This window comes from Podarcis erhardii, assembly GCF_964252035.2.
Source record: "Podarcis erhardii genome assembly, chromosome: 6".
Classification (NCBI taxonomy): Eukaryota; Metazoa; Chordata; class Lepidosauria; order Squamata; family Lacertidae; genus Podarcis; species Podarcis erhardii.
The window spans coordinates 7766401-8030024 of record NC_138510.1 but is presented as its reverse complement, the minus strand read 5'-3'; the positions used below and the strand labels follow the sequence as shown (position 1 = coordinate 8030024).

At 46.4% G+C, this 263624-nt stretch overlaps 7 protein-coding genes across 14 annotated transcripts in view; 1 reads left to right on the top strand and 6 right to left on the bottom strand.

Moving 5' to 3' along the window:
- The first annotated feature begins 18848 nt into the window (after positions 1-18848).
- PPDPF (pancreatic progenitor cell differentiation and proliferation factor) lies at positions 18849-30816 on the top strand. The gene is made up of 5 exons (XM_081868193.1): positions 18849-19018; positions 24401-24491; positions 27965-28039; positions 29202-29298; positions 30368-30816. Exons 2-5 carry the CDS (start codon positions 24437-24439, stop codon positions 30480-30482), a joined length of 342 nt encoding a protein of 113 aa, XP_081724319.1. The 5' UTR covers positions 18849-19018; positions 24401-24436; the 3' UTR covers positions 30483-30816.
- A 2695-nt stretch (positions 30817-33511) lies between these two features.
- On the bottom strand, positions 33512-37098 carry LOC309345137 (uncharacterized protein). The gene is made up of 5 exons (XM_081868198.1): positions 37019-37098; positions 36795-36899; positions 34649-34700; positions 34406-34478; positions 33512-34116 (listed from the first exon to the last, which is right to left on the bottom strand). Exons 1-4 carry the CDS (start codon positions 37058-37060, stop codon positions 34453-34455), a joined length of 225 nt encoding a protein of 74 aa, XP_081724324.1. The 5' UTR covers positions 37061-37098; the 3' UTR covers positions 33512-34116; positions 34406-34452.
- Positions 37099-63768: 26670 nt separating this feature from the next.
- PTK6 (protein tyrosine kinase 6) lies at positions 63769-78505 on the bottom strand. Its single transcript, XM_081867899.1, has 8 exons — positions 77882-78505; positions 74207-74328; positions 71602-71765; positions 70008-70161; positions 69070-69231; positions 67202-67383; positions 65964-66117; positions 63769-64104 (listed from the first exon to the last, which is right to left on the bottom strand). Exons 1-8 carry the CDS (start codon positions 78118-78120, stop codon positions 63917-63919), a joined length of 1365 nt encoding a protein of 454 aa, XP_081724025.1. The 5' UTR covers positions 78121-78505; the 3' UTR covers positions 63769-63916.
- Positions 78506-92113: 13608 nt separating this feature from the next.
- SRMS (src-related kinase lacking C-terminal regulatory tyrosine and N-terminal myristylation sites) lies at positions 92114-140737 on the bottom strand. The gene is made up of 8 exons (XM_081867849.1): positions 140164-140737; positions 125960-126081; positions 117818-117984; positions 114092-114233; positions 112930-113085; positions 100913-101094; positions 98139-98295; positions 92114-92680 (listed from the first exon to the last, which is right to left on the bottom strand). Exons 1-8 carry the CDS (start codon positions 140517-140519, stop codon positions 92487-92489), a joined length of 1476 nt encoding a protein of 491 aa, XP_081723975.1. The 5' UTR covers positions 140520-140737; the 3' UTR covers positions 92114-92486.
- Positions 140738-147660: 6923 nt separating this feature from the next.
- LOC309344791 (peroxidasin homolog) lies at positions 147661-220413 on the bottom strand. Of its 5 annotated transcripts, XM_081867492.1 has the most exons (24): positions 220308-220413; positions 216596-216698; positions 196332-196403; positions 187319-187390; positions 183930-184001; positions 180281-180352; positions 179046-179117; positions 177587-177756; positions 174866-174983; positions 173318-173487; positions 171324-171596; positions 169542-169658; positions 167614-167772; positions 165893-166005; positions 163109-163265; positions 161950-162058; positions 160278-160435; positions 157742-159245; positions 155608-155742; positions 153615-153823; positions 150606-150720; positions 150107-150200; positions 148921-149040; positions 147661-148091 (listed from the first exon to the last, which is right to left on the bottom strand). In XM_081867492.1, exons 2-23 carry the CDS (start codon positions 216646-216648, stop codon positions 148942-148944), a joined length of 4113 nt encoding a protein of 1370 aa, XP_081723618.1. In that variant the 5' UTR covers positions 216649-216698; positions 220308-220413; the 3' UTR covers positions 147661-148091; positions 148921-148941. The 5 variants fall into 5 exon arrangements, with proteins under 5 accessions (XP_081723618.1, XP_081723620.1, XP_081723619.1 ...); XM_081867494.1 differs by lacking the exon at positions 220308-220413 and having other exon boundaries at positions 216596-216828; XM_081867493.1 differs by lacking the exons at positions 196332-196403; positions 216596-216698; positions 220308-220413 and adding an exon at positions 189613-189815.
- Positions 220414-222966: 2553 nt separating this feature from the next.
- Positions 222967-246708, bottom strand: PCMTD2 (protein-L-isoaspartate (D-aspartate) O-methyltransferase domain containing 2). Its single transcript, XM_081868016.1, has 6 exons — positions 246550-246708; positions 233713-234049; positions 229560-229662; positions 227695-227866; positions 227377-227500; positions 222967-226305 (listed from the first exon to the last, which is right to left on the bottom strand). The coding sequence occupies exons 2-6, from the start codon at positions 234017-234019 to the stop codon at positions 225917-225919; spliced, it is 1095 nt and encodes a 364-aa protein (XP_081724142.1). The 5' UTR covers positions 234020-234049; positions 246550-246708; the 3' UTR covers positions 222967-225916.
- Positions 246709-263532: 16824 nt separating this feature from the next.
- MYT1 (myelin transcription factor 1) overlaps positions 263533-263624 on the bottom strand; it is a 175484-nt gene continuing 175392 nt past the window's right edge. For all 4 annotated transcript variants that reach the window (XM_081867541.1, XM_081867542.1, XM_081867543.1 and 1 more), the window contains one exon: positions 263533-263624. This exon is cut by the window's right edge and continues 1239 nt beyond it. The gene's annotated coding sequence lies outside the window, so the exon portion shown is untranslated.

The window sequence follows — 263624 nt, the reverse complement described above, 5'->3', positions numbered from 1 at the left end:
TCTCTCAAAGCCATTCCATACAACATATATGAAAATAAGCACAATCCCACACGCAGCAACAATTCAAAATGATTTCATACAGGGAAAGCTATGAAAACAAACGCAATTCCACGTGTAGCAAGAATTCAAAAGGAAAAGCTGAAAGTACACACGAGTACAGTGGTACCTCTGGTTACATACGCTTCAGGTTACGGATGCTTCAGGTTACAGACTCCGCTAACCCAGAAATAGTACCTCGGGTTAAGAATTTTGCTTCAGGATGAGAACAGAAATCGTGCTCTGGTGGCGCGGAAGAAGCAGGAGGCCCCATTAGCTAAAGTGGTACCTCAGGTTAAAAACAGTTTCAGGTTAAGAACGGACCTCCGGAACAAATTAAGTACTTAACCCGAGGTACCACTGTATATATGTAAAGGTAAAGGGACCCCTGACCATTAGGTCCAGTCATGGACGACTCTGGGGTTGCGGCGCTCATCTCGCTTTATTGGCCGAGGGAGCCGGCGTACAGCTTCCGGATCATATGGCCAGCATGACTAAGCCGCTTCTGGCGAACCAGAGCAGCACACAGAAATGCTGTTTACCTTCCCGCCAGAGCGGTACCTATTTATCTACTTGCACTTTGACGTGCTTTCGAACTGCTAGGTTGGCAGGAGCAGGGACCGAGCAACGGGAGCTCACTCCGTCACAGGGATTCGAACCGCCGACCTTCTGATTGGCAAGTCCTAGGCTCTGTGGACCACAGCGCCACCCGCGTCACAAGTATATATGTAGCGGGAGTTTAAAACGATTTCGTACACAAAAACTCAAAACAAGCACAATTCCATGTCTGGCAAGAATTGAAAATGATTTAGTGTAGGAAAACAATGCAAAACACACACCCACGTTGACACAAACAATTAGAATCAATGCAATTCATACAAACAATTCAAAACCATTTCATGTGTAAAAACATGTTCAATAAAAATACAGACTGGAACAGAGGTTATAGTGGTACCATCCCACAAAGGTGAATGTTGGATGTTTCAGGACAGACAAAATAAAGAGCAAAAAGTGAACAGCTCAGTCCATAGAGCAGGAGGACCGTAATCTCAAGGCTGTGAGTTCGAACCCAACGTTGGGCAAAAAGATTTCTGCACTGCAGGGGGTTGGACTAGATGACCCTCGGGGAACCCTTCCATCTTGACAATTCTGTAATTCAACTCGGATGGCTTTTAAAGAAAGGATGTGATAAATTCACAGAGGAGGAGGCTACGAACCACAACGGCTGTGCGTTCTTCTTTCTTCACTGCTGGAAGCCTGGTATGCCTCTGAACAGCGGTTGCTTTGAACCCAGGGCCTTCCTTCTGCATGCAAGACAGATGTACCTCCACTGAGCTATGGCCCTCTCCCAACATATTCAGTTTCTCCAACCTTTCCTTATAGGGCTAGTTTCCCATAGAACCTGACCGCCTTCATTGCCCTCCCCTGAACTCATTCCAACTTTAGTCTTCTCAGGGAGCAGAACTTGATTAGGTTGGACTAATCTGACCGTAAACTTTGCTTCTATTCATTCAGCCTAAAATTGCATTAACTTTTTATTTTTATTTTTTGCAGTTGCAGCAGGCCTATGACTCACGTTCCGCTTCGAATCAGCAGAACCACATATGGAAGACTAAGGGTAGAGATCTTTCCAGATTATTTTTCACATAAGGAACAGGTGACATGCACATATCAAGAATTTAAATCGGTGTGGTCAACATGGCGCAGTCAAAATAGATCACAACTCCCATAATCCTGAACCATTTGCCATGCTGGCTTGGTCGGACGAGAGTTTCCACCCAGCAATGTCTCCATAAGGACTATCCCTGACTCAGATAAATTTAATGGCATGTGGAATTCATTTTTACAATGTTTTGGTTTGTAATTACGGTCATACATAACATTTATCCTCCCAAAAAAATCTGGGTTTCACTGAATTGCTCGGCCATATCATATTATATGTCCATCTTTTTATATATATATTTTATATGTCCATCTTATATGTACTAACAATGAACTCATCAAACAGCAACAGCTCAGTAAGCAGAGAGTGAGACTCTTAATCTCAGGGTTGTGGGTTCGAGTCCCAGGTTGGGCAAGAGATTCCTGCAGGGGGTTGGACTAGATGACCCCTGAGGTCCCTTCCAACTCTACAATCTAGGATTCTCCGCTATTGTGGTGAGCTAACAGCAGACTGTACGGGGGATCTCAAAGTGTGCAGAGGCACAAAAAAGGGTGAGGGAATAATGAATTTAAAATTAAACACAGAGAGATAGAGAGAGCAAAGCATGTTTACTGACCACAGTTTCCAAAGTGGTTTAGCAATCGACCCCTCTTCCCAGGGAACTCCGGGAATTGTAGCTCTGTGAGGGGAATAGGGCGCCTCCTAAGAGCTTTCAGGACCCTGAAGAAACTACACTTCCCAGAATGCTTTGGGGGGAGCCATGCCTGCTTAAAGTCATATGACATTGATTTATATCTAGATTCAGCTCATTCAATCATTTACATAGTGCCATCAATGTAGCTGGTGCTTTAAAGAACAGCATAAATAAAAAAGATGAAGAAAGAAAGAAAGAAAGAAAGAAAGAAAGAAAGAAAGAAAGAAAGGAAGGAAGGAAGGGAGGGAGGGAGCTGGACTGCAGTTCACCCTCTTTGAGCTCACAATTTAAATAGAACTGGAACAAAAATGTTTCTCAAATTGAAAATCCAACATCATTTCCTAATTTGGCCTTAAAGCCAAAGACCATGTTTTTTGGATTGTGTTTTTGAACTCCACCTTTGAGTGAAAACATTTAATTTCTTAAGTGCTGAATCGTACAGAACTTACAGAACTCTTGCACATTTTTTTCTTAATGAGCTAGTTGTACTCAGACCAAACTCACTGAAGTTAGTGGACATGACTAACCTAGGTGCACTCATTTCAGTGGGTCTACTCTGAGTACAACAACACCTCCGAAAATCTAACCAGGAATGTTGACATTTTTATTCAGATTTGGAGAACATAAAAAAGAAAGAAACACATCTTAGTGAGTATCGTTTCTCTGGATATATATGCAACTGCACCTGTTAAATGTATGTACAAAAGAGCCCAAGGGAAAACATTGCACTGCCAAGCAAAAGTTTAAACACGTGTGTTGTCCAAGATCGCTAGCACGACTGAATCAGGCCCACACGGCCGCTCCTCTTGTTTTAACAATGAAACACTGCCTGACAGCTTTGACAGTGCTATAAATAGCAGAGAACACAGTTAAAATGCAGCCCTCAGACCAGATTAAACTGGACCGGTTGGAGCTGTGTGATATTCTTTCCTTTTTAATCAAATGTTTCTGGATCATTCATGCAAGTGCTGGCCACCCCAACCCTGTGTCGAGACAGTCTTGAATGTTATTTTTAGCATACCCTCATCTCTGCCCTTCTCTGTCTGGTGCTGGGCAGTTCCACGGGGCAGCTGCTGCAGAGAGCACTGGAGTCTTGTCGTTTTTTTATGTTGCTACAGAAATACACATTGTGAGATTGCCAGAGAGAAGGAAAGGACCGACTTCTTATTCTCTTCATCCCTGCCCATCCCGACTGGTCAAAGCCAGCCAGGAGGGGCTGGTCAGATGGGTCCAGGCCGTAGGGGTCAGCAAACCTTTTCAGCAGGGGGCCGGTCCACTGTCCCTTAGAGCTTGTGGGGGGCCAGACTATATTTTTTTGGAGGGGACGGAACGAACAAATTCCTTTGCCCCACAAATAACCCAGAGATACATTTTAAATAAAAGCACCCATTCTACTCATGTAAAAACACGTGGCAGGCCCCACAAATAACCCAGAGATGCATTTTAAATACATTGGTACCTCTGGTTGCGAACAGGATCCGTTCCGGAGGCCCATTCGCAACATGAAAAGAATGCAACCCGCAGCGGTGCGCCTGCACACACACAAGTTGTGATTAGCCGCTTCTGCACATGCGCATGGCGTCATTTTGCGTGTCTGCGCATGCGCAAGCAGCGAAACCCGGAAGTAACCCTTTCCGGTACTTCCGGGTCGTAACCTGAAAGAACGTAACATGAAGTGGATGTAACATGAGGTATGAGTGTAAAGGACACTGTTATGTACTGAGTTGAATAGGATCCAAATGCAGCAGTCTGACTGGTCCGCAGGAGCCACCCAATCCAGCTCCAGGTGGAAGTGAATCTGCAACCCGATTGGCCTACAGGAGAATCCCCGAATTAGCCAATCATGTGGGGCCCATTGTGTAAATAATGTACGTATATAAAGCAGACATTCTGGGGGAACTTCCATTCCTCCTCACCACTATGAGCTGAATAAAGAGCATGGAATCCACTCTCGACTCCGAGTATATTTCAGACACATTCTACTCATGTAAAAACACGCTGATTCCCGGAACCGTCCGTAGGCCAGATTTAGAAGGCGATTGGGACGGATGTGGCCCCCGGGCCTTAGTTTTCCTACCCATGGTCCAGGGCATGATGAACGCATCTTCCTGTGGGTGGGGGGGGGTTGGACTTGATGACCCTTGGGGTCCCAACTCTACAATTCTACGATTCCTCTGCTGGCTGCCCTTAAACAGGCAGTAGTGTGCTCACTCCCGAAGAGAGCCACCTCAGATCCTCTGGTTTATAACAATTACCACCTGGTCGCAAATTTCCCTTTATTGGGTAAGGTGGCGAAGAGGGCAGTGACTGAGCAATTCCAGGAGTTCCTGAAGGGTATACGTGAAGATTACGTGGGCTCGTTTCTACCATATTGGCTTGAATATAATAAGCCTCACTCCCCCCCCCCCAATTCCGACCGTCAAAAGTTAAAGTGCGGCTTAAATTCGCAAAAATTACAAAAACCAGCTTTGACAATACCGCTGCTGAAACAGACATGCAGTAAAACGGAACGCACAAAAAAAGTTTTGTTGCCGATTTGCCAGCTTGGGACTGTTCATTTGCCATTTGCGAGCTTGTGTGCCTGCGGAATTGTAGCAACTGAAGAGCGATTGGCAATTTTAGCAATTGTATAGTAAGTTTTGCGGGCTTGCAAGATCAAAGACTTAAATTGGCTTGGAGTTACAATTCTACCAACCATAGCGATTTTCAGCCTGTAACCCAATTTTAAGGGAGCGGCTTATATTCAGGTATTGTCTTTTTTTCCCCCTTGAATTTTAAAGGTGCGGCTTATTTGCAGGTACAGCTTATATTCGGGTCAATATGGCACATTGGACTCCAGAAATCTAGGGGTGGAGTTCATTGTCCACAAGCTATGGGAGGGTAAGAAGAGAGGGGAATTCTGGAATATTTGGAGTGGCTGAAATCTCTGTGCTTTGCTGATGCCCTCAAACTGGAGTCAGGGATTTAAAAATAAACCCTGATGTGCAAGGGACAGCCAGGAAAACTCGAGGCAGCTGGGTGCTATATTTAATGCCGGCTGCCTCTCCCCTATCAAGTTACCTTGTCGCTGATGCAGGGTGTTTTAAACTGCAGCAAAAGCTTCATTCATGAAGCCCAGCCCCAGTGTAAGGTGCTGAGATTTCTGATTGCAATCGTGCAAAGACACAAGCATGCAGTGACCTGTGTTTGTTTACTATTTGATTCATAATCTTAATATCTTATGGAAACCACTTTGCGAGGGCAACTGCACTAAAGGGACCTCAGGAAATGTGGGTGGATGAGAAGGATCAAGATTATCAACAGTCTGGAAACCAAGCCTTTTGAGGAATGGTTGAAGGAGCTGCGTATGTTTAGCCTGGAAAAGAGGAGATATGGTTGTTGTTGTTTAGTCCTGTCCGACTCTTTGTGACCCCATGGACCAAAGCACACCAGGCACTCCTGTCTTCCACTGCCTCCCGCAGTTTGGTCAAACTCATGCTTGTAGCTTCAGGAACACTGTCCCACCATCTCATCCTCTGTCGTCCCCTTCTCCTTGTGCCCTCCATCTTTCCCCGCATCAGGGTCTTTTCCAGGGTGTCTTCTCTTCTCATGAGGTGGCCAAAGTATTGGAGCCTCAGCTTCAGGATCTGTCCTTCCAGTGAGCACTCAGGGCTGATTTCCTTCAGAATGGAGAGGTTTGATCTTCTTGCAGTCCATGGGACTATCAAGAGTCTCCTCCAGCACCATACTTCAAAAGCATCAATTCTTCGGCGATCAGCCTTCTTTATGGTCCAGCTCTCACTTCCATACATCACTACTGGGAAAACCATAGCTTTAACTATACGGACTTCAAATATCTCAAGGGCCGTCACATGGAAGAGGGGACAAGCTTGTTTTCTCCTGCTCCGGAGGGTAGGACTCGAAGCAATGGCTTCAAGTTATAAGAAAGGAGATTCTGAATAAATGTCGGGAAGAACTTTCTGACAGTAAGAGCTGTTCACCAGTGGAACGGACTCCCATTTAAGGTGGTGGACTCTCCTTCCTTGGAGGTTTTGAAGCAGAGGTTGGATGGCCATCTGTCATGGATGTTTTAGCTGAGATTCCTGCATTGCAGAGGGCTGGACTAGAGAATCATTGGGTTCCCTCTCAACACTACAATTCTATGAAAGGGTAGCAGTTCTACAGCAAGGACAATTGTGTTTGCTGAAGTAGAGTGATGCTGTAATTGGGTTTTATCCTACAGGTTCAAGCTGTGAGGTGTTAAAGTGCAGAAAGAGAGAGTCTGTTTAAGGAAGATGGGATTACATCATGTCAGGAAGCACCTGAATTTCATCTGATTGCAACAGCATACTTGGTGGAAGGGGAGGGAGAAAAGGCGGGAGAGTATTCTATTTCTCTCTCTCTCTCTGCTCAGATTCACATCATCTGTGCGTCTGAAGAGCAGAGACACGTCAAAGTAAAATAAACTGTTGCTTGCAAGATTTAGGCACAAAAGAAAAACAAACGATCCTGTTTTGGCAGTTCTTAACTGACACACAAGGCACACACTCCACAGCAAGGCTCTTTGTCTTACTAGAGGACTGTGGCTTTGATAGTTACAAGATCCAGCAGCATGCATTGGTTCTTAGATGTGCCACCAAATTAATGCGATCTAAGCTGATTTATCATGAGATGTGCAGCAACTCACTTATTCGGGAGTAAGCCCCATTCATCTTTTGCCATGGCAGCACCTACACATCGAGTCTTCCTGCCCATCTGTTAATCTATCATCTAATAATCACCTTCTACATAATTGGCTGAAGGCAATGTACAATAAGCACTTCAAAGTGGAAGTAGATAAATAGGTACCACTCCGCGGGAAGGTAAACGGCATTTCCATGCGCTGCTCTGGTTCGCCAGAAGCAGCTTAGTCATGCTGGCCACATGACCCGGAAGCTGTACACCGGCTCCCTTCGCCAATAAAGCGAGATGAGCGCCGCAACCCCAGAGTCGGTCACGACTGGACCTAATGGTCAGGGGTCCCTTTACCTTACATGTTACTCTAAATGTGTCATGTGATGTAATGTCAAGGTTCTAAAAATTAACACCAACTGCATGGGGATCTGGATTGGGCCACAATCCACGCAGGGTGGCAGTGGTGTTTTAATGGACCTAATGGTCGGGGTCCCTTTACCCTTAATGTACAATAAAAAGAGGGGAAATATCTGCAAAAACTGGCAGATATATTTTTCAACAAATTGAAAGCATGCTTAGGATTGTCCTGCTAGTCAAGTACTTTGTTGACAGCCTAATCCTATACAGTGGTACCTCTGGATGTGAATGGGATCCGTTCCGGAGCCCTGTTCGCATCCTGAAGCAAATGCAACCCGCGTTCGGGCATCTGCACGTGCACGGGTCGTGATTTGCCACTTCCGCGCATGCGCGTGACGTCATTTTGAGTGTTTGCACATGCGCAAGCGGTGAAAGCCAGAAGTAACACGCTGCGTTACTTCCACCTCATGAGAAGACAAGACTCCCTGGAAAAGCATCCTACCCTTTGATTCACCTCAGAGCACCTGAAGAAGCCAGAAGCTGAAATGATTTGGTATTTCTGTTTCGTTAGCCGATTTAATAAATATATGCTTTTTGTTGCTTAACTATATCACTCGGTGACCTTAGGCCAGACACTTCCTCTCAGCCTAACCTACCTCACAGGGCTGTTGTAGAGGATGAAATGAGGACGGGGAGAGCCATGTACACCACCATGAGTTCCTTGGGAGGAAAAGGTGGGATATAAATGCAATAAGTAAAAATAAAATAAATAAATGTATTGAAAACACTCACAATCTTTTCCTGCATTGCAGGGGGTTGGACTAGATGACCCTCGGGTCCCTTCCAACTCCACAATTCTATGATTCTATGAAATATACAAATGAATAACTGTTGGAAAACGCCAATGGCTTCATCAGTTCGCTTGGCATCTTTGCAAAGCAGCGATGCTGCTCAGGATCGCCATGGCAACCAGCTGCATCCCTGAGCAACCCACTCTCCCTGGGATTCCTGCTACCTGTTATTGTCAAGCCACATCACAGAAATGGAGCCATCAGAGAGGAAGAAACAGCGTTTTCATCCTGTGCTGGAAGTTGTCTCAGGTGCACAAGCGACTGCTTCTTTGCCCAAAGAGGCGAAGGCTCAAAGAGGAGAGGGGAACTGGGCCCATGCGGCAAACATCCTCTGAGCACCTTGGAAACTCTAGAGAAAGCATAAATACAAATTAAAGCGCTGGTGCTGATATATTACCCATCCTTCTCCATGACGCCCCAAGAAGGATTACATTTGAAAAATCAGTTTTAAGCACAGTGGTACCTCGGGTTACATACACTTCTGGTCCCAAACGCTTCAGGTTACAGCCTCCGCTAACCCAGAAATAGTGCTTCAGGTTAAGAACTTTGCTTCAGGATGAGAAGAGAAATCATGCTCTGGCGGCGCGGCGGCAGCAGGAGGCCCCATTAGCTAAAGTGGTGCTTCAGGTTAAGAACAGTTTCAGGTTCTCATTTCTGTTCTCATCCTGAAGCAAAGTTCTTAACCCAAGGTACTATTTCTGGGTTAGTGGATTCTGTAACCTGAAGCGTCTGTAACCCGAGGTACCACTGTAATGTCTTATTTTAAAATATTTTTCGTGGTGTGCTGTGCTGGTGCTCCACCAGGGGGTGACGTCTCCCCGAAAGACAGCTGCAATTTTCGCCCAGTCCCTGTGGGACGGGCAGAGCTCTGCAAGAGAAAGAAAGGAGTCAGGTTAAGCGAGGCCCTTGGCTTGGATAATGTTTTATGTGTCAGTGTTTGTAGGCACACCCAGCTTCTGAAGATATGACCCATCTCTGAATCATGTCGACTGACTTATGTCCAGGCAAGAGGGCTTAGGGAAATGACCTTAAAATGGGAGCGTCAAGGTAGACCGGGCAGAGGCAGCAACATTGCCTTGGATAATATCTATTCCCTGTGTATATTCAGGGGCGCCGACTTATAAAAAATATTGGGGGGGGGGCAAGACCTCCAAACCGCTGCTGCTGGGGGAACGAAAGGGGCGAGCCCCGGGCTGCCCCGACCTTAAGTGAACCTGTGAGGGCCCGCCCTTTGCGGCAGCCGATTGGCTGCCGCCGTGGGCGGTGAATATTAATGAGCTAGGGGGAATCCCCGCTTCTCGCGATTGTTGATGGGTCGAGAGATCGGGAGTGGCTTTGTTTTAACTCATTACTGAATGTATTTTAAAAGGTAACTATCGTCAAACCAGGAAAATAAAAAATACCAACATAATTTTGTGATTTTACAAAGCATAATATAACTAATAATTTTCTTAAATTATTGGGGGGCAGAGCCCCCCCAAATGAATTTTTGAGGGGGCTCGGGCCCCCTCAAGCCCCATGGAGTCGGCGCCTATGTGTATATTGATACGGAAGGGGGGGGGCATGCCTTCTTCACCTTCTTCTTCGCTACAATATATCCATTTATTTCCAATTGTCAATGTCAAAAGGAACTAAAATCTAGAAAATTCATAGAAAATCAACATGCCAATTTGCTCAATTTCTCTAGGACTCCATGACACCTCCCCTGTCCTCCATAATCCCTCAAGCAAGGTGTCAAGAACCTAATCCTGTCAAATCACTCTGCCAACCTTTCCTCCGGGCAATACCAGGTGCCAGACTTTATATATTTGGACTATTGTCCTCTCATCACCGATACTCAGGAAGCGCTTATCCGCGCATATCTCCAGCTCTGCATATTCCCCCTCCCTCCTCGGTATGTTAATCTCTGTAACCCAACCTCTCTTTAATGTATTCATGATGTAATCTGTGTAACCCAACCTCTCTTTAATGTATTCATGATGTAACTATGATGTATTTTGCACTGTATTCTGGGACATGGAGGGAAGTTTCAAAAGTTCATGTCACCCCTTTCTCACTGTTCAATCTCGCCTTGAACCTGTTGCGCAATAAACTTGGATCTTCTGCTGCTTGCTCCTATCTCCGGCTGAGCTCATTTTCCTCCACAGGGACCCGCGGACTTAGTCCGACGAGCTGGGTGGCAGAGCAGCCTCGCACCCAGATTTTACCGTGACAATATAAAAGAGAGTATGCATGTCAGGGTGTTGGGGTATCGCTCCTGGAGGGTGAAAGTTGCCTATGACTTACTCTGGATTTACATATAAGTTAAATAAGCTATAGCTTAGGGCCCCACTCTCTTGGGGGCCCCAAAAAAAATTAAAGGGAAAAAACCCTGGATGTACATTTCCAAAATAGAAGATAAAAAAACAAATAAAATAAAACCTACATACAGCAACAGTGTTTTGTGATGTGTAGGCTCCATGTAAGTCATGGGCCCCTCCTGCTAGCCTGCTCCCTAAAATATCACTGGTTTGCTCATTTCTATATACAGTAGTACCTCAGGTTAAGTACTTAATTCGTTCCAGAGGTCTGTACTTAACCTGAAACTGTTCTTAACCTGAAGCACCACTTTAGCTAATGGGGACTCCTGCTGCCGCAGTGCTGCCGGAGCACGATTTCTGTTCTCATCCTGAAGCAAAGTTCTTAACCTGAAAGACTATTTCTGGCTTAGTGGAGTCTGTAACCTGAAGCGTCTGTAACCTGAAGGGTCTGTAACCCGAGGTACCACTGTATAGGGTGCCTACATTCTGCATGGGCTTTACATTCTGTATAGACTTTTCAACAATTACTTTGATAAAATACATATTTTGTTATGTGCAAATGGCTTGAGATACCTATTAGGTCCATCAATTACCATATAGCATATATTCAACACACAAAAACAGCGACAATTTGTTGTTGACAAGGGACAGCTGGATATACAAAGGGCCCCATTACCTTCAGTAGCTTAGGGCCTCATCAAACCTAAATCCGGCCCTGCTTACTTCCATAAAGCAGTGTGCATGCTTAACAAGTAAGCTTGGTAGACTTTCATAGGGTTGTTGGGCAGAAAGCTTGCTGAGAGGTTTTGTTTTTTCTTTTTGCCAAAACAAAATCATTTAAAAAATGATGTTTTCAGCGGTTTTTATGGCTCAAAAATGGGCACTGATGCCAGCTGCAGTATTCTGGATATATCCTGGATATGTCCTACGTTAGCAGTGCGTTTTTAAACAACTAGAGAATGGATAATATTTAAGAATTATGTAAAACTTTATTGTACAAATAACTCCATATTAGAAGAAATTGAGTGATATTTGTAAAGAAAACGATCAAGGATTGTGCTGATGAGTACTTTTGTTGTTGTTTAGTCGTTTAATCATGTCCGACTCTTCGTGACCCCATGGACCAGAGCACGCCAGGCACTTCTATCTTCCACTGCCTCCCGCAGTTTGGTCAGACTCATGTTTGTAGCTTCGAGAACACTGCCCAACCACCTCATCCTCTGTCGTCCCCTTCTCCTTGTGCCCTCCATCTTTCCCAGCATCAGGGTCTTTTACAGGGAGTCTTCTCTTCTCATGAGGTGGCCAAAGTATTGGAGCCTCAGCTTCAGGATCTGTCCTTCCAGTGAGCACTCAGGGCTGATTTCCTTCAGAATGGAGAGGTTTGATCTTCTTGCAGTCCATGGGACTCTCAAGAGTCTCCTCCAGCACCAGAATTCAAAAGCATCAATTCTTCGGTGATCAGCCTTCTTTATGGTCCAGCTCTCACTTCCATACATCACTACTGGGAAAACCATAGCTTTAACTATATGGACCTTTGTTGGTAAGGTGATGTCTCTGCTTTTTAAGATGCTGTCTAGGTTTGCCATCGCCTTTCTCCCAAGGAGCAGGCGTCTTTTAATTTCGTGACTGCTGTCACCATCTGCAGTGATCATGGAGCCCAAGAAAGTAAAATCTCTCACTGCCTCCATTTCTTCCCCTTCTATTTGCCAGGAGGTGATGGGACCAGTGGCCATGATCTTCATTTTTTTGATGTTGAGCTTCAGACCATATTTTGCGCTCTCCTCTTTCACCCTCATTAAAAGGTTTTTAATTCCTCCTCATTTCTGCCATCAAGGTTGTGTCATCTGCATATCTGAGCTTGTTGATATTTCTTCCAGCAATCTTAATTCCGGCTTGGGATTCATCCAGCCCAGCCTTTCGCATGATGAATTCTGCATGTAAGTTAAATAAGCAGGGAGACAATATGCAGCCTTGCCGTACTCCTTTCCCAATTTTGAACCAATCAGTTTTTCCATATCCAGTTCTAACTGTAGCTTCTTGTCCCACATAGAGATTTCTCAGGAGACAGATGAGGTGATCAGGCAGGTAAATAAATTTGTCTCTCTTTTTAAAAATTTGATTTCTTTGTTTCTTATCTTTGTTACTTCTTTATTTCTTTTTTTTTTCTTTATAAATTTTCTATTTTATATAATTTTTCCTTTTTCCTTTTACCTGTTAAGAGATACAGTGGTACCTCGGGTTAAGTACTTAATTCATTCCGGAGGTCCGTTCTTAACCTGAAACTGTTCTTAACCTGAAGCACCACTTTAGCTAATGGGGCCTTCCGCTGCCACACGATTTCTGTTCTCATCCTGAAGCAAAGTTCTTAACCTGAGGTACTATTTCTGGGTTAGCGGAGTCTGTAACCTGAAACGTATGTAACCTGAAGTGCATGTAACCCGAGGTACCACTGTACAGTAATACATAACGTTTGTATAGACATGCAAATATTTTAATCAATAATGAATTGATAGTTTTTTTAAAAAGCAGCGTTTTTTAAAAAGGGGGCACTCAGGTTTACGCAGTACCGGCACATCTGTTTTTTGTTTTAAAAGTGTGGCACTTACTGTTAACAATTTCATGGTACCAGCTGTCTTGCCGACGTGCAATGAACGATGGTTGAGAAAGTGAATAATGAATCCTTAATAATAATAATAATAATAATAATAATAATAATAATAATAATTCTCTCCTTACTGGGTGTTGTCAGGAAGCGTAGCTGGCCCCATGGGGGTAGAGAGGGTTCGTCTTGCTGCCCCCCCCCCAGCCCAACTTCCCAGAATGCCTTTGAAGCGATGAGACATGGGTCGCTCCAAAAGCCATTCTAGAAAGCGTAGCTGTTGAGCAGCTCTGGAGAGAGAGCTTTGTGCCACTGCGGGGTTTTTTCTTTCTTTTTAAAAAGTTAAAATAGCAAGCCAAAAAAAGGGGGGGCAGGAATCCTCAGGCCACCTTAAAAGGTTAAGGCAATTGCACCACCACCAGAACATTTGAAATTTCATTTTTTTCCTCCCCCATCCCCCCCAATGGTTTAAAAAATGAAAATTTCAACACCGCTCTAGTATTAATTTACCAGAAGTTAGTTTTCCTGCTCTGATCCTGGCAAACGCAGGCCGGATGTTTGTTTGTTTTTTTATCAGACGTGGGTTTCCCTTGCTCAGTGATGCAATTAACCGAAAGGGTTTGGCCATGTAGCCTGAGTCATAAAACTCCCGGAAGAAATACCGTAAGCTCAGAACAAAAAGGCCTCTCCCTTGAGAAGGCAATGTTTACCAGAAGGCCGCTTTGAACACTTGCGAAAGAGCTTTGCAAATCCCCACGTCTCACGTAGGACCAAGATACAGACAGTTCTTAGAACGATCTAGTTCAAAAATCTCCGAATTGCGCTGGAAAGCAGTCCTTATAACTGAGAGCCAAAGCGGTAGATTGGTCAGAGTCTCAGTCTCTCACTAGGATCTGCAATGAAGGTGAAGGGTGAAGGGACCACTGACCATTAGGTCCAGTCGTGGCCGACTCTGGGGTTGTGGAGCTCATCTCTCTTTATTGGCCAAGGGAGCCGGTGTACAGCTTCCGGGTCATGTGGCCAGCATGACTAAGCCGCTTCTGGCAAACCAGAGCAGTGCACAGAAACGCTGTTTACCTTCCCACCGGAGCAGTACCTATTTATCTACTTGAACTAGTGTGCTTTCGAACTGCTAGGTTGGCAGGAGCAGGGACAGAGCAACGGGAGTTCACCCTGTCGTGGGGATTCGAACCGCCAGTCTTCTGATCGGCAAGTCCTAGGCTCTGTGTTTTAAGCCACAGCGCCACCCGCGTCCCACTGGTCAGAGTCTCTCACTAGGATCTGTGATACCAGGGTTGAAATCACTACTTGACTATAAAGCTCTCAGGGTGAGCTTGGGTCAGTCGCTGCCTCCCAGCCTACCCTACAGGGTTGTTTGGGAGATTAAATGAGGAGGACAATCATTGACACCGCCTTGAGCTCCTTCGAGCTTGGTTCCTTTTTAAAACAAACTTGATTTCTGCATTGCAGGTGTAATAAACGAAAATCTGCCCTTATTCCCTTATGGGGGACACAAGAGCCCTTATAGAGTCCTTTGAGAAGCAAAGCAGCTAGTAAGCCTGATCTTTATTGAACTGTTGCTCAAGACCACCCCTCCATACATCACACATACATCACAGAAGAGGTGTAACCCAAGACCACCCCCCACAAACATCATACCTACATCACAGGAAAAAAGGCAGTCTGCAACAGAAATTTGGATGTTGTTGTTTTTCCTGTCTGCCAGAGAAAACATTTGGTCGGTTTGGGAGTCAAAATGGTTTCAAGGCGCTCTTCCTGTGCTGCTCCAGACATGTGGTCCACATATCTATGTACGTGCTTGGTTGGTACATTTATGAACATTTATTTTATTTTTATATATATATATATATATATATATATGACCTTAATTTTTTTATTTCAGTGGGGGTTGGACTAGATGAGCCCTGGGGTCCCTTCCATGATTCTATTCTCTTATTCTGTTCTATCCACCAGTATCCAAATTGCCTGCTTGCAATCTCGGCCTGTTTGCATGACTGAAATTTGCCGGGTCGGGAAAAGCGACTCTGCAAAGGCAAGAGATAACTAATTGGGTTGTTTTGCTTTCGAGTCCCAGGCATGCCATATTATGATGATTAATGTACCCTTTCATGTCCTGGCAGGGCCCGGAGTTTATCCAGTTCTCCAGCTCGACACAATTTGTTACCCTCTCTCGATGAGGGTTCTTTGTGTGTGTTTGCATGCGTGTGCCAAGTACATGGTGTTACTTGAGACGTTTCGTTTCCTTGATGTTTACCAAACTTACTGATTAAAAAAAAAGACTGCAGCTGCAAAACCAAGAGGGGAACCCTGAAGCTCTTCTTAGCAAGAGAAGTCATAGAATTGTAGCGTTGAAAGGGACCAAAAGGATCATCATTCTAGCCTAATCCACCGCAATGCAGGAATCTTTTGCCCCAAGGTGGGCTTGAACCCATAGCCCTTAGATTAAGAGCCTCATGTTCTACCAACTAAGCTATCCCACTTGACGTTAATGAGGAAGGGGAGAAACTTTGGGGCTCGTGGGCGAGATCTGCCCTGGTGGGGTGAGCATCAGGTCACGTTGGCTTCAAAACACCCACCATAGCTGTCAACTTACAGATTTGAAAATAAGGGACCAGCAGCCTCAAAAATAAGGGATCAGCAGCCAAAATAAGGGATTTTAGTCAACCAGCAGCCAAACGAAGCCTCAAGCGGTGGTTCCCACAGTGCAGCAACCCGGCAAAGGGGATGCAGCAAGGAAAACCACCGTCATCTCTCTGCTGGGAAGCGCTGAGCAAAGGTGAGTACCTGGGCAATGCGGCCAAATTGATCGGCACAAAGCATGCAAGCTCCACCCCCCTAGTCGTTCTTAGACTCCTTATTGGGTGAGCAACACAGCCAAGCAACACAGTTGGAGCCTCCCTCCTCCCTGGCCGGCAGGGAGGGAGGGAGAGGAGCTGCTTCCTTCGAAACCCGGGAAATTTAAGGGACATCATCAATAAGGGACAGCAGCGGGAAACGGCGCTGGGATAAGGGACTGTCCCGCCAAATAAGGGACGGTTGACAGCTATGACACCCACCCACCCCTTATTCATTTAAGATTTTCATCCACCATTTCAGAAAAACCGGGAAGGGCTTTAGCACCTGAAATGCATGCAGGAGGTCCCTGTTTCAATCTCTGGGGTCTCCAGGTAAGACCGGGAGAGAAATCTCTTCCCCACCCCCCATCTGAAACCCTGGAGAGCAGCTGCCAGTCAGAGTGCACTGTACTGAGCTGCATGGACCAGTGACATGAATGCATACACACCATGCATTTAAAGCACATTATTTCCACCTAAGAACCCTGGGAACTGTATTTTGTTAAGGGCACTACTGGGGACTGTATCTGTACGAGGGGTAAACTACAATTCCCAGGTTTCTTTACAGAGCCAGGTGAGCCAATGGTCTGACTGCACATGCACCATATATTCATAGCACATTATTTCCCCCTAAGAGCCCAGGTTTATTTGGGGGGGGGGAATGATGTGTTTTAAATGCATGCAGCCTCAGCATAAGGCAGCAGCTTCCTATGTTGCTAAAAGCAACTGTATGGAATTCAATCAATAGATTGAGATTGAACACAATCTTCTGTGGTGTTGATGAGGAGGAGGCCAGGACATCTAACAAAAGAGAGAGAGAGAGAAAGAAAGGCAGCATTAAAAGCACAATACAAAATATTATTTGTGGTCCTGTGCGCAGTGAAGCAGCAGGAGGAAGCAGGAAATAAACAGACGAGAGAAGCCTGTTATTTGGGGTGAAATTAGGCCTCAAATGTGATACAGCAGAACAGCTGGCTCTGAATGTGACTCCCCTCCTCTCAAGCATCAAGCATCCCAGAACAAAGAGGACTTAACTTGGTGTTGCCTGAACAAAAAAAAAGGTATCAGTAATATTTTTTTTAAATAAAAAAAATCAGCAAGAGCAGAAGATTAAAAACAGCATAAAACCAATTCTACCAATGATTAATTAAAATGCCTGGCAGCAAAAAGATAAGGGCAGTAAGTCCCAGGCAAATGTCCCAGGAGAAAATGTTCGAAAACTGGCCCTCACACCTGCCTTGTCTTGGTCTACAAAAGCAGCTCCACCTCCGAAGGGGAACTTGACACCCAGGCCGACTGATGTGGAGGAAGTATTCCTGTTGTGATAGGAATTTTGAGGTCTTAGATGTATGGTAATGTTCATAACCGCACGTACATAGATCAGCACAGGAAGGCCAACCTGGAACCATTTTGATTCCTAAACTGACCAAATGTTTTCTCTGCAAAGTCAAAGTGGGAAACCTCCCTATTGTCTCTTTCCACACAAATCCTGTCTTAAGGACACATTTAAGATATGAATAGGGTGTGAGCCTGTGACCTGGCCCAGGAACTAAGTATTTATCACTACAAAAGAATGGCCAGGCTCCCCAGGCAATCCAATCAAGTAACCTGCCAGACAGGAGATAAACAATATTCAAATTTCTGTTTTAGACCGCCTTTTCTGTGATGTAGCTGTGATGTTTCTGGGGGTGGTCTTGATCTACAGGGTCTTTATAAGCCCTTGCACACCATTTTTCTGGGTCCCTCCTCTCTCCTGCAGGTGAGGGGAGCACCCTGTTGCAAGAGATCAATAAAGATCAGGCTTACCAGCTGCTTTGCTTCTCAATAGTCTCTGGTTGGCCTCTGTTATTTTCTCCTACCAATAGGGAACCTATGTAAGGACTCTATATGGGGTCTTGGATACCCCATAAGGGAAAAGGGCAATTTTTGTTTACAACACTGCATTGCAGGGGGTTCAACTAGTGTTTCCCAACCTTGTGCCTCCAGCTGTTTTTGGACTACAATTCCCATCATCCCTTGCCACTGGTCTTGCTAGTCAGGGATGATGGGAGTTGTAGTTCAAAAAGAGCTGGAGGCACAAGGTTGGGAAACACTGAACTAGATGACCCTTTAGGGTCCCTTACAACTCTACTGTTTTCTGATTCTATTATTCGCAGCAGAAGAAGCACCAGCCTTTTGAACTGCACCTCAAAATAAGGTTCTGTTTTTTTCAGAGGATAGTCCCAGAAGGCAGTTTAAGGGTGCCAGGAAGTATAGCTCTGGGAGGGCTAAACTACAACTCCCATGATTCCTTGGCATGCTGAGGATGTTGCCATTTTCGAGTCCAAGGCCACGTTCACACAAGGCACAACTCGGCCCTCCAGCTGCTTTGGGACTACAACTCCCATCATCCCTGACCGCTGGTCCTGTTAGCTAGGGATCATGGGAGTTGTAGTCCCAAAACAGCTGGAGGGCCGAGTTGGGGGGATGCCTGACTTAAAGTGTATGGTGCTCCACCCCCACCCCCCAAAAAAACAGGATATCACGGGAACTGTAGTTTACCCCCACCATTCCGAGCACCTTTAACGAACTACATTTCCCAGGAGTCTTTGGGGGAAAGCCTAGTTCTTTTCATTTGTGCTTATTAACAGAAGCTGCAGTCGTGGTTTCCTTCCCAATTTTGCAAGTAACGTTGCGCGTAAACGGCGTTTCTCCTATTGTTCGCTCGGAAAACAGCCCGTGTGTTTCACCCCGATTAGCTCACCCGACCCTCCTCTCCGCCCCGTTTTGGGGATGGAGGCGTCACCTGAGCTGACGTAGCCAGGCTGGCTGACCCTATATAAAGCGCCGCAGCGGCAGTCCCAGCCCTTAAATCCATATACGCCTCGTGTGTTTTTTTGTGGACGTGGAGTGTACTCCCAAAATCTCCTTTGCAAATGGGCTCCGTCGCCTAGCGTTAACTCCCCTGAGCCAGGTCACCTGTGGTCTGAAGCCGCTGGGATTTTGCTGAGCGAAGCGTTAAGTCTTAAAGGTAAAAAAAAAACCTTTCCCTCTCTCTTCCTTTTCTTTTTCTGGCCGCCGTGTAGCAAGGCTCTTCTGGCTCGAAGATCTGTGAGCTTCCGCCGTTTATTTTTTTCTTTTAAAAAGCATATTCATCTTGGGTCATGAATGCTGCGCGTAATTGCGTGGATTTAAATCGCTTGCATGCTATTATTTATTTCACACCCCCCCCCCGACAATTCAGTCTGCTGAAGCCTGGAAAAAAAATTCAGAAGGAATCTTCGCTTGCTTACCTTTGGGGGTTTTGTAATTTATTTTTATTTGAAAGCTAGTTACACGCCTGCTTAAGGGCCGTCTGATTTTAAAACCTCTGACAAGTGAAAGGTGGGCTGGGGGAACCATAGGTTTGTAATTTCGCTAAGCACACTTTGCTGGAGAGGCTCGGTTCGAAGTACACAGCGACTCAGAAAACCCCACTGAGGTCAATGCGACTTGCCCGCATGCAAGCGGCTCTTCATTAGGTTTGCAGAAGAAGAAGCCCTTATTGGAGGCGGCGGCGAGACGTAGTTCCGAGCAGGACCCGGCTGTTAAAAGCGCTGGAGAAGTTTGTGAAATTCGAAAACGCCGATCTGTGTTGGCTAAAGCCAGCGCCTCGGGTTATGGCGGCTTGCTCGACTGCTGCGGGGAGGGGGGCCGAAGCGACCTTTCCTCTATAGCCCCTGCCAACTTTTAAAATGTGTTGATGTACTGAAAAGAGGGAGGAATGTGCGGATTTCGATCGTTCAAGCAGTTAAGGGAATCGCTTCGAGAAGGGGGAGATTTGTTTTGGTAAACCGTCAGGGCGTGATTGTTTACTTCCTGACGGTGCATCCGCTGCGAACAAAGAGCGAACGTTCTACTCGCTTGATGAACGTTCGACTCGCCTGATGAACGTTCCATTCCCGGGTCTCAACGTTCCATTCGGGTCTCAACGTTCCATTCGGGTCTCCGCCCTTTCTCGCGGCTTGCAGACCACCGCCTTATCCAGAGGGGAGGGTTGGGGGGGGCAGCGTTGACTGGAAACCTTTTAATTTTATTACCTGTAACCCAGTTGCCACCACTCGGGCGGTAGTTTTCTTTGCGTTTTCTCTCCCTCTGGTGGGACTTAAATATTTATCCGTCCGCTCCTTTGCAATCCGCCGCCTTTCGCTGGCTGACAGCTGTGCAGCAGACCTGCCCCTGCATGTGGTGGCTTTCTGGCCATATTGGCTGAGAGCAAACGCTCGGGGCACCCACGCCAAAATTCGGCTCATTGTTCGAGCTTTTGCATAATTTCTTTCTACATCTGTTCCCCCCCACCACCCTCGCTTCCTCCTCCGTCCCCCGAAATGCTGTTTCAGCACGCAAAAGCGAGACGCGCCCTGCTTGTGTCTTTCGACTGCAAAGGTTGGGGGTTGAGGAAAGAGGTTTCTATATGTGTAGGTTGCAGCAAGCCAGTTCAGTCCGGATTTTGGCTGCTTGGCTGTGGAAGACTTCCCCCACCCGCTAAACGCGCGCACACGCACACAAGAGATATGAGAACATTCTGTAGAAAGGCACAAAGGAACGGAGGATCTGTTCACCCACACTCCCTGAGTCAACTGAATGTGGTGTTGAAGTCCCCCTACCCCGCAAAAATCTCAATTTTTTTTACTTGAGGTAGAGGAAGAGTTTAGCGTGTGTTTCTGTCTCGGAGTGCATTTTTTGTAGCCCAGAATCTCTTTCCACTTGAAAGGAACTGGGAATGCGCGAGTCTATTCCGACAAAAGAGAGAGGAGTGTGTTTGTGTAAACTGGTATAAACCAGATCTCTGATTTCCTGTTGGTGGTTTTGACTCATTTAATGCCATGTGTCCTCAGCTTTTTACCCAAACAATAGACTAATAATGTTCCATGTTAGTCTCTTGGCTGGTTGATAGTTTACAGTGTGTTAACATGCAACCCCCCCCCCGTAAAGTTTAAAGGGGGGGCGTTTAAAAGTAAAGGAGATTTCTACTCTTGCAGAGAATGGGTTTTGTTGGTGCATGTAAGGGCTTAAGAGAAGTTTTGCTTATTCAAATCAACGTCTGGGACCACATCTAGGGGAACTCAGTGGGGCTTCTTAATGGCCCAAGGTCACAGGGACAGACTTGACCCCTTGCCCAAACAGTGCACCCCCTTTTTAACTTTTTTGGTTTGTGTGTTCTACCTTTTTTTTAAAACTCTGCTTTCAAGTAGACTGTTTACAAAAATGTAAAACAAATAGATATGAGGTTTCTATTAATAAAATCTGCAATGCAACAAAACATTATTTTCTACAAGTGAAGGAATAATGCTGTTTTAGTCCTATGGAAAAAGTAACGCCCTGCATTTGGGGGAGGGGGGGCTAAGGGGGTGCCAAAACAACCCCAAATAAAGTTTTTAAACTTATTTTCTCTGTGTCCACAGGGAACATCTTAGTCTGATTTGTGTGAGCCCTCCATGTAGAAAAAACTTTGGCTGGGGCTATTGGGAGTTGTAGTCCAGGCACCCCGAAACTCCGGCCCTCCAGAAGTTTTGGGACTACAACTCCCATCATCCCTAGATAACAGGACCAATGGTCAGGTATGATGGGAGTTGTAGTACCAAAAAAAAATCTGGCAGGCCAAGTTTGCCTAATCCTGTTGTAGTCCAACAAGGTTAGGAAAGGGGTTCTAATGAGTGAAATTATATCAAAATATTACATTCTAGCACTAGCACATTTTCTTTGGTCATATTTACATTATAGGCTTCCAGAAGAATAATGTCACATCAACACCGTAAAGCACATGACTTCTCCCCAGAGATTGTTGGGAACTGTAGTTCTCCCCATAGAGCTACAATTTCCTGCACCCTTAACAAACTGCAACTCCCAGGATTCTTGGGGGGGGGGAGCCATGTGGTTTAAATGTTTGGTGTGGCTGAGACCCCACTTTCTTCACTAAATGCAAACTGGTAAATCATTTTGTACTACTACAAAAATCCTACCATCACAACATCCTTGAGTTGGGTTCAGGGTCTGAGCTTGAATCCAAGCTTGAAATGTTCAAGTGTTTTTTAACTACAATGCAAGCCAGCCAAGATTACCAAACGGAGTGCTGTTTTCTCTTTTGTACAAAGCAGGCTAGTTTTTCTCCTGAGTTGCCCAATGTGTTTTGACCGTTTCTTGTTAGATAGTCCAGACCTGATGAATAGGTTGCTAGGAACTGGTAGCTCCTGCCTTTGGGGAGGGGAAAGTTAGCCAAATACTAAATGCAGACAAAAGTGTCAGTTTAATACTAAATCCAAAATATTGGTTAGCAAATTCAAATTGTCATGTAAAATTCATCCCTGCTCCTCCTTGGTCTTCCCCCATGTTATTTGCACTTTGCGGCTGATCTTTCGTTCTGCTTGCTTCTGGGCACAGGCAGGAGACGTGGATAAATTATTAATTTTTTTGTTGGTGTGTTTATTAATTTTCCAATAAAAACATCCAATTAACATATCAAATCGCAATCCAATAAAAAAATAAAATAATAAAAAAATCCAATTGTCTTCCGAATTTAATTCTAATTTTTGTGGCTTCCCAGAGCCTGAACTTCAAAGCAACTCCAAATCTCAGCCCTGCCTCTCACGATTAAATTATTATTACTTATTGAATTTATATACTGCCCTGTGCCCGGGGGTCTCAGGGTGGTTCACAGAATAACATCAAGATAGAAAACCACAAGAGACCTAATAACAATAAAACTGCAGACCAATAGCAGAGGTTGTGGTAAAAGGTACAGATGCAGAACCAAGTCAAACTGACAACTGTTTCTTCCCCCAGCAGTTGGCCGTTGTGAGCCTGTCTGCTTTGGGAGGCTTGGCTGTGCCAAGCGTTCTGGAGTTTCGCTTCGGTCTCTGCCCACATGCCATCGTCTCCAACAACGCTTGCAGTTTTGCTGTGGAATGTGCTGCCGCAGCATGAAACCTCTGGCGAGCACTGCTGAAAAGGCTGCTCAAAGAGGTTCTTGTGTAACAAACCAGCTTTGAGAAAACCATGCCATGCAGAACTGGAGGCGGGGACTCTTCTCATCCACTATAGACCAGTACAGACCCGGTTTACCCCATGCCCTGCAAACCTGGTGGGCAAACAGATCACTCACTGAGCAGCCTGGAACAAATATTGCCATGCCCTCCTCTGTGCTGTGTTTGATTCAGGTGCAAACTTAACCCGCACTTCTCCAGCCAGTTAGCAATGCTGTGATGTGGTGAAATGTGTACTCCAGGGATGTGGAACTTCTGACGCTCCCGATTTTGTTGAGCGCCCGCTTTCCCGTCAGACCCAGCCAGCATGGTCAGGGATGATGGGAGTTGTAGTCTAGCTGCAAGCAGAGGACCACAGGTTCTTGGTGCCCACCTAGCTCACATTGTTTGGGCAGACAGCTTCTTGCATCTTGAGGAGAGCTCACACAGGTGGTCTTTGCCTGGTGGGTGGCGCTGTGGGTTAAACCACAGCCTAGGACTTGGCGATCAGAAGGTCGGCGGTTCGAATCCCCACGACGGGGTGAGCTCCCGTTGTTCGGTCCCTGCTCCTGCCCACCTAGCGGTTCGAAAGCACGTCAAAGTGCAAGTAGATAAATAGGTATCACTCTAGTGGGAAGGTAAACGGTGTTTCCGTGCGCTGTTCTGGTTCGCCAGAAGCAGCTTAGTCATGCTGGCCACATGACCCGGAAGCTGTACGCCGGCTCCCTCGGCTAATAAAGCGAGATGAGAGTCACAACCCCAGAGTCGGTCATGACTGGACCTAATGGTCAGGGGTCCCTTTCAGGTAAAGGTATCATGTGGCCAGCATGACTAAGCCGCTTTTGGTGAACCAGAGCGGCGCACGGAAACTCCGTTTACCTTCCCGCCGGAGCAATACCTAATTATCTACTTGCACTTTGACGTGCTTTCGAACTGCTAGGTTGGCAGGAGCTGGGACCGAGCAATGGGAGCTCACCCTGGGATTCGAACCGCCGACCTTCCCTTTGGCAAGTCCTAGGCTCTGTGGTTTAACCCACAGCGCCACCTGCTTTTACCACTGATGCCTTTTGAAAAGCATGGGAGTGAATCTTGCCCTTTAAAGCGGCCTGTGCTGGCCTGGGACTGAGGGGAATTGTAACCCCAAAAAGGCAGAGGGCACCAGGTTGGTTGGCATCTGTCTGTCTCGGGAAGCAACGGAGGAGTGCGCCTTTGGGGGTGAGCTCAAGCTGTCGGACGGTTGCAGCGCCTGCTGAGGCTGTAGAGACTGATAGGCGAGAGACAGGTTTTGTTGCAGCTGGGGCAGAGGAAGGCATCCAGTTGAAGGCACCATGGCATTTCTCCTCCCTGTGTTCGTCTTTCTGCACCAGATTAAAGTCTCTCTTTATTACGGCTACTCTTGTTTTGTCTCGCAGGGTTTACAACTTGCACAAGAACGAAGACAAAGAAACATGGCAGCAATCCCGTCAAGCGGCTCCCTTGTGGCAACCCACGACTACTACCGAAGTAAGAATGGGGAAGGGGTGCGAGTTGCGCGGAGAAAGGTCCAGAGTGAAGCCTTGGCGTCTCCAGGACCTTTGGTTGTGGGGCTGGGAAATACTTGTGCTTTATGCCTCGTAGGAGTCAGTGCTGTAGGTCTAGATCAGGGTTTCCCAGACTTGAGTCTCCAGCTGTTTTTTTGACTACAACTCCCATCATCCCTAGCTAGCAGGACCCAGTGGTCAGGGATGATGGGAACTGTTGTCCCAAAGCAGCTGGACTACTCTAATGTGGGGGTCAGCAAATCTTTTCAGCAGGGGGCCAGTCCACTGTCCCTCTGACCTTGTGGGGGGCTGGACTATATTTTGAAGAAAAAAATATTAACAAACTCCTATGCCCCACAAATAACCCAGAGATGCATTTTAAATACAGTGGTGCCTCGCAAGACGAAAAGAATCCGTTCTGCGATTCTCTTCGTCTAGCAGTTTTTTCGTCTTGCGAAGCAAGCCCATTGACAGCGGATTAGCGCTATTAGCGGTCTAGCGGCTTTTAGCGATCAGCTGTTAAGCGGCTTATCAGCGGATCAGCTGTTAAGCGGCTTAGCAGCTTAGGAAAGGGGGGGAGCGAAGAAACACCGCGGGAACTCGGAAGATTTTTTCGTCTTGCGAAGCAACCCCATAGAGAAATTGGTTTAGCGAAGCGCCTCCAAAACGGAAAACCCTTTCGTCTAGCGGGTTTTCCATCTTGCGAGGCGTTCGTCTTGCGGGGCACCACTGTAAAAGGGCACACTCTACTCATGTAAAAACACACTGATTCCCGGACCATCTGCAGGCCTGATTTAGAAGGCGATTGGGCCAGATCTGGGCCCCGGGCCTTAGTTTGCCTACCCATGCTGTAATGCTTAGGGTTACAGTAATGCTATGACCGGGGAGACCAGAGTTTGAATCCCCACTCAGCCATTAAGCTCCAGGCAGACCTTGGACTAGTCACTGCTGCTTAGCCTAATGTACCTCGCAGGGTCGTTGTGAGGTTGGGGAGGAGGAAAACCATGTACGCCAGCCACCTTGAGCTCCTTAGATGAAAAGGGTGATATATAAATGTAATTGATGCTGATGGTTATAATAGTTGTACAGTGGTACCTCGGGTTAAGTACTTAATTCGTTCCGGAGGTCTGTACTTAACCTGAAACTGTTCTTAACCTGAAGCACCACTTTAGCTAATGGGACGTCCCACTGCTGCCGTGCCGCCGGAGCACGATTTCTGTTCTCATCCTGAAGCAAAGTTCTTAACCCGAGGTACTATTTCTGGGTTAGCAGAGTCTGTAACCTGAAGCGTATGTAACCCGAGGTACCACTGTAATAATAAAGGTGGGGAATGAAGTAAAATTAAAGAAAGAATAAAAAGAGGGGGAAATAATATGCACAAATAACACTACAGTGGTACCTCAGGTTACAGACTCTGCTGACCCAGAAATAGTACCTCAGGTTAAGAACTTTGCTTCAGGATGAGAACAGAAATCGCATGGCGGCGGTGCAAGGCACCATTAGCTAAAGTGGTACCTCAGGTTAAGAACAGTTTCAGGTTAAGAACGGATCTCCAGAACAAATTAAGTTCTTAACCCGAGGTACCACTGTAATGATAACAGTAAATCACCATTGGTTCATGTAAAGGACCTTTTTATCATTTTAGAATAATAATAATAAAAGACCCCTGTTGGTAGGCTATTTTATTGCAAGACCATGATGCTGTGGGCATCCTGGCTCTTTCTTAATAGCCCCCCAGCGCCCAGAAATGGATAGAGGCTGGCTAGAAAATACTATCCTTGCATTCACCACAATCACGCACAGATAGCTTGTGGAAGTGGGCAGGCGTTCCTATGACTTGCACCGGAGTGAGTCTGGAGCAGGGAACAAATCAGCGATGGCCAAACTTGGCCCTCCAGCTGTTTTGGGACTACAACTCCCATCATCCCTGACCACTGGTCCTGTTAGCTAGGGGTGATGGGAGTTGTAGTCCACAAACAGCTGGAGGGCCAAGTTTGGCCATCCCTGGAATAAATGAAGGGAGAAGAAGACATCTGCTTTCTTCCTTCTCCAAACCTCTCTGGGTGTCTTGAATTACGCTGCTCGCCTAGGGCCTCGAGCTCGCGGGGGCTGCTGCTCAATCCCAACACACCCGGCATTTTATTCCCTTCAAGGGAACCTTCCTAAACGTTGGCGCAGAGGAAAAAGGTGCTGCGTTGGAGCTGAGCCCCCATAAAAGGTCAGCTCCAACGGTTCTTCAGCTAAACAAAGCCTGTGTGTGTTGGACAGGAGGCTGAATGTTGTCCTTTGTGTCTCTCTCTCTCTCTCTCTCTCTCTCTCTCTCTCTCTCTGGGCTCCGAGCCCAGTGTGCTCATCTAAAAGTGTAGCAGGGCTGGTGCTGCAGGAGAAACCAGTAAGGGAAAATGGCCTCCTTGGAGAGGTGGGGTCCCCTCTCTGCTCCACTTCTGAGAACTGCAGTTCTTTAGCCAGCAAGAGTTTTGAGAGCAGCTGCTGTTTGGTTGTGCAAGCCAAACGCTCTGCAGATTTGCTGTTTGTCAGCAGGCAGTGCTCCCAAAAGAGTTTCCCGTTGCTTTGACCATTGCTTCCAGTGGAAGTCCTTGCTAGAGACAAAAGTAGAGTCCGGTCTCTCCTTCCTGGTTTCAGAAGGTCTTCCCACGAAACACAGCACTGGGGTTGGAGCCAAACTATACTTTTAATGCAGATTTAAAAGCTCACAGCTCTTCTCAAAGAGTCCTGGGAGCTGCCGTTTACCCCTCGCAGAACTACAATTCCCAGCACCCTCACGAAGCGGCTCTGACATGGATGTTCACGCCATGCAGGTTGGGAGGAGGACTGGGCAATATATTGATACATCATCCAAAAACAGACTTGAAGTCCACATTGTGATACCCGTTTCGTAATTTCTGACCTGGCGACATACCACAAATCGTGTGTCTCTGTGCTATGCAAAAAATTGAAGTGTGGAAAAAGCCGTGAAGCCAGACGATGCTTCTACGTAGCTCCGTCATTTCAGACCTCGTGATAAATTGGTATATCAAGAAGACCTGGCAATATATCACGATGTTGAAACCCAGATACGGCCCGGCCCTGGCTGGAAGAGAGCCAATGTGGTGTAGTGGTTAAGAGCGGTAGTCTCGTAATCTGGGGAAACGGGTTCGAGTCTCCGCTCCTCCACATGCAGCTGCTGGGTGACCTTGGGCCAGTCACACTTCTCTGAAGTCTCTCAGCCCCACTCACCTCACAGAGTGTTTGTTGTGGGGGAGGAAGGGAAAGGAGATGGTTAGCCGCTTTGAGAGTCCTTCGGGTAGCGATAAAGCGGGATATCAAATCCAAACTCTTCCTCCTCCATAGAGAGAGCTCCGTTGCGGTTTGCGTTATTCCTGCGCTCCTCACGGCTGCAGCAGGAACTGTGGTGTGTGGTGATCTAATGGGGCAAAAACGTGTTTTGTCTTGCAGGACGTCTGGGTTCCACTTCCAGCAACAGCTCCTGTGGAAGTGCAGAGTATGGGGAGGTCATCCCTCACCATCCAGGTCAGTATCTTTGCTTCTGAGGGTGTCGCCTTTGTGGGGGACGGTCCCTGTCTAGCAGGGATAGCGAGAGGGCAGCAAATTTTGGTCTTGCGCAGAGCACCATATTATCAGGGTCTGCCCTTGGTGGGAGTCCTGTGGCCAGGGGTGATGGAGGTTTTAATTCAACAACATCTGTAGAAGGGTATGGCTTCCCCATCCTTGCTCTTGTGAAACTTGGGTCCAGGATACCTTAAGGACCGCCTGAGCTCTTGTATCTCTGACATCATCTGGAGAAGGGCTGTTAGTTGAAGCTCAGCTGTCTTCCACTACAAGCCAGGCATTTTGTGTCTCTGGTCCCATTCCTGCGAACACTCTTCCAGCAGAGATTCATAAGACATCCTTGCTTTTGCTCCTCTGAAGTCTTTTTCATGCCCACGGGCAAATGCTGCCATTTAAAACCTTTTGAGCAGCCGTCAATTTTAACAATTGCTTTTTTTCTGGTTTTATATTTTGTCGTGTGCATATTGTTGTACAACACCCTGATTGAAATATATATATATGTGCTTCTATAAAATATTGTTTTTGATTTTTTTTTAATTTGCATGCTGCCGTTCATCCAAAGATTACAGGGTGGTTCACAACATAAAAATACAAAATGAAAACACAAAATGCATAATAAAACAATCCAATAGCCTCCCTCCCACAGACACATTTGAAAGACCGTAGAATGTTCACCATGCCAAATGCCTGGTTGAAGAGAAATGGTTTTTGTCTGGTGCCTAAAGATATGTAACAAAGGCAGCAGGCAAGCCTCCCCTGGGAGAGCATTCCACAAACATGGAGCCACCACTAAAAAGGCCCTGTTCTCATGTTGCCACCCTCTGGACCTCTTATGGAGGAGGCACACAAAGATGATGATCACGGGGTCCAGGTTTGTTCATATGGAGAGAGATGGTCCTTGAGGTATTGCAGTCCTGAGCTGTTTAAGGCTTATCGGTTAAAACCAATACTTTGAATTGGGCCCGGAAATTAATTGGCAGTCAGGGCAGGGTTGATGAAATGTGCTCAAACCGTCTTGTTTCGGTGAGCAATCTGTCTGCCAAATTCTCTACCAGCTGGAGCTTCTGAACATCGAAGAGGAGTCCCCATTTGCTGACCGTGACACTTGTGTGCATTCTCATAGGTCTCCCCAAGTCTGACCCTGGGCACTGGTGGGCCAGTTTCTTCTTTGGAAAGACGACCCACCCAGTCATGACAACTGTGTCGGAATCCCCAGAGAAGTAAGTGAAATTGTGCCGAGTTTGGAAATGGAATATCATGTGAGTGTGTGTGTGTGTGTGTGTGTGTGTGTGTGTGTGTGTGTTTGGATCTGAAGTGAGGATGTTGGGAAATCGTGAACAGGCGTGTAACTGGGATAGGAGATGTGGGAAACTAATGTTTTCTCTGCCCCGCTGTTCTTCACTGATTGTGTAACTAGCTCAATCCTTGTTCTTCCTGTCTATATACTTCCTAAATGGGTAGATTAGTGTTTGGGTTAACTTTGGAAAATACTTTGCATTATATTTCCAAACATTGGCATATGGTCCTATATGGGGAGGGGTGGAGTGTGTGCAATGTGAAAGATTTGTATCTGTTATAGAATCAGAGTTGGGACCTCAGGGGTCATCTAGTCCAACCCCCTGCCATACAGGAACCTCAACGAAAGCACCCATGAGAGATGGCCATCCGAACTCTGCTTTTAAACCACACCTGCTTTTCTGCATCCAAATAGCTGGGCGAGAGGGAAGAATTGCGTGCAGCGCAAGCTTCTAGTCCCCTATTTATTTGTCTTATAAAAACGAATCCCCAAGCAGAATACAACAACAACAACAACAACAACAACAAAAATGTGTAATACACACTAAAATTAAGCAAATGGTAACAGTAATAAATCAATAATAACAAAAAGCATACGCTCTTTGTACATTAAACTCACAGTAGCTAGTGGGGAGAGTTTATCCCTGGTCAGGCCAGCATAGACATTTCTGGAGAGAGAGAGAGGATATTGGATAAATATAATTCAATTTTAGTGGGTTTGGGCTCCTGAGTAAGCACATTTAGGATTGCCCTGTACGCTTTCAGGGCAAGTGGGCTACCATACTGCTTAATCGGTAGAGTGTGAGACTCCTAATCTCAGGGTCCTGGGTTTGAGTCATGTGTTGGCCCAAGGATTCCTGCATTGTGGGGGGTTGGACCAGATGATCCTCACTGCCCCCTTTCTGACTCTACAGTTCTGTGATTCTCGAGTGACGATACTGCCGTTCTGACCCTCCGATCTCTCTCTCCCCTCCCTCCCCTTTGACCTTCCAGCTCAGGCACTTTCCAGGTGGCGAACGGCATGATCACATGTGGCCTGGCTCAGGACGTGATGAGGAAGCGCCACGCCAGCGAGCCCAGCAAACCGAACGCGGGGCCCACCGTGTGAGGAGGCTGGCTCCCCCCTGGCCAGACGCTTCTGACTTGAACGCTAGGAGGCAGAGCCCATTTTCCACTCCCCTTCCCCGTAGAGTAGGGCAGGCTGCTTCGAGTACTCCTTAGACGTAGGTTTTTATAAAAGCAAGAAACGGCAACTAAAAAGGAAAAAAAAAAGAGAAATCTTCTGTACCATCCTTTTCTACAACTTCCTTTTTCTTTTCTTTTTTTGGTGCAGCTACGTCTTCTAACCCCTCCATCCCCACCCAACGAAGCCTTGTTTAACACTTCATTCTTGTTTTGTACTCGTCTGATGGAAACTAATAAATCCTGAGCAGCCTTTTAAACCGCTTGCGTGTGGCTTTGTACACTTGCGAACGGGAGGCGCAAGTTATTTCTTGCCCGAAGAACTTTAATAAGAAGAATAATTTTATTTGTATACCGTCCATCTTGACTGGGTTGCCCCAGCCACTCTGGGCAGCTCCCAGAAAAATATTAAAAACACTGTACAGCATCATACATTTAAATGCTTCCCTATACAGTGGTACCTCAGGTTAAGTACTTAATTCGTTCCGGAGGTCCGTTCTTAACCTGAAACTCTTCTTAACTTGAAGCACCACTTTAGCTAATGGGGCCTCCCGCTGCCACCGCGTCACTTGAGCACAATTTCTGTTCTCATCTTGAAGCAAAGTTCTTAACCTGAAGCACTATTTCTGGGTTAGCAGAGTCTGTAACCTGAAGCGTATGTAACCCGAGGTACCACTGTACAGTGCAGGTAACATGGTTTGACCTCTACATTTGATAAGGACTGTAGTATAGGAGGCATCACAAGGGGTCAAAGACCCGCTGCTATTTGTGAACTCTGAAAACATCAGGGGCTTCAGTTTCAAAGGAATTATGTGCAAGTTTGTTACATCACAGAAACAACCGACCTCTCCAAATTCAGGGGGAGAACCAAGGACCCAAACATCTGTGTGCAAAGCAGATGCTCTTCCATGGAGCTAAGGCCCCACTCTTGCAGTGCAAACGTGTCCCATTTTGGTTTCAAGTAAACAGGGTGGGTAGACTTACTATTCCAGAAATCCTCCCGGAAAAGAACTATTTTTTAGTGCTCATTCGGAGCTAGCAGGAATCTGGGTTTCCCCCCAGATTGCCATTTGTTCTGATGTGTCACTAAAGAGCAAGTTTTCCCTTGGAAAGGAGCGGGGCAAGGGGGAAACTCCTTGGACCCATACTTAGAAAGCGTGGGTCAAGCTGCCAGGACTTGTGCTTTCTAGGCACAGCACATGCGGAAGAGTGGATGAACCCTGTATTTTTATATATATGTGTGTGCTGTAAGCCACCCAGAGTGGCTGGGGAAACCCAGCCAGATGGGCGGGGTATAAATAATAAAATCATCCAGTTCGACTGGAGGCAATAGTGAGATAATCCAGGTATAAAGGTAAAGGGACCCCTGACCATTAGGTCCAGTCGTGGACGAGACGGGGGTTGCAGCGCTCATCTCGCTTTATTGGCCAAGGGAGCTGGCGTACAGCTTCCGGGTCATGTGGCCAGCATGGCTAAGCCGCTTCTGGCAAACTAGAGCTGTGCACGGAAACGCCGTTTACCTTCCCGCCGGAGTGGTACCTATTTATCTACTCGCACTTTGACGTGCTTTCCAACTGCTAGGTTGGCAGGAGCAGGGATCGAGCAACAGGAGCTCACTCCATCAGCAGGGTTCGAACCGCTGACCTTCTGATCAGCAAGTCCTAGGCTCTGTGGTATAACCCACAGCACCACCCACGTCTCAAACCAGGTATACATGGAACAAAAAGCCTTTCTTGCTTCCATTTGCCCAGATTTCTCATCTGTCTCCAGCCATGAGCCAGAGGCATTGGAGGAGGGGGTCCGTTTGCGGCTTTTAACTTTCCAAAGTTAACGGCCTGCATTGCTGGTTTAGCTTGACCAAACACTGGCTTCTGTGCACAACTTACTCAGCTCTGAAACCTCCAGTTTTTCCTCCATCTGTTTTTATTCTGCCAGCTGGAAGCGTTTTAACACAGTGAAATGGACAGAGGTGCTCTTGTCCGAGGCCCAAAAAGTACCACATTGAGATCTAAGTTTCCATCAAACCTCAATCCTACAAGTTCCCCTTGTTTTATTACAGAGGCAAGGAGCATTTCCTCCTGGGCAACTTTCTGGGGGCCATATACTGTGGGTGTGCAGGGCCAGTGGCAAAAGTGAGCCAAGCAACAGATGCAAATTTTACCTTTCTACAGCGTGTTAGTTTCGACACATGCACACTACAGCATGGGTAGGCAACCTAAGGCCCAGGGGCCGGATCCGGCCCAATTGCCTTCTAAATCCAGCCCACGGACGCTCCAGGAATCTGCATGTTTTTATATGAGTAGAATGTATGCTTTTATTTAAAATGCATCTCTGGGTTATTTGTGGGTCTTAGGAATTCGTTCATTCCCCGCCCCCCGCCCCCAAAAATAGTCTGGCCCACCAGATGGTCTGAGGGACGGTGGACCGGCCTACGGCTGAAAAAGGTTGCTCTTGGGCTTCCATCAGGCAAGCAAGAGGTTATCCCAAGAATTCAGGGGGCCCTTGCAGCCAGGAAGAAACACCTACCAAGGTGCGAACCAGAACCAGAGAAGGGTGAGGCCTGGGGAGATTTCTGAGGGCCAGACAAGAAGGCTTGGAGGGCCACTTTCAGCTCCCTGCCGCAAGCCTGAGTTTCCCCACGCCTCTGTTCCATTAGGAGTCTGTTCGGCACCTCTCATTCATTGCACATGTAGATTGTGGTGATCCACTAGAGTAAGGTTGCCAGCCGTCCCCGTTTCCCGGGGACAGTCCCCGGATTTACAAACCAGTCCCCTGACAAAATCCACTGAATTCGACTGAAGTTGAAAAGTGTTCCGGGAATCATTGAAAAAATCTGGGAGCTTTAGAGAGAGCCTAAGAGAGGCAGATGGATGTTCCCTGGAGAAAAAGTGAAGCAGCAGCAGCTGCTCCCATTGCAAATTTGGAGCATTTCAGCTGCCGTGTGCTTTGCAATCTGCAACAGGCCTCTGTGTGCTTTCAAGTCTTGCATCCCTTTTCCTGCATAAGCCCTTTTAGAAAGATGGCCATTGTTTCGACTTTTCGGAAACATCTGCCCCTCAAAGACCCTGCCCAGCCGCTCCCACCCTGCTACAACATTAGCACATTAACTGGAGGGGAGAGAGAAGATGGTTTGTGGTTTAACAGCTAAAATACGGGTGATACAACCAGCTCGTTCGCAGGAGTATCGGTTGTCAAAAGTACTTCTTCGCCAGCTACAAAGCAGGAATTTGATACAGAGAAAATCAGGACACTGAACTACTTGGGCTCACTTGACAGGTACGAGCTAAAGTTATCCATAGGAACACTGGAAGCTGCCTTATGCAGAATCAGGCCCTTGGTCCATCCAGCCCAGCTCTCACTCAGCCATCTAATCACCACATAGATAAGACTCAGACAGCACCCAGAGTCAGGCAGGAGCGGAAGAAGCGAAGAGCAGTTTCTGCCCCCTCCTTTCTGAAAACATCATTTCAGGAGATTCTCGCAATGGGAGGGAGTGAAAATATCAACATTGCCCCCATGGAAAGGCAGATCAGGAGGTCTTGCCAGCATCATTCTGTCACCTGCAAGAGAAAAAAAGGTAAGTAGGATGCCAGGAGTGCCAGCTTCTCTCACAGGTGAAGCAAGGCATCTCTAACAACAGGTGGGCCTTTGAGAAAGCCTTACCTGCTGAGTGCATTTTGACCTTTGTGCCCATTTCATATGTTACTTGTGCAAAAATACATCTCCCCTCCTCTGGACCCTTGGCCTCAACAGTCCCGCCCCCCCCCCCAAAAGATGGAAAGAACCCAGAGATTGGTTTAAAAACCAACCAAATGAGACCAAACGGAGAAAAAACACTATCCTCCTTACCCAGTAGCCTCTCTCTGGTGTCCAGCGGAGCCCGAGGTCTGCACTGACTACAAGTCTTCAATGATGATGCCATCTGGATGGAAGAGAATGAAAATGAGAGTCAGTCTGGTCGCTGCCGTCCCAGGCCAGGTCGGAAAGGCCTGCCAGTCAGGGGAGCAGGTCCTGCAGGAGAACCTGGGAGGCAACGATTTTAAAGCAAATAAGGGACAAGGGAGTTCGCTGTTTCCAAGGTGTGGGGTTTACCTTCTTTGGGTCTCCGCTGGAAGCATGTCAGGTGTGGCTGAATTACTGTCATCTGTGTTGTAAACAAAAATATGCCCTTTTCCCTTATGGGGTATCCAAGAACCCATGTAGAGTCCTTACATAGGTTCCTATTGGTAGAAGAGAATAACAGAGGCCAACCAGAGAATATTGAGAAGCAAAGCAGCTAGTACGCTTGATCTTTATTGATCTGTTCAGGGTGCTCCCCTCACACGCAGGAGAAAGGAGGAGGGACCCAGAAAAATGGTGTGCAAGGCCTTATAAAGACTTTTGAAATTGCCACCCTGTAGATCAAGACCACCCCCAGAAACATCATACATACATCACAGAAGGGGTGTAACCTAAGACCACCCCTCAGATACATCACACCTACATCACAGAAAAGGCGATCTAAAACAGAAATTTAAATATTGTTTTTCTCTTGTTCTTGTTTATCTCCTGTCTGCCAGGTTACTTGATTGGATTGCCTGGGGAGCCTGGCCATTCTTTTGTAGTATAAATACTTAGTTCCTGGGCCAGGTCAAAGGCTCACATCCTATTCATACACAGACATACCCTTAAGACAGGATTTGTGAAGGAAAAGACAATGGGGAGGCTTTTCCATTTTGGCCTTGCAGAGAAAACATTTGCTCAGTTTAGGAATCAAAATGGCTTCAGGTCGGTCTTCCTGTGCTGATCTATGTACGTGTGGTTATGAACATTGTTGTTGTTGTTGTTTAGTCGTTTAGTCGTGTCCGACTCTTCATGACCCCATGGACCAGAGCATGCCAGGCACTTCTGTCTTCCACTGTCTCCCGCAGTTTGGTCAGACTCATGTTTGTAGCTTCTAGAACACTGTCCAACCATCTCGTCCTCTGTCGTCCCCATCTCCTTGTGCCCTCCATCTTTCCCAACATCAGGGTCTTTTCCAGGGAGTCTTCTCTTCTCATGAGGTGGCCAAAGTATTGGAGCCTCAGCTTCACGATCTGTCCTCCCAGTGAGCACTCAGGGCTAATTTCCTTAAGAATGGATGCGTTTGATCTTCTTGCAGTCAATGGGTCTCTCAAGAGTCTCCTCCAGCACCATAATTAAAAAGCATCAATTCTTCGGCAACCAGCCTTCTTTATGGTCCAGCTCTCACTTCCATACATCACTACTGGGATTAACTATACGGACCTTTGTTGGCTTTGTCCATGGAGTTTTCTTGGCAGGGATACTGGAGTGGCTTGCCGGTTCCTGCTCCAGGTGGATCATGTTTGGTCAAAACTCTCCACTATGACCTGTCCATCTTGGGTGGCCCTGCACGGCATAGCTCATAGCTTCTCCGAGTTATTCAAGCCCCTTCGCCACAGCAAGGCAGTGATCCATGAAGGGGTTATGAACATTACCATATATCTAAGACCTCAAAATTCCTATCACATCTGCAAAGAAAAATCCGGGTCAGGTGATACTACGAAATCCACCCTGAATGGGTGCAAGAGAGCACAGAAGCAGCCCCAAACCAAGAACCACGGGCCTCTCTCTGCCTTGGGCCCAATCCCTTGTCCCAGAGGACCTCCCCGGGTCCTGCAGCCTCCTGGGCAGAGGTGGAAGGGCAGCAGCAGCAGGAAAGGGGGCAGGAAAAGCCTCTGGCCTCATCCTGGCCCCCAGGGACACACAGCGCATCATCTGTGTTAAAAGTCGCTGGGGGGGGGGTGTTGACATGCAGAGGGCCAGGAGGCCAGCTGGCTAGCCCCAGCTGGGCTGTCTCATTCTAGCAGTCCCGCTGCGAAGACCCATAGGCCTCTGCTCCGACGTAAATCAGCGACCCGGGCTTCAAAGACAGGGCACACTATCAGCAGATTGAACTGCGCACACAGAATAGGCTTGAGGCTTGTGAAAGCATACTACAACTACAGATTTATTAATCATAAATCAGGACATAGAAACATGTCGTCTCCCTCTCCTCGTCTTCTCAGAGAGAACGGAAAAAACAAAAGCTATACACAACGGAAGTTCCCAGCAAGCTGTGCTGGAATGTAAACAGACATGTGACACGCAACAGTTCCACATGTCTGCTCCTTAAGGTGGAATAAAAATCTCAACAGGGTGTGCTCTTGGGCGGATGGAAGCAACTGCAGAAATGAAGAGAAGAAGGCGAGGTACTTACTCTGAGTTGGGGGAATCTCCGCGCCACGGCCGGCAGCAGAGAAATGCTGCTGGCTTCTAGCTCCTGAGCCTCCCTAGTTTCCCCAAGGGCATAGCCTTGGAGGTCCTGCGGGAGGAAAGAGCATCTCAGTTGGGACCAGTTGGGGCCAAAGCAGCAGGGCAGGCTCAAGGGCCTCAGCCCCGAGCAAGTTGGGGGGAGCGCATATGGGCCATCGGGACACTTACACTGAGCAGCTGGAGGAGGGTTCCAGGATTGGGGGCTTCCATCAGGAGACTCCCCAGCAAGAGCCAGAAGTGCAGCTTCAGTTCCTGCGGGAAAAGAGAGAAAAGAAGTTGAGTGCTGGGCAGGGCCGTCTTGAACTTACCGGTAGTTCCTGAGCCAAGTCACAGGCTCACTCTATTCATACACATATATACCCTTAAGACAGGTATTGTGAATGAAAAGACGATGGGGAAGCTTTTCCATCTTCCTTTGACCTTGCAGAGAAAACATTTGGTCAGTTTGGGAGCTAAAATGGCTCCAGGATGCCCTCCTGTGCTGCCTCAGATATGTGGCCCATACATTTATGTACGTGTTTGCCTGGCAAATCCATGAACATTTATTATATATATGTTTATATATAAGACCTTAATTTTTTATTTCAGGGGACTCAACTGGGCTGGGAAACAGGAGCATGTCTTAACTTTTCCTTTGTTTTACTCAATGGGTGTAAGGTGGAGGTCAAGGGAGGGACAGGGGCAAATTTGGATGGCGGCTAATGGGTTGAGGTTGAATCCTGACAAGGCAGAAGTACTGTTCTTGGGGGACAGGGGGCGGGCTGGTGTGGAGGACTCCCTGGTCCTGAATGGGGTAACTGTGCCCCTGAAGGACCAGGTGCGCAGCCTGAGAGTCATTTTGAACTCACAGCTGTCCATGGAGGCGCAGGTCAATTCTGTGTCCAGGGCAGCTGTCTACCAGCTCCACCTGGTACGCAGGCTGAGACCCTACCTGCCTGCGGACTGTCTCGCCAGAGTGGTGCATGCTCTAGTTATCTCCCGCTTGGACTACTGCAATGAGCTCTACGTGGGGCTACCTTTGAAGGTGACCCAGAAACTACAACTAATCCAGAATGCGGCAGCTAGACTGGTGACTGGGGGCGGCCGCTGAGACCACATAACACCAGTCTTGAAAGACCTACATTGGCTCCCAGTACGTTTCCGAGCACAATTCAACGTGTTGGTGTTGACCTTTAAAGCCCTAAACAGCCTCGGCCCAGTATACCTATAGGAGCGTCTCCTCCCCCATTGTTCTGCCCGGACTCTGAGGTCCAGCGCCGAGGGCCTTCTGGCGGTTCCCTCATTGCAAAAAGCAAAGCTACAGGGCCTTCTCGGTAGTGGCACCCGCCCTGTGGAATGCTCTCCCATCAGATGTCAAAGCGATAAATAACTACCTGACATTCAGAAGACATCTTAAGGCAGCCCTGTTCAGGGAAGTTTTTAATGTGTGACATTTTAGTGTATTTTTGGTCTCTGTGGAAGCCGCCCAGAGTGGCTGGGGAAACCCAGCCAGATGGGCGGGGTATAAATTATTATTATTATTATCTGAGACTCAGGTTTCCACCAGAAAAACCCACCCAGTTTGTGACACAGATGTGATGCATGTATGACATTTTATTAAAAGGTGCGGGTAAAATGGGCTTTTTTCTGCTTCTTCCATGTGGCAGTTGGAAGTCTTGTTTAAACAGTTCATTGAATAAGGAGCCAAGACTCTGCAGAGGACCCCAGGACTCACCCCCCCCCAGGAGATGAAGAGAAAGGAAGGAATGCTACTTACAGCCTGCCCATTTCTGCCACGAAAACTTCCCACCCACCTCTCTAAACTAGTTAACTATCTAAAATGCCCACCCAAGCCTAACTGTCACCCCAACCCCCAGCCCTAAGCCTAACCCTAACCCCTGCCCTAACCCTACACCTAACCCTAACTACTCCTCTATAAACAAAATAAATATACACAGAATATATACAAAATAGGCACAAATGTTCCCTAAATAAAAATGTAAAATAAAAAATAAAGAATAAAAAGTAAAATAAATCAAATCAAATGAATCAAATAAAAGTAATAAATCAAATCAAAATCAAAATAAGAAACCGGAAAAATAACAACAAACCAAACTCCTCTCCTAATCGCCACCAACTGCCACTAACTCCTCTTTCTCTACTCGCCTCACTACTAACCCACAGTACCTGCTTGCAAGTGGGTGGCTTTTAAAGGAGAAGCAAGAGAGGTCACAAAGGAGGGCGGGTCCTGGTCACCGTGGCAACCCCCCCCCCACCTGAGCCCACCTGGCCTCTCCCAAGAGGAGAGGCTCCTCTCTCAGAACTCAGAGGCACCTGCTCTTCTGCCTGCATCTCCTTCTTCCCAAAGGGAGACCATCCCCACATCCTTCCAGGCAGGCTGGGGGGTCTCCATAGTGCAGGATTGGACCATCTGCTTGGCATGCAGATCTTCTGTCGTGGGCCGCATCTCCGAGGGAGGGGTGGCTGGCAATGTCCCCCCCCCCCTCCGTCCGAACCCCTGGAGAACTGTTGCCGGTCAGTGAAGGCGATGCTGAAGTCAATGGGTCACAGGACTGACTCTGTCCATGGCAGCTTCCTAGGAATATTCCTCTGAAGTTCTTTAGCTGAAGAGGAGCAGGCGAACTTCTGCACCGGACCAACCATCGATTCCTTTCGTTAAAAGACAATCTGGAAAAGTCCCTGTTTAATAGTAGTAGTAGTAGTAGTAGTAATATAATAATAATATTTTATTTATACCCCACCCTTCCCGGTTCAAAAACCAGGCTCAGGGCGGCTAACAACAAATTTAAAACACTTAATTGTAAAAGCAGCATAAAATACAGTATAAAAACATGAATAACAATAAAATTCAAAGCCCCTCTCCTGTTGCCCCCCTGGGTATTTAGAGGTACAGCCCCCCCCCCCCCGAATATGGAAGCTCTCCATTCATTTTTGTTTTTAATTTAGTATATTTATATAAAAGGTGCTATCAGAATTCTAAGGTCTCAAATCTATAAAATACATGTTCATAAATGTACAAGGCAAACACATACAGTGGACCCTCGGGTTACGTTACCTTCGGGTAACGTAATCTTCGGGTTGCGAACGTGGCAAACCCAGAAGTGAGTTTGCCGGTCGCACATGCACAGAGGTGGTCCTCCGGTTACGAAATTTTCGGTATACAGCCAGGCCTTCGGAATGGATCCCGTTCGTCTCCGGAGATACCACTGTACAGAAGTCCATATAAACCACGTGTCTGAAATAGTACAGGAGAAAAATCCCGAAGCCATTCTGATTCTCCCAATGACCTCAAATATTCCTCTGCAGTAAGGGAGGCGAAATGTGTCCCATTTTAGATTGTTCTCAAATTCTTTTCTGTTATTTTTCTAACTGCTTTTTTTTGTATGTTGTGCAGATTTGTTTTATTTATATTTGTTAATTTTACATGCCTCCCTTCATTTGAATATCACAGGGCGGTTTGCAATATAAAAACACAAAAACGCGAAAATATATAACATTGCCTTGGCGCCAGGGCCGGCACACCCATGAGGCGAGGTGAGGTGACTGCCTCAGGCGGCAGAATCCACAAGGGCAGAAAATCCCAAAGTCGATCTTTTCCCCAGCCCTGTTCCTGATGTATCTCCTCAACCACCCCTTCTTCCCTGACTGGGGGGCATTTTGTGGTTCACTTCAGGTACCAAAATGTGTTGAACAGGCCAGCCCTGCTTGGGGCACAGGTAGAAGGCAATTCATACATTATTGTTATAGAATTGATCCTAATGACATTGATGACTGCACTTGTAGAATAATAATCTTTGCGGTTTGATTTGGGCCTTGGATGTTTGTACCGGTAACTAGAAATGCTCCTTCAACGTGCCCCACCCTGTGAGCATTAGCTTTTTACCCTTCACATGGTTAACTCTCGGCCGTGGGGAGATTTCACATCTTGGAAGTTGCATCAGAACAGGAAATGACTCTCCATTATCCCTGCAGGAGAGTGCAATCGGATCCAAAACCCAAGTTTTCCATGAGGACGACCAAAAATAACATCAATTCACTGGGCTGTAATAAGCTTCAGATGCCACTGCAACTGGGTTGTGTTTTTTTAAAAAATATATTCCAGCCAGAAGTTTAAAAATGCATCCTTAGTCATTTCAGAGCCAAGCGAAACTCTTGGCAGTCAAAGCAGCAACAAGTCCAGGCAGCTGGCTCGAATCATAAATAGTGATTTAGAGAGGAGAGCGCGAGTCAGGTTTTTCCTACAATCCCATCCTTCAGCTCAAGTTACTGGGAACAGAATCAGGTTTGTCAACTGGGATTCCTGATTCCGTTAGCTGGAAGGGACTAATCCGTGCTGTTTCAGGATGCAAACACAAAGGAATCGCTTCCCGTTATATTTTTCAGTGTACACCGAAGATGTTTCAAAGCACGCTATAAGTGAATCTTGAAGGATACTTGGGGTGACCATAAGGACTCCAGTTCAGATGGAGATTTGCTTCCTTTCAGCCTGGCCCCATTCATCTGTTAATTGGAGAGTAGTTAAAGGTGCTGGAAATTATAGCACTGGGGGGGACGACTACTGCAGTTCCCAGGTTTCTCTGGGAAGCCATGTGTTTTAAATGTATGGAATGGGTGTGACCTAGCTTGGTGTAAAGAAAAGCTAAAACAAAGGAGGTAAAAATAAACCCAACCTATACGAGTGAGAGGAAACTGCATAAAGTTGAAATTTTATATTTCAGAAATCTTTTCTGTTTGTTTGTTTATAGAAAAGTTTGAATAGTTTTTAAATGTCCCTTTATTGTCACTAAGGACGCGGGTGGCGCTGTGGGTTAAACCACAGAGCCTAGGATTTGCCGATCAGAAGGTCGGCGGTTCAAATCCCCGTGACGGGGTGAGCTCCCGTTGCTCGGTCCCTGCTACTGCCAACCTAGCAGTTCAAAAGCACATCAAAGTGCAAGTAGATAAATAGGTACCGCTCCGGCGGGAAGGTAAACAGCGCTTCTATGTGCTGCTCTGGTTCGCCAGAAGCGGCTTAGTCATGCTGGCCACATGACCCGGAAGCTGTACGCCGGCTCCTTTGGCCAGTAAAGCGAGATGAGCGCCGCAACGCCAGAGTTGGTCACGACTGGACCTAATGGTCAGGGGTCCCTTTATCTTTACCTTATTGTCACTAAAATCAAACCAGGATTTCAATTTGAATGTATTTGTCCTCCAAAGTAAAGTCTTCTTCTTTGGTGATCCCTCGTAGCCAAGTAAGATTGTCTTCCTTAAACACAGTCTTAACAGTGAGTCCGTAAGAGACTGTGGAGGCCAATTCTGGATCCACACGTCCTTCCACAGTGGGGACATAGGTTCCCAGGTGGGAGTTGATCACTGTGGATTTCCCAAGTGTGCCTTCCTCTTAGCACGTTTCTCCCTTGCGTCCTGAATTTGAGCGTCTTCAGAGCCCATGATACCTTTGGTAAAGGCTGTTCTCCAACTGGAGCGCTCGCAGGCCAGTGTTACCCAGTTATCAGTGTTTATACTACCTTTTTTTTTTTTTTAAGATTTGCCTTGAGAGAGTCTTTAAACCTCTTTTGTTGAATAGAGTAGTAGAGGGACTACAATAAGCCAGAAGATCAAGAAAGAAGACACAACCATCAAGAGAAAATATATTCTGAACAAAGTCATGAGGCTGGCCTTTGGGAAGAGCAGTGGGTCCTGCAATTATAGGGCTGGTCTTGTTTGAACAGCACAGGGTGCCTTAGGCATTAAGATACAGTGGTACCTCGGGTTAAGTACTTAATTCGTTCCGGAGGTCCGTTCTTAACCTGAAACTGTTCTTAACCTGAAGCACCACTTTAGCTAATGGGGCCTCCTGCTGCTGCCGCTGCGCCACCACCGCGTGGTTTCTGTTCTCGTCCTGAAGCAAAGTTCTTAACCCGAGGTACTATTTCTGGGTTAGCGGAGTCTATAACCTGAAGCGTCTGTAACCTGAAGCGTATGTAACCCGAGGTACCACTGTACCAGCAGGATGTTGGTACCAACCGTCCAACCTTGGTTTAAACCCTTCATGCATTTTTGTAACCTCGCTCACTAATCTTCAGGACAACAGCAGTTCGGATAGGGAAGGGCTGGCAAACAACGCTTGATAAGCCCCAAGGGAATGTTACACAAGCTCAGAGCACATAGGCAGGTCCACCTTGAGAAGCAGGGGAGATGAGTGTCAATAAAAGAGCCACAACTGGGTCAAGGAAAATAGTAAGACCTATCAGTAGAGTTTAGGGTTGGGTTCCATGGGCAAAATTGTGTGTGTGTTGGCAGATTTCTCCATGCTCAGATCCCAGATGGAATTCATCACGTAATAGTTAAAACACATGGCTTTCCCCCAAAGAACTCCTTGGTGCAGGAGCTTGGAAATGGAGCTCAGCTGGGTGCACAAACTACAGTTCTTAGGATTCTTTGGGGGAGGCTATGACTGGTAAATTGATAGGGTTTTCTACCTTGCAAGGAACTTAGAATTGCAGAGTTCAAAGGGGTCATCTAGTCCAAACCTCTGCAATGCAGGAATCCTTGCTAAGGAACTTGTTTTGTGTGAGGGACGTTGGATCAGGTGAGCCTGCAGGCTAATGTGGTACAGTCCAGACCTCAGTGAAGACTAGTTTGCAACTCTGATGGAGATTTGCCCTGGCACATTTCTTAGCTACTGTGAAGGAACACCTCCATCCCCATCGTTCTACCCGGACTCTGAGGTCCAGCTCTGAGGGCCTTCTGGCGGTTCCCTCCCTGAGAGAAGTAAGGTTACAAGGAATCAGGCAGAGGGCCTTCTTGGTGGTGGTGCCCACTCTGTGGAACCCCCTCCCATAATATGTCAAGGAAATAAACAACTATCTGACTTTTAGAAGACATCTGAAGAAGGCAGCCCTTTTTAGGGAAGTTTTTAATGTTTGATGTTTTCCTGTGTTTGATGTTTCAATTCATTGGAAGCTGCTCAGAATGGTTGGGGCAACCCAGGACTCAGCTACATTAGTAAAGAAAAAGCGTTTTAAATGCACAATAACACCAGGGACTCAGCTATATAGCTGCAAATAAAATATTTTAAGAGTGTTTTAAGTGCAATATACAATGTGGCACTAGATGGCGATGGTGAGAGTAATGGAAAATTCAATGTATTTTTAAAAATGCTTTTAAAGAAGCATTTTTAGAACGTTTTTTTATATCTGTGTAGATTCCACTCTGATGGCTTTGTGGAGTTCCGACTTTCGGCAACGTATTTTCCTGAAACGTTTTTTAAAAAGATGTATTTAGATCCAGCCCCAGTCAGATGAGTGGAGTACAAATTATAATATTTTTATTTTTTTTATTTTTATTAATCTTAGGCAGACACCACTGGACGATGGAGGGTGTCTTCAGTTCTTGGAATGAGCAGAACCACAATCTGTACCCAATCATAGTGGGTTAAGCATAACTCGGAGCAGTCTCTAGGGGAAACTGACACATCAACAGCCTTGGTGTTTGTTTTTAAAGAACAAAGCACTACAAACCATTATTTACCAAAGCTGTAACTCCCATCAGCAGTTTCCAAGGTGCTATCAAGTGTTTGTTTGATGTGTTGCGTAACTGAATTTTACCCAAGCTGACTTGGCTGCCTCCCGTCCACTTAGACATCTTTGAACTATTTTTGCAAACAGGTTGCTCAAAGGGAGAACCATCTCCTGTTAACTGCATAGCATTGGTCTTGTTTTAGCTGCAGGGCATTGGGTGACGTGCCTTCAGTGTGTCGCTATTTTGTGCGAGGAATTCAAGCGGGTACCAGGAAATTTAGGTTGGCGTGGCTGACGTGGGTGAAAGCACTCTGTCACCCTAGCAGAACAAATCCACTTTTTAAAAAAATGGCAACACTCTTCCTGGGCCACGACCTTCAACAGGAACTCTTGAATCCCTTCTGAAGTGTGCGATAGGAATTTTATGGTCTTAGACATATGGTAAGGTTCATAAGTGTACCGACCAAGCACGTACATAGATCAGCACAGGAAGACCAACCTGGAACCATTTTGATTCGTAAACTGAGCCAATGTTTTCTCTGCAAGGTCAAAGTGGGAAACCTCCCATTGTCTCTTTCCTCACAAATCCTGTCTTAAGGGCACATTTAAGATATGAATAGGGTGTGAGCCTGTGACCTGGCCCAGGAACTAAGTATTTATCATTACAAAAGACTGGCCAGGCTCCCCAGGCAATCCAATCAAGTAACCTGCCAGACAGGAGATAAACAAGGACAGGAGAAAAACAACATTCAAATTTCTGTTTAGACCGCCTTTTCTGTGATGTTTCTGGGGGTGGTCTTGATCTACAGGGTGGCAATTTCAAAAGTCTTTATAAGGCCTTGCGCACCATTTTTCTGGGTTCCTCCTCTCTCTTGCGGGTAAGGGGGTCACCCTGTTGCAACAGATCAATAAAGATCAAGCTTACTCGCTGCTTTGCTTCTCAATATTCTCTGGTTGGCCTCTGTTATTCTCTCCTACCAATAGGGAACCTATGTAAGGAGTCTATATGGGCTCTTTGATACCCCATAAAGGAAAAGGGCAATTTTTGTTTACAACAAGTGGCACCAGCCCAGACACAATGACAATGAGACCTGGGTGCGAGTGTGCAACCTTTAACCAGTTGCATGCTGGTTAAGATGTACTGAACGTCCCTTATCGCCTGTTTCCCCAACACTGAGCATAGAACTCTGTGGTTCCTCTCTCTCTCCCGGCCTGAACCTAAACTGAAGTTATTTTTAGTTCTAATGTTTTCGCAAGCGCCGTCAGGAGCCAAGAACAGGGAAACGCAGAGCTCGAGAGAACTTCTCCAAAGTTCATAAAAACAAGTGGGAGGGAAGAGGAATCTGGTTTTCGTCGCTGTCTGCCCAGACCGAGAAGTTGCTCCTGCCAAATTCATACTTTCCACCACATCTGAGGTTATGAATACGCCACAGTGGGGGAAAGCTGCACCGGTTGAATATCTGCCCGGTTACCATGCCACTGTTAAAAGGCATAGGGAAGGGAAGGAGGAGTAAACTGATACGACAGACCACATAAAAAGGGCGATAACAGGAATTTTTAGGGGGAAAGCTTTCAAGAGTCTTCTTTAATAATAATAAAAACAATATTAAAAAGTTAGATATTTGATGCAGTTTGAAAAACTGGAAACTTTCCAAAATATCCAAAAACTGTCCAATAAGTTGTATGGCCCGTGCCTCTGCCTCTTAACTCCTTGAACTATTGTTCTGGCCGGCAGTGATGGAGACTGTGGCCCAAAACATCTGGAGGGCATCAAACTGGCATTTAAAACCTGTTGGCATCCAGCATGCCAGTTCACGAGGTACCTCAGTCATTTTCAGAGACTTCCATGCCATCGGTGCAAAACATTATCAGTAACTAACTAAGATCTAGGAGCAGATCAATCCTGCCCACTGCTCCCCAAATCCCCGAGGGAACTTGAGCGAATCATCTTTTAAAATCAACCTTTTAAAAATATTTTGCGACAAGAGCCAGCTTGTGCCAGCAGTCTACATCTGCTGTGTTGTTCTCGATAGCTTGGGGACTTTTCTATTCTTACCTAAGGATTGTGTTATGCAGGAACTTATAACAAGAAGCAGTAAGACCTAGCCATGCGACGGTCACCTCCAGACTGGATTATTGTAACTCACTCTACGTGGGGCTGCCCTTGAGACTGACCCAGGAACTCCAGTGGGTGCAGAATGCCGTAGCAAGACTCATTATGGGGTTCTCGCCACGGGATCACATTCACCTGGTGCTATACCAACTGCACTGGCTGCCGGTGGAGTACAGGATCAGGTTTAAGGTGCTGGTTTTAACCTTTAAAGCCCTAATTGGCCTAGGACCCTTGTACCTATGGGACCGCCTCTCCTGGTATGCCCCACGGAAAACCTTACGGTCTGCAAACAAGAACATCTTGGAGATCCCAGGCCACAGGGAGGTTAGGCTAGCCTCAACCAGAGCCAGGGCTTTTTTGGCTGTGGCCCCGATCTGGTGGAACGCTCTGTCACAAGAGACTAGGGCCCTGCGGGACTTGACATCTTTCCGCAGGGCCTGCAAGACAGAACTGTTCCACCAGGCCTTTGGCCAGGGCACAGCCTGACCCCCTCTTTTGGTAATCCCCATAGAACTCTAGCCCAATAGTTGCCATTAATTTGATTCTGAATTGATTTTAGAATGAATTGATTTTAGAATGTATTTTAATTAATTGATTGTGATTTTATGTAAACTGTGTTACAGTTTTACTGTTGTTAGCCGCTCTGAGCGCGGCTTCGACTGGGGAGGGTGGGATATAAATAAATTATTATTATTATTATTATTATTATTATTATTATTATTATTATTATTATGAAAAGATAAAATGCAATAACATTGGAATGAGCCCCATAGGTTATACACCGTACATATGAACTGTATACATTGCACATACTGGACTAGACCTTTACGATAGGAAATAACCAGAAAAATTATCACAGTTATTATCCTTCAGCCTGTTGCGCTTTGTGCATTGTGACAACTGTATTTGCATAGCAAGGTATTGAACTTGTTTTGATTTTGATTTAGCGGAGATTCCTGTATCGCAGGGCATTGGACTAGGGGACCCTTGGAACTCTTACGATTCTGTGAACAAGTTTTGGCCACTGATAAGTGATGGAGTTTCAGGCTGTGGCTCATTCACCTTGGTTGCTATGGCAGCAGGGGAGGCTGCCATAGCGATTGTTATGAAAACTGTCCCTCCGCGTGAGCCTCCGAGGAAAGTGTTGCCTGAAATGAACTCTTGGCTTGGCTGACAGACAATGCAATTACGCAAGCTGAAATTTGCCCTTAAAACGCCTCTTTGAAAATGGATCTCTCGTTCCTTTTCTTTTTGCCCCGCAGCTCTTATTTGCTGCAAAGCAAAGCAGACCCCCAAAATATTGTTGTTCCTGGATAAGCTTGTGCCACATGAAATAATAATGGTAATAATAATAATAATAATAATAATAATAATAATAATAATATCTTATTTATACCCCGCCCTCCCCGGCCAGAGCCGGGCTCAGGGCAGCTAACACCAATAAAATCACAGTAAAAACATAATAGGGGAAAAAGAAAGAGGGGAAAACCCCAATTTAAAATACAGGTTAAAGTGCAATTTAAAATGCAGCCTCATTTTAAAAGTAGCTGATAAATCAAGACCATAAGCGGAAAGAAACGTAAGGGTCAGACTGAGTCCAAACCAAAGGCCAGGCAGAACAGCTCTGTCTTGCAGGCCCTGCAGAAAGATGTCAAGTTCCGCAGGGCCCTAGTCTCTTGTGACAGAGCGTTCCACCAAGTCGGGGCCAGTGCTGAAAAGGCCCTGGCCCTAGTTGAGACCAATCTAACCACCTTGCAACCTGGGACCTCCAAAGTGTTGTCATTTGTGGACCTTAAGGTCCTCTGCGGGGCATACCAGGAGAGGCAGTCCCATAGGTACGTGGGTCCTAGGCCGCATAGTGCTTTAAAGGTCAAAACCAGCACCTTAAACCTGACCCTGTACTCCACCGGGAGCCAGTGCAGCTGGTAAAGCACTGGGTGAATGTGATCCCATGGCAAGGACCCAGTAAGGAGCCTCGCTGTGGCATTTTGCACCCGCTGGAGTTCCTGGGTCAGCTTCAAGGGCAGCCCCGCGTAGAGTGAGTTACAATAATCAAGCCTGGAGGTGACCGTTGCACGGATCACTGTGGCCAGTTGCTATTATTATTATTATTATTATTATTATTACTCCTGTTCATTCTTTTGTAAAGCGCTTTGAGGGTGTGAGTTTTTTTAAAAAAACCACAATCAAGTGGTACATACCAATTTTTGGAAATAAATAAATTTACAGCATCACTGCATTTTTAAATAAATAAATAAATAAATAAATCTATTGAAAACTAAATTCTCTAACTGATCACCCATCCCATCACTGGATTTAGACTATTGTCTTCCATGTGGCCGTGCCCCCTCCTCACTTTAGATGATGACGGTGAGGATTTATTTTATTTCCTACCTACCCTTCTTGACCCTAAGGTACCTGGGTTAGGCTGCAACAATTGGAATGTCGGTATTGAAAGTGGCGTGAAAGAAGCTACAATCACAGGATTTTAAATACACTTGTATTGTAACAGAACATATAGATAACTTAGGAAGATGAAAAATTGGAGAAGTACAGTGGTACCTCGGGTTAAGTACTTAATTTGTTCTGGAGGTCCGTTCTTAACCTGAAACTGTTCTTAACCTGAAGCACCACTTTAGCTAATGGGGCCTCCTGCTGCCGCTGCACCGCTGCACAGCTGGAGCACGATTTCTGTTCTCATCCTGAAGCAAAGTTCTTAACCCGAGGTACTATTTCTGGGTTAGCGGAGTCTGTAACCTGAAGCGTCTGTAACCTGAAGCGTATGTAACCCGAGGTACCACTGTATTGATATGCAGTTGAAAATAGAAACAAAAGGACCCATGGAAGGGATGGAGGGAAGTCAGGACATTCAGAGTAATCTCGATATTTTGAATTTGTACTTTTTTATGTATGTTTGTTTGCTTATTTTCTTTCTTTTTCTTTCTCTCTTTCTGAAAATCAAATAAATAAATAAACAAACAAACAAAATCTATCTATCTATCTCTCTATCTCTCTCTCTCTCTCTCTCATCTATCTATCTATCTATCTATCTATCTATCTATCTATCTATCTATCTATCTATCTATCTTTGAAATGAGCAAGGAAACTACAGCAGACCAGAACGACTTCTTTGTAAAATCCAAAACCTATATGCATCTGCTTAGGCTTAATTGCAGGATGGGAGAATTCATTCAAGTCCCTGCCTCTCTCCTCCTCCTTCCAGGATGAATGCCACAGAAGTCTTTCAGCCGCTCTGTTTACCTGATGCCAGGTAATGGCAGACATGAAACTCACAAAGCCTGCCTGGCAAGCTGCTTAAGTTTGCATTAAGAAGGGAGGGGTTCAGATCTGCCCGGCAACTGGGCCAAAGCTGCTTCCGAACACCTGGGCTTCTCCTTTGACAAGGGCAGAGGTCCCTTTGCTCCTTCGCCCAATGCCACTCGAATTATTCTGGCCTGTTTACCTGCTGCTGAACTAGAGGCGTCAAAAGATGACTTCAAGCTTACAGTGCTATAAAATTTGCTAGTCTCTCTAAGTCTTGTTGTTTTTATTGGCCAAACGGGCAGGTTTTTTGCTTTTGCAAAAGGGATTCAAGCACATACCGGGGAAATAATAATAATAATAATAATAATAATAATAATAATAATAATACTTTTCAGATATAGACATTTCACTGATTTTACCATCATTTTGACATTTTAAAACTTGGCTTCCTTACCCCCTCCTGCGGTTCCTTACATTTATTTTTATTTGCATGTTTGTTTATTTTTCGTTTAAATAATACAGAAAAAAGCAAAACAACAACTAACCAAACTAACAACTGACCAAATGTTTTCTCTGCAAGGTCAAAGGAAAATGGAAAAGCCTCCCCATTGTCTTTTCCTTCACAAATCCTGTCTTAAGGTCACATTTAAGATATGAATAGGGTGTGAGCCTGTGACCTGGCCCAGGAACTAAGTATTTATCACTACAAGACTGGCCAGGCTACCCAGGAAATCCAATCAAGTAACCTGCCAGACAGGAGATAAACAAGGACAGGAGAAAAACAACATTCAAATTTCTGTTTAGACTGCCTTTTCTGTGATGTAGGTGTGATGTATCTGAGGGGTGGTCTTAGGTTACACCCCTTCTGTGATGTATGTATGATGTTTCTGGGGGTGGTCTTGATCTACGGGGTGGCAATTTCAAAAGTCTTTATAAGGCCTTGCACACCATTTTTCTGGATCCCTCCTCCTCTTCTGCAGGTGAGGGGAGCGCCCTGTTGCAACAGATCAATAAAGATCAAGCTTACTAGCTGCTTTGCTTCTCAATATTCTCTGGCTGGCCTCTGTTATTCTCTCCTACCAATAGGGAGCCTATGTAAGGACTCTATGTGGGCTCTTAGATACCCCATAAGGGAAAAAGGCAATTTTTGTTTACAACAGTATCATTCTTTATATTTCTTTTATCTCTTCTCCTTTCCAATTCATAGATATGCTTTACATTTTTATTCTAGGCATATTAGCATATGTTTCTTAGAACAATATTTAACATATAATACATTTATTTTTAATATCTTTGGCCTAGCCAAATTCACTTAACTTACTCATTTGTTTATCTTCTTTAAATATATACTCTAATGTAACTGCAGGTTATTGCACTAATCCTGCCAGTGTTTTCATCTGCTTACAATTTATCTGTAAATATTCAACAAACCATTTCCACTCTTTGGTCAAAAGTTTGTGACCTTAAAGTGGATTAAAGCTCTCGGTCGCCCTAGTGCAAGAAACCCCCTATTAAAAAAAAATAATTAACATTTTTGTGCTTTGAGTCGGGGAAGCGCATTGGAAAGGGCAGAACGAACGAATGAGAGAACACGTAAACAACCCGCAAGGAAATCAAAATGATTGTTCACTGTTGTGTAACCCTCTCTCTCTGCCCCACACCTGCAAACAAACCAGAATGCGTGCTAAATAAAGCTCAGATGCAATCCAGCCTATGTACTTGGTTTGCTGTGTGCGGGATCTGAACTGCCCCCCTTTTAGCGCCCTCTGGTGAGGAAAAGGTCTTACAACTGGAAGTCAAATTTGAGAAGCTGGTGGAGAAACCTGCCCCGAGGCGCTTACAATCTGAGGAGCAGCTGTTGAAGGGAGGGTGCAAAACAAGGCAAAGACCATGGGTAGGCAAACTAAGGCCCGGAGGCCGGATCCGGCCCAATCGCCTTCTAAATCCGGTCCATGGATGGTCCAGGAATCAGGGGTTTTTTCATGAGCAGAATGTGTCCTTTTATTTAAAATGCATCCCTGGGTTATTTGTGGGGCATAGGAATTCATTATTATTTCTTTCAAAATATAGTCCGGACCCACACAAGGTCTGAGGGACAGTGGACCAGCCCCCTGCTGAAAAATTTTGGTGACCCCTGGCAAAGACTCTTACTTTTAAAACCAACAATATTATGATGTTCTCACTCATCCTCCTTGCAGCAAGAAGTTCCAGGAGTGTGGCAATTGCCCAGTTTTGGTTTTATTTGCAAGGAAATCGCTGGAGCCTTTGTTGTTGTTGTTTAGTCGTTTAGTTGTGTCCGCCTCTTCGTGACCCCATGGACCAGAGCACGCCAGACACTCCTGTCTTCCACTGCCTCCTGCAGTTTGGTCAAACTCATGCTGGTAGCTTCAGGAACACTGTCCAACCTTCTCGTCCTCTGTCGTCCCCTTCTCCTTGTGCCCTCCATCTTTCCCAACATCAGGTTTTTTCCAGGGAGTCTTCTCTTCTCATGAGGTGGCCAAAGTATTGGAGCCTCAGCTTCAGGATCTGTCCTTCCAGTGAGCACTCAGGGCTGATTTCCTTCAGAATGGACAGCTTTGATCTTCTTGCAGTCCATGGGACTCTCAAGAGTCTCCTCCATCACCAGAATTCAAAAGCATCAATTCTTCGGCGATCAGCCTTCTTTATGGTCCAGCTCTCACTTCCATACATCACTACTGGGAAAACCATGGCTTTAAATATACGGACCTTTGTTGGTAAGGTGATGTCTCTGCTTTTTAAGATGCTGTCTAGGTTTGCCATCGCCTTTCTCCCAAGGAGCAGGCGTCTTTTAATTTTGTGGCTGCTGTCATCATCTGCAATGATCATGGAGCCCAAGAAAGTAAAATCTCTCACTGCCTTAGGGAGTTCATAGTATTTCAGTTTATTTACACACAGACATGTTTAGCATCCGTGGTGGTATTGCATTAAAGACCCCAAGCAGACTTCAAAAGTTCCCAGCTTCACATCAGATCTCCAGGGAGAGGGACTGAGTCAACCTAATGGCACTGAAATGCTAGTTTCATATGTGGAGCTCTGGTGTATAGTCCAGAGGGGGAAAAAACACAACTCCAGGTGTACTCAGCAGGAATTATAGATGCTCATTAACTGTCTGGCTCCTTCACAGCAAACCCCATTATCCAGCGATGTTTGCTCAGATGAGAGAGGCAGGTACTCAAGCCTGAGAAGCGTTCCCCGGCCCAGTCCTCAGTGCAAACATTTTGGATGGAGCTCGCTAGTGTCTGTATGGTGTTTATAATGTTTGCTTTAACGGTGGAATAGAGATCAACAATTCTTCCACCTGTCTGCTAGGCTAGCATTGACAGAATCATTAAATGAACTGTTCAGCAGCAGATTGCATTCATCTACCCCAGTGGTGGTTCCAGAATTTGATGGGCACCAGTTTACCAAGGACACTCTATTTTTAAAATACAATTTCAATTACCAGCAGCAGCTAATGCAAAACATCTCTTCCCCTCCCCCAATAATATTTATTCAAATTTTAAAAGGTTACAAAAAAAACCACAATATACAAAAACAAAACATATCCAAGAAAAAAATAGATAACAAAAATAACAAAATAACAAAAACAAAAGCAAAAGCAACTAAAAAAGAGAGAAAAGGAAGATACAATCCAAGAATAATGCAAGGCTTCTCCAGGTGACTTACATACGCAATTAAAAAAAAAATATCCACGAAACTTAGCAAAAATAATAATAACTACTGTTATAATATAACACAGAAACAGAAATAAACATGAAGGGGCCAAATCAGACAAAGTCATTGCACTTTCTGGCCAACTCAGTGGACCCAGGACAGAACCCTGCGGCAGATGCTATAAGTGCGGGAAGAATCATAGCTCAGTGCTGCTCTGCATCGAAAGGTCCCAGGTTTAATCCCTGATATTAAAAGACGCCTGCTTCTTGGGAGAAAAGCAATGACAAACCTAGACAGCATCTTAAAAAGCAGAGACATCACCTTGCCAACAAAGGTCCGTATAGTTAAAGCTATGATTTTCCCAGTAGTGATGTATGGAAGTGAGAGCTGGACCATAAAGAAGGCTGATCGCTGAAGAATTGATGCTTTAGAATTATGGTGCTGGAGGAGACTCTTGAGAGTCCCGTGGATTGCAAGAAGATCAAACCTATCCATTTGGGAGGAAATCAGCCCTGAGTGCTCACTGGAAGGACAGATCGTGAAGCTGAGGCTCCAATACTTTGGCCACCTCATGAGAAGAGAAGACTCCCTGGAAAAGACCCTGATGTTGGGAAAGATTTAGGGCACAAGGAGAAGGGGACAACAGAGGATGAGGTGGTTGGACAGTGTTCTCGAAGGTACCAGCATGAGTTTGACCAAACTGCAGGAAGCAGTGGAAGACAGGAGTGCCTGGCATGCTCTGGTCCATGGGGTCACGAAGAGTCGCACATGACTAAACAACTAAACAACAACAAATTTCCAAGCAGGGTGGGGGAAAACTCTAAAGTTCTGTAGACAGGGCTGGATTTAGGTTCTATGAGGCCCTAAGCTACTGAAGGCAATGGGGCCCTTTATATATCCAGCTGTCCTTTGTCAACAACAAATTGTCACTATTTTTTGTGTTGAATATATGCTATATGGTAATTTATAGACCTAATAGGTATCTCAAGCCATTTGCTGATGTTTGCCGTGCAACCAGTCTATGCAGAATATAGGCACCCTATATATAGAAATGAGCAAACCAGTGATATTTTAGGGAACAGGCTAACAGGCGGGGCCCATGACTTACATCACAGGAGCCTATACAACACTGTATGTGGGTTTTATTTTATTTGTTTTTTATCTTATATCTTGGAAATGTACTGTAATAATAAAATTAAAGGTCATATATATATGACCTTTATATATATATGGTACATTTATGAACATATATATATATATATATATATATGCAGGTTTTGGTGTCCTCGGGTGTCTTCCCGTGTAAAAGTTGGGGTGTCTAGGCGACGTTTCGACGAGGTCTCACTCGTCATCTTCAGGCTGGTGCTTTCGGCTTCTTGTTACTGGAACAGAGCAGGATCTCAGTGTTTGAGTTCCTATAAATACTGTAGAGGGGGTGTGGTGTATAGCCTCCAATGTTCTGGGCAGAGAGGAAGTTCCCAGGCTAGTGTGCCTTTTCTTCTTTTGTTCCTTAATTACTTGAGAGATATCTTGAGTGATTTCTTGAGTGATATCCTGAGTACCACTTAGGTGGGTCATTAGGTGTGGATTAGTTGCTAAAGTCTTTGTGTCTTGACCTCTTGAACTTTGTGAAGAGTTTTCATGAGAAGATGGCTGTACTGTATTTAGTTGTGCTCTGGCTTGGCTTCGTGTATAGGGGCGAGCTGTGGTTTTGTGGCTTGTGTCAGCCAGATCTGTGTAGGGATTGCAGGGGGGTGCAGCATCCGGAGGTGCCACCATGGATTGGCTACTGGATGGTGTCTGTAATTCATCTGTGGAGAGGGTCTGGGTTTGGGTCTGGTGTGGTTGATTGGTGTTGGCGTTCTGTGTGCCTCTGGATCTGGTGTCAGTTTTTGTGGGGAGGGCTAATTTCCAGATGTCTGGCAAGCGGGATGTGTCGTCACGCTTGTTCATGTTGTGAGGGTGTTTCTCTATCTCGATGGCTTCCATGATTATTCTCTTGTGGTGATGTTCCGTGTTAAAGAGCAATTTGGAATCTGCAAAATTAATTTCGTGTCCTGTTTCTTTCATGTGTTGGAAAAGAGAGGAAGTTTTTTCTTCTTTTTTGACGGCATTCTTGTGTTCTGCGATACGTGCATTTATTCGTCTGTTTGTTTGTCCAATGTACGTGGCTGGGCAGACTTTGCAGGGTATTTCATAGATCCCTTGGTTTTCCAACTGGATTTTATCCTTGGGGTTTCTGAGGATATTGGCTATTTTTTGGTTGGTGCAAAAGGCTGTTTTGATATTGTGTTTATGGAGGATTTTGCTAATTTTATCTGTAGTGCCCTTGATATAAGGAAGGAGGGCCATGCCATTGTTTTCTTCTGTGTCTTGGTTTTTGGGGGGTGTTTCCTTTTGGATTAGCTTCGTAATCCTGTTTTGCTGGTATCCATTGGCAATTAACACGTTTGAGAGATTCTGTAACTCAGTTGTCAAGTGGTCTTTGTCAGCCAGGCGTTTGGTTCTGGAGATGAGAGTCTTGGCTACGGAGTTTATTTGTGCAGGGTGGTGGTGTGATTGTGCATGTAAGTAGCGGTTGGTGTGTGTTTTTTTCCGGTAGATAGTGTGTCCTAGGGAGCCATCAGGTTTTTTGTAGATTAGGACGTCAAGGAAGGGAAGTTGGTTGTTGGCTTCTATTTCCATAGTGAATTGTATTTTGGGGTGTAAGTTGTTGAGATGTGTGAGGAAGCTATCCAGTTTTTCCTTCCCGTGTGGCCAAATTACAAAGGTGTCGTCAACATATCTGAGCCAAAGTTTGGGTTTGTGTTCTGACTTGTCTAGAGCATTGGTTTCAAAGTGTTCCATGTACAGGTTTGCGATGACCGGTGAGAGGGGTGATCCCATAGGTGCTCCTTCTATCTGTTTGTATCTTTGTCCATTGTGGATGAAGTACGTGTTGGTTAGGCAGTGGTTGGTCAGGTCCAAGATGTATTCGGGGGGATTGTATTTGTTTTGAATAGCTGTCAAGGCTTCATTAATGGGCACTTGTGTGAAGAGAGATACAACATCGAAGCTCACAAGTAGGTCATTAGGATGTAGGTTTTGCTTCTTTATTGTTTCTATGAACTGGAAGGAGTTTGGTACGTGTGAAGAGATGGATTCTGCATAGGGCTGAAGTTGCTTGGCGAGAAATTTAGCGAGATTTTGTAGAGGTGAGCCTATGGAGCTGACTATTGGTCTGAGTGGTGTTCCTTCTTTGTGTATCTTTGTGTATCTACGAAAGCAAATATATATATATATATATATATATATATATATATGCAGGTTTTGGTGTCCTCGGGTGTCTTCCCGTGAAAGCAAATATATATATATATATATATAATAAATGTTCATAAATGTACCAACCAAGCACGTACATAGATCAGCAGAGGAAGACTGACCTGAAACCATTTTGACTCCCAAGCTGACCAAATGTTTCTCTGCAAGGAGGAAGGAGATGAAAAAAACCTTCCTTGTTACAAGAAGTGGGTAATCACCATTTCAAAGGAATGGCCAGACTACCAGGAAAGGGAATCAGATAAGGCATTATCAGACAACCTGGCAGACAGGAAAAACAACAACATTCAAATTTCTGTTGTAGACCGCCTTTTCTCTGATGTAGGTATGATGTTTGTGGGGGGGGGGGTGCTCTTGGGTTACATGCCTTCTGTGATGTATGTGTGATGTATGGAGGGGTGGTCTTGAGCTCCAGGGCAGGGAATTTCAAATGTCTATACAGTGGTGCCCCGCAAGACGAATGCCTCGCAAGACGAAAAACTCGCAAGACGAAAGAGTTTTCCGTTTTTTGAGGTGCTTCGCAAGACGAATTTCCCTATGGGCTTGCTTCGCAAGACGAAAACGTCTTGCGAGTTCTTGCGAGTTTTTTTCCTTTTTCTTAAAGCCGCTAAGCTGCTAAGCCGTTAATAGCCGCTAAGCCGCTAAGCCGCTAATAGCCGTGCTTCGCAAGACGAAAAAACCGCAAGACGAAGAGACTCGCGGAACGGATTAATTTCGTCTTGCGAGGCACCACTGTATAAGGCCTTGCACGCCATTGTTTAAGGTCCTCCTCCTTTCCTGCATGTGAGGGGAGCACCCTGTTGCAACAGATTAATAAAGATCAGGCTTACTAGCTGCTTTGCTTCTCAATATTCTCTGGTTGGCCTCTGTTATTTTCTCCTACCAATAGGGAACCCACGTAAGGACTCTATACGGGCTCTTGGATACCCCATAAGGGGGAAAGGGGCAGATTTTGTTTACAACAGTACACCCAGGCGTTTTTTTTCCCCTTTAATTTTTTGCCCCCCCCCCCAAGAGAGTGGTGCCCTAAAAGCTATAGCTTGTTTAGCTTATACGTAAATCCAGCACTGCCTGTAGAGCAGCTGCCAATCAGTGTAGACAGCATGAGCTAGATTGACAAAGGTTCCTAACGCAGTACAGGACAGTTTCCTATGTTCTAGTTGCTAACCGTCATGGCAGGCTTCAGCTCCTACATGTCAAGGAACCCAAAGCAGTCCTGTATCCAGGTTTTTACTGGTATCAGATCTGCTGTACATAGCTGTCAACTGTCCCTTATTTGGCCGGAAACTCCCTTATCCCAGCACCGTGTCCTGCTGATGTCCCTTAAATTTCCTGGGTTTCATGCTTGCCCGGCTCAGGAGGGAAGCAGCGGCTCAGGGTCCTCCGCCGCGAGAGAGAGCACGCGCACGAGCTGCCGCGTCTCCGTCTCTCCCTTTCCCCCCTCAGGGGTGCATCGTGAGGAGACGGGTGGCGGTGGGCGGGCAGGCAGCCCCTCTCTCGCGAGACTTCCGCTGCACTGCCAGGGGAAGCCGGAGGTGGCAGCGGCAGCGGTGGCTGAGGAGGCGGCCTGAGGGAGGAGGAAGAGGAGGGGATGGGGAGGGACGCAGAAGGGCGGCGCTTCAGCGGCTGCCACGGCACCGCAACCACCTCATGCCGGGCTCACGGGCGGTGTGGGCGAGAGTCTCTCTCCCTCCCCCCTCTCTCTCGGGCGGGGAAGGGCCGGTGGAACTCCTCGCGCCAAGACGGCAGCCCCGACGTGCTGCTTAGCATCCCCTCCAACCAGTGCAGCATCTTAATGTAGTGATTTCCCCCTCTGCATCCCTTTCATAACTCTATTTTTATAAATCATTTGTCCATCCATAGTTCAAATTTTTACTACAAGTTTTCTGTCAATCCTACCAATGTATGTAACTCTTTACAATAGCTTTTCAACTAAATTATAAACTTTCCCATTCTTTATTAAAGAGGTCCTCTTCCTGGTTTCTAGTTCTGCCTGTAAGCTTTGCCATCTCGACGTCGTTCATCAGTTTTGTCTGCCACTCTTCTTTGGTGGGAGTTGTAGACCCTTAGGATCATCTAGTCCAACCCCCTGCAAAACACAGTCACTCACAGCAAAAGCAGCCTGGCTCCATCAGTGCCGGATTTCTGTATAAGCTAAGCAAAATCCCTTATTTTGGCTGCTGATCCCTTATTTTCAAGGCTGCTGGTCCCTTATTTTCAAATCTGTAAGTTGACAGCTATGTTGCTGTACCATATTAAAACAGAAGTCCGCTGTTTATTCTCACTGCTTCTTACAGGGGAATTTGCCCGGTGAGCCATTTCCTGGTTGCTTTTGATAAAGAGCGGCACAAATATTTAGATATCGCTCAGCCCCTTCAAGTCCTCTCCTCTCGTACATGAATGGCGTTTACAGTAAAGTTCAAATTCCAGAAGGGCAGCAATGTCTTATGGCACTTTATAAAAACAAACGGCGACGTGGGCTTCGCAAGGTGAAAGTCCACTTTGTCAGACGCAGGGCATGTTACATTCTGGTGAACCCGTTGTACACCCGGAAATGCAAGTTGGTGTGTGCATAAGGGAAGAGGAATGAGGGAATTGTCAACAATGAGACAAAAAGACCATGAAGTGCAACAGGCATAGGAAGCCTGTGACAGACTGTGCAAAATGACTGGTGCTTAACGGAGCTATTTTAGGTGAGCCCAAACTGCTGTGAAATAATTAAGGTATTATATATATAATAAATGTTCATAAATGTACTAAGCAAACACGTACATAAATATATAAACCACATGTCTGAAGCAGCACAGGAAAACAGCCCTGAAAACCATTTTGACTCCCAAACTGACCAAATGATTTCTCTGCAAGGTCAAGGAAAATAGAAAAGCCTCCCCACTGTCTTTTCCTTCACAGATCCTGTCTTAAGGCTATGTCTGTGTATGAATAGGGTGAGCCTGTGACCTAGCTCAAGAACTAAGTATTTATCATTACCAAAGACTGGCCAGGCTCCCCAGGGTATCCAATCAAGTAAGCATTAACAGGTAACCTTCCAGACAGGAGGTAAACAATGCACTCAGATTTCTGCTGTAGACCACCCTTTCTGTCTTGTAGGTATGATGTGTCTGGGGGGTAGTCTTGAGCTACACACCTTCTGTGATGTATGTATGATGTTTCTGGGGGTGGCCTTGGACTCCAGGGTGGGCACTTTAAAATGTCTATATAAGGGCGGGCACACCTTGGTTCTGGGTCCTCCTCCTTTCCTGCATGTGAGGGGAGCACCCTGTTGCAACAGTTCAATAAAGATCAGGCTTACTAGCTGCTTTGCTTCTCAATATTCTCTCGTTGGCTTCTGTCATTCTCTCCGACCAATGGAGAAGCTGCAAAGGACTCTATAAGGGCTCTTGTGTCCCCCATAAGGGAATTAGAGCAGATTTTCGTTTATTACAGCTAGATGGGCCCAGCGGGGATTTTTAGGTGGATTTTTTTAAAAAAAAAACCACACAAAACTTCAGACCCTCCTGGCAAAGGATGGTCAAATCTGTCAGTTTCTCATTCTTCCACTCTTAGCCTCAGTTTTCCATAGTTTAGGGCACATTTTGGCAAAGCAATTTCCCCTCTTATAATGCATCTTCATATGCTATTTTCAAGAATGTGTGCATTCGTATGCACACGTTACCCTGATATACGCATTTCTGTACGCGTTGGTTGGCTGGAGAAACCACGCTGCACAATACTGAGCAGTGTAAGTCCCAATAGGCGGTTGTGTTTCTGCTCGCCTTTTGATTCTGAAGGTGTGAATTAGGTACACGTGCCTTTGAGTGCATACAGTGGTAACTTGGTTCTCAAACGCCTTGGTACTCAAACAACTTGGAACCCAAACACTGCAAACCCGGAAGTAACCGTTCCGGTTTGCAAACTTTTTTTGGAAGCCGAACGTGCTCCGTTTTGAGCGTTACGCTTCCGATTTGAGTGCCATACTTCCGTTTTGAGTGTTATGCTGAAGACTGTCTCTTTTTGCTATTTATTTTGCATTTTTTGTTTTTGGTGCTCTTTTTTGTTTTGTTTTTGTGACTGTGGAACCAAGTCCAGCTACTGATGGATTGATTGTGTGACTGCAGTACATTGTTTATTGCTTTCATTTTATGGATCAATTAATGTTAAATTGCTGTTTTGGGGGTTGTTTTTAAAAGTCTGGAACGGATTAATCCATTTTGCATTACTTCTACGGGAAAGCATGCCTTGGTTTTGAAACGCTTTGGTTTTGGAACGGACTTCCGGAACGGATTAAGTTTGAGAACCAAGGTACCACTGTACTGAATTGTATCAGCCTCCATCCTCACTCGGCCTATCAAAACCTGCCTTTGAAAGCCCTCTCAATTTCAAATGCAGCTTGATAATATGAAGTGCTGTGTGTGTTTGCAAGAGACAGAAGTACTAAGACCCAATGAGTTGAGCAGAACTAGGTCTGTTGTCCTTTAACTCCCAGCCACTATTTATATTCTCTTATCTCACCTGGGCTCTATACACAAATGTCACGGCCTACTGCTGTCAACTCATATGACGGCCTTTTGACTCCAGTGATTGCAACATTCCCCCACCCCCCCACCCCTTGGGAAACAGGAAGCATTCAGCTCAAATGCTGAGCCTTTATTTCCTTCAATTTCCCTGCAGAAATTCATAGCTGTGGCTACAGGAGAAGCAAGACCCTTTGGGGTGTTAATGCTGTGGACCCCTCCATGACAGGCTCAGGTTGTATATATGCGTTAAATAAACCATATATCATAAAGACATCGCAGTCTCCACTGGGGGTGGATCTACACACAGGGGGGACACACTATAAATAAGTCATAAATTAAATCATTTTAACAAAAGAAAAATACTGTATGTAAAATCACATAGAAAAGTTTTGCGCTCTACAGCGCCACCTGGTGTTGCATGTTTATAACACATTTAAAATGCTGGGTTTTTTTTTTACTAATGTAGCCGTGTGTCTCATTTCCAAAAGGAAACACGAACCCTGGGTAGGACACCTGGAACGTCCTGGAATCTTGCACCACTCAATATATATTTTTTGGAACGGGGGGTGGGACATGCAACAATACAATAAGTTGATGCAGTGATAAATTAGGCTGTCACTGTATTCATTTCCTTTGGCCACTTTCAGATGTGATATTTAGATAGACAGAAATTTCATTTGTCGTTAACACACTTTTAATATACAACTGATTAATGCAGCAATTAGGTTGCAGTGAGTTAATTCCAAGGACAGTCCTTTGAGGTTTGGTCACTTGATCTGAACAAGCCAGTGAAATCCACCAGGCAGATGCCCTTTTATTCTAAACAGCTGAACTCCCAAACAAGCACATCAGCATCAATTGAAGACCATCATGTTTGCTGCCACAGAGAAGGGGTACAGCAACTGTACCTGCCAGTTTGCCTACTGCTGCGAAAGGTCTCAGTACCCCCCCTTTAAAATCCACGATATTTGGAAGACTTCTTGCTCTTCCTGCTCAGTTCCTCCTCGTATTGGCTCTGTCTCTCCTGCATTAAACAAAACCGTGTTCCATTGTATACCAGGATTAGAAACCTGTTTTGAAGAGAGGAGAGGAGCAAAAACCTTCTCCTTATGAGTGAGCACCAGTGGCTGATGTAGATGTGTGTGTGTTTTCCCCCACAGGTGGGGGTCTGGTGGGGAAACATGTTGGGGTTTTTTTGACTATGTGCCATTCTGTGCAGCTTCACACCGAGTCAATTAAGAGTTGGCCAAAGGCCAAGGATGACTGAGCAGAGAGGAGTTATTCTGCCTAGAGATAGGAGACCTTGGATATAGCTCTACCATTGGTTGAGGTCTCACACAGGCATGGCGACTTATGACCTAATGACTGGAGTGCATGTTGGTCAGTGTGGTGTTCTGAGAGTCGTTTGGAGTTTGTTAAGAGAGAGCTAGTAAAGATCCATTTCTGTTCTTGTATATAGTAACTTGTAGGTAAAGGTAAAGGTAAAGGTAAAGGGGCCCCTGACCATTAGGTCCAGTCGTGACCGACTCTGGAGTTGCGGTGCTCATCTCACTTTATTTGCCAAGGGATCCGGCGTACAGCTTCTGGGTCATGTGGCCAGCATGACTAAGCCGTTTCTGGCGAACCAGAGCAGCGCATGGAAATGCCGTTTACCTTCCCGGCGGAGCGGTACCTATTTATCTACTTGCACTTTGATGTGCTTTTGAACTGCTAGGTTGGCAGGAGCAGGGACCGAGTAACAGGAGCTCACCCTGTCGCGGGGATTTGAACCGCCGACCTTCCGATCGGCAAGCCCAAGAGGCTCAGTGGTTTAGACCACAGCGTCACCTGCTCTTCATGAGCGACAGTTAAATGGGCCTGTCCCCAGATCCCACCCTTCCTCTCCTCCCATGAGATGTAGTAATGGGGACCAGCTCAGACGGCTCTCGCACTCATGTCCTGTTTGCAGGCTTTCCTTGGGCATCTGGTTGGCTACTGTGAGAACAAGATGCCGGCCCTGAGAGGAGTTTGGCCTGATCCGGCTCTTCTTAATCTCTTATCCTGCAATGCCAATATCACATGTCTGCAGTCGGAGTCTGTTTTTATCACAGAAGCCCAAAGCCCTGCTCCTCTGCCCTCCCAAGTTGTGCACACGTTTCATTTCACTTGTTGTTTAGTCGTTTAGTCATGTCCAACTCTTTGTGACCCCCTGGACCAGAGCATGCCAGGCACTCCTGTCTTCCACTGCCTCCCGCAGTTTGGTCAAACTCATGTTCGTAGCTTCGAGAAGACTGTCCAGCCATCTCGTCCTCTGTCGCCCCCTTCTCCTTGTGCCCTCCATCTTTCCCAACACCAGGGTCTTTTCCAGGGAGTCTTCTCTTCTCATGAGGTGGCCAAAGTACTGGAGCCTCAGCTTCAGGATCTGTCCTTCCAGTGAGCACTCAGGGCTGATTTCCTTCAGAATGGATACGTTTGATCTTCTTGCAGTCCATGGGACTCTGAAGAGTCTCCTCCAGCACCATAATTCAAAAGCATCAATTCTTCAGTGATCAGCCTTCTTTATGGTCCAGCTCTCACTTCCATACATCACTACTGGGAAAACCATAGCTTTAACTATACGGACTATCAGTTCACTAGAGGTCGCTTTTTTCCGTATGAAATTTGCAAGGGAGGAGGAGGAGGAAAGAAGAAGCTGCTCCTTTCATTCTGGGTTCTCATAGTTGGTGAAACTCTGGAGCTGCCCTCGGAGCTGCTTGAAGTCTGGCCTCTCTTTTGGGTTCAGGTCCCAGCATGCGCACATGATGTTGTACATTGTGGCAGGGCAGTTGAGAGGGCAGTGCATCCGGAAACCGGTCTGGACGTGCTTGAAAACTTCACTGTTGGTCATACCTGAAAAGAACAAGGAAAACGATAACGTTAATACACTCATACCTCATGTTACGTTTGCTTCATGTTTCGTTCCTTCAGGTTATGTCCTCCGGCAACCCAGAAGTACCGGAAAAGGTTACTTCCGGGTTTCGCCGCTTGTGCATGCGCACAAGTGCTAAGTCATGCTTTGCACATGCGCACAAGTGCCAAATGGTGCCGCACACCTGCACGGATACAGTGCTTTAGGTTGCGCTCTTTTCATGTTGTGAATGGGCCTCTGGAACGGATCCCGTTCGCAACAAGAGGTACCACTGTAATAATAATAGTAATAGTAATATTAAGTGTAGCTGCATTTAAAATGCTGCAGGTGCTGCTGAATTAACATTATATTTTTAAATGATCATCAATTTATTATTATTATTATTATTGTTCAAGAATGAAAAATTACAGTTGCAAAATCACAGTTACAAATTAACAAATTCAAATCCTGTGTTTATCAGATTACCGTATTTTACGCTCCATAAGAAGCACCTCACCATAAGACGCACTTAGTTTTTAGGAATGCAAGGTAAAAAAATATCCTTTAAAGGGAGCGGGTTGCTCTTCTCCCTCCTCGGGTAAAAGCCCCCAAGAGCTGCACAGACAATCTTTAAGGGGAGCGCGGCACTTGTGGGCTTTTCTGGGAGGTGGGGGAAGGGACAGAGCGCGACTAAGCCAGAAGCTAGAATAGCGAGAGGGAGCTCAGCGATCCCTCTCGCTGTTCTGACTTCTGAGATAGCTGCGCAGCCTGCATTCGCTCCATACGATGCACACACATTTCCCCATACTTTTTAGGAGGGAAAAAGTGTGTCTTATAGAGCGAAAAATACGGTAATAGAAACTATACAGTGGTACCTCTGGTTGCGGATGGGATCCGTTCCAGAGGTCTGGCTGGATCCCGAGGTTTTCACAACTGGAGGACTGCTTCTGCGCATGCACATGCGGTCTAGCGCTTCTGCCCATGTGCGTGCGGCAAAAACCTGGAAATATACTTCCGGGTTTGCCGCTTACGTATCCCGAAGTTTACCTAACTGGAGGGCTACGTAAGCGGAGGTACGACTACTATATACCCATGTGGCTTCCTCCCTTCTCAGCTTGACATCCTTTAATCTTTAATCTCTGTTATACATTGTGTCTTTATACTAATAGTATCGTCAATTTTTATTAGTTTTCAAAATTTTAATGAATCGATCCAAATTACTTAAATTTAATACAATTTTTTTAAAAAATAATTAGGTTTCCCGCTCCTGTTACAAACATACGTCCGTTGCTTCCTGTTGTTTACCACATAATTCTTCTTCTTTGATCACCTTCTCATCCTTCTATTTATTTTAATCCATTTTCATAGCTGGCCGTTCTCGTTTCCTTGCAACCAGCGCCTTTGTTGTTTCCCAAGCATATAAATACCCATTTATTTCACGTGTGCAACCCTTCCAGGCGGAAGGGCTGAATTAACACTATAAATCTTGTAGCCTAAGACTAGCACGGCTATGCATTCATCATAGAATCATAGAAGAGACCCCAAAGCTCATCTAGTCTAACCCAGGAATCTCAATTAAAGCATCCATGACAGATGACCATCCAATCTCTGCTTAAAAGCCTCCAGCTAGGCCAGCTCCTGTGCTGTCTTCACTGCCAAAATGACTTGCAGAAGGGCCGTAGCTCAGGGATAGAGAAGCTACCCTGGTTCCGCCTCTGTAAGGCTGGGAATGTACCCTGCCGGGAAACATCAACAGCCTCTGCCAGTCAGTGCTGGCAGCACTGATCTGGGAGGACCAGTGTTCTGGCTCAGTATAAAGCAGTTTCCTCTGTTCCTACGATGCCCTGGATCTCAAACGCACCTGGATATGGGTTCTGGCCAAGGGTCATGATTTCGTACAGGAGAATTCCGAAGGACCAAACGTCGGATTTGACGGAGTAGCGGCCGTGGGAAAGGGCTTCCGGTGCCGTCCATTTGTAGGGGACATTGTGGGAGTAAGATTCGTAAACGTTGTCCTGCAAGAACAGAAGAACAACACGTATATATAACAACAACCCATTGAACACTTTACAATTGTGCACTTTTATTATTAACTGCATGAGCCACAGAATTCAGCAAATCTTGGTGTCATATTGGCGCAGAATTCCTTGTTGTTGTTGTTTTTTAAATGCACAGCAAACACCAGCTGGGGCACAACCTATTTTTATTTACTGTCAACACTCCCCAAGCCTCAAGAAAATTCCTTTTCGTTTTTGTATATACTTTTTATTAAATTTTCTGTTTTACAATTTAAGGTACTCATTTTTACATCCTTAAGATATCAGTGATTTCCCTTCTTCTCTTTCCGTGGTTCATTTTAGATCTCATAAATCCCTGCATATTTTACAAAAACTATACCATTCAGTATTCCAGTATTGCATCCATCAAAACTCTTATACACTGTTAAATTTATCTTAATGCTGCCGGTGTTTTCAGCTGTACACAGTTATTCCCCATATATTCAATAAACGTTTCCCAATCTTCTCTAAACGTATGTTCTTCTTGTTCTTCTTGTTCTCTTATTCTATATGTTAAGTCTGCAAGCTGCGCATATTCTGCCAGCTTAAGTTGCCATTCTTCTTTGGTTGGGACCTCGCTCGTTTTCCATTTTGGGGCTAACAAAACAGGGGCCGCAGTAGTAGCATACATAAATAACCTTTTTTGACACCTGGGGATTTCAGTCTGAATTATCCCCAACAGAAAGGACTCTGGGTTTTGGGGGGAAAGTACTTTTAAACATTTTTACAAATTCATTATGCATCATTTCCCAGTACCTCTGGTTGTGAACGGGATCCGTTCCGGAGCCCCATTCGCAACATGAGCAGAACGAAACCCACGTCTGCGAGTGCAAGGGTCACGATTAGCCGCTTCTGCGCATGCGTGTGACGTCATTTTGAGCGTCTGTGCATGCGCGAGCGGCGAAACCCAGAAGTAACCCTTCCCGGTACTTCCAGGTCGCCGCGGGACGCAACCTGAAAAGATTTAACCTGAAGCAAACGTAACAAGAGGTATGACTGTACTCTTTTACCCTTTTACAAGTCCACCGCCTCAAGAGAATACCTTGATCAGTCTGGCCATCCCAAAATCTCCCACTTTGCAGATGTTGTTCTCTCCGACCAGGATGTTCCTGGCAGCGAGGTCTCGGTGGATGAATTTCTGCGTCTCCAGGTAGCACATGCCATCTGCCACCTGGGATGCCATGTCCACCAGCTCTGCTATGTGCAGATGCTCCCCTTCGGAACCTGGAAGTAAACATAGAGGGGCATTCCGGTTAGGACCTGTCTGCGTTTCTTCTGAAACTTTTGCTTATCGTTTCCATAAGGAGAGCCTGTTGGATCGTGCCAACAGCCCCTTGCAGTCAGGATGCTCTGTGGGGCCTCTGAGGAGTCTGCCTGCCTCTTCCCACGCAGCCGCCCTACAGCTGGGGGGCAGTCAGTCAGTGAGCGGACCGTTTGGGGCAGCGCGGAGCCTGCGGGCACCCAAGCCACTGCATCACTCGCCAGAGAGCCAAGGACAGGCAGAGCCAACTAATTGCGGATTTGCCTCCTCCGTCATCCTCTCTGCTGAGTTCTACAAGGGCAACATTGAGGCCTCAGGGGGAGGAAGCTGGTAGATAACACCAAGCTTTGGATGGGTTGCAAGCAGGAAGGTGGGTGGGTAACGGGAAAAGTGAAGTGGGTGTGGCAGTGCCCTATTTGCCCCTTTGGACCAGTATCCATTGCAAAGCTGGAAAAGACCACAACAGATCATCTAGCTCAAACACCAACATTCACATGTGACTTGTGTTCAGCACTCGTGATTTCAGGCAGAAAGAGGGCTGTGCTTCCTGTCTGCCCCCTGTGGCTGCTCTAGCTCTGCCCTCCAATGACAAAGCATTGGGATTCTCGTGAGCAGGGTCTTCACGCAAGCAGGACCCTCGGTTGTACTGGGTTCCCAACGCTGTGGATCCCCTGTGTGGAAATGCCTGTGGGGAGTTTTCCCAGCAGAAAAGTACCCACAACACATGAGCATCAGAAGGTGGCAACACGGTGTCAGAAGTGGAGAGAGAAGCGCTGAAGTGAAGATGAATTTTAATAGGGAGAAATGTAAAGTATTGCACTTGTGCAAAAAAAATGAGAGGCACAAATACAAGATGGGTGACACCTGGCTTGAGAGCAGTACATGTGAAAAGGATCTAGGAGTCTTGGTTGATCACAAACTTGACATGAGCCAACAGTGTGACGCAGCAGCTAAAAAAGCCAATGTAATTCTGGGCTGCATCAATAGGAGTATAGCATCTAGATCAAGGGAAGTAATAGTGCCACTGTATTCAGCTCTGGTCAGACCTCACCTGGAGTACTGTGTCCAGTTCTGGGCACCACAGTTCAAGAAGGACACTGACAAACTGGAACGGGTCCAGAGGAGGGCAACCAAAATGGTCAAAGGCCTGGAAACGATGCCTTATGAGGAACGGCTAAGGGAGCTGGGCATGTTTAGCCTGGAGAAGAGGAGGTTAAGGGGTGTATGATAGCCATGTTCAAATATATAAAAGGATGTCACATAGAGGAGGGAGAAAGGTTGTTTTCTGCTGCTCCAGAGAAGCGGACACGGAGCAATGGTTCCAAACTACAAGAAAAAAGATTCCACCTAAACATTAGGAAGAACTTCCTGACAGTAAGAGCTGTTCGACAGTGGAATTTGCTGCCAAGGAGTGTGGTGGAGTCTCCTTCTTTGGAGGTGTTTAAGCAGAGGCTTGACAACCATATGTCAGGAGTGCTCTGATGGCGTTTCCTGCTTGGCAGGGGGTTGGACTCGATGGCCCTTGTGGTCTCTTCCAACTCTATGATTCTATGATTCTATGTCCCACTCAGGAAATGGTGAGAGCCCTACCTGCGAGCAATGCAGGAAGCCGGTTACAGTGAAGGAAGCACCTTGTGCAGAGGTCTCACCTCGGAGGAATTCTAAGAGGTTCCCTTTGCTCATGATTTCCGTGATGATGTACACGGGGTCCCCACGAGTCGAGATGGCGTAGAGGGAGAGGATGTGCTTGTGCCTCAGCTTCTTCATCGCCTCAATTTCGTTTTTGAACATGTCTTGGTACGTCAGATCAGCTGCCAGGGGTGGGAGGGAAGCAAGCACATAGAATCATAGAACTGTAGAGTTGGAAGGGACCCTGAGGGTCATCTAGACCAACCCCGCAATGCAGGAATCCTGTCCACAGCCGTCCCTGAGTAGGGTCGAACCACCAACCTTCTCATCGACCTATTACACTGACCATTGTCGCACTTGTAAAGGAAAGCATAGCGAGCCTTTTCAAGGTCTGAAAACTTTGTATTGTCAAGAGGCAATTTAGGAACACACCGTATTTTTCACTCTATAAGACGCACCGGACCACAAGACGCAGCTAGTTTTTGAAGGAGGAAAACAAGAAGAAAAAAATTCTGAATCTCAGAAGCCAGAACAGCAAGAGGGATCGCTGCGCAGTGAAAGCAGCAATCCCTCTTGCTGTTCTGGCTTCTGGGATAGCTGCGCAGCCTGCATTCGCTACATAAGACGCGCACACATTTCCCCTTGCTTTTTAGGAGGGAAAAAGTGAGTCTTATAGAGCAAAAAATACGGTATATTTTTTCCTTACTTCCCTGGCTGAAGAAGGGTGAATAGGAATATTTTCACGTTTGAGGTTTTATTGTGTTTTTAATATTTTGTTGGGAGCCACCCAGATTGGCTGGGTGCAACACAGTCAGATGGGCAGCATATAAACAACAAGGAACCCCAAACACTAATCTGTCTGCTTCTCTTTGGACCAGCTGATTCCAAGGCCTCTTCAACATCGACCTGGCATGATAAAGGCAGCTTCCTTTGCTCCCGTGCGAAGCCGAACTCTCACCTCTGGGGAGGACTTTGATCGCAACTCTGACTCTGTCCTTCCAGTATCCTTCGTAGACTTCTCCAAAGTAACCTGCACCCAGTTTCCGGGCAAGGCGGAACTCTTCTTTTGGCCTCTCCCAGTCGTCCCAGTGCGGCATCGCCGTGGGCTCTTGCTGGAGTCAAAAGAAAAGAAACGGCAAGACTTTGTTACCAAAGGTTCGCCCAGAGGACCAATGTAACTGTTAAGTTGTGGGTGAACATATCAGACGACACAGCGATTCTTCAAACAGCTCTTGTTTATTCGGTGGCCAGAACAGAACTGAACTGAAGGGTTCAGTCAGCCTGCTTATATAGAGCTCCACTACAACGTAACTGTAACAATTTTCTAAAACTATCCAATCACTGAACGTCACTTTCGATCCCTTATTTGCATAACTATCTACAGTATCCGCCTGCTGGCCCAGGGTGAGAACTTCAGTACATAACAGTAACCCTAAAGACTTCCAAAACTTTCCTGCTCAAGTTCTTAGAACAATCGAGTTGGAAGTTATTCCAAGAATCATCTCATCCTACCGCCTGCATGGAGGAATTTCAGCTAAAGCATCCCTGACTGATGGCCATCTTTCTCTGAACTCTGTCGGTTTCACCTTATGGTTACAGACCCAAGGTGACAGAGTTTTAGGGTGCACAGGCACCCATAGCTGCTATAGCTGGTGAATGTTGGAAATTGATAAACTGTACAATTTAGATAATATTTTGAGTTTTATTATTATTTATTCAACTTATACACCGCCCTATACCAGGAGGTCTCAGGGCGGTTCACAACAAGACCACAACATATAAAATCAAACCAAAACCAGTACAGTAGTACCTTGGGTTACATACGCTTCAGGTTACAGACTCCGCTAACCCAGAAATAGTACCTCAGGTTAAGAACTTTGCTTCAGGATGAGAACAGAAATCATGCGGTGGCAGCAGCGGGAGGCCCCATTAGCTAAAGTAGTGCTTCAGGTTAAGAACAGTTTCAGGTTAAGAACGGACCTCTGGAACGAATTAAGTACTTAACCCGAGGTACCACTGTAACTCAATAATGCCCCCCCCCAACTGCTCTTAACCTGAGGTACCATTTTAGCTAATGGGGCCTTCCGCTGCTGCTGCTGCGCGATTTCTGTTCTTATCCTGAAGCAAAGTTCTTAACCCGAGGTACTATTTCTGGGTCTGTAACCTAAAGTGTCTGTAACCTGAAGCATCTGTAACCCGAGGTACCACTGTATAATGAAGGCGCCAGGCGAACTTCCCTGGTGAGAGCATTCTATAGATGGGGAGCCACTGCAGAGAAGGCCCTGTTCTCGTGTTGCCACCCTCCGGACCTCTCGAGGAGGAGGCACATGCAGAAGGGCCTTGGGTTATGATCTCAGGGTCCAGGTAGGTTCATATGGGAAGATGCCAGACGGCTTTAAAATACAGGTTGAATTTCTTTTCGGGAGATGCCATTGAGAAGACATGGAGAACAAAGTGTTAGGTTATTAAAGGACATTTGACCTTATCATCCTCACTTCCGTTTGCTAACCGGCGCCGGTCCAATACGTCTGCAGTTGCAAATTTGGACTTACCTTGTAACACGGGGTCAAGAGCCTCAGCCCGTGCGTGAGCGCTTTCTCTTTGTAATACTCTACAAGGGAGAGCAGATCTGGGAAGGAGCGTGTGGCATTCATGTAGTAAGCTCCCTGGTCGTTGCGCAATATCTTGTAGTGCCTCACCAGTGACTCATCTCGGACTGTGAAATCGCGGAAAGGAGAGTCAGAAAAAGAGGGAACAATGCAGAGAGGGGAGAGGAAGCAGGGGGAAACACCCAAATCATTACAGGTTGTTATCTTCCTGTTCCCGTAAGTGCCCTGTGAAAACTAGGCAGGCTGCCATCTCCTACACGGTTCTGTTCAGGACAGGAACTTCTGTCCTTCATACCCGAGTGTGGGAGAGGCTTTGGGCAAATGTTCCTCCGCATCTGGCATTTTAACGCAGCAGCTAGTTTGGTGACTGGGAGCGGCCGCCGAGACCACAATACACCAGTCTTGAAGGACCTACATTGGCTCCCAGTACGTTTCTGAGCACAATTCAAGGTGTTGGTGCTGACCTTTAAAGCCCTAAACGGCCTCGGTCCAGTATACCTGAAGGAGCGTCTCCACCCCCATCGTTCTGCCTGGACACTGAGGTCCAGTGCCAAGGGCCTTCTGGCGGTTCCCTCACTGCGAGAAGCCAAGTTACAGGGAACCAGGCAGAGGGGCTTCTTGGTAGTGGCACCCGCCCTGTGGAACGCCCTCCCATCAGATGTCAAAGAGATAAACAACTACCTGACATTTAGAAGATATCTGAAGGCAGCCCTGTTCAAGGAAGTTTTTAATATGTGACATTCTAATGTATTTTTAATCTTTGTTGGAAACTGCCCAGAGTGGCTGGGGAAACCCAGCCAGATGGGTGGGGTACAAATAAAATAATAATAATAACAACAACAACAACAACAACAACAACAACAACAACAACAAAACCCTGCATTGCACAGGGTTGGACTAAATGACCCTCAGGGTCCTTTCCAACTCTACAATTTTAGGATTAAACAACCTGGAAACAAGTTGCTTAGAGCACCGTCTGCTCCAGCATAAACCTGCCCAGATGTTGAGATTGCCCTCAGAGGACCCGCTAGGACTAGGTCATAGGAGACAGGGACTATTCCAGCGGTAGGCAACCTAAGGCCCGGGGGCTGGATGTGGCCCAATCGTCTTCTCAATCCGGCCTGAGGACAGTCCATGAATCAGCATGTTTGGACATGAGTAGAAGAAGAAGAAGAGGAGTTTGGATTTGATATCCCGCTTTATCACTACCCGAAGGAGTCTCAAAGCGGCTAACATTCTCCTTTCCCTTCCTCCCCCACAACAAACACTCTGTGAGGTGTGTGAGGCTGAGAGACTTCAGAGAAGTGTGACTAGCCCAAGGTCACCCAGCAGCTGCATGTGGAGGAGCAGGGAATCAAACCCAGTTCACCAGATTACGAGTCTACCGCTCTTAACCACTACACCACACTGGCTCTCCAAAGTAGAATGTGTGCTTTTATTAAAAATGCATCTCTGGGTTATTTGTGGGGCCTGCTTTGTGTTTTTTCATGAGTAGAGTGTGTGCTTTTATTTAAAATGCATCTCTGGGTTACAGTGGTACCTCAGGTTACATACGCTTCAGGTTACATACGCTTCAGGTTACAGACTCCGCTAACCCAGAAATATTACCTCGGGTTAAGAACTTTGCTTCAGGATGAGAACAGAAATTGCGCAGCGGTGGCGCAGCAGCAGCAGCAGCGGGAGGCCCTATTAGCTAAAGTGGTGCTTCAGGTAAAGAACAGTTTCAGGTTAAGAACAGACCTCTGGAACAAATTAAGTACTTAACCCAAGGTACCACTGTATTTGTGGGGCATAGGATTTCGTTCATTCCCCCACCACCACCAATATAGTCCGGCCCACCACATGATCTGAGGGACAGTGGACCGGCCCACAGCTGAAAAAGGTTGTCTATTCCACCATGGAATCTGATCTTTGGAACTCCTCACACAAGGAGTTCCCCCCTGACCAGTGGCGTAGTGTGGGGGGTGCAGGGGGGGCCGGCCGCACCGGCCGCAACATCTGGGGGTTAGGGTTAGGGGGCGCAAATCCACAGGTTAGGGGGCGCAAATCCACGGGTTAGGGGGCGCAAATCCATGGGTTAGGGGCGCAAATTACTTGCCTTGCCCCGGGTGCTGACAACCCACGCTACGCCGCTGCCCCTGACACCATTGTTAGTTTCTTTTGGGCAACTTTTGGGTGACAACGTTTCTTTTAAAAACGACCAGGTCTTTTGTTTCGTTTTCCATTTCCATTTTGCCTTTGTTTTATGCTGGATTTTCGACAGCCTACTCTGGCCTGTTTATAAGGATTCCTATTCTGTTCCATTCTATATTAAAACTTGTAAGCTGCTGCGGCAGAAGAATCACCAAGAAGCGGTAGTAATGAACAGTTAGCAGAAATCTTATTGCCAATGTCTCTGGCGTAAATCGCTGCAGGGCTTCTTGCGGTGGTGAGCGATATATACGTTTAACAAAATGAAAACCCAGCTCTATAAGAAAATTACAAGGAGCTTCTTCTCCTTTGCAACTGGTCACTCAAGTCGGAAAGGTAGGAAGTGAAAAACACTTACCTGACAAAACATACTCAGCACCCTTTTTCTCGCTGATACGGATTAGGAATGCTCCAACCTTATTCTCTTCTGACATCAGCCGATGGACTGTTTCAGAACGGGAGATCTGCCCAAAGAACCACCTACAAAAGGAACAATTTAAAAATTTGCTTTCCTTTCAGGGAAGAAGGGTTGCAGTTCAGCAGTAGAGCAACTCTCAACAAGGTCACAGAAACGAGAAACAGTAATTTTATGGTAACTGCTTGTTAGGATAGGGCATAGCTCTGTATTTGCTCTGCAAGCACAAGGTTGATGGTTCAATCCCTGGTGTCTCCAGGAAGAGCAGGGAGGTAATGCTGGAGAGGAACAGTGCACTAAATTGGCTGGATGAGATTAAAAAGAGGCAAACCCTACACCAAAGGAGAAATGGACATAAATCTGATATCAGGAATCACAAGACAGAGAAACCAGTAGGAGAAGACTTCAGTCTCCCAGGACATTCTATACAAGATCTCAAAGTAGCTGTCTTATTACAAAATAATTTCAGAAATAGACTGGAAATAGAAGTTGTTGAATTGCAATTTATTACCAAACTTAAAACCACGGAGAGACCTGGTCTGAATAGAGACATTGGATTCTTATTTCATTATAAAGCTATTTTTAGCCATCTCACCTCTTGATTTTTCCTGCAAGACCAATTGCAGTCATTAACAACGGCCTCGGTCCTGTATACCTGAAGGAGCGTCTCCATCCCCATCGTTCAGCCCGGACATTGAAATCCAGCGCCGAGGGCCTTCTGGCGGTTCTCTCATTTCAAGAAGTGAGGTTACAGGGAACCAGACAGAGGGCCTTCTCGGTAGTGGCGCCCGCCCTGTGGAACGCCCTCCCACCAGATGTCAAAGAGAAAAACAACTACCAGACTTTTAGAAGACATCTTTTAGAAGGCAGCCCTGTTTAGGGAAGTTTTTAATATTTAATGCTGTACTGTTTTTAACACTTGATTGGGAGCCACCCAGAGTGGCTGGGGGAACTCAGCCAGATGGGCGGGGTATAAATAATAAATTTATTATTATTATTATTATTATTATTATTATTATTATTATTATTATTAAACAGTCCAACAGGTTTACCACACCTATCAGCCAATCACCCATTCCCGCCACCCTTCTGAGTAATACCCCTCCCCACCTTCTCACTATATAGAAAGGTCTGGTGACTTCTGTTTCAGTGTATCTGAAGAAGTGTGCATGCACACGAAAGCTCATACCAATACAGTAGGTGCTTACGTGATCCGTGCAGGATGCATGTTTGCAACCTGCAGCATTTGCAACCCGCAGTGGTGCGTCTGCGCATGCGCGGGTTGCGATTTAGTGCTTCTGCGCATGCACAGCCTCCGAAACCCAGAAATAACCCGTTCTGGTACTTCTGGGTTTCAGCGGGTCCGTAACCCGAAAAAACACAACCTCAAGCGTATGTAACCTGAGGTATGACTGTAACTAACTTAGTTGGTTTCTAAGGTGCTACTGGAAGGAATTTTTTATTAAAAAAAGAGAACAGTATGATTGAGGGGCACAGACATTTTAAAAACGAGAAACCTGAACCACAGGCAGTTGCACTGGAGAGCTTTTTCCTCCTTCCCAGCTCTGTGGTTCAATGTGCAGGTGTGGTCCAAAAAGGCAAATCCAGTACTGGGGACATGCAGAAAGATGAGAAGAGTCTGCTGGACAGGCTAATGGTCCCATTTAGTCCACTATCCTGTTCTCACAGCAGCCACCCAGATGTCAGATGCAGGAACTGAGCACAAATGCCCTCTTTCTCCTCCTCCGGTTTCCAGCAACTGGCATTCAGAAATATTACTTCCTCCTACTACGGAGTCATCCTGGCTAGCAGCCTTCAATAGCCCTCTCTTCTTAAGAAAGTGCACTCCTGTGCACGGCATGCAGCAAATTCTGCAACCTCCAGCACAAAAGCAGGTGCAGAACCCACATCCCTGGGAGCGGCCGCAGCTTTATTTCCAACCTGAGTTTAGAGCAAGCTTTTTTCCCTCCTTTGCCTGAAAAGGCAAGCCTTAAAGTTATAGTAAGCAATCCTACAGCATCTTACAAAAGCAGAGACGTCACCTTGCCAACAAAGGTCCATATAGTTAAAGCTATGGTTTTCCCAGTAGTGATGTATGGAAGTGAGAGCTGGACCATAAAGAAGGCTGATCGCCGAAGAATTGATGCTTTTGAATTATGGTGCTGGAGGAGACTCTTGAGAGTCCCATGGACTGCAAGAAGATCAAACCTCTCCATTCTGAAGGAAATCAGCCCTAAGTGCTCACTGGAAGGACAGATCCTGAAGCTGAGGCTCCAATACTTTGGCCACCTCATGAGAAGAGAAGACCCCCTGGAAAAGACCCTGATGTTGGGAAAGATGGAGGGCACAAGGAGAAGGGGACGACAGAGGATGAGATGGTGGGACAGTGTGCTCAAAGCTACCAGCATGAGTTTGACCAAACTGCGGGAGGCAGTGGAAGACAGGAGTGCCTGGCATGCTCTGGTCCCTGGGGTCACGAAGAGTCGGACACGACTAAACGACTAAACAACAACAAAGCAATCTTACAAGGCTGGAATGAAGACAGGAGATAATGTAAGGCTGAAATTGCAGTCTCCTCTTGTGCTTCACCGTCTCCTCACAAGGCTTTGCCAAAGTAGAAGAGGGAATGCACCTGTTTTTGTTTTCCATGTGAAATCAAATGAATCCATCAAATCTGCATATCAAATCAATCTGGCTTTTGCGGTCCCAGAATCAGGATGTGGGTTAAGTGCCTGTCCACATCTCGGTTTAATGAAGGTTGTAAACCTCTCGTGTGCATCTTTTTAATTTCCCCTCATCCATGTAGCTTTCTCCCCCAACTATTGCTGCCCAACACTCTTTCCAAATTCCCTGGGCCACTGATGGATCTCTTCCCAAATCAGATTTTCAAAGTATGGGGAACCTCTGGGTTTAGGGAGCAGAAACTGGTGTGCAGTGCTTGCTGGAGGAGAAAGCAAGGGCAAATTGTAGGACAAAGGGATTCTCTTTTTTCCCCCAAGTAATTTTTTATTGTTTTCCTTACATGTTCTTTTCCAACAAACCATATTAATACCATACATTCCCTGTGACTCTGCCGAGTCGCAACTCCCCCCTCCCTGCAATTGGTATATTTAACCCCTTTCTATCGCGCACCTCATTCTCACAATAGTACTATTATACATTGAAGGTATTATGTCAATCCTGCTAGTGTCTTGACCTCTTTACAATTCTCCTTTAAATATTCAATAAATTTACTCCAATTATTTTGGTATCTTTTATCTTCCTGGTCCCGGATCCTCCCTGACAATTTGGCAAGTTCTGCATATTCTGTCAACTTCACCTGCCACTCCTGGATGGCTGGTATGTCTTGTGTTTTCCATCTTTGGGCCAGGAGGGTTCTTGCAGCAGCCGTAGCATACATTAACAGATTTTGGCCTCCCATTTTGATTTCCATTCCTATTAAGCCTAATAGACATGCTTTTGGTCTTTTGGGGAAGGACAAAGGAATTCTCAATCCACATTAAGTCAAGGTATTGGGGAGACCCTAAATCCAAAGCACTCAATGCCCAGATCTCATCTGCACGCCACAAATTTCTTCCTTTTAAAACTGGCTGGGGATATTTGCAGACGTGTACTTACGGCTCTGCCTCCATAGTCTCCTGTTTGGCCAAGTAGTTGTAAGGCACATAGCCTTCCTCAAAACCCGTCCGGGACGGATCCAGCTTCTTGGCCCACCACCACTCTCCTTTCTTCTCGATCACTTGGAAGAGATCTCCAGCCCGGAAGCTCAATTCTGTCTCTGTCATGGCTTTGAAGTCCCACAGGCTGGTGTAAAGGCAGTTTCTGGCTCTCCATGGTGGCGCAGGCGTGGAAGTCATGGTGTGAAAGCAGGCAAGCTGAAGCTGGAGCAGATTAATGGCCTGTGTGGGTGAAATCTTATGCCTCTGTAGAAAATTACCCCCACCACACACTGCAGAAATCCAGATTCGTTCTGGCCGCAAATCCTTTTCAAAGGCCCATCGCCTGCTACAAACCTCCGCGGGTGAACCTTGGGAAAGCCTTTGCAAATCTTGCGGAGTTGCCTTTTATCTGCACCAAATCAGGTGGAGGCTGCCAAGGGAGGCTTTGCGAGAAAAACCTTCCCCACTTCCTCTTTATAAGGAAGAACGAGAGAACGAGAGAGAGAGAGAGAGCGCAATAACCTGTCTCTTGCCCTGCCCTGTTGTTGTTCCTTCAACAGAAGAGGAAGGAGGAGGTGGTGAAAGAGAACGCGTGGATTCCCGACGCCTCGTGGCTTCTCGGTGTCTGAGTCAGCCTTTGGGAGATGGGCTAAGCGGGGAGGCCCATCCCGTTTCGCTGCCCGAGGCGACATGGGACCGTGCCAACGCTGCCAAAGCCTTGCTCAGACGGTTGCGTGAGATCTAGCAAGATCTCTGGGAATTCTTGCGAGGTCTCGCCAGAAGCCGCTGCTATACGACCCCGATAGCGATGGCAGGGGAGAGTGGGCACCTGTGAGACACACAAAAAGTTAACAGCCAAAGGCCTAGTGAAAGAGGAATGTTTTTGCCTGGCGCCTGAAGATCTACAACAATGGTGCTAAGCGAGTCTCCCAGGGAAGAGCATGCCATAGGGCCGGCCCACCCATGAGGCAAAGTGAGGCGACTGCCTCAGTTGGCAGGATCCACAGGGACAGCGGATGTTGATGCAGATCTGTCCCCCATTTCTGATAGATCTTCACTTACCCCTTCTTCCCTAGTGGGGAGGAGGATCCCGTTTTGTGGTTAACCTCAGGTGCCAAAGGTCTCTTGCCATACCTGGCCTTTCCTGTGGTGGCTCCGTGCCTGGGAAAAACCAAGCATTGCTCTGATTAACATTTTATGGTTTTCAAAAATGTGTTTGTGGTAAGCGGGTGGTTTGTTTGTTTTTGTTTCTATTCTCATTTTGTATTTTTCTGTTGCGATCTGCCCTGGAATCTTCGGGTGAAGGATATGTATGCAAATCCTAACAGGCAATAATAATAACTTCAGAAGTCTCCCTCATCACTTCTGTTGTTTTGATGTGAATTATTTCTTCCCGAAAGTAACCCAACACGAGGTTCTCCCGGAGGCTAAAGGAAGATGCATTGGATATTCCTCCTCAAGGGCAGAGAGAGGATCTCATGTAGGATTTCCCCTCCACGTGCTGTGGAAACTCCCAGGGCCTGATGACGTCAGAGCTCCAGGGCTGAAAAGGGGGCGTGTGCCAGAGACGAGTCTGGGGAAGACCAGGAGAAAGTTGGGATCCAGGTCTTTCCCAATCCAACACGCCAACGCACCGACCCAAATTTCAGCTAACCCTGGGTGCTGGTGCAGTTTATTTCCCTTCTATTTCCCACTTATTTTCAGCTCCGGATTCTGATCCCTTTGAGTTCCGGCGCAGCAGGAGTACTTCTGAGCGTGTGCAGAGGGCCTTCCCGTCGCTACTGAGCCACAGAGGAGCAGCAAATCCTGAATCAATTGCCTGGGACGGCAGGGTGCATGCCAGGAGGGAAGGAGAGTAACGCCAGACAGGGAATGCGGGCGATGCTTTCCGCCCTGCTCTTTCCCCCCGCTAAAGGGCAGAGTGCTTCTGAGCGCGTGCAGAGCGCCTTGCCGTCGATACTGAGCCACTGCGGCAGCAGGAGCAGCAGATCACGAGATAGCTGGCCGACATGAGCGGGTGCCGGCAAAGAAGGGAGGGCGGGAGGGGAAATGCCAGCGATGCTCTCCGCCCCGCTCCACTTTTCTCCGCAAATGACCCGAGACTAGAAGAGGGGCTACGGAGCCGCAATACCGCACTTCGTCGCCAGAGGGCGCAGCACGGACGGCGCACCCTCCCGCTGCTGCCGGCTGCACACGCGTCACTGTCGGCCTCGCGAGGGAGGGGCTGAGACCCGGGACGAGCCGGAGTGCTCATTTGCATCCCGCCGCGACCGGCATGCCTTGCGCCCACCACCACGCGGTTCTCGCGGGCTCCGCCGGTTCGGTGCCGGTTCCGACTGTGGCGAGGACGCCGCTTGCAGGGAGGGCGAAAGGCGTGTTCCGGGGCGCCCGGGCAGCTCGATCTTGACCCGCAGGCGAGGACACCGTAACCTCAGGGGCAGGCGCGCGTGCGGTGGCTGGTGCCGTGCGGGTGCAGAAGGCATACTCTGGTTTCTCTTCAGATCGTATAAATCTTTCGCCTTTTACTAAAGATTTCCGTGGAGAGGAACATTTATGAGTTTTCAACTAATTTTTTGAGGCCTTGCTTCGGCAGGGCTGTCCTTTCTTGGTGCAAAAATAGAATTAGTTTCTGCTCAGCAGATGTGATATGCTAATATTGCTTCTACTGCTAGGTGTGCTTCCTGGAGGTCATTTTGGACTAGTAACTCTCCATGGAGGGACAGGTCAGTTCTGTGTCCAGAGCAGCTGTCTTACCAGCTCCACCTGGTACGCAGGCTGAGACCCTCCCTGGCCGCAGACTGTCTCGCCAGAGTGGTGCATGCTCTGGTTATCTCTCATTTGGACTACTGCAATGCGCTCTATGTGGGGCTACCTTTGAAGGTGACCCGGAAACTACAACTAATCCAGAATGCAGCAGCTAGACTGGTGACTGGGAGCGGCCGCCGAGACCACATAACACCAGTCTTGAAAGACCTACATTGTCTCACAGAACGTTTCCGAGCACAATTCAAAGTCTTGGTGCTGACCTTTAAAGCCCTAAACGGCTTCGGTCCAGTATACCTGAAGGAGCGTCTCCACCCCCATCATTCTGCCTAGACACTGAGGTCCAGCACCAAGGGCCTTCTGGCGGTTCCCTCGCTGCGAAAAGCCAAGTTACAGGGAACCAGGCAGAGGGTCTTCTCGGTAGTGGTGCCCGCCCTGTGGAACACCCTCCCACCAGATGTCAAAGAGAACAACAACTACCAGATTTTTAGAAGACATCTGAAGGCAGCCCTGTTTAGGGAAGCTTTTCATGTTTGATGCATTACTGTATTTTAATATTTTGTTGGAAGCTGCCCAGAGTGACTGGGGAAATCCAGCAAGATGGGCGGGGTAGAAATAATAAATTATTGTTATTATTATTATTAGTCAAGCAAGATTGTTTTCCTTGAATATGGTCTTAACAGTAAGTGACTAGAGGCCAGTTCTGGATCCACAGGTCCTTCCACAGTTGGGACATAGGTTTCATGATGCCTTTGGTAAAGACTGTCTTCCAGTTGGAGCACTCACGATCGATTGTTTCCCAGCTGTTGATGATTATGCTACATTTTTTAGATTTGCTTTTAGAGAGTCTTTAAACTTTTTTTGTTGACCACCAGCATTACGCTTTCCATTTTTAAGTTCGGAATAGAGTAGTTGCTTTGGAAGATGATAATCAGGCAGAGAAGCTACAAACATGAGCCTGACCAAACTGCGGGAGGCAGTGGAAGACAGGAGTGCCTGGCGTGCTCTGGTCCATGGGGTCACGAAGAGTCGGACACGACTAAACGACTAAACAACAACAATCAGGCATAACCAGTCCAAGGAAGTTGATGTTGAAGAATCATCACTTCAACACTGGTGATCTTTGCTTCTTCCAATACACTGGTATTAGTTCGCCTGTCTTCCCAAGTGATGTGTAAAAATTTCCGAAGACACCGTTGATGGAATCTTTCAAGGAGTCGGAGATGGCGTTTATAAGTGGTCCATGTTTCACAAGCATGCAGTCAAGGTTGGTAGTACAATAGCTTTGGAAACAAGCATTTTGATTCCCTGCTAATGTCCCAGTCCTCAAACACTCTGCACTTCAATCAGGAGAAAGCTGCGCTTGCAGAGCTCAGGCAATCCTGGATTTCGGCATCAATGTCGGCCCTTGTGGAAAGGTAACTGCCCATTGAGTTTGATTTGTGGCACTGCAGAGGGGTTATTTTGTATTTGTTGGTGCAGCACTTTGGGTTTTTTTGGATGTTGAGGGTTAGGCCAAGCTTTTCGTAAGCTTCTGTGAAGATATTTAGGATGGTTTGGAGGTCATCCTCTGAGCGTGCGCACACTATGTTGTCATCAGCATACTGAAGCTCTATGACGGAAGTTATGGTAACCTTACTCTTTCCTTTCAGCCTGCTCAGATTGAAGAACTTTCCCCCTGTTCGATATATAATTTCTACTCCAGTGGGGAGTTTCCCTTTGACAAAGTGTAGGAACATGGCAATGAAAATAATGAATAGAGTTGGGGCAATAACACAACCCTGTTTAACACTTGATAACACTGAATGGTTCAGTTTGAGAGCCACTGTTATCTGCGATTGTTGTTGTCATATTATCATGGAGGAGCCAGATGACGTTTACAAATTTATCTGGGCAGCCAATTTTCACAAGGACAGTCCACATGGTATTACGATTTACAGTGTCGAAAGCCTTAGTCAGGTCAATAAACGGCATATACAGGGGTTGGTTTTGCTCTCTGCATTTTTCTTGAAACTGCTGAGTGGTGAAAATCATGCCCACTGTCCCCCTAGAAGGCCAAAAACCATTTTGCGATTCAGGAAGGGCCGCCTCGGATATTGTTAAGAGACAGTTTGCTAAGATCCTTGCAAGAATTTTTCCGGCCGCACAGTGGCGTAGCGTGGGGGGTGCAGGGGGGGCCGGCTGCACCGGGCGCAACATCTGGGGGTTAGGGTTAGGGGGCGCAAATCCACGGGTTAGGGGGCGCAAATTACTTGCCTTGCCCCGGGTGCTGACAACCCACGCTACGCCGCTGCGGCCGCAGCTAATAAAAAGATGCGTCGATAGTTTCCACAATCCATTCTGTCACCTTTTTTAAAAAGAGATTGATAATTTTGGCATCTCTAAAGTCTGCTGGGATCTCCTGTTTCCCTTTCACTTATTTTCTCCAGCATATATACTCTTGCTTCTGATTTTGCAGCCCTCCATCAAACAAGGCAAAGGGAAGGTTGCTTCACATGCACAAGGTCCCCGCTTCAATCCCCAACATCCTCTGAGAACTAGGGGTATAGGGCAGTATACCAATTTAATAAATAAAATAAAATAAATATACAGGTAGGACTAGGAGACAGTACGTCTGGCAATATGTGGATGACACAAAGCTCTACTTCTCCATCATTGCTCTATTTTATCTATTAAATTTGTATTCATCTGAAGAAGTCAGGGCAGTTGTTTTTTACTTTTCTGCTGAGGTTGCCATAGGATGCAGAGATCCAAAAGAAGGCTGAACAAGATAAACGAACAAGCTCCAAATGCATCTCTCTTTTTTTGGTGTGGGGGAGACATCGTGTGGAACTACAAACTCAGATTTGAGTAGTAGTAGAGCCTCACCAAGAATTGATGCTTTTGAATTGTGGTACTGGAGGAGACTCTTGAGAGTCCCATGGACTGCAAGAAGATCCAACCTCTCCATTCTGAAGGAAATCAGCCCTGAGTGCTCACTGGAAGGACAGATTGTGAAGCCGAGGCTCCAATACTTTGGCCACCTCATGAGAAGAGAAGACTCCCTGGAAAAGACCCTGATGTTGGGAAAGATGGAGGGCACAAGGAGAAAGGGACGACAGAGGATGAGATGGTTGGACAGTGTTCTCGAAGCTACCAGCATGAGTTTGACCAAACTGCGGGAGGCAGTGGAAGACAGGAGTGCCTGGCGTGCTCTGGTCCATGGGGTCACAAAGAGTCGGACACGACTAAACAACAACAGAGCCTCACCAAGACTGACTCATTGCTATTTGTACCTACAAATAATCGACTAAGAACTGGTTCTGTTTTTTCAAGGAAAACAATCTTACTTGACTAATAATAATAATAACAATAATTTATTATTTCTACCTCGCCCATCTTGCTGGGTTTCCCCAGTCACTCTAGACGGCTTCCAACAAAATATTAAAATACAGTAATGCATCAAACATTAAAAGCTTCCCTAAACAAACAGGGCTGCCTTCAGATGTCTTCTAAAAGTCTGGTAGTTGTTGTTCTCTTTGACATCTGGTGGGAGGGCGTTCCACAGGGAGGGCGCCACCACCGAGAAGACCCTCTGCCTGGTTCCCTGTAACTTGGCTTCTCGCAGTGAGGGAACCGCCAGAAGGCCCTTGGTGCTGGACCTCAGTGTCCAGGCAGAATGATGGGGGTGGAGACGCTCCTTCAGGGATACTGGACCGAGGCCGTTTAGGGCTTTAAAGGTCAGCACCAAGACTTTGAATTGTGCTCGGAAACGTACTGGGAGCCAATGTAGATCTTTCAAGACCGGTGTTATGTGGTCTCGGCGGCCGCTCCCAGTCACCAGTCTAGCTGCCGCGTTCTGGATTAGTTGTAGTTTCCAGGTCACCTTCAAAGGTAGCCCCACGTGGAGCGCATTGCAGTAGTCCAAGTGAGAGATAACCAGAGCATGCACCACTCTGGCGAGACAGTCTGCGGGCAGGGAGGGTCTCAGCCTGCGTACCAGGTGGAGCTGGTAAGACAGCTGCCCTGGACACAGAACTGACCTGTCCCTCCATGGAGATTTATGAGTCCAAAATGACCTCCAGGAAGCACACCTAGCAGTAGAAGCAATATTAGCATATCACATCTGCTGAGCAGAAACTAATTCTATTTTTGCACCAAGAAAGGACAGCCGTGCCGAAGCAAGGCCTCAAAAAATTAGTTGAAAACTCATAAATGTTCCTCTCCACGGAAATCTTTAGTAAAAGGCGAAAGATTTATACGATCTGAAGAGAAACCAGAGTATGCCTTCTGCACCCGCACGGCACCAGCCACCGCACGCGCGCCTGCCCCTGAGGTTACGGTGTCCTCGCCTGCGGGTCAAGATCGAGCTGCCCGGGCGCCCCGGAACACGCCTTTCGCCCTCCCTGCAAGCGGCGTCCTCGCCACAGTCGGAACCGGCACCGCACCGGCGGAGCCCGCGAGAACCGCGTGGTGGTGGGCGCAAGGCATGCCGGTCGCGGCGGGATGCAAATGAGCACTCCGGCTCGTCCCGGGTCTCAGCCCCTCCCTCGCGAGGTCGACAGTGACGTGTGTGCAGCTGGGAAGCGCGGCGGGAGCGCCGCCGATGCTGCGCCCTCTGGCGGCGAAGTGCGGTATTGCGGCTCCGTAGCCCCTCTTCTAGTCTCGGGTCATTTGCGGAGAAAAGTGGAGCGGGGCGGAGAGCATCGCTGGCATTTCCCCTCCCGCCCTCCCTTCTTTGCCGGCACCCGCTCATGTCGGCCAGCTATCTCGTGATCTGCTGCTCCTGCTGCCGCAGTGGCTCAGTATCCACGGCAAGGCGCTCTGCACGCGCTCAGAAGCACTCTGCCCTTTAGCTTTAGGAGGGGTTGCAGAAAGCACCGCCTGCATTTCCCTGGCTGAAGTTGCGCTTCCTTCCTTTAATAATAATAATAATTTTTATTTATACCCCGCCCTCCCCAGCCGAGACCGGGCTCAGGGCAGCTAACAAGCAATAATAAAGACAAGTTGAATGAATACAACTTAAAAACAAGATTAAAATACAACATTAAAATATTAAAATGCAGCCTCATCACAGGAGGGGAAAGGAAAAAGAAAGAGGGGGAGGGAATCAAATTGGCTCCAAGCCAAAGGCCAGGCGGAACAACTCTGTCTTACATGCCCTGCAGAAAGAAATCAGATCCTGCAGGGCCCTGGTCTCCTGAGGCATTGCGTTCCCCCAGGCCGGGGCCAGTGTTGAAAAGGCCCTGGCTCTGGTTGAGGCTAATCTGACTTCCTTAGGGCCCGGGACCTCTAAGGCATTGCTATTTATGGACCTTGAGGGTCTCCGTGGGGCAGACCGGGAGAGGCGGTCTCATAGGTACGAGGGTCCTAGGCACCTTGCCATTCCAGGCAGTTTATTCAGGATCTGCTGCTGCCGCTGTGGCTCAGTAGCGAGGGGTAGGCGCTCTGCACACGCTCAGAAACACTCCTGCTCATAGCTGTCAACGTTTCCCTTTTTTAAAGGTAAATTCCCTTAATCCGAATAGGATTCCTCGTAAGAAAAGGGAAAGGTTGACAGCTATGCTCCTGCTGCGACTAAGGTCAGGAGGGATCAGAACCCGGAGAGGGAAATAAACTGCCCCTGCCCCCCAGGGTTAGCTGAAATTCTCTTCTTTATAGCATTCACCACATGGTGTCCTCCAACTGTTTCGAGCTCATGGGAACTGTAGTCCAAAACTTTTGGAGGACACCTGGTCTATGAAGGCTCAGTTCCTTACACGCTTGCATCTTTGCTATCACTTGTAAGTACCGTTTTTTCTTTTTTTCTTTTTTAAATGATATTTATTAAAGTTTCAACAATTACACAAAGAAAAAAAGGACATACCACGTTAAACAAAAACCAAGCAACACACCACAATATAAAAAAGAAGAAGAAAAACCCAGAAAAATAAAACCCATTAAACAAAAACAAAATTAGAAAAAAGAAAAAGCATCAGATCTCCTTTCTATTCTTTCATTAGCTTGTTTCCTTGACCTCCTCACACCTCCCTTTTTTGTATTCTAGGTCGATTGTCTATTTCAGCAAATCCTTTCCCTCTTTTAAAATTTTTGTCCTGTAAATTGTCTTAATATAATGTAATTTTACATTTCCTCCTTTGACCAATTAACAGTCGTTATTCCCAAATCCTTTATATCCTTCCTGCTAAAATCATATAATATTATTCCAACATCCTTCTAACAGATATTAATTTTACAATGTTTCTGTAAATAGTCTTTAAATTTCCTCCAATCTTCCTCCGCCGACTCTTCTCCCTGGTCTCGGATTCTGCCAGTCATTTCCGCCAGTTCCATATAGTCCATAATAAGTACCGTTTTTTCAAGGAACTGCATTTCACTGCTTTTTGCCTTCTTAAATCGCATTTTTTATTATCGCTGTTATTTTAGATACAGCTACAAACGCAGGTGACAAGTGCCTGTCCCATATAATCGTTACTAAAGCACGCTTATCCGAAAAAGTACTGCATGTTTTAATTCTTAAGAGCTTGACTGAGAAGTCAGCCCCAATCAGTTCAGTGGGACTTAACTTGCAGGTTATGTGTGCATGGAATTTGCAGCCTAAATTGCTGTAAAATCAGATTCCATGATCTCTATAATAGTCTCAAAAGGGCAGCAGTAAGGTAAAATGCCATCTGCATATCTTTCTCTTGACCTCTGTGCCTGCCTTTCTGCATTGTAATAAAAAGTCGATTTTTCCATTGCCCCACCTGTTGTAAATTGCTTTTATAGGACCTGGGAGGTTGCCATAAAATACCATAGTAACGAAATGGACGTATTGTGTTCAGGCCTAAGCTTGACAAGAAAAGCATGTTCACTGCAGGTCGATTGCTCTTGGCATTTACATTGGCACGAGCTCCAGGACAATATTTGACAATATGTTTCATTTAACACAGTATTAATATTTTTGCATGAGTGTAAGACGAGCATGCTGGGTCAGGCCAATGGTCTATCCCGTCCAGCACCCCGTTCTCATTGTAGCTAAATATTGTTGAGATCCCTGCATTGCACGGGGTTGAGATAGATGACGTTTGGGTACCTTGCAGCTCTATTGTTTTATGATTCTATATGACTGTGGAAAGCCTGCAAGCAGGACCTGAGCGCAAAAGCACTCTCTCCTGCATAATTCCCAGGAAATGGTCACTGATAGCTTTGCCCATTAATTTGCTGCATGATTTGTATACCGTATTTTTCGCTCTATAAGATGCACCAGACCACAAGACGCACCTAGTTTTTGGAGGAGGAAAACAAGAAAAAAAATATTTTGAATCTCAGAAGCCAGAACAGCAAGAGGGATCGCTGCGCACTGAAAGCAGCAATCCCTCTTGCTGTTCTGGCTTCTGTGATAGCTGCGAGGCCTGCATTCGCTCCATAAGACGCACACACATTTCCCCTTACTTTTTAGGAGGGAAAAAGTGAGTCTTATAGAGCAAAAAATACAATATCTCCCTGCTTATCTACACACACACACACACACAATTTCAGCAAAAGGAGAGATGCATACAAATATTTTTTTTTCAAGCACCACCACACACAGGTTGTTTCTCTAATTATATTAATCCTATTAATTTAACAACTCTCTTCCAAAAAGTTATAGTCACTAAACACCTCCATTTCTCCTTGTTAAATCTATATTTTAAAAACACCATATTTTTCCGTGTACAAGACTAGGTTTTTCCCCTTTAAAATGACGTAAAAAATTAGGGGGCATCTTCTACACGGATACATCTCCCCCCATTTTCTTAAACCTGACTCCCCCAAAATAGGGGCCGTCTTATACATGGGGGTGTCTTATAGGTGGAAAAATACGGTATATAAATTCATTGGATAGATGGACTTCGAGCAGTTTTTTATAATGGTTCTTGAATGCATTCAGACAAGGTGGGAGAGACATGTCCAAAAGGGGTGTGAAAATACATCCATGTTACTCTGAGGTCAAATGCATCTCACATTAAAACTCACCATAACTGGGGGGAGTGTATAACGTGAAGTGGTTGTTGTTGTTGTTTTAAAAAAACAACCCATGAAGTGCTTTCAGCTTTCTTATTATTAGGTGGAAAAGAAACATACAATGTTTCATCAAAGTTGGGACCAGTCAACTTGATTTATATGGACTGATCTGGCAGTGAAAGCAAATTCTCCAAGTGCAGGGAAACCCATGTTCTTAATCCAGGGGTGAACTTGGCCTGTCAAGCCTCCCCATTTGTCCTCTTGGGCTCTTATGGGGGAAGCCATGACAACTTCCATTACCCCTGATGTCATGCATGGTGTGAGGCTTCAAAGGAACAATTGGGAGCCTAAAGTGAGCTCTCCATTGTTCCTTTGCTGCATGGCTGTCAACCGTCCCTTATTTGGCAGGAAAGTCCCTTATCCCAGCGCTGTGTCCCGCAGCTGTCCCTTATTGACGATGTCCCTTAAATTTCCCAGGTTTCGAAGGAAGCAGCTCCTCTCCCTCCCTCCCTGCCGGCCAGGGAGGAGGGAGGCTCCAACTGTGTTGCTTGGCTGTGTTGCCCACCCAATAAGGAGTCTAAGAACGACTGGGGGGTGGAGCTTGCACGCCTTGTGCCAATCAAATCAGCTGCATTGCCTGGGGACTCGCCTTTGCTCAGTGCTTCCCAGCGGAGAGGTGACAGTGGTTTTCCTTGCTGCATCCCCTTTGCCGGGTTGCTGCGCTGTGGGAACCACCGCTTGAGGCTTCGTTTGGCTGCTGGCTGGGCTTTCTGCCTTTGGCTTGGAGGGGCTCAGAAGTTGAACATACCTGTGCTTGGAAAATCCCTTATTTTGTTTTTTTTTAATATAATATTTATTGAAGTTTCCAATTATAAACACATAAACACAAACCAACATGCAAACATACACAAACAAACAAACAAGTATAATTCCAATCCTTTCTTTCTTAAACCTTATTTCCCCGACCTCCTCACGCCTCCCCCTTCTGTATTATAATTTCATTTTTGTCCGCTCAACAAATACTTATTTAAAATCTTATATCTATTTAATCTAAAAAGAAAAACCACTTTTAGGTTAATTTTGAACCTTATTCCTAAAGTCAACCCAAATCTCCCTTCCGCGATTTTCCCACCTTCCATAAAGGCTACAAAAAATAAACATATGAACAAGATCTAAACAAATTATATTTTAACACCCTTTGGATTCCCAAGTCCCCCCCTCCCTTTCCCGGTTGTGGTCCCTGAACCCAATGTCCATCAGTACAGCTATTCTAGCCTGTGTCCCAAACGCCTGAGGCTTTTAGCCCTCTCTTAGTTTCTCTCTGCCGGTCTTCTTGACAGTCCTTTGTTTTCAACACCGACTCTCGAGGAAGCCTTATCACCATAATGTCAATTTTTCTTGCCAGCAGGCCTCTGTATTTAGAAGTGGAGCTCAAGTTCTGTTTCTTAAATCTTTTGAGTCTATATGGCCCTAAAGCTCCAATTTCCATCTTGAATAAATTTATGCTACCAGGCCTCTGGTCAAACTTAATCTTCTGCAGCCTTGTGGCTTCACCTTCAGTTTCCAGCAAGTCCTTGTGTGTCTCTTGGGATTTGTCAAAGTTCATTTCCTCGGCTGTAGCTGCCTCTATTTCACCTTCCAAGACTTTTGGTTCAGAGACAAAAACTTGTATCAATTCACTTCCTGTTCCCATAAGGTTGTTGACAGTATCCTTCAATGCTGTTGTCGTTGTTGCTAAGATATCACTTTGGTCATGAAGCTTTCCCAGGAGATAAAAAGTCCTATTCAGTTCTTCCAGTATTTTTCCACTTAAAGCCATTTCTTGCAGTATCTCAAAAGTCCCCTCTAGGGGGACTCTGTTTACTTAGTATCTTTCCAATTACTCCAGCAGTCCAAATGTAGCTTATTTTTCTTTACTCCTGGCAATTTGTATCCAAATTTAAAAGAAATCTAGCCAGCAGAGTCACCAGAAACAACGTTTCCTTTTATTTCCCAACTTTGACAGCTAGTTTGACAGCTGTCAAGGTCTGTATCTTTTCAGCAGGCTCTCTCACAGATCACTCCCGGGTCCCGGGGGGGGGGGGGTGTACTTTAACTTAAGTCAGTTCTTATCCTCCAGCAAAATCAATTGTACAGTCCCATCGCGAAAATATTAATTTTTCTTCCAAAAAGGAAAAGATGGTTCTCTCGACTTTAGTTATCCGGTCTTTGCTTTAAAATATCTACAAGATGGGGGGGGCAGACTTCCTTTTTACCCCTCCCCCGTTCGTACCGATTTTTTTTAAAAAAAATTCTTTTAAAGTCCGATTTCCGTATTACTCACGGGTTGTTGCTTTTAGTCCGAATGTTCAAGGGAAAAAGTCAGCGCTCTCCGTCCATGGCATGCGGCTTCGCTCAGCAGGGGAAGTAGAAGACTCTCAGCACCGCGCCACCCCCGTCCCCCGTTCCGCAGCCTTTAAAAAGGCTCCTTTGCGGGTCGGGGGGGGCGTTAATGGTGCCCACCGAGTCACCACGTCCACAGGTATCCACTCCTGTGGCTTTTAAGGGTCCCTGCGTCGCCGGCGCGGTAGAACCCGATCCCTACTGAGCTGATTCCCTCCGGAGCTTGGAGGGAATCCGCCATTAGACGTTGGTGCTAACCCGGAAGTCGAAAATCCCTTATTTTGGCTGCTGATCCCTTATTTTCAAGGCTGCTGCTCCCTTATTTTCAAATCTGTAAGTTGACAGCTATGCTTTGCTGGATCAGCTGATGGGAGCTGCATGTGACCCTGAAATTTTGGATCCCCTCCAAACTGATGCCAATAACTCAGTTTGGGGGACAGCCCAAAACGCAGGGTTCGCGGCACAAAACGGTTCAAAACCAGCACAAAACTCTGGCCTCTTGTTTGGAGGGGATACAAAATTTCGGGGTCACACGTTAACTAGGCTTCCCGATGGGTGGTTGGCGTGTTCCTTGCTTAAGGAGGGAGAAGTGGCTTCTATGCAGTAGAAATGTCTTTTTCCTCCCAGTGCTTAAATCCTTAATCAACACGTTGACCTTATTTTGTAGGAGGTGGTTAGCTAATGTTTTGTGCACTGACTCCAGTTGCAAGAGTCAGTGCACAAAAGAGTCAGTCGGGCCCTACTCCTTTGTAAGTTTGCCAAGCGGACTTGAGTAAGGCTCCGACCCAAATCCACATATAATTACACCTTAGCCGTGAATGCACACATCCTACTCAAAAGACGAGGCAGTTCAAACAGCGCTCAGCTGAACGGCAGTGAATCGACAGCAGTGGTGACATTTTTGGATGGCTATGTATGGACACAATGGTGTTTGGTTTTTTTTTTACTTTGGGCAACTATTTGCCTACTATCATCTGTAAAATGGGGGCAACAGTGATCTGCCTCACGGCACTGCTAACGAAACAGAGACCTTTCGCTCTGCATTTAACAGGCTGCACCCAAAGGACAACAACACCTCCTGTTTCTTGGCACACATTTATTGAGTAATGAAAGTCAACTGGCACACATGGCAAGGAATCCAATCTTAGTCCGCGGTTTGCATGGGAAGGGTGCTGAAACGACTTCGCAATGGCGTCTCGGCTGTGCAGGATCTATAGTGAATTATCTTCAGGCAGGTGCGGGCAGCAAACCCCAAAGGGGCTGCCATCCCTAGCCATAATCAGGGTATCTCGCGATGTAGCTCCACGAAAACAAAGCCTTCACATAATCCCAAGCTTCTTCCCGCAACAAAGCTGACTTGAACTGGCTTTTTCTAGCAGTTCTGCCAATCCTGTAGGGGATATAGGATCTGCTGTCCATTTCTAAATGCCGTGGGTGGCAATTTCCCCCCTCCTTCAAGAGAACGGGTAGTGGCCCCATTTGTAGATGCAGAAGAGCATCTCTCTCAGGTTGTGGAAAGGCGGCCGGTCCTCTGGGTGGCTCTTCCAACACTCCAGCATGACTCCATAAACCTCAGCGGGGCAGCTGTTGGGACGGGGGAGGCGGTAGCCCCGGGTAATCTGCTGGATAGTTTCTTGGTTGGTCATCCCTGGAAGCAATAACATATACAGTCATACCTCGGCTTACAGATGCTTCAAGTTGCGTTTTTTCGGGTTACGGACGCGCCAAAACCTGGAAGTACCGGAACGGGTTACAGTACTGTGATGTTAACATATGAGAGTGCTGGAGGTGAAATAGTTAAACAGGTTACCCAATCAGAACCCGGGGGTGGAGTCAGAGGGACTATAAAACCAGCTCTGGGAGGGGTGAAGGGTGGAGTTGGGTGGTTGGTTGGAGTGGGAGTGAATTGGGATAGAGTCTGTGGGGAGGTTGAGTTAGGGTAGCGAAATAAGCTGAGTCAGGAACAGTTAGGAGTGAGGAAAACGAGTAAATATCTGAGAGGTGGTTTAGTGAGTGAGAGCAGGTAGCGGAAGTTATAGGTCTGGATAGGCACCCCATGATTGTAATGGACCGATACTGTTTATGAAACAACACACTTGTTAAACTGCAAGAAATAAACAGAAGTTTATGTTCCAATTTAACCCTGACTGGACTCAGTATTGTACAGTGGTGCCCTGCAAGACGAACGCCTTGCAAGACGGAAAACCCGCTAGACAAAAGGGTTTTCCGTTTTGGAGGCGCTTCGCTAAACGAATTTCTCTATGGGGTTGCTTCGCAAGACGAAAAAATCTTGCGGGTTTTTTCGCTTTTTTCGCCCTTTTCCTAAGCCGCTAAGCCGCTTAACAGCTGATCTGCTGATAAGCCGCTTCTCAGCTGATCGCTAAAAGCCGCTAGACCGCTAATAGCGCTAATCCGCTAAGCTGTCAATGGGCTTGCTTCGCAAGACGAAAAAACCGCTAGACGAAGAAAATCGCAGAATGGATTCTTTTCGTCTTGCGAGGCACCACTGTACCAGGTAGGGCCTGGCTGGTGGCAGCGAGAAATAAAGTGGTGGCACAGGGATCAATAGAGGGTGAAACCTCCGGGGAACCTGTGTGATCGCCACAGTTACGTCTGGGTTTTGGTGGTTGCGCATGCGCATAAGCGCTAAATTGCGCTTTGCGCATAAGCACCGAATCGCAACCTGCACGTGCGCAGACGCAGCGCTGCGGGTTGTGGACGCTGCGGGTTGCGAACGTGCCTCCCACACGGATCACGTTTGCAACCCGAGCATCCACTGTATCCAGGTATTAGATAGATATTATTTATTACATTAATATATACATAAAAAGGTAAAGGTAAAGGACCCCTGGATGGTTAAGTCCAGTCAAAGGCAACTATGGGGTTGCAGCGCTCATCTCGCTTTCAGGCCAAGGGAGCCGGTGTTTGTGCACAGACAGCTTTCCAGGTCATGTGGCCAGTGCTTCTGGCGCAATGGGACACCATTACAGAAACCAGAGCACACGGAAACACTGTTTACCTTCCTGCCACACAATACCTATTTATCTACTTGCACTGGCATGCTTTCAAACTGCTAGGTTGGCAGGAGCTGGGGCAGAACAACAGGCGCTCACTCCGTTGCGGAGATTCGAACCGCCGACCTTCCGATCAGCAAGCCCAAGAGGCTCAGTGGTTTAGACCACAGTGGCATCCGCAATATATACATTAAACACAGGCTTTGCCACAAGTAAGACCGCCGCGTTCCTCTTCATTTCTGCTCTATGCCTGCCCAGAAACCTGGGGCGTTTTGTTGAAGGCAAGAGTCAGGCATGGATAGCTCAGTTGGTTAGAGCGTGGTGCGAAGGTTGTGGGTTCGGGCCCTGTATGGGACAGCTGCAGATTCCTGCATTACAGGGGATTGGATTGGATGATCTCCAGGGTCCCTTCCAACTCTACGAGTCTTTGATATTAGTCTATGGTAGCCTTGCATCCAAGGACCAAATGCAGCCAGACCCCTCAGCAACTCTGCTTCTCACCTTGGGTCCTTGAACTCTGATAACCCCTCTTGCTGGATGGAGGACAGAGGCTGTGTGTGTGTGTGTGTGTGTAGACCCTATTGGCTTACTGAGCAAATGTAAAAATTTGCTCCGCCCTCTTGTTGCTGCCCCACCCACTTTTGACTCTTGCCACGCCTCCAAGGGTGAAGTTGCATAGAAGCAAATGCAAAAGCCCTTAGGCCAGTGATGGCCAAACTTGGCCCTCCAGCTGTTTCGGGACTACAATTCCCATCATCCCTGACCACTGGTCCTGTTAGCTAGGGATGATGGGAGTTGTAGTCCCAAAACAGCTGGAGGGCCAAGTTTGGCCATAACTGCCTTAGGCTGAAAGTGTTTGCCCAACCTGGTTTAAGATACAGATAGGTAGCCATGTTGGTCTGCCATAGTCAAGACAAAATAAAAAAATTCCTTCCAGTAGCACCTTAAAGACCAACTAAGTTAGTTCTTGGTATGAGCTTTCGTGTGCATGCACATTTCTTCAGATACACTGAAACAGAAGTCACCAGACCCTTCTATATAGTGAGAAGGTGGGGAGGGGTATTACTCAGAAGGGTGGTGGGAATGGGTGATAGGCAGATAGCTGTGATGAGCCTGTTGACGACTCTTAACGACTGCAATAGGTCTTACAGGAAAAAGCAAGGGGTGAGAAGGTGAAAAATGGCTTTGTCATGTATAATGAGATAAGAATCCAATGTCTTTGTTCAGACCAGGTCTCTCCATGGTTTTAAGTTTGGTGATAAGTTGCAATTCAGCAGCTTCTCTTTCCAGTCTATTTCTGAAATTCCTTTGTAATAGAACAGCTACTTTGAGATCTTGTATAGAATGTCCTGGGAGACTGAAGTGTTCTCCTACTGGTTTCTCTGTCTTGTGATTCCTGATGTCGGATTTATGTCCGTTTATCCTTTGGCGTAAGGTTTGGCCTGTTTGTCCAATATAGAGAGCTGAAGGACACTGTTGGCATTTGATTGAACAAAGACATTGGATTCTTATCTCATTATACATGACAAAGCCATTTTTCACCTTCTCACCCCTTGCTTTTTCCTGTAAGACCTATTGCAGTCGTTAAGAGTCGTCAACAGGCTCATCACAGCTATCTGCCTATCACCCATTCCCACCACCCTTCTGAGTAATACCCCTCCCCACCTTCTCACTATATAAGCCACGTGTCCGAAATAGTACAGGACTCTCCCAAATTGACCTAAAATATTTCTCCGCAAGGAGGAAGGAAATGGGAAAGCCTCTCCATTGTCTTTTGCTTACCTGTCTTAAGGGCAGATTTGTGTATGAATAGGGTGAGCCTGTGACCTGGGTTCAGGAATTAAAGTATTTACCATCCCAAAAGAATGGCCAGGCTACCCAGGTAAAGCAACCAGTGACCATTATCAGGTATCCTGGCAGACAGGATTTCTGCTGTAGACCTCCTCCTTCTGTGATGTATGTATGATGTTTAGGCGGGTGGTCTTGGGCTACAGGGTGGGCAATTTCAAAAGTCTATATAAGGGCTTGCGTACCATTGTTCAGGGTTCTCCTCTGTATGGGCTCTTGCATACCACACAAGGCATGGGTAGGCAAACTAAGGTCCGGGGGCCGGATCCAACCCAATTGCCTTCTCAATCTGGCCTGCGGATGATCCGGGAATCAGCGTGTTTTTACCTGACTAGAATGTGTGTTTTTATTTAAAATGCATCTCTGGGTTATTTGTGGGGCATAGGAATTTGTTCCTTCCCCCCCCCTTTTCAAAATATAGTCCGGCCCCCACAAGCTCTGAGGGACAGTGGACCGGTCCCCTGCTGAAAAAGTTTGCTTACCCCTTCCATAAGGGAAAAGGAGCAGTTTCCTCCCCTATAACATTTCCAAGGCCTGCACACCTCTGATTTCTAATGACTTAAAACTGAGTTCCCACCTTAGCGTGAAATGCCATTTTACACATGTTCAGGCTGCAAGCCTAAAAATTGCTTATCATCCAGTATTTGCTGCTGAACGTCGTGGAACTTGACCTCTGAGCAAACTTGTGTACGATTGTGCTGTTCCAACTGTATTTCCGCTTTGCTCAGCAAGCAAAGGGTATGTTCACATTCCTGCTTCCTCTACATCCAGGTCACTCTCACAACTATAGTTTTTAGAGTCACAGTCACACAACATTAGCCACAATCCATATCACTCCGGTTAGTTTCTTGGCAAATCCTCCTGTCGCATGTGTTTCTTTCCTTTCCGAACCAGCTTCAATCTGGCCAGAAACCTCCATGCGGAGGAAGCAGTACAGTGGTACCTCGGGTTATATACGCTTCAGGTTACAGACGACTCAGGTTACAGCCTCCGCTAACCCAGAAATAGTTCTTCAGGTTAAGAACTTTGCTTCAGGATGAGAACAGAAATCGTGTTCCGGCGGCACGGCGGCAGCGGGAGGCCCCATTAGCTAAAGTGGTGCTTCAGGTTAAGAACAGTTTCAGGTTAGGAATGGACCTCCGGAACGAATTAAGTACGTAACCAGAGGTACCACTGTAATGTGAACGTTTGAGACAGCCAACGCACATGTGCAGATGAACACGCATGCACAGCCGACACAGTGAGAGCCAGTGTGGTGTAGTGGTTAAGAGTGGTAGACTCGTAATCTGGGGAACCGGGTTCGCGTCTCCGCTCCTCCACATGCAGCTGCTGGGTGACCCTGGGCCAGTCACACTTCTCTGAAGTCTCTCAGCCTCACTCACCTCACAGAGTGTTTGTTGTGGGGGAGGAAGGGAAAGGAGAATGTTAGCCGCTTTGAGACTCCTTCAGGTAGTGATAAAGCGGGATATCAAATCCAAACTCCAATCTCTTTATGAATAGGAGTTTCTGGAGGATGGGGCTGAAGGGACACGGAAACCAAAAAGATCACATATGTTGGGTGAAGACATCCCTGCTCCTTTTCTGATGTGAACAACACCGTGCAAATGTGGTTTGAAATGCAACTGTGTGTGGGGGCCTTGCTCGGTGCTGACCTTTAAAGCCCAAATGGCCTCAGCCCTGTATACCTGAAGGGGCGTCTCCACACGCATCATTCAGCCTGGACACTGAGGTCCAGCTCCGAGGGCCTTCTGGCGGTTCCCTCCTTGCGAGAAGTGAGGGTGCAGGGAACCAGGAAGCCGCCCAGAGTGGCTGGGGAGGCCCAGCCAGATGGGCGGGGTATAAATAATAAATTATTATTATTATTATTATTATTATTAATGTTGGATGTTTTATTGTGTTTTTAATATTCTGCTGGGAGCTGCCCTGAGTGGCTGGGGAAACCCAGCCAGATGGGTGGAGTATAAATAAATTATTATTATTATTATTATTATTATTATTATTATTATTATTACTACTACTACTACTACTACTAATTCATTTTAAGCAACTAATCTGAACATACCCTAAGACAGGCTTCCTCAAATTCGGCCCTCCAGATGTTTTTGGCCTACAACTCCCATGATCCCTAGCTAGCAGGACCAGTGGTCAGGTATCATGGGTAGTCTCAGAACATCTGGAGGGCTGAGGTTGTGGAAGCCTAACTAAAATTACAGCAGGGCAATGACTGTTTCTTGAATACTTTACCTTCATATGGGCATTGTCCATACGTAAACACCTCATAGAGAAAAATCCCATAGGACCAAACGTCCGATTTTGGAGAGTAGGTCTGGTAGATAGCTGCTTCTGGCGCCGTCCATTTCACAGGGATCATGGCATTGCCCGTGGTGGAATAAACATCATCCTGGAAGGAAGCCAAGATTGGGTTCTTAACAAGAGCTATCAAAATTATTCACCTGAAAGCTGCTTCTATACCTGAGGGTGTTTCCAGACTTCTGCTATTTTGGGGTGGGATTCAGTCATGTACCAGTGAATTCACAGTCACACAGTTTCAGTCATTTGAGAGGTCGTGCGCAACGAAGCCACTTTCCCCAAACAACAAACTTCTTTGCAATAAGAAAAGCGAAAGAGAAATTCTCTGGAAAGTGTGTGATAGCACTTGCTAGGCTCCATATAGTCTAACCTCCCTGTAAACAAATCTGAATAAATAGACTGATGTTGTCTATCTTGCCTGCAAACTTTGCGCCGAGAAATCAGGACGCATAAGAAGCTGGTTCTCTGGAAGAGACCTCAGAAGCTAAAGCTGTCAAATGATCAAAGGCCTGCTCTAGCAACTACATCTTGTGTCCTTGGCCAATTATTTGATACCCGGGGACAGCTTTAAGCAGAATTTGAGCACGCATTTAAAGGAGCCTCTTCCACCTTCTTCCTTTCATGTTCTGCCACCACAAATTTGTAAGTGCCAAAATGATTTCAGTTCCATGGCTAGAGTAGCTTCTGGGGTGAGGGAAATTGGATTGAGGTTGTGAGTTAGTGTTGGGGAATTAGGACCGCTTCCCCGCAGAAAGCAGGTTCAATCTAATTCTCCATCCTATAGCTGATTTAGCAAAAAAAGAAGACTTAAGGAAATGCCATAATGCATCTCACACATCTCATAATGCATTATGGCTGGACCATAAAGAAGGCTGATCGTCGAAGAATTGATGCTTTTGAATTATGGTGCTGGAGGAGACTCTTGAGAGTCCCATGGACTGCAAGAAGATCAAACCAATCCATTCTGAAGGAAATCAGCCCTGAGTGCTCACTGGAAGGACAGATCCTGAAGCTGAGGCTCCAATACTTTGGCCACCTCATGAGAAGAGAAGACTCCCTGGAAAAGACCCTGATGTTGGGAAAGATGGAGGGCACAAGGAGAAGGGGATGACAGAGGACGAGATGGTTGGACAGTGTTCTCGAAGCTACTAGCATGAGTTTGACCAAACTGTGGGAGGCAATGGAAGACAGGAGTGCCTGGTGTGCTCTGGTCCATGGAGTCTCCTTCTTTGGAGGTCTTTAAGCAGAGGCTTGACAACCATATGTCAGGAGTGCTCTGATGGTGTTTCCTGCTTGGCAGGGGGTTGGACTCGATGGCCCTTGTGGTCTCTTCCAACTCTATGATTCTATGATTCTATGAGTCGGACACGACTAAACGACTAAACAACAACAACAACAACATATCACACATCAGATTTAGGATCTCTCCAGAATGAGTGTGTATGTACGTGTGTGTGTGTGTGTGTGTGTGTGTGTGTATGCATGCAAATTCTGCAACATGCCATTGATGCAATAAAAGTTGTAGATTTATACTGGACTGTCCACACATTTATTACTTATGCTGTGACGTTTCCCCAATGCTACCACATTTTTGCTTTCAGGAAGGGCACACTGGCCCTACACTGCTGTTATAAGAATTAAAGGTCTCAAATATATAAATTAAATGTTCATAAATTTACAAGGCAAACATATACATAAGTATGTAAACCACGTGTCTGAAATAGTACAGGAGAGCAATCCAGAAGCCATTTTGACTCTCCCAAATTGACCTCAGATGTTGAAGGAAATGGGAAAGTCTCTCGATTGTCCTTTGCTTACCTGTCTGAAGGGCATATTTGTGTATGAATAGGGTGAGCCTGTGACCTGGATTCAGGAATTAAAGTATTTACCATCACAAAAGAATGGCCGGGCTGCCCAGGTAGAGCAATCAGTGACCATTGTCAGGTATCCTAGCAGGCAGGATTTCTGTTGGTGACCACCTCCTTCTGTGATGTATGTATGATGTTTTTGGGGGATGGTCTTGGGCTAGAGGGTGGGCAACTTCAAAAGTCTGTATAAGGGCTTGCACACCATTGTTCTGGGTTCCTTCTCCCTCCTGCGTGTGGTGAGTGGGGACCCTGTTGCAACAGTTGAATAAAGATCAGGCTTACTAGCTGCTTTGTGTCTCGATATTCTCTGATTGGCGTCTGTTATCTTCTCCTACCCATAGGGGACCCACTTAAGGACTCTATATGGGCTCTTGGATACTCCATAAGGGAAAAGGAGCAGATTTTGTTTGCATCACTGCAATAAAAATGGGACAATACCTCTTCCTGCCCCCGTGCCTGAACATCTGCAGTATGAAAAGTTTCAAAAAAGCACATTGTGGATTCTTTCCTCTATGCACATGCGAAGCCCTTCAGCAAAAGGAGTTACCGTATTTTTTGCTCTATAAGACTCACTTTTTCCCTCCTAAAAAGTAAGGGGAAATGTGTGTGCGTCTTATGGAGCGAATGCAGGCTGCACAGCTATCCCAGAAGCCAGAACAGCAAGAGGGATTGCTGCTTTCTCCCTCTTGCTGTTCTGGCTTCTGGAATTCAGAATATTGTTTTCCTTGTTTTCCTCCTCCAAAAACTAGGTGCGACTTGTGGTCTGGTGCGTCTTATAGAGCAAAAAATACGGTAGATAGGCAGGAATCAGCCACGTCTCCAAGGCTTCCTTGAACAAACCTTGAGGAGCCTGGCAAGACCAAAGTCTGCGATTTTGCAAGCGAGATCTTCTCCCACCAGAATGTTCCTGGCTGCTAAGTCTCTGTGGACAACGTGTTGTTCTTCCAAGTAGGTCATGCCATCGGCCACTTGGCAAGAGATGCTGAGAAAGTGGTGTGTGGTCAGTTCCTTCCCTGCTGCACCTACAAACAAACAAACAAACAGAAGGAGTGAGTTAACCTCCACTAATTGCCAAAACTGGTTCAAACCTCACTTGCTGTTTTTTATACTTGGTGCAAACAGGAAACAGGTGACATTCTCTTTGCTGTCTTGAAGACCTTGTCTTCAATACATGCATATGAGCATAAGAAGAGTCGTGCTGGATGAGGCCAAAGTCTCATCTAGTTCTGCACCTTGGTTTTTGTTGTGGGTGAACATATCAGACGACACAGCGATTCTTCAAACAGCTCTTGTTTATTCACAGGCCAGAACAGAACTGAACTGAAGGGTTCAGTCAGCCTGCTTATATAGAGCTCCCGTACAACGTAACTGTAACAATTTTCTAAAACTATCCAATCACTGAATGTCACTTTCAATCCCTTATTTGCATAACTATCTACAGTATCCCCCTGCTGGCCCAGGGTGAGAACTTCAGTACATAACAGTTTTTTTTGTTCTTTTAAATAAATTTATTCATATTATATTATTGCAATCTGTTGCCAAAAGGCATGTGGAGGGGAGAAGGGGTAATAAAATAATTCTATAGTGCCATGCAGTGCTTTAAAAAAAATGTTTAGGGGTACTCCCACTTTGATTCAAGAAAATCACCATTTTATAGTTCAAATAAATAAATACAGTAAATGGGAAAATAAATACGGTAAATGGACAAAAGTACAAAGATTCACAAAATGTTTAGGGGTATGCATACTCCTGTGTCCCCCCAGAAAAAAAAAATACTGGTGCCAAGAATAAATTTTAAAGGAAAAATATATTTACATTGTCATTCCAGAAATGTAAGAATAAGGCCCATTCCTCAATAAATTTGTTTTCTTGATTTTTATGTAATGTGTTTTTCTTATATGTAAGTTTTATCATTAAGATAGTGTTATGTACTGAGTTGAATAGGATCCAAACTGCAGCAGTCTGATTGGTCCTAGAACAATAGGCTCCAAAAGGCAGCAGTCTGATTGGTCCTAGAACAATAGGATTCAGAATGCAGCAGTCTGATTGGTCCTAGAACAATGCAGCAGTATGATTGGTTAGCAGGAACCACCCAATCATGCTCCAGATAGAAGTGAATCCACAACCTGATTGGCCTACAGTAGAATCCTGGAATTAGCCAATCATGTGCAGCCCATTGTGTAAATAATGTATATAAAGCAGATACTTTGAGGGGACATTCATTCATTCCTCCTCACCACTATGAGCTGAATAAAGAGCATGAAATCACTTTGCGACTCTGAGTATATTTCACTGGCGACGAGGATGGGATCCCGCTGAGCTGACTGCCACACACAGCACCGCAGCACCGCCACCTGCCGCACCGCTGCCTCGCACCGTGTATCCAGGCTTCAGCTCCGGGACACAAGGAACTCAGAATGGCAACTGACAGCAGCTTCTCGCCATTCAACCCAGCATCTGGAGACTGGGAAGCGTACGCCTCCCGTTTCACCTTCCTCCTAGAAGCCAAAGGGGTCACCGATGAAGAAGACGCCAAGAAGAGGGCAATATTCTTCAGCGTCTGCGGAGAGGAGACATTTGAAATCGCCCGGGCTCTCCTTGCGCCTGAAGACGTCGCTACTGTTCCATACAAAACAATAATGGAACAGCTGAAGGGGCACTTTTCGCCACAGCCCTCAGTGGTGGCTCGTCGAAATGCCTTCTACGCAAAGCGGCAAGCCCCTGGGGAAACCATAACTGGGTTTGTGACCTCTCTCCGCCAAGCTGCCCGGTTCTGCAACTTCTCAGAGCTGGAGAACATGCTTCGTGACCGCCTCGTCGGTGGCCTGAAGGATGAGAAGCTGCAACGACGCCTCTACGCTAAGAAGAACCTAACGTTCCAGGTCGCTCTGGAGGAGGCCCTGGCAACAGAAGCTGCTGAGAGGTCGACGCAAGAGGCACGGCTGAGCCAGCCGTCCCAACCGAGGGTCCACCACGAAGACCTCACCAACGACTCGGGATCCGACAGGGAGGAGGTGCACCGAGTACAGCAGCGCACTCAAGCAGCCCACATACCACAGCTGCCTCGACGAGAAGGAGGGAACTGCGCAAGCTGTGGAGAAAGTCACGAGAGGAGGACCTGCCGTTTCCGCAACGCAGAGTGCAGGCAGTGCAGAAAATTGGGACACATCGCCCGGGTGTGTCGGGCTCGGCCCACCCGAAGCCAGGCATCAGATGACCAATCCAAGAGCCCCAGGTCCCGGGGCCCAACGCACCAAGGCAACTCGACGGAGCTCACAGACTTCCAGGTATACCAGTTGCCCCACCCCAACGTAGAGAAAATTTATGTAGAGGTACAGATAGAGGGGGCCCCATGCCGCATGGAGCTTGACACGGGTTCAACTCTATCCATAATCTCGGCAAGGACCTTAAGGAAACTGTGTCCTACTGGGGGTCCCAAACTCAGGCCGGCCCCATTCACCCTCCGGGACTTCCAGAAACGTAAGGTCCCCACAATGGGGGTGGGGACCTTCAGGGTGCAATACCGAGGGCGGACGCGGCAACTGGACTTGCTTGTGGTCAAGGGCCCCTACATTAGCTTACTGGGGTTGGCATGGTTTGGACCACTGGGACTAGCCATCACCGGGGTGAACCACATGAGCTTACAAGTGGACGTGGACGCCATATGCAAGGAGTTTCCGGGGGTTTTCGATGGGAAATTGGGACAGTATACGGGCCCCCCCATTGCTCTACAGCTTGACCCCGCAGTACGACCGGTCAGGCTCAAGGCCCGCCGGGTCCCATTCGCCCTGAAACCCCGTATAGATGAGGAATTGGACCGACTCGTGGAGCAAGGAGTGCTGGAGCCGGTGCCTAATGCCCCCTGGGAAACCCCAATCGTCACACCCGTCAAGCCTAATGGTTCGGTCCGCATCTGCGCAGACTACAAATGTACCATAAACAAGGCCCTCATGGCCCATGCATACCCAGTGCCAGTGGTCAGCCATGTCCTTGCCACCCTGGCTGGGTCGAAAATTTTTGGCAAGCTGGACTTGGCTCAAGCATATCAACAGCTGCCAGTAGATGAGGCCACAGCAGAGGCACAGACGATTGTGACGCACAGAGGAGCGTTCAGGGTAAAGCGGCTGCAATTCGGGGTCAGCGTGGCACCAGGCATATTCCAGAATCTAATGGACTCTCTCCTTAAAGGGATTCCTGGTGTCACCCCCTTCTTTGATGATGTGTTGATTGCCGGGCCCACACCAGAGGAGTTTGAGGACCGCCTCCGCACTGTTCTGCACCGTTTCCAGATGGCGGGTCTCAAGGTGAAGCGGGAAAAATGTCTACTAGGAGTGCCTCAAGTGGACTTTCTGGGATTTATGGTGGATGCAGAAGGGGTTCACCCGACTGGGGACAAGGTACGGGCCATTTGTGATGCCCCAGCGCCCAAGAACAAGACTGAACTTCAGGCCTTCTTGGGATTATTGAACTTTTACCATTCCTTCCTTCCCCACAAGGCGGCGGTAGCGGAGCCCCTACACAGACTCCTGGACAAGCGGGCCCCTTGGGTGTGGGGCCAGCGCCAGGAGGCCGCATTCCAGGCAGTCAAGGACTTGCTTGTCTCAAACTCGGTCTTGGCACACTTCGACGAGAGGCTGCCGGTGGTGCTAGCATGCGACGCCTCGCCCTATGGCATCGGCGCTGTCCTGGGACACCAACTCCCGGATGGAAGAGAGGTACCGGTAGCATACTTTTCCCAGACACTCAACGAAACCGAGCGGAACTACTCGCAAATCGACAAGGAGGGTCTGGCAATCGTGAAGGGAGTAAAAAAATTCCATGATTTCTTGTACGGGCGGCCCTTCACCGTGGTGACTGACCACAAGCCGTTGCTTGGCTTGTTTGCCCCCGAAAAGCAGACCCCCCAAGTGCTGTCTCCTCGCGTCCTCAGGTGGTCAATTTTCCTTGCCAGCTACCAGTATGCACTGATTCACCGCCCTGGAAAGGCGATGGGCCATGCAGACGCCCTCAGCAGGCTACCACTACCGGAAACAGGCCCCGACCCAGCACCTGCACAAGAGGTTATGAGCCTGGAGCTGCTTCCTGACCGCCCCATTCAGGCACAAGAAGTTGCACACCATTCCAAGAAAGATAGGGTCATCTCCCGGGTCCTGGACTGGGTGTGGAGGGGATGGCCCAGCCGCAGCCCCGGGCCAGAATTCGCCGGCTACACAACCCGCAAACATGAACTGTCAGCCCACAAGGGGTGCCTGTTATGGGGAAGCAGGGTCGTTGTTCCCCAGCCCCTCCGCAAAAGGGTCCTCACAGCCCTACACGAGACACACCCAGGGGTAGTAAGAATGAAGGCCCTTGCCAGGAGTTATGTGTGGTGGCCGGGGATCGACGGAGAGATAGAGGCCTGGGTCAAACACTGCCAGGCCTGCCAGGAATCCCGCCCAGATCCCCCAAGGGCCCCAGTCCAGTCCTGGGAGTCCGCCCGAGCACCATGGTCACGCCTGCATGTGGACTTCGCTGGCCCCTTTCAGGGGAAAACATTCTTCATAGTGGTGGACTCCTACACCAAATGGCTGGAAGTCGCACTGGTACCGTCCACTTCTACGTCCGCAGCCATCCGGGTACTACGCAGGCTGTTTGCAACCCACGGGCTCCCTGACACTCTCGTCTCAGACAACGGGACTGCATTTACATCAGGAGAATTTCAAACCTTCACAGTGCAGAACGCCATCCGCCACATCCGTTCGGCGCCATTCCACCCTGCCACCAATGGCCAAGCAGAACGCATGGTGCGGACCACCAAGGACACCCTTCGCCGCATGACGCAAGGGGATTGGGAGTACCGCCTTGCCACATTCCTTCTAGCACAGCACAGCACCCCCAGCTCAACGACTGGCCGGAGCCCCGCTGAACTACTAATGGGTCGGCGCCTTGCAATCAGATTGGACCGCCTTCACCCCGATAGAGCTCAGGATGAGGTAGTGGTGGGGGAAGGCAGGAACCCCCGGACCTTCGAGGCCCAGGACCCAGTGTACGCAAAGAATTTTGGGGCAGGCCCTGCATGGGTACCTGCCACAGTCACCAGGGTCACGGGCCCCGTGTCGTACGAGGTGCTAACAGATGGGGGGCAATGCTGGCGCCGCCACTGCGACCAGATACGGCGACGATTCCCGGGAGAAAACCAGGAGGAGGAGGACAGGTCAGAGGAGTCCCAAGGGAACAGTGGGGCAGTGAGGCCCATAGAGCAGCAGGGGCAAGCAGGAGAGGCAGAATCAGTAAATACAGAGAGGACCCGCGAGGCCGAAAGGACACCGGAACCAGAACCACGACTGAGCGAGCCGGTTGCGCCAGACCAAACAGCCCCATCCCTGGAACACGAGCCAGAACCTGAACCCCGGACCAGGGAACACCCCAGGCCGCAACGCACACGTAGGCCACCGGCGTACCTTGAGGACTATGAATGCGACCTTCCGGGCAGGACTGGAACTTAGAGGGGAGGGGTGTTATGTACTGAGTTGAATAGGATCCAAACTGCAGCAGTCTGATTGGTCCTAGAACAATAGGCTCCAAAAGGCAGCAGTCTGATTGGTCCTAGAACAATAGGATTCAGAATGCAGCAGTCTGATTGGTCCTAGAACAATGCAGCAGTATGATTGGTTAGCAGGAACCACCCAATCATGCTCCAGATAGAAGTGAATCCACAACCTGATTGGCCTACAGTAGAATCCTGGAATTAGCCAATCATGTGCAGCCCATTGTGTAAATAATGTATATAAAGCAGATACTTTGAGGGGACATTCATTCATTCCTCCTCACCACTATGAGCTGAATAAAGAGCATGAAATCACTTTGCGACTCTGAGTATATTTCAGATAGTTTGCCAGGTTTTCCATAACCAATGAGTTATGGGTTATTGTTTTCCATTTTTGTGCAATGCACTGTTTTGCTGTTGTTAGCCCCATAGCAATGAGTTGTAAATCATTATTAATGACTTCAGAATGATGAAAAAGAGAGTTATTTTAGGGTTTCTTGGGAGATCATAACCTGTAAAGGTAAAGGTACCCCTGACTGTTAGATCCAGTCGCAGACGACTCTGGGGTTGCGGTGCTCATCTTGCTTTACTGGCCAAGGGAGCCGGTGTACAGCATGACTAAGCCGCTTCTGGCGAACCAGAGCAGCGCACAGAAACGCCGTTTACCTTCCCGCCAGAGCGGTACCTATTTATCTACTTGCACTTTGACGTGCTTTCGAACTGCTAGGTTAGCAGGAGCAGGGACTGAGCAACGGGAGCTCACCCCGTCGTGGGGATTCGAACTGCCGACCTTCTGATCAGCAAGTCCTAGGCTCTGTGGTTTAACCCACAGCACCACCTGTGTCCCTCATCATAACCTGTACTTGTGTGCATAATGTTCATAAAATTTTTCATCATGTTTTCAGTGGCCCATGAGATGCCTATGGGAAGCCTGCAAACAGGACCTGAGCGTAACAACCCTCCCTCTGCTAATGATCTCATGCGAGTGTCATTCAGAGACACCTTGCCTCTACCTTGCAACCTTGCCTGACAGTAAGGGGAGAACCCTGGTTGGTAGGCACCCACTGGGAGCCCCTTCCTCCAAAAATTCATCTAATCTGCTTTGAAGCCCCTCTATTATTATTTTTTTATAAAGATATTTATTAAGTTTTCCAGCATAAGAAAAAATTACAAAAATAGGAAAAAAGAAAACAAAAGAATACACAAAATACAAAATAGAAATAACAAAGAAAAATAAAAAAAGTTAAAAACTAAATCCCTCTTTCTATATTCTTAGCATTCATTTGCTTATTTTCTTGACTTCCTCACACCTCCCTTTTTTGTATTCTATTTAATAATTGGTTCAGCAGATCCATACCCTCTTAATTTATCCTTAATTTCTTATCTTCACATATTATAAACTTCAATTTTTCATCTAAAATCAATCCATTTTTACATATTCCTTTGCCTTATTGCTAAAACCTCTTCATTTCATTTCAACATCATTAACATTCAGTAATACACATTGTGTGTATCTGAAGAAGTGTGCATGCACACGAAAGCTCATACCTAGAACTAACTTAGTTGGTCTTTAAGGTGCTACTGGAAGGAATTTTTTTATTTTGTTTTGACTATGGCAGACCAACATGGCTACCTATCTGTAATTCAAAAAATTTATAGTGTTTCTGTAGATAGTCTTTAAATTTCTTCCAATCTTCTTCCACCGACTCCTCTCCCTGGTCTCGGATTCTGCCAGTCATTTCCGCCAATTCCATATAGTCTGCTTTGAAGCCTCTCTAGACTTCGGGGAGCTTGAGCTCTGATGCTTTGGAGAATCAAATACATTCTCGATAGAGTCAATTTTCTTAAAAGAATATTCTCGGGTTTCGGCAGGTGCACAATTAAACAAGGAGTTGACATCCTGATTTGTGGCTTAGTCACTGCTCTGCCTCAGGCCTTTGTCTTACCATGTTGACATATTTCAGGACATCCTGAAAGCTTTTTTTTTTAATAATAATAAAAAAAACAAATACACAAAGAAACTGTGATCTTTCAATTGTCTATTCTGCCTATGAAATCCCATTAACGTCTGGGAAAATGTCCGGACGTATGGGAGCCCTAAAGGGTATTAGGCATAGATGAAATTCTCATTCCAGGTTGTGTAAAAAAACCACACCCTGCAATTTCTCAGGGTACTGGCTTCTTTGCTATTGAGACGAGTGGAGAAGGCCTTGATGCTGGCACCCTCAGAGGTCTGGTGTGCAGTGGTTTGTGATTGAGACTTCTCTGCGGTGGCGCCCGAACTGTGGAACTCCTTCCCCATTAAGGTCTATCTGGGCTGAGTCTTTGCAGCTTATTTATTGATTTAATTTGTGAGTTGCTTTATCTTGCCCAGGGCAACCCAATGCAACTTACAACCAACCAACCAGACAGACAGACAATAACTCCCTATATGGATACATTAAAGGCAAGAGAAATAAAGAAATACATTAAAAAACATCCCACTCCTAAAAGGCCCCAGATTAAAGTGCTAATTTGCAGTTCTCCTCCCTGTGAATGGTGTTATCAAAATGCATCATTTTTTTGCTTCCATTGTGGTTGTTTTGTGGTTTGTTGATTACTCATTATTTTGCAATTTCAATTTCAGTTTACATAACCTGACTTTAGGGCGAAGGGCAGGTAAGAAATAACCAGGAACAAAAAAAAAAAAAAAAAAAGACAATTGCATGGACTCCACACAGCCTTGAATTCTCCTGTCCCACTTGTTTGCCATAAAAAAGTTTTCTGCCCCACATGAATTTTTTTTGCAGTTGCAAGCCGATGATCAGACTGTCAGCAGTCTGGCACTAGGTTGAACCCAACTAAGCTTTTATTTGGATTAGACAAATTGAAATTAATGGACCTAAATAGTCACACTTATTAATTTCAGTGGGTTTACTCTGAGTCAGACTAACATTGGCTAAAACCCCGCTGCGTGTAAAGCAGGGGTCAGCAAATGTTTTCAGCAGGGGGCCAATCCACCGTCCCTCAGACCTTGTGGGGGGCCGGACTAGATTTTGGTGAAAAAAATGAACGAATTCCTATGCCCCACAAATAACCCAGAGATGCATTTTAAATAAAAGCACACATTCTACTCATGTAAAAATACCAGGCAGGCCCCACAAATAACCCAGAGATGCATTTTAAATAAAAGGGCACATGTAAAAACACACCGATTCCTGGACCGTCCATGGGCTGGATTTAGAAGGCGATTGGGCTGGATCCGGCCCCTGGGCCTTAGTTTGCCTGCCCATGGTGTAAAGTCTCATCCCCACTTCCACTTGCTCCCCTGTTCCCCGGAGAAACCCGCTCTTTACCGCTGAATCGGATTTTCTGCGGATCGGGTGCTTCATTAGAAAACAACAGTGAAATAAGAAGCCAATGCAATTTTAATCCCCAACCTCCGGGTGACATCAGGGTGCAATAAGGAAGTTCGTTATTAGACAAAGCTAGTGTTGGGGAGTCGTTTAGCCAAGAAGAGCGACTGCTCTCCCTCATCAGTGGGGCTCCTAGACCTGTTCTCCTTGGGAGTTGTCCCTCCTTGGGTAACAAAGAAGAACTGAGAAGGAGGTCAAGTCATTCACCGCAGATTGTCTTTCGCGAACGAACGCCCTACTTTGCAAGCTGTTCAACCGGCTTCCTGGGCCAAACCTTTCTCAGCTGGGAGGAAAAGGCGAGAGAGAATATTTGCACCACAGGGGTGTTCTTTTGTTGTGGTTGCCACCTGGGTGCTGAGAGGGGAGGTGCCCTTTCACGAGATCTGTACAGACAAATTGAAACATCCTGGTTGCCCAGGAGGGAGGAGATTTTGGGGGTGTTGTGCTCGTCCTAAGCATCAATTTTCTCTAGCGAACCCGTGAGTTATAAACGTTGCGCAACAAAGCGCTGGGAGCTGGAACTGGGTGCTTTTGAAAGGTGATGCATTGTGGGCCAGGAGAGAAAATAAAGGCCTGCGCATGTAATGCTTATACACACATGCACATAGACATTCCAGAGAGCCAAATAGGCTTCCTCATTGCTCGAACATTTGTTGCAATGTGCAATCCTTCTACTTAGACGTAGGTGGCAGCTAAAATGATTTCTCAAGGTGTGCTCACTTCACAACGCACCCATTGATTGATGTGGAACGTGGTGTGATAGGAATTTTGAGGTCTTAGATACACGTTAAATGTTCACAAGTGTACCAACCAAGCACATACATAGATCAGCACAGGAAGACCGACCTGAAACCATTTTTGATTCCCAAAGGGACCAAATGTTTTGTCTGCAAGGTCAAAGGAAAATGGAAAAGCCTCCCCATTGTCTTTTCCTTCACAAATCCTGTCTTAAGGGCACATTTAAGATATGAATAGGGTGTGAGCCTGTGACCTGGCTCAGGAACTAAGTATTTATCATTACAAAAGACTGGCCAGGCTCCCCAATCAAGTGACCATTAAACAGGTAACCTGGCAGACAGGAGGTAAACAAAGCACTCAGATTTCTGCTGTTGACCGCCTTTTCAGTGATGTAGGTATGATGTATCTGGGGTGGTGGTCTTGAGCTACACCCCTTCTGTGATGTATGTATGATGTTTCTGGGGGTGGTCTTGAGCTCCAGGGCAGGGAATTTTAAATGTCTATATAAGGCCTTGCGCGCCGTTGTTCTGGGTTCCTTCTCCCTCCTGCATGTGGTGAGTGAGGACCCTGTTGCAACAGATCAATAAAAATCAGGCTTAGTAGCTGCTTTGCTTCTCAATATTCTCTGCTTGGCCTCTGTTATTTTCTCCTACCAATAGGGAACCTATGTAAGGACTCTATGTGGGCTCTTGGAAAGCCCATAAGGGAAAAAAGGGCAGATTTTTGTTTACAACAGTGGTGTGGGTTGTTGAAGCACTGTGACTTGCAATGGTGCGCATATCTGTTTTGCACCCACAAAATTCTCTTCAGAGCTACTTTTATTTTAGGGATAGACTTCAGGGTCCTGATGCACACATCTTTTAAAGTATCTATTAGACAGGCTTTGCTTTAAGCATGATTTGGGGAGGGGCGCATGTGTTGTGGGTGGGGCCTAACTGGTCAGCTATGAGCATGTTTGGGCTCTTTTTTTCGCCTTGTCAAAATGTGGCTCAGAGGATGAGGGCTGTGTGGCCCAACGAAGTCACAAATAAGTCATCTGGCAGGGACAGGCGAAGGCATGCTGAGTGCCTAAGCTAAGTCAGGTTTCAGAGGCCCCACAGCGTGACCAAAATGCGAATGATTCTAACAGAAAGGACAATGAAAATGGAAATAATAAAGTACATAGGCAAGAATTTGCCTATGAATGCAACTTAAAACTAAGGGCCAGATTTAGCTAACTTGCCTCCAGCAGAAGTCAACATAATGACTCCTGCTATCGCAAAATCCAAAAGATAGAGAGTTTTTGAGCTATTTTAAATGAAATTCGCCAAAATTTACACTTCCAGCGATTTCTGCCTGGATACTGTTTCTGAGGCCCAAATACCAGTTATGTCTGGGGAATTTTAGATGTATGGCAATCCTAAGCACCTCCCATATTTCCCTGTACCTATATCACGCAGCTCTGTTTCCGTTCTGCTGCAGTTCGCCTTTTGCCCAACCACTCTTCATCTTGTTGTTCACTGCAGCAAAACTTGTGTAATTTATGCAACAAATTACGTAACTTCTGCAGGCTATGTAAGCTATGTTGTCGTGCTGTTGTGCCCCGTTTGTTTCAGCGCAAAAGAAACGCGTTGTAAATGGGAAAGATGTAATGGGTTATGTACCATTTGTGGCAGGGACGAGGGTGGCGCTGTAGGTTAAACCACAGAGCCTAGGGCTTGCCGATTAGAAGGTCGGCGTTTCAAATCCCCGCGATGGGGTGAGCTCCCGTTGCTCGGTCCCTGCTCCTGCCAACCTAGCAGTTTGAAAGCACGTCAAAGTGCAAGTAGATAAATAGGTACCACTCCGGCGGGAAAGTAAACGGCGTTTCCGTGCACTGCTCTGGTTCGCCAGAAGCGGCTTAGTCATGCTGACCACATGACCCGGAAGCTGTATGCCGGCTCCCTCGGCCAGTAAAGCGAGATGAGCACCACAACCCCAGAGTCGTGCGGGACTGGACCTAATGGTCAGGGGTCCCTTTACCTTTACCTTACCATTTGTGGCAACAACAAATGCAATATGGTTGTATTTGCTGGATTAATTTTCATTCTGGACATGGGGCGAGGAAGTGAATACCAGGAATTTTAGCTCTCGTTTCCATTTCGTTTGCTGGGATTCTCTGACATCCCAGCACTTTGATAGGGAATCAAGTTCAGGGCAACTGCCGGAGCGATACTCACTGTTGAGGTAGCTATGAAGGTTTCCCTTCCTCATCAACTCGGTGACAATGTAGACAGGTTCTCCTACAGAGCAGATGGCCAGGAGTTTGATGAGCCTTGTGTGTTTCAGACATTTCAAGTTTTGAATCTCTTTGGCAAAATCATCCCTCATGTCAGCTGTGGAAGAAAGACCAAAACGCTGCAGGGATGTAGAGTTTCTCAAGGAAATTCTATGGGTGGGGTCCTCCAGGAAAGTCGCTTACCCCTCACAGAGCTATAATTCCCAGCACCCTTCACAAACTTCAGTTCTTGGGAATCTTTGTGGGGATGTGTGCTTTACACGTATGGTGTGTCCCAGGGCTGGGTTTAGGTTTGATGAGGCCCTAAGCTACTGAAGGTAATGGGGCCCTTTATATATCCAGCTGCCCTTTGTCAACAACAAATTGCCACTGTTTTTTGTGTTGAATATATGCTATATGGTAATAGGTATCTAAAGCGATTTGCACATGTTGCCGTGCAACCAGTCCATGCAGAATGTAGGCACCCTATATATAGAAATGAGCAAACCAGTGATATTTTTAGGGAGGGCCCACAACACGAAACACTGTTGCTGTACAGTGGTACCTCGGGTTACATACGCTTCAGGTTACACACTCTGCTAACCCAGAAATAGTGCTTCAGGTTAAGAACATTGCTTCAGGATAAGAACAGAAATCGGTCTCTGGCGGCACGGCGGCAGCAGGAGGCCCCATTAGCTAAAGTGGTGCTTCAGGTTAAGAAGAGTTTCAGGTTAAGAACGGACATCCGGAACAAATTAAGTACTTAACCCAAGGTACCACTGTATGTAGGTTTTATTTTTATTTTTATTATCTTATATTTTGGAAATGTACATCCAGTTTTTTCTCCTTTAATTTTTTTGAGGCCCCCAAGAGAGTGGGGCCCTAACCTATACCTTATTTAGCTTATATGTAAATCCGGCACTGGTGTGTCCACAGCCTGTGTTGGACTCCCATTCCCATGAGCCCCAGCCGGTGTGAGCAATGGCCAGAGATGATGGGATGTCCTCAGCCTTACCTGACAATGCTGAAGGTTGAGCCAGGAACCTTCTGCTGTACCCCTCAGCTACAGCCCATCCCTGAAAGAAGGATTCCGCAACCAATGACATGTTCTGCACCCCACAAACCTTGCTTCATGATTTTGATGGCCACCGGCACTGTGTTCTTCCACGTTCCTTCCCACACCTCTCCGAAGCATCCTTCGCCCATCTTCCTCCAGAGCTGGAACTCTGAGCGGGGACGTTCCCATTGGTCTGTCTCAGTAGGCCTCTGAAAAAGGGCAGGCACATGGGGGGGGGGAATACTTGTCAGGAGCGTCCTACTCTCGTGTAGGACCCTGGAGATGCATGCTCACCTGGCATGTTCTCCTCCTCCTGGTCGATCATTCGGGAGCTTCAAAAGCTTTCTTCTGCCCGAACATCATAGCGACTGATGCCAAAAAGCACTAGCACACTTAGGGATCCGCAGAGTATTCATATTTTGCGTAACAGAACTCAGTAGCACAGCATTTTGGCTAATCTACGTTTATTTACATATAATACACTCAGAGCCCTCTGCTTTAGCTCCTTCCTCTTTCTCATCAGACAGCAAAGAGAGAAAGAACAAAGGACAATAGTTCCACTTCACGGAACACAGTACAGTCATATCTCATGTTATGTTTGCTTCACATTGAGCGTTTTCAGGTTGCGTCCTGCGGCGACCCGGAAGTACCGGAAAGGGTTACTTCCGGGTTTCGCTGATTGTGCATGTGCAGACGTGCAAAATGATGTCATGTGCATGCACAGAAGCGGTGAATCGTGACCCGTGCATGCACAGACGCGGGTTGCGTTCTTCTCATGTTGCGAACGGGCCTCCGGAACGGATCCCGTTCGCAACCAGAGGTACCACTGTAATACCAAAACATCCTGTCTCCATCACTTCCCACACTGTGGAATGAAAACATACACTGGCATGTGATAGACCACAATCCCATGACTGCAGACACGTGGAATAAATCTCCAACTACACTGAAACAGTAAACCTGCCCAGGGCCTGCCTGAAGGCTGGTGGGCTCTTCATCAGGGTTTTTTAAAAACAAAGGTAGGATGGCCATCTTAGGGATTTATTAGCTGTGATGCCTTCCTACATTGAAGGAATGGCCTTGTGGGTCCCAACTCTATGATTCTGTGGATAAGGTGATTGACAGGTCACACACCACAGGAAATTATATGGTTCTTGAGCCATATAATACAGAATGCAGATTTGCAACTTGGAATTGTACGTGGGGAATTGCATTCTCACTTTTAACCAAGAAAATCCGAAATGCAGTACATTCAGTGACCATTTTGCATGCGTCCAGTTGATGCACGACCCCCGATACATGGGTCGTTTTGGATCTGGAAGAGGGCAGAATGGGGCAGAATGGGGGGTTGGGACAGGGCGCAACTGGGCAGAGCAGGATTATGTGTGCTCTACGGATGCGCGCAGGGGTCAGGAATAAAACCCCCATGCAAAATTGTCTCCGCCAGTACAAGAAGGTGGACTCTGATCTTTGTGGAGTTAGATGATCTCAGGTGATTTCAATAGACTTGAGTCAGGGGTCAACAGTGGTTTTAGGTCCAAAGGCACCATGGGTATCACCCCCTCAATTCTCTCTCCCTCCGGCGGATCAGTCCCGCTGAGAGGCGGACAGAAAGGAAGCGTGCCAACACACTCTGTGTTCTCCCAGAGGATATGAGTAAATGTCTGATCCATTACAATTAATATGAGCCTTGAAAAGAACATAGAGCAGAAGGAGGAAGAGAGGAAGAGTGTCATTCTTGCCATTTCCTCCTTCAGCTCTATGTACCGTATTTTTCGCTCCATAAGACACACACCTGACCATAAGACGCACCTAGTTTTTAGAGGGGGAATGCAAGGAAAAAAAATATTCTTTAAAGGGAGTTCTGAGCAGAGCCTGTATGCATCCCAGGCTCTGCTCAGTGCTCCCTTTCACAAGCCGCATGGAGCGTGTGTGCGGCGCTTGCAGGCTTTTCCCCGAGGAGGGAGAAGGGCAGCCCGTCACTGAGAGCCAGTGTGGTGTAGTGTAGTGGTGTAGTGGTTAAGAGCAGTAGACTCGTAATCTGGGGAACCGGGTTCGCGTCTCTGCTCCTCCACATGCAGCTGCTGGGTGACCTTGGGCCAGTCACACTTCTCTGAAGTCTCTCAGCCCCACTCACCTCACAGAGTGTTTGTTGTGGGGGAGGAAGGGAAAGGAGAATGCTAGCCACTTTGAGACTCCTTCGGGTAGTGATAAAGCGGGATATCAAATCCAAACTACTCCTCCTCCTCCTCTTCTTCTTCTTCTTCTTCTTCTTCTTCTTCTTCTTGGGGGCTTTCCTGGGAGGTGAGGGAAGGGACTGAGGGGCTAATCCAGAAGCTAGAACAGCAAGAGGGAGCGCTGCACAGCGATCCCTCTTGCTGTTCTGGCTTCTGGGATAGCTGCGCAGCCTGCATTCGCCCCGTAAGACGCACACACATTTCCCCTTAGTTTTTAGGAGGGTAAAAGTGCATCTTATAGAGCGAAAAATACGCTACTTTTCAAGGGAGAAGAAGGTAACCAGCTCCATGACCGGGACAGACAGACAGGGACATTGAGAAGAGGGCTCAGGTGTTTTATGAGCACTACGGGAATAACTTAAGGGTGCCATTGTGCCCACGGGCACCATGTTGGAGACCCTGGATTAAGTATTTCTAACTCTGCACAAGATCAGGCTGTTTGGTTTGAAGGGCTTGGTTCTGGTTAGCATCCAAACTCCTGGGAAAGAAATGTAACTGTAAACAGGGAAATGATATAAAGAAATTTTGAAAAGAAAATCTGGATGACAAGAACTAAAGAGAGAGAAAAAACCAGACGGACAGACAAACCCAACCCTGCTGTTTTGTGTTGCTTGATCAGAGGCAGGAAAAGATGGTGGGAGGTATGAATTAAGGAGACAGGCTGAGGTTTCTAGGTGGGGCCTGGCTTGAGGCCAGGAAAATTTGGCAAGTGTGCGCAGGTGACTAGGAGGTGTGGAATCTATAGGAAGGAAACTGGGTAGGTGAATGTGAAGGCAGGCAGGGCGCCAGCCCTCTTTTTTTAGCCTGATCTTTCAGCCCCTCCCAGGAAACTTCAGAAGTGTCTAACTGGGCGATGTTTCTAAGGCAGCAAAATCTGGAGGAGGATCCCATCTTATACGGGGGAAAGGTACAAGGGCAACATTTCTCATTGCTGAATTGTAATTTTGCGTCAATTAGAAATCCCTCCTCCTGCGATGTAATCTGAACTTAATAATAACAATAATAAATTTTGAAACTATGTGTGTGTGCATGAAACCCACAAGCGTCACAATTCAGACTTCCACTTCCAATATGGCCATGGAGACTCGACGCTTGGCTACAGAATTCAGTCACAGAAAAATATGCATTGGGTTATGGGTGTCAGCGTTCCTATCCCCAAAACCCCCCCAAATTTCAAAGATGTGGCATGTGAATTTGCAATTGTGCAGGCTGAACCGCAAATAAAAATGAATAGATGGAGGGAGGGACAATCAGATGTAATGGAGAGAGTCGTGTTTGGTTTCCAGAGTGTACAGACATAGAGCAGTCCCATGCTAGCCAGAACTGATGGGAGTTCCAGTCAAAAACATCTGGAGAGCACCAAGCCAGGGAAGGCTTACATGGAGATACTGAATGCATAAGAGGAGGACAAAAGTAATATAGAAGACAAGCAGAAAACAGAAGTAATGCATAAGAGGAGGACAAAAGTAATATAGAAGACAAGCGGAAGACAGAAGTAATGCATGAGATCGGAAGGAAATGAGTGATGATACAGGAAAACATACCCCTATACTAACCTTTTGGATGCAGGGATGAAGCAAGGGACTATGTATGACATTCCAGTTGGCTGTGTAGTAGGCAAGGAGCTGCTCCAGATTTGGAAACATGTGTCCCTTTTCCAAGTAAAAACTCCCTCCAGGGTCTTTGTAGATTCTGAAATGTCGCACTTTGGTATGGTTCCGAACTGAAGGTTGAAGGGAAGGAGAAGACGACACAACTCGTGATTGCTCTGCCCCCAGAAATATGCCTTGAGCTAGCCCTGGTTTCCAAGCATGCTAGAAAAACACAACCTGTGTTGCTGATAGAAGTAGTATGACTCCTGCAACACGTTGGCGGCTAATATACACACAATAATTACCAAAGTGATTATACGTTCTTTGTCAATCTTCTGAGAAAAATACAAAACCTTATGCAAAGCCACAGAGACTCGCGAACTGCCCAGCCTAAGATGAACTTATAATATCTGATTTCAATTGATTTTTCAAGTGCTTAATTCAGTCTTTTGGTTTTTTAAATATTTTTAGTTAATAATAATAATAATAATAATAATAATAATAATAATAATTATACCCCGCCCATCAGACCGAGTTTCCCCAGCCACTTTGGGCGGCTCCCAATCAAGTATTAAAAACAATACAGCATTAAATATTAAAAACTTCCCTAAACAGGGCTGCCTTCAGTTGTCTTTTAAAGATAGGATAAGTTCATGAAATGGGACGCGGGTGGTGCTATGGGTAAAACCTCAGCGCCTAGGGCTTGCCGATCGCATGGTCGGCGGTTCGAATCCCCGCGGTGGGGTGCGCTCCCGTCGTTCAGTCCCAGCGCCTGCCAACCTAGCAGTTTGAAAGCACCCCCGGGTGCAAGTAGATAAATAGGGACCGCTTACCAGCGGGAAGGTAAACGGCGTTCCGTGTGCTGCGCTGGCTCGCCAGATGCAGCTTGTCACGCTGGCCACGTGACCCGGAAGTGTCTGCGGACAGCGCTGGCTCCCGGATTATAGAGTGAGATGAGCGCACAACCCTAGAGTCTGTCAAGACTGGCCCTTTAAGTTCATGAAGGTACCAACAAAAGGTAAGTTTGGTGTTGTTCACAATACCGAGAGATCCTAGTGAAGTTGTAGATGGATGTTAATGAAGTTGTAGACGACAGGGTGCCTGCGTTTTGCACCTGTTTCGCCCTGGCAGTCCAAGTAATCAAGAGGCTGCTGTTTGTTTTTACTGGGGCTTGCAGGTAGCACACTCCCAAGGTAGTTTTCTGGGCTTCTTCAGTGGTCTACTCTCAAAGCCTTGATACGTATATTGATATTCAATTTCATAGAGAATACTATTTCTTGGCTTAAGCTTAAGAGACTGATTTGCTTATCCTTCCAAGCATGGCTTCTCCCTCTTAGGTAAAGGTAAAGGGACCCCTGACCATTAGGTCCAGTCGTGTCCGACTCTGGGGTTGCGGCGCTCATCTCGCTTTATTGGCGTATAGCTTCCACAGTGTACAGCGAACAGCGGCGTACAGCCGCTTCTGGCGAACCAGAGCAGCGCACGGAAACGCCTTTACCTTCCCGCCAGAGCGGTACCTATTTATCTACTTGCACTTTGACGTGCTTTTGAACTGCTAGGTTGGCAGGAGCAGGGACCGAGCAACGGGAACTCACCCCGTCGCGGGGATTCGAACCGCTGACCTTCTGATCAGCAAGTCCTAGGCTCTGTGGTTTAACCCACAGCCCCACCAAAATCCGGATTTCGGCCTCCTGCATGATGGTTCTGACATGGGGTTGGAAAAGCGGAAAGAAAAGGGATGGAAACTGTCCTTGCCATCCACAACAATCCTGGAAGGAAATCCAAAGACCATCGTTGGCATGATTCCAAGGTGGGCTCCAAATCTGATGATGGGAATGGACTAGCCAAGCTTCTAGAGTTAGTCTGAAGACTTTTGCTAGTGCCCTGTCACCGCCTAGCCTGCGGCCGTCTCATCCTTTGCACCAAATGACTTGTGTGGGAAGGACACCATTGTTTGTTTCACAATTTAGTATAATTACATGTGAGAGAGGGAATGTTTGTATGTGTGGTGTAGTAATTAGCATTTATAGATCCGAGAAGATATTCCGTACAAGAAAGTTTCTGGAGTGAGCTCATTCTCATCAGTATGAAGACAGCTTTGCGAATGGCTCGATATTAAAAAGCCACTTGTGGATGTGTGGGTGTTTTTTTGTGGGGGGGGGAGGGGGCCTGTAAGCTGGTTACATCCCATAATAATGTCATGGAGAGCTTTTTTTTAGTTGGAACTCACTGGAACTCAGTTCCGGCCCCTCTCAGGTGAGCGCCATTGCCATTATAAGAGAACAAGGGAGGTGTTCGTGGTGAGTTGCGACACCTCTTTTTCTGGAAAAATACCACATCTGACACAAGCTTTTGGGGTGCCTGAACTCCCTGTCTAATTCCTGAGGAATTTGGATGCAGAGTTGTTGTTTTTCCCCTTTCCCTATCCTGTACCTGCAAGGGCAAATTTTATTATTTTTATTTTTAATACAGGTGTTTTGTGCAAGAACAGTTTTGCACAAAGCAGCTTTTTTTTTGAAAAATGTTTTTCTTATGTTCTTATTTATTAAATTTCTATACCGCCTCAGGGAGATTCACAACATAAAAATACAAATATAAAAAACACAAAATACATAACAAAAATAAGAACAAAAACAAATCGATAATCCCCTTTGGGACAATGGAAACAAAATAGCTTGGCTGTGCTTTGGTGTGATAGATGGCACCCAGCAAAATGCCATCATGTATCTAAAACACACACACACCGGCCCATGCAATGGGCTTCAGTGCATCCACACATGTCATTTTATGTTGGAGTGGCTTTATGTTGGAGCACCAAAACAGCATCACCCAAAATTATGGGCATGCTCAGTGGCCGCGGAATGTTGGAGCCTGATTCGTTCTTGGAGGGTTGCTATTTCCAGAAAAAGGTGGAAACTTTAACACGCCTATAATTAACCAAGCTGGAAACATCCTCTGGAAACGGTGTTGATAAACATCCAAAGAACAAGCTGGCTGCTGCTATCTTTGAATGCTGAGGTCAGCACCGGAGGTCCAGTGGCAATCCCCGCCCCCAATTTATGTAGACTTTTAAAGTTATTGTTTTTTATTTTACAGGTGCAGACTCTTTCGCTTCTGCAGATTGCTTTCCTTCTCTTGAAAAAGAAGCTTAAAGTGCTTGAAACTCACCTCCACCCTCTTCCCCTACCCCCACCGACTGTGAGAATAAGTACCGTATTTTTTGCTCTATAAGACTCCCTTTTTCCCTCCTAAAAAGTAAGGGGAAATGTGTGTGCGTCTTATGAAGAAGAAGAAGAGTTTGGATTTGATATCCCGCCTTTCACTCCCTTTAAGGAGTCTCAAAGCGGCTAACATTCTCCTTTCCCTTCCTCCCCCACAACAAACACTCTGTGAGGTGAGTGGGGCTGAGAGACTTCACAGAAGTGTGACTGGCCCAAGGTCACCCAGCAGCTGCATGTGGAGGAGCGGAGACGCGAACCCGGTCCCCCAGATTACGAGACTACCGCTCTTAACCACTACACCACACTGGAGCAAATGCAGGCTGCGCAGCTATCACAGAAGCCAGAACAGCAAGAGGGATTGCTGCTTTCACTGCGTAGCGATCCCTCTTGCTGTTCTGGCTTCTGAGATTCAGAATTTTTTTTTTTCTTATTTTCCTCCTCCAAAAACTAGGTGCGTCTTGTGGTCTGGTGCGTCTTATAGAGCGAAAAATACGGTACTTAAATGCCCCAGTTCCCTGACCTTCCCTGCCACTCCCTTGTACAGTAAGCCTGAGAGTTTCTCTTGCCTCTGCAAAGCGGTGGCCCAATCTGCCGCCCCACATTTGCTGGGAACAAACTCAAGAGCAATTGCGAAACGCTTCTTATCTGTCCTTTCACACACATATATGAAAGGGCAGCAGCGATCTTGCATCAAGGATATTGTTCCCAGGGGCCTCTACTCACCAGGATGAGTGCCTACGTTCAAGGACAACTCCCTTATGTGCTGGGTGATGTCTGCTTTTCAATATTGTGATACAGTGGTACCTTGGTTTACAGACGCTTCAGGTTACAGATGCTTCAGGTTACAGACTCCGCTAACCCAGAAATAGTACCTCAGGTTAAGAACCTTGCTTCAGGATGAGAACAGAAACTGTGCCACGGTGGTGTGGCGGCAGCGGGAGGCCCCATTAACTAAAGTGGTACCTCAGGTTCAGAACAGTTTCAGGCTAAGAACGAACCTCCAGAACGAATTAAGTTCTTAACCTGAGGTACCACTGTATAGGTAAAGGTTGAGTCCAGACAAGGGCGACTATGGGGTTGCAGTGCTCATCTCGCTTTCAGGCTGAAGGAGCCGGTGTTTGCCCACAAACAGCTTTCCGGGTCATGTGGCTAGCAGGACTAAACCACTTATGGCACAACAGGACACCGTGACGGAAGCCAGAGCGCACGGTTACCTTTCCGCTTCAGCGGTACCTTTTTATCTACTTGCACTAGTGTGCTTTCGAACTACTAGGTTGGCAGGAGCTGGGACAGAGCAACAGGAGCTCACTCCATCGCAGGGATTCAAACCACCGACCTTCTGATCTGCAAGCACAAGAGGCTCAGTGGTTTAGACCACAGCGTCACCTGCATCTCCATTTGTGATATAAAGGTAAAGGGACCCCTGACCATTAGATCCAGTCGTGACCGACTCTGGGGTTGCAGCGCTCATCTCGCTTTATTGGCCGAGGGAGCCGGCGTACAGCTTCCAGGTCATGTGGCCAGCATGACTAAGCCACTTCTGGCGAACCAGAGCAGTGAATGGAAACACCGTTTACGTTTCTGCTGGAGTGGTACTTATTTATCTACTTGCATTTTGAGGTGCTTTTGAACTGGTAGGTTGGCAGGCGCAGGGACCGAGCAACGGGAGCTCACCCTGTCACAGGGATTCGAACCGCCGACCTTCTGATCAGCAAGTCCTAGGCTCTGTGGTTTAGACCACAGCGCCACCCGTGTCCCTTTTTTATTTTGCTAGTTTACTAGGAGTTAAATACCAGCAGTACAACTTTTCTTTCAGCGTACAACATGCCACAAATTTCAAATCCGTTTTCCATAACCTTTCCCAATCTGAAATATGAATATTGTGCCCCAAATTTACGGCATGTAATGCCTTGAAAGAAAATATTATGAAAATGATTTACAGGTGGTACATGACACCAGTCAAGCTTGCAAAGATATATCATTTGCCTGATAATAAGTGTTGGAAATGCAAGGAAACTGAGGGGACATTCTTTCACCTCTGGTGGACGTGCCCAAGGGTAAAGGCGTTCTGGGAAATGATCTATAATGAGCTGAAAAAGGTATTTAGGTATACCTTCCTTAAGAAACCAGAGGCCTTCCTGTTGGGCATTGTCGGTCAGAAGGTGTTAAAGAAGGATAGAACCTATTTTATGTACGCAACAACAGCAGCAAGAATACTCATCGCAAAGTATTGGAAGACACAAGATTTGCCCACCTTGGAAGAATGGCAGATGCAATTGATAGACTATATGGAATTGGCAAAAATGACTGGCAGAATCCGAGACATGGGAGAAGAACAAACAGAAGGAGAATGGAAGAAATTTAAAGATTATCTGCAAAAACATTGTAAACTATATGAATGTTAAAGTGATGCAGGATAGTGAGACAATGTGGCATTAGTGACAAAGCTGAAAGGAATGTGCAAAGATGTTTTTATGAGTAACAAGTAAAAGAAACACACCTAAATTAACCTGATGATGGGAGATTAGAAGATAAGTGGATAGCAGTAGGAATGGTTAACTTAAAAGAAAGTAAGACACACCAAATTAGTTAAAATAGAGGAAAAAACTGCTGAAACTAAATTGGAAATTTGAAAACAGAAAAGGGAGATGTGAGGAAGTCCAGAAAGTAAGTTGTATGAAACTAAGAATTGAACTTATATAATTTTGTTTGATTTTAGTGTTTTTTATTGTTCATTGTTTGTTGTTGTGCTGTGTTGTTTTGCGTGTCATTATAAAATTTGTCGAAACTTTAATAAAAATTATTATTATTATTTTTTAAAAAAGCAAGTCCTAGGCTCTGTGGTTTAACCCACAGCGCCACCTGCGTCCCATGGCACATGGGATAGGAGCCTCTTAAAACAATGAGCCTTATGGAGCTCTGCAGGAATAAAGTCTGTGTAGAAGCAGTTGGTGGGGTGGCACAGGTAGCTCAGCCTTGCTCACCTGCCTTCCCATCATACCTAAGAGGCGCCAGGAGCAAAGTACAGCAACAGGAGCATTGGACAGGCTCCATTGCCTTGCCCACCTTATGCCTAGCATGCTAACATTTGGTGCTGGGAAGGCAGGAGAGCAATGCCTGCCCCTCTGTCTGGTTCCACCATTGGCCACTGGCTGCATGCTGAAACTGGATGGACAGGTATGCTGAAGACCCACCTCTTTCTCCTGCCCGTTGGCACCTGAGATATATTTATATACAGTTTAGGACACACCCCCAGTGGCGTAGCGTGGGGGGTGCAGGGGGGGCCGGCTGCACCGGGCGCAACATCTGGGGGTTAGGGTTAGGGGGCGCAAATCCACGGGTTAGGGGGCGCAGATTACTTGCCTTGCCCCGGGTGCTGACAACCCACGCTACGCAACTGCACACCCCATTAGACTGATTGTAAATTGCTTTAACTGATAGCGGTCAAGAAGGAGCTTTCTGCACATGCTGTAGAGGGAAGTGAGGGGCAGTTGGGGCTCATCAACCTGGCAAGGTGGTCCATCTAAAAGGTAAAGGGACCCCTGACCATTAGGTCCAGTCATGGTCGACTCTGGGGTTGCGGCGCTCATCTTGCTTTACTGGCCAAGGGAGCCGGCGTACAGCTTCTGGGTCATGTGGCTAGCATGACTAAGCCGCTTCTGGCGAACCAGAGCAGCGCACGGAAATGCCGTTTACCTTCCCTCCGGAGTGGTACCTATTTATCTACTTGCACTTTGACGTGCTTTTGAACTGCTAGGTGGCCCCTCTAGGAGAAGGAAAACTCTGGTCCTAAACCTCGACTGGATTGCAGCTGTACTCATTTGTGTGTAAGGCTTCGGGATAAAACCCTGAGGAAAATCTGTCCCTGTTTCCTTGCAGGACATCTTGGGAAGAAGAAAAGGCTAAGGAGTAAACCCTACACAAATTAGGAGCAGAGTCCCTAAGATGGTTGGATGGCATACTGTTTTATGCCTCCTTCCGGCAAGTCCTGCAGCCAAGCTGGTGCCAAATGTATTGCTCTGCTTTCCTTTGGACCACATCAGCGAAGCGGAGAGGGGGTTCTTGTTGTCTGGGCAGCCCAGGATCCCCACATGTGCTGCCCAGGCAGCGCCCCCCTTAGAGAATGTGCACTCCATTGTCTCTTGAGACAGAAGGATGCCGAAAACAACAATCCTGATATCTTACAGTGAATAATGCGTAAGTAATCCAACAAATAAAAATTATAATTAATTATTGCTTTGTAGTCTGTGAATTGAGGGACGCGGGTGGCGCTGTGGGTAATAACACAGAGCCTAGGACTTGCCGATCAGAAGGTCAGCGGTTTGAATCCCCACGACAGGGTGAGCTCCCGTTGCTCGGTCCCTGCTCCTGCCAACCTAGCAGTTTGAAAGCACGTCAAAGTGCAAGTAGATAAATAGGTAAACGGGAAGGTAAATGGCATTTCCGTGCACTGCTCTGGTTTGCCAGAAGCGGCTTAGTCATGCTGGCCACATGACCTGGAAGCTGTACACCGGCTCCCTCGGCCAATAAAGCGAGATGAGCCCAGAGTCGGTCACGACTGGACCTAATGGTCAGGGGTCCCTTTACCTTTACCTAGTCTGTGAATTATTATTGTTTTTTTAAACCCACCAGCGTTGAGCTTCAACTGTGGCAAATGGATCAAAAAAATGAGATGTCAATCTATGCCATACAGATTCTGACTCAGTTTTTAGTATCTGCCAAGGCTGATTTCCTTTCCCCAAGGAACCATGGGAGATGCAGTTTGAGGAAGGCATGGAGAATTCTTCCATCGTGGAACCACATTGAACACACTCCCTTGGGGCAGGTATTGGCAGTTCAGCTGGCTCAAAGCACTCATGAAAGGCATAAGGAGAGATTTGGTTACCTGATAGAGAGTATTCCCCTTTGTTACTCTCACTATCCCGGATGAGGAAGGAGCCATGGCGATTCGGAGGCGAGAGGAGGAGATGGTTGGCATTGGTTCTGCTAATCCCACTTATGTACCAGCTGGAAAAGAAAGTGACATATAAATCTTTTTCTTGCTTGCTTGCTTGCTTCCTCTCTCGATATACTTTTAGCTTGGCACTCATCATAATTGATGATTATCACCGCCAATTTATACATTGCAGGGGGTTTGGATTAAATGATCCTCAGGACCCTTCCACCTCTGTGGTTCTTTGAGTTGATTTCTATGGAATCATTTCAAGGCAATGTGCAATAAAACAACAAAGAACAGTTTAAAACAATTAAGAACACCACCCCACTCTAAACAAAATTAAAGTCTTCCAAAGCAGACACACATCATGGCAAAGACTCATTTATCCAGCTGGGAGAGCCAGTTTGATCCCATAGTGGTGTGGGACATTATATAGGAAATCAACAATATTATTATTATTATTATTATTATTATTATTATTATTATTATTATTATTATTATTTTGTTGTTGTTGTTGTGTTGTTGTTGTTGTTGTTGTTGTTGTTGTTGTTGTTGTTGTACCCCACCCATCTGTCTGGGTTATCCACCTAGGCACATGAAGGGGCTGAGGCTCACAGAGCCTTTTTGTAAAATTTTCTAGAGAAAACTCTGTGAGATCACTTCTTTTGTCCCTTGGCAGGAAACTATAACACTACAAACTTCCTTCCTGCCTGGGCACCCTCTTATTTCTTCACCGTACAGCTCAGAAACCTTACATGAACTTACATTTTGGACTTTTGTCTAAACCTGCCTTCATTTTGCTACTGTAATTGCTACTTAGAGTATGTAGGTAAATGCTCCTTTTATTTCTTCACAAAACAATGTGTGTGTGATTGTTGTTTTTAAGGGGGAGAAAAGGGGGCAATGCCGGGAAAATCCAGTCTGCCTTAAAGCATCCTAGATTGTTGTTTCTAGAAGGTTAAATCAGTCTTGTCTTAGCTTCCAAGTTTAAGCTGCAAAGGACAGCACTCTGCTGAGCTTACTAACATGAGCAAGGCAGGAGAATAACTAAACGATATATCCTCTTCTGGTGTCTAAATCCATTCCGACAAGTGGGGCATGATAAGAGAAGAAGAACATAAAAAGAGCCTTTCAGCTGGATCAAGCCAAAGGCCTATCTTAGTCCAGCATCCTGTTCTCACAGTGACCGACCAGATCCCTGTGGGAAGCCTAAAAACAGGTCCTGATCACAACAGCCATCCCTCCACTTGTGGATCCCAGCAATCGGCATTCAGAGGCACATAGCCTTCAACTCACAAGTCAGAACCTTTGAATTACATGAAATTTAGCTTAAAAGAATCAAAATTACTCTCAACCAACAATCTTACAATTGCTTGGGCACAGAGGCAAGTCTTTGCTTGCACTGCCAGCCCTGCCATTAGACAGAACTGGGCATTTGTCTCAGGGTGCAGGGCAGCAGTGAGCTCCTCAGCTATTCCCCTCTGTTGGGAACCAGAGCTATGTTTGCCGCAGGCCTGCCGTATTTCTCCTAAACTAGCCCCAGGGCCTAGCTAAGTGGCCGAGAATTTTCATTGTATGCAGAAGGTAGACAGCATCTTAAAAAGCAGAGACATCACCTCGCCAACAAAGGTTAAAGCTATGATTTTCCCAGTAGTGATGTATGGAAGTGAGAGCTGGACCATAAAGAAGGCTGATGGCCGAAGAATAGATGCTTTTGAATTATGGTGCTGGAGGAGACTCTTGAGAGTCCCATGGACTGCAAGAAGATCAAACCTCTCCATTCTGAAGGAAATCAGCCCTGAGTACTCACTGGAAGGACAGATCATGAAGCTGAGGCTCCAATACTTTGGCCACCTCATGAGAAGAGAAGACTCCCTGGAAAAGACCCTGATGTTGGGAAAGATGGAGGGCACAAGGAAAAGGGGATGACAGAGGACGAGATGGTTGGACAGTGTTCTCGAAGCTACCAGCATGAGTTTGACCAAACAGCAGGAGGCAGTGGAAGACAGGAGTGCCTGGTATGCTCTGGTCCATGGGGTCACAAAGAGTCAGACACGACTAAATGACTAAATGACTAAACAACAACAACAACATGCAGAAGGTTTCAACTTCAATTTTTTCCAGTTAAGGCTGGGAGAGGCCACTCTCTGAAAACTTAGATAGTCTCTGGCAGTCTGTGCAGAGATCAGGGCTGGTGAGCAGAGAGTCCTGCTGGGGGCTGCTTCGTAGCAGTAGAAGTAGACTCCTCCCTCTGCACACCCTGTAGGCCAAATTTGACAGGCAAGCAGGGCTGCCTCTCCATCCATCACCTGCGAGATGATTGACAGGTGGGGGTTGCCCCCCCTCTCAAAATTAGCCCATGGGTTGGGAAGGCAAAATAAAGATCTGGTCTAAAAGGCTCCTTGCCCAGTTTGTTAACAGTACTGAGCAAGATGAACCAAAGCTCTGATTCCGTATAAAGCAGAATTAAACCTTATTGCGAATTTTTGATCCTGCTTTAGTTAACTGCAGCTTGGAAGGCTTGGAAGCAGCACTCACCAGGGAGTAAATAGAAGGGTTTTTCTTTGATCAAGAGACTTCAAAGTATGTTGGGGATTTAATACAGATATTCATTTAAGTGGTGGCCTTTTTAAAAAAACCAACAACAGCTGTTTGCGATTCTGTAAAGCAACCCTCCCCACTCTGAGGTTTCTTATTGCTACGTAGAGCGCAAAACCATCCAGGAAAAGAGACACTGAGTTGAAGGCTAGGTTTAGCTGGCCCTGAGAAGATCTGGTTTGGAGAGGCAGGGTGCTCAGACCTGACCAACTGGCCGCAAACTCAGAGAGCAATTCCTGAAAAACAGTTCAGAAACTTGACAGGAAGAAAGGAAAAGGCTGACACTCATAAAGGCTGTGTGTCAAAATAGGTGTTTTCTTTTGTTTGCGAGTTCACCCTGGCTGGCTCTCCCTCAGGCAGAGAGAGGTGTCTGCTGCAGACTGCTGATTTGAGGTTTCATGAAAGGACAGTATATTGCTAGTTATTTGTTATTGTCTTTCATCTGCAAGGGAATTGGGTGAGGTGTTTGTGGCATTTCTCATACCTCCTCTGCATGCAACGTGCTTTAAAGACATAGTGTGCGAACGGTTTGGGGCCAGCTTACTTGAAATTGTCTTTGCTTGCTTCTACGCTGTGTATTTTTGTGTTTTTATATTGCAAATCACCCTGCGACGGTTGGGTCAAGGGCGCCATAGAAATTTAATAAATAATCATTGTTGTTGGCATTTCTCTGTCTCCAGAGACAATGGAGGGCGCCTCCGGGGGTGAAGTCAAACAATTGCGGCACCTGCTGTGAGAATCGCGACGACTGCTGTGGCTGCAGAGGCCAGTAACCCCTGAGAGCTGCCTCTCATGTTGTTTTTGCTGCATTGGCAGCACTGAAGCGACCTCACCAGGGTGCAAGCCTGGGCAGTGTGTCTGGAGGTCCTGGGCTGCCCAGATGACAAGACACCCCCCCGCCTTGGCTCACCAATGTGTATAAAACGATCAATAAAAAAATAAGCCAGTCTCTCACGCTGACCAATCAACAGATATCCACGCACGAACAAACCACTTCCTTATCTTGTGGGTTTGCAAACATGTGCACAATGTCCAAGCACAGGACGCCCTCGCGAGCACCATTAGGAAATGAAACAGCATACCTTCCAACATTCACGTACCTATGGGACCGCCTCTCCTGGTATGCCCTGCGGAGGACCTTAAGGTCCACAAATAACAACACTTTGGAGGTCCCGAGCCTCAAGGAGGTTAGATTGGTCTCAACTAGGGCCAGGGCCTTTTCAGCACTGGCCCCACTTGGTGGAACGCTCTGTCACAAGAGACATAGGCCTGCGGGACTTGACATCTTTCCGCAGGGCCTGCAAGACAGAGCTGTTCTGCCTGGCCTTTGGTTTGGACTCAGTCTGACCCTTATGTTTCCCTCCCCTTGTGGTCTTGATTTATCAGCAATTTTAAAATGAGGCTGCATTTTAAATTGTATTTTAACTTGTATTTTAAATTGGTTCCTCCCCCTCTCCTTTCCCCCTATTATGTTTTTACTGTGATTTTATTAGTGTTAGCCGCCCAGAGCCTGGCTCTAGCCAGGGAGGGCGGGATATAAATAAAATTTATTATTATTATTATTCCTCAAATGAAAATCGGGACATTTTTCAGTCCCTACCTACTGACCCTTCTTGACCCCACATTTTTGTGCCTCCCCTGCCCCCCGGCAGAGCATTTCCATCTCATCCTCCCCCCCCCCCCGAGCTCTGTAGCATTTTGTGCTGGCAGGGGAAATAGTGACATTCCTGGATCAAATCAGAAGCTGGGATGGCTTTCGTAATTCCAGTACTGTCCCTGGAAAACAGGGGCCCTTGGAGGGTATGAAATGGGCATGCCTGAACCACATGACAAGCCACTGAACTTGCAATAAAGCGTGTTCTCCTTCATGGAGAGCATGTGTTGCGGTGGGGGCCGCCAGGACACTCCAAAGTTGGGGGGCGGGCTAATTGATCGTTGGCCACTGATGCGATTGGGGCTTCCCTTGTTGTTGGGAAGAAGTTAATGTTGCCATTTATTGATTGACAGCCAGAAATAGTAAAACTCCTTGCACGAGGCTAGGGCTTCCTCTTTTCGCCCGTGCATCGGATTGCCCGTCCCTCCCTCCCTAGAATAGGGTTGTTTGCTTTGACCTTGCTATGCCTGTCATGGGGTCGTCTGCTTTGGAGCGGGGGCCTGGTAGGAATTTTGTCCATCTGGCTGATTGGCTGGGGCCATTTGGTTTTTGCCTACTGCGTAGCAAATCGTCACAACCTGTAAGGTTCGCGGTTAGGCATTGGTTTATGGTTTGGTTGGTTGAAGGGCATGGATTGGCTGTGCCTGCCCCTCTAATGCTGCTGCTGCAAGGGATTCCGTTAAAGGAATTGGGAGCTAACTATTGCTTGTCCACACTGTCAAGGGGGCTCGGGCCATAGCAATGAGCTCCTGGTTGCATTTGGGGTGAGGGCAGGTTCCCTGCTCCACGTAACCCCCAAGTGAATTCCCCCATTCTGACTTTCGCATCGTGCGGAATGTCAGTCTGTCCCCCATGGTGGGGGCAGATAGTCGCAACCAATGCCTAAGCAACCACTCACAAATTTGTATTTTAATAAAGTTGTGGCCAAAATTATGCCCAAAATCTTAAACAAAAATTTCTGTGTGATGTGTGAGTTATTGGGGTGGACCTGTGGACCTCGACACGCAACAGCAGCAAGAATATTATTGGCCCAAAAATGGAAGCAAGAAGAGTTACCGTTGATTGAAGAATGGAGGATGAAGTTAATGGACTATGCAGAATTAGATAAACTAACAGGAAGGGTTTGAAACGGTGAGACCAGAAATTCACAGAAGACTGGAGTAAACTTACGGACTATTTGAAAAGTAATTGTGAAGAACAGATGACGTTTGTAGGGTTGCAATAAGTTTTGTGAGGAGTATTATTAGAAGTATTGTAAAAATGGACAAGGGGAAGATGATTTGTTAAGAGATGTAAAGGCAATGTAAAGTTAAGAAATGCATAAGAAGGGGTTAAAACGGTGGATCATCAGAGGTGCTGATGGAAGTACCAAAAGATTGTATAAGTGATAAGTTTTGTGGTACATTTTATAATTTATATGTTAAAATTAATAAAAAATATTATATAAAAAAAGACAAGCCACTGAACTTGTGGCCCTGAGTGGGTTTGGATTGAAAATGGAAATGTGATTACTTAGCATATTTTTTGTTTGTTTATACAGTATACATTTCCTCCTTCCCTGTCGAAACCTATAATTAGCAAGAGGGAAGGGACTTGCATGTAAAGAGAAGTTATTAGCTGTGAAATTACTTTTGGGAGGCCACTTCTCACCCCATAAATTCCCTTGTGTTTGTGGGAACCGTAGCCACCCAGGTCCTCCTGTTTTGAAGCAGCGTGGTGCCTTTCTACACCTCCGGTTCCAAATTCTGAATTTTTAAGATTCCAAATGTGGACACCAGATGCTAGCTTCTGAATGCATGCCAGGCTTTCATGTTTGAGTTCAGTGGGGGCAGCTGTTTGTTTTGTTTGTGACAGCAACTTTTGATGTGTGTGTGTGCTTGTGCATAGGCTTCACTGAACACATTTTAGCAATTAAAAAGAAAAAGATACAAGTTGAGACTGAATAACCACTGCTCTCTATACAGTGGTACCTCGGGTTACATACGCTCCAGGTTACATACGCTCCAGGTTACAGACTCCGCTAACCCAGAAATATTACCTTGGGTTAAGAACTTTGCTTCAGGATGAGAACAGAAATCGTGCTCCGGCGGTGCGGCAGCAGCTGGAGGCCCCATTAGCTAAAGTGGTGCTTCAGTTTAAGAACAGTTTCAGTTTAAGAACAGACCTCCGGAACGAATTAAGTACTTAACCAGAGGTACCACTGTATTCTGATTTTTGTTATGATGCTTTCATCAAACCAGAGCTGGAGAAACTACGGTTGAATTTTCACATGCGAGTGCTCCTCTCAAAAATTTTTTTAGCTGAGTTTCCTGCATTTTAGGGGGTTGGACTAGATGACCCTCACGGTCCCTTCCAACTCCACAATCCTATGACTCTATTTCAGACTTTGAAAATTCAGCAGGTTTCGAGGTGCAATCCAGGTAACATTTTCTGCAAGTCTATTATAACTAATGGAACTCATGAGAACATTTTGAGTAAGTTGCAACACAAGGTTGATTATAAGTAGGCAATTTACTCAATTTCGCAAGCGACGTTTATTTTGTCTGGCTTTTAGAGCTGCTGGCTAGTCCGGCGATTCTCCTTTTTAATATGTGTGTTTTTACTATATTTTACAGCGTAATCCTATGCCTGTTTGTTTACTCCCTTCTGGCAGTACTGCCCCAGCTGCAGACCTAGGGAGGTTTGCCTGTTAGTGCTAAACATTTTATTGTTGTTGTTCATGTAGACTTTGAAACACATAATCACTATCTGAAATGTTTTAAACTCCCTGGGTGGTATACAACTAATTTTTACTCAGAGTTGACCCATTTAAAATTAAGGGATAATAATCAACGTTGGGTCTCATACCTTGGAGATTTTTAAGCAGAGGTTGGGTGGCCATCTGTCATGGATGATTTAGCTGAGATTCCTGAATTGCAAGGGGACCCTCAATGTCCCTGCCAACTCTACGATTCTGTGATTACTTTTAAATGGGTCTGCTATGAGTAAAGATTTGAATTATGGTGCTGGAGGAAACTCTTGAGAGTCCCATGGACTGCAAGAAGATCAAACCTCTCCATTCTGAAGGAAATCAGCCCTGAGTGCTCACTGGAAGGACAGATCGTGAAGCTGAGGCTCCAAGACTTTGGCCACCTCATGAGAAGAGAAGACTCCCTGGAGAAGACCCTGATGTTGGGAAGGATGGAGGGCACAAGGAGAAGGGGATGACAGAGGACGAGATGGTTGGACAGTGTTCTCGAAGGTACCAGCATGAGTTTGACCAAGCTGCGGGAGGCAGTGGAAGACAGGAGTGCCTGGCATGCTCTAGTCCATGGGGTCATGAAGAGTCGGACGCGCCTAAATGACTAAACAACAACATGAGTAAAGATTAGCTGAATGCCTCCCTCTGACTTTTGCAGAGCAACCCAAAAGGGAGAGGAAGACTGCCTTTTCCTATGTTCTGCTAGTGTCAGCAGAACAAAATGTGTGCTATGCTGTGCTTTGGTTTTCTTTTCTTTTTCTCCCTGTCAGTACGCCTTTCAACTGATGTCAGCGACTGGGCTCAAGAACTGGTTCTGCCCCAACTGGGCTAGGCGACTGGAGCACTTTCAGAGACCTTCCAGTCCTGGAAAACAGGTCTCAGTGCACTGGACTCACAACTGTGCATTGTGAGCACCAGACTCAGCAGAGTATGAACAACACGGAAGCTAGCTGTGAAGCATAATTTCTTATATTTCTAGTAGCTACTATAAACTAAAGAACTACTGGCTTGCATGAGTGTTACAGCTCCCACTCAGCCATCTAGTCACTACATAGATAAGACTCACTCCACACACAGAGTCAGGCAGTCAGTCAGGAGCGGAAGAGTAGAAGATTAGGAGATTCTTGCAATGGAAGGGGGTGAAAATATCAACACTCCCCCCCTCTAAAATGGTTCCCCTCCCAAAATAAACCACACCAGCTGTAAGAATGGTGCAGTTTGATCCGTGTCCCAGGAGCGTGCCTGAGGAAGTGAAGAGCATGGGCTGTGTGCCGTTTACTCTGGCTTCAGTGTGCTCTCACTGCTAGTGAGACCTGGGGTTATAGGGTGGTGTATTATTATTATTATTATTATTATTATTATTATTAATAGTGTTGGAAGCCAAGTCCACAGTCCATACATCTCCTATAGTGTCTCGAGAAATGCTGCTGTTTGATGGGCTTTCCTTCAAACTAGGTAAATATAAAGGGACCCCTGAGCATGAGGTCCAGTCGTGTCCGATTCTGGGGTTGCGGCGCTCATCTCGCTTTATTGGCCGAGGGAGTCAGCGTACAGCTTCCTGGTCATGTGGCCAGCATGACTAAGCCGCTTCTGGTGAACCAGAGCAGCGCACAGAAACGCCGTTTACCTTCCCGCGGAGCAGTACCTATTTATCTACTTGCACTTTGACGTGCTTTCGAACTGCTAGGTTGGCAGGAGCAGGGACCAAGCAACGGGAGCTCACCCCGTTGCGGGGATACGAACCACCGACCTTCTGATCAGCAAGTCCTAGGCTCTGTGGTTTAACCCACAGCCCCAGCTTCCCTCTAATTTGAAGATGTAAGATGCAATTAGGGTGAGGTGTGTGCTCTTGAGACAGCCGCTGCGCATCTTCAGATAGAAGCGCATGCACACATGTCAGATTCATGGAATGCAGTGTGTGTTGCAGGCCCCGGGAAGACAAATCAGGTAACACACATCAGGCGAAGACATCCCTCTGGTGTGTACAGCATTGTAAAAATGAGACTTGTAAACACAGCCTTGCAGTGTTTGAACTCACAAGTGTGATTTGGCCCTCCCAGAACACTCTCGGCGCAATGCCCCCCACCTGCTTCCTTTTTGTCCTCTCTGATGTCATGGGGGCACCAGCTGCAGACCTTTCTCCAGCTTCACGGAGGAGGCGTGTGAGGTCAGATCTCTCTCTCGGAAGACAGATCTGACCCTCCTGTCTCAGAGAGGGAGACCCAAAGAATCCTATGTCCCTTTCCGCCCCGCCGTGGCATGCTTCCAGGGACTGCAAAATTGCAACCTCAAATGGCTTTTTTATTTGTGATTTGCTTTGTTTGGATGTATTGCTTTTCTGTTTGTTTAAACTCACTTGGAATCATTCCCAGAAGGCAGTATGTAACTATTTTAAAGCAAAGAAGTAGCAAAAAGACACTTGGAAACAAATCCCACCCTGTTCAATGGGACTTAGTCTCATCCCTAGTTTAGGATTGCTGCCAGAAATTGCAGTCCCGGAAGCATCTTCCTGGAAATAAGCCGCATCGAACTCAATGCAACTTCCTTCCAATATGAGATCATAGAGTTGTAGAACTGGAAGAGACCACATGGGTCCAATCCCCTGCAATGCAGGCATCTTTTGCCCAACGTGGGGCTCGAACCCACAACCCCGAGATCAGCAGTCTCATGCTCTACTGACTGAGCCACTATAGGATTTCACTGTCAATTTGCTTTTGTTATAATAAGCTACCAATAGCTTTGGGAATGAGATGCACCATACGATCTTGTACACCCGGCCACCCAGATGTTTTTGGACTCCAACTCCCATCAGGTTGCAACCAGCATGGCCAATGATCAGAGATGACGGATCACGTGGCCAGCATGTCTAAACCACTTCTGGTGCAACAGAACACCTTGACAGAAACCAGAGCGCACAGAAATGCCATTTACCTTCCTGCCACAGCGGCACCTATTTATCTACTTGCACTGGTGTGCTTTTGAACTGCTAGGTTGGCAGGAGCTGGGACAGAGCAACAGGAGCTCACCCCGTCGTGGAGATTCGAACTGCCAACCTTCTGATCGGCTAGCCCAAGAGGCTCAGTGCTTTAGACCACAGTGCCAGCCGCGTCCACAAGGGTCCATGTGCTGAGGACACGCAGCTCTGTTTCTCTGCATCATCTGAACCAGGCGTGGCTGTGCAGCTTCTGAACTGGCAACGGGATGGATGAGAGCCAACAAACTGAGGCAGAGTCCTGGCAAGACACAAGCCCTGTGGGCATGTCCAGGAGCCAGATCAGTTGCCAGTTCTGGATGGGGTTGAAGGCACAGGTTTGTAGCTTGGGGGTTAGTTTTAAATCTGTCTTTGTCACTAGAGGCCCAGGTGACCTCAGTGGCTGCCTTCGACCTATTCTGGCTGCCACACCAGCCATGACAATTCCTGGACATGCAGCGTTCATGCACTAAATGCCCCACAAGTGCCCTGGAAAAAATGGGACATCCTGTTTCTTTCCGGCAGGAGCATGGTGGCCATTGTGGGCGCCATGATTTCGGGCTGAGATCTCCCCCCCCAAAAAAAAACCCTCCCCAAATATTTTAGGCTCTGTGATCATGTGACTTGTGCAAGGCTGGGAAAACTTGCACCCAGGTTTTGAGGCTCAACATATTGGGGTATGGGCCTAGCCAGGATGTATGTTATCTGCAATGGTCAGTGAGTTAAGTATTTTTATTTATTTACTTGATTTGGGGGGACAGGCAGGCAGCATCTACTTCGCTATGTGGAGGAGATACCACTGCCGTCATGTAACAACTTTGCTGAGGGAATTGCATTTGGCTCAGGCCAAGCTAAGAGCATCTTAAACTGCCTTATGCAGAGTCAGACCACTGACCCACTTTGGCTCTTTTGCAGTAATAATAATAATAATAATAATAATAATAATAATAATAATAATAATTTATTTATTCCCGGCCCATCTGGCTGGGTTTCCCCAGCCACTCTGGGCGGCTTCCAACAAAACACTAAAATACAATAACTTATTAAACATTAAAAGCTTCCCTAAACAGGACTGCCTTCAGATGTCTTCTAAAAGTTTGGTAATTATTTTTCTCTTTGACATCTGGTGGGAGGGCATTCCACAGGGTGGGTGCCACTACCGAGGAGGCCCTCTGCCTGGTTCCCTGTAACTTGGCTTCTCGCAGTGAGGGAACCGCCAAAAGGCCCTCGGCGCTGGACCTCAGTGTCCGGGCAGAACAATGGGGGTGGAGACGCTCCTTCAGGTATACTGGACCGAGGCCGTTTAGGGCTTTAAAGGTCAGCACCAACACTTTGAATTGTGCTCAGAAATGTACTGGGAGCCAGTGTAGGTCTTTCAAGACCAGTGCTATGTGGTCTCGGCGGCTGCTCCCAGTCACCAGTCTAGCTGCCACATTCTGAATTAGTTGTAGTTTATATACCAGTTGTTGGTATATAAATCCCTATGTAGCTCAGGACTAGCTTCTCCTCCTGCCCATCTTATCCTCACAACAACCCTGGGAGGTAGGTCAGGTTGAGGGACAATGACTGGCCCAAGGTCACCCAGTGAGCTGTGTGACCAAGTGGAGATTTGAACCCAGGTCTTACTCCAACACTCTGACCACTGCACCACACTGGCTTTGACCTCTTGTCTCCTTCCCTCCACCCCACACGGAGTGCTGCCGGGGGAAGAGGGGCCAGGAATCAGGAACAGGGCAGCACTGCCTTTTGCCCCCCCTGTGCCCCCCTCAATGGGAACATGCCAAAAATGGGGGACTGAGTTGCTCCCGACACACAATTCTCTAGTCAGGCGATCTGTGCATGCTCAGAGCAGTTTCCATGTGCTGTTCGCTCAGAATGTGACACCCTCTGACTCTTTAACACCAATGTGTTTACTGTATGGTTACCAGACATCCCTGTTTCCCGGGGACAGTCCCTGGATTTACAAATCTGTCCCTGGACAAAATCCATCCCCGGAATGTCCCCGGATTTATATTTCAAGTGTTGTAGATTTATTAGTGGGAAATGAATGTTGCGTGATTGGTTCAACGGCACAAGGCACATCATATGGGGACTTCTGGTGAGACAAAATGGCGGGTGCCACGGCAGCGAGCAGCTCCTGAAGCCAGCCAGAGCCAACTGCGCTACCAGGCTGGCTCTGGGCTGCTGAGACTTCTGCCACCACTGCCGAGGGGGAACCGGGGACGCCCGGTGCGTCAACTGGGGGAACCACTGACCCCCCCATGACCCAAATTGAGCTGGGCATGAGAGCGCCTGTCCACCCAGCCGACAGCCCAGTGGTGCTCTGGGGCCAGGAAAACCCCAGAGCCGATACAGGGAGAAGGAGGAGAGGAGGAGAAGGATGAGAGAGAAAGAGGAATGAGAAAAAAGAGGGGAGCCCCGAATTTGCTGCGCCGCTGCTGCCGATGGCCACAGGCCTGACCCGAGCGCACTCCATAGCGGCTAGTGCTCCAAGAGAGCAGGCCGGTGCCCAGATTAAGGCTGCGCAACAGAGGAGACCACAGAAGAGAAGATATTACTTCTTGATTTTTTTAAAAAATAACTTTTTTTCCTCTTAAAAAAAAAAGGGTCCCTGGATTCTTTGGAAAAAATCTGGTAACCTTAGTTTACTGAGTGATGAGAGAAAAGCACACTGTACATGGTCAGGGGTGCTGTGTCCTTGGCGATTACTTTCCATGGGCCCTGTCACAACCCAAGGAGCTCAAAGGTTCTAGGGATGGTCTCTCTGGCAAATGCCACCTATGAGCCAGGATGAGTTCTTGCTGCCTCCTGTTGACTTCATCTAGTAACCCACCAGCCCACCAACCCTGGAACCCAAATTCTGTCCCTCTGTGCAAAAGGCCTAATTTCACCTGCCGGGTGAGAGGAAAGGCAGGACTGGAAACAGGTGTGTCAAATCTAGGAGCCACAACAACACAGCTTTGATCTACGGGATAATTTGCACAGCACTTTCTAGTATGTGTGCGGGATCGACGGTGCGGCTTCCCAATCCTTCTGATGTTAGGCTCAGAGGTGGAGCATTATTGACTGCCTGCTACATGTTAGAACGATATGAAAATGATATCCAGATGGTACTTAGCGCCACATAAAATGCCAAGATCTATAAAACCCTGTCTGGTAATGTTGGAAATGTAAACATACCTAAGGGTCTTTTTTAAATATGTGGTGGATGTGTGAAAAAGCGAAGGGTTTGGGGGAAATGGCACGCAATGAAATGAAGGAAATGTTAAAATTGGTTGCTACCAAAAAACGTGAAGCTTTCCTTCTAATGGTAATAGGGACGGGTGTCCCACAAAGAGGATGATTAAGCTATTTATGTACACAACAACAACAGAAAATGGAAAGGAGAAGTTCCATCCAAGGAAGAATTTGGCTCTAATGGACTATGCAGAAATGTTGAAATTGACAGCAAGGGTAAGAGATCAAAATTATGAACTAGAGTGGAGACCCCCTTTGGGTTATCTGAGGGAGTATTATAGCCAGATTAAGTTGTAATTTAAGTAGTGGAAAAGAACTGACAGCATTTGTAAGAGAGGAAGTAAGTATGAGATATACCATAAAGATGGTGCGTAATGCAGCAGGAAAAGGGTGTAAATAGAAACATCATGGAGGTAAGGGTGGAAAGTCAAACCGTTAAGAGAAATATGTATGAAAGTCGAAGTTAATTTGTTAAAATTTCTGAAATTTAATACAAATGTCAATAAAAAAGAGAGAGATGGCGCATTATTTGAACCTGGGTTTCACTGTGGCTTACGCTTGCTTTCAGTGTAAATGTCCCAGCCTTGGAAGACGTGAGGTAACAGAAAGTTATGTCTAAATAGGGTCCCACGAGTCCATCTGCCTTCGCTTCCCGAACTTCCTTCTGCCTAGGAAGACTGTCTCAGAAGCAGCTCATCTGCACTCCTGGCCGTGAAGTCCTGCCGTTTACCTTCCTGCCAGAGTGGTACCTATTTATCTACTTGTACTTTGACGTGCTTTCAAACTGCTAGGTTGGCAGGAGCAGGGACCGCGCAATGGGAGCTCACCCCGTCGCGGGGATTCGAACCTCCAACCTTTTGATCAGCAAGTCCTAGGCTCTATGGTTTAACCCACAGCGCCACCCGTGTCCCGGCGCGACACCTGGCACCCCCCCCAAAGATTCGGATACTCACGGCTGCTGCGCAGACGGCTCCTGGCTGAGCTTGCTGATGTAGTTGGCCGGCACGTAGCCCATTACTGGGTCCCCCGAAAGCCGCCTTGCTAAGACATACCCTCCCTCTTCTTTGAGGACGCAAAGCTTCTCTCCTCTGTTGACGCTCAGCTCATCTGCACTCCTGGCCGTGAAGTCGTAGAGCACCCCAAAGAGGGAGAAAGAGGGTTCTTCGGGGTCGGGATCCAGTGTGGGGTGTAGGGATCCGGAGACCGGCTCCCAGAACTCCAAAGGACAGCTGTTGGAAACCCTGTGGGGCAAAAATTTGTTCCAGAAGGTAGTGAGGAAAGCACAATGTTTCCTGATGAACTGGTCCATCCCCTTCCTTTTTTTGCAGAATTGCTCAAGGAGGGTTTAGCTTTGCTATTCCAAAGGGCTTCTCAAAGGTGACACAGCCTTCATCGCTGCCCTCTTCTTCATCAGCTGCCTGTATCCAGGGACGCTGTGAGCTCCCCTGCTCCCCAAACCGATAAGAAGCAATATGAGATGCCGGCTTGGCGCTGGAACATCTGAGTGTGCTTCTAGGCTCTTGGGAACGCCCAAAAGTGAGACCTGAGAATCTGGTGTAACTTGTTCGCTGCAAGCCGCAGTCATGGGTTCAGGCCTGCCAGCACATCCGTTGAAGGCAGTTGCAGCTGGAACTCAATTACCGGCTCTGCTCATGCTCTGAGCGCCACTCAAATTAGCACTCATTTCCATGGTGTTGCACAGAGTGTGTTTAAATTCACTTCTCTTTGGCATGGCGCCAGCTGCGTCATTTTCAAAGCAGAATTCGAGGGCAAACTCGAATTCTGCAAATTCTAAGAAGCTTGGCCAGAAGAGAAATAAACAGTATCTTAAGTGTTATCACACATCCCGTCCACTATAATTTTTGTCAGTGTGATCGTATTATACTACATGCCCTAAACATAGTCTCCAGGTATGCGTACCTGTGCACAAATGGACAGCATCTCAAAAGAATTATGAGCGGGGCCATGGATGAAGTGTGCAGAATATTCTGTTATACGAATTCTAGATGCTTTTATGCTTGCGTGCTTTGGCTCCTGTCACACTGCATCATGGGCTTTGGAGTCTGTCGGAGACTGTAAAGCCCATGATGCAGTGTGAGTGTACACACACTGGAACATATAAGATCTGAGCAATATGCATTCCCACCCCCCACTGTGTACTTAGGTCACACTTCCAAATGTCATGTGAGCTTTCCATTACGCAGAGGTAACATTGTGTTCAATGGGATTTACTCCCTAATAAGCTGATAGTGCCATCCTATAGATGCCCACTCAGAAGCAATTGTGCCACAGGGGCTTTCTACGAAGAAAGTTGGCCTAAGCCGGGCTTCCTCAACCTCAGTCCTCCAGATGTTTTGAGACTACAATTCCCATCATCCCTGACCACTGGTCCTGCTAGCTAGGGATCATGGGAGTTGTAGGCCAAAAACATCTGGAGGGCCGAGGTTGAGGGAGCCTGACCTAAGCCAACAAAAATGAACCATGGTTCTACTGTCAATGGTCCATTTTTTGTTGACTATGGCTTCTAACTACCCCCTGATACCACCCAAAATATCAGGATGGATAAAAGAAAGAACTTCTTTACACGGGGCATAGTTAAAACTATGGAACTCACTGCCACTGGTCATCAACATGGTTGGCTTTAAAATAAGACTGGACAAATTCATGGAGAAGAGGGCAATTGGTCTATGCTCCTGCCACCATGCTCAGAGGTTCCAGGAGGTTCTTATGGTTGAATCCTGCTTGCTTGTTGGTCATTGTGAGAACACGATCCTGGACTAGATGGGCCAAAGGCACGATTCAGTAAGGGTCGTCTTATGTTCCGATAAATTCCTTCCAGTAGCACCTTAAAGACCAACTAAGTTAGTTCTAGGTATGAGCTTTCGTGTGCATGCACACTTCTTCAGATACACGTGGATTGTAGAGGGTTCTTAATTCTAAGACCCTTGGGTATAATGTCCAGGTTCTTGCATTTAATAAGAAAGAAGATATCAGTCTGTACCTGTGCAAGTTTCTTGGTGAGGTTGATGGACTTCCATTTCATGCGGCTCAATGTGGTGCCTTCCATAGTTCCAGTTACAGATAGGTAGCCGTGTTGGTCTGCCATAGTCAAAACAAAAAATTCCTTCCAGTAGCACCTTAAAGACCAACTAAGTTAGTTCTAGGTATGAGCTTTCGTGTGCATGCACACTTCTTCAGATACCCATGCACACGAAAGCTCATACCTAGATCTAACTTAGTTGGTCTTTAAGGTGCTACTGGAAGGAATTTTTTGTTTTGACTATGGCAGACCAACACGGCTACCTATCTGTAACTGGAATTATGTTCCGATGTTCACCTATTAGAGAACCCAATCTCATGGTGGGAGAGAGTGTTTGCAGACCTTGCCCATGCCTCTTGTTCGACGTCTGTTTATAATCTGAGGATTGGGTGTGTGCATAAACCACCGAGCTAGTTGAGCGTGCATTCCACAGCTTTGCTCTGTAAAGCTGTAACAGACCCTTTTAAGTTACAGGTAGGTAGCCGTGTTGGTCTGCCGTAGTCGAAAAAAAAAAAAAATTCTTCCAGTAGCACCTTAGAAACCAGCTAACTGTCATTGGTATGAGCTTTCGTGTGCATGCGCACTTCTTCAGATAGTACTGATCATACACACAAAAGCTCATACCATTAACAAACTTAGTTGGTCTCTAAGGTGCTACTGGAAGGATTTTTAAAATTTTTTAGATCCTTTTAAGGAGAAGGCTGCGAGAAATTTGCTCGAAGCACACACAGAGACACCACACACAGAAATCTATTTTTCTCCACATATAGTTTTATTTCCAAAAATGTAGAAATCCAGAATTTTTTGTTTTTTTTTTAAAATAATTTTTATTGATTTTACAACATAAACAAAAAACAAATAAACATAACACGACTTCCCCAAACCTCCCCTTCCCTGCATCCAAATTTTAAAAATTTTTAGCAATTCTTCATCCCATTTTTATATTTAATTCTCTTTAAAAAAATTCTATTTTATAAATTTCAATTTATAGCTGTAATTCTTTGTATCCAATCCCTTGACATCTTAACATTCCGAAATTTTACAACAATTTTTAAGATAGATTTTAAATTTTTTCCAGTCCTCCTCCACTGTCTCTTTCTTCTGGTCACGAATTCTGCCGGTCATCTCTGCCAATCCCATAAATTCAGTCACCTTGGTCTGCCATTCTTCCAGAGTAGGTAATTCTTTAGTCTTCCAATACTTCGCCAAAAGGATTCTTGCTGCTGTTGTTGCATACATAAAAAAGGTCCTATCTTTCTTTGGTACCAATTGGCCGACCATGCCCAGGAGAAAAGCCTCCGGTTTCTTTACAAATGTCCACTTAAAGATTTTCTTAATTTCATTATAGATCATTTCCCAGTAGGCCTTAATCTTTGGGCAGGTCCACCAAAGGTGATAAAAAGTTCCTTCACATTCATTGCACTTCCAACAATTGTTATTGGGCAAATGATATATCTTTGCAAGCTTGACTGGAGTCATGTACCACCTATAGATCATTTTCATTATGTTCTCTTTCAGGGCACTGCATGCCGTAAATTTAATACCAGAAATCCAGAATTTTTTGAAAGCTTTTCTTGTCGATCACCTTCCCGCGGTCCAACTTTGGGTTTCTGGCTGAAGGAAACTGGAGGGCGGAATCAGAGAGGCACTGCATTGCTAAGCTAAACAAATTACACCTACGGGTTTCTCGGTTTGAAACCTTGGCACAAGCAAAAAAAAACCCCATGCACGTGCTGCATCTAACAAATAATTATGTGCAGAGTAGCGAGATATCTCCACGGCTTGGGCCATCTCTCTCCCGGGAGGAAGGTACACCTGGTATTTTGCCTGGCACAATCCTATTCTTCCTGCTCCCTGACAGGAAGTGATTGCATACTAGAAGAAGCAGTATCAGGGATGCAACAGGAAATGGACTGTGGTTCTAAGATCAGCCAGTTCCTCTTGACACCCGTCCAGCCACTCAGAAGAAACTAGAATTTGTGGATAGGATCCACCTCCACAGCACCCCCTGCTGGCAGTGTCCTCAGAACATAGCTGTCAACTTACAGATTTGAAAATAAGGGACCAGGAGCCTCGAAAATAAGGGATCAGCAGCCAAAATAAGGGGTTTTCAGAGCACAGGGAGGTTCAACTTCTGAGCCCCTCCGAGCCAGAGGCAGAAAGCCCAGGCAGCAGCCAAACGAAGCCTCAAGCGGTGGTTCCCACAGCGCAGCAACCCAGCAAAGGGGATGCAGCAAGGAAAACTACCGTCACCTCTCCTCCCTGGCCGGAGGGAGGGAGAGGAGCTGCTTCCTTTGAAACCTGGGAAATTTAAGGGACATCATCAATAAGGGACAGCAGTGGGACACAGCGCTGGGACTTTCCCGCCAAATAAGGGACGGTTGACAGCTATGCCTTAGAAATGCCAGAATTTGTGCCCATGTGCAAGAATCGAGGAATACTGAACACAAGGGCTATTTTTCTTGGAAAAGAGGTACCGGAACTCACCACGAATGCCTCCCTTGTTCCTCTCAGAAGTCTCGAATTGTAGGGGAATGAACACAGTAGGAACACGTTAAGGTAACCGGGAAAGGACAAATCAGTAATCAAGAAGCTCAATGCTTTTAGCACCACCACTTGCAGTCCCTTTTAGCTGAAGAGTCAAAGCAACCTGAACCCAAGAATTGCATGGAGCATCATAAACTAACACAGTGGATGGAGCATAGCACCATTTTTTAAAAATAGCACCTCAAAATAGACAGAGCACCACAAGTCCAGGTCAAACCCTGATTTTGTATTTCCAGGATAAGCTTCAGAGTAAACTCGCAATTGCAATAAATATAGAGGAGACGTCGCACTGGTTGGAGCTTCAGCAGCAAAGTGGCACAGGAGGTTAGTGTAAGTTTACCAGATATTTTTCAGTGAATCTGGGGACACTTTTCAACTCCAATAGGAATGATAGCATTTTGTCAGGGGACTGATTTGTAAATCTGGGGACTGTCCCTGGGAAATGGGGACATCTGGTAACCTTAGGTTAGCGTGTATTGTAGCTAACCAGAAGGTTGGTGGTTCGAGCCCAACCAGGGATGGCTGTGGGCAGGGTCTCTGCATTGCCTCTGGGCCACCTAGCAGGATGCAAATCCTGCCTCTTAGATAGCTTCCATGGCACAATGCCACAGTTATGGCTTCTCCCCAGCCATCTCAGAGAGCAGGGGTCAGCAAACTTTTTCAGCAGGGGGCCGGTCCACTATCCCTCAGACCTTGTGGGGGGCCGGACTATATTTTGACAAAAATATATGAACGAATTCCTATGCCCCACAAATAACCCGGAGATGCATTTTAACTAATTTCTACTCGTGTAAAAACATGCTGACCGTCTGCAGGCCAGGTTTAGAAGGTGATTGGGCTGGATCCGGCCCCTGGGCCTTAGTTTGCCTACCCAGAATATTTCTGAGATGGTGCCTAGAGAGCCTTAGCTCCCAGGCAGACCTGCAATGCCCACGATTATTTCTGGAAAACCATGACAGCTTCATGGTTTAACTCTTAATCACCACCCGTCTGCAGCAGGCTAGGGCAGGCTGAGGGCTCTTCCAGGCGACCAGTTTATTGAGCATTCATCCTGACTTGTTTGCAGAGAGATTAGACCAAGCCTCTGTACACATTATTGGATTAAATGCAGCTGGGTTGCTTCTTTATCTCAATTTGGATCAAAGGTGGTTGCGCATGGGGGGGGGGGGAGAGTCTAGGATTGCCATGTGTCCTCTTTTTCCAGGACACATCCTCTTTTTCAGGGGCAAAATTTCTGTCCGGGTAGATTTTTTTAAATTTGTGAAAATGTCTCTGGCTATAGTTTCTGGATGAGACATAGACATAACCGGTGGTTGAAGATTTGCTTTCCTCTTCCCTTCTCCTGCCCCGTCAGCAACATATCACAGCTTCTATAGCCTACATATAGTAAAGGTAAAGGTAAAGGTACCCCTGACCATTAGGTCCAGTCTAGGACGACTCTGGGGTTGTGGTGCTCATCTCGCTCTGTAGGCTGAGGGAGCCGACATTTGTCCGCAGACAGCTTCTGAGTCATGTGGCCAGCATGACTAAGCCGCTTCTGGTGAACCAGAGCAGCGCACGGAAACGCCGTTTATCTTCCCGCTGGAGCGGTATCTATTTATCTACTTGCACTTTGACGTGCTTTTGAACTGCTAGGTGGGCAGGAGCTGGGACTGAACAACAGGAGCTCACCCCGTCGTGGGGATTTGAACCGCCGACCTTCTGATCGGCAAGCCCTAGGCTCTGTTATAGTAGGGTTATTTAAAATGAGGGTGGTCCTAGCATCCTCTTTTTTGCTTGTCAAAATATCTCAACTCTAAAGTCAGCAAAATGCAGTATTTCATAAGGAATGGCGGAAGGGGATTGCTGCCAGTGTCATGTTTACGCTGCTTCCCAAACCAGTGGCGGGAGCGCACTGCTTGCAGAGTGAACAGGACTGTATCCACAGCTCAGATGTTGTGTGTTGGCACCTGTCTGTCTGATGTTGGCTATTTAATGTGCTTTCACTCTGGGGAGATGAGATAATGTTGGCTGCTTAATGTGCATTTGCTCCAGTTTGCTTGTGGGGAGGTTAGATGGCGTCAACACAAAGCCAGCATTACCCCTCACATTAGAATCATTGAATTGTAGAGTTGGAAGGGGCATATTCAGGCACGGCTGAGATTCCTACCCAAAAACTGGAGAGCCACTGCCAGTGAGCACAGATCTACAGGGACCAATGGTCTACGGCAGCTTCCTATGTTGTGCCAGAGCTCTCAATCAACTTTGATTACCCAATCTGAACTTGCCAGCTTGTGAATGAGACAGCAACAGTCTGGAAGCACCCTGAGATTGTTTGGGCAGGTTACCGGGCACCTGGACGGAAACCAGATCTGCATCAAAGAACAGTCTGCGGAGGTGCTTTGCTAATGAGAATCCTGCTCACCACACCATTGGCAATGTGCTTTCCATGCGCCAGCCGACTAAAAGCCTCCTGGAAGTTTTGGGTGGAAGTGTCTTTTGTCGTAAAGGGCAGAAGCAGCTGTTGGAATGTAGCCCAAGGAGAAGCAAGTTCAGCATCGGCTCAAGTATCCAAGCGAGTTTCCACCCAGTTGGGGCGTTTCTTTCAAAATTTCACCCGTAGCTTCGGAGCGATTGTTGAGAAGAAGGAGCCTAAGGGAGAGTTCAGCCCACCTTTTCCGGGCTATGTTTTTCAACACGGCTGGCTTTGCACCTGGCATGGCAGGAGGCCGCTTCTGACAGACGTGCCCCTTCTTGTTGGATGCCGCGGCCTGCTGTCAAAAGCTCTTCTCGGTTCATCAGTTGCTCAGCGATTCAGATTTCAACCCCCGCCACCAGCACGTGTGCTCAGCAAACGTTGGCTTTGTTCGGGGCCCCAGGTGCTTTGTGACGGTGCCTCTGCAAAAGGTTGAAACGGGCAGGATGGCTTGCAAAAATATGGGAAGGAGAGCTTCCCTGGGTGACGAGATTTATTCTAAAGCAGCGCTCGCCATTCTTAGCCAAGCGCTTTAAAGAGAGGAAGTGTTGTCCCTAGGAGATTCCAAAAGGAAACTGTTCTGGACAGCGTAGAAGCCAAGAATAAGTCATTCCTTGATGAGGCAAGGGGAAGTATGGAGATCTGGGGAGTCTGTGGCCTATCAGTGCAGTGGGCGAGGGGTTCAGAGAAGCGCAGTAGTTCGGAGATTCATGGCCAGATTTTGACGAACCCTCGGTTGTAATGATGCTGACGCTGAGGGTCTCAATTGAAGGAAAATGGGCTTTTCTTGGGGGGGGGGGGAACAGCTAGTGCATCTTGACGACAATTCGCGAAACAGCCTGAGGAGGACAAAACAGGGCAGAGGTGGATTAAAACTGAAGGCAGGGAGTTTTTTCAAGGTGGCACATGAAGTCCTGGTTGTGGAGCAATGGGCTGGTTCCTTGCAGGAAGGGGAAACCTACATTTGTGCAGGTTCCCGCTCTGCTGAAGCTGACAGCCAGAACCTTTTGCCCTGGGGAGACCCACAGGACACCTAAATATGATGCTGCAGTTAATTTGGGTGAGCTCCAAAATATTAAATTACGTTAATTAAACGTAATTGTATTTCAAGAAATACCAAGCCCATTGGGCAGGGGTACATCTCACTGAACAACCGCGAAGAATTCTGCCTGGAGATTTTTGCTTGCAGCCCTGGAAATATTTTTTTTATTTATTTTCCCCACACTCCCCATTTAAGAAAACGTGGAAATTCAGGGGAAGGTGGCTGAGCCCGAGAAGCGTCCTACTGCACCAGACCGAATAGCTCAGTCAGTAGAGCATAAGGCTCTTAATCTCAAGGTTACGGGTTTGAGCCCCACGCTGCGCAAAAGATTCCTGCATTGCTGGGGGTTGGACTAGATGACCCTCGTGGTCCCTTCTAACTCTACAGTTCTAGGATTCTATGAAATGCCTGTCTAGGCCATCATTCCTTCTCCAGTGGCCAGTCAGGTGCCTAGCAAGGCAGAAAGGGGTGACAAACACACAAGAACACAGGTTTGGTACCTCAGAAGGTGCTCTTGAAACTCCAGCTGCCTTCAGCAACTGCCCCATAACACACACACAAAACACACACACACACACACACACACACACACACACACACACGTTCAGCATGGATTTTCTCCTCACATTAGCACCGTGCAGAGTGGGTCATCTTTTCCTCAAGGCGGCTCCACTCTTCTGCTGCCAGCCATATCTGGCTGTGGTGCTTCTTTGATGCTGTCTCAGTTGACTTTCCAAGCCGTTAACCTGACAGCAGAGGAAACAAGAGGCCTCATTAATGGATCAGCGACTGCATTCAAAGACGGGGGTGCAATCTGTGGCCCTCCAGAGATTCTTGGTCTACGTTTGGCGCCAGCTTGGCTGCAGGAGTTGCTGGAAGGAGGCATACAAGGCATCATCCAACTGCCTTAGGGATTTTTGTAGGGTTTACTCCTCAGCCTTTTCTCCACCCAAAGATCTCCCACCAGGCAGCGGAGGTTTAGGACCAGAATTTCCCTTCTCCTACTGTTATGTACTGAGTTGAATAGGTTCCAAAAGGCAGTAGTCTGATTGGTCCTAGAACAATAGGATTCAGAATGCAGCAGTCTGATTGGTCCTAGAACATTAGGGTCCAGAATGCAGCAGTCTGATTGGTCCACAGGAGCCACCCAATCCAGCTCCAGGTGGAAGGGAATCAGCAACCTGATTGGCTTATAGGTGAATCCCGGAATTAGCCAATCACGTGGGGTCCATTGTGTAAATAATGTATATAAAGCAGATATTCTGGGGGAACTTTCATTCCTCCTCACCACTATGAGCTGCTGAATAAAGAGCATGAAATCCACTCTCGACTCCAAGTATATTTCACCTACCTAGATGGACTACCTTCCCAGGTTGATGATGCCCATCTGCCCCTCACTTCCCTCTGGCAGAAACCAACTTCTTGACTGTTGGACCCACTCTCGGTCTTGTCCACTCAATCCACTGGAGCCTGTCTTCGCATGCAGGGGGGGTCTCTAACTCACTGAGGGTTTGAGACCCATCGGCTACCTTCACTTGGTTTAGCCGGCCAGTCAAAGCCGTTTCCATGATGTGGCTGCTGTTGCATGCTGACAGCTTCCAGGAGCCACATGGGAGAGCTGAGTGCAGGGTGAGGACCAAAGGTGGACAAACTGCCCCAGAAAGAGCATGGCATGCCCACATCAGAGGTACTGAAATATACCAGGAGTTGAGAGTGGATTTCATAACAGGTACCACCCCTTCCCTAACACCCCATACGCTCCAAGAAAAGAATTCACTTTAAATGTTTGGTGGGTACACAGCCAAAGTCTACCTTTCTCTGAAGAGAGGAGATGGTTTTTTCCAGTTCATTTACTAATGCCTCGAGGTCCTCCTCTGAGGGGGGGGTCTGAGAAGGTTCCTCCGGCCTGCAAGAAAAGGTAGAAAAAAGAGGTGGGGCTTCATTTGAGGGGCGTGTCCAGGTGACTGCTCTCTCCTGCTATGAGCAAGGCAAAAGGATGTTGAGGTTGGGTAGGATGTGCAATCGGCCTTCTTCAAATTTTGAACCTCCACCGGAGGATAATCCTGTCTTCTCTTTTCTTGCCCTGTCCCCGAACCTGCAGCCCATTTATCATATGTGGTGGTCATGTATGGTAATAAATGCTTTCTGGGAAATGATATATAATGAATTGGGGGAAAAAAATTGGGGTGGGGGTGCTGAGATTCAGAGTAATCTCTCTACATGGATGTGTATTTGGTATGGCTATAAATTCATATTTCTAAAATCAAATAAAAATGATTTGTGAAGAAAAAGTGACCAGTCTGTAGCTTACCTTAGATCTCCAGGCTTGGCCTTGGAAGGGTTTTCTTCTGGGTAGCTGAAGCCAGAAGATCTTTTGCTTCGGAACTGTTGGGAGAGGGCCCTAAACTGGCCCCGGGTCCTGCAGTCTGGGGGGAAGAGGAAGGTGTGAGTTTGAGGCAGCAGGGTTTGAAAAGCTCAGAAACACTGGAAGAATGCTTATATAACTCTGATTCCAAAACAAGACCGAGAGCCTGAGAAGCTAAAAAATTATGACCCGTATCTCTGTTGAATGATGTTTATAAACTTTTTGCAAATACAGTCATACTGAGGCATCTAATCATAAGCCTGCATTTTTATCAAAGCTTCTATATATTTCAATCAAGGCTTGTATTTAAAAATGAGCTTAAAAAAAGGATTTTCAAATGTTTCATGCCAGGCAAAAGACCAGCTGCCTAAAAGAACCTTGGCAAGATGTTTTTCCTCCTAAGACAAAAAGGGCCCCATTGATTTATAGTAGAAAAACAATTCTCAAAGTCATAAAAAGGGAGAATTACATATGCTGCCCCAAGGCTGAGAAAACACCATTAGGAATGGGGAAAGATAATACTAATGTGCCTCCCAGTAAAATGAGCCAGATCTTCTTTCTAAGGTTGAAAGGCCAGGAGCAAATGGAAGGAAAAACATTTAGCTAGAAAGAAAGAGAGCATTTTTGGGGAAGTCTCTTCTAAAGCTGTTTCTTAAACTGAGAGAGTTAAAAAAGGTTAAAATGTGTTAAATGTTGGAAAGGCAACTGGCTTGGCAGAAGAAGCAGCTTCTTCCTATTTTATTTTGAGGCTGGAGAGGAGGGGGAAAGGGGGAGGTGCAAACTGAAGAGGCTTCTTTTAAAAGCTGTGTTTTATTGAGTTCCTTCCTTTTTACTTTGAAAAGCTTTATTCTTTTAAGAGGCTACCTATGATAAATGTATGAAATATATTAGCTTAAATATATTGGCTTAAATGTAATTATGCAAAGGATTTAAGGAATGCTAGATTCTTATTTCATATGGTTGTAAGAGTTGTATTTATCCTGAAATTAAGTCAGCCACCAGCCCCCCCCCTGCCAGACAGAAGACGCCATCCAAGCAGTCTTGATATATAGTTGTCAGGCATTTTGTTTAGAAACATTAAATGAAGGAAATCTTTCAATGTTGATGTGAAACTCAAGATCCTTGACATCTGTTGAACATAAAATGTAAGATTAAACCATTTGTTTTAGAAGGCAATAGGGCAAGAAGGGCAAGAGGTGAGCTGGTAATTAAGATTCCATGTAAGATATATTATTACTTATTTGTCATTTATATATAGCTCTTTGTCTCCCATATAAGGGCAAGGAAATGGGTGTATCTTTTGTGGGTGTATCTTTTGTGATTGGCTCTAGCAAACAGCCAATAGGAATTTCAACCAGGCTGATTGGACAGAGGCAGCCACAGGAGGAGCAAAGGGGGCTGGATTAAGGGAATATAAGTGCTGGCCAGAATGGCAGGAGGCCAGGCCAGAGCTTGGTAACCACGTACCACTGAGCCTCTTATTTATTTGTCTGACAAATAAATTACTATTTTAATTTCTCTATTGCTGCGTTGAATATTTCATTCCAGCTAAGCGTTAACCACAAGCAGGGTGCTACAATACCTCGGGTTGAAGTAGCTTCATGTTAAGTATTTTCAGGTTACGCTCCTCGGTGACCCGGAAGTAATGGAGCTCCATTACCCGGAAGTAATGGAGTAATGGACTTGCGGGTTTCGCCGCTCACGCTTGCGCAGACGCTCAAAATAATGTCACGCGCATGCGCAGAAACAGCAAAATTATTATATTTGTATACAACCATCTATAGATCTCAAGGTGGTTCACAGCAAAAAATGCAAGATAACACAAAATACATAATAAAAACAAGAACAAAACACATCAATAGCCCCGCTCACCCCACCTCTTCCCACAAACACACTTAAAAGGATCTAGGATGCAGGCCAAAGGCTGGGTTGAAGAGGACTGCTTTCACCTGGAGCCTAAAGTTGTATAATGATTGTGCCTGAAGAGAGCATTCCACAAATGGGAGCCACTACAGAAAAGGCCCTGTTTTTGTGTTGCCACCTCCCTGACCTCTTGTGGAGGAGCCACACAAAGAAGGGCCTCAGATGATGACTGCAGGTTTTGGGTCGGTTCCTATGGGGAGACACACCTCTCTAATAATTTGCTTACAAACATCCAGGTGGAACAGGTACGGCAGATGTGTGTGTTTGTGTGTACAGAAATAAGCCTTTAGGCAGGGGGCACTTGCCACAACTAGGGACGCGAGGAGAAATCTGATTAACTTCACGTTTGAAAGCAAATCTCTCCAATTTCAACTTTTCAAAACAGTAGGCATTTTACCATTAGAAATTTAAAAGGACATAAAACCACTGTTCATGTATGCCACCACAGCAGCAAGAATTCTTGTGGCAAGGAAGTGGAAAAACAAAACAATACCGACAATCTCAGATTGGCAGATACTCATGCTAGAATATTTACAACTAGCAAAACTGACGGGAAGAGTTAGAGGAGTATTGAACCAGAAACTATTTGGAGAATGGAGAATATTTAAGGATTATATAAGATCATATTCTATTAGCAGAACTTGAGTGATACTTATAAACACAACAAATCTGTTTGTGGAGTAGATGGGAACAATATTAAAGAATATAAATCTGTGTGGAAAAAACAACGACAGTATAAACATTACAATGAGAATGATTGGAAGACTCGTTTTGTCAGAAGTCTTTTTTATTTAAGTGTTTATTTAAGTATTAATTAGGAAGATTAAGTTTTTTTATGCACATAAATCTGCTTTTTCTTCTTTCTGTATTTTCTTCTTTTTTCTTAATTGTTTTTTCTTTAATTTTCTTTTTGTATGATGAAATTGTCAATTCTTTGTATATGTGTGTAATTTAAATTAATGAAAATTATTTAAAACAAAAACAAAACAAAAACAAAACCCACAATTTCCCCTCCCGTCCTCATCACGTTACCTTCGCAGCAGTCCTGCCAGAGTCGCAGATCCACTTCCGGGATCTCATCGCAGCTGACCATGCCCTGTGGGTAGGCTGCGACCCGGAAAACATCCTTCTGCAGCTGCCTGATGTGGTCGCTGTTGTCACAGATGATGCGGGCGAGAGACACCTGCCTTATCTGCGTGAGCTGGGCAGGGCTGAGCACACCTGGGTTCTCGTACCAAAACCTGATGGGGGAAATTGCAGGCAAGAGCATCAGCGATGGACCGGTAAACAGCAAGCAAGGGATGCGAGGAGAAGGTGTGGAGCCTTTGGTCTTCAGGAAGAAGAAGAGTTTGGATTTGATACCCCGCCTTTCACTCCCTTTAAGGAATCTCAAAGCAGCTAACATTCTCCTTTCCCTTCCTCCCCCACAACAAACACTCTGTGAGGTGAGTGAGGCTGAGAGACTTCAAGGAAGTGTGACTTCTTTGTGGAAGTTGTTAAAATTGCAGTTGTTGTATAAAGGATAGTTATTTTGACTGGAGTGTAATTGGAATTAATAAGATTTTGGAACGCAGAAATAAAGTAAATCATCAAATCATTAATTCTAGCACGCAGGGTGCCACCTAAATTGCATAATTTGGCATCCGAACGATTGGTATTAATGATTGTATTATAATTTGGCATTGTTATAATGAGGCTATTATTGGATTATTGTAGTTGAAAACTAATAACAATTATTATCAGAAGATTCTTAATCTCCGGTGTACAGGCTGGTAAATGTGAAATGTTTACACATGCAGGTTTATTGCAGCACAAGCACAGCAGCAGGTGTTTATATAGGTGAATGAGATATCACTATAGACAAATATGTCTATAGACAAACAAATACCTTACACTAGGGCTGCCATACGTCTGGGATTTCTCGGACATATCCAGGATTTGTCTGTCGGAAATAGCGTCCGGGCAGAATGGACGAAAATCAATAAAAATGTCAGGGAAAACCCATGTGGCAAGTGATGATTTTTTGGGTGAATTTCCTTAAAAATAGGTCAAAAGCTTCAAAAACCTTGACATCTGCTGGTAGGGCGTTCCACAGGGGAGGTGCCACTACCAAGAAGGCCCTCTGCTTGGTCCCTGTAACCTCACTTCTCACAGGGAGGGAACCGCCAGAAGGCCCTCGGCACAGGACCTCAGTGTCCGGGCTGAAAGATGGGGGTAGGTACACAGGTATACAGGACCTTCAGGTATACAGGACCGAGGCCGTTTAGAGCTTTAAAGGTCAGCACCAACACTTTGAATTGTGCTCGGAAACATACTGGGAGCCAATGAAGATCTTTCAGGACCGGTGTTATGTGGCGGCCACCCCCAGTCACCAGTCTACCTGCTGCATTCTTGATTAATTGCAGTTTCCAGGTCACCTTCAAAGATAGCCCCACGTAGAGCGTGTTGCAGTAGTCAAAGCAGGAGATAACCAGAGCATATACCACTCTGGAGAGACACTCTGCAGGCAGGTAGGGTCTTAGCCTGTGTACCAGTTGGAGCTGGTAAATAGCTGCCCTGGACACAGAATTAACCTGCACCTCCATGGACAGCTGTGAGTCCAGAATCATTCCTAGGCTGCGCACCTGGTCCTTGGAGTCATGGAGTTGGAAGGGACCCGGAGGACCATCTCGTCCAACCCCCCCATAACGCAGGAATATGCAGCTGCCCCATATGGGGAATTGAACCTACAACCTTGGCATTATCAGCACCTTGCTTGAACCAACCAAACTATCCAGTTGATTTGTGCTGGTGGACTGGTTGCCACTCCCATCTTGAGCCCTGGTGACTGAGGGCTGTGACTGTGTGCTGCTCTCCGCTGGCAGGGAACAGCTGTTGTAGGAGTAGATCACGTCTGCAACCTCACCCAATCCCAAAAGGCAAGGCCCTAAGGATCCAACGGGGAGACGTTTAAACTCTGAGGGTTCGCCAAATCAAAAGAACAACTCCCTCGGATGGAATGGCAAATGGACTTGACTTGGCTTACCTGTCTCCATCTCGGAGTCTTCGAAACTGAGTCACTAATAAGCACATGAGTGTCGGCCCCACTCTGGTGCCCGGGACAAGGTCCTCCACCATCAGGGCAGGAAACAAGTCGATGTTCTTTGTAATTCCATATAAACTGCAGAGGGAGAGGGGAAAGACATCAGCTGGAGGAGCAAAAGTTTGCCTGGTGTGTGTGAATGTTGTGGCCCTGCAGATTTTGCTGAACTCTAACTCCCATCAGCTGGGATGCGGGTGGCGCTGTGGGTTAAACCACAGAGCCTAGGACTTGCCGATCAGAAGGTCGGCGGTTCGATTCCCCGTGACAGGGTGAGCTCCCGTTGCTCGGTCCCTGCTCCTCCCAACCTAGCAGTTCGAAAGCACGTCAAAGTGCAAGTAGATAAATAGGTACCGCTCCAGCGGGAAGGTAAACGGCGTTTCTGTGCGCTGCTCTGGTTCGCCAGAAGCGGTTTAGTCATGCTGGCCACATGACCCGGAAGCTGTACGCCGGCTCCCTCGGCCAATAAAGCGAGATGAGCACCAGAACCCCAGAGTCAGTCACGACTGGACCTAATGGTTAGGGGTCCCTTTACCCTTTACCTACCTCCCATCAGCCCCCAACTACTATGACCCATGTCTGGAATGATGGGAGCTGTAGTTCAATAGCATTTGGAGGTCCACAGTCTCTTCCCCATACTGACCTAGGAGGGTATCTGCAGTATGGCTTAAAAAGACCTGAGGGGAGATCGTAACTTTGTGAAGGGTGGCGGGTGCCTCTAGTGGAGAATCTGAAGTACCCACACCAAACTGCAGTTCCCAGGATTCTTTGGGGGAAGACATGACAGGTCAGGGCCAACAGAGGCATTACAGACATGGCGGATCTGTGTTCAGATCTTTCAGCTTTATTGTTGTGGCTGCTGCTGCTGCTGCTTTGAAGCCAGTGTGAGGGGACCCATGTTTGATCAGAGGGGCAATGCCAGGGTAGGAGGTATTCAGCCCTCTCCCATGTTGTTTCTCTAATGCAAATTGGGAACAACTGTGGCTCAGTGGTAGGGTATCTGTTTTGCATGCATAGGGTCCCAGAAGCACAGTCTGAAACTCTGGAGTGTCCATACAGGTACTTGTATTTTGCTTTGTGGAAATGGTGTGTTGGGGGGATTAAATAGTCCCCAACACCGCCACAAATGCTCTGATAAAAATAGTCTCCCTCCTAGAAATAAAAAGGTTTTAAAAAGTTAGGATATCTAATCATCAGTCTCTCCTGTCACATCTGATTTGACTCTTAAAAAGGTAAAGGGACCCCTGACAGTTAAGTCCAGTTGTGAATGACTCTGGGGTTGCAGCACTCATCTCGCTTTACTGGCTGAGGGAGCCGACGTTTGTCCGCAGACAGTTTTCCCGGGTCATGTGGCCATCATGACTAAGCCGCTTCTGGTGAAACCAGAGCAGCGCACGGAAATGCCATTTACCTTCCACCGGAGTGGTACCTATTTATCTACTTGGTACTTATTTATCTATTTATCTACATGCTTTCGAACTGCTAGGTTGGCAGGAGCTGGGACCGAGCAATGAGCGCTCACCCTGTTGCGGGGATTTGAACCGCCGACCTTCTGATCAGCAAGCCCTAGGTTCAATAGTTTAGACCACAGCACCACCCGCGTCCCTTGATTTGATTCTTAAAGCAGCATAAAACCAGGATAGGTTTGCAGTGCAGATATACCTTGGGCAATCTTCAAGATACTTGCAGCGACTGAGTCAACGCTTGCTGTGGACTGCAGCCAGACATGGAACGGAGGCATGTAAACACTACAATCCCTTTGTGTGTTTCATTATTCACTTCTGTTGCTAAAGGCAATATAATTTGTGAGCCTCAAGAGGCCAGAGGACTTTGACTCCTATCAGCCTTTCCTAGTGGGGCCTACAATCAGGGAGGATGCGAGTTGCTGTCCACCAATATTTGGAGCCACAGGTTTTCTGCCCCTGACCTAGAGCAACAGAAGTAAATGGTCTCATGTGCTGGGGTCGGGGGGAGAAGCAGGAAGGCTGGAGTTTGGTGGTTGCACAAAGGAGATACCTAAAGGAGGGTTGGTTACAATCGTCGTTGACCTCTCTGGTGCCCTTTGGCCGAGGCGCCCTACCTCCTGAGCTTCTCCCTGATTTCGAGGTTCCTAATTTCGTTCTTGAGGTCGTCGAACTCCTGCGCAGACGTGAGGTTGCAGAAGACCCGGAAATCGTTGTAAGGGGGGATGCCGTGGTCGCGCCCCCTCTGAATGTTGATGGCTGCCAGGTCCAGAGATACAGAATGGGCCATGGAGAAGAGCTTCTCGGTCAGCTCCATGTTCAAGAGTTCGGAAGGCACTCGCATTTTCCCGGGGATCCCAAAGAGTCCGCGAAGAAGCGGGTCGATGCCGCCTTCCTGGGTGATCCTGAATGGCGAGAAGAAGGCCTTGTGAAGAGGGAGGTGGCCCTGCTGGATGGGCTGGAAAGTCTCATTGAGCCGGTAGAGGAGAGGGTTGATGAGGGTGTGGCCGAAGCGGAAGGCGGCTGTGGCGAAGGCGTTCAGGATGCCGGCGTTGGTGTTGGGCTCGTAGCCTTTGTACTCCCCCAAGACCTTCATCCCGGCTTCCCCGAAGATCTTGGGCAACCAGTGCGAGTACGTGATGTGCTGCATCTCGGCCCCCACGATCTTCCGAGCCTCGTGGTAGATGGTATCCCCGTCCCAGTGAGGGTTCAGGGCCAGGAGCTTGGCGGCCACACGGTTATGCTCCCGGAACCACAGGGTGTGCATGGAAGTCAAGGCCAGCTGCTCGTTGGCTCGGTGGTCGCCGGCCAAGAAACACGGGACGGGACTCTCGCTCTCATCCCGCATGCATTCGGTGGGAGGCCCCACGGCGAAGGGGAGGAGGTGCTTCCCGGAGCTGGGGACCACCTGTCCTTGCTTCAGGAGCCCCCTCTGGTTGCTGAGGTCCCTCAGCTCCAGAGACTCGTGTTCTGTGCTCCCGTAGACGTTGGATGCATCGATGAACGAGGTGAGGTGGTTGATTTGCTCCCGGGCATACACGGAGTTCATCAGCAGAGAGGTCATCCCGCTACCACACACGGGGCTGGAGCGGACGAAGAACATGCAGTGTCCGTTCCTCACCCGCGGGTCGTTTTCCGGGATCATGACGGAGAAGCAGGGAGGGTCGTTGGTGCACACCTGGCTGCATGATGCGCCATCGGAGAAGCGCGCCATGCTGATGGCCGCCACGGTCTGGTCCATGTCGTGGTCCAGGAACTGTCCCCATTGCATCAGCATGTGAGTGAACTGGTCGTCGGGCGTGATGGTCTCGGTGCCAATCATGGCGGTCGAGACCAAGCGAGGGAGCGGCAGGGGGAGTTCCCGGGAGTCGTCGGCCAGAGAGAAGCCTCTGGGCAGGTTGAACCCGTTCTGGTAGGCCGGCTTGAGCAGGCGCTCAAAGGCGGTGAGGGAAGCTCCCCACATGGGGTGCTGAAGGTTGTTGCACGAGCCGTCGTGGGTCCGGTACTTCCTGTGGAAGCAGATGTCGGAGCAGTTGGGGGTGCGGCGGTGGGCAGAGCAGCCAGACAGGTTGGCGATCATGTTCAGGTAGTGCGGGGAGACCAGGTCGTTGTAGCGGTACCCTGAAAGACCACTCCCAGAGCGTCACCCAATGGATTAGAATCAGAACAAGCATTCGCTACGAAACGAATTCCTTTTTCTAACATTGCAAATCTCACAACCGGATTGTGAGGCTAATAATTCCAGGGTATCTGGAACCTTCCCTAAACCGTTGCAGGTTTATATTTATTTTTAAAGTTTCTAGCAAATGCCCAGTCCTTCAGAGGGAAACTCTAATTACATATGAGCTGTACTGGGCCGTACTGGGCCGAATACTGTGCAGGTTATATTCGGCCGTACTGGGCCGAATATAACCTGCACCTGCAAATAAGCGACACTTTCCAAATTTTACAGCTTGGGGGAGGCTTGGGAGCCGTGGATGGGACAGACACCCTTGCCCTGTGCTCCCGGGCTGCTCTTGGGGGGGAGCCATACCGCTTTGCCGGGGGCCTCCCCTGTCCCCCCCTTTGTTCTAACAGCTTGGGGGAAGCTTGGGAGCGGTGGGTGGGCTGGGCGCGGTTGCCCTGCAGTCCTGGGCTGCTTCCTTGGGGGGGGGGGGCGGAGAGCCATGACGCTTTGCCGACGGTGTACAGCCACAAATATAAGCCACACTTTAACTTTTCACGATCGGAATTTGGGGGGAAAGTGTGGTTTATATTCAGGTCAATATGGTATGCCTTCTTAAGAGGCAAAGGAATGACCGCCGAGAGGTCCTTATAGCCTTCCCTTTAACCCAAAGGTTTCTAGGCCAATGAACGTTTTGTTCAAATGCAACCCATTCTCAGCATTTTATTAGAATGCAGTATACGTCCAAATAAAAACCAGAAAAGCAATTCTAGGATGGAATCTTAGCAGCAAACATACCAGTTCCTTAACTTAGTCTCCTGTACATCTGGGGGGGGGGGACACACGATTTAACACTGAAAAGCTGCTAACATGGGGGACAAGCAGTCCTCTAGTGGGAGGGTTTTCCATACCTAGGGCGCCATAACAGAGACATAATACATAACATGCTTTCATGGTTTGTTGCTGCTGCTCAGTGGTGTCTTTATTACCTGTTCCGTTCATGTCCACAACCAAGCCTTGCTGCACATGTTCCTGGATGAGCTGCAAGGTCCGTTCGAAGATCTCTCCGGCCCTAGCTGTCTCGATGGTGTATGGATCCCGGGGGTAACGGAAAAGAGCCAGCAATTCATTAGGAGTTTTCGGTCGCCTGTCCGGAGAGGACAGAAAGCCATTTTTAAGCGCCATCGCATTTTCCAAAAGCCTCTGCATTATCGGCTGAGATACTAATAGCAATCCGAGTTCTCAAATGTGCTGGTCCTTATTGCAGCCAAAATGGCTCTGTTCCTCCTGTCCACAAGAGGGCGATATCAGCAGGCTTGGGGGAACCCCAAGCTATGCAGGGGGATAAACAACCTTTCTACTCCAAAGAAAGTCCCATTCAGTTCAATGGGGCTTCTTTCCAATTGAGTGGGTATATGATTATAGCCTTGGAAGTGGGGGGACGACGACCCCCAAAGCTACCCAGGGATGACTAAGGATGCTCAGTGGTCACACAATGCTGGCTGACTATTGGGGCAGGAGACAGAAAACTAGGGGAGGAGAGTGGAATGGAGTATCCTGAAAAAGAGCAGGCCACAATGGAACAGTTTGTCACAGCTTCCACTTGTTACTTTTACTTTCAGTTAGGGAAGCGAGAAAACGGCAGTTTCCGCTTCCACTTGCATCCGTCACAATCAGCGCCGATTCTGTTCTGCTGCAGTTTGGTTTCTGACAAATACTGCATTCTTTGTCTTGCTGTCTGCTATTCACTGTGTGTTACACAACTGTTTATGTTCATTTGCATGCTGAGGAAACATGAAAACTACCGTACTTTTCTGTGTATTAGATGAGGTTCAACCCCCCCCCAAAAAAGAATGCTAAAAAATGGGGGGGGGGAAGTGTGCTTTATACATAGTCAGTGCATATTGGTGACATGGGATTGTTTGGTTCTGCTAGCTGGAGATTGTCGCGGGGTTCTTGGGGTCTGCGAAAAGGGCTGGTGTTTATTTGCTGTTGCTGCAGCAAGAAGTGTGGGTGATTTGGGGTTGCGGCAGCACAGGTCAGACGGGTGAGCAATTTTCAGCAATATTGCCCCTAAAAAAGCTCAACAGCTCTGGTCCACCCCCCCCCCAAAAAAGCTTAACAACTCTGGGCAATCTCCCTCCATTTTCTTAAGTTTGAACCCCCCAAATAGGTAGCGTCTTATACATAGGGGCGTGTTATACACGAAAAAATACGGTATGTGTCGTTTGCAGACTTAAGAAAACAATGATGTGAAAGATTGAATTTGCTTGGCTCATTTCCACTCCTGACCACAGACAGACAGGTGGAATGCAGCCATTCCTGCCTCCTTTTCCACTTGCGTGGGAATTCCTACTTCCCATGAAGTCCCTGGCCGAGTGACAATTGGGGACTCTGCTACATTTGTGAAGATAAAGTGCTTTATATGCTTTATAACACTGAGACACCAGATGGCGCTGTGAAGTCCCGTTTTCCGCTAACGGGATTTCTCTGTATGAAATTTGCAACGTGTTTAACCGAATCGCTTCTTTGATATGTCTAGACCCAGCCAGGGTGGGAAATGACCGCAAAACTGCCCTCCCCACACAAAATGGCTTCTGCATCTGTGCGGCCTTCCCATCTGCCCCTGTAAATGTGAATTTATTCTCCAAACGGTCTTACTTGCTAAACAGCTCGGTGCGCGTAGAATTGATGGCGTGGTCCACACTGCTGATGGCTTCTTGGATCGAGGTAGCTACAAAGGTGTCGCCACTTCTGCCAACGTTTGTAGCTTTTTTAAAACCACAAAGGTGGAGGTGGTGGTGGGGAAAGAGATTCAAAATTTAAACCACTTCCATTTTAGAATCATCTGCCTTGAAAACAGTAACCTTACTGCCCAATGCACCAGCTCCTAGCACATATTTTGAGTTTGCTTGGAATGTGAAAATGTCAGAACAATAAGAATAGTTTTGCTTTTTCTTGCACCCATAAATGCCTTTCCCTTGCTTTTTAGCATAACCTTCTGCGCTGCACACATTGGTGGCAGAGATTTGCGTTTCACATAGAAGGTTTCTCCAGGTTGGGCTGGAAAAGACTCCCACCTGAAACCCCAGCAGCTGCTGTCTGTCCGTGTAGACAATATAGAGCTATAGAGCCATGGTGCGACTCATAAGAAAGCTTCCTATGCTCCCTGCTGCGTTGTGTCACCCAGAGAAGGAGCTACAGGCAGGGATCTGCAAAGAATCCTTTTCATTTTATGGGGGGGGGGTATTTTGCAGATTTAATCAACCAGCTAATTAATCATCAAGAAAATGTACATGCTTAATCAACTAGGGTTTCTGTAACTGGGTGACAACCCTGCTTAGAAAATGTAGATCTAGAGGATTTTAATCTCACCTGTAAGTTAACAAAAACTATGGACAACTCAGATGGATAAAAAACGTGGATAACAGATTGATTTGCAGATGTAAATGTTCATATTAGGACCCATGGAAGGGAAGAGGGAAAATCTCAAGATTCAGAGCATGGATTTGCAAATTGAATTTGTTGTACATTTATTTCTTTTTAAAATAAAATAAAAATTATTTTTTAAAAATAAAAGAAAACGTAGATCTAGGATTGCATGTTGGTATGGATTGTATATGGGTACAGGGGTGCAGAAAAGCCAGCCAAGCAAACTGGCTCCAACTAGACCACCTCTGCCAATCTGGTGCCCTCCAGCTACAACTCCCATCAGCGCCAGCCAGTGGGAGTTGTAGTCTGAAACAGCTGGAGGGCGCCAACTTCGGGAAGGTTGCACGACCAGGCTAACACTGCAGATGCAAAGGAAGATTGCTCTCACCTGTGATTGTCAGTTGCATGGTGCTGGAAGTAAACCCAAATGTGTTCCTGGCTACGCACTCATACCTCCCTTGGTCAGCCATCCCCAGGTCTCGGATGGAGAGGGTCCCTTCTCTGTTGATGTGGAACTTGCCGCTCTCTGTGATCTGAATTCCTTCCTGATATGCAAGGAAAAGAGGTTTTGGAGCTTGGATAGACTAGGTTCAGCTTTGGCCCATGCTATGCACACAGGATGGGACATGGGTGGCACAGTCCACAGAGCCTAGGACTTGCCGATCAGAAGGTCGGCGGTTCGAATCCCCGCGACGGGGTGAGCTCCTCTTGCTCGGTCCCTGCTCCTGCCAACCTAGCAGTTCGAAAGCCCGTCAAAGTGCAAGTAGATAAATAGGTACCGCTCCAGCGGGAAGGTAAACAGCGTTTCCGTGCGCTGCTCTGGTTCGTCAGAAGCCGCTTAGTCATGCTGGCCACATGACCCGCAAGCTGTACGCTGGCTCCCTCGGCCAGTAATACGAGATGAGTGCCGCAACCCCAGAGTCATCTGCGACTGGACCTAATGGTCAGGGGTCCCTTAACCTTTTTATGCACACAGGAGAATGGGGTGGGAATGCATGGGGGGAGGGGTGCATCACATGTGTGAATGTTCCTCTGTGCTAAGACAAGCAAACCACAGTGCAAATAGAAAATCAGTAGGTGAGCTATTTTTCTATTTCAAAGGTTGATTTTTTTAAAGAAGACTTTTACTAATGTGGAAGTGCATTCAAAACTTGAACTTATCCCTTCCAGTCTTCTTTTCCGTGTTGACTGAGTCAGAAAGCCAAAACAAAGTGATGATGATGATGATGATGATGATGATGATGATCATAATGATGATTGCCTGGGTTGATATTAGTGTGCAGGCACTTGCTTTCCTCCAATGGATATCTGCATGTGCAAAACTTGCGTGCGACGATTTTGTTTTGGAACAAATTGTAAAGGTAAAGGTAAAGGACCAATGTCCAGTCACAGATGACTCTGGGGTTGCGGTGCTCATCTCACTCCATAGGCCGAGGGAGCCGGCGTTTGTCCGAAGACAGTTTTTTCAGGGTCATGTGGCCAGCATGACTAAGCCGCTTCTGGCGAAACCAGAGCAGCGCACGGAAACGCCGTTTACCTTCCTGCCGAAGCGGTACCTATTTATCTACTTGCACTTTTTGGCATGCTTTCGATCGGCAAGCCCAAGAGGCTCAGTGGTTTAGACCACAGCACCACCCGCGTCCTGGAACAAATTGTACCTCCCCAGAAAAAAATGAGATGAAATTGGACACCTTGATCCCCAAACTGTGCGTGGGCTGCTTGTTTGGCACGTGCAAGTCTCCTGAAAAAACCCAATTCATGCTGACTTTGATTCAGGAAGAAACGGTTGTGTGAACTGATACACTTTGACACCCACCAGAATACAGTGGTACCTCGGGTTACAGATGCTTCAGGTTACATACGCTTCAGGTTACAGACTCCGCTAACCCAGAAATAGTACCTTGGGTTAAGACCGGACCTCCGGAACATATTAAGTACTTAACCTGAGGTGCCACTGTACTCGCAAGTGCAAACTAGGGCTTGCAGGCTACGGCATCTCACCCAGCTGTCCACCAGATGTCAGCAAAGGCATTGCAAAAATTTGATTGGCAGCAAAAGACAAGTCATCTCAGGCTACGGTCGCATGGCACATTGGGCTGTGTTCCTTCGCATGCACTCTTTAAAGTTCTCTTTGAGATTTGGGACAGAGGGACGGGCTTCAGATTAGGGATGTCTGCGCTGCCTGAACTCTTTTTGGAGACCCCAAATAACCGTTGCTCCCACCCCCCCCGGATACTGGAGGTGGTATGGAAAAGGCTTTGCACATTCAGTCCACCATTCTCTCTGCCCACAAACTTTTGGTAGCCCAACTGGGAGCTGTATTTTACCCCTTACAGGCCTAAAATTCTCAGCACCCTCAACAAACTACAGTTCCCAGGATCCTCTGGGTGTGTGTGTGCGCTTGAAATGTGTTTAAAATACAGTGGTGCCCCGCAAGACGAATGCCTCGAAAGACGAAAAACCCGCTAGACGAAAGGGTTTTCCGTTTTTCGAGGCGCTTCGCAAGACGAATTTCCCTATGGGCTTGCTTCGCAAGACGAAAACGTCTTGCGAGTCTTGCGAGTTTTTTCCCTTTTTCTAAGCTGCTAAGCCGCTAATAGCCGCTTAGCCGCTAAACCGCTAAGCCTTTAATAGCCGTTAATAATAATAATAATAATAATAATTTATTATTTATACCCCGCCCATCTGGCTGGGCCTCCCCAGCCACTCTGGGCGGCTTCCATAGAAAGCAAAAATACAATAAAATATCACACGTGAAAAACTTCCCTGAACATTCAGATGTCTTCTGAATGTCAGGTAGTTGTTTATCGCTTTGACATCTGCTGGAAGGGCGTTCCACAGGGCGGGTGCCACTACTGAGAAGGCCCTCTGCATGGTTCCCTGTAGCTTTACTTCTCGCAATGAGGGAACCGCCAGAAGGCCCTCGGCGCTGGACCTCAGCGTCCGGGCAGAATGATGGGGGTGGAGACGCTAATCCGCTAAGCCGCTAATAGGGGTGCTTCGCAAGACGAAAAAACTGCAAGACGAAGAGACTCGCGGAACGAATTAATTTCGTCTTGCGAGGCACCACTGTATATTGTGCATTTGCAGAAGCAACAGTGGGTTCCCCATCGAAGGCAGGCAGGCCTCAAGGCAACAGGTGTTCAAAGTGCATCGATTAACACTCAGGTACCTTGGCCCATGTGATGGTGGGCTGCGGATCCCCTTGGGCAGCGCAGGTGATCTCGATGTCTTGTCCAGTCTCCGCCACCATATCTTGCGGGGGGTGAAGGAAGACCGGAATCACTGTTTAGGGCGAAGAGGAAAGAGTCAGGCAGACACCCCAAACTTCTCGGTCAGGAATGTTAAAATAATAATAAAAAATTATTTATATCCCACCCTCCCCAGTCAAAGCCGGGCTCAGAGTGGCTAACAACAGAAAAATAATAAAGCATTCTAAAAATCAATTCATTATAAAATCAGATCAAATCAAATTAATGGCAACCATTGAGCTAGAGTTCTTTTTTTTTCTTCAACAGATTTTTATTGAGATTTTAAAGGTTACAAAAAGAAAAAATAAAGAACATATTTAAAGAGAAAAAATAAAAATAAAAATACAGAACAATACAAAAACAAAGGAAAAAAACAGAAAAAAGATGCAGATAATTAAAGGGAAAAAAAATCAATCCTTTACATAACTTTCTTTCCTTTGCTTATTTCCTTGACCTCCTCACACCTCCCTTTTTTGTATTCTAATTCAATTAGATATTTCAGCAAATCCTTTCCATCTTTATTTCTATCCTGATGATTTATCTTAATATACTATAATTTTACATTCTGTTCTTTCACCAATTAACAATCCATTTTTACTTAATCCTTTATATCATTTCTGCTAAAACCACATTACTTCATTCCAACATCCTTCTAACATTCCTTAATTTTACAATGTTTCTGTAGATAAACTTTAAATTTCTTCCAATCTTCTTCCACCAACTCTCATTGAGCTAGAGTTCTGTGAGGATTACCAAAGGAGGAATTCCAAGGTCTCAAATATAAAATACACACATAAGTATATAAGCCACGTGTCCGAAATAGCACAGGACTCTCCCAAATTGACCTAAAATATTTCTCCGCAAGGAGGAAGGAAATGGGAAAGCCTCTCCATTATCTTTTGCTTACCTGTCTTAAGGGCAGATTTGTGTATGAATAGGGTGAGCCTGTGACCTGGGTTCAGGAATTAAAGTATTTACCATCACAAAAGAATGGCCAGGCTACCCAGGTAAAGCAATCAGTGACCATTATCAGGTATCCTGGCAGACAGTATTTCTGCTGTAGACCGCCTCCTTCTGTGATGTTTGTATGATGTTTCGGGGGGAGGGGTCTTGGGCTACAGGGTGGGCAATTTCAAAAGTCCATATAAGGACTTGTGCACCATTGTTTGGAGTTCTCTCCCTCCAGGTTTTGGGGACCCTGTTGCAACAGTTTAAAAAGATCAGGCTTTGCTTCTCAATATACTCTGGTTTGCCTCTGTTATTTTCTCCTATGGATAGGGGGACCCACTTTAAGGACTCTATACGGATGATGATAATAATAATAATAATAATAATAATAATAATAATAATAATAATAATAATAATAATAATAATTTATTTATACCCCGCCCATCTGGCTGGGTTTCCCCAGCCACTCTGGGCGGTTTCCAACTGAATATTCAAAACAATGCAGCACCATACATTAAAAACTTCCCTAAAAAGGGAAGGTTTGGTTTGTTTGGTTTGGTTTATGGACTCTTGGATACCCCATAAGGGAAAAGGAGCAGTTTTTTCTTATAACAGGAACAACTGGGGAAGAAGCTCAAAGGGCCCCAGGAGGCAAAAGCAATTTGAGGAGCAGAAGATGTACAACCAAACATACCTCGCGGAGTCACCCAGAGCTGCACAGGGGAGCTTCGGACCCCAATGGCGCTGATGGCGTGGCATTCATACTGGCCTTGGTCGTGAAGGGCCACTCGGACCACCCTCAGGGTGCCGGTGGAGAGGATGCTGTGTCTCCGGTCGCTCGGCAACGGACCACCTAACAACAATGACATGCCGTAAGGCAGCGGCCAAGTTTGGACTGAGTTCTTGTGGGCAAGGCTGGCTCCAGTTGGGCGTTCTTGATGAGGTGTGGTGGCAGCCCTGGGAAGATGGGCCAAGCCACATTTTTTTTATTTCCCACAATGCATCCAGGTGAGGAGCTGGCAGCTGCCAAAGGCTTGGTGCTGGTTCTGAGGAACACTGGGACTGTTTTAAGGCAGTGGTTCCCTGGGAACACAGTAGTTTGTTACAGGGGTTGGGAATTGTAGCTCTGCAAGTGGGCCATTACAGTTTGCAGGATTTCTTGGGGGACATCACGTGCTTTAAATGTGCATTGGATGTGCTTTGAATGGATGGTGTGGATCTGGTTATTTATGACCCCATAAGATGCTAATAGGGACGCGGGTGGCGCTGTGGGTTAAACCACAGGGCCTAGGACTTGCCAATCAGAAGGTCGGTGGTTCGAATCCCTGCGACAGGGTGAGCTCCCGTTGCTCGGTCCCTGTTCCTGCCAACCTAGCAGTTCAAAGTGCAAGTAGATAAATAGGTACTGCTCCGGCGGGAAGGTAAACGGCGTTTCCGTGCGCTGCTCTGGTTCGCCAGAAGCGGCTTAGTCATGCTGCCCACATGACCCGGAAGCTGTATGCCGGCTCCCTCGGCCAATAAAGCGAGATGAGCACCGCAACCCCAGAGTCGGCCACCACTGGACCTAATGGTCAGGGGTCCCTTTACCTTTTAAGATGCTAATAAACAACAACAACAACAACAACAACAACAATTTATTTGTACCCCGCCCATCTAGCTGGGTTTCCCTAGCCACTCTGGGCGGTTCCCAACAGAATATTCATTAAAAAGCGTTAAAACATGAAAAACTTCCCTGAACAGGCTTGCCTTCAGATGTCTTCTAAAAGTCAGATAGTTGTTTATTTCCCTGGCATCTGATGGGAGGGCGTTTCACAGGGTGGGTGCCACTACTGAGAAGGCCCTCTGCCTGCTTCCCTGCAACCTCACTTCTTGCAGGAAGGGAACAGCCAGAAGGCCCTCGGAGCTGGACCTCAGTGTCCGGGCTGAACGATGGGGGTGGAGACACTTCTTCAGGTATACAGGACCGAGGCTGTTTAGGGCTTTAAAGGTCAGTGCCAATACTTTGAATTGTGCTCAGAAATGTACTGGGAGCCAATGTAGATCTTTCAGGACCGGTGTTATATGGTCTCGGCGGCTGCTCCCAGTCACTCAGAAACATACCAATTCAAAGCACACTGGCCTGAGCTTTGGAAAGGCTGAGTGGGGCACTAGCTTGGCACGTGAGCATTATACAGGGCACATTGTGCCCTGGGATCTCTTGGCAGAATTACCTACGCAGTGAGGTTACTCCACACAGTGCTGAAAGAACCCACTTCCTGTTGATCCGCGGGAGAGCAGTTGCCCAGTGATAGCTGCAGTTAGGTCATCTATGTGAATACACCGTTGGCCCAGATTATTAAAAGCTAAAGGCTAAAAGCAGGCAAGCAAAGAGCCTTTGTGGCCTCTTGGTCTTTCAACCTCTGAGGGAGAGTGATAGATCCGACCGACCCAACCTGGACCTCCAGAGGTTTTGGATAGCGACTCCTCATCAGCTCTGTGCTGTCCGGGGCTGAGGGAAGTTGTAATCCAAAACGTCCTGAGGGCACCAAACCGGGGAAGGCTGGTGGCCTGCAAGCAAGCTGCATGCTTACAGCTTCTGGAGTCTGAAAATCATTACAGAAGAACAGAGGGAACAAAGAATACCTGCTCTCGTCCAGGCGATGACTGGCAGCGGACGGCCTTCAGCAGAGCAGGGAAAGTCAACGCTTTGACCCTCTGTTACGGTCTGGTCGGTGGGGATGATCAGAAACTTAGGAGTATCTGAGGGGGGGGGGAAGAACAGAAATCAGGCCTTTCGAGAATGGCAAAAAAATCCCTTTCCACCCAGAACTGGACACTGTCTAACTTGGGGGTTGTCAACCTGGTCCCTACTGCGTTTCAGGATTCTAGGTGGGCTGTAAAGGGGTTCTACGGCACAACCTGAATGCTCCTTCCATCGAGCACTGGTGGGCGGTAAGGAAATTTTACCATCAAGAAAGATGCATTAGTGGGCGGTAGGTATAAAAGGGTTGACTACCCCTGGGACGCGGGTGGCACTGTGGTCTAAACCACAGAGCCTAGGACTTGCCGATCAGAAGGTCAGCAGTTCGAATCCCTGCGACAGGGTGAGCTCCCGTTGCTCGGTCCCTGCTCCTGCCCACCTAGCAGTTTGAAAGCATGTCAAAGTGCAAGTAGATAAATAGGTACCGCTCCGGTGGGAAGGTAAACGGTGTTTCCTTGGGCTGCTCTGGTTCGCCAGAAGCGGCTTAGTCATGCTGGCCACATGACCCGGAAGCTGTACGCCGGCTCCCTCGGCCAATAAAGCGAGATGAGCACCACAACCACAGAGTCAGCCACAACTGGACCTAATGGTTAGGGGTCCCTTTACCTTTACCCCTGGTTTAACCTCTGCAAAAGCATTGTTCAGGCAAATCAGGACAAAACTGCTATACAGGCATCTAGTTGAAGAGAGAATTGTGTGGAGAGTGAGCGGGAGAGATTGCTGAAGAGCAGAAAAAGTGAGCATTTAGATCAGGGGTCAGCAAACTTTTTCAATAGGGGGCCGGTCCACTGTCCCTCAGACCTTGTGGGGGGCCCCCGGACTATATATTGAAAAAAAAATTATTAAGGAATTCCTATGCCCCACAAATAACCCAAAGATGCATTTTAAATAAAAGGACACATTCCACTCATGTAAAACCACGCTGATTCCCGGACTATCCGCCGGCCGGATTTAGAAGGCGATTGGGCCAGATCCGGCCCCCGGGCCTTAGAAGAAGAAGAGTTTGGATTTGATATCCCGCCTTTCACTCCCTTTTAAGGAGTCTCAAAGCGGCTAACATTCTCCTTTCCCTTCCTCCCCCACAACAAACACTCTGTGAGGTGAGTGGGGCTGAGAGACTTCAAGGAAGTGTGACTGGCCCAAGGTCACCCAGCAGCTGCATGTGGAGGAGCGGGGAATCGAACCCGGTTCCCCAGATTACAAGACTACCGCTCTTAACCACTACACCACACTGGCTCTCACACTGGCTCTCACCACACTGGCTCTCTTAGTTTGCCTACCCATTAGTTAGATGCTTTTTAGGCTCCCCATTTATACATTTTTTTCTTATATGCGCAAAGGCCCAGAGCATAACCTCCGCCCAAGCTGGGGGGGGGGTGCCTGTCTATTTTGGAAACTTATTTGCATTTGGACACTTCTTAACACGTCATAACCAAATTTTGCATGGCGGTCCCTGAGAACAGGGGCAGGTTTTCGTTTTCGTTTGGCTACAAATCAATGCCATTTTGAATCAAGACAGTGGGGTGAAAGTTTCAGAACGGCATGGATTTCAAAAAGGAGCCCCTTCACATGTCTGATACTTTTTGTTCCGAGGTAGCTCTCCCCGACTTTGGCACAACTTCCCGTCCACCTGTCCCCGGCGGTTACTGTGTGTGTTTGGTCACCTTGCACGATGACGTTGGCCGTGGCTTGGATGGAGCCCTCGCTGTTACTCGCGTTGCAGCTGTACTGCCCTTGGTCCGAGAAGGTGACGTTTTGGATGTACAGCCCCCCGGAGCTGGTGATGGTGAAGCGAGGGTCCTGCGGCAGTGGAGACCCTGAGCTCAACACCCAGGTGACACGGGGTAGAGGGTGCCCGGAGACCCCGCATTCCAAAGTCACGCTCTCCCCAACCAGCACTTCCGTGTTCTGGGGCTGGATCACAAAGCTGGGTTTGGCTGAAAGCAAAAGAGAAACGAGGACTGGGTGCTGTCAGTTGGTTGCTGGTGCTTAGCATTTATCTTGTGCTCAGAATGCATTTTCTCACAACAGCCCTATAAGGTAAAGGGAGCCCTAAACATTAGGTCCAGTCGTGACTGACTCTGGGGTTGTGGTGCTCATCTCGCTTTAGTGGCCGAGGGAGCCAGCGTACAGCTTCCGGGTCATGTGGCCAGCATGACTAAACCGCTTCTGGCTAACCAGAGCAGCGCATGGAAATGCCATTTACCTTCCCACCAGAGTGGTACCTATTTATCTACTTGCACTTTGACATGCTTTCAAACTGCCAGGTTGGCAGGAGCAGGGACCGAGCAACGGGAGCTCACCCTGTTGTGGGGATTCGAACCGCCAACCTGCTGATCAGCAAGCCCTAGGCTCTGTGGTTTAACCCACAGCGCCAACCGCATCTCCCACCTTATAAGGTAGGACAGTCATTATTCTCCCTCTGTTAAAGAAGGGAATGAGAGTGCATGAAGATTGATAGGGGAGTGACAGATTTCTGGACTAGATAGGTAGGCTTTGGGTCTGAACCAGCAGGCTTGTCTTGTGGTCTTAGCGACAAAGAGGTACAGGCCCAATGCAGTCACATAATCATAGAATTGCAGAGTTGGAAGGTATCCCAAAGGTCATTTAGTCCAACCCCCTGCAACGCAGGAAACTTTCACCCCATATGGGCCTCAAACCCACGACCCTGAGTTTTAAGAGTCTCCTTACCAGCACTTCCACTATTAAAACCGACAGGTTCCCATTTTACTTTCCAATACAAAGTATGCGGGGCTTTCACCACAAAGGAATTAAGCCTTGAGCAGTAGTGGGAAAACTGTGACTCTCCCAATCTCCAGCTCCCATCAACCCTGACCGTTGAGCACACTGGCTGCCCACTGATGGGAGTTGGAATCTAATTCCTGCATTGCAGGGGGTTGGACTAGATGACCCCTGGGTCCCTTCCAACTTTACGATTCTATGACACCTGAAGGGCCACAGGTTCTCTACACCTGACTTATTGCTGATCCACTCTGCACCCGTCGAGAATCACAATTAATGAGAGTGCTTGGTTTACACTAGAAGGATACTGAACCAAATTTTTCCACCATTCATCTCTTAAAATGGAAAGGGACAGCAGTAGATTTCTCTGTATGCAGAAGGTTCTGGAGTTAATCCCTTGGTCACTGTGGGTTAAACCCCAGAGTCTAGGACTTGCTGATCAGAAGGTCGGCGGTTCGAATCCCCGTGGCGGGTTGAGCTCCCGTTGCTCGGTCCCTGCTCCTGCCAACCTAGCAGTTCGAAAGCACGTCAAAGTGCAAGTAGATAAATAGGTACCGCTCCGGTGGGAAGGTAAACGGCGTTTCCGTGCGCTGCTCTGGTTCACCAGAAGTGGCTTAGTCATGCCAGCCACATGACCCGGAAGCTGTATGCCGGCTCCCTCGGCCAATAAAGCAAGATGAGCGCCGCAACCCCGGAGTCAGTCACGACTGGACTAAACGGTCAGGGATCCCTTTACCTTTATCTCCAGGTGGGGCTGGAAACATACCCTGCCTGAAACCCTAGCGAGCTGCTGCCAGCCAGTGTAGTCAGTACTAAGCTTGATGGACCAATGCGTCCAACTTAGCATAAGGCTGCTTGCTCTCTAACGGATGCAGCGGCAATTCTTAAATTTCAGAGGATCTTTAAAAGCCATTACATGGGTGGCCGTAGTAGCGCAGCACAACTTCCTGGGTCTTTGCTTCTCCGGCGACATTCTTGGCCATGCACTGGTAGACGCCTTTGTCCGACTCCCTGGTATCTTGGATCATTAATGTTCCGTCTTGCAGGAGGTTCAGACGCCCATCATCTTGCATGTCGATCTCGTTGCTGAGAAACAGAAAGGAAGATTAAACCCTCCGGATCTGGGAACTCCTGGGAGCCGGAAACTGTCATGTTAGCTCAGCCTAACCAAGAGTCAGCCAGGGGCATCCCTAGATACGCTAACTCAAGAGATAGATATGCACATACCGTATTTTTCGCTCTATAAGATGCACCAGACCATAAGATGCACCTAGTTTTTGGAGGAGGAAAACAAGAAAAAAAATATTCTGAATCCCAGAAGCCAGAACAGCAAGAGGGATTGCTGCGCAGCAAAAGTAACGATCCCTCTTGCTGTTCTGGCTTCTGGGATGGCTGCGCAGCCTGCATTCGCTCCATAAGATGCACACACATTTCCCCTTACTTTTTAGGAGGGAAAAAGTGTGTCTTATAGAGCAAAAAATATGGTAATTGTCTGTAAAGCTAGGGACAGGAGTTGCTCAGAAATCAGAACTCCTTGATATTTGGACTCTGATGGAGTCTTCGAAGTAGTCCTAGAATTTTGCGTATAGTGACAGCAGCTGCCTTGTGCTCCTGTCCTGAATATTGGCACCTGCTCTGTTCCTGCATTTGATGTGGAAATGCGGGGAGAGAAGAGTGCGAGGTGGGGGGGACGACTGCCCTTTACCAAGGGCAAGACATCCAGAACTGCCACTGACGTTGGCTGTAATGTCAGGAGGACCCACGTACCTATGGGACCACCTCTCCTGGTATGCCCCGTGGAGGACCTTAAGGTCCACAAATGACAACACTTTGGAGGTCCCAAGTCGCAAGGTGGTTAGATTGGTCTCAACTAGGGCCAGGGTCTTTTCAGTACTGGCCCCGACTTGGTGGAACGCTCTGTCCCAAGAGACTAGGGCCCTGTGGGACTTGACATCTTTCTGCAGGGCCTGCAAGACAGAGCTGTTCCGCCTGGCCTTTGGTTTGGACTCAGTCTGACCCTTAAGTTTCCCTCCCCTTATGGTTTTGATCTATGGGTTACTATTAAAATGAGGCTGCATTTTAAATTATATTTTAACCCGTATTTTAAATTGCTTTTCTCCCCCCCCTCCCCATTATGTTTTTATTGTAATTTTACTGGTGTTAGCCGCCCCGAGCCTGGCTCTGCTCGGGGAGGGCGGGGTATAAATTAATTATTATTAATTATTATTATTATTATTATTATTAACTTGGATAACTTGTGCTTGAGCCTTGCTTTCCCCTCCTCCCTCCGCAGCACTTCTTCCTCGTGTGTCAGATCTTTTCAGATGGTGAGCCCAAAGGCACAATCCCCAAGATTCTCTGAGGGGAGGGTCAGATCAGAGCCAGACTGGTTTATGCCTGTGCTCCTCCTGTGAGAGCACTCTTGCGTTCTGGCTCAGCTGGGTGAAAATCGTGCAAGACTTACTTGTTGTGGAGCCAGATGATCTTGGGCTTGGGGTTACCTTCTGCTCTGCAGATGAAATAGACGGTGTTGCCCAGGGTGACATCTGCGTCTTGTGGCTCGGTTGTGATGCGAGGCCTCTCTGAAAAAGACCGCGAAGGGTGCCCCACTTGAGAAGTTGGACTGCCTTGTTCTAGCAGGTCAACTTACTCGCCTTTTCTCTGAATTCAAAAGCCCCAGATCCTGCAGCCTTTCAGCGTAATAATAAATAATAATCATAATTTTTTATTTATACCCTGCCCTTCCTGGTTCAGAAAACCAGGCTCAGGGTGGCTAACAACAAATTTAAAACACTTAATTGATGCAACAAAAACAGCATGAAATACAGTATAAAACGTGAATAACAATAAATTCAGAATTCAAAAATCAATTTAGGGGGGAAATCCATCCAATAAACATTAGATGATCACCAGGGCTAGCTGGCTAAATTAGTCCTATTTGGGCCAGCAAGGAGACCAGGGGAGAATTAGCCGTGGGATCTCAGAGCGGGTAATCTTCATAAAAAGGGGAGGGGGGGAAGGAAGGGGAATAAAAGATCAGGCTAAGTTCAAATTGAAAGCCCTACAGGCCCTGCGGAAGGAAGTTAAATCCTGCAGGGCCCTGGTCTCATGGCTCAGAGCATTCCACCAGGTCGGAGCCATCACTGAGAAGACCCTGGCCCTAGTGAAGGATAATCTGACTTCCTTAGGGCCCGGGACCTCTAAACTATGATTATTCATGGACCTTAAGGTCCTCTGCGGGGCATACCAGGAGAGGAGGTCCAGTAAATACGAGGGCCCTAAGCCACAAGGTAATTACTCCATCCCCTTGATGGTTTTGGGCTCTTCAAGATGGTGGCATATCTTCCCATCCCCACAGCTTCCATTTCCTTTCCTATCCTTCATCTTTAGCAAGGAACGGACCTAGCAGTTAGGTGATGATGTGATACCACCGGTTCCATCACTGCTCTTTACCAGGATGGTGCAAAGGCAAGGTGGGACTGCAGTGTGCCAGCTCCTGGGGGTCGAGCTCTTTCGGGGGGGGCCCAAATATTTGTGGGCTAGGGGCCCCTATGTCCAAAAAGCACAGAGGCGAAGCATGGAGCCAGCTGAAGCATGGCTCCAGAGGCTGGCTCCTTCTCCTCCTCCATGGAGGCGAAGGAGCGCTGAAGCAGCCACCTCTTGGTGATGGTGCCAGGAAGAGGCAAAGGAGCTGTCTGCTCCTGAAGCCTTGCGATGGCTGCATTTGGCTCCACCCCTGGCTCCTCCCAGTGTCCGGATGTCAGAACATCGGGAGGTAAATGTCATGCGTGAAGTCACACACGGGACATTGTTGCCTCCAGTCTCCCTTGCAAGCTGGAGCCTCTGCTGGGCTGTATGGGTAAACTGGCAGCAGCGTCCTCAGGCCACGTTATGTATTAAATCGGATGATCTGCCAACATCTCTCGCCCTGCCTTGCTTTAGGAAGGAATGGGTGGGGGGGGTGTCTTTCTTCAGAGCGAGGCATTCTGGGTGGTGAAATATACTCGGAGTCGAGAGTGGATTTCCTGCTCTTTATTCCGCTCATAGTGGTGAGGAGGAATGGAAGTTCCCCCAGAATGTCTGCTTTATATACATTATTTACACAATGGGCCCCACGTGATTGGCTAATTCCGGGATTCACCTGCAGGCCAATCAGGTTGCGGATTCACCTCCACCTCGGAGCTGGATTGGGTGGCTCCTGTGGACAAATCAGCATTCTAGGTCCTATTGTTCTAGGACCAATCAGACTGCTGCATTCTGAATCCTATTGTTCTAGGACCAATAATAATAATAATAATAATAATAATAATAATTTATTATTTGTACCCTGCCCATCTGGCTGGGTTTCCCCAGCCACTCTGGGCGGCTTCCAACAAAGATGAAAAGTACACTAAAATGTCACATATTAAAAACTTCCCTGAACAGGGCTGCCTTCAGATGTCTTCTGAATGTCAGGTAGTTGTTTATTGCTTTGACATCTGATGGGAGGGCGTTCCACAGGGCTGGCGCCACTACCGAGAAGGCCCTCTGCCTGGTTCCCTGTAGCTTGGCCTCTCGCAGTGAGGGAACCGCCAGAAGGCCCTCGGTGCTGGACCTCAGTGTCCGGGCAGAACGATGGGGGAGGAGACGCTCCTTCAGATATACTGGACCGAGGCCGTTTAGGACTTTAAAGGTCAGCACCAACACTTTGAATTGTGCTCGGAAACGTACTGGGAGCCAATGTAGGTCTTTCAAGACTGGTGTTATATGGTCTCGGCGGCCGCTCCCAGTCACCAGTCTAGCTGCCACGTTCTGGATTAGTTGTAGTTTCCGGGTCACCTTCAAAGATAGCCCCACGTAGAGCGCATTGCAGTAGTCCAAGCGGGAGATAACCAGAGCATGCACCACTCTGGCGAGACAGACAGCGGGCAGGTAGGGTCTCAGCCTACGTACCAGATGGAGCTGGTAAACAGCTGCCCTGGATACAGATTTGACCTGTGCTGCCTTTTGAATCCTATTCATCTCAGTACATAACAGGTAGGATGGCCATGAAACGCTCCTACAGCACCAAGGTGGTTTTATGCAGAGGTTAATGATTCTTCAAAGGGGTGGGTGCAGTTTAAAGTTACGGCAAGGTTATGTGAGGCGCTGGATGCCAACGAGATAAACAAAACCGATATTGCGGTGCCTGTGGCAGGGAGCTCACCACAGCTGAATTCTTGGGTGGTCAGGGTGACGATGGAGCGCCCCTGCAGCTCCCTTGGGTTCTCGCAGGTAGCTGCCGTCTGGGTGTTGCCCTGCACGGTGAATTTCCTCAGCAATTCTGCCAGCCACATCAGGTCACAATCGCACAGCAAGGCGTTGGAGTCCAGCCGCCTGAGGCAAAGAGGTGAAAGAAGAAGACGTGGAGATTATAATTGCCAGAGAGTTCCCGGTAGCCTCACAGGAAAGGTGACTTTGTACTCAAGACCCCAAAACTCTCCCCAGATGAACTGACTCAGACCCTGCGATCATCAACTGAGGCCCTTCTCTATATTCCCCTCTCCGTGGGCAGACGTTCTCCCACCATCTCAGGCAGCACTTTTCTAGCTTGGTGGGCCAAGATCTTTTAAACGAGATACACTAGTGAAATAAATAAATAAATAAATAAATAAATAAATAAATAAATATTTTATTTGTATCCCGCTCTCCCCAGCCAAAGCCAGGCTCAGAGCGGCTAACATCATATAAATAAGACAATATGCATAATACAATATACAATATGCAAATAAAATAACACTCAACATTCATTAAAATAATATAGAATAATATTAAATATCAGCATTTCAAAATTAAACAGAAATCCACTCAACAATTACAATAAGTAATTTCTAAACTCCAATCAATAAAACAACAGCAAACCACAGTGCACAACATAATACAATACAAAATAAGAAGCAGAGACTGGAGGGTGGGGCAAGGCAGGTGGAAAGAGGCCTTGCCTGATGGAGTCTCCCCCCTCACAGTTCTTCCTCCAGGCACAGCTTCCTTATGAGGAGACCCAGAGACTTGGAGTTGAGAATGGATCTCATGCTCTTTATTCAGCTCATAGTGGTGAGGAGGAATGGAAGTTCCCCCATAATGTCTGCCTTATATACATTATTTACACAATGGGCCCCACGTGATTGGCTAATTCCGGGATTCACCTGTAGGCCAATCAGGTTGCGGATTCACTTCCACCTGGAGCTGGATTGGGTGGCTCCTGTGGACCAATCAGACTGCTGCATTCTGGACCCTATTGTTCTAGGACCAATCAGACTGCTGCATTCTGAATTCTATTGTTCTAGGACCAATCAGACTGCTGCATTCTGAATCCTATTCAACTCAGTACATAACAGCTAGGGATGGAAATTTGGACCTTCTGCGTTTTCTGACCCCATCTTGAAATTGGTTGGGGGCAGGGGCAGGTGCCCAGGGGGATTAGAGGCCCCCACCAAAGGGCTGGCTGAACATTTTAGCATCTTGCCCACCCACCGACATGGCTTCTTGAGAGGTTAAGTTTATGTAGGGCTGACCATGGGTCTCCCACATTTAGCAAAGCCACACAGCTGTCTCCAGTTGAAACCAGCTTTTTGCCTCCACCCAGAATGATGAATTGTTCTTTGCTGCAGTGATTATCCACTTACAGGCGTTTAAGGGATTCTGGTTGGGTGACAGCGCCTGGCTGGATTCTGGAAATCCGGTTGTTGTGCAAGAAGCTGTACGGGGGGAAGTGAAGAGAGTCAGAATGTTAGCTGGGTATTCTTTGAGGTCATCTCCCAAGTGTCAGGCAGAGACTGTCCCTGGGTGAAGTTTTAACACACCTAGGTGTGCAGCTTCCAAGCACCCCTCTCACTGGACCAAGCTAGGCATGATGTTAATGTTAGGAATACATTCTTCACGAAACAGATAAGGTTCCTTTAAGTTTAAAAAGCATTCCAGAAGTTTCTTCAATGTGTGGGAGCGGCACTCCATGCTTAATTGGTGTCAGCTGGAGATGCAATTAAAAGGAGGAAGATGAGTTTGCAATTTGAGGAACGAGGAGAGCACAGATATGCTGTTAGTACGCATCCTTACAGCTAGTTTGGATGTATGGTAAAGTGTGCTGCTGATACTATGAGTTTGCGATATCAGGACTGTTTATTACTAGACTGAAAGTACAGTTGTACCTCGGGTTAAGTACTTAATTTGTTCCGAAGGTCCGTTCTTAACCTGAAACTGTTCTTAACGTGAAGCACCACTTTAGCTAATGGGGCCTCCTGCTGCTGCCGTGTCACCGGAGCACGATTTCTGTTCTCATCCTGAAGCAAAGTTCTTAACCTGAGGTACTATTTCTGGGTTAGTGGAGTCTGTAACCTGAAGCGTATGTAACCCGAGGTACTGTATACCGTGCCAAAGAGAGGAAGAAGGACTGTATAGTTTGTAGATAGTAGTAACTGAAATGCCAAATGCTTGCACAAAGTACAGTGGTACCTCAGGTTAAGAACTTAATTCGTTCCGGAGGTCTGTTCTTAACCTGAAACTGTTCTTAACGTGAAGCATCACTTTAACTAATGGGGCCTCCCAGTGCCGCTGCACCGCCGCTGCACGATTTCTGTTCTCATCCTGAAGCAAAGTTCTTAACCCGAGGTACTATTTCTGGGTTAGCAGAGTCTGTAACCTGAAGCGTATGTAACCTGAAGCATATGTAACCTGACTGTAATTCTTGACCTTGCATTCGAGTATGACTACAGCTTTTGTTGTCTGCCTCCAGGGAAACTCTGCTAGACACTTTGGGAAGCTGTTATGGTCAGTATCCTCTAAGAGTTAATTGCACAAACCACAAATTGACTAGCACGAATGTCACACATACAAACCACTTGGTGATTTTCTCAGGACTTACAGCCTTTCCAGTTTGGGCAGGTCGCTAAACGTCTCTGGCTCCAAGGTTTCAAGGTTGTTAAAATGCAGGTAACTGAGGTGAAGAAGAAAACAGAACATATGGAACAGATCATTAATTCCCAAAGTGCATGCGGGATCACCCTAGCATGCCACAAGGAAAGCAGGGGTTGCGAGCCAGGATAGAACAGAGGAGACCCAGATTCACTCAATGCATTATGCATGCATGCAACTGACTGTTTATGCAGCCTGAAGAACTACAAAACCCATTATGCCGTGCAACTGTGGACGAGGAATGCTTTCATGCAAACATCTGGGAAGCTGTGACTTAAACGAGCAACTACGAATATATTATTATGAATTAAATTTATTGGTCGCTTTTTAAACAAAGTAACTCAAAACGACATAAAATATATAAGCAAATACATACAAAGGAACTGACATAAAAGAGGGGGGCAACAAAGGAAAACATAAAAGACATTCTATTTTTAAAAAGGCAGGATTAAAATATGCCACTAACTCGAGGACATAGATAATTAAGAGCCAAAGGCCTGGCAGAAAGTGAATGTTTGAGGCCGGTGTGAAAAACAATGCAATGATGGTGTAAAAATAATTGTATAAATGATGTTCAATGCTATGGGTAAGTGGGTTCCTCTCTGGCGAAAGGGGACCAGGAATGGAAAATATTCCTGCATGATGATCCTGCAGCAGACCTGAACTCAAATGGACGGCTAATCCATCCATCTGCTCAAAACTTTACAAGACAGTTTTGAATTTTGATGGACAGGATTGGGAAAGGGCCATAACATTTGAACAACAACCTGTTTCAAAGGCTCAAAGCAGAGGGGCTCCTCGTTCCTTTGAACTGTTCTATCTATAATCGACAACTGCTGTGACACGTGTAGAGCCAGAAGCGTGACTCTCTAAAAAATGGTATATTTAGAAAGTTTTATGAAAACATAAGGAGCCACTCCTTGCGGCAAAGGCTGATTCCGCAGACTCTTGAGATTATTCTCAAGAAAACTACAAGCGGCTCGTTGAGGGCGCAGAAGTGCCGGACCATTCCTTCCTAATACATCATCTACAAAGCTGTTGATTATATTTGCTAGCGAGAGATTAGATCTTGGCCACAGTGCTGCACATGAGATCATCTGTGAAGGAGCACATACTTTCCTACATCTCCCCCACGACTCCTTATTTTGTCTATCTAGTGTGCCTTGCGAGACATTTCTGGTCAGGGACTACATCATTTCAACAGGACTGGGTTGTTGGTTTTTTTACAAAGCAAATATTATTGGAGCTGTTGTGTCATCTCAGAGTTTTTTTGGTTTTTCTAACTCAAAGAATTATTATCCAGAGATCACCCCATCTGCCCCCAACCTGGTGCCCTCCAGATGTTGGACTACAACACCCAGCAGCCCAGAGGCTAGGGAGGATGGGGGTTGTAGTCCCACCAGATGTGGAAGACACTAGGTTGGGGACAGCTAGGGCTCTGACTTCCTGAATACCAGTGAACTTCTCCCACATTGCAGGCAAAGGCATCTGTGCTTAAAATAAGTCAGAAAGCCCAAGGTGAAGGATTCATCTCTCTGCTGTGATGTGTGAGCTCAGCAAAGTGTCAGGGACTGGGCTGGACGCAGAGGAGAGGTGGGAGGCACCAGCCGGGGACCCCCGCCAAGGGAACCCCCAGGGGAAGAAGGCTCAGAGCCAGGGGATTGGTGGTGGGGCATTGGGGAGAGGTCAGAGGGGAAAGATGGGTGGGAGGAGGTGATTGATCCCAAAGGGACAACAGGGTTTTGTGAGCAGGAAGAGCCTGTGACAGGAAGCAGTGCAGACACAGGGGCTGAAGCAGAGGAAGGAGGTCAAGAGACTGCAGAAGAATCTAAGGCAGCCTTTCTCAACCTGTGGGTCCCCAGATGTTGTTGAACTACAACTCCCATCACCCCTAACTAGCAAGACCAGACCTCAGGGATGATGGGATTTGTAGTCCAACAACATCTGGGGACCCACAGGTTGAGAACCACTGATCTAAGGAGTCTGCTTCTCCTGCTGCGAAGCTCCCCTTCTCCAGTGGAGGAGCTTCATGATGCACGCCCCGGGGGCATGGTGCCCAGCGTGGGGCAGGCAGCCATGATGGCACCCCACCGGGATTGTGGTGCCGGGGGCAGTGCGCTCCCCCCGCCCCCTCTTCTTCTGCCAGTGCCCTTCTCGCCGGTCTCCAAGAATGCACAGAGTGGTGAGAATAGCAGAGGTGTTCAGATGCAATTTGCTTGGGAAACATCTGGCAGAGGAGGAGCCTTAGAAAGGGTGGAAGGCAAGAACCTTCAGACCTGGGATTTGCCCCTGAAGGGCAAGACCACTGAGTTGTATGTTTGTTTCCTTGAATAAAGAGTGAACTTCACTGACAACGGAGATCTGCTTCTTTTATCGTTGACCTGTGTTTGGCTCCAACTCTGACACAAAACATGGCTGGCTGAGGAGCAGTCTGTGTAAGACATGGGTAGGCAAACTAAGGCTCAGGGGCCAGATACACTGACTGGCAGCAGTTCTCTTGGGCATCAAGCAGAGGCCTCTTTAGCTGAGATTCCTGCATTGCAGGGGGTTGGAGAGATAACCCACAGGGTCCCTTCCAACTCTACAATGATATTATTCTAGATCTTCCCCAGAAGATCCTTACAGACAGGTGGCAACTGGTGGTCAATTGGCCCAGAATGTTAAAACAAATGGTTCAGACCTTCAGTTGTGCTTTGCATGGCCATTTGCAAAGCAGAAATTAGCAAGCGATGCTTTTCGTGATAAGATCATCTTTAGGAGCTGCCCAACCAGTGCTCTGCAGCAATCTACTTCTGAAATCATCATCCTCAAGTTACGTGGATTAACATGAGTGACAGAAATCTCAACACAAAAGCTTAAAAAGCAGGAGATGTTTAAAAGTAGCTCTATCACCACAATGACTACTGCTATGGTTTTCCCAGTAGTGATGTATGGAAGTGAGAGCTGGACCATAAAGAAGGCTGATCGCTGAAGAATTGATGCTTTTGAATTCTGGTGCTGGAGGAGACTCTTGAGAGTCCCATGGACTGCAAGAAGATCAAACCTCTCCATTCTGAAGGAAATCAGCCCTGAGTGCTCACTGGAAGGACAGATCCTGAAGCTGAGGCTCCAGTACTTTGGCCACCTCATGAGAAGAGGAGACTCCCTGGAAAAGACCCTGATGTTGGGAAAGATGGAGGGCACAAGGAGAAGGGGACGACAGAGGACGAGATGGTTGGATAGTGTTCTCGAAGCCACCAGCATGAGTTTGACCAAACTGCGGGAGGCAGTGGAAGACAGGAGTGCCTGGCGTGCTCTGGTCCAGGGGGGTCAACGAAGAGGCGGACACGACTAAACAACAACAACAACATCACCACGATAACTAGAAATGTTTGCAAGCTGCCTTGAGTCGGCGCTGCCCAGAAAAGCAGCCTAGGAATACCTAAGAGTAAATAAATAAAAACATATTACTTTTATTTCATTTTTCAATCAAAGCTCAGTTTCTCGGGACTCTAAGGAGCGCTTGCAGATGGTGTCTCGGGGGGGCTGGCAGGAATCCAGAGGTGAAATTCCATCCCTCGTCTCCATGCAATTTCCAACACAAACCTCGGCCAACTTACAGCTGTTCCAGGGAAGAAAGGCCCTTGAATGCATGCTGCTGGATGCTCTGTATTTCATTCTTGTAAAGGTAGCTTGCAAAGAGAGGGAGAGCGGAAAAGGAGAATAAAATTACATCGGTTGAGAAAAGCTTTCTGGCTGGCTAACAGGATTGGATGCAACAGCCTAAAATCATATTATTACAATGCACTCGAAGGTGGCCCTTGGAGACGACTCAAAAACTCCAGTTTGGTCCAAAAGGCAGCAGCCAGACTGCTGGCTGGCATCCCATTGAGACCACACGTAACCCATGTTTTAAATTAGCTGCTCTGGTTGCCAGTTTGTTCCAGGGCCCAATTCAATCCACTCGCACTAGTGCTTAAAGCCCTAAATGACTCAAGCCCCAAATACCTGAGAGACCCTATTGAGTCATGAGATCAACAGAGGATGCCCTTGTGGTAGTTCCTCCACCTTCAAAGGTTCGGGGCCCTGTGTATCGGCATTGCCTGGGAGAGGGCCTTTTCGGTGGTGGCCCCAAAATGTGAAAGCCCCTACCCACAGAGGTGCGTTTGGCACCGTCATTATACAGCTTTTGGATAATTCCGGAGATGCACCTCTTTACCCTGGCTTTTGACACTCGGGGCGTATGTTTTGAGGACCTCCCTTATTTTTATGGTGGTAAGTTGTTTTGAATGGTTTTAAGTGTCGTGTTTCAATGCTGCAACCTGCCCTGGGACTGTAGGGTGAATGGCAGGCAATAGGTAAATAAATAACAAAACAGAGGTAACTATTGGCTGGCCTGGATAGCTCTGTCGGTGAGAGCGTGGTGCTGACAATGCCAAGGTTGCAGGTTCAATCCCTGCATGGGTCAGCAGCATATTCCTGCATTGCAGGGGGTTGGACTTAGATGACCCCCCCTTCCAACTCTATGATTCTTTGATTCCATCCTTAGAAATTTATCTGCCACCGTAGTGTCTGAACCTCCCCGTTGTGGTTTAGGAGGCACTAGGCAGCCTTCCTCAAACCTGGTTCCTTACAGATATTTTGGGTTTTTTTTAATAAAATATTTATTATAGTTTTACAAAAAACCACATAGATACATACAACAAATAAACAGAAAACAAACATAGTCAAAAATACAAAAAAACACACAAAAGAAAATACATAAAAAAGAATAATACAAAACATAAAAAAGAAAAAATCCAATTTTTAACATCATATTTGTTTAACCCTCTTTCTTGACTTCCTCACACCTCCCTTTTTTGTGTTCCCCTTTACCTAATCAGATTCAGCAAATCCTTACTCTCTTTCAAAACTCATTAATAATTATGTAGTTCAGTCTATTATGTCTCCAATCTTTCTTCTCTTTTTAATTCAATTCTTACTTATTCCTCATAACTTAATCACTTATACCATATTGTTTAAGTTTGACATAATATAACTCTAGTCTTTCACCCTTTTTTAAAAAAATCATTTTTGCATACTCTTTTTAACTTTATCACTAATGCCATATTATTTTAATATCCAACATCGTTTTAACATTCATAAATTTTGCAGTGTTTCTGCAGATAGTCTGTGAACTTCTTCCAATCCTCCCTTCCAGATATTTTGATCTTCAGTGGTGCTGGCTCTACAAAGCCCTGAGGAACGAGATCATCACCAAACTCGTACTAGCCATCCCAGGGCGCTCAGCCACTGCTACAATGTCCTTTCTTTTATCAGATCAAAATGAGCAGATAACAGCAAAGGCTGCTAGATTCATAGCAGGGGCAATCAGAATAAGGGCCACTAACTGACTGCTGATTCAGGACTTTAAATTGTGCTTTTATATCAAATTTCCTTTTCTGCGTATACTGTAATGTTTTACTGTTGCTATGGCCATTGGCTAATGCAAATAAAGTTTTATCTCTCTCTCTCAGTGGTGCTGGCTTGGGGCTCAAGGCAGGTAAAGGTAAAGGTAAAGGGACCCCTGACCATTAGGTCCAGTCATGGCTGACGCTGGGGTTGCAGTGCTCATCTCGCTTTATTGGCCGAGGGAGCCAGTGTACAGCTTCCAGGTCATGTGGCCAGCATGACTAAGCCGCTTCTGGGGAACCAGACCTGCGCATGGAAACACCGTTTACCTTCCCGCCGGAGCGGTACCTATTTATCTACTTGTACTTTGACGTGCTTTCGAACTGCTAGGTGGGCAGGAGCAGGGACCGAGCAACAGCAGCTCACCCCGTCACGGGGATTTGAACCGCCGACCTTCTGATCGGCAAGTCCTAGGCTCTGCGGTTTAACCCACAGCGCCACCCACGTCCCTTCAAGGCAGCAGTAGTCCACAACAATCTGGCGGGCTTCAGATGGGCGAAGGCGGCACTAGAATGCCCAGGTCTTTGCGGGCCGTGTTTGCAGCACTTGGCGACAATAAACTCCCACCACCACCCGACACAAGTGAATATTTGCTGGAAGAGGAGGATGAGCAAAAGGCCAGCTGCCGTTGCAATTTCCCATCATGCCCCGCTGTGCCGCAATGTCACTCCAGGGTGCAATTGCAACGAAGACCACCTGGTGCTCATTTAACGAAGGAGCCCTGGAGGAGGGGAGGCCCAGGGCAATGGTGCCAAAAGTGCTGGGCAGGACCCCTTGGCAACTGAATGAGGATATCTGCTGCTGACGCCAGTCCTGCTGAGAAGGGGAGTGGAGGTTATGTGCATAGCTAATCCTTTTCCTGCCCGAGATTTTTAAAAAAATAAAAATCAGACACACTTCAAGCTGCTTTTCCGTCCCCTCGAGGGGAAAAAGAGATGGGTATGAAGTTTGGCAAAGCAAATGCAAAAACACAGGGCAGGCAGTGGATGATCCAAACTTCTTTTCTGGCTTAGCGACATGAAAAAGCCAGTTTATCTAATTCTGTTCTGCTGACCAATTACTTAATTAATTGAATGATTAAATTTATATCCGGGCTTTCCTCCCAAAGGAGCCCAGAGCAGAGAAAAGTTGTACAACAATACAAGAATAACGTAACAACATGACTAAATCATTTTAAAGTAATTTAAAATTGAAACGTGTAAAACCTAAAAACCACCAAAAAAATCTAATAACGGGTAAAATGGTTGCATACCCTCACAGCTAATAATTGTCATGGTTGCCAGGAGCAGGAATTTTCAGCCACCAAATGCCTGGGTGAACAGGAATTTTTACAAGCTCCATCTGAAAGTCAATAAGGAGGGAGGGTATTCCACAACCTGGGAGCCACCACCAAGAAGGCCCTGTCTAATGGCATATGAATAATTAAGAAAAAAAATGCAGCTGCAATTTATTTTCCTGCTCAATATTTACTATGCACATGTGTGTAGCAGGATGTAAATTAGGATGCTACTAATGTTCAGAGGCTGTTGTCACACTGGGCCTCCTTACAGACACTTACAGGTATTTCAAGCTGTCAAGTCCTTCGAAGGATCTTCGTGCAATTTGCTTTATCAGGTTGTTGTTCAAAAGCCTGTGAGAAAATAAGGGAAAGGAAGGCACACATTAATGCATTGCTTTGAAGGCGTCAGGCTGCGGTCTCCGTATTACGACTGCAGACACTCCAAGCGTCCCTGTTTTCCAGGGACGTCCCTGCTTTAGAGAAGCCATCCCGGTTTTCTGATTTGATTCCAGAATGTCCCACATTTCCTAAGGATGTTCCTATTTTTACTGAATAAATGTTGGAGGGTATGGAGATATATCCCAGGGTTGCCATGTTTCAAAAGGTAAAAACCAGCACACGCTAGGCTTGCACGCTAAGGTGTAAAAATGGTGTCAGGGGGCAATTTTCCCATAAAAAGAACTCAACAATTTTGGTGGGTTTCTACAAAAATGCCCCCAAAATTGACTTGCCTAAGATTCAGGACAATTCGGCCCGGACATCAATTCTGCCTTTGAAATCCTGATAATGTCTGGGAAAATCCAGACATATGGCAGCCCTAAGTTATCCGACTCCCGAGTACAGGGTAGGGGTTTTTTAATGTTTAATGTTTTGTTATGTTTTTTCATATATGTTGGAAGCTGCCCAGAGTGGCTGGGGCAACCCATTAAGATGTGTGGGGTATGGAAAGCAAAGTTATCATTATGGAATGGGACGTCCTTATTTTCATTGGAGAAATGTTGGAGGGTATGAGATTGGTGAGGCCATGAGAGAGAGCCTTCTCAGAGGCTGCTCCAAGACTGTGGAACTCCCTTCCACAAGAGGACAGCCCAGCTCCTTCTCTGTTTTCCTTTTGCTAGGAGACAATTTTTTTTTTTTATCTTGACTGGCCTTTGGCCAACAGCTGGCTGTTGTGACAGCGTCTTCTTAGGCTGGGTCTTAGGCTTTGTGTGTGTGTGCTTTTAAGTGTTCTCACCAAGGTTTTCAAAACAGTTTCTTATTTGTTTTCTAATATTTATGCTCATTGTGTGTTTTTGTTTGAGGTTGAATCTTGACAAGACAGAAGTACTGTTCTTGGGGGACAGGGGGCGGGCTGGTGTGGAGGACTCCCTGGTCCTGAATGGGGTAACTGTGCCCCTGACTCACAGCTGTCCGTGGAGGCGCAGGTTAATTCTGCGTCCAGCTCCATCTGGTACGCAGGCTGAGACCCTACCTGCCTGCGGACTGTTTCACTAGAGTGGTGCATTCTCTGGTTATCTCCCGCTTGGACTACTGCAATGCGCTCTACGTGGGGCTACCTTTGAAGGCGACCCGGAAACTGCAATTAATCCAGAAAGCGGCAGCTAGACTGGTGACTGGGGGTGGCCGCTGAGACCACATGACACTGGTCTTGAAAGACCAGTACGTTTCCAAGCACTAATCACAGTGTTGGTGTTGACCTAAACGGCCTCGGCCCAGTATACCTGAAGGAGCGTCTCCACCCCCATCATTCTGCCTGGACACTGAGGTCCATCTCCGAGGGCCTTCTGGCGGTTCCCTCGCTGCGAGAAGCAAAGCTACAGGGAACCAGGCAGAGGGCTTTTTCGGTAGTGGCGCCCGCCCTGTGGAATGCTCTCCCAGCAGATGTCAAAGAGATAAACAACTACCTGACATTTAGAAGACATCTGAAGGCAGCCCTGTTCAGGGAAATTTTTAATGTGTAACATTTTAATGTATTTTTAATCTTTGTTGGAAGCTGCCCAGAGTGGCTGTGGAAACCCAGCCAGATGGGCGGGGTACAAATAATAAATTATTACTATTATTATTATTATTATTATTATTATTATTATTATTATTATTTGTTTGCACCTGGCTTAATTTATGTTGTGAGCCACCTCAGGTCCTGCACTGGGAGGAAGGCAGGATACAAATGACATTAAATAAATAAAGGATAAATTTGGATTGGACTTAAACTCCCACCCCCAGAGCACCGTGACCCTGTTCTGGATCAGGGTGCTATGTAACTGCATTTGTGCAAAAGATCCACTGAAGAATGACTGGACCAGGCCAAATCCTGCCACCTTATGTAGCCAGGCCCTTAAATTAATGTGTTTGTTTTGCATCCTGCCAAAGAGGGGGGTGGGGAGGGAGGGAGGGAGAGAAATGTCTTATCTGCTTCAGAATTCTCCTGTGGTGCCATTTGGAATTTTGTCTGCCTCTCTAACTGGGTCAGAGCTGGAAGACCAGCAAGCTCCGCGGCCCAAAGGAAGGCAAATCAAGCTCTGCAGGAGGACGGATACAATAGGATCCTGTCCACGGTCTGGACTCTTGTTTACCTTTCAGCACTGTTTTCGCCATCGTTGTCATAACATTCCTTTCCAGCGCCGAAGCACATGAGAAAACCCTTGCGGTTGTGGATTCCAAGCTAATCTTTTTGGCATTGCACTTCTCTCTTTGGCAAACGAAAAGTTTGCTGTGGAACAGGAAGGTTCTCTACCATTCTAGAGGAAACCTCTGCTGTGGCTCACCTAGGCTGGTTCTTCACTCTCCCATTATGATGATGATGATGATGATGATGATGATGATTGCCCCAGCCACTCTGGGTGGCTTCCAACACATATAAAAACATAACAGAACATCAAACATTAAAAACTTCCTAATACAAGGCTGCCTTCAGGTGTCTTCTAAAAGCCAGATAGTTGCTTATTTCCTTGGCATCTGGTGGGAGGGCGTTCCACAGGGCAGGCACCACCACCGAGAAGGCCCTCTGCCTGGTTCCCTGTAACTTGGCTTCTCGCAGTGAGGGAACCGCCAGAAGGCCGTCGGAACTGGACCTCAGCGTCTGGGCAGAATGATGGGGGTGGAGACACTCCTTCAGGTATACTGGACCGAGGCTGTTTAGGGCTTTCAAGGTCAGCACCAACACTTTGAATTGTGTTCGGAAACGTACTGGGAGCCAAAGTAGGTCTTTCAGGACTGGTGTTACGTGGTCTCGGTGGCGGCACCCAGTCACCAGTCTAGCTGCCGTATTCTGGATTAGTTGTTGAAATATACTCTGAGTCGAGAGTGGATTTCATGCTCTTTATTCAGCTCATAGTGATGTGGAGGAATGGAATGTCTGCTTTATATATATTATTTACACAATGGGCCCACGTGATTGGCTAATTCCGGGATTCACCTGTAGGCCAATCAGGTTGCAGATTCACTTCCACCTGGAGCTGGATTGGGTGGATCTTGATTGGGTATCGTTCTAGGACCAACCAGACTGCAGCATTCTGAATCCTATTGTTCTAGGACCAATCAGACTGCTGCCTTTTGGATCCTATTCAACTCAGTACATAACAGTTGTAGTTTCTGGGTCACCTTCAAAGGTAGCCCCACGTAGAGCGCATTGCAGTAATCCAAGCGGGAGATAACTAGAGCATGCACCACTCTGGTGAGACAGGGCAAACCTTAATCAGAGTTAAGCATGTTGGTTCTATGGGTCTGGATCTATCCCACACAAGCAGCTTCCTGTGGGAACTGCAGCCTGAATCAAGTTCATTCCTGTCCCACTGACTCACAGTAAAACTCAAAGGGGGAGGAATCTGACCGACTGCCCTGATGCCTTACTATCATCATCTCCACCATCATGTGGCGTTCTGCTTGGAGTGGAGGCATCATCCCGGGGTTGCCATGGCAACCGCAAAACAAAGCAGGCCGGTTAAGCCAAACGGGACCAGCCAGTATTTTAGATTATATGCAATTAGGCTGTGGCAAGAAACAATTAGCCATCTGTTCCCACAGGGAGGATTTAATATCCGGCGAAAATTGTTCTCCTCCACCAACGTCCCTCCGCATTTGTGTTGTGGCCCTGGGCAAGAGAAGAGGGTGATAAGATTTTTGGCTCTCCCGCTACGAGTCTTCTTGGCCAGAGATCCCTTGATCCAATCCTTTTTTAAAAAAATTACCCAGACTTTTAAATCATCCTCACCCAGTTCGAGACAGATCATTGGCAACTGACTGCTTTTTTTGTTTTGTTTTTAAGGAAAGGGGTTTTAACAGTGCTGTGCTGTTTTCATCATCCGCATTTTGGTTTTTTTTAAATATTGTTTTAATTTTATTATAGTTTTTTTTTTTTAAAAAAAGAATCTTTTATATTTTTTTTAAAGCTTTTTTGTATTTTATCTGCATCGTTTTAATTTGTGCAAGTCCGGAGTGGAATCTGGACACATTAAAAAAACATGCTGTGAAAATGCTTTTTTTAAGAAGCATTTTGAAAAATGTATTGAATTTGCCATGAGCTCACCATCGCCATCTAGTGTCACATTTGTATAATGCACGTAAAATATTATATTTGCAGCTGTTTAGCTGAGTCCCCAAATCTGGGTAAAATGTGGGGTAAGAATGATGATGATAATAAATGCCCCCCAACCTGGTGGGACTTTACATCTTCCATCCGTGAAACAAGATTTACCAACTATCAAAGAATGGCAGATGAAGATGATGGACTATATGGAACTTGCCGAACTGACCGGGAGACTCCGAGACCAGAGAGAAGAGATGGTGGAAGAAGACTGGAAGAAGTTTAAGGAATATTTGAAAAAAATATGTTAATATTTAAATCCAAAGAATAGCTTTGGAAGTGGATATAGGCTGTAGGGTTGGAAGTAGAAGTTAGTGTATTTTAAAATAGTATTATTTGTAAGTGATAAAATGTGAAATTATTTTAAGGTAAAGGGTAAAGGGGACACCTGACCATTAGGTCCAGTCGTGGCCGACTCTGGGGTTGTGGTGTTCATCTCGCTTTACTGGCCGAGGGAGCCGGCGTACAGCTTCTGGGTCATGTGCCAGCATGACTAAGCCGCTTCTGGCAAACCAGAGCAGCGCACGGAAACGCCGTTTACCTTCCTGCTTTCAAACTGCTAGGTGGGCAGGAGCAGGGACTGAGTAATGGGAGCTCACCCCGTCGTGGGGTTTCGAACTTCTGATCGGCAAGTCCTAGGTTCTGTGGTTTAACCCACTGTGCCACCCGTGTCCCTCGAAGTTATTTTAAGTGTGATTAAAAAAAGGATGGTTAGAAATTATGATATATGTAAACTGCTAAAGATGAAGTAAAATGAAAATCAGATTGGTGGGACTTGGGGAAGCCCACTTAACAATGTTTAGAAAAATAAGGCTATGACAAGAAGTTGTTTGTATTGTTTGTTTTTCTCTTTGTGTTCTTTATTTGCGTTATAAAATGAATTTTTTTTTTTTTGAAAAATAAAAACATCTTCCATCCGCTGAGATGGAAGGCAGAGAGGCAGGCAGATTCCTGCATTGCAGGGGGTTGGGGTCCCTTCCAACTATATGATTCTATTATTCTAACCAGATCAAATCAGGCCTTGTGCTGTCACACAACGGCAGCAGAGCTGACACAAAATCCAGTGGATCAGGTTGATGGACTGTTGTAAGCCGATGGAACTGTTGGCAGGGGCCGAGACCGGGGAGGGGAGACGGTGAAAGAAAATTGGGAATTTAAAGTGTATATATTGAGATTTTTTTTTTTTTTTTAAAAAAGAATTGCTTTTAATGAGAGATGGAGAAATCGTGGAATGGAATTTTTATGACCCTAGGGGAAATGTCTTAAGAGAATAGGTTTAAATATATCAGTTTTAATGAGAAATAAGATTAAATAAAGTAAAAGTGGATGGCTAATTGGTGAAAGAGAGAATGGAAAATTACAATATATTAAGAAAAATTATTAGGATAAAAATAAAGATGAAGGATTTGCTGAAATAGCTATTTGAACTAGAAAACAAAGAGGGGAGGTGTGAAGAGGTCAAGGAAATAAGTTATAGAAAGAAAATTATGTAAAGGTTTAACTTGGTTTTTTTCTGTTTTGATTGTATGTATTTTCTAATTATTATTTTTCCTTTTTATCTGTTTTTTTTTGCATTTTTTTTCTTGGAAATGTCTTGTTTTTTTGTATTGTGTTTTCTGTTGTTGTTTTTTTTGTAATGTCTTAAAACCTGAATAAATATTATTCTAAAAAAACCCAACAAAATCCAGTGGATCCCTGCCCGCTCCGTTGCAAAGCCCTATTGTTTTTAGTACTGTGTAGAATCAATTTTCCTTTTGCGTTACCGACATTCAGATTATTTCCTATTGTTCCTAATACATTTTTTTATTAAAAATGTTATATTTATTGTTGTTCGTTTGATAGGCTGTGAACCACTATGGGCAGAATTCTGTGGAGAACTGACATACAAATAAATGGATTGTGACAACGAACCCTCTAACCACTGCGGCACCAAACCACTCTTCAATTTATTTTATTTTATTTAAAGGAATTTATGAATTGCTTACTACAGTATTTCAAAAACCTCTAAGAGGTGTACAGTCCAAAAAGCAAGCGATATATCATGAACGCAAAAGCATAACCAAAAATCAATGAAAGAGCAATATAGAAGTGAGAAATTTCAAGCATGCAAAACAAATAACTCTACGACTTTTAGAAGGCAGCCCTTTATAGGGAAGCTGTTTGATGTTCAACATTTTATTACGCTTTTATATATGTTGAAAGCCGCCCAAAGTGGCTGGGGCAGCCCAGTTAAATAGGCGGGATGCAAATCATAAAATTACTATTATTGTTACTAAAACGTTCCAAGATGGCACTTGAAACTACACGTTTTTCCATTGAAATAATCAACCCTTTCTAAAAAAAAGGTGCTGTTTAAAGGATCAGGGTATTTAATTGACTACAGCAGGCACGTTCAACTGCCAAGAGACTGCGATATATTCCCACTATAAATAAGCTGGCAGTATACCCATTGGATAAGGGACACGGGTGGCGCTGTGGGTTAAAACACAGAGCCTAGGACTTGCCGATCAGAAGGTCGGCGGTTCGAATCCCCGCGACAGGGTGAGCTCCCGTTGCTTGTCCCTGCTCCTGCCCACCTAGCAGTTCAAAAGCACATCAAAGTGCAAGTAGATAAATAGGTACCACTCAGACGGGAAGGTAAACGGCGTTTCTGTGCGCTGCTCTAGTTCGCCAGAAGTGGCTTAGTCATGCTAGCCACATGACCAGCTGTACACTGTACACTGGCTCCCTTGGCCAATAAAACAAGATGAGTGCCGTAACCCCAGAGTCAGCCACAACTGGACCTAATGGTCCGTTTACCTTTTTATACCCATTGGATATACCAAAGCTGTTGACCGTTGTTTGTGGTGGAAGAGCCACAGTTCTTGAGTTTTTTTGGGGAGGGATCAATCAGGATCCTGCGATGACAATGATCAACCACAGGCACCCCACGATCGACTGGTAGATCGCGATCAACCGGTTGGACAAGCCTGGACTACAGTTTGCACCCTCCTAGCAATTCAACTACTCTTGCTCAACCTCAAAAGGAGAAGACACAGGTGACCGTGATAATAATAATAATAATAATAATAATAATAATAATAATAATAATAATAATTTATTATTTATACCCCGCCCATCTGGCTGAGTTTCCCCAGCCACTCTGGATGGCTCCCAATCAAGTGTTAAAAACAATACAGCATTAAATATTAAAAACTTCCCTAAACAGGGCTGCCTTCAGATGTCTTTTAAAAATAAGATTTGCTTATTTCCTTGACATCTGATAGGAGGGTGTTCCACAGGGCAGGCACCACTACCGAGAAGGCCCTCTGTTTGGTTCCCTGTAACTTCACTTCTCGCAATGAGGGAACCGCCAGAAGGCCCTCGGAGCTGGACCTCAGTGTCCGGGCTGAATGATGGGGGTGGAGTTGCTCCTTCAGGTATACTGGACTGAGGCTGTATAGGGTTTTAAAGGTCAGCACCAACACTTTGAATTGTGCTCAGAAACGTACTGCGAGCCAATATAGGTCTTTCAAGACTGGTGTTATGTGGTCTCGGCGGCCGCTCCCAGTCACCAGTCTAGCTGCTGCATTCTGGATTAATTGCAGTTTCCAGGTCACCTTCAAAGGTAGCCCCACGTAGAGCACATTGCAGTAGTCCAAACGGGAGATAACTAGAGCATGCACCACTCTGGCGAGACAGTCCACGGGCAGGTAGGGTCTCAGCCTGCGTACCAGATTTAGCTGATAAACAGCTGCCCTGGACACAGAATTGACCTGCGCCTCCATGGACAGCTATGAGTCCAAAATGACTCCCAGGCTGCGCACCTGGTCCTTCAGGGGCACAGTTACCCCATTCAGGACCAGGGAGTCCCCTACACCCGCCCGCCCCCTGTTCCCCCCAAAGCAGTACTTCTGTCTCGTCAAGATTCAACCTCAATCTGTTAGCTGCCATCCATCCTCCAGCTGCCTCCAGGCACTCACATAGGTTTGTGTTTTTAAACCGTCAACCCCCCCCCCCCAAAAAACCCCCAAAACTTTCTTGCATTCTGCAGTGAGGACCATCTGCCCAAAGAAGCCTGTTTGGAGCACCACTGCCAGAAACTGCAGCCACCCAGTAAGAACATCTGGGTTGGGGCATTTAGACTGGAGCCAGAAAAAGTGCCGGGGTTATTGCCAAAGGATCGGTGCCAAAGGGCGATGGCCCTTTGGGGTGGTCCTTTGGGAAGAGACCAGGGACTGAGCCAGCGAGCAGAAGCGTGGTTGTAGCTGGAGGGTTCTGCTGCGACAGACCCATATGTAGGATTGTACCAAGTGCTAATTCAACCCCGCCTCATAATTGAACGCAGCATGGAAGTCGCTTGAAGCAAACTCATCCCGGGCGCCTGCAGATGTGCTGTTATCCTGAAAGGACCTCGGCTCGCCAAGAGTGCTCCGAGGATCCAGCGATTTCTGGAGCCAAGCACCTCAGCTGTTTAAAATCTGAGATCCGACACAAACTCGAACCTGTCCAAAAACAACGGAGCAGGTGATACTGCTTACGGAGGCCAGAGCCAAAAAAAAAGTTGGCTTGAAAGCCGCCCAGCATACCGTTTCTGAACTTCGCCTCTGTGTGCACGAGCCAGCGGGGTTATTTTTGTCAGATTTGGATCGGACGGCCCACAGAGCAAAGCTAAGCTGCGCCTCTGGGTTTTGGATTCCCATTTTAGGTACAAGAAGATTGAGCACTTACAGGGTGTTGAGGTTCTTCAGATTCCTGAAGGCTCCAGGCTGGATGGCTTTGATGCGGTTGAAGCGCAAATCCCTGGAAAGCAAAAAGAGACTCTCAATCCATCAGTCACATGTGGGCTCTAAGAAAGGAGGTGGCGGACATCAGGTCCACACGTGAAATCTAAATGCATCTCCAAAATACTCTCTGCAGAAAGCCTGGTACAGGTGTTCCACACACCCCTTACGTGCAACCGACTTGTGCATGGCACTGGGAAATAATTCAATCCAAACCGGGAAATGGCTGGAGGGAGCTGGAAAGACCTTGTGGCTCGCGAGGAGACCCTCCCCGGAACCCAAAGAGGATGTCAGTGAGGGCAGAGGAAGCTCCGAAAAGACTGGAGGCCCAGCGGGGCTTTGTTTAGGCCATGGGTAGGCAAACTAAGGCCTGGGGGCCGGATCTGGCCCAATTGCCTTCTAAATCTGGCCCTCAGATGGTCTGGGAATCAGGGTGTTTTTACATGAGTAGAATGCGTCCTTTTATTTAAAATGCATCTCTGGGTTATTTGTGAGGCATAGGAATTCATTCATTCCCCCCCCAAATAATATAGTCCGGCCCCCCACAAGGTCTGAGGGACAAGCTTTAGATCTAGCTGTGGATATTTTTGGATACAATATTTTTGGTACGGATTGAAGAGCGGTTGCCAGTGAGGACATTTAAAGGGTGTTTAGTGGGTGCTCCCCTTTTTACGCAATTTCACTTATGCAGGACCAGTGGCCAGGGATGATGGGAATTGTAGTCCCCAAACTGCTGGAGGGCCAAATTTGGCCACCACTGCCCTAGAAGCTTATTCACACCTTATTCTTGGTGTTGTATGGCCTTCTGCTGAGAAAGGCGACAGGGCTCTGGCCTGCAACAGCTCTAGCCACTCTAGAATCACAGAACCCCAGAGCTGGAAGGGAGCCAAGGGTCATCTAGTCCAACCCCCTGCAATACAGGAATCCCAGCTAAAGCATCCATGACAGATGGCCATCCAACGTCTGCTTAAAAACCTCCAAGGAAGAAAAGTCCACAGCCTCCCAAGCGAGTCCATTCCACTTTAGTACAGCTCTTACTGTCAGAATAGGACGCGGGTGGCGCTATGGGTTAAACCACAGAGACTAGGGCTTGCTGATCAGAAGGTTGGCGGTTTGAATCCCCACGACGGGGTGAGTTCCCGTTGCTCGGTCCCTGCTCCTGCCAACCTAGCAGTTCGAAAGCACAAAAGTGCAAGTAGATAAATAGGTACCGCTCCAGCAGGAAGGTAAACGGCGTTTCCTTGTGCTGCTCTGGTTCGCCAGAAGCGGCTTAGTCATTCTGGCCGCATGACCCGGAAGCTGTACGCTGGCTCCCTCGGCCAATAAAGTGAGATGAGCGCCGCAACCCCAGAGTCGGTCACGACTGGACCTAATGGTCAGGGGTCCTTTACCTTTACTGTCAGAAAGGTTTTCCCAAACGTTTAGTCGGAATCTCCTTTCTTGTAACTTGAGGCCCTTGGTTAGAGTCCTACCCTCCAGAGCAGGGGAAAACAAGCTTGTCCCCTCTTCCATGTGACAGCCCTTAAGTGGCAATGCTCTATTGCCCTGCAAAGCCCATGGGAGCAGGGATGGTGAACCTGTGACCATTACCATTGACTACTGGCCATGCTTTTTGGGGGGCTGATGTGAATTGGGGTCCAAAACATCTGGAGGTCTCCAGGCTGCAGCAGAGCAGTGTGTGTGTGTGGAGGCCTCCTTTCCTGAACTTCTTGACAAAATGTGTAGGGTTTTTCGGTGACACTTAAAGCTAAAAATGCACAACAGTTGCTGAGCAGCGTGATAATGCCCTTTCGCAAGTGATGGTTAAACCACATCGAATCACAGAGCTATATTCGTGCAGGAATCTTGAGAATCGACCTTTGATTTCAGCCCTGAAGACTCCAAAAGTCTAATTTCCAGATTATCAAGGTATAACGTCTCCAGTGGAGGTGAAGCAAACCTCTTCTCCAAACCGTTTCCCTGGTTTTTCAAACGTCCTCCGGGTTTCTCATACTGCAGTGATCAATGCTAATTGATTTATTGCTAATCATCGATCTGGATCTTATTGCTATATCGCTAGGTATTGCTGCTGCTTTATTGTTCTGCAAACCACCGTGGTAGTTCATTGAAAAGAAAGGCAGTTGCAGAAATGATTTTAATAAAAAATAAATATGATGGAAGGGCTGCTGCCGTGCTGTTTTTACCGTAATTAACTGTATGCTTTTAAGAGATGGGAGAGATTTAATTCTGTCAATGTTTTTTAATGGTTGTTTTTTCACCCTCCTCTGTTTTTAGCTGTTCTTATTTTTCTCTCTAACCCGCCTTGAGTCCCTGTCAGGGAAAAAGGAGGGGTATAAATTTATTTATTTTTTATTTATTTCCCTCCTTTTCGCCTGACAGGGACTCAAGGTAATAGTAAAAATAATTGGAGACAGGGAAAGGGAGGATTTATAGAGAAACATAAAAGAGTGAGAAGCCTGGATTGCTGCATTCAATTGTTCAACATGGTGAGGACAATCTGGGTAACCGGATTCAAAAATAAACACTCACACCCTGCTCACACACAAAAACAAATTCTCACTACAGCCACACCCAACCGCTCTTAAAACCAAGGAAATACAATTAGGAAAATATTCACTTTCCTAATTGTTTCAAAAAAATAAACGAAGAAATTATACATTGACCACTAGGAACGAAACATATGTTGCAGATATTTTCCCACGTTTATTATGCTATTTTTGTGCTATACAAATGACACGGGGAAACTTATTTGTATAACATTATTCTTGTTTATGAAACCCAGTTAAAACAAACACGGTGAGGTCAGTCTGCACATGGTCAAATGCACCGCTCACATGGTGGTTGAGAAACCCAAACCGCGAATGCCTGCATTATGGGACGGCAGGAAATATGGATACAAAAAGGTGCAAGAAAACGCATGACAATGAAACGAAAATGTCTACACATCCCATTCTTGGAAGTGTTAGGAAAGTGCACCAAAAACTGTGCAGCATGAAAAAAAAAAGTTACAAGCACATTTTCTTACTTTTGACACATAAAGGCAGCCCTGCCGAAGCAAGGCCTCAAAAAATTAGTTGAAAACTCATAAATGTTCCTCCCCACGGAAATCTTTAGTAAAAGGCGAAAGATTTATACGATCTGAGGTGAAACCAGAGTATGCTTTTTGCAAGCCGACGAGCCCCGCCACTGCGCGGGCGCCTGCCATTGAGATTACAGTGATCTAATATTTTCCTCTTTCCCCCGCCGCGAAAAACACTTTTAATAGGTGAAAAAGGGGGAAAAAAGGTGGCTCCAATGTTTCTCCTGCGGTAGTAGAAGCCGTTCGCGTTAACGATGAAAACGACGGAGGGGAAACCGGCTCCCTTGCGCGCATTGCATCATGGTCCCAACACATGCTAAATGAGCCCTTCCCGGCTCTCGGCCCCGCCCGCGCAAAGCTGGCATTGAGGAACCATAGAGATAAGAAAATATAGATACACGCATATAAACATACACATCGGGAAATGCGGCTTGTTAAATGGGCGTGGCCAGGATTTTAGGGGGGGCTGAGCTTTGTTAAGGGGGGGGCAGAACCTCAGCTATGTGTTTTTATTTATTTTTATTGATTTTTTTTTTGAGGGGGGCAGTGGACCTAGGGCTGTGGTGGCCAAACCTGGCCCTCCAGCTGTTTTAGGACTACAACTCCCATCATCCTTAGCTAACAGGACCGGTGATCAGGGATGATGGGAATTGTAGTCCCCAAAGAGCTGAAGGGCCAAGTTTGGCCACCACTGCCCTAGGGCCAATCTTCCCATGCTAGCACCTTCCAGATATTCTGTACTATCAACCCCCACTGCCCAACTTTCCTGGAAAGGGGCAGGAGAAAGTGGGAGAAAGTGTACAGTCCTTAGGTCACATCTCCTGCCCTGATTTGTAAAGAACTCATGTATGTCTTTAACAGCCACTACCCACAAAGACGCGGGTGGCGCTGTGGGTTAAACCACAGAGCCTAGGACTTGCCGATCAGAAAGTTGGTGGTTTGAATCCCCGCGACGGGGTGAGCTCCCGTTGCTCGGTCCCTGCTCCTGCCAATCTAGCAGTTTGAAAGCACATCAAAGTGCAAGTAGATAAATAGGTACCACTCCGGCGGGAAGGTAAACGGTGTTTCCGTGTGCTGCTCTGGTTCGCCAGAAGTGGCTTAGTCATGCTGCCCACATGACCCGGAAGCTGTACGCCGGCTCCCTCGGCCAATAAAGCGAGATGAGCGCCTCAACCCCAGAGTCAGCCACAACTGGACCTAATGGTCAGGGGTCCCTTTACCTTTACCCACAAAGAATCCTGGAAACCGTAGTTTGTTAAAGATGCTGGGAACTGTATCATTGTTTAATATTGTTGGCACCCGTCTGCCTCGAGAGACAATGGAATAGCGCACCATGGGAGGTGGGCAAAGTCAAACCATTGGAGGGTTACAGCGCTTGCGACGCTCAGCACCCTTTAACAAACTACAGTTCCCAGCATTCTTTAGGGGAAGCCGTACCTGTTTAAAGTGGTATACAAGAGCACTTTAAACTTATTGGTAGGATGTAACCTTATGCATCACAGCAAAAGTCCTGGATATCTGGAATGTGTCCAGGTTGCAGTATCTCCGCTCCCTTCCAAGCGACAGATTTATTGAGCCTTCACTCTGCCTTGTTGGCACAAAGTTTGCCGGGAGGCTAGGCAACACCGGCTTTCCCAGTGTGCGTTTTTGTTCTGCCAGAAGTCTGAGTGCACTTCGCAGATCGTTGCTCTTTCCAGGTGGGACCCAAATCAAAGCTGATCTGGCATTCCGATGCACCCAAACCCTGCCTTTTTTGTGGTAGAAAACTGAAGGGGGACATGCACCGCAATGTGCGGGATAACGAAGGCAGCCAGTGTGGTGTAGTGGTTAGAGTGTGTTAACCGAGAAATCTGAGGGCTCCCTTGGACAAAAAACAAGGACACCAGTCAGGAATACTAGAGCAAAACAGCAGCCAGTAGGCTTGGTGTTTTTTTTTTTTTTTTAAAAAAAATAATATTTATTACTTTTCCAACAGTTTAAACACTACAGAAAAAGAAGAAAGAAAGAAGAAAAAAAAGAACAATACAATACAATACAAAAACACTACTTAACACTAACACATTAGACTAACAAACATAACAAAAACAAAAACAAAAACACATCAAACAATTTCGATATCTTATCTTTCATTCACTTATTTCAGCGACCTCCTCACACCTCCCTTTTTGTATTCCACTTCTATTTATTGTTTCAGCAATTCCTTTCCATCTTCCTCTGTTTTCTATCCTATAATTATCTTAGCACATTCTAACCTTATTTTTTCCTTTAATACTCCATTAATCTATCATATTCTTAATTCCTTATAACATTTCTACTAAAGCCATATAACTGTTGGAATTCAGGCTCGGTCAGAGGTATGTGCCTATCTGCAGGCACCGGCTGAATTCCTTTGACCTCCCTCCGGCGACTCCCGGCAGGAAAAACGCACGAGGTCCGTTCCGGCGATTTTCCTCAGGCTGTGAGAAAAACACACCAACTGCTTCTCCTCCTCCCTGCTCCCCAGGGAGGGGAATCAGACTCAGACAGAAACGTATCTACATTGCTTTTATTCCTGTCTTTAGCAGTCATACAGTAAAAGATGTCTGCTCTCTTCAACAAACAGAGAGAAACTCCAAACTCCACCCATGTACATCCTGTACAGGTCATATGACACACACACTGAGCTAACATCCGGTGCTCAGTACAGAATGGACTGCCCCTTTGTATCCATGGCAACAGTCACATACATCCTGTCTGGCTTTGCAGCCACAAGCAGCTGACTGAGCTGCTAGAGCCTTTGCTTGCTGCAGCATTGCTGCTTTAGAATAACATACTCCCCCTAAAGTATCAATGCGTGCTGCGAGCAAAGCGTCATCCAGAGAAGAAAACAAACAGTTGTTATATGTATAACACTCCCCTGTTGTTTCAGTTCCACCCTTGGAACTACCCGCCACTGGTTTTACCAATGTACCTCTCTGGTTGTGTGACTTCCAAGGAATGAGTGCATCTGCATTACCTTGGTTAGCAACTCTCTGTTGTGCCTTTGTCTCTGACTCAGACACAGCTTCAATCTGACCTTGGTCATTTACAACAGCAACACATGCAATAGCTTGGTTGGCAAACTCTTTTGAATACCTCTTGGGTGGTACACCCTTCGTTGCTCTCTCAGACCTACGTAAGAGGTGCTGCTCTTCTTTGCTTTCTGGTTCAGCCTTTGGACTCTTTGGAGAACCAGTACCAATTGTAAACAGTGGTTCGTCTTCCTCCTCTTCTGAGGGTCTAGTCATTACGTGAGATTTCCTCTCAATGACTGTGACAACTGAGCTGTCTGAGCTATCGCTGTCATCATCAGTACTACTGAATTCAATAAAATCATCATCATCATCATCATCATCATCAGAATCATCATCATCACCTGTGGGAAATGTGTGAACAATCACTCTCTCCTGTTCAGGAGCACTCTCTAGAAATTTTGTGAGAATCACCTTACCAGATTCAGACAAAATTACTCTGTAGAGACCCTTTTCATAACCCACAAAAATGCCTCTGGCATTCTTTACTCCACCCGGAGCTTCTGTCCTCACATGAGACCCAAAAACTTTGAAATGGGCAACAGAAGGTTTTCTGTGGAACAGTTTCTCAAAAGGAGAACTTCCCAACTCTTTTGAAAACTTTCTCAACCACGTATAACAAAATGACGTTAGCGACTCAGCCCAGTACTCTTGTGGCAGATGTGAACTAAGCAATTGCGCTTCCATTCCCTTTTGCAATTCTTTGTTCACCCTAACACAGACACATCTCTTCCAAGCTTCTTCGGAACTAGCAATTTTGTGTCTTATCCCTTTCTTCTTCAGGAACCTCTGGAAATCCTGTAAGAGAAAAATTGGCTTTTCATCTGTGCAAAGACAATCTATGTCAGCATTATGCATATTTTTAACCTTGTCACAAAACTCTTTAAACCTTTCTAAGGCTTCTTTCGGTCTCTCTAAAAGATAAATCCAGACAAAACCTGTGAAAGAATCAACACATATTAGGTAATACTTTGCATTGCCTCTAGATGGTGCTAAAGGACCAATCACATCAGCATACACCCGCTGAAATGCCTTGTCGACCCTCGAGGTGACCTGCTTGGCGTTCTTCTTGGCTACACCTGCAAAAGAGATCACGTTAGAATCACAATTCATGTAATCACTTTGATCAAAAGTCAACAAATACAGTCCATCTTTCTCTTTGGCAGAAAGATACAACTCTCCATCTTTGTAGATCTCGCAGTGTTGATCATCATAGGACAGTTTTAGTCCCTTCTTGGCAATCTGCGAAACGCTGAGCAGATTGTACTTCAACTCTGGAACCAAATAAACACTGTTCATAGTCAAGTTCAGACTTTTAAGATACACAGTCCCAATTCCGGTGGCTTCCAGCTCTTGACCGTTGGCTTGTTGTGCAACGAAGCTTTGCTTCTTAAACGACGAAAATAGATCCCTGCGATGGGTCATGTGAACCGTCGCTCCCGTGTCCAAAACGAAAGAATTCCCCACTTCTGGTGTGGCTTTTAGGGACATCAAAGCCTTTGCAGGCTTCGCCTGTGACTTGGCATGACCTCTGCCTAACGTCTCAGACTTCGTGGAGCTTCCCTTGGCTCCTTTTTTCTGACATGGCTTCCTGCAGTTCCGCTGAAGATGCCCAGTTTGTCCACAATTGTAGCATTGGACAACGTTCAAAGCTACAGCGTCTCCTCCAGTAGCTACAGCAGGGGGGGTGTCAGAACTCCGTTCTCGTCTCCCCCTGTCCTTGATTTCCAGGGCGGCGAGTCTGTCATGTTCACAAAGAACCACGGCAAAGACCCTGTCCGACGTTAGATCTTGCGCTGGGAGGGACCCCAGCTGACTGGCAACTGTTTTGTAAGTCCGATTCAGACTGTTGATCACCATGAAGCAAAACACTTCCTCCTGCAGACGGAAATTGCGTTCCACCATCTGTTGACGCAGAAATTTCATTTCCGTCAGGTGCGCTTGAACATCTCCATCAACTCAAGCCTCTAAAATCCAATAGCTGGCTTGTTTACACTCTGTGCTCCTGGCAGCTATAACACTGGCCGCTTGTAAAGTCCCTTCCAACAGTTCCTTTCTAAGGGCCTAGTCAAAACACGAGCTGTTTTTGCCTCTCTGAGGCTCAGCCTGACTTCCAGCCCTTATCTTGAAACTGGCCTGCGTTGCTAAGCAACAGCATTCCTTTCCTTGGACAGGAAAAACCACAGGAATGTTTGGAATGCAGAGCTCTTCTCTCTCGGAGCTGTTTTTCCCAAACGTTGCTCCCCTGAAGCAGAGAATGAATCAATCTGCATTCACACTTCTAAGCCCGAAAATCTCATACCTGGGCTCCGTAGCTTGGCTTTCAGCTTCTTCTGGTGAGCTCCTGGCTGCAGAGGGATTAGCCTCTCACTTCAGGCTTCCATGGAGCGATGAATACAGTAGCTCTGCCACTATTTCTGCAGACTTCCATGGATCGTAGAAACCATCAACCGGCATCTGCTACCACTGTTGGAGTTCAGGCTCGGTCAGAGGTATGTGCCTATCTGCAGGCACCGGCTGAATTCCTTTGACCTCCCTCCGGCGACTCCCGGCAGGAAAAACACACGAGGTCCGTTCCGGCGATTTTCCTCAGGCTGTGAGAAAAACACACCAACTGCTTCTCCTCCTCCCTGCTCCCCAGGGAGGGGAATCAGACTCAGACAGAAACGTATCTACATTGCTTTTATTCCTGTCTTTAGCAGTCATACAGTAAAAGATGTCTGCTCTCTTCAACAAACAGAGAGAAACTCCAAACTCCACCCATGTACATCCTGTACAGGTCATATGACACACACACTGAGCTAACATCCGGTGCTCAGTACAGAATGGACTGCCCCTTTGTATCCATGGCAACAGCCACATACATCCTGTCTGGCTTTGCAGCCACAAGCAGCTGACTGAGCTGCTAGAGCCTTTGCTTGCTGCAGCATTGCTGCTTTAGAATAACAATAACTTCATTCCAACAACCAGTAGGCTTGGTCTTTACTGAAGACTGTCGTGACAGGACTCCCACCTGCCACCAGGTGAAACAAGATGGAAGCCCTGAACAAAAAGAGACCCCAACTACACTCCTCGAACTACATCATGACTATATCATTGACACATCACAAAAAGGAGGGGTTGAGGGAGGAGTTGTGGTGGTAACCTGAGTGTCTTCTCACCTGGAGGGTTCCACCTTCCCCCTCCCCATGAGTACTTTCTGTTGTGTATTGAGTCAAAGGATTTTATATCTGTATTATTATTGTCTGTAATTGCATTAGGGTAAAGTAACTGCCTTTTGGTTCCAGAGGCTACAGCTACTATTGGTTCATTTAAGCTGCTGTATTTGGATCCTCTGTCTTATTGGTTGCCTCCAAAAGGCAGGACTGTGATTGCCTGGTATTGTTCCCTCCAAAATGTATCCCTTCTAGCTAGTTCCCTGTCCCTATAAATGTAGCTCTCCCCTCCTCAGGTTTCAGTCTTGTTGCTTTTAATAAAGAAGTGTTACTAGAGAACTGTCTCCAGCATATTATGTCAAGAGAGCTGAAATCACAAACCCCACGTCACAACACTTTCCAGAGGACAAAGGGGAGTTTGCAGTTTCCTGTCCCCAGAGGGAAGAGCTGATCACTGCCCTTTGTTCCACTCCATGCTGAATCCACTCTCATATGCAGGTTCTTTGTGAGCGTGATGGTCTTCTGTCTAGGACCATCAAGGTTGGCATGCCAACTGGGTAGGGCTCGAGGGATTATGGCTGCCCTGTATCAAACCTCCCCCCTTTGATAGTCCTTCCTTCATAGAGCAAAATAAAAGTGGAACGGTACAGATCCGATGTACGGGTGATTTTCTATGAACAGAAGCAACGCGCATGTGGTATGTGAGTGAGTGTGTGTGTCGAGTTTGTACAAACTGAATGATTGGGGAGTGGGTGGGTTCCTGCAACAAGTGTCAGACCTTGGAGATTGGGGTTTGAATCCCCATTCAGCCATCAAGCTCACTGGGTCGCCTCGGGCCAGTCACTCTCAGCCTAACCCACCTCATAAGGTTGTTGTTGTCGTGAGGATAATATGGGGAGGAGAAGAAGTATATATGCTACCTTGAGCTCCTGGAATGAAAGGGGAATATAAATGTAATGAAAATAAAAATAAGAACAAAAACAAAAAAGAATAAATAAAGAAACTTTTTTTCCCCCAATACAGCATTGTCTAACCTCCCTGCAATCAAATCAGAATTTATATGTCCACTGAATAGCTGAGTTTGCCTCCTGGCAAAAAATTGCGCAAAACGGGCCATGCTCAATTAACAGGTAGTCTGGAAATAACTTGAGTGCTGTCTTTTGGAAGCAGGCTTGTTTTTTGCAAGAGTGCCAAATCCTCTTTAATCGCACAAGCTTAATTCACCGGTATGCGAGTGAATCCCACCTGCGAATCAGCAACAGTCTGGACTTAGTTTTACTGCAGTCATTGCAACCCTGAACCTCATGCAGACTGGCGCAGCCAAAACTGAAGGCAAATAAATGAATAATGAGAGAAACTTCCTAAGTAACATTAAGTGAATTCCCATCTCCATGTTCTCCCCCCGCATTGCACACACACATACCTTGTCTTTATTTTTATCTGGTTAGTTTAATGCACAGGTTGAACAGCAGGGGAAGAACCTGATTTTAATTAGAAGGTTTAGCGGAGCCAAAGAAGGGGCCAGAATACAGGAGGTGGCTCCGTTCCAGCTTCAGGCTCTTGAACTCCACAACTGCAAATGAATTATTTCTAAGTAAAACATTTTCTGTACTTTGTGGTAACAGCAAGGCCCCCCCAAAAAGGATGTATTTAAATGGAAGAGACCTTTGGATGTAGAATGGGCCAAGGGAGAATGCTGGGTGATTATGGGCAGGAGATATCCTTTTTCAGATTCAGTTCCCTATCTGTAAAATGGGAATTATTATTATTATTATTAGTATTAGTATTAGTATTATTAGTATTATTAGTATTATTAGTATTATTAGTATTATTAGTATTATTATTAGTATTATTAGTATTACTCTGCCCATCTGGGTTTCCCTATTCCCTAGGGAATAGTAAGGATCTGCTTAGCACAGTTGTTGTGGACTACAAATACTATCATCCCTGAACACTGACCACACTGACGGGGGCTCATGAGAATTATAGTCCAAAACACCTGGGGAGTGCCGGGTTGTCAAAGGCTGGTGTACATCATTTTGAGGGCCTTAATGGAAATTCTGGATGTGCATAAAAGGTAAAGGTAAAGGGACTCTGGGGTTGCGGCGCTCATCTCGCTTTACTGGCCGAGGAAGCCGGCGTACAGCTTTCGGGTCATGTGGCCAGCATGACTAAGCCGCTTCTGGCGAACCAGAGCAGGGCACGGAAACGCTGTTTACCTTCCCGCCGGAGTGGTACCTATTTATCTACTAGCACTTTGACGTGCTTTTGAACTGCTAGGTTGGCAGGAGCAGGGACCGAGCAACGGGAGCTCACCCCGTCACGGGGATTCGAACCACCAACCTTCTGATCGGCAAGCCCTAGGCTCTGTGGTTTAACCCACAGCGTCACCCACGTCCCTTTCTGGATGTGCATACACAGCAGTAATTCAGACGTTTCTGCAAATGGGCTCTGTATGGAGGGGCATGTACAAACCTGACCTTAGTTTACTTCTGCATGTAACATATGAGGGAATAAAACCATAGGAACACAAAAGAGGCTGCTGGATCGGATCAGTGGCCCATCTCATCCAGCTTCCTGTTCTCACAGTGGCCAACCAGATGCCTGTGGGAAACCCACAAGCAGGATTTGAGCACAAGAGCCGTCTCTCTGCCTGTGGTTTCCAGCAACTGGGGTTCAGAAGCATTGTTGCCTCCAATCGTGGAGGCAGAACAAAGCCATCGAGAGCCCTCTCCTCCTCCATGAATTTATCCAATCTTTTAAAGGTAGCCATCACAGCTTCCTGTGGCAGTGAGTTCCATAGTTTATTTTCCCTGAATCTTCTTTCATCTGTCCTGAATCTTCCAACATTTCTGTTGGCAGGGACATCCCGAAGGCTTTTAGGGAGGTATTTTTATATGCGACAGCCGCAGCTCGGACTTTGGTGGCAAAGGGGTGGAAGGAACAAGAAGCCCCCACAATAACGGACTGGCATTCCAAGCTAAAAGAATTTGCTGAAATGGCGCAGTTAACAAATACCCTGAGAGGCAACTCAAAACAAACATTTATGGAAAAGTGGGACAGATATAAAATATATGTTCAAAAATACAGTAAAGGTTCACTATCTATGCTGGCATTTTATTGACGCTGGAGTGAGACTGAGTTGAGAAATTGGATATGTATTGGATAATATGTAAAGAAATATACAATAATGAGAGTACATTCATTTGTAAAAAAAAGGAATATATAATGGGAAAGACAGGAAATCTAGTGTTTTGGTATGTATATGATTTTTTGTTTCTTCTCTTTGTTCTTTCTTTTTTTTGTTTCATTTTTTTTTCTTGGTATATAGAATTTGTATCTAATTTTTGTATACATGTTGGAAATTATACTAAGTCCTGTAATGTAATATGACAATGTTTACCGATGTAATATAAGAATGCTAACAAATAAATAAAATGCAAATTCAAAAAAAGAAAAAGAAATAATTTTTTTAAAAAAGACTCTTCCAACATTCAGTTTCAATGAATGTCCATGGGTTCTAGTGCTATGAGAGAAGGAGAAATGCTTTTCTCGACTTCCGGGTTAGCGCGATCGGTTAATGGCGGATTCCCTTCGAGCTCCGGAGGGAATCGGCTCTGCTGAAGACGGGTCTTACCGCGCCGGCGACGCGGGGACCCTTAGAAACCGCAGGCGCGGAAGCCTGCGGACTTGGTGACTCGGCGGGCACCTTTAAGCGCCTTCCCCGACCCACGAAGAGCCTTTTTAAAGGCTACGGAGAGGGTACGGAGAGCGGCGTAGTGCTGGGAGTAGACCGCTACTTCAGTGGAGCGAAGCCGTGAGCCATGGCCGGAGAGCGCTGACTTTTTTCCCAAAATTTGGACTGGAAAACAAACAACCTGTGAGTAGAATGGAATTTGGACTTTAAAATTTTTACCTTTGAATTCGGCACGACCGGGGGATGTGCTAAAGGGAAGTCCGCACCCCCCCTACCTACAAACGATCTAAAGCAAGGATTGGAGAACTAAGGTGGAGAGATTACTGTCTTTTTGGTGCTAGATAAAAGATATTTCCATGAATTTGACAGAAGAAGTCTTTGTGCTGGAGAGAAAGGGAGGAATTTTGGAAGTTTTTGTGTAACCCCTCCCCCCGAACCCGGGAGCGTCCTGTGTGTGTGCCGGAGGAAAAAGAATAAGGAGTTTGACAGCTGTCAAAGGAGCTGTCAAACGGGCGGTTAAAGTCAAGAACTTTGCTATTTAATTACTCTCTGAACTAAAGGTGTTACATTTGAATTGAGGTGGTTGGAAACAAAGTAGTAATAAACAACAAAGTAACGGATTGTTGGAAAAGGACTATTAAGCAATTGGAATCCCCCTAGGGGGAACTAGAGACATTACAATGGCTGCAGAGGGGAAATTACTGGCAGAGATAGAAAAAATGTTTTTTCTCGTGGGAATCTTGCAAGAGCAGAGTACGGCTATGAACAAAGAACTTATGACCTTGAATTCTAAAACAAACAACTCTGCTGAATGCATAAAGGATTCGACTGATAAAAAATCTGCAGCTGAACCAGAAGAGACATCTTTGGAATTGGCGGAGAGGAAAGAAGGAGTGGAGAAAGTACAGGTGGAAAATACCAACCAGAAGCCTATATCGTCAGAAAATAAAGAAGAAGATCTTTGGATTACAAATCTGCGAAAGATGAGAAAGATGAGGAAGGAAGTCCCTGGAGTACTTGGAATACTGGAATTTAAAAGAATAAAGAAACATGATCGGGACTTCCTCTTTGAGTATGGGAGAGCAGCTGACCTTTTGCAGCAATTGCTTTTAAACATTTTGGATGGAAGAAAATTTGATGTGACTGTGACAGAACTCCTTCGAGACCTGAGGACCAACAAAAAGGATTACCAACAAAATCGGCAGAGAGAGACTGACAGAGAATTGAAGGCCTCGGATGTGAGGAATCCGGGCTAGGAACTGTTTTTGTGGACATTTGCTTGGGAAGGGATGGAAACCGGGATAGGGAGGGGGGGAGAATAGAATTTCAAAATTTTATGATTTTTGTATTTGGCCATTGTGACCTATAATTAATATAATAAAGGGAGAAATTCGTGGAAGGGAAGTTAGGTCGACCTTAGAAAAAGGATTTAATGTTTATAAGAGAATTGGATAAATTAAATGTGGACAAGTAAAAAGAGCTAAGTTTTAAAAATAATAATAATATGTTTAAGATTATAGATAAGAACTTGCTGAACTAATTATCGGAATTGGGATGTATGAAGAGGGGGTGGGGGGAAGTCAGGGAAAGAGGGTAAAGAAAGTAAGGGTATGAAATTGTATATGTGTTGTCTTTGTCTTTTTGTGTGTGTGTGTCTTTATAAAATGTAAAAACCCAATAAAAATTTTATTAAAAAAAAAAAAGAGAAATGCTTTTCTCTTCTTAATTTCTCCATTCCTGGGCTAATTTCTACATCTCACCAGCGTAGGATCTATGAGTTGCCACCACTTTTCCATCCGGATATTCCTCTTTTTTCCATATATCCCTAAACCTGGACTTAAAAAAAAAAAAAAAAACCACCCAAATGTGACACTACGAGACAAATGTTACTGTCTGCACAAACGGTCCACAGCTGTTGCTTTTCTGCAAGCTGTTGGCTCCGTCCTGCCAGATCACATCTGGGCTGCTGTTGCTCTGGAGGAACAGGCCGTAGCCAACACATATCCATCACATACTTTCAGCACTGACCTCTCTGTCCATTTGCCCTTTCTGTTTTGGGATGAAGCGGGATTTCTCATTAAGCGGGTTGCTGGCTTCAGTCTGCAGTGGGAGCCAGGACCTCTGCATGTTCCAGCTGCAAGGGGCAGGACATGCGTGGAAACCAGAATAATATGCGGCCACAGAATCAAGGATCCTGACCCGGCTTTGCATACAAACTCTGAGCGGACTGCTTCTCCAAGGAAGACGTTTAAAAATTGGCAGGAGCAGAGGGGGGGGGGTGTGTTATGAGAGCAGGGGACAGTGGTGTTCAGACTTTCTCTGGCTTCCCATATTGACTTTTCTGGCAAGGAACTCCCACAGGCATCTGCCACAGAATGGTTGTGTGGTGTAAAGGAGTCTGGGGGATATTTGAGGAGTCACACAAGTCTATTGGGCCATGCTGTAACGTTCTGTGTGAACGGAGGCTGTACATCAGGACAGCTGTCCGCTGGTGGGTATCTGGATGATTCACGGTTGATCAGCATACATTTAAAGCACCCCTCCAGAAAAAAATATGAACCCTGGGAATTGTAGTTTGTTAAGGGCGCTGGGAATTCTAGCTCTGTAAGGGGTGAACTAGAGTTCCCAAGATTCTTCGGTGTGTGTGTGTGTGTGTGTGTGTGTGTGTGTGTGTGTGTGTGCTCTAAATGTATATAGTACATATGCAGGCTCAGTCCTATAACAACAACACGCTTTTCTCCTGCTCCTTAGTCAGGTGCTGAGCACGTGCAAATTGTAGTACAGTGGTACCTCAGGTTACATACGCTTCAGGTTACAGACTCTGCTAACCCAGAAATAGTACCTCGGGTTAAGAACTTTGCTTCAGGATGAGAACAGAAATCGCGCTCCAGTGGCGCGGTGGCAGCAGGAGGCCCCATTACCTAAAGTGGTGCTTCAGTTTAAGAACAGTTTCAGGTTAAGAACGGGCCTCCGGAACGAATTAAGTTCTTAACCCGAAGTACCACTGAAACTTACATGTGTTTGTACGATTTTGCAGTATTTGTACTGGTTTGCAGGTCATTCCAGTGTTTGACTCAAGGAGGCGCTGTTGACAATAAGTTCCGCCCCATGCTGACTAAAGTGGGAGGGACCCATAGGAGATGTTCTGCAAACACCTTCAGGAAACACCTTCTCAATTATCCCTCCCTCCCTATTGAGAAACTTCTGGTGAGCTTTTAAGGAACTTCAGGGTCCCTGGAACAAAAATGTACACAATCCAAGTTACAGCAATCCCTTGGAGATCTGATGAGGAAATGTCACTCATGCAAAGCCACTGTCTGTAATGGCTAATTAATATCTGACTTTAACTTTTTAATATAGTTAAACCACAGAGCCTAGGACTAGCTGATCAGAAGGTTGGCGGTTTGAATCCCCACAACAGGGTGAGCTCCCGTTGCTCGGTCCCTGCTCCTACCAACCTAGCAGTTCAAAAGCATGTCAAAGTGCAAGTAGATAAATAGGTCCCGCTCTGGCAGGAAGGTAAACGGCGTTTCCTTGTGCTGCTCTGTTTCACCAGAAGTGACTTAGTCATGCTGGCCAGTAAAGCGAGATGAGCGCCGCAACCCCAGAGTCGGTCACGACTGGATCTAATGGTCAGGGGTCCCTTTACCTTTACTTTACTGCTGTAAACCACTTTGGCGTTGTTTTTAATGACACAGCAGTATATAAAGAAATAAAATAATGATTTGAAGAGGAATATGATGCATCTCACTACGGTGGGGTCCACATGCCAAGTGAAAAATGCATTTTTTGTAAACTTTTTGAGGTTTTTCTTTTCTCCCCCCCCTTTTTTACAATCAATTGGTGTATTCATTGTATGAAATAAATAACTAAGTGTACCTGCTCGGTCTGCTGCCCAGGTGCTTTGGAATGATGGGCAACTACAAGGCCTTCTTGGGGTGCCTTATTCTTTAAATCAGACCTGGTCTAGACAGCACTTTGTAAATAAATGATAATAATGAAAGCCAGCGTGGCATAATGGTTAGGGTGTTTGGCTAGGGCCCAGGAGACCAGGGTTCGAATCCACACTCGGCCATGAGGCTCACTGGGTGACCTTAGGCTAGTCACCATCTCTCAGCCTAACCTACCTCACAGGGTTGTTGCGAGGGTGAAATGGGGAGAACCGTGTACACCCCCCTTGAGATCCTCGGAAGATAAAGGTGGTATATAAATGAAAAAACAAATGGAAATCTTCAAACAGAGGACTTACCCCTGACAGCCTTTTGTAAAAGGTAAAGGTAAAGGGACTCCTGACTGTTAGGTCCAGTCGTGGCCGACCCTGGGGTTGTTTGCAGTGCTCATCTCGCTTTACTGGCCGAGGGAGCTGGCGTACAGCTTCCGGGTCATGTGGCCAGCATGACTAAGCTGCTTCTGGTGAACCAGAGCAGCACACGGAAATGCCGTTTACCTTCCCGCCAGAGTGGTACCTATTTATCTACTTGCAGTTTGACGTGCTTTCGAACTGCTAGGTTAGCAGGAGCAGGGACCGAGCAACAGGAGCTCACCCCATCACTGGGATTCGAACCGCCGACCTTCTGATTGGCAAGTCCTAGGCTCTGTGGTTTAACCCACAGCGACAGCCTTTTGTAAACAGTGTTTAATGCTGATTCGATAGATCAGCAAAATGTGCGGTAGGCATTGGGGTCAAGTTCGCCTCCCCTGATGTTGGAATGAAGTTACATGGTTTTAGCAGAAATGCTATAAAGAATTAAGTACAATAAATTGTAAAGGGATTAAAGGGAAATCAAGGTTAGAATCTGTTAAGATAAATTATAGGACAAAGAATTGAGGAAGATGGAAAGGATTTGCTGAAACAACTAATTGAAGTGGGATACAAAAAAAGAGAGGTGTGAGGAAGTCACTGAAACAAGTTAAGGAAAGATAATAACATTGAAAGTATTGAGTGTGTTTTTAATTGTTTTTCTTTTCGATTTGTTATATTTATGTAGTGTTTTTCTTTTTGTGCTGTATTGTAGTGTTTTGTTGTGTTTGATTCTTTTCTTTTTTTCTTTTTGTAATTTCCGAACCCTTAATAAATATCATTAAAAAAAAAAAAAAGTTCGCCTCCCCTACTGTTCAGGGCTGTTGCTTCTCCCAACATACAGAAGGGCCGTGGCACAGTGGTAGGGCATCTGCCCTGCATGCAGAACGTCCCAAGTTTGGTCCCCAGCGTCTCCAGACAGAGCTGGAAAAAACTCCCTGCCAGAAAATTCTAGGGAGCTGCTGCCAGCCCGTGTAGGCAGTACCAAGCTAGATTGACCAATTGGCTGAGACTGCATAAGGCAGAGTTCCCTGTGTTTAAAGAGAGGGCTGAGATGCTACACAAACCTTGAACCAAAAATTGCAAAACAAGAAAGTCCATAGTCACATCTATGCCAGGAGCATGTGGAAGAACACTTGGTAGCTTGAAACGTGCGCCTTACAGCTAATGTTTCTGAAAAAGGGCTGGCAGACACCCTGTATGTGGCTTGCCCATTTGGCTTCCCTGATACTATACTATGGACCTTTTTGTTCATTTAGCTGAAAACAAGCATACCTATTTTCCTTCTGTCAGATGTTGGTTGGCGATAGAAATGCACCCCCACCCACCCTGTGCTTTCATCCTGGGAGTTTGAGACTCAGACCCAGACTTGCTAAGGCAACTTCCTTCCGCTCCAGCCATGTCAGTTTCACCCATTGCTCCCCTCTCCCAGCCACTTTGCATGGACTTCCTCAGCTACACACACACACACACACGTCACACCCAATCCAGTGGACATTTGGGAATTTTGCAGATTTACACACAGGTACCCCTGTATATTTCTGCTGGAGTTGGTTCAATGAGAACTGTGTTCATTCGCTCTGTCTGCACCCCACCCTCCGAACGTTAAGCTGTGGCTTAAAGATAAAGGAAACTGGAACATTGAAAGTGCAAAGAAGTTTAGAAAGCACATGTGTTTGCTTTTAGAAATGCAAGACTGGCGTTATGTTGAACGAATGTTGAACGAACACACACACACACACACAGCAGTTTTCCACTTTCCGCAGGAGGGATAGGCTATTCTGATGATAGGAGTTTACCCAACACCAGCCCGGCAGCATCAAAACTTTGGGCACAATCTTCCCAAAAGTTCTTTACAAGGAGATGCATTTAAATGTATGGAAGATGCACAAGGGTATCTGTCACAGAATTATGGAGTTGGAATGGCCCCAAAGGATCATCTAAGTCCAACATCCAGCAATACAGGAATCACAGCTGTGTCGTTTTCACGTGAAAATGTCTACCTTTAACTCACACAAATGCAGACAAACACACAAACACCCTAAGGAACAAGGCAGAGGAAGGACTCTCCCAGCTGACATCTCATTTCAGGTTGCTTAGACGAGACCACCTGCTCGGAGCCCCCACTTTTAAATTCCCACATTTGAAAGCAGATGAGCGAGGGACTGTGAGCAGGATATGGAGTAAGCACTTGGAAGGAAATAGATGCTCTGAACAAACGAATCCCAAGCCACCTTTCAAGTCACATAAAGATCCACTTCCATGCTAAAAGTGCATGCTATTTTATAACATCCTCCAAACATCTCCTTTCTGCAAATCCTTTCCTTAACTCCCCCCACCCCAGGGTCTGTATCCCCGCCAACCGCAGCAAAACCTAAACATGGTGAGTGCATTTCTGCACATTCTTCCCTTGTTAAGCTCTGACTTCCCTCCTTTCCATGTGAAACGGCAGACTGTAAACTCCTTGGAGACAGAGACCTTTTCTTTTCCTGCTTCTGCTCTCAAGTGCATGAACGGTGCCGTAGGAATAATATTGCTTTTGCTTACTCCCCGTTTGCAGAATTCTTTTCTGCAAAGCAACTTCCAGTGCTTTGTAACCAATAAAACACACACACACACACACACACACACACACACACACACACACCACAACCTTGGGGAACTTATAATTTCCAATAGTTTCTCCAGAAATGTGAATGTCTTTGGTGCCACAACAACTCCCCAAAGTAGGTCCACTCTCCCATGTAGAGGCAAGGAACTGCAACCACGAGACAGTAATTTGCCCAAGGCCACACTGCGGGTCTGTGGCAGAGGTGGAACTTGACCTTCCCACCTTCTGGATCCCAAACCCGGCTCTAGCGGCACTCCGCTAAACTGGTGCACACAGTTTAAAACCCAGAAGAGAATCCCCAAAGAAAAGTGGTACTTACAGGACGTTGGTCTGTGGTGGGACTTCAGGGATTGTTTCAAGCATCAAATGCATGCATCTGACTGTGGTCCTGAAGCATAAGCACCGGCTGGGGCAGGAGCTGGCTGAGACAGGTAAGAGAAGCACCAGGTAGATGCTGGGGAGGAGGCCTGCAGCTCTGCCCAGCATGGTGTTTGCAGGGATGTTAAGTTCCCCAGATTCTGAGCTGCAAAGAAGCAGACCGAAATCTCCCAGCCTTGAGGGACGGGGAGGAGGAGAAGGGGGGAGGACGGAGGAGGTGGGGACACACACGGACATATGTTTCCAATTAAGTTAAGGCAGTCTGACAGGCCAACTCCCACCCTCCCAGCTTACGATGCACATACAACATCCGAAAATCAAACTGCGACCCCAGTTGGGCTCTGCTCTCCACAGCAGATTCCTCGTTAATTCTGCCTTGGCTCCCAGCCTGATTAGCAGGAACTCTTCGTTTTCCCTGGGTGGCAGGCGGGGTCTCAGGACCCAAAGATCAGCAAGGGGGTGGTGGGATGGGACAGAGAAGCCTGCTTTGCAGAGGGAGCTTGGAGACCCAGCCGTTGTTTCTAAAGAGATGCAATGGTGGAAGGGGAAAGGCACCATCACCCTTGGAGCACACATGTAGCACTCTAGAGACACTGCTAATGGCTGGTGTACTCTTTCACCAGAGCATCACCAACAAAAAGAAGCACTTTCTACAAGGGCTTGCATCCTGCATGTGCACCAAACTGCTATGACATGGGGGGGGCATACCTGTCTCTAGGCATAACGCCCTGATCTTGGAGGCTAAGCAGGGTCCAGACAGGTTAGTACTTGGAGGGGAGACCTCCTGGGAGTGCCTGGCGCTGTAGGCATGGTGAGGAACCTCTGGTCCTCCAGATGTTGATGGAATCCACCTCCCACGAGCCCCAACCAGCACAACCAATGGTCAGGGTTGATGGCAACACCAGACCAGCAGCATCTAGAGTGCCATCGGTTTTTCAAACCTGGGCTAGGGGTTCATTAGGCCGAACCACTGAAACCGCCGTGTTCAGCCTGATAAGCAGCGATGGACTCTGAAAACTCTAGAGCAAGCAAGACTAGGAAACTCCGGTTCATGGGCCAATCTTGGTCCACTAGGGACTTCAATTTGGATCTTGAGGCCATTTTACTCAAACCACATCTACCTGACCTTCAGCTGGTTGGGAGGACAGGATTAAATCCTGCACTGGCTGCACACACCTGTTCCCAGCCGGGAAGGGGTTCCCATAGCTAAGGTAGCAGGATTTAATATCCACTCATTGAGTGGCAGGTGGCGCTGTGGGTAAAACCTCAGCGCCTAGGACTTGCCGATCGCATGGTCAGCGGTTCGATTCCCCGTGACGGGGTGCGCTCCCGTCGTTCGGTCCCAGCGCCTGCCAACCTAGCAGTTCGAAAGCACCTCCGGGTGCAAGTAGATAAATAGGGACCGCTTACCAGCGGGAAGGTAAACGGCGTTCCGTGTGCTGCGCTGGCTCGCCACGTGACCCGGAAGTGTCTGCGGACAGCGCTGGCTCCCGGCCTATAGAGAGATGAGCGCACAGCCCTAGAGTCTGGCAAGACTGGCCCGAACGGGCAGGGGTACCTTTACCTTTACCTTTACCTTTACCATCAGTTGTTGGCAGGGGATAAATCCTGCTCTATTCAAGCTGCCTAGTGTTCCCATTTGAGCCATTGGTTTTGGGAGATTCAAGTGTGTATGTGCACTGTTCTTTTCTTTTCTTTCTTTCTTTCTTCTTCTTCTTCTTAGCACGCTGGGCATGTCAACTCAAGCACCTTTGGCCCTTAACCAACAGTGAAACATGCACCAGTGAAAAGATAATAGGAAGAGCTATCCACAGAGGTGCAGATTTGATACCTGATTTGATTTCATTATTTTATATATGTTGGAAGCCGCCCAGAGTAGCTGGGGCAATCCAAGCAGATGGGTTGGGCATCATCATCATCATCATCTGAGGGTGGCAGGTGAAGGCTCTTGATAGCTCCTACAGGATTCAACTCCCCTGCTCTTATTCTGAAGTGGGAGAGAGAATTTCTTGACCCAGTATGTGGGGGGGGGAGGAATTAAGTGCTTTGCTGTGGAGATCGAAGCCCCATGTCTTTGGTTGGAAGGTGGGGAGGAACGTGCTCCTAGATGTTTATCCATGCAAGAACCATCAGGCTCTACCCAGATTCCATCTTGGCTCCAGACTAACTGATCATGCCCATCCCTGGTTCCATGGTGGGCTTTGGGCTCTAAATGTTCTATGGCTAAGCCAGGCACCCCCTAACTTGGCCCTCCAGATGTTTTGGGGCTACCATTCCCATCATCCCTGACCACTGGGGCCCTGTTAGCTAGGGATGATGGGAGTTGTAGTTTTAAAACATCTGGTGGGCCGAATTTGGGGGGTGCCTGTTCTAAGCCCTCAGTTGCCTCCACTTGGTCTCCCCTACTCCCCCGCCCCAAATTTCCTTAGAATGCGGTAACCCAGACCAGACAATTTACTCCAGTTAAGGCTGTACCAGTGCCAAATAGAGCAGCCGTCATGAGTTTCAGGGATTATTCACACTTGGCCGGCCTCTGGCCATTAACTAACATTAATTAATTGTGTTTGTCGGAGCAAAGAACCTCACTGGGTTCCTGGCAGAGTTGGACGCATTCATGAAGAGCATCCCACCATTCATTAAAATTTTCCATCATTTATAGATCACCGTCAGTGTTCAATTTGTGATTTATTTATTTTTAATCCTCGTGGAAAATCTTCAGTATTTTAGTGCAAATTTCTCCTAAGCACGTTTTGTATGCAGTTTTTACTAATGCATGGATTTTTGCAAGTTTCCCCCCTCAACATGCTATTTTTTTCTGTGTCGTCTTCACCTGTATATGCATTTTTGTAAACATCCTTTGGCTGGCGAACGACATCACAAAATTTGGCGAACTACGAATTATCGTAGGAGCTATGGCAGTGCTTCAGTTCTCTGTTTCAAAAAGTGCAAATGTGATTGCTTCAGCTTTCAGTGTGAATTGGATCAAACTTCTGCCCCATCTCTAGTAGTGGCAAGGGAGTGATAATCTGAGAAGGGAGCTGTTGCCTAAGAGGGGTGTGCATGAGATAGCAAATACAGGGTCCCAGGAGGTTGACTAAGGGTTAATGCAACCATCAGGCCAAAGAAGCCTAGCTGCCCATATAGTAAGGATGAGGAAGCTGTGGTCCTGCAGATTACCAGGTATGATGGGAGTTGTAGTCCAGGGGCAGGCAACCAAAGGCCCAGGGGCTGGATGTGGCCCAATCGCCTTCTCAATCCGTCCCGCAGACGGTCTGGGAATCAGCATGTTTTTACATGAGTAGAATGTGTCCTTTTATTTAAAATGCATCTCTGGGTTATTTGTGGGGCCTGCCTGGTGTTTTTACATGAGTAGAATGTGTGCTTTTATTTAAAATGCATCTCTGGGTTATTTGTGGGGCATAGGAATTCGTTCACCCCCCCCCCCCCCGAAAAATATAGTCCGGCACACCACTTGGTCTGAAGGACGGTTGACTGGCCTATAGCTGAAAAAGGTTGCTGACCCCTGTTGTAGTCCAACAACACTTGGAAGGCAACAGATTCCCCATACCTGACCTGTAGAGGAATTTGGTGCTGCCCAGATGTTGCTGGGCCGATCAATGTAAAGATCTACCTTCTAGACTTTGAGTACTTACCTGTGACATCAATGGGCCACCTAGCTCCCCGAGGAGCTGGCTTCAGGCACTAGGCCTGTTGACAGACCCACTATGTGCTATAAAGATGTATGCAGACGTGGCATGAAGGCTGGAGGCATCAGGCCTGCCCTGTGGGAATCCCTTGCAGATGACTGCAGTGCCTCAAGACAGACCGTCAGGTTGTGCATCCACAGCAGTGACCAAAGGAGGAATGAGCGCCGGTAGGAGCGCAGAGAGAAGAAACATCACGGTGCAGCTGCTGAGGCACAACCGGATGCCATCCTCTGCCCCAGCTGCAACAAAACATGTCTCTCCCATATCGGTCTCTACAGCCCCTGCAGGCGCTGTAATCATCCAACCGTTTGACTTCACCCACAAAGGGGCACTTCTCCATTGTCTCCTCCTGAAACAGATGGGTGCCAAAAACAGCAACCTAGCTAATTTGCAACTGATCTGGAGAAAACTCTTTTGAAGCCCTCCAACAAGTGTTTGGGTGATTAATGTCATTGGTGCGTGATTCTGCTAGCAAATGCAGTTACGATACTTAAGTCATCATTTCATTTGAGGATTAAGGAGTCAAAACCAAATATTTCACAGAACAGCTTTTTTTCTTCAGTGGCAAAGAAAGCGATTTTCTTTTCTGAGAGCCTTCAGTTATGGCCCACAGAGGAAGGTCTGGAAGGGCTGCCCTTGCTCCTCAGCCCAAGAGCACAGAGGACCTGCGTGGTGCATGGGGTCCAATAAGATGATCAGCACCGTCAATGAAGCTCAATGGCTGCTTTACACAAGCACCTCAAAGCAAAATACGAAATGAAAAAATATGAAAAACAACATGAAATAATTAAAACACAAAGCACCATGCAAAGTAAAAACCCCAGAGTTCCCTAACATGGGTCTTTAAAAACCACAGGCAGCCCCCCTGCCACCACCAAAATTTATATGTTCTTATACATTCACGCAAGCACAACCAATCACTGCAAAGAAACATTCCCCATCTCCACCTCCCTGGATGAGTCAGTGGATGGGTTTGCTCATGCTTGGGATTGACTCATTGCTCCACTGGGGATTAAAGGAGGAAAGAATCTTTCCCCAGGCCAATCGGGGTGTGTGTGTGTGTGTGTGTGTGTGTGTGTGTGTACCAATAACTAAGGATTATTTGTTTTAGTTTGTAGTGGGTGGCTTGGCTCTCACGGCGTGAGAGAGATGGAACTATTGCTCCGAGGTCTTTAACGGGGGTTGCACCTGCTCATTCTTTGCTTGGGTGGTATGATAGCAGGGTTTGCAGCATAGGCTGACTAGGGTTGCGCTGGCTGATTCCAGCGACCCCTCTCTTCTCCTCCTCTCCTGTGCATGCACGTGTGAGCATGCGCACTCATGCACGGCACTTTGAATTGCTCCCGTTTTACTTCTTGGTAAGCCCGCACCCCACCCGGCAGTTCCCAACACTGCACTCTAAGAGCATGATTATACACTTCCGCTGTAAAGCTTTTCGTCTCGGCAGAGGGTTGAAGGTGGTACATTTTAGGACTCTGCAAAAGGACAGAACGCCAAGCTATTTCAGTTGCGCCTAAAAGGGAATTAGAAGCCTGCACATTCCGTGATTCCTGAAGAGGAAGGGTCTTCTTCTTCCAGCACCTTTCATTTCACTACCCCGATTACCTGGCATGCTTTGAAAGGAAAGCGACATAGTGGTAAAAAAACAACAGCAGCTTTCTAGCACGACACTGAAGACTTTGTTGCTTGCAGTTCCATGTTTCAAGCCTCCAAACAATCTGCTATTTGTTTTCCTTGGCTGTAACTCAACAACCAAGGACAAACTTTGCTGGAAGCCATCCCCCTTGGAGGATTCCTACAATTTGGGAAGAGCGCACCCCCTAGTGGTAAACAAAAGTACTTTCTCTCTCTCTCTGAAAAGCTTGATGCATCGACTGATGGGCCGAGTTATGCGACTACGGTGAGTGCTCCCAGACATCAAGGGCTGCTTGCGCATGCAAGCTTTTTGCAGAGTTGACCCAATGTTGTCCTCAAAATGCCAGCCTGCACTTTTTAGCCATTTAATGATGATTTCCCAGTAAGTAAAAACAACCCATTATGCATCCAAAGTCACTGTTAGCAAGGAAGCTTGTTAGCATATTTTTGGGGGTAGGGGCCAGCTGTTCCCCTGCCCCAAATTCCAAACCCATTTCCATCTATTGCTGTGTGCTGATGTCACTCTTTCTCCAGGTAAACCTCATAGACTGTATTAACAGTGCATAAAATCAGACTTCAATAATAATAATAATAATAATAATAATAATAATAATAATAATATGGAGGTCTTTCACAATACCCTATTATTCTGGCATGTCATTGCTGGTTTTCAGGCAGTAGAAACATAACATTCTGCTATTAGTTTCTTTCTGAGCTTGCCATCCACCCTCAACTCCACCAAAATCAAGCAGATCAGTGTGGCTAAATATCACTCTAGTGTGATGAGAAATGACTGCTGGGAGGAGTGCAGAGGCCCTGGTGCATCTACAGCGGCACAACTGGACGCCTTCCTCTGCCCCAGCTGCAACAAAACATGTCTCTCCAGCATCAGTCTCTCCAGCCACAGCAGTTTAGAAAATCTTTCCAGTATGGGATTTATGAACACCAAGCAAAAGCAACTGAAGGAGGCTTACAATGGAAACATATTTATTGACACAAGACATTTCATTTTGATAAAAATTTGTTTTTTAAATCATTTGCTTCCAACGTTTCTCCATGCCTCAGAAAGTACTCCCCACCCCTGCAAACCTTCATTTCTACAGCTATGTACATCTTCAGCTACCATATGAAAACAAAACCTATGGAGAAGAGCTTCCTTCTGCATGCGGACAACTTGGCGACCCTACCGAAAGCTATGAAACAACCACGTGAGGCTTAAACACAGGTATGTGAAACTGCAGACGGTTGATGTCCGAGGGCGAAATAAAAGATGAACAGATTTCACAAAATAATAATCATAATAACAATGACAGCAGCTACAGTTAGTTTACTAAGAACAGTCACTGAACTGGATTAAACATTGTGTAAATGCTGGTGTGTAGGAATACTACTGACAATTTCCCTCCTGTTACAATGCTACAGCCTACGTTATTTCACAATTATGTTGTGTGTGCACACGTACACACGCAAGCGAACATTTGCTACTTTTGCATTTCGATAACACAGCAAGTGGACAGAGCATAATTACTCATGAATGTATTTTCAACCAAAATGAGGGGAAAGCCCTACAAGAGCCTATCTTTCTATTAAAAAAAGGAGAGTCCTGGAAGATTTTAAACTAGACAAGATGATAGGGGGAAAACCCCTTACACAATGTCTTTGATAACGCTGCAGGGGGAAAGAAGTCAAACATGGTTAATGGAAAGACTGCCTCCCTCTGGGGCAGCTTTCGCTGACAACTCAAAGAGGCCTGTTCACCAGATCATTTGAAAATTAAATCGACGTTACGGAGGGCAACTTCATAGCTTCTCTGGCAAGCTGCTCTTTGGAAGATGAAAACTGGTCTTGCTCACTGGGGAGGCACATGCCATACAAGAGCCATTGCCGTCCACAAAAGATAACGCCAGGCTAAATGGATCATTAGTCTGGCTCGGTATAAGGCAGCTTCATATAAATTTAAAATGCTTAATGTTTGAAGCACAGGAGAACTAAGAAGTACACAAGGATTTTGACAGACAGCTGTAGTGTGTTACTTTTCAGATTTTACTTTATAAGATGCATTTTGACCTTGCAGGTGCAAAATGGGAACCAGAGCTCTACAAAGCATTAGTTTTTGTTGCCTTAAAACCTCTCAGATGACACAAAATGAAATAATAGAACACTGGACATGCAATGTCTGGGCTGCAGATCATAGCAGATCCCTGCTTTCATGAGTACAGCTTGGGGACACCTCTGAATACTATGGGCTGGATAAGAAAGACACTTGCATCCTTAAGTATGGATTCACATATGCATGTGGGAGATGATCGACTCCTACATGGGACAATTTTCATTTGTCTATTTGCAAGTTGAGATGAAAATGCCAATGAGATGACCATTTTACAAGATGAACAGGAAACTCCAAAGACTATAAAATGGACCAAAAGAATTGCATTAAATTTCTTTGGGAAAAAATTGCATTTAGTCCCCAGCATTTCAACTTCCAGGAAAATCCTAGACTTTCAACAAGATCCACTCTTCCTTCTTTTCTCACTCCAAATTCCTAGGCTAAAGATTACCTACCAACGCTAGAGAAATAATTTAAGTACATGTGCCATGGAGCAGTCTAACACATCTTTGTACACTGTCAAACTAAAGTATAGCTGTGTAACTGGTGAAAAGGGACAAAATCAAACTAAGATGAATGAGGCTGTATAATTATATGCCTTTCGCTTAGAAAAACCTACACAAAGAGTCACCTAGCCCCTTTGCTGCAGCGGAGGTCTCTGCTGGGTCAATGACAACACTATGCACCTAGCCTTTTAGGTTTTCTTTTTAAAAAAAACAAACAAACAGTGATCCCAGATTCTGGGCACTCTCTGAAAAAAAAAAAAGAACCACCTTCCAAGTGATGAGGTGCTTACCCCAATTAAAAAAAGAACTTCACAGCTGTCAACATTACATACCCGATTCAGCACTCCTGCAACACACCTTCAGACAGGTCTGATGGCTTTTTAAATACTAATCAGTCTCTGCACTTCCTCCCCCCTCTACTGCTCTCCCTAACCGCTTAATATCCTTTCAGAGAATGTAACCACAAACTGGATGAGCCCAGTAAGTTGTTCATGCCATCAAGTCAAAAGCAAAAAAAAAAAAAAAAAAAAAAAAAAAAAAAAAAAGGGAGAGAGAGAGAGAAAGTGAGTTTTGCAGTATAAAGCACTGCATCTTAATTATTTCTGTTTCAACCTCACAATGCCCATTTCTCTCTCTCCTATCAAATAGGAATTCTGTTAATGAGTTTTTTAGGAGGCCATATTGATACTCTTAGAGGGTAACCTCCCTTGTAAAAAAAAGTGTTTGCCTAAACCAAGCCCCTGCTCATTTAAAAACAACAGCTTTAACTGGGCATCGCACATACACCAAACCCACAATTCTGTACTTTTTTTTGTAAAATTGTGCTTTTTTTGTGGGCTTTTGAAGGAGACCAGACTTTGTGGGTGTGAGTCTGTCTTCTTCCTGATTTCCACTTTTAGGGTGAAGCGACTTGTTTGGGTGCTGCCCAAAATGATTCTGAAACCGCCACCTGGCAAAAAACAATAGTTGAGAAATCCAGAGATGTCTCGGCAAAGTTGGTTTCCCTCCGCTACTGAATGAGACCCTCATTTCAGTAAGCAGCTGAACGCTTTGCTGCCAGCCTGCCCCCACCCCCCCACCCCCAACCGAGGAAGCTCTGCTGTAGGACAAAACTGGAGCACACTAACCAAGGGAAGAAATCTGAAAAATGCTATCACATTTTAAGTACACGGCCGCCACGTTCCCCCGGCCAGCTTACCACCATGCGTGGTCACATTAACAGGCAAGCAAGTGGCATACATCTGTCAAGCCCTACTGAGTTGTTTTATCGTCCTGCCTACCTCTCTGCTTTATGCTGACAGTGACCTTTATTTCTCTCTGTAATAAAGCAGGTAATATTTCAAAGGGTCAGGCAGAGGCAGGCTCAAGACCTTCTCTCTCAGGACATTTATAGGAGGCTCGGGCTTCAGTTCAGGGACAGCTTTTTCCACCTCTTCCAACTTGCTCTCCTCCTCCTCCTCCAACTCCTCGCAATTGTTATCGTCGGAGGGGTTGGAGATCCGGCTGGCAAAGACCTCTTTGTCCAAGAAGACGATGGTTTCCATGCGGCGGCGGCGGATGCGCCTTCGCTTAAACCTCGGCGGGTTCCTGAGGCCGTTGCCGTTTCTGCCCGCCGTTTCTTGGTGAATCAGCTTCTTAATGGTGCTGCGGATAGCGATGCGCGCAAGGTCCTGAAGCGTGCGGACCATCACTGGTGCTGGAAATGTGAGAGAGGGAAGAGTAAGAAGCGTAGGACCTTGGCTGGCATGGACTAAAGAGCAGGCACACTTCCTCAGATCATGGCTCTTTCCATATGAACCTACCTGGACCCTGAGATCACCATTTGAGGCCCTTCTTTGTGTGCCTCCTCCTTGAAAGGTTCGGAGGATGGCAACAAGAGAATGCTCTCCCCCAGGGAAGTTTGCCTGGCGCCTTCATTATACACCATTAGGCACCAGGCAAAAACCAGGCGTTTGGTTGATCCGATTTACATCCTATGCCCTTTTAAAATGTGGTTTTTTTTGTGGCAGAGGGGCTATTGGCTTGTTGTTTCTATTTTTATTAGGTATTTTGTGGTTTAATATCTTGATTTTATTCTGTGAACCACCCTGAGACCACCGGGTATAGGGTGGTACAGTGGTACCTCGGGTTAAGTACTTAATTCGTTCTGGAGGTCCATTCTTAACCTGAAACTGTTCTTAACCTGAAGCACCACTTTAGCTAATGGGGCCTCCTGCTGCCGCCGTGCCGCTGGAGCACGATTTTTGTTCTTATCCTGAAGCAAAGTTCTTAACCTGAAGCACTATTTCTGGGTTAGCGGAGTGTGTAACCTGAAGTGTATGTAACCTGAAGCGTATGTAACCCGAGGTACCACTGTATATAAATAATAATAATAATAATAATAATAATAATAATAGCTGGAAGAAACTGACAGTTAGTCAGGAGAGCACAGCAGCTTTGCCACAGATTTTGCCAGCAAAGCCGGCAGCTGGCTAATCTGTGCCATTCTCAAAGTGGGGCAGGTCACCACACAAGTTGCTGTGTAACTGGTGCCTCCATGCTAGCCAATGCAGTGATGATATCACCAGCATGAGCACACACAGGCAGAACTGAATGCTGGGTGAGTCCTGTTTCCATGGTGAGAAAGTGCACAGCCTAGGGCAAGTCTGACTGCAAGCTATGGCAAAGAGTGCCCACCTCTGAGGAATGTCTCTCTGAGCCTTGCACAGCCCAACCCAACAAATAAACAGACAAATAGAGAAGGTGCATAGATAAGTGGCACACTTACGCAAGTGAACAAGTTTTGACTTCCCCGAATCTGCGTGGTTGGGCTGGATCAGAGGAGCAAAGGAAACAGCTAAGATCTTCTTCGTCTCCCAGGCCAAAGGGCCAGTTCGTGTTATCTTTGTCAGCTGCGTTTGAGAACAAAAACATAAGATGAATCACCTCTTGATAGCAAGAATAGATGGCCTATTTCTCAGCCTTGAAAATGAACCCTCTCCCCTTTCTGCCACACAGCTGGTAATTTGGTGAATCGAGCTCACTGCAAAAAGCAAGGGGTAAATGGTACATAGGAATGAGAGGACCTGCCGTCCCACAAGCAAACCTTTTCTTCCAATGGCATCACGAGGATCCCACCAACTTTCAGTAAGTTCTTCATGTAATCTTCATGCTCCTTCTGGACTCCCGCACCACAGTAGACACGGTCATATTGAGAGCAGTCTGGAGAGATCTCCAAGCAGTTGCCGGTGACAAAGGAAGGCTCGCAGAATTCAAACCTGAGAAGTGAGTGACGCTTGTAGATGGCACAAGTATTTCACAGGCTGGAGCATCCAAGCCCCCACATATTAAAATATCAATCCTTTAATATCGAGGCAAGCAAAGTATATGGCCAATACATTCCAGAACTGCAAACTTTGCCATTTTGGAATACTGTTATGGAAACTTGGCAAACACAGTTTTCTAAGGTAGCTGGGGCTGAAATGCGCAATTTACCTTCTTATACAGTTGGTCTATCAAAACCAGTATTTAAAAAATCCCCAACACTGCATCGTAAAACAAAAAAGGGCAAGATACCAAGGCTATCAGATGACTTATGGACCCAACCCAAACAAAAACATCCAACCTTGCCACCCAGAGCCACTGTGCTGCATCCTCTATGTGGGCTACAAGCCAGCCCCCCATGCCTTCCACCACTGTCCCCGGTCCCTTCCCAGCTCCCTTGTTCCCAATCAACTACCTTCAGAACGTCCTGACGATGGACCTCTCTCCATGATGTTCTGAGACGACTGAATGGCCAATGCAGGCAGTAGCCTCCTTACCTGGTCTTTGCTCCACCGCCAGGCCACCGCCGATTAGCTGATTTAAACCAAGGCCAGGCAGGAGCACTGCAGCCTCTGCAGCCAGCCCAGGAATGGAGCAACGGCCAGGCTGCTATGGCATGCCACTGGAGGCTAGGAAGCCCATGCCAGGTTGCAAAAACCACCCACCAATGTGACTAGTGAGCTGTCATTGCCTACTACCGGCAGCACCTCTCCAGAGTCTCAGGCTGAACTCTTTCGCAGCCATATAAGTTAATTTTAACTGGAGATGCCAGAGACAGAACCTACACCTCTTGTGTACAAAGCAAGAGCTCTGCCACTGGGTTATGGCTCCTTCTTGCCTTCTCCCAGAAGTACACTTTCCTTGGGGATGGGGGTCCAGCAGTAAAAGCATGTTTGGTTTGCAGCGTGGTGTATATCCCTCCTTCTTGCCCAGTGAAACCACAATGTCAATTTCCCGATGGAAAAGCAAGTTTTGGGATGTATGAAAAAAACCCTCATTTCTTTAGGCAAGCTTACCCTGACGCATAATTTTTATTCTGCATATTTGTTTTTTGAAAATGCTTGGTAAACATTGTCATATTACATTACAGAGCTTATTATATTTGTAATGTAATAGAAGAATGTTAATAAATAAATAAAACTGGGGAATAAAAGAAAAAGAAAATGCTGGCTTTATCTATATTTTGATAATTTAATTATGTATACTGTTTTAAAGTCTGTTTTTAAAGCTGTTTTTAATCAATATTTTATACTACTTTATGTAAACCACTTAGAGATTTGGTTAAAATCTTGATTTTAATATTGATAAATAAATAAAAACTTCACCCACTGCATTGTTTTATCTCAGAAGCCTTTTTAAAAACTGCATTCCTTTGTAATGTACCATAAAGAACCTGAATAAACTTTCTAGAGTGAACCCAACTAATTGCTTTTGTTTCTAAGCTCAGGCATGTATCAGGTATGTAAAATCCACAAGAGTGGAAGACAGAACTGTTCTCAATTTCTTTCTGCATCCTAGCATCTAATATCACATACTGTATGCAGGACACCCATATGCATCTTGAACTCACCGTATGCTTACCACCTAGATTGCTACAATCTGTTCTAGAAGTCAGTTTAAATGCAAATTAGGCATGTCCAATCTTACTTGTCAAAGCTGTCACTGGTTCTGATGAAGAAGTCCAGCTTCTGCTTTGCATATTCTATAACGTCAGAGTGAAGCTCTACGCCATGGTTAACGCCGAAAGGGCCTGCATATGTTTAGGGAATGCAAGGGGAAAAAACATTTGAAAAACAACTGGATGGAGAACCAGAATGAATCCAAAAAGCTTTGCTCAGATTACAAGCTGGTTTTGATCTTCTCTTAAGGCGCAGATACAAAGCAAATTCCTCAAAACTTGAGAGCTGGTTACTAGCATAAACCACCCAACCTGCAGAACTGAACGGCTACAAAATGAGTCCCACATCTCAGTAAAAGTAACAGGCAGGGAGGAACGGATGCCAGTGAGAGGAAAACCACCAAGGGAGCATGAGAAAATACATCTGAAACGAAAGATGTGCAAGTTTGGGTTTGGCCAATCCAACACCTGGCTCTTACATGGCTTTTTTGTTTTGGTAAGCTTACCTTATTTTCAAGTTATTAGCAAAGCATATTTAAAAACTGAGAAATGCATTCGGAGACTTCTGTTAAGATGCTTACGAATGGTATACCGTATTTTTCGCTCCATAGGACGCACCTAGTTTTTTGGGGGGGAAATAAAGAAAAAAAAATTTATTCCCCCCCAGCCGCGGATATCTGCCCGAAGCACGAGGCGCTCTGCTTCAGCGCGCCCCGTGCTCCGGGCAGCAGGCCGCTATCCGCAGCCTAGGGAGCCTGTGGGAACTTCAGCGGGCTCCCTAGGCTTGCAGATAGCTTCCTGAAGCCTGGAGAGCGAGAGGGGTCGGTGCAAACCTCTCGCTCTCCAAGCTTCAGCGAAAGCCTGCATTTGCCCCATAGGACGCACACAGATTTCCCCTTCATTTTTGGAGGGGAAAAAGTCCGTCCTATAGGGCAAAAAATACGGTATTTAGTGAAAGTTACCTTTCCATACAATTAATGGGCTCAAAGGTAGTCCTCACAAGAGCTTCTGTTTACCTGCCCTCCGTTTCTCCAGAGGGAACAAATCTCTCCCATTTCTCTAGACCAGAAGGCCATTTACACCAACATATTTTGACCCAACTAAGCAAGAATCTCCTCCAGTGGGTTTTGCATTTACTTCTTAGAGCTTCATAACACCATTAGAGAAGGCTGTTTCTCTAAGGGTGGGGGGAGGCAAATGACAAGCTGCCAACCACCCATTTCCTGGTTTTATTTACTGCTGTGCTACAATATGAAGTGGAGCACGAAAAATGAGTGAAGCACAGCAACAGCTGACGGGGATTTCAAGGGCAGAGGACCACAGCTGTTTTTCTCTGAGTAAGGGAGTAAAGCATCAAGTTTAGGAGAGTTAACTCAACAATGCAAAATCCAGATTTTTCTCTGCTCATTGAAATTTCACAATATTTTGCACCTGCAGGATCGCTCTGGAGCAGCTTCCATGGCATATGTGTGTGAAAACGTTTTGCCCAAGTGAGTTACCCGTGCACCACCCCAAAAGATGACCCTGGAAGCAGAGTATGGAATTTCTGGTACTTGTGGTTCATGGGGCCAGCAATGAGGCACACTGCATGGATGATCAGGTCAGGCAAACATTTTGACATCTATGCACCCTGGGAACTGCTCCAGGGTCCATCTTCGGAATCTAAAAGAATGGTGCTTAAGCCCTTCTAGATACATCCCTGCCATTCAGCAGTTACACTGAAAGCTAAAAAACAAGCACAAATTTTGAACTCCAGAAAGTAACTGGCACAGTTGAAGCTTGCCCCAATTGTTTATTGCTGATGACACTCCTCTATAAGCTATTATTGCTGCTGAAAAACGAAAGGGTGGGTGGGGTGGTGTGGAGAGGGGAAGAGAGCACACACAGTCGTATTTAGGAACAAACTTCAACAGAAAATGCAGTGTAGCAATTAGTGTTGGGCTTAACGAGTGAGACCACCTGGATTCAAATAGCTGCTCAGTCATAAAACTCACAGGATAGTTAAACACTCTCAGCATAATCTACCCCACAGGGTTGTTGTGAAGTTATAGGGGAGGCAGCATGTGTGCAACGCTTGGCTTCTTGGAGGAAGGATACATTAAAAATGAAAATAAATAAAATGTTGTAATTAAAAAAAAGGAACTTGTTGAACGCAGGTTATTTTTATTGGGAAAGGGAGAGGAGAAGGGTGCTCACAAAGACTCAGCTGCCGGATAAAAGGCTGTTTATTCTTTCATTACTTGTTAACTGTTCCATTTTTAATGATTTCAAAGTGTGTTGTAAGCCACCCTGGCATTTTTTAAAGCTGAAAGGCTGGGTAAAGATGTTCTAAATAAATAATAAATCTGCAGCAAGGTGCTCAGGCTGTTCCTGAACACACGCATACACACATAATTTGGAAAGCCAGGCGATCACCTGTGCTTGTGCTGGATGTGTTTCTTTTTCAAACTTTATGGGTTATTATGTGTAGTAGTGAAGAACAGGTAGCCCTCCTAGGCACATAACCAACTCTGGTCCTAGAGAGATGCACTGTTCCAAACCAGACAACATGGGGCCACTTGGCACATCATTTGATGTGCAAGATGATTTACTTACCATCTTCTGTCTGAAGTGACCCCACAGAAGAGCAGAATATGGAGTCATGAAGATGGGAGAGATCTTAAGAGGTTTGAGCATATTACACTGATCCTGGTCCGACTGCACTGGCTACCCATTAGTTACTGGGCCCAAGTGTTGGTTTTGACCTATAAAGCCTTAAATGGCTCAGGACCACCATACCTCAAGGACTGCCTCTTTCCAAATGTACCTACCCTGAGATCATCTTCTGAGGCCCTCCTTCGTGTGTCCCTTCCTCGAGAGGTCTGGAGGGTGGCAACATGAGAACAGGGCCTTCTCTGCAGTGGCTCCCTGTCTGTGGAATACTTTCCCTAGGGACGTTCGCCTGGCACCTTCATTATACCCCTTTAGGCGCCAGGCAAAAACATTTCTTTTAAACCAGGTCTTGGGTTAATCTGATTTGCATCCTATGCCCTTTTAAAATGTGTTTTTGTTTTGTGGGGAGGGGCTATTGGGTTGATTTTTTTTTGTTTTTTTTAATGTACTTTGTGGTTTTATATCTTGCTTTTATTCTGTGAACCGCCTAACTAACTAACCAGTTAGTTGGTGTGAGAGCCAGTGTGGTGTAGTGGTTAAGAGCGGTGGATCCGTAATCTGGTGAACCGGATTCACGTCCCCGCTCCTCCACATGCAGCTGCTGGGTGACCTTGGGCCAGTCACACTTCTCTGAAGTCTCTCAGCCTCACTCACCTCACAGAGTGTTGGTTGTGGGGGAGATTGTTAGCCACTTTGAGACTCCTTCGGGTAGTGATAAAGCGGGATATCAAATCCAAACTCTTCTTCTAACTAACTAACTAACTAACTAACTAACTAAAAACAACAACTATCCAAACCATAGCTGTCAACTTTTGCCTTTTCTTGCGAGGAATCCTATTCGGAATAAGGGAATTTCCCTTTAAAAAAGGGGAAAAGTTGACAGCTATGTTCCAAACCCCTTGCTCAATGCTGGAAGCAACTACAGCATCTCAGATAGATGGCTGTCCGGTCTTGGCCGAGAGTCGAGCCTGTCCTGAAGCACCCTGTCCCACTGTCAAATAGCTCTACTGAAACTTGCCACCTTGCAATCTCCACTCCGTAGGTTGTCCTGCCCTCTTAGAGCAACAGAGGACAAGCCTGCTCTACCTTCTGCAAGACAGGACAGCCTTTCAGATATTTGAAGACCACTACAGTAGACCCTCGGGTTAAATTACTCTTGAGTAACGTAAACTTCGGGTTGCAAAAGCGGCAAACCCGAAAGTATTTTTCCAGGTTTCGCCACTCACACAGAAGCGCTCTGCACGTCACGCACATATGCAGAAGCGCATGCGCAGAAGCACTCTATCACGTCGCACACAGAAGCGGCACCTCTGTATACGGATTTTTCGGGGTGTGCACGGACCCCCGGAACGAATTAAATTCGTATCCAGAGGGTCCACTGTATTATGTTTGTTCTTAATCTTTTCCTCAAAACATGCCCACAGGTTAAACGCGCCCACCGTACTGTCAGTGATAAGAATATGTGTTGACCCCACACAGTAAGAAACTAGAGTTGCAGGGATCATTTAGCTGATCAAAAGAGTCACTTACCCAAGATGAGCCCAACCATGGAGCTCAGATAGCCAGTGCCACTTCCCAGGTTCAAGAAGGAAAGCCCAGGCTGCAGATCCAGGGCTTCCATGACCTCCGAATAAATGCAGGGAGCAGAAAGGTGGATGTTCCCGTGCTTCCATGCCAAGTCTTTGTACGCATTGTCCTTAAACTCCTCCAGGTAGTAGTCTGCCCGGTCGACAGCCCTGAAGGCCTGCTCCACGAGCTCTGTCCGGATGTACTGAGCCTCTTTCAGGTTATCAATTAGCTCGTCATTGTCCTCTCCTGCGCTCACAGCACCTCCCATTGTCCACGCTAACAAATTCAAAAACCAATTCTGGAGAGCAGACGAGGGAAAAAGGAGAAAGTCACTGCACCAGTCAAAGAAAACTGCTCAAGTACAAAAGTCCAGGTGATGCTAAGTGCACTGTAGAGCATATCCAGCATGTCAAAAGACACAGAACCAAAATCACTTTCACATATACAAACATCACCAGTTACTGCTCTCCTTTTTTGCTCTGGGGGATTTCAAATACATATGCATATTTATTAGAGCAGAAAAACCCTTTGATATGATATACCAGTGACTCTTCTGGACACTTTTTATTGTGTTGTCAGCTGTTCTGTGAAGTTGCTTCTGGTTATGGAAACATCATGGATTCTGGATAGTTCTATATTGCATTCCCCACACCGAAGCATATTCTGCCTTTTGCCAACATTCGGAGCAGAAAAGCACTAAAACTGCATGGAGGAACTTTGAACATTTCTTAGAAGAGGAGGATTGGCGAGACCTCAAGCCTATGTATCACAACAAGTCTGGTCTCACATTTCTTGAGGCTTCTTGAGCCTACTTCTTAACCCCATGCTGCACGGATGGGGAATCTGTGGCCCTCCAGAGGTTGTTGGACTACTGACCATGCTGATGAGTCCAAGAACATCTGGCGGGTCAGATTCCTTATCCCTACCATATTGGTTTTCTAAGTGCCACCACTGGACAATGGATCAAGGAGGGTTCTTGGGATGAACGCAAACAGTGCAAACTTAAAGCATGTCTTATTGAAGCCTTATTGAATTCAGGCCAGTAGAGTTAGGACTGCAGCCTAAATCAGGAATGGCTGGGTGGGCATTACTCTAAAAACATCCCAAATGACCACTCCTGTTGCTGGAGATTACCTGATGAAGCAACTTGCTCCAAACTAGGAGGTGCTTGCTTGCATGTGGAAGAAAACACAGGTCTCCTTTGTGCTAGTTCACTGCAGTTTGCTGGAAGGAGAACTTTGCAAATGAGATGGACTGTCAAACAGAACGCCTTCAGATCTCCCATGTAAGCCTCACTTGGCTCTTAAAGAGACATTCTTTAATAATTTATACCCCAGCCAAATGGGTGGGGTATAACAACAACAACACCCACCCCCGAGAAAATCAGACTCCAAACTGAGCCACGTGTGCATGCCTGAACACATGCACAAGGCAGACTGTGTTGGTAAGAAAAATCTGCATAAGACTCTATGTAGACCTACACAAATGCCTGCTTTACAGAGAAAATACAGCCTTTTGTATTAATGTGCATAAGGGAAGAAGAAGATGGAAGGGCAAATGTCTGCCTTAGTGTGGCCAGCTGGCCAATTAGAAAATAGCAATTTGACCTAAAAGCTAAAATAGAAATAGTCAAAAATCCTCCTAGGTGAACCTGGCATGCCCTTAAAGTAGTACCTTGGCTACCAGCCTTATAATCATAGAATCATAGAGTTGGAAGAGACCACAAGGGCCATCGAGTCCAACCCCCTGCCAAGCAGGAAACACCATCAGAGCACTCCTGACATATGGTTGTCAAGCCTCTGCTTAAAGACCTCCAAAGAAGGAGACTCCACCACACTCCTTGGCAGCAAATTCCACTGTCGAACAGCTCTTACTGTCAGGAAGTTCTTCCTAATGTTTAGGTGGAATCTTTTTTCTTGTAGTTTGGAACCATTGCTCCGTGTCCGCTTCTCTGGAGCAGCAGAAAACAACCTTTCTCCCTCCTCTATGTGACATCCTTTTATATATTTGAACATGGCTATCATATCACCCCTTAACCTCCTCTTCTCCAGGCTAAACATGCCCAGCTCCCTTAGCCGTTCCTCATAAGGCATCGTTTCCAGGCCTTTGACCATTTTGGTTGCCCTCCTCTGGACACGTTCCAGTTTGTCAGTGTCCTTCTTGAACTGTGGTGCCCAGAACTGGACACAGTCCTCCAGGTGAGGTCTGACCAGAGCAGAATACAGTGGCACTATTACTTCCCTTGATCTAGATGCTATACTCCTATTGATGCAGCCCAGAATTGCATTGGCTTTTTTAGCTGCCGCGTCACACTGTTGGCTCATGTCAAGTTTGCGGTCAACCAAGACTCCTAGATCCTTTTCACATGTACTGCTCTCAAGCCAGGTGTCACCCATCTTGTATTTGTGCCTCTCATTTTTTTTGCCCAAGTGCAATACTTTACATTTCTCCCTGTTAAAATTCATCTTGTTTGTTTTGGCCCAGTTCTCTAATCTGTCAAGGTCGTTTTGAAGTGTGATCCTGTCCTCTGGGGTGTTAGCCACCCCTCCCAGTTTGGTGTCATCTGCAAATTTGATCAGGATGCCCCTGAGTCCATCTTCCAAGTCGTTGATAAAGATGTTGAATAAGACCGGGCCCAAGACAGAACCCTGTGGCACCCCACTAGTCACTCTTCTCCAGGATGAAGAGGAACCATTGATGAGCACCCTTTGGGTTCGGTCAGTCAGCCAGTTACAAATCCACTGAGTGGTAGCATAGTCAAGTCCACATTTTACCAGCTTCTTTACAAGAATATCATGGGGCACCTTGTCAAATGCCTTGCTGAAATCAAGGTAGGCTAAATCCACTGCGTTCCCTTCATCTACCAGGCTTGTAATTCTGTCAAAAAATGAGATCAGGTTAGTCTGACATGACTTATATTTCAGAAATCCATGCTGACTATTGGTGATCACAGTATTCCTTTCTAGGTGCTCACAGACTGTTTGCTTAATGATCTGCTCCAGAATCTTCCCTGGTATTGATGTCAGACTGACTGGGCGGTAATTATTTGGGTCCTCTCTTTTCCCCTTTTTGAAAATAGGGACAACATTTGCCCTCCTCCAGTCTGCCGGGACTTCGCCTGTTCTCCAGGAATTCTCAAAGATGACTGCCAGTGGTTCTGAGATCACATCTGCCAGTTCTTTTAATACTCTTGGATGCAGTTCATCTGGCCCTGGAGACTTGAATACATCTAAACTAGCCAAGTTTTCTTGTACTATCTCCTTAGTTATTCTGGGCTGAGTTTCCTCTGCTGAATCATTTGCTCCAAATTCTTCAGGTCGGGCATTGTTTTCTTTATCGGAGAAGACTGAGGCAAAGAAGGCATTGAGGAGTTCAGCCCTTTCTGTGTCCCCTGTTTGCATTTCACCATCTTCTCCTCTGAGTGACCCCACGGTTTCTTTGTTCTTCCTTTTGCTACGAACATACCCATAAAAGCCTTTTTTGTTGCTTTTAACCTCTCTAGCAAGCCTGAGTTCATTCTGTGCTTTAGCTTTTCTGACTTTGTGTCTACACGTGCTGGCTATTTGTTTGAATTCCTCTTTGGTGGTTTCCCCCCTTTTCCATTTTTTGTACACATCCTTTTTTAATGTTAACTCAGTTAAAAGTTCTTTAGATAGCCACCCTGGCTTCTTTAGGCACCTTCCATGTTTCTGTCTCATTGGTATTGCCTGAAGTTGTGCTTTTACTATCTCCCTCTTAACAAACTCCCAGCCATCATGAACTCCCTTTCCTTTTAGTATTACTGTCCATGGGATCTCACCCAGCACTTCCCTAAGTTTTATGAAGTCGGCTTTCTTAAAGTCAAGAAATTGAGTCCTAGTATGCTTGGCTGCTCCTTTCCGCTGTATAGTAAACTTCAGAAGAGCATGATCACTCGTGCCTAATGATCCTTCCACTTCTACCCCACTAACCAGGTCATCAACATTGGTCAGGACCAGATCTAAAATGGCTGTTCCTCTTGTTGCTTCTCTCAACTGAGGCTGTAGCTCTAGTTATAAACAAAATATACCAGAGGGATGGCAAACAGACTCAAACCAAAAGCTTACTATTAAGGCAAATGTACAAACACCACACCAACACCCAGAGGTGAATGGTAGTGGGGTTAGAGAGCAATTTGGAGATCATTGCAGTGATCTGTACCATAGTATACCGTATTTTTCGCCCTATAGGACGCACCTAGATTTTTTTTTTTGGGGGGGGGGAGAAATAAAGGGGAAAATTTTTTTTCCCCAGGCGCGGGGCTGGGGCGGGGGAAGCCCAAGCTTCCCCCTCCCCCAGCCCCCAGAACGGGACCCAGAGCCATGCCGAAGCTGCGTGCAGCTTTGGCATCGCTCTGGGAGCTTGCGGGGCTGGAGGAGGGGGAAGCCCTCCGCCAGCCTTCTAACCAAGTCGGGGGACAGTGGGAAAGGCGTGCTGCGCCTCTCCCGCTATCCCCCGAGTTTGCGGGGCTGGCGGCGGGGAGGAGCAGGCTTCTCCCCCCCGCCAGCCTTCTAACCAAGTCAGGGGACAGCAGGAAAGGAGCGCTGCGCCTCCCGCTGTCCCCCGAGTTTGTGGGGCTGGCGGTGGGGCTCTCCAGGCTTCAGCAAAAGCCTGCATTCACCCCACAGGACACACACACATTTCCCCTGCATTTTTGGAGGGGGAAAAGTGCGTCGTATAGGGCGAAAAATACGGTAATATGCAACAATCTTTGAACAAGACCAGCCCCTTTTAAAAGAACCGGTTCTAATGGGAAATAACTTAATTTGCAATGCCAAAGCTGTCTCATTTTTCTCTACAGACAGCTAACATTTCATACTGGAAGAGCACAACATGAATTTTTATTTACAGTGCTTTTTCTGGCAAGAACTGCAGAAGCGGCAAATTCAGTGTTTGTTCCTGCTTTAGAAGGTTCTGCCTCAGCTTCATTGTTGCATGTATTCAGCAGAAACAACGTTTCAACCGTGCACATCAAAAACTTAGGAACAGCACCAGAAGGTACTGCAAAATCTAACCACGGCACAGGAGATTATGCTCATCCTTGCAGAAATCTTGAGCATCTTGAAACAATTCTCATCAGCAATGCTCAGACTCATTACCACAAAAGTAAACCAGACTTTGCACACATTGAGTTTAAAATTTATGCACAATGCATTCCTCCGTTTGTATATGCCTGCTTATCTGCATGTTTTGACTATAAACTGCATATTTGACTGTGCTCAGAATTTGACACCGAGACAGTGTAATCTCTTTAGCACAGATACCCTTTGGGCAATAGAGGAGTTATGGCAGCAACAGAATAGAAGTATTCCATGAGACCTATTTGATTCAGGGATGACCATCAAGTGGCCCACCCCCACCTATGCCCCTGTAGTAGCTAAATTTGTAACTTCAAGCCCTATACAAACTCCTCCTGGTTGCCTTTAGAGGTGTTAAGTGCCCAGGGCCTGATGTCTTTCTCCTACTTTCCGGAAAGGCTCAGGGCCAGGATGAGATTTCAGCCTCTGCTAACTATGTATATGTTGACAAAGAGGTAAAAGGGATGATAACTTGGCCATTTGCTTCTGCATTCTTCCCCAGTCTGGCCTTCTGACCAATCTAGTTGTTGATTAACTGGTCCAGCAGATACCTGAAGAACCAAGAGGGCATCCAGCACAAGAAGCCTCTGCTGCATCTAGTCCAGAATTGTATTTTCCAGTGGCCAGCCAGACTGATGTTGCTGGGAAGCCCAAAAGCATGGCATGAAGATATTAATTCTCTCCTTTACCCCCAGTAACTGGTATTCAATGCATATTGTTTTTAACACTTGATTGGAAGCCGCCCAGAGTGGCTGGGGAAATTCAGCCAGATGGGCAGGGTATAAATAAATAAATAAATAAATAATAATTATTATTATTAATAATAATAATAATAATTATATGACATATGAACCCTAAAGGCATTAGTCAGCGTATTGGTGGCAGTCAAATCCTTCAAAAAACTTATTTTTTCCTCAACAGAAACAAAGCCCAAAGATTTTGCTTATATTTCAGTAGAGATCCCCTACCTTCATTTGTCTCCCTGTTGAAATTAATTTGTAAGCTCTTTGGGGCAAGGGCCTGCCTTGTTCTTTCTGGCGTTGACCTGTGTTGCTCTGTAAAGCACCAGGCACAATAACTGTGCAGTACAGTGGTAGCTCTGGATGTGAACAGGATCTGTTCCAGAGCCCTGTTTGCATCCTGAAACGAACATAACACACGAGTGCGCATCTGTGCGTGTCGTGTTTTGCCGCTTCCGCGCATGATGTCATTTTGAGCATCTGCGCATGCAGCGAAACCCGGAAGTAACGCGTTCCGTTACTTCCGGGTTGCCATGGAGTGCAACCCAAAAATGCTTAACCTGAAGCGTATTCATCCCGAGGTATGACTGTAAAAATTAAGGTGGTAACATACAGTCCTCACATTATCGAAATGTGTACCTCCAGCTGTGAAGGGACTAACGGTTGCTTTCTAGAAAAGAGAAACCTAACAGAGTCTAGGAATTCCTATTCAGTGTGAAGCATCTGGCAGCAGAAAATATTCCAGGCATGGAGAGCTAACCTCCCAACAGCATCCCGAGGGTGATTTAAGTCTGAATGCACCTCCTTCCAGCTTTCTCCTTCTGACCTTTAATACAGCTTAGGCCTTACTTTACATACATCCACAATAGAAGAGGCTTAACCTCTCCCCCCCACCCCATTTGCTTTCCATTCTTCACAAAGCAACATGATCACAAAGTCAAAAAGCACCCCAACACAAGGCAGCTGCCATCTAACCTGGCTGCAGTCCAGTCATAGGGCTATTAGCATGCCTCTGCATGCTCTGTTCTGCCACTACAAGAGAGAATTGGTTTGCGACCAACCCAGGGCACACTTGCTGAAAACAGAGTCTCCTGTCTACGTTGCCCTAACACAGAGGAACTGTGTAGCACAGGGAGAGAGGGTGGCGGGTGGTAACGAATAGTCTTCCCACAACACAGAGCAATGCTCCTTTTGCAGCCAAGACCTGCTGCAGACACCCTGGATTCAAAATGCATTAGAGCCACTGAATGGTTTGTGCATTCCATTTGTTTTCTGGCACTAGAATTACAGCCGCTGGCAGCTGCCCCGTGCCTCGTGCGTAGATACGGAACCAAAACACTGTTATGTGGACTAAAGGCCAGGGTGCTGAATGGTACAAATAATTAGGTGGAGTTACAGAACTTTGCACGTGTGTCTGGATACTCACTGGATGCCACCTGGAAAAATGAAATACTTTTAATGATCAAAGTTCAGATCTCAAAGCCAATAGTAACATTTTCAGTAGACCAGGACGAACCTTCATAGTTTATTCTAGAAATGGTGACGGATAAGGCCATATCATAATGGGTGAAAGAGGGAAATTTGCATTTACTGATAAACTTCTACAGCAGTTCTCATTGCAACAGTTAACTAAGAGTCCCTAGGACTAAAGCAGGACACAATGCTTATACCATTACTGATATTGGAGGTAATCTGCGGGTGAATACTGTTTCACTTCGTAAATTTATGGCTCTAGCCAAAGGCAATGACAAACTTGTATTAAGCAATAGTAATAATAAACAGAATACATTCATAATATAAAAATCTGCAAACACTCTGCCAAGTTCCTGATCATTAAAACACATTTTCCCTTGTGCACCTCTGACAACTACAATTCTAGTATTATTTTGCCTTTTTAAAATCCAATTTGCCAGCATCCATTATGTAAGGGGGAGAAGTTACCAGAGACACCAACAAACTCAACTCCAGCTTGATTTCAGATCAAACCTCCAAATCATCACATAAATTTATAGTGACCCCTTTTTGCTGAATTTTTTTTTTCATGCAGCCAGAGCATAGAGGATCACTATTTGTTATGAAGCTATTAGTGTCACCCAAAAGAAACCAAACCATTTCTGTCAAGGTGTGTGACTGCTTGCTTGTGGGACCAAAGGTTTTAGAAAGAAATCTATTGGATCTCTATATAAGGGACAGGCTAAAAGATAATGAGTGATGTCTTCCACCTGAGACTGACTATAAATACAAAGTCTGTCTGCATATGGGACCTTGTTGTAGAGACTATCCCAGACTGCAGAGGGCATCACTTGGAAACGCAGCCCAATATAGACCTTTCTTAAGGAAACTGGTGAAAGTTTGGTTAGATAATTAGCTCAAAACGCTCTGTTCTCAGGAACGGATACCAAGGAGGAAATACGGTATCTCTAAATAGTTGCAGGTCCCTTCTAGATTCTATCCAGGAGAGCAAATCCCTTAGCTGACACTTATTCAAGGTCAAAGCAGAACTCAGCTCTGGTAAATAATAACAGCCTAAAACATGTTGACAAACTGCTTTCCAGGGTTTGTTATCACCCAACTCCTTAAAGCACAGTGCAGGGAAAAGCTCAACAGACATAATAGCAATTTTAAAAATATACTTTAACTGAGTGTAGTCTGCTCTTGCCTTTAATTGTTGATCACCTGGATTCTGAAGGCAGCTCTGTTTAGGGAAGCTTTTAATGTTTGACGGACTACTGTATATTAATATTTTGTTGGAAGCCACCCAGAGTGGCTGGGCAAACCCAGGCAGATGGGTGGGGTATAAATAATAATAATTATTATTATTATTCTGTACGAGGAAGCACTACTGAAATTCCCGAGTATAGCTTTCGAAAAACATTATTCTGCAGTTTCCAAAACTTTAATGGAGTTCAAATCAGAGCCCCAGATTTCAATGCCATAGTAAGCATTTCTCTATCAAGTATCTTTGGGGCAGGTTCAATCAGTCCTTTATTGTAAAAGAACTTCATCTGCAGTGTCAGAAGCAGGTGGGGGGAGGAGTGAAATTTCAGAGCAGGGTGGGAAACCTATGGCTTTCAAGATATGCTACACTACAACTCCAATGTCTCTGAACACTGGCTATACTGGGTTGTGCTGATGAGAAATGGGAGAGCAATAATAGCTAGAGGGCCATCCCTGTTTTCAACCCGAATGCCCCTGAGATGGTGTGGTAACATTAGGTGGTCTTATTATCAAAAGGAGTAGGGGGGCTGGCTGCATCATCCCACTGTCATGAGGCTAGGGAGAAGTAGTGAGAAAGATTGGGGCACTGTACCCATTGCTCTGGAGGCTGGGGCTGGAAATAGAAAGAACTAATATTATGGTAACCCATTCTCACAAGATGGGTGACACCTGGCTTGAGAGCAGTACATGTGAAAAGGATCTAGGAGTCTTGGTTGACCACAAACTTGACATGAGCCAACAGTGTGACGCGGCAACTAAAAAAGCCAATGCAATTCTGGGCTGCATCAATAGGAGTATAGCATCTAGATCAAGGGAAGTAATAGTGCCACTGTACTGTGTCCAGTTCTGGGCACCACAGTTCAAGAAGGACACTGACAAACTGGAACGTGTCCAGAGGAGGGCAACCAAAATGGTCAAAGGCCTGGAAACGATGCCTTATGAGGAACGGCTAAGGGAGCTGGGCATGTTTAGCCTGGAGAAGAGGAGGTTAAGGGGTGATATGATAGCCATGTTCAAATATATAAAAGGATGTCACATAGAGGAGGGAGAAAGGTTGTTTTCTGCTGCTCCAGAGAAGCGGACACGGAGCAATGGTTCCAAACTACAAGAAAGAAGATTCCACCTAAACATTAGGAAGAACTTCCTGACAGTAAGAGCTGTTTGACAGTGGAATTTGCTGCCAAGGAGTGTGGTGGAGTCTCCTTCTTTGGAGGTCTTTAAGCAGAGGCTTGACAACCATATGTCAGGAGTGCTCTGATGGTGTTTCCTGCTTGGCAGGGGGTTGGACTCGATGGCCCTTGTGGTCTCTTCCAACTCTACGATTCTATGAAGAGAGGACTTACCAAGGACACATTCAGGAGAGAAACCATTTAAGTGTGCTTTATGTGGAAAGAGCTTCATAATCAAAGAACCCACATAGGGGAGAAACCATTTAAATGCATAGAGTTTCAGAGGAACTTTTGTGGGAGTGGTAACCTTACTCAGCATTGAAGAGCACAGATGGGAGAATTTGCCTGAATGCAAACAGTTGTTGTGGTCCAAGGGGTGACTTTGGGTCATAGTCCCAGGAGAAAACTGCCTCTCAGCAGAACACTCACCCCAATGGGCTCCCCAGAGCAATACATTTTGAACCAGCATAGCTTGTTCTTGGCAGGATGCCCAGGAGAGGAGGAGTTTGCAGGCACTAGTGAGAGACTTGGGGAAGGTGAATAAGATCTCTCACACCTGCCATTGGTTGTCCTTACCTGGAGGTTTTTCCCCTTCTGCAGCAGAGATCAGAAAAGTGCCAAGAGCCAGGTGGCAGCAGAGTGTATTGAGCTCCATTTTGTGTTATGTAGCAACGCTATAACTAGGCCTTTGGCTGATTAAGCAATCTATGGTCTTTTAAATGTGGTTGTGGGTGGGGGTTATTGGTTGTTGTTGTTATATGTATTTTGTGTTTTCATTTTGTATTTTTATGCTGTATACTGCCTTGTAATCTTCAGATGAAGGGTGGCTTATAAATTTAATTACTATTATTAATATTAATGTTTAGCTTCCATTGGAGATTGGAGAGGCTTGGGGTTGGGAGGAGAATTATTACAAAGCCATGGATGATAACAGCAAAATTTAAAAAATGTACCCATTACTCTGGAGAAAGTAATTCGGTTGGCATCCTTCTGTCTTGGGAGACAATGGAGGAATATGCCTTTGAGGCTGTTGGAAGGTTGCAGTGCCTGCTGTGACTGCAGAGACCGATATAGGAGAGACATGTTTTGTTGCAGCTGGGGAAGATGAAGGGATCTGGTTGTGCTGCAGCAGCTGCACCACAGAGTTTCTTTTCTCTGTTCTTCCCAGTAGTCATTTCTCCTCTGGTCATCACTATTGATACATGACTTGACTGCCTGTCTCCAGGCTCTGCAGTGGCAGAGTGAAAACTATGAGAGGGTGACCCACAACTTTGTGTAGACGGTAGTGAAAAAGAACTGCGGTTTTATGCCCATTATCTTGGAAGTTGGGCTAGAAAGATACACATTATGGGGGTCTCATTATAAGAGAGATAAAGAGCTGGCTTGTCCCATTACCAAGCTGGGAAGAATCATGTATTTTATTGTGGAGGTGGGGTGAATAAGGGAGGAAAGGAAGTTATGGGGTATTTTTATTACAAGAAAAGTGGGGAAAGAGGGGGAAAGGGCTGCCAGGCCCAGTGGGGAGGGGGGGGGAGGAAAGAGGGATTTTTAAAAGTGTGGTGAGAGGGAAAGTTATGGAGTTCTATCCTCAAGCTGTGGGGGACGGGGGGAGAGAAGGCATAGAAAGACCCCAGTCCCATGGCAGGTAAGCAAGATGTGTGGAGTGGGATTTTATAGCCTTTATTCTAATTACTTGGAGAAGGGAGAAAGTGAATCAAAGCAGAGAAATTCTCAAGTGTCGTCATTTGGGCTGCAACATTCACCTCACTTATCAGGGAGTAATGAGTAAGCCCTACTAAATTCAGTAGAACTTACTTCTGAGTAGACATGGTTAGGATCGTGCTGTTGCTATCTTAATAGCGCCCTGTTTTTTACGGCAAATCCTCACAAGGTGTCTTAAAATAAATTTTAAAAAAACTGACTACAGCAACAGCAGAAGCAAGCTGGACATGTGAGGAGCTGTAGGCAATGGCAGAATAGGGACCATTCAGAGTAAAGAGGCCAAACCACCTGCTCCGTGGGGCAGGAGAAATACAGAGCAGCAGCCTTACATAAACCCCACTGTGTCCAGTTGTGATTACTCTTAAGGTTAGCAGGCGTAGGGGTTGCAGCCTTGGTTTATACCAGTGGCTTCCCAAACTTTCTTGAGGCTGCCCTCCCTCTTCTCAGTGCCATGAAACCTACCCTATTAAAAAAAAAAAAAGCATTATGCAGAACAGCACTTTGCAGGACCCGCTAAGTCAAAACAAAATAAAAAAATTCCTTCCAGTAGCACCTTAAAGACCAACTAAGTTAGTTCCTGGTATGAGCTTTCGTGTGCATGCACACTTCTTCAGATACACAGTGCATGCACACGAAAGCTCATACCAGGAACTAACTCAGTTGGTCTTTAAGGTGCTACTGGAAGGAATTTTTTTATTTTGTTTTGACTATGGCAGACCAACACGGCTACCTATCTGTAACCGCTAAGTCAAGTGAGCACGACAAAACCGGGGGAAAGAAACGGCAACAGTTAATTGCACGCCGATTCAAACCCCAATTATAACCACTTAAGTTTAATTCGGGCGAGGCTGCTGCGCTTGACCCAGAGGTACCAGCCCTTTCAAAGCCTGGTCTTTTTTGACACTTCCAAAGGAGGAGACACCCCCACATCACCCCATCACACCCCCTTAGGTCACCCCAAAGCCCCCTACCATGACCTTGGAGTCTGGGGTGGGGGGTGTGTGTGACTGGGGGGTGCGGTGGGGGGGAAGGAGGACGAGTGTCACCCCATAACAAAGTGCCTCTCCCCCCCCTCCAAGAAGGAAGCCCTTTCTGGGCCCTGCACCACCATGGAGACAGGAGACTGGGGAGGAGGAGACCCCCCAACCTGGGCGGGGGGCGGGGCAAGCACCCCATTGGCTGTTGTGGTAAACAAATGGGGGGGGAGAGAAAGGGCCGGGGCCTTTTCTGCCAGGTGGGGGCGAGGCGCCCTTTGTCACGGGATAAGGGGGGGGTCCTATTATGACCTGGAGCCCCCCGCCAAGACTGACAGAAATGAAGGGGGGAGGGGTCTCCTTGCCCCCTCAAGCTTACCTGTTCCTCCAGCGCCAACTGCCGTCGCCCCCTCAGGCCTCCGCTCGCTTCCTCCGCACGCCGAGCCTCCCGCCCCCCCCCCCCGCCCCGCGCAGCTGTAAACAGTCGCCCAGCTGGAGAAACAGCCCCCCTCAGGGCAGCGGCGCCACTGCGCAGGCGCCAACGGCCCGGGGCGGGCAGACGGAGCGACGCGGCGGGCGGGGAGGGAAGGAGGGTTGGTGGGAGGGGAATGGTCCATTTGTGGATGGAGGGGACGCCCGCCGCCGCGGCCTTTCGGAAAAGGGGAGGGAAGTACCACTGGGTGCGGGGGAGAGGGGCGGCGCGGGCGAAGGAAGGCGGCTGGTGATGACGAAGGACGGCGGCCTAGGCGCCCATGGAAGGGTTGATGGGGGCGGGGGCGGGGAGGACTTTGAGGCCCCCCCGCCTTTCTAAAATGTTATCTGCCGTTATATTACTTACCATGTATTTAATTGGGTTTTGTTCGTTTGTTTATTACGTATTAGTAGGTCTTTAAAATTGTGTGTTGCTTATTAGCTATTATTAATGTGTGTTTTTTAAAAAATAGTATTTTATTTATTATGCATTACTAGGTTTTTTAAAAATACTTATTTTATTAGGGTTTTTTTTAAAAAAAATATTATTTAGTTGGTTTTTTTTTAAGAAAATATAATTTATCATTGGGTTTTAAAAATATTTATCATTAGGTGTTTACACACACACACACACACACACACACACATATGGTTTTTATTATTTGATTTTTTTTTAAAAAAAGTACCCTTCACTATTAAGGTGCCATTGTATGTGTGTGTGTGTGTATAGTATAGTATAGTATAGTATAGTATAGTATAGTATAGTATAGTATAGTATCAGCAGCCTATACAGTGGTACCTTGGGTTACATACGCTTCAGGTTACAGACTCCGCTAACCCAGAAATAGTGCTTCAGGTTAAGAACTTTGCTTCAGGATGAGAACAGAAATCGTGCGGTGGCGGCAGCAGGAGTCCCCATTAGCTAAAGTGGTGCTTCAGGTTAAGAACAGTTTCAGGTTAAGTACGGACCTTCGGAACGAATTAAGTACTTAACCCGAGGTACCACTGTACAATAAGATGTATGACACGATAAGAACAGTTGATATACGATTATCAAACCAGACAATCTGAATGAATGTGAACGGTTACATAGACCAGCCTGCATTTTTAAAAAAGTTGTCCAAGGCGCTCCTGCCCGCACCTTCTGTGAGGGAAGCATCCTGGTGCCTTTCTCCAGACTGGAACTAAGCTGGTCCTAGGAGGCCAGAGCTTGGGGGGAAATGAGACAATTAACATATCTTATTATTTAGTTTAATAACCACATACATATAGATCGTCTGATTCAGCAGGACTCTTCTTAGGCCTCACTTGTTGAATTTCTACCTGTCAAGTCGTTATTAGCTACAGCAGCTATTCCCGAAAAAAAAGATTTCTAGAATCAATAAATTGTAAAGTTGGAAAGGATCTCCAAGGTCATGTAGTCCAACTGCCTACAATGCAGGAATCTCCACTCCTAACCTTCCAGTAGCACCTTAAAGACCAACTGAGTTAGTTCTAGGTATGAGCTTTCGTGTGCATGCACACTTCTTCAGATAAGTGTGCATGCACACGAAAGCTCATACCTAGAACTAACTCAGTTGGTCTTTAAGGTGCTACTGGAAGGAATTTTTTTATTTTGTTTTGACCATGGCAGACCAACACGGCTACCTATCTGTAACCACTCCTAACCTGCACCTTTTACTTCTAGAGATCTCATTTGCTTCCCTTAAATTAAACTCTGCTACTTTCCCCTCCTGAAACTCTTATAGAGTAGTGACTAACATAATCCGCACTATCCCATGATATGGTCTGAAGGCTGAAGCTAAGCTGACCTAGATCAGGTTAATGCCTGACCACCTAGGAACCACATACACATTGCCTTGGGTTTCCATGGGGGGGAAAGTGGGATATAAATTTAAATAAATATATAAAAATTAAAACCTGCTTTTTGGGGATCCAAGCACTGACCTACCTTGCAGGGCTATTGGAAAGATTCCAAGGTAATGTACGTGAATCTCTTTGAACACTTGAACATAAATGCAAATATTCTCCTGCATGGCTAAGCACCCACACCGTTTGTTGTTTTGGCAGAGACCCTACACTGACTTGGTCACAAGGTGTCAGCCTTGCTCAGCATTGCTCTGCACAGGAAAGAATCTGTTCTCCGCTCTCCCCCCCCCCCCATGGTTTCACACTGAAAACTGTTTTTAAGGGATTGTATTTTTTATAATTTCATTTGTGAGCTGCCCAAAGAAGAATGCTGCTGGACATTCCTATATAAATGTATTAAGTGTCGAAGCCCTGCCTGACTTCTGGAACATCTGAACGGCTCTGGTCATGATTGACATTATCACCCCTGAGTTCCCTCTCTCACTTCATGGAGCCTGTTTTGCTCCCTGATACACTGCACAGGCTAGGGAGAGGAAACAAGCTGGGAGATGACTCTTAACATGAGTGGAGGAAAACTCGGGTTGCATGCAATCAAACACAGGTAAGGGCTAATCATCGAGCCTACGTAGAGGCAGTCAAGGCAGCAATGAAGGCATACTTTGCTGCCTCTATTGCATGCTTCTTACGCTGTCCAGCAGAGCTTTTCCAGATAGTGAGGTTCATCTTACTGTCTGGCCTGAAGGAGGTGGCAGAACTGATAAGAGCTTGCTGTGACTTTCTTGCAAAGCATTTTGAGGACAAAATTGTTTACATCCAGCAGGATCTTGACTTCTGTTACAGCAGCTGAATCTCGAGGGGTATCCAGAGCACCGTCTAGCCCTGTTGTGTTGGATGAGTTTCAGTTAATAAGGCTAAAGGATGTGGACAGGGTGCAACCACTTGTACTCTGGGCCTTGTCCTCTCTTAAAGGTAAAGGGACCCCTGACCATTAGGTCCAGTCATTGCTGACTCTGGGGTTGCGGCGCTCATCTCGCTTTATTGGCCGAGGGAGCCGGAGTACAGCTTCCGGGTCATGTGGCCAGCATGACTAAGCCGCTTCTGGCAAACCAGAGCAGCGCACAGAAACGCCGTTTACCTTCCTGCCAGAGCGGTACCTATTTATCTACTTGCACTTTGAGGTGCTTTCGAACTGCTAGGTTGGCAGGAGCCCAGGGACCGAGCAACGGGAGCTCATCCTATTGCGGGGATTCGAACCGCCAACCTTCTGATCAGCAAGTTCTAGGCTCTGTGGTTTAACCCACAGTCCCACCCGCGTCCCTTTTCCTCTCTTAGCTGATAAAAACTAGCAGGGAAGGGACATTTGCCTGGGCCAGGAAGACTATTAATGGCTTCCTGTGAGGGCTTGACAAGGGTGTCAGTGTAAGGGCCATGGGTTCCGTGCTGAAGTACTCTTGCAGCCCACTTGGTATGAAAAGTTGGACCGACCTGATTGAGATGAAGGACGTGGCTTTTTTCTCATGGAGAACATCTTTCCAAGCAGAAGTCCAGTTCCCGCTACAATGGGCCACTTCTGCATCACCTCCCAAAAGAGGGTGCATATTGGTGTAATATTTGTGCATGCTAATTTATATTCACAGATGTAAATTCTTATATAGAGAATACAGTGCATCTTGCTATAGTGGGAAAGGTCTAGGTTCTGACTGTGGATGAGCAGCTTAAAGGCACTCCTTTTCCTACCCCATCCACAGCTGTGTGCTTCCTTAGGATACTTGTATATTTAAATGAAATTAGAGGGGGTGGGGTAGACCCCAGGACTTGGGCTTGAATGTGACATCTTGGAAATCTCCTCTGGCCGCACCTTCCACTGGTCTTTGAACTCACAATGTCTCTAGCTTGTCTGAGTGAAGCACACGATGCATGTGCAGGAACTAGGCTACTGCTAAAGGTAAAATTCGCATTTGTTGCTCCACACAAATTTTACTTTCGGCCCCACCCACCAAATAAGATTGCCGAAGTGAATTGGTCTGAGACGGCTTCTCCACCCTTGAAAGAGAGGAAGCTTTCAAACAGAGGTCAGTCCCGGTTTCCCAATTCCCACTTGTGCATTTTTAAAGGCACTTCTCGGATGCTAATGTACTCCTGTGCTCCTAGTAATATAAAATAATCAAAAAGTATTAAGCTACAGCACAGTAGATGCTGTCCATATGGTGAATTCTTGAGAAATGCAAGAAGCACATCTGTTGTTCATTAGAAAATTAGACGGGTGAAGGCAAACCTCCTTTGTTGTGGCTGTATGTGGTTAATAGTTTGTTTTAATACATATTAATTGCCTTTCAAATTAGGGCCTCACGCTTTAACCACTGACTAAAACAACTAAAGCTTTAGTTGATTAATCAGCCTAAGCCCATTATAACCAGCAGAGCTGGGAGTTGGAGGTATGTTTACATTTTTGAGAAAATTTTTGTTCCCACGTGTTACTGTACTGTGGAATGAATTTAAAGAAAATGAAAATGAAATGTTATTCCTGCTAATAAAGAGCATTGGCTTCTGTTTGCTTGATGGGAAGCTATCTTACTCTTCCTTCAGCTTCTCAGAAACGGCATCTGTATATTAGCTATTGGTAGTATGGAAATGTAGTTACCGGTACATTTAAAGGGTTAATTAGTGATGGCAGCTTTAATAAGTTTATGGCACTGCTGCCAGACCCAGCTGCTGTTAAACGGCCTGGAGAGCAGAAGGCCATCTGTAGTCCCCAATGAGGGGCCTGTTAAAACCAGAGAGAGAATACCTCACTAAGGAAGAGTGGTCAGGAGGACCTATTAGGGGTTATTGTTACTGTTTGTTGTTTAATAATAGTAGTAGTAGTAGTAGTAAAGGTAAAGGGACCCCTGACCATTAGGTCCAGTCGTGACCGACTCTGGGGTTGCGACGCTCATCTCACTTTATTGGCCAAGGAAGCCGCCGTACAGCTTCTGGGTCATGTGGCCAGCAGGACTAAGCCGCTTCTGGCGAACCAGAGCAGCACAGGGAAATGCTGTTTACCTTCCCGCCAGAGCGGTACCTATTTATCTACTTGCACTCTGACGTGCTTTCAAACTGCTAGGTTGGCAGGAGCAGGGACCAAGCAACGGGAGCTCTGTCGCGGGGATTTGAACCGCCAGCCTTCTGATCGGCAATTCCTAGGCTCTGTGGTTTAACTCACAGCGCCACCCGCAATAATAATAATAATAATAATAATAATAATAATAATACCTTTATTGTCAGTGTACAACCTGTGTGCAATGAAATTAACTGAGCCTCCCCCCCAAAACACTCAATCTCATTGTACTCTGTGTTCTTGTCGCACAACACACCAACCCCGAAAGTCAGTTGCACTATATTATTTTCCATTCAGCAGCCTGACAACCCACAAATAGAAACTGTTTTTTAGCCTCTTGGTACGTCTGATTATACACTGGTAAAGGTAAAGGGACCCCTGACCAGTACTCTGTGAGTGGTTGCTTAGGCATTGCCCAGGGACAGAACTGACTTCTGGATTCCAGCGAAAGCCAGTAAGGGAAAACAATATTGGGGAGAAAATGGAGCTGGGCACCAGACCCTCACCTCTCCCCGCATGCTCCCAGGGGCTTGCGTGCTCAAGCCCCATGCCAGGGAATCGGACGAAAACCATGGCGAGCCCCTGGGTTCCTTTAATAGAATACCCTTGCAGCAGCAGCATTGGAGGGGCAGGCACAGCCAACCCTTACCCCTCCACCAACCGAAAAATTTACCAATGCCTAACCGCAACCTTACAAGTTGTGGCGATTTGCTACGCAGCAGGCAAAAACCAAATGGCACCAGACAATCAGCCAAATGGACAAAATTCCTACCAGGCCCCTGCCCCAAAAGCAGACGACCCCATGATAGGCGTATCAAGGTCAAACGCAAGAGCCCTAAATTAGGGAGGGTGGGCAGGTGATCCGGTGCACACAGCGAAAGAGAACGCTCAATGCTGCGTGCCCTTGGTCCATCCCACAAATTGGCAGCATCAAAATTTCCCCAGTAACCCAAACAGCTCAATCACTGCCAATGGCCATCTAAACGATCCCGCCCAGCAACAGAGGGGGGGCCTGTCAGATCCCACCGCAACACGTGCTCTCCATGAAGAAGAACACTCTTTACAGAAGTGTATCTATGCTTCAGATTGTTCTGAGTCACTCTCCCAGGCTTGCTGACCAGTGGCGTAGCGTGGGTTGTCAGCACCCGGGGCAAGGCAAATAATTTGCGCCCCCTAACCTGTGGATTTGCGCCCCCTAACCCTACCCCTACCCCTAACCCCCAGATGTTGCGCCCGGTGCGCCCGGCCCCCCCTGCACCCCCCACGCTACGCCACTGTTGCTGACTCTTCCATGCTTAACTAGTTGCAGGTGAAGGATAAGCACACCCAAATTAACCAGCACACCTAACTTAACCCTTTCTTGTCTTTCTCTGCGTGCACAGACCCTTACGCATTAAAAGAGACGACAGTTTTGTTTTGGAGGCAATCACAGGTTTGAATACACTCCCTGCCCAATGTGTACATTCCAATATACATTTAGAGACTCTAGCCTCTAGCACAGCTTTGTTTTTGCAAATGTCATTTTTGAGTGCAGTGGGATTTTTGCATGGAATCTCTCTGAAACAAAGGCTTCGCTTAAATTCTTGAGATGGATGTGGTCCTCGGTTGGAGCTGAATCACATCAACCCAGACAGTTTTGCTTGTGTATGGGGATTTTAAAATGAGGGGTGCATATCTAAACAACTTCCTCCTTGTGCGTTCTGTCATGGTACTGGCCCTGGAGGGCTATACCACATGATCGTCCCCAAACATTGGAGCCAAGTGAAAAATGAGTTAAATGATGTTGTGTTGGCAGCTGTTTGGGTAAGCAGCTATTGGTTTTAAAATCCCAGTTGTTGATGTTTGTCTTAGCAATAACAGGTTAATGATGATTTGAAGTGGCTGGGAGGATTCTTATGACGAGATCCATCACTTTGTGCCTGTGGCACACAAGAGAGTGTCTTTGAGGTTGTTTTCCCAGAAAGGATATTGGAAGAGACCTGAGAGCCCTCCAAAGCATACAGCGTGCCATCTTAAACCGATTCAATTCCCTTCCCTGTGATAAAGGAAGCCAGTTCCAAGTAGATATCACTGTGCAATAATGGCTCCCAACGTGGTCGTTCGAAACACAACCTAAGCGTTCAATTATTCAGTACATGCAGCCGATTTGTTAGGAAAGGACATGTTACAAGGATCTCCTCCCGGGTCACAGCCCCACACTGAGTGATGCAAAATAGATTGGAAATATTAGCACAGTTAAGACTGTGCAGAAATGTTTGCCAATATATTTGGGGGACTAGGTATGTTTCAGGAAAAACAATATTAATGTGTAGCTACTGTTTCCGCTCTCTGCTACTGCTGTGGTGCCATTTTGCTTAGTCGCCTCTCCATCCTGCAGCGATCCCAGCCAATCAGTGATCATGGATTGAGCATGATGATGCCATGACGCGAATGTAGCCAATCAGATTTGCCTGTGTGATGACTTCACTAGGGGGCTGATGAAGCCAACTGCACTTAACTTTGACATGCTGGCCCCTTGCTGTTGTCATCCGCGTTGTCACGGCAACAGGGCACTTTTGCCCCATTTTGAAGGGCCCACCCCACACCCTCGAAAAATTGCTGAAAGTACTCACTTTTTTCTTGGCCCTGGATTAGATTTCCTTGCAAATAATAACCAGATAATGAAAAAAGAAATAGCAACAACAACAAAATATTACTCGTAAATGTGTTTGGCATTTTATTGTTGCCAGTAAAAACCAACGAGGAACCCGCTACGGCTTTGATTCCATCAACATCTTTCACTGAAGAGCAGTACGGAGACTATCTCCCAGGAATCGCCATTATTCAGTAAATTGCTCCACACAGGCACGAGGTGGGGTTCACTGAAGGGATAAGGACATTTAAAAATCATAACGAGCAAAATGTGTAATGCTTCTGGAACAAAAGGCCCTGTTGTTTTATAGCTGTGCTATGCATTCAGTAGAGAGAGAAGTGGGGTGGTTTTTTAAAAAAAATAATAATAATAAAGAAACAGCACTTTTGCACTTGTCATTTTATCATTTTGATTTTCAGCACTTAAGTGCCTAAGAGGCTGTCCAACCCCCACCCCCCAGCAATTTGGAGTGCTGGGTAAATAGACAAGGTCTTTGAATCATAGAATCGTGGAGTTGGAAGGGACACTCAACGTCATCTAGCCCAACCCTCTGCAATGCAGGAATCTCAACCAAAGCATCCAATCTCTGCTTAAAAACTTCCAAGGAAGGAGAGCCTACCATCTCCTGCTATACTGATAGCTATTACTATCAGAAAGTTATTCCTGCTGTTGCGTCACCATCTCCTCTCTTGTAACTTGAAGCCATTGGTCTGGGTCCTGTTTTCCAGACCAGGAGAAAACAAACTTGCTCCATCATCCATGTGACACCCCTTTTGGTATTTGAAGATGGCTAAACATACCCAGCTCCCTCAACCGCTCCTCATCAGGCTTGGTTTCCAGACCCTTGATCGTCTCGGTTGCCCTCCTCTGCACACATTCCAGCTTGTTAATATCCTTCTTAAATTGTGGCACTGAGAACTGGACACAGTATTCCTGGTGTGGTCTGACCAAGGCAGAATAGAGAGGGACTATTACTTCCCTTTGCGGGACGCAGGTGGTGCTGTGGGTTAAACCACAAAGCCTAGGGCTTGCCGATCAGAAGGTTGGCGGTTCGAATCCCCGCGACGGGGTGAGCTCCTGTTGCTCGGTCCCTGCTCCTGCCAACCTAGCAGTTGGAAAGCATGTCAAAGTGCAAGTAGATAAATAGGTACCACCCCAGCAGGAAGGTAAATTGTGTTTCCGTGCGCTGCTCTGGTCCGCCAGAAGCGACTAAGTCATGCTGGCCACATGACCCGGAAGCTGTACACCGGCTCCCTCGGCCAATAAAGCGAGATGACCGCCGCAACCCCAGAGTCAGCCATGACTGGACCTAATGGTCAGCGGTCCCTTTACCTTTACCTTTACGACTTCCCTTGATTAGGGCACTATACTTCTGTTAATGCAGCCTAGAATAGCATTAGCTTTTTGCTGCTGGTGGTGGAAAAACTGGAACGGTGGGGTAAGCACCTTGAAGTTCTTGGACAAGCAGCTGCATTCCATTTGTTTCTTTAAATAAAATGTTTAGTTTAGGGCCAAACTAGACTATAGCATCTTAAAAAGTAGAGACATCACCTTGCCAACAAAGGTCCATATAGTAAAAGCTATGGTTTTCCCAGTAGTGATGTATGGAAGTGAAAGCTGGACCATAAAGAAGGCTGATCGCCGAAGAATTGATGCTTTTGAATTATGGTGCTGGATGAGACTCTTGAGAGTCCCATGGACTGCAAGAAGATCAAACCTCTCCATTCTGAAGGAAATCAGCCCTGAGTACTCACTGGAAGGACAGATTCTGAAGCTGAGGCTCCAATACTTTGACCACCTCATGAGAAGAGAAGACTCCCTGGGAAAGACCCTGATGTTGGGAAAGATGGAGGGCACAAGGAGAAGGGGATGACAGAGGGCGAGATGGTTGGATAGTGTTCTCGAAGCTACCAGCATGAGTTTGACCAAACTGGGAGGCCGTGGAAGACAGTGGAAGTGCCTGGCGTGCTCTGGTCCATGGGATCACGAAGAGTCGGACACAACTAAACGACTAAACAGCAACAAGACTACAGATGCTGGAGGGCTATGGTGAGATTCCTCATCTCTTTAAAAACCAGCTGCAGAGACCCCCTGGGATGCATCAGAACCACTGTCCTGCAGGGGTCGTTAGGGTTAACTCTCTTTCCCTCCCTGTTTTCTCAGTTGACACTCCATCCCTTCCCACCAGCTGCAATTTGCCCCATTAGGAACCACATACATGTCGTGCTTTGTGGATTTCCCATAGGCATCTTATTGGGCAAGGCTCAGTGGGAGAGCATCTGTCTTGCACGCAGGTGGTCCCAATTTCAACCCCCAAGCATCTCCTGGAAGCAGCGCTGGATTTAGGGTGGTGATGTGGGCAGTTCCTCCTCCCATAGGGCCCCAAGCAGAGGGTGTGCAAAACTGCAGAGATGCATAATTGAGGAGACCTTGGATTCAGTAGACCTGGAGGCGGTTGGAGGATGGATGGCAGCTAACAGATTGAGGTTGAATCCTGACAAGACAGAAGTACAGTGGTGCCCCGCAAGACGAATGCCTCGCAAGACGGAAAACTCGCTAGATGAAAGAGTTTTCCGTTTTGGAGGGGCTTCGCAAAACGAATTTCCTATGGGCTTGCTTTGCAAGATGAAAATGTATTGCGAGTTCCTGCGGGTTTTTTTCTCCCCCCCCCCCTTTTCTAAGCCGCTAAGCTGCTAAAAGCCACTAAAAGCCGCTGATAGCGCTAATCCGCTAAGCCGTCAAAAACCGCTAGACGAAGAGAATCGCCGAACGGATTCTTTTCGTCTTGCGAGGCACCACTGTACTGTTTTTGGGGGACAGGAGGCGGGCAGGTGTGGAGGACTCCCTGGTTCTGAATGGGGTAACTGTGCCCCTGAAGGACCAGGTGCGCAGCCTGGGAGTCATTTTGGACTCACAACTGTCCATGGAGGTGCAGGTCTATTCTGTGTCCAGGGCAGCTGTTTATCAGCATCTGGTACACAGGCTGAGACCCTACCTGTGTCTTGCCAGAGTGGTGCATGCTCTGGTTATCTCTTGTTTGGACTACTGCAATGCGCTCTATGTGGGGCTACCTTTGAAGGTGACCCAGAAACTGCAATTAATCCAGAATGCGGCAGCTAGACTGGTGACTGGGAGCGGCCACTGAGACCATATAACACCGGTCTTGAAAGATCTACACTGGCTCCCAGTACGTTTCCGAGCACAATTCAAAGTGTTGGTGCTGGCCTTTAAAGCCCTAAACGGCCTCGGTCCAGTATATCTGAAGGAGCGTCTCCACCCCCATCATTCTGCCTAGACGCTGAGGTCCAGCTCCGAGGGCCTTCTGGCGGTTCCCTCACTGTGAGAAGCCAGGTTACAGGGAACCAGGCAGAGGGCCTTCTCGGTAGTGGCGCCTGCCCTGTGGAACGCCCTCCTACCAGATGTCAAAGAGAAAAATAACTACCAAACTTTTAGAAGACATCTAAAGGCAGCCCTGTTTAGGGAAGTTTTTAATGTTTAATAGGTTATTGTGTTTTAGTGTTTTGTTGGAAGCCGCCCAGAGTGGCTGGGGGGACCCAGCCAGATGGGTGGGGTATAAATAAATAATTATGATGATGATGATGATGTTGGGGGGCACCAGCTCCAGGGGGCTGAGCATTTTTCACCCAATATTTTTTTTGTGCCCCCTCCTCCCTACCATTAGGGGAAACAGGAGGCTGACTGCGGAGTGCTCAGTGCAATTTTAGCAAAGGTTCTTCCGTATTGATGGCAATATCAATATCTATCAGCTATCAGTGGCTACTGATCATATACAGTGGTACCTCGGGTTAAGAATTTAATTCGTTCTGGAGGTCCGTTCTTAACCAGAAACTGTTCTTAACCTGAGGTACCACTTTAGCTAATAGGGCCTCCTGCTGCCGCCGCACCACCACCATGCGATTTCTGTTCTCATCCTGAAGCAAAGTTCTTAACCTGAGGTACTATTTCTGGGTTAGCAGAGTCTGTAACCTGAAGTGCCTGTAACATAGCTGTCAACATTTCCCCCCTTTTAAGGGAAATTCCCTTATTCCAAATAGGATTCCTCGCAAGAAAAGGGAAAAGTTGACAGCTATGGCCTGTAACCTGAAGCGTCTGTAACCCGAGGTACCACTGTACTGCCTCCATGTCTGAGGTAGCATCCTTTTGAATAGCCAGTGTGGTGTAGTGGTTAAGAGCGGTGGACTCGTAATCTGGTGAACCGGGTTCGCTTCCCTGCTCCTCCACCTGCAGCTGCTGGGTGACCTTGGGCCAGTCACACTTCTCTGAAGTCTCTCAGCCCCACTCACCTCACAGAGTGTTTGTTGTGGGGGAGGAAGGGAAAGGAGATTGTTAGCCGCTTTGAGACTCCTTCGGGTAGTGATAAAGCGGGATATCAAATCCAAACTCTTCTTTTGCGGGAATGACTGTGGGAGAGGGCCATTTGCACACTCATGTACAGCTTTCTTTCTTTCTTTCTTTTTTATGCACAGCTTTCAGGCTTCCCACATGCACCCCGTTGGTCTCAGCTGTCTCCAGACCCTCTGAGTGTCCCTATTTTCCAGGGATATTGTTCAGCATTCAAGTATTTGGGTATCACTTTTCAGCATGGGCTTAGCTGGTCAGCCCACCTAAATATGTCCATCCTGGCTGCCCGTAGAACCATCAAAGCTTTGGAGAAATTCTTCTATGCAAAAGGCGGCCAGTTGGTTCCACCAATCAGAAAAGCATTTATCAGCAAAGTCCTCCCGATGTTACTGTATGGGGTTGAAATCTGGGGGTGGAATTTAAAAACACTACAACGGCTCGAGATTCTACAAAACTCCTTTGCACGAAAGGTACTGGGTCTCCCCAAGGGCTCGGTTGCTGCACAGTTAAGAACAGAACTGGGCCTCCCCTCCATTGTTGCGAGAGCCCACATTAGAATTATTAGTTTTTATTGTAAATTAATCAAAGCCCCAGGTTCCCTTTTAGCCAGGCAAGCCTTTTTAACTTGTTCTCATAGCAATAAATGGTCCAAGGCCATGGAGACTATTACTGCTCGCTACTCCCTCCCAGATCTGGACACGCTGTCAGCTTGGGATCAACATAAAATCCGGGCTTGGATTCTTACAAGAGACGAGGCCATGGACCGGGCACAGTCTACCCCAGCTCGCCTCTCCATGTGGCTCCCTAAAGTGAAAGTGGTAAGATCTCTTGCCAACTACTTGATAGACCTGACGGAGCCCAATTTGAGAAGAGCGTTTACCATGGCCCGTTTCCATTCTATACCCACGGCCTTCCTGCAGGGGATTTACTCTAAGACCCCTATTACTCAGCGTCTATGTCCATGCACAATGAATGAAGTAGAGGACTTCATACATTTCTTTTTCTACTGCCCTATTTATGAGCTAATAAGAACTAAGCTCCTCCTCCTGATCCCGTCCACCATCACATCTAAGGAAGACTGTCTGAAATCGCTTCTTGTGGACGCAAATCCCCAAGTTACACGTGGGGTGGCAATCTTTATAGTGCAGGCCTTGAAACTCAGGGCTACTTTGACTGGGTAGTGTGTCCTAGACCTGGACCTGTTTTAATTCTTTTATTACCTTTTTAACCTAATGTGCCGAGCCTATTTTGTGGCCATTGTATGCTTTATATACATCTGCATTCTAGATTCCCGGCGCCGGCAACTAAATCTTTACATTATTGTCTTAGGGTAATTTAAATGTCAGAACCCCAGGAATATGGCTTTGAATTTTGTTTGGTTGCTTGTCTCTAGTATTTTTGTTTTATCCTGCTATGGCTGTATGCTAATGCAATAAAGGTTTGATAAAAAAAAATAAAAAATCCAGGGATGTCCCTGATTTAGAGAAGCCGTCCTGGTTTCTGATTTCATCCCGGAATGTCCCACTTTTCTTTAAGATGTCCCTATTTTCATCGGAGAAATGTTGGAGGGTATGGAGTTATCCAACTCCTGAGCCATCTGAAGGTAAACCTGTATAGGGAAGTGTTTTTTTTAAAAAAAGTTTACTGTTTTATTATGTTTTTACATAGGTTGGAAGCTGCCCAGAGTGCTGGGATAACCCAATAAGATGTGTGGGGTATAAATTGCAAAATTGTCCTGGAATGTGATGTCCCTATTTTCACTGGAGAAATGTTGGTACAGTGGAACCTCGGTTTTTGAACGTAATCCATTCCGGAAGACCATTGGACTTCTGAAATGTTCGAAAACTGAAAGCGGAAGCCTCAGTTCATATAGGGAGACTCAAAACGGAAGCCGCGTCAGGCATTCAGGTTCCTAAAAATGTTCGAAAACCAGAGCATTTCCGGGTTTTCTGCGTTTGGGAGCCAAAATGTTTGAAAACGAAGCTGTTCGAGAACCAAGGTTTGACTGTATGTGTCCCCAGCCCCCCCCCCCGAATCCTGGGAACAATAGCTTACTTACTGCATAGCTACAATTCATAGCACCCTTAACAGACTACAGTTCCCAGGAAACAGCTGCCGAACTAGCTAGACCTTTCATCTGATCCTGCAGAGCTCCTGGAAATCCATTCCGTGAAGTCTCATTTGTGGAATGTATTTCTTGAGCAGAGAAACGGTATTAAATTTGCTTTCTCTTTTTCTTTCTTTCTTTCACAGAAGAACATGTAGCCTGGAGTTCCTTTTTTTCCAATGTGATTCTTTATTATTTAAATATGAACAGTATTCCTTCACATAAACAATTACTCAGCCATCACATAACCGACACACAAACATGACGAAATAAATATACAACAAGAGCACAGATCAATTTTTTTTATGTTTAATTTAAATATTAAATAAATAATAAATTACATGTTTTAATTTTTTTTTAAACTGTTATCAGTGCCTGAAACAATAGGATCGTCGAGAAGACAAAAGAATAACAAAAACAAACAAAGAAAAGGAATCTCTCTCTCTCTCTCTCTCTCTCTCTCTCTTTCTGCATTTTGTCCCCACCCAAAATAAAATCAAACAAAAAACTTTTTTTAAAAAAGCGCTTCAGTTATAAAATATCTTTAAAAAAATTCCCATTGTTAAAAGAATAAATAACAAAAATATATAAAAATAACTTGGTTGCATCAAAATTACACGCGAAAGTTAGATTTTTTTTTTTATTTCTTCTTAGAGGGAAATATTATTGTTTTATTGATCAAAAAGTTGTATTTCTTTCAGGGATTTTTTTTCCTGCCTCCTTTCCTTTCTCATGATGTGATGTCCAGCTTCAACAGAAGTATAAATTTAATAAATTAAAAATGATTCAATAAATAGTCAAAAATAAAATAAAATAAGGTGTTGCGAATACAAATTACACACATTTCCCCAAAATTAGGGTGCATACAGAAATATGACTCACTGTGTTTCCCTGCCTCCTGCTATGTAATCCCAACTCCCAATGCTTTTGACAGGCCTAGTATTTATCAGCGAATCTGTTTTCTAACTTCCCATGCTACAGTCGTTTGCTTGACTCTGAAAGTGTTTAGTTTTAAAAGCACCACTTGCAGTTTTGTCCAATCTACCATTTGATCAGTGCTTTAAACAGAAGGATGGACACACTCTGTTTTTTAAAAAGATTAGAGAAAAATGCTTTGAGGAGGTGGGTTCTTGATGTCACAGGCACAAGCCAGTCAGCACTATGCGTATCTGGCCCTTTGCTGCAGACTTGTAGAAACTGCTTTTCCCTACAGCTCTAGTCTCTGGAGAAGATTGTACATATAGTCAAAACACAGTGAGTGCCCTTCCACAGCTGTTGCACCACTCAAAGGATGTGCATTTGAATGCACCCTTAAATAATTTACAGAATAATTCAGCTAACTACTTTCCCCCCAACCCTTCTTTTTCTTTAAAGGAAGTGCAAGTTCTCTACTCTGAAATACTAAATGAGCTGCAATCACCATCAAATTGGACTCTATTTACATATTAAAAGCATTGTCTTTTTTTTAATACTTATTTTTTTTCCTTCTTTCGTTTTTTTTTTTTTTTGCACTTTCCATGGGTTGTATAACTAAGCCAAGTCAAAGGGCCCAATGCTGTGATCCTCTCTAGCGCCCAAGTGAATTTACTCAGATGAGTAAGTTAAGCATATGAGTAAAGCCACCAATAGGTGCTTCGCCCCTTCTCCATTGGAGTTCTCTCATAGACTTCAAAGTGTTTTAGTTTATAGCCTAAGTATATGCAAGACTAGGCTTTTAAGGCATTTTCATACCGAGACTTTAAAGTGGTTCTTGTTTCTATCAGGCATGTAGCCGGAATATAAAAACCTACACTGGCCAGACTAATCATTTGCACTACAAGTGCCTCTCCTGCATTTTCGATTCTGCTGTAACAATGACCAAGTAAAGAGAAGAGGCTCAAAAGCTCACCTATGAAAATGCTCTAAAAGGCATGTAGCATTCCACGAACGGGTGAATATTTATCGTTCCCCCTTCCCACTGTAGTCCCTCACATTCCTCCAAAAGCCACTCCTGAAGATTGGGGGGCCCCTCTGGAGCAGTATTTGGGGTGTTGGAAGGGGCAACACCAGAAGGAAAAAAACTGGCACACACACACAAACACGTGTGCAGGAGGAGGTGACTCAACTGTACACATGGAGGCTATTTGGATATCAGCCCTTCTCCTCACAGAATCAACAAGCTTTGTCATTCACTTCAATGAAGCCCGGACTTCTTCTTCTTTGCTTTTTGTTTTCAGGGAAAGACCTGACCGAGGCCATCTTAAGCTGGCTAGAAAATATATTTAGAAGTTATCAGGGGGGTTTAGTTGCGGAAACTATATTATTGCCGAGAGAAGGGAGATTTCAGCACCAGAATATGCCATCTCACAGAATAGTTAATACTTTTATCGTGTTCAATTTTTAATCTAACACATTTTCCGGCTATTGGATATGCCGGGACCACAGTTCACAAACTGAGGACCTGTAGAAAGAGGCAAGAGTAGAAAAGGGGGAGATAAGAGATGCTTCCTGACCCTTCAGAGCTATATTTTCCTGCATTTTGGATTAGACCTGGTGGCAAGATGTGGAATGTCCCCTAGTCAACCAGTACAGGGCAGACAGATATGGGGAGTTTGTGATGTTTCGTTCTCCACCATAACCCAGACTCTGCACTAAGATGGCACCACTGACCTACATTTGGCCAACTGCTAATGGAGAAGTTTAGAAAGTTCATTTCCTTGACTTAGGGGAGAATCTGAGAATTCACACACGGAATCAATGTTGGCATCTTCCCCCGCCACTCTTCCCTCCTCAAACAAATCCAGCAATACATAATGTGGACGAATGAGGTGCTGAAGAAATTTGATTTGCAAAAGACATTCACTTCACTGTAGTTCTTTAAGTGCACAGCGGACTATGTGTACCAAAGGGGTAATAACAAAACAAAACAAAGTGGTT

Excerpts from the sequence above, each read along its gene's own strand:
- PPDPF (XM_081868193.1), top strand. The coding sequence starts at position 24,437 with ATGGCAGCAATCCCGTCAAGCGGCTCCCTTGTGGCAACCCACGACTAC. Across the intron at positions 24,492-27,964 it reads AACCCACGACTACTACCGAA|GACGTCTGGGTTCCACTTCC; the intron begins GTAAGAATGGGG and ends TTTGTCTTGCAG. Across the intron at positions 28,040-29,201 it reads GGTCATCCCTCACCATCCAG|GTCTCCCCAAGTCTGACCCT; the intron begins GTCAGTATCTTT and ends GCATTCTCATAG.
- LOC309345137 (XM_081868198.1), bottom strand. The coding sequence starts at position 37,060 with ATGGAAGCCCCCAATCCTGGAACCCTCCTCCAGCTGCTCAGT. Across the intron at positions 36,900-37,018 it reads CCCTCCTCCAGCTGCTCAGT|GACCTCCAAGGCTATGCCCT; the intron begins GTAAGTGTCCCG and ends TTCCTCCCGCAG. Across the intron at positions 34,701-36,794 it reads GGAGATTCCCCCAACTCAGA|ATGACAGTAATTCAGCCACA; the intron begins GTAAGTACCTCG and ends TTTACAACACAG.
- PTK6 (XM_081867899.1), bottom strand. The coding sequence starts at position 78,120 with ATGACTTCCACGCCTGCGCCACCATGGAGAGCCAGAAACTGCCTTTAC. Across the intron at positions 71,766-74,206 it reads TGCTGAGTATGTTTTGTCAG|TCCGAGATGAGTCACTGGTG; the intron begins GTAAGTGTTTTT and ends GCGATTTCACAG. Across the intron at positions 64,105-65,963 it reads TGGCCAGAACCCATATCCAG|GTATGACCAACAGTGAAGTT; the intron begins GTGCGTTTGAGA and ends TGTTCTTTTCAG.
- SRMS (XM_081867849.1), bottom strand. The coding sequence starts at position 140,519 with ATGGACCAGTTCATCAGGAAACATTGTGCTTTCCTCACTACCTTCTGG. Across the intron at positions 113,086-114,091 it reads CATCAAAATCATGAAGCAAG|CTGACATGAGGGATGATTTT; the intron begins GTTTGTGGGGTG and ends TTTCTTCCACAG. Across the intron at positions 101,095-112,929 it reads CCTTCATAGCTACCTCAACA|GTGCAGCAGGGAAGGAACTG; the intron begins GTGAGTATCGCT and ends GTTTGTTTGTAG.
- LOC309344791 (XM_081867494.1), bottom strand. The coding sequence starts at position 216,762 with ATGCTGGGCAGAGCTGCAGGCCTCCTCCCCAGCATCTACCTGGTGCTT. Across the intron at positions 196,404-216,595 it reads CCACCACAGACCAACGTCCT|GGATTTGCGCTTCAACCGCA; the intron begins GTAAGTACCACT and ends TTTGCTTTCCAG. Across the intron at positions 166,006-167,613 it reads GCTCTGGGTGACTCCGCGAG|TGATTCCGGTCTTCCTTCAC; the intron begins GTATGTTTGGTT and ends CGCCCTAAACAG.
- PCMTD2 (XM_081868016.1), bottom strand. The coding sequence starts at position 234,019 with ATGGGAGGTGCTGTGAGCGCAGGAGAGGACAATGACGAGCTAATTGAT. Across the intron at positions 227,867-229,559 it reads ACCAGTGACAGCTTTGACAA|GTTTGAATTCTGCGAGCCTT; the intron begins GTAAGATTGGAC and ends CTCACTTCTCAG. Across the intron at positions 226,306-227,376 it reads GTCAAAACTTGTTCACTTGC|CACCAGTGATGGTCCGCACG; the intron begins GTAAGTGTGCCA and ends TCACATTTCCAG.